Source organism: Nycticebus coucang, chromosome 7 (assembly GCF_027406575.1).
Source record: "Nycticebus coucang isolate mNycCou1 chromosome 7, mNycCou1.pri, whole genome shotgun sequence".
Taxonomy (NCBI): domain Eukaryota; kingdom Metazoa; phylum Chordata; class Mammalia; order Primates; family Lorisidae; genus Nycticebus; species Nycticebus coucang.
Genome location: NC_069786.1, coordinates 82,261,303 through 82,513,214, shown reverse-complemented (window position 1 = coordinate 82,513,214; position 251,912 = coordinate 82,261,303). Strand labels below are relative to the sequence as shown.

The following is a 251,912-nucleotide window of genomic DNA, read 5'->3' as shown; positions in this document are numbered from 1 at the left end:
TGCTGTATTCCTTGATCATTTTTAAAAGTTTTGTAGTTGAGTCACTGGGGTTTTTCAGGTATAGGATTATATCATCTGTGAAGAGTGAGAGTTTAATATCCTCTGACCCCACTTAAATACCCTTGATCCCCTTCTCTTGCCTGACTGTGATGGCTAGAACTTCTATTACTATGTTGAATACCAGTGGAGACACTGGACATCCTCACCTACTTCCAGATCTGAGTGGAAATGATTTCAATTTTATGATATTGGCTGTGGCTTTGCTATATATGGCCTCTGGCAATTCAGAAATGACCCTGCTAAGCCTATTTTCTTAAGTGTTCTGATTACAAAAGGGTACCAGATATTATCAAAAGCTTTTTCTGCGTCAATTGAGAGAATCATATGGTATTTGTTTTTATTTTATTTATGTGATGTATTATATATATTTATGGATTTACATATGTTGAAGCAACCTTGTAACCCTGGAATAAAACCAAATTGATCATGATGTATAATTTTTTTGATGTGTTGCTGAATTCTGTTTGCTAGGATCTTACTGAATATTTTTGCATCAGTATTCATTAATGATACTGGTCTATAGTTTTCTTTCTTTGTCGAGTCTTTTCCTGGTTGGGTTTCAGAGTGATATTTGCTTCATAGAATGTGTTGGGAAGTATTCCTTCTTTTGTATGTTTTGGGCAGGTTATGGAATACAGGTACTAGTTCCTCTTTAAAGGTTGGTAGAATTCTGATGTGAGTCATCAGGTCCTGGACTTGTCTTTTTGAGGAGATTTCGTAAAAGTTGATGCTATTTCAGTGTTGGGCCCTGCCATGTGCCTGAGGCCTAGCGCAACTTCCCGAGCTTGACTAGAAGTAGATCCATCGAGCTACTTCCGCGTAGCAATGACTCAGCAAGGCCTGGCCTGAAACTGCCTCTATCTAGATACAGCCAATGTGGTACCATGCCATTGACCCAACCCTGTTTTACCACCCATCACACCATTTCACGTACCTCATCCCCCGCCTCCTTTCCCCATCCCTTCCCCGTGCCCTATATAAGCAGCTCCTTGACGCAATAAAGTTGAGATCCTGCTTCGACAGACTCCCGGCTCCGTGTGTTCCTGTTCGAGCTGCCGACACTCGCCATGCCGCTCAGCCCCTGGGATGAGATCAGGCTGGCCCCGATCTTCCCTCAACTGCAACTGCCGGAGGACCCAGCATTTCAGTGCTTGATATGGGTCTACTCAGAATTTCTAATTCTTTCTAGCTGATTCTAAGAAGGTGGTGTGCTCCCAGGTATTGGGCCATTTCCACCAGATTATCATATATCTATAAATAGAGTTTTTTGTACTTATCATTGAGGATTTTTTTGATTTCTAAAGTGTCTGTTATCTTTCCTTTATTATTTCTGATTGATGAGATTAGAGATTTTACTTTTCTGTTTCTTGTTAGGTTAGCCAAAGTTTATCAATTTGATTGATGTTTTCAACAAACCAACATTTTGTTTTGTTGATCTGGATGAATCTTTCATTTTCAATTTCATTTAATTCTGCCCTAATTTTGGTTATTTCTTTTCTTCTTCTGAGTTTGGGGTTGGAATGTTTTTCCTTTTCTAGTTGCTTGAGATGACCCATTAAGTTGTTGACTTCCTCTCTTTCTGTTTTTTTTTTTTTTTTTTTTTTTTTTTTAATAGAGGCTTCCAAGCTTCTAATGCTATAAAATTTAGGACTGCCTTAGCAGTAACCCACAGATTTTGATAATTTGTGTCTTCTTCATTATCATTTTGTTCCAAAAATTTGATGATTTCCTCTTAATCTTGTCTTTGACCTCACTATTATTCAGCCTAAGATTATTTAGTTTCCATGACTTTGTTTGAGTTTGAATATTCCTGTTGCTGTTGAGTTCAACTTTTATTCCATGGTGGGCCAAGAAGATACAAGAATAATTTCTCTTCTTTTAAATTTGCTGAGTTTGGACTTGCAACCTATGATATGATCAATTTTGAAGGATGATTTATGGGCTGATGAGAAGAATGTGTATTCCATTTTATTAGGATGAAATGTTCTATAGATGTCTGCTAAATCCATTCATTGTAGGGGCAAGTTTAGGTCCAATATTTCTTTGTTTAGCTTTTTCACTGGCAAAGAGATGTTGTAATCTCCAAATATTATAGTGCAAGAATATATCAAATTTTTCATATCTGTTAGAGTTTGTTTTATAAATTGAAGAGTATTATTCTGATAGGGTGCATAAATGTTGATTATTGAAATCTCTTCATGAAGTGTTTTCTGTGACAAATGTATAATAACCGTCCTTATCTTTCTTTATCTTTGTTGGTTTAAAGCCTATTGTATCTGTTAATAAAATTTCAACCCCTGCTTCTTTTCTGATTTTTGACTGTTATATATGTCCATCCCTTAACCCTGGGTCTATTTTTATCATTTAAGGTAAGATGAGACTCTTGAATGCAACAGATATCTGGTCTGAGTTTATCTATATAGCCAGCCAACCTGTGTCTCTTTAGAGGACAATTTAAGCAAGTCCCATTAATTGAGAGAATTGATAAGCATGGTAGTGTTTTGGGTGTCATGTTTTTCAAATGCCTAGTGGATATTTTCAATCCTTTCCCACTGTGGAAGTTAAGTTTTCTTCAAAACCTTCTGGGTGTTTTTACTTTGGTAGTGGACCATTGTGCTGATCATTATGGAGGATGGGTCTGAGACTATCCTGGAGAGCTGATTTAGTTATAGCAAATGTCTTCAATATAGGTATGTCAGTTAAGTATTAAGATTGAAGGTCGATAAGCATCCATTTCCTGCTTGAAAAGTTTTGGCTGAGAGATCTACAGTCATTCTAATATTTATCCCTTTGTAGGCAATGCTTTTCTTATGTCTGGCTGCTTACAGAATTTTCTCCTTCACATTAACTTTGGCAAAGTTAATTGCAATGTGTCTAGGTCCTAGACTCTAGGAGATGCTTTATTTGGATTGAGTCATGCTGGGGTTTTCGAACTGTCTACTATCTGAATTTCAGTATCTCTTGCAATGCTAGAGAAATTCCCCTCCATTATATCTCCAAGTAGAGCATCTGTGCCTTTAGGGCCATCCTCTTCTTCAGGAATTCCTATAAGACAAATGTTTTATCTTTGGGAGTGGTTCCACAACTCTCTCAGGGAATAATCAGTTTTTTTTTTTTTTTTTTTTTTTTTGTAGAGACAGAGTCTCACTTTATGGCCCTCGGTAGAGTGTGCTGTGGCCTCACACAGCTCACAGCAACCTCCAACTCCTGGGCTTAAGCGATTCTCTTGCCTCAGCCTCCCGAGTAGCTGGGACTACAGGCGCCCGCCACAACGCCCGGCTATTTTTTGGTTGCAGTTTGGCTGGGGCCGGGTTTGAACCCGTCACCCTCGGTATATGGGGCCGGCGCATTACCGACTAAGCCACAGGCACCGCCCGGAATAATCAGTTTTATCTCTCCATCTCTATGCCTCTTTGAGCATTTGAGATGTTCAAAAGTTTGTCTTTAATTTCAGAGATTCTTTCTTCTGCCTGCTCCACTCTGTTACTCAGGGATTCTACTGTATTTTGGAGCTTCTTGAATAGATTTTTTTCATTTCCTTGAGCTCTGTTATCTCCTTTCTCATTGTGTCCATATCCTTGGAAGTTTTGTCTTTGAATTCATTAATTTCTTGAGACAACTTTTGCACAACTCTTTGGATTTCTAATTAGATATTTACTGCCATTTTATTCTTCTTATTCATATTCTGAATTCTATTTCTGACATTTCAGCTATTTGTTTATAAATGGCATAGTCAGACATCTCCTTTGTCATTCCTTGGGGGGAGGGCGGGGTTGATCTACTCTGATTATTAATGTTGCAAGAGTTTTCCCGCTGGATCTACCACATGATTATTTTTCATAGTTTGGGTACTAAAACTTGTAGGGTGTGATTTGATTGAGGTTTCAAGGAATTGTATTTAACCAGCTCTTTACCAAACAGATGGGGCTTGTGATTGTGGTTTTTCCCCTATAGCTTTACAAAGATCCCTTTCAGATCTACAGCCAGAGACTCTGAGGACCTAATTGGTGTGATAGGGCTAGCTGGCTCTGTCTTATAGTCAGCTAGGCTCTATCCAATCTTACTGAGTTGCAGTATTGGGCTGAAATCTCTGCTTGGGGGAGATACAAGCAACTGAGACATCCCACCTCCTTCCGGTGACAATTGCAGGAGGAAAATCAGTCCCTCTCACTTCACCACAACCACAACTTAACCTTGAAGGGTCCTTGGGTGGGCAGCCCAGGTCAAGAGTTCCAAACCAATTTTCCCAAGTAGCACAGTCACCGCTCAACTGAGAGAGTTCAAACAGTGTCCAGCAACCTGATGGCAGGGATTCACAGGCAGCTCTGTCTCAGAAACCCAAGAGGCTGGAGTTTGGCTCCCTCTGGTGCTCAATGGGGTCAGGAAGTCTATCCCAACCAAAGAATCAGTCCAGGGAGGTCGGTATCTATGTCCTCATCTTACTGTGTAGCGTTGCCTGCCACTAGTAACCTCACAGGCTGTATCTCAGTTCTTTTCAGTGAGCGAAGCCTCCGGGGATATGCTCCTGTAGAGTCAAAGGGGAGTCAGTGCCTTCTCCCATGCCACACTCAGCTACTAGGGCAACCTCCTGGGCTGAAGCCTCTCTCCCTAGAGTGCTCAACGGCATCTGGGGAGTTCACCACTGGGGTCAGTCCCACTGTCTTTGGGCAGGTACTACCATAGGGCATATTTCTCTCTCACAGAGTCTGCATCTCTGTCCCATCCATTCTGCAACCAGCACCCCCAAGGTTGAGGCCTGGCTCCCTCCAGTGTTTAAGAAAAATGGGAAGTGTTTCTCCAAAATCTAACATGGGGGTGAGCCACATTGCCATAACCTGTCACGGGCCATGCTACAGCCTCTCCTGCTTGACTCCCTCTTCCCGTGCCTGTCAACTACCACTCAAGTCACTGTTTTCAGCACAGTTATGCAGTGGCCCATACCATGTGCAGACCTCTTGAGGAACTGCCAGACACTCTGGGCTCTGTAGGGGATAGGATTTCAGAACACTGGGAAGGGGTAAGGGGTGGGCTTGGAGTTCAGGGTTGTGGGAAAAATATTTGTACAGTTTTATGCCAGGCAAGAGAATGGCTAGGCTTACAGATAGGACCTCTCTGGAGAAGGAGTCCTAGTGTGTTTAGTGGCTCTTTCCTGTGGGGTAAAATAGGCTTTCTTTTGAAAACTTCTCTCTTGTAGAGAGCACATAGTGAGCCACTCTCCTGGAGAAGAGGTCTCTCATTCTATTGATGAAGGATTTTGTATCTGTAATTTATTTCCTTGGAGTTGCAGCTTGCCTCAGCAGGGATGATGTGCACTCTTCAATCTTCTTTCTTAGTTCCTGATCTTCAGCTTTCTTGAGAACATTCTGTCTTTTCTCTCCTTCTGTATGGGAATCTCTGTTGAAATCTGGCTCCAGTTGGTCATCTTGTCCCCTTCTCCCCAATTTTAAGAACATTCAAATTGTAATTCCATAATTATGAGATTAGCATTATAATTATGTTAAATATTATTTAAGATGTTCTTATAGTTTTATTTATAAGATTATAAATTATGTTAAATATTATTTAAGATGTTCTTATAGTTTTATTATTAAAACAATGCAATGTGTTTAAAGGTTAATTTGCTCAATACAGATTATTAAACCAGCATTAAAATATAACCAATTTATAAAATATGAACATTTTAATTGTTTCATTTTCAAGTAAGAAATATTGAAATACTTGTGAATAATTTTACTGCTAAAATTCACTACATATTCTAATTTGGAGATAAAACTTTAATTTTTCAGGGCGGCGCCTGTGGCTCAGTCGGCAAGGCACCGGCCCCATATACCAAGGGTGACAGGTTCAAACCCGGCCCCGGCCAAACTACAACCAAAAAATAGCCGGGCGTTGTGGCGGGCGCCTGTAGTCCCAGCTACTCGGGAGGCTGAGGCAAGAGAATCGATTAAGCCCAGGAGTTGGAGGTTGCTGTGAGCTGTGTGAGGCCACGGCACTCTACCGAGGGCCATAAAGTGAGACTCTGTCTCTACAAAAAAAAAAAAAAAAAAAAAACTTTAATTTTTCAAAGTCTTTGGAAAATACTAGTTGTAAGCTTAAAAAAACATTTTCAATCATTCTTAATATGTATAATAACAGATTGATAGTGTCCTCACATAAGCATTTCACTTAGCTTTCCTTTTTTTGATCTTTGATCTGATAAATGATAGGTGGTGAGGAGAAACAGATGTGGCACAAGAGTAATAAATTATTTTAGGCATAGTTCAAGGGTTAAATGTTATACCAAAATGTCTTTTTTAAAAATTTAATATTCTTTTATTCTTTGTGACTTTGGTAAGTGAAAAGTGTAAGACAGGACACTAAGATGAAATTCAGACAGTTGCAAGTGAAAGAGGAAATATGAGAATATCTTTGGAAAGTGTAATTAAAACTTCGGGGAAAAGAAATTTCATGTGATATTCCTATGAATATCTCAACTCTAGAAATAGAAGAAGAAACAAAATAATATTCTACACATATGTTTTACAGGATTAAAACAATAGAATAGTTAACAGAGAAGAGTTGATTTAAAGGGCCACTCTTTCAAATAAACAAATTATAAAGTATGTCTTTGAAGAACTACAAGCAATTTTCTGAAAAGGAAAAGAAAAACAATGAGATCATATTTTCTAAAATACATTCTTTAAAAATTTTGTATTATTTAAAAGTATTTATTATTATTATCCAACTTGTGAATTAACCTTAACTTGGCATTAGACAGAGAGATTGCTAAGAAAAAAATTAAATTATCTTAAAATATACCCAGAGTAAATTAAAACTTTCTCAAAGGATTTACCATTCTACATGCCATTAAGAATATCCATGATTCTTGGCAGGAGGTCAAAATACTCATAAACCTTAGAAATGACTTTGAAGAGTTCAAAACTTCAGTGGAGGAAGTAACTGCAGCTCCAGTGGAAATAACAAAGCCAGGCATGGTGGCTCATACCTGTAATCCTAGCATTCTGGTGGCTGAGATGGGTGCATTGCCTGAGATCAGGAGTTTGACAACAGCCTGAGCAACAGAGGGGCCCTATCTCTTAAAAATAGATTGGTGTTGTGGTGAGGTCTATAGTCCCAGCTATGAGGGAGGCTGAGGTAAGAGGATCAATTGAGCCCAAGAGTTCGAGGTTGCTGTGAGCTCTGAAACCACAACACTCAACACTCTACCAAGGGCCACAAAGTTTGAGACTCTGTCTCAAAAAAAAAAAAAAAAAGAAAGAAAGAAAAGAAAAGAAAGAAAGGAAAAGAAAAGAAAAGACACAAGAAAGAAAGAAATGAAACCTGATTGGTGATGTTTCATGTGAAGTTGAGAGAAATGTGCATTATGTTTTTGGGGATGAAGTTTTCTGTGTCTATTAGATCCAGTTGATTAATGTTTCTGTTCAGCTCAATTATGTCCTTACCATGTCCTTATGATTTTCTGCCTGATGGATCACTCAACTACTCGTAGTTGAATGTTGAAATCTCCAATTACAATAGTGGATATTGAATGCTGAAATCTCTAACTGTAGCAGTAGATATTTCTATTTCTCTTTTGCAGTTCCATTAGTTTTTGCAACATATATTTTGATGGTGTGTTATTAATTACATACATATTCACACTTTTATGACTTCCTGGCTATTTTGCTCCTTTTTATCATTATGTCATGTCCCTCCTTTTTCCTGATAAGTTTCTTTGCTCTGAAGTCTGCTTTAGTCTGAAATTTATACAGCTACTCCAGCTTTCTTTTTATGTGTGCTAACATGTTATAAATTTCTCTGATTCTTGATTTTAATCTGTGTCTATTGGTGGATTTAGACCATTCTTATTTAAAGTGATTACTTATGTGGTTGAATTAATAACTACCACATTCTTACCTGATTTCTATTTATTGTCTTTGTTTTTTGTTCATCTTATGAGTTATTCATTTCAGGCAATATAGTTTTCATCTCTAGATATTTGATGTACGTTTGTGTATATGTATGTATTATGTTTGCATATGTATTTCCCCACCTTTCTAAAGTGCTCAAGTTTCCACTAGGTTATTTTGTTCATGAATACAATTTTAGTAATTGTTTTGAAGTCCTTGAGTTGTAAGTTTTATTCCATATCTCACTTGTGTATTGGTTTCTATTATTTCTATTTTCTTTGTTATAATTTGTATTTTCTTGTCTTTTTGTATGTCTGGTAATTTTTTATTAATTTCAGACATTTTAAATGTTCACTCTTGTATACTAGGTGCTTTGTAGTCCTATAAATATTTCTAAACTTCCTTAACCCTGTTAAGTTACTTGGAATCAATTTTATCCTATTGGTTCTTGCCTTTATAGTTTGTTTGGATGAATTCAAGCAGCATTTAATTTGGGACTAATTTTGCTCACTCTTGAGTCAAAACCCTTGTTGGATTCTGATTAATACCCTTCTTTTTCTTGGTATGACACAATTTTTTTTCACATATCCATTTTTTTGTTTGTTTTATTCACTTTTGCCTAAGGAAATACCATTATCAATATCTTTATCTTTTTTTTAACTATTTTTCTTTGTTGCATGTTTATAAGGACTTTTATTTATTTAACTTCTTCTAAATCAACATTTATCTAGTAAAATTATTTTGTATTTTAGATTCAAATTCATTCCACATATCATTTTTAATAGGATGTATTATATAGAAACATATATCTCCCAGTATTCAGCAGAGTTAGTTTTTATTTTGTTTTGGCCCCTTCGTATGTAACTTAAATGACCTTTAACATTCAACATACCACTTTTCCCCTTCTGACATAAATTTAATTTTGGTTGCTTCTTGAACTGATAAGTACTCTTCTGATAATAATAAAGATTATGTGGTCGATATTGCAATTGGATAGCATATGGATGAGCTGTGATTAGATAGCCTTATGAAATGAATCCTTTATTAAAGTCATTTTCTCTCTAATTCTGTAATCAGTTCCATCTTAAGACTTAAAGCAGGATAATTTTTAAAAGGATAAATATGCAATAGGCATGTTAATAGAATATTTATTCATATTATTCTCATGTATGAGTGTGTGTATGATTCATTTCCAATTAAACATGGAATTATTATAAGACAGAATTGTCTCTCAATAAAGCTCATGTTCTTGTCCTGTCTCTTAGTGAAATGAGATTTACCCTTTTCTTCTTCTGAAGTTAGAGAATTTTTTCCTCTTCTGTGCCTTGATAATGAAGAATGTGTCTCATTAGCCAGATTTTCACAGACCATTAGAATCTCTGCAGCTCCCATTTTCAAAGCCTTTTGTGTATCTTTAACACCAAAATAGTTATTTGCCAATGTCCTGGCTGATTTCATCAAAGTATCATCCTATTAATTCCTTCTCCCCACAAAATTTTATGTTGGAGAGGTCTTCAGTGGACAACTCAATAGCTTGGTTGAATCCATTTGAACCACCATAGGACATATAAACTAATTTTAAAACTTTGATTCTAACCTCTGATCAAACATGTCGGATTGAGTTAGCTCAGTTTTTAAGTCAGCTGATCCAGCTAAAATGATACCAGCCACATTCACTTTGTCCCCAGAAATAAACAGCTGCACAGCAGTCTCTGCTACTTTCTGAACATAGCTATACCATTTTCTATTCTTAAATGGGCAAATCACAAGGCTGACTGACCTTCTTTGTCCTGTTTCTTTGGGAGATGCACAGTGAATTTGTGCAGGACTTCTCTTGTGTGTCCTTGGAGAATGCCAAAAAGTGCACCACTGCTATCTGAATCCAAATTTGCTGTCATCAGAAGTCATGTGGCACAAGCCTCTGTATGAAATTGGTTGTTATAGAAATACAATGACATATTAATTGGTTTGAAAGGTTCAAAATCAACATTGACTTCTTTTTTCCTTTCCTGCATCTGTTATAATTGTTGCACAGTGAACAACCAGACCATTTGGAGGTACTTTGTTGGAATTTTTGAGTCTCTGTTGTATGGATGTAATAGCTCCGAGGGCTGAAAGGTGGTTTACTTATGACTTAATGTTAGATTCAGTTCCAATCTCATATGTTAACATTGTTGCCATTCTGAAATCTGGTCTTTGGTAGGAATGTTCAATGTTATCATGCTGGTGCCATTGCTGCAGGCTGCCTCTAAGCTGTTAATGAGCTTCTTGGTGTCTCCTATTTCTATTTTCCTGTTGGCAGCACTGGTGTGTTAGCCATCTTCTTGCCTCCACCTCCCTAAGGTGGAGCAAGATGCTCCTCTGCCCAGCACTCCCCGGGGGCAGCGGGGCTGACTTAGGACACGCCTCGGTCTCTCCAGGCTGCTGTTTGTGTTATAATGTGCTCTGTGAGGCCTCTGACATTACTTCCTCCTTCAGGAGGGGAATGGAAGACAGCCTATTTTTCAATTTTTTTATTATTATGTATAATGTTTGTATAAATAGTCTACTACACATATTTTGGAAAACATGTATGTATTTTTGGCAGGTGTATACCTAGGAGTGAAATGGATGCTAACAGGCTACACATATGGACATATAATATATCTGCCAAAAACTTTTCCAGAGGGATTGTAGTAATTTACAGTTTTGTCAACCAATATTTATTATTTCCATTCTTTCCTATCATTTTATTCATCTGCAGTTGATGTTATTTCTTATTTTATTCATTTTCCTGATTACTAATTATATCAGTTACCTATAATTATAAGACATTGCAAAACTTGTGTGTTCTTAAAATAACATTATTTCTCCCAATTTTATGAATTGTCTAGGCAGTTTCTTGGCTGATTTCAGCTGGGTTTATTCATACAGCCTTTCAGTTAATGGAAATGGCCCAGAAACTCTCCCCGACACGTGTGACATGTAATGGCTTTCAGCTCAAGGGCCTCCATTCTCCTTCACTTAACACTTTATCCACCAATAAGCTTGATTGTTCTTTTTTTATACAGTGATACAGTGGTCCCCAACTACCGTCACTATTGGAACATTCCCTCCTTGCTGAAGTTGTAAAACCTGTTGAGATCTATAGGTCTGATAGAGTAAAAGCAAGTCAGAAGACCTGCCCAACTTCAAGGCTAGGGAAATAGATAAAATCCTTCAATGGGAAAGGCTGTAAACAAACTTTTACTGAAAATATTATCCTTTCCTTACTGACCTGCATATCAGTTCTATCATAACATGGAATACTGTATTTTTGAAGGCCTCTTTCCAGACTTGATATTCTGCTCCAATGGTTTATTTGGTTTTCTTTGGAACAATACTCCAATGTTCTGAATGCTATACTTTAAAATAGGTATTGATGTTAAAAATAAACTAATTGCTTCAACTATGTTATTTGCCTCTGATATTGACTTGATTACTCAACCTTACACATTTGAATGTCAAAAACCTCTTTTAATCTTGCAAAACCAATGTGAAGATTTTAATTGATATTACTGTGAATATGTGAATGAATTTGGGGAGGAATTGCATCTTTATATTAGTCTATATTACTAGTTATGATTTTTAATTTAAGCATTCTTTATTTTATTTCAATACTTCTATGTAGCTTTCAGCATAGATGTTTTTGTTACTTTTTAAGATGAGTTCATAGACATTTTATATTTTATGTTATTAAATAGATGTGATGTGAAGTATTTTCTAGCTGTTAATAATACACAGAAATACAATTGATTTTGCATAGAGATATTCTAGAAGTTTGTCACATGTACTTATTTGAAGAGGTTAGAGATCTTTTTATATTTTCTATAACTTTGTAATCTTCAATGACTAATTTTTATTTTCTTGACTAATTTTTATTTTTTCTATCTTTGTGATTTTATCATTTACATTTTTTATTGAATTGGTTTTGTCTTTCCACAAAATGTGGTGAAAGTGGTCACCTTTTTTGAATTTAAAATATCAATGAAAGCCTGTCAATATTGTTTGTTTAACATGGTATCTATCATAGAATTTTTGTAGATATTTCTTAAAATATCAAGAATGTTTTCTTGTATACCTAGTTTCTTAGAGCTCTTCTCATAAATGAGGCTTAATTTTGCCAAACTCCTTTTTTGCCATTACTGCCTTTTTTTTGCTTTCCATTATTGTGGTAAGTGGTATTGATTGATTTCCAAACTTCTATTCCTCAATTAAAACCTTCCCCCAAATTACAATCCTCATATACACTGTCATATTTTATTTGCTAATATTTTAACCAATGTAAGCAAAATTTAAGCAAGTATAAAATCTTTGCATTCATATTTCTGATAATATTGTTATATAAATTTTGTTCCCTGTAATGTTCTTTTCATATTATACTAGAATATGGGAATGTATTAGAGATTATTTTTCTATTCCCTGGAAATGATTGTAAAAGATTGGGGATAATGTTTCTTTCACTATTTGGAAGTATACATTGGTAAAATTCATTTTTTTAATTTTATAATTGACACCTAGTAATTGAACATATTTGTGGGATATAGTGTGTTACTTTAATGCAGGTGTACATTGTAGAATTAAATCAGAGGAATTTGCAGCTCCATCACTTTAAACATTTACCATTTCTTTGTGGTGATAACATTCAAAATCCTCTTTTCTAGCTATCATGCAACAGTACATTATTATCAGCTATAGTCACATTCTATGTACTGGAACATAAGAACTTTATCTTCCTATGTAATAGTAACTTTTCACCTGTTGATCAACCATTCCCACTTGAAACCCCTATAATTTACCCTTTCCAGCCTCTGGTAACCACTGTCTCTACTTCTACAAGATTAACTTTTAAAAATTCCACATTTAAGTGAGATCATGTGGTAGTTGCCTTTTCTTTCCCTGATTTATTTCCCTTGACATAAAGTCCTCCAGAATTATCCATGTTGCCAAAAATGATAGGATTATAGTCTGTTTTTAGCTGAATAGTATTCCCTTATTTTTTAATCCATTCATCTGTAGATAGACACTAAAGCTGATTTTGTATCCTGGCTGTTGGGACTAGTGCTGCAATAAACATGGGAGTGCAGATATCCCTTCAATATACCTGTCTCATTTCCTTTGGGTATATAACTACTAGTGGACCTACTGGATCATATGATAGTTATATTTTTCATTTTTGAAGAAACTTTCATACTGTTTGCCATAGTGGTTCAACCAATTTACATACCTAAGAACAGTGTATAAGAATTCCCCTTTTCCCACATATAAACAATGATTTTCTTTTTGTCTTTTTGAAAATGGCCATTCTAACTGAGGTAAAGTTTTATCTCATTGTGATTTTGATTTGCACTTCGCTGATGATTGAGCATTTTTTCATATATTTGTTGGCCACTTGTATGTTTTCTTTTGAGAAATATCTGTTTAGATCTTTTGTCCATTTTTAATCAGATTATTTGTTCTTTCACTATTGAGTTGAGTTCTGTATATATTCTGGATATTAGTGCCTTGCCAAGTATATAGTTTTAAAATACTTTCTCCATTATCTAGGTTGTCTCTTACTTTATTGATTGTTTCCTTTGCTGTACATAGCTTTTCAGTTTGACATAATCCCATCAGTTTATTTCTGCTCCTGTTGCCTGTATTTTGTTGACTAAATATTTATTTATTTTATCTTATTTTTGGTAGATATTTATTCTACTTATAAGTTCTTGACTAAAACCTGTTAGATTGAAAATTTTTGTTTGTTGTCTGTTTCTTTCATGTTAAAATTTGTCATTCTATTAACTTCTAACTTTAATCATCTCTTTTAAAAAATGAAAAAAATCAGTTCTCTGTTTTAATAGTTCCTAGTCTTTTATCTAGACCACTATAGATGCTTTTAAATAATTTTTTTTTATATTTTATTCTCAAGAATTTGATGATGATATAATTAAATGTCTTTTTCTTTGAATTTATCCTACTTCACTTGCTCACCTTATTATATATATGGTTGTCTATATACATTCCATATATATTTTTATTTTGATATGCTATATCATGATAACAAGAGATTTTTAGACAACTGTGCACTTTTGAAAAGACAGTTGGCAACAGCTTCAAAAACACAGTATTGGTTGAAAAGAGCTTATAGGATTTGGTAGTATGTTTATCCCTTGTCATCTTATTAATTAGCTGATTTCACGCAAATCTCAGACTACAGCAGTTTGAGGAGTAATTGGGAGGTGGGGAAACATGGGTAATGTGTACTGACAATTTGTACGAGATTAGACTGTAATTAAGAGAGAAAAAAGGTAAGGCAATAATTAAAGGGAAAGTGAGAACAAAATTTCGGAAATATGAAATAAACTTGATTATATTTAAATGTTAGTATGAAAAGCAAGAGGATAATTGGTAATTAAATTCTCTTGGGAAATAAATAAAGTGTGGGATTAAGTGTATAGCTAGAGGACTAATATTAATAATTTGGCAGCATTCTCATTATTAAATGAGGAAGAAAGAAACAGTATATATAAAACGTGTGTAAATAAAACGTGTGTATATCTAAATGTGCATGTAGTGTTTGTATGTACAGATGCAGGTATAAGGGTTTTTGTTTTTGTTTTGTTTTATTTTGTTTTTTAGATTTGGTATAAGGAAGCTGTGTTTGTAAACATCTAATGGGATATTTTCTCTGTGAAGTAAAAGGCAAGGTTATTTTCTGAAAACCACTGGGAGTGTTGGAACTTTATTGAATTATTCAGAAATGGAATATATTCTTATATTTCTAAATTTTAAAGAAGATTTGAATGGATTAACAGTAAAGATTTTTGAGCATTATTTAGTCGCCAGATGAGATTTCTAACAATGGATTTTGTATGCAGTCACTACAACCATCTGGATGATTTTACCAAAAATATTCAGTGGTTTTATTTCCAAATAGAGAAAGTGAACATTTAGATTTGTTCAGGGTTTAAGATTGAAGGACAAAACCTTAGAATATAACTATGGTGAAAGAATGAATCATGTTCCAGAGACTCAGAGTATAAGGAGACAGCAAGTAGCTTGTACATAGAGAGAAAGTAGAGTATTGGATGCTCTACTTTCATAAGGAAAGATCTGTCTGGTAAAAGAAAAGGAAGAACATTTGAAAACTGGAGATTTATTTTATTTTATTTTACTTTATTTTTTATAATAAAAAATTTATTAATAGACTTACAAATTGAATAGGAAATTAATAAAAGCTAGACTATATATTATAAAGCTCATAACAACTTAATTATGAACTACTACATTCAATACTTTTTCACAATATCTGATGGGTAGAGTGCTGTGGTGTCCTAGCTAACAGCAACCTCAAATTCCTGGGCTTCAGTAATCTTCTTGCCTCGGACTCTCAAGTAGCTGGGACTATAGGCCCCCGCCACAATGCTTGTTTATATTTTTATTTTTAGTACCGATGGGGTCTTGCTGTTGCTCAGGCTGGTCTCAAACTCCCGAGCTCAAGCAATCCACCAGCCTCAGCCTCCCAAAGTGGTAGGATTACAGATGGGAGCTATTACACCTGGCAAAACTGCAGACTTTAAATAGAGCTTTTTTTTTTTTTTAATCCCTAGAGTGAGAAGAAATTCTTGTTAAATACATGTATATATTAAAGAAAATACATGGATGTGGAATTGAGGCAAAATAATAATATGTGTACTAGTTACACATTTAATAAGGTATTAACATAGGAGTTCACTTTAGCTGGAAAAGGTATAGTTTAAAATTCTGAATAGATTTTAGTAATAGTGGCAATATAACAATGTTAAGAAATTTAACTTAGCTGTGATTTCTTTTCAATGAATGGAATAAAAAACAAAGAATTGACAATTTTGTCCAGAGTTTTATGTAAGATATCAAGCTATGTGAAAATGACTGAGACATCCAGTGCTTCCCGTCCAATTGTTCTCGAAGTTCCAATAGTTCTGTTGTGCTCCTTTTTATATTTGGTATAAGAAAATCTGCAATGGGATTCAGAGCCTTGCTGTTCAATCTCACTACCCAGCCATGTCTTTCTATACTGAAGTCATCTTTAGTTTGTGCTGGGAGTGACTCTCCTTGTTTCCAATGGACTCCCAGCTGTGATGTTTTTTCCAGCTCAAGTGGTTCACCAGTGGTGGGGAGGTGAGAGCAGTCTCATTGGCTCCACTCATTTAAAAAATGAGTTTCTATAAAACATTGAAAAATAATAAAAAATACAAATGAAGTACATGCACTGACATTCTAAGCAATATCAGTGATAAAGTGTTCCTCCTCGAAAAATAATGGTAATCTAAGTTTGAAACAATTGCTACAGTTGCTGACTTTTAATGTAGGTAACCAAATTTCAGTTACCACATGTCAGTATTTTTAACAACATACTTAAAGTTGTAGTTACCATGCTATATTAACTGTGATTAGTTGCATAAAGTATAAACTTTATCATTAGCTACTCCATCCACAAGACATTATGTCAAGAACAGATACGTAGCATTGTCAGTGACAAGTTTTGCCATTTCTTTTAAAGTCTATCAGTGACTGGCCTACACACATGTTATTCAATTCATTTTATTCAATACACACAGCAAAGCCTCATATTAAGTCCTTATCTTAAAGTGATAAGTCCATGTGATGGCTACAAAAATGAATAATAGAAGGAGGCAACTCCCTAACAAAGATAAAAACAAGCAAATAAATGAAACATGATGATGGTAAAAAAAATACATTAGATTCAGAATCTAATATAAATGAAGGTAGAGAAGAAAGAGCTGATCATGGGTGTGCTGATGCTTTCAACATTCTGGAGACTCTGGATATGCAGCCAGAAGACTTAGTGAAGACAAACTCAGAGACATATGAGGAAAATGTTTGCAAGGGAAAAAAAATAAAGATACCTCAGAGAAAGTAAAATCAATAAGAACTTTCACATTAAACAAATTCTCGGACATGTTTCACGGTAGTGGAAGGGCACAGATAAAAATATTGAAGGCTGAGAAGTCATGGAGGTGGGAAGATGGCTGATTAGAGATACCAGCTGCCAGATCTTCTCAGAAAAAAAAGGAAAAGTTTTAGATGAAAGAGAACAAACATGCTTCTCCATTCTTGTGATGCTTTACTAAGAATAATATCTTCCGCGTCCATCCAGGTTAATACGAAGGATGTAAAGTCTCCATTTTTTTTAATGGCTGAATAGTATTCCATGGTATACATATACCACAGCTTGTTAATCCATTCCTGGGTTGGTGGGCATTTAGGCTGTTTCCACATTTTGGCGACTGTAAATTGAGCTGCAATAAACAGTCTAGTACAAGTGTCCTTATGATAAAAGGATTTCTTTCCTTCTGGGTAGATGCCCAGTAATGGGATTGCAGGATCAAATGGGAGGTCTAGCTTGAGTGCTTTGAGGATTCTCCATACTTCCTTCCAGAAAGGTTGTACTAGTTTGCAGTCCCACCAGCAGTGTAAAAGTGTTCCCTTCTCTCCACATCCACGCCAGCATCTGCAGTTTTGAGATTTTGTGATGTGGGCCATTCTCACTGGGGTTAGATGATATCTCAGGGTTGTTTTGATTTGCATTTCTCTAATATATAGAGATGATGAACATTTTTTCATGTGTTTGTTAGCCATTCGTCTGTCGTCTTTAGAGAAAGTTCTATTCATGTCTCTTGCCCATTGATATAAGGGATTGTTGGCTTTTTTCATGTGGATTAATTTGAGTTCTCTATAGATCCTAGTTATCAAGCTTTTGTCTGATTGAAAATATGCAAATATCCTTTCCCATTGTGTAGGTTGTCTCTTTGCTTTGGTTATTGTCTCCTTAGCTGTACAGAAGCTTTTCAGTTTAATGAAGTCCCATTTGTTTATTTTTGTTGTTGTTGCAATTGCCATGGCAGTCTTCTTCATGAAGTCTTTCCCCAGGCCAATATCTTCCAGTGTTTTTCCTATGCTTTCTTGGAGGGTTTTTATTGTTTCATGCCTTAAGTTTAAGTCCTTTATCCATCTTGAATCAATTTTTGTGAGTGGGGAAAGGTGTGGGTCCAGTTTCAGTCTTTTACATGTAGACATCCAGTTCTCCCAACACCATTTATTGAATAGGGAGTCTTTCCCCCAAGGTATGTTCTTGTTTGGTTTATCAAAGATTAGGTGGTTGTAAGATGTTAGTTTCATTTCTTGGTTTTCCATTCGATTCCAAGTGTCTATGTCTCTATTTTTGTGCCAGTACCATGCTGTCTTGAGCACTATGGCTTTGTAGTACAGACTAAAATCTGGTATGCTGATGCCCCCAGCTTTATTTTTATTACAGAGAACTGCCTTAGCTATACGGGGTTTTTTCCAGTTCCATACAAAACGCAGAATCATTTTTTCCAAATCTTGAAAGTATGATGTTGGTATTTTGATAGGAATGGCATTGAATAGGTAGATTGCTTTGGGAAGTATGGACATTTTAACAATGTTGATTCTTCCCATCCATGAGCATGGTATGTTCTTCCATTTGGGGCCTTGGTGTGTGTCACACTTTAGGGGGGCAAGACATGATTGCAAGAGGGACTTTACCTAACAATTGCAATCAGTGTAACCTGGCTTATTGTACCCTCAATGAATCCCCAACAATAAAAAAAAAAAAAAGAAAAAAAAAAAATGAAAATGCCAGGAAGCCTATGTTAACCAGTGTGATGAAAATATGTCAAATGGTATATAAAACCAGTGTATGGTGCCCCATGATTGCATTAATGTACACAGCTATGATTTAATAATAAATAAATTTTTTAAAAAAGAAAAAAAAAAAAAAAAGAAAGAGAACAAACAAACAAACAAAGATCAGGTATAATTCTGAAGGAAAGCTACCAGAATCTACATGAGACTCCATGGGAAAAAGCTATAGAGCAGAATACAAAGATGGATGATAATTAGCAGAGATCAACCCCCAGGAGGCTTAGAGTTTGGTAAAGTCATTGGAGCAATTTGCTTCTCCACCCTAACATCTCTGGCAAGGCAATCAGTGGCTGTAGAGCTACTGGAGAGTCTTTCTATGCCTATGAACCCAAAAGCTTCTGCTGCCCATGTGCTGGGAGCTTCTTGAAGACAAAGCACCAGGCTCCCAGCCTCCCTGGGGCACCTCTTTCACCACAGACCAATGCCATGATGTCAAGTGTCATATTGTTTTTCTAGCCCCCATGTCCCTTTATCCTCTTCAGAGGGCATTACCACCTGAGTTTTCATTTTGCTCATTCCCAGACCAACATTTCCCAATTCCAGCTCAAACTGTGTGAATCACAGGGGTCCAGTGGGTCCCAGGAAATCTGCCTGAACCAGCATCAGCCAACTTGATCACTTCATGTTGGCATCATTTTCCAATCTGTAGTATTGTTCTTTTTTAAGGACTAACATGAATATTGTCTGTTAGCACATTTTTGAGATAACATATTGTCACTGCCATGCTTTGCTTACTTCCAAGACCTGCAACTGTGTGTGGGCCCCATTCTTTCTTCTGAATGTCTCCATCCCAGCCTGAAACTTGCTTGGTCTCTGTTCCAATGCAGGGAAACAAGACATGCCTTTCTGAGTACTACAAAAAAATAGCTACATGTATTAAAATAAGTTTTCACTTCTAAGTTTATTGCCAATAAACTTATTTTTTTAATCTATATATCGTATATATGCTGTCATAAAATGTCACATCAATTGTGTGCTGAGCAGTCATAATAAATGCTAATAAAATCTGAAGATCAAATATACATTATAATAGACTGACAGAAACATCTCAGTCACATACATTTAATTTATATTGTATTTTTATTGCAATAAATGATAATCACATTTGAAATTTAGGAAGCAGAAAAATGATAACAGGAAAAATATCCATTAAGTCAAATCTTAGTAAAATTACTGTTTAAAAATACACGTCTGCACTTACACACACATGCATTTTTTCTATAACATGGTTATATCTTAATTTTTAACTTTATGATGTTCTGTTAATCTTTTTCATATTAATATGTGAATCATATCATTGTTATTAATTTCTACATAGTATTGTATTACATGAGTTTAGAATGTTTTATTATAACTTTCTTATTACTATACATTTAAATTAGTTCAATTAGAAAATATCATTTTTCGTGTTAAAAAATTCAACCTTTTAATAGCAGAACTACTTAGTTTTTTTTTTTTTTTTTTTTTTTTTTGTAGAGACAGAGTCTCACTTTATGGCCCTCGGTAGAGTGCCGTGGCTTCACACAGCTCACAGCAACCTCCAACTCCTGGGCTTAAGCGATTCTCCTGCCTCAGCCTCCCGAGTAGCTGGGACTACAGGCGCCCGCCACAACGCCCGGCCATTTTTTGGTTGCAGTTTGGCCGGGGCTGGGCTTGAACCCGTCACCCTCGGTATATGGGGTCGGCGCCCTACCGACTGAGCCACAGGCGCCGCCAGAACTACTTAGTTTTTTTATCTCTCCCATTTCTGTATTTCTTTAATATTCCTTATAATAAATAATAGCCAATTAAAAATTAAGATATGAAAGTATTATGCAAATTCACTAATCAGTAAGTGAAGAATTAACACAAATTGATGGCAAGAAATTTCATTAACATAGTTTTCTTATTAAGAGATTGGAGATATAATGCCTTTACCTGTAGTTTCTAAGTGACTTATGTGACATAGTGTCTTCATAATTATCAAATAGTGTATTAATTCTCACAAAACACATAAAAGATATTTTCCAATATTATGTCAGTTTGCCATAATATAAAATTGAATTTTATGGAAAGCACCTTATCATAAGACTTTCAGTATATTATGAACACATATATGATGACTATAGAAATGTTAGGCAGGAAAAATGGGATTTACCAGTGTTGCTCTTGTGAGGCTAAGAGAGAGCATTTTTATAAATGAGTAGATTTTAAAATTGCCTTCGTTGCTTGTGGTTTGGGATTGTCATTTATTTCTAAGTGTGACAGGTATGGGTTCATTAACAGTCAAATTATATAATGTAGCCTGGGAAACATAATTTTTCTACAGTACACAGGAGTAATATAGAGAGGTTAATGAGAAATTAGAAATAAGCTGCAATCAGAAGAGAACATTATTGGGGAATAAGTGAGATTAACTCCATAGTCATATGCAGTTAGGACTGCACTGGATGGCTGTCAGTCCTTTTTATAACATTGGCACATGATTGATGCCTCTAAAAGTTTTACTCCAATACAAGATTTAGTTACCAAGTAGCCTATTACACTCAGACAGCCATTGAATGTATCACATTCCATGCTTAAAATTGACTTTGGTAATAACGAACTTAGAAAAGCAAGATTTGTTCACAGGTAGTATTCATTTACATGTAAAGATTTTACACATCTTTATTTTTAATAAGATAGAAACAATTAACTTTGTTGAGAGATAGAAGAAATATGGAAGAATAGGAAACTAACTACAGATAAACATTAACAATGTAAAACAGAAAAGCCAAGAGAATGATTTCTATCATGTCAGTAGCTTTCACTTCCAATGAGATAAATAAATAATTATCAGGTGAAGTTGTATCTGTATAAAATAGAAATCTACATGATTTAATTAGTAAAGTATCATTAGACATATTCTATTTTGGCTTAGAACGAAAACATTCCCCTACGGCATAGGATTGCTTGTTACACTAAACATAAATTACCCTGAATGTTCTAAACGCATTCATATGTTTACTCTTTTTATTTTTTATTTTTTTAGTTTTTGGCATGCATAACTTGTAAAAAGATTCACAATTAAGTCTTATGATGAAAATTGGGTCATAATATCAGCACACTAGTGAATATATCCTGTTAAAGAAAGGATTAATTAGCATTCTATTTAAGTAATGTTAAGTACTGTATTTGTATTGTTTCATGAGAAATAATAACAGTGATTATCTCCTTAGATGAAATATTTTTTGTGATTTTATTTTGTAAAACAAAAACTACAAATTATATTTTAAATATTAAAATTTAACGAAGAGGCTTCCTCTTCAATGAACTGCTGTCTCATTAAATTTTCTATGTTTCACTCTCAGGTAAAGTCTCACAACTTCATGCAGATTCGTCATATTATAACTTCATATGTCCTGTGTTATTTAATATATTAGTTTTTCCAGTTTTGTCTTTGATACAGTCCATGCTCAGTGATGTATATTGATGTAGAGAATTCTATGTTAATGTAAATTGAACTAAAAGACACAGTTGTCGAGAAAATAATTAGTTACTAAATCCCCCAAAATTTCACTCATTACAAGCCTACAGAAAATAGTATATTCTGTCCTGAAAATGGTTTGTATCAGGAAAATGCATTACTTGAAACTTTACTTCACAAACATTTTCTTAATGTAAATTGGAACTGTAATGTAGACATTTAAGTATCTGAGGAATTTTGTGAAATATAAAACACGTATTATCTATTTTATAGTCATTTTCTTATTAAGGAGGATTGGAGTTTGAAATATAAAGAGGAGGAAGAAAAAGAGGTCTGACGGTGCAGTCAAAGCTGAAGGTTGGTAATTAAGGAATAAAAAAAAAGGCACTGAGTATGATTTTATCAACATAAACCCACGATTTTTGTGTTGTATGCAAACTCCAATGACCCAAGCACCTGGAAAGGAGAGAGGTCTGATTATTTGCAGTATTTGCAGAATTCATTTTCTATATTCTCTTCCTATTCATATAATGGACTGTGTATTTTCCTCACTTTTATTGAATACTTTCAGCACTGTATAATAATTTATTTTTATTTTTTAGCTACTTTATTTTATTTTTTTACCCTTTTTAAATTTATTTTTTATTGTTAAATCATATCTGTGTACATTTGTGCAATCAAGGGGTACAATGTGCTGGTTTTATATATAATCTGAAATATTCTCATCAAACTGTTCAACGTAGCCGTCATGGCATTTTCTTAGTTATTGTATGTAGACATTTGTATTCTGCATTTAGTAGGTTTCGCCTGTACCCATTCAAAGATACACCATAGGTGTGGCCCCACCTATTGCCCTCCCTCCACCCTGACTTCCCCTCTCCCTTCCCCTCCCTTGGCCTTTTCCCCATATTCTTGTGCTATTGTTGGGTTATAGCCTTCATATAAAAGCTATAAATTAGCTTCATAGTAGGACTAAGTACATTGGATACTTTTTCTTCCATTCCTGATACTTTGCTAAGAAGAACATGTTCCAGCTCCATCCATGTAAACATGAAAAAGGTAAAGTCTCCATCTTTCTTTAAGGCTGCATAATATTCCATCGTATACATGTACCACAATTTGCTAGTCCATTCATGGGTCGATGGGCACTTGGGCTTCTTCTATGACTTAGCAATTATGAATTGGGCTGAAATAAACATTCTGGAACAGATGTCTTTGTTATACTGTGATTTTTGGTCTTCTAGATATATACCTAGTAAAGGAATTATAGGATCGAATGGCAGGTCTATTTTTAGATCTCTAAGTATTTTCCAAACATCCTTCCAGAAGGAACGTATTAGTGTGCATTCCCACCAGCAGTGTAGAAGTGTGCCCTTTTCTCCACATCCACGCCAACATCTCTGGTTTTGGGATTTTGTTATGTGGGCTATTCTTACTGGGATTAGGTGATATCTCAAAGTACTTTTGATTTGCATTTCTCTGATGATTAAGGGTGATGAGCTTTCTTTCATGTGTTTGTAGATCATGCATCCGTCTTCTTTAGAGAGGTTTCTCTTCAATTCCCTTGCCCACTCTGAGATGGGATCACATGTTCTTTTCTTGCTAATACATTTGAGTTCCCTGTGGATTATGGTTATTAGACCTTTATTGGAGGTATAACCTGCAAATATTTTCTCCCTTTCTGAGGGCTGTCTGCTTGCTTTACTTACTATGTTCTTGGCTGTGCAGAAGCTTTTTAGTTTGATCAGGTCCCAGTAATGTATTTTTGATACTGCTTCAATAGCCTGGGGAGTCCTCCTCATAAAATATCACCCAGGCTGATTCTTCAAGAGTTTTCCCTGCACTTTCTTCAAGTATTTTTATAGTTTCATGTCTTAAGTTTAAATCTTTTATCCAGTGAGAGTCTATCTTAGTTAATAGTGAAAGGTGTGGGTCCAGTTTCAGTCTTTTATAGATCGCCAGCCAGTTCACCCAGCACCATTTGTTAAATAGGGAATCTTTTCCCCACTGAATGTTTTTCATTGGCTTGTCAAAGATCAAATAACGGTAAGTAGCTGGATTCATCTCTTTTTTCTCTATTGTGTTCCAGACATCTACTTCTATGTTTTTGTGCCAATACAATGCTGTTTTGATCACTATCGATTTATAGTACAGTCTCAGCAGGATTCCTCCTGCTTTGTTTTTATTGCTGAGTAATGTTTTGGCTATTCGAGGTTTTTTCTGATTCCATATAAAATGAAGTATTATTTTTTCAAGATCTTTAAAATATGACAATGGAGCTTTAATAGGAATTGCAATAAAATTATATATTGCTTTGGGTAGTATAGACATTTTAACAATGTTGATTCTTCCCAGCCATGAGCATGGTATGTTTTTCCATTTATTAACATCTTCAGCTATTTCTTTTCTTAAAGTTTCATAGTTCTCTTTGTAGAGATCTTTCACATCCTTTGTTAGGTATACCCCCAAATATTTCATCTTCTTTGGCACTACTGTGAAAAGAATAGAGTCCTTGACTGTTTTTTCGGCTTGGTTATTGTTGGTATATATCAAGGGTACAGATTCATGGGTGTTGATTTTGTAGCCTGAGACATTGCTGTATTCCTTGATCACTTCTAAAAGTTTTGTAGTAGAATCCCTAGTGTTTTCCAGATATGCAATCATGTCGTCTGCAAAGAGTGAAAGTTTGATCTCTTCTGACCCTATGTGGATACCCTTGATCGCCTTTTCTTCCCTAATTGCAATGGCTAAAACTTCCATTACAATGTTAAAGAGCAATGGAGACAATGGGGAACCTTACCTGGTTCCTGATGTAAGATTCCAATTTAACTTCGTTCAATACTTTATTGGCTGTGGTTTTGCTGTAGATGGCCTCTATCAGTTTAAGAAAAGTCCCTTCTAGACCAATTTTCTTGAGTGTTCTGATCATGAAGGGATGCTGGATATTATCAAAAGCTTTTTCTGCATCAGTTGAGAGAATCATATGGTCTTTGTTTTTTAATTTGTTTATGTGCTGAATTACATTTATAGATTTACATATATTGAACCAGCCTTGAGATCCTTGGATACATCCCACTTGGTCATGGTGTATAATTTTTTTGATGCGTTGTTGCATTCTGTTTGTTAGGATCTTATTTAGTATTTTAGTATCAATATTCATTAGTGATATTGGTCTATAATTTTCTTTCCTTGTTGGGTCTTTCCCTGGTTTAGGGATCAAGGTGATGTTTGCTTCATAGAATGTGTTGGGTAGTATTCCTTCTTTATCTGTATTTTGGAAGAGGTTTAGTAATATACGTACTAGTTCTTCTTTAAAGGTTTGGTAGAATTCTGATGTAAAGCCATCTTGTCCTGGGCTTTTCTTTTTAGGGAGATTTTGTATAGTTGATGCTATTTCAAAAATTTATATGGGCCTATTCACCATTTCGACTTCATTCTGGGTAAGTCTTGGTAGGGGGCATACTTCCAAGTATTAGTCAAATTTCTTTCAGATTTTTGTATTTCTGAGAGTAAAGTTTCTTGTAAGATTCGTTAAGGATTTTTTGAATTTCTGAGGGGTCTGTTGTTATTTCATTTTTACCATTTCTGATTGATGAAATTAGAGATTTTACTCTTTTTTTTCCTGGTTAGGTTGGCCAAAGGTTTATCTATTTTATCGACCTTTTCAAAAAATGAACTTTTGGATTTATTTATCTCTTGTATAATTCTTTTGTTTCCAATTTCATTTAATTCTGCTCTGATTTTGGTTATTTCTTTTCTTCTGCTGGGTTTGGGGTTGGAATGTTCTTCCTTCTCCAGTTGCTTGAGATATCCCATTAAGTTATTAACTTCCTCTCTTTCCATTTTCTTAAGGAAGGCTTTGCAGTGCTATAAATTTCCCTCTTAGGACTGCCTTTGCAGTATCCCAGAGGTTCTGATAATTCATGTCTTCATTGTTGTCTTGTTCCAAAAATTTGGTGATTTCCTTCTTAATCTCATCTATAACCCATCTATCCTTCAGCATAAGGTTATTTAGCTTCCATGTTCTTGTATGGGTATGCAGATTCCTGTTGTTATTGACTTCAACGTTTATCCCATGATGGTCTGAGAAGATGCAAAGAATAATTTCTATTTTTTTAAATTTGCTGAGGTTAGATTTGTGGCCCAGTATGTGGTTGATTTTGGAGTATGTTCCATGGGCTAATGAAAAGAATGTGTATTCAGTTTTGTTGGGTTGAAATGTTCTGTAGATGTCTGTTAAGTCCAGATGTTGAATGGTTAAGTTTAAACCTAAGATTTCTTTGCTTAGCTTCTTTTTGAGGATCTATCCAGCACTGCTAAAGTGGTGTTAAAATATCCAACTACTATGGAACTGGAGGAAATCAAGTTGCTCATGTCTGTTAGAGTTTCTCTTATAAATTGAGGTGCATTCTGGTTGGGTGCATAAATATTAATTAAAATCTCATCATATTGAGTATTACCTTTAACAAATATGAAGTGTCCATCCTTATCCTTCCTTATTTTGGTTGGTTTAAAACCTATTGCATCTGTGAATAGGATTGCAACGCCTGCTTTTTTTCTGCTTTCCATTTGCCTGGAGTATATATGACCATCCCTTCACCTTGAGTCTGTATTTGTCTTTTAATGTAAGATGAGATTCTTGTATGCAGCAGATATCTGGCTTGAGTTTTTATATTGAGTCAGCCAACCTGTGCCTCTTTAGAGGACAATTTAAACCATTCACATTAATTGAGAATATTGATGAGCCTTTCGAGAGTCCGGTGGACATTTTTAATTCCTTTGTGACTGTGGAAGTTGGAATTTGATCAAAATTTTCTGGGTAGGTTTACTTTTGTGGTGGAGGATTATGCTGGTCTTTATGGAGGATAGGTCTGAGAATATCCTGGAGAGCTGGTTTAGTTGTGGCAAATTTCTTCAACATGTGAATGTCATTAAAGTATTTAATTTCTCTTTCATAAATGAAACTTAGTTTAGCTGGGTACAGGATCCTGGGTTGAAAGTTATTTTGTTTTAGGAGATTAAAAGTCGATGACCATCCTCTTCTAGCTTAGAAGGTTTCAGCAGAGAGATCTGCAGTTACTCTAATAGTCTTCCTCTTGTAGGTGATGGTTTTCTTTTGTCTGGCTGCTTTTAGAATTTTCTCCTGCATATTAACTTAGTGAAATTGATTATGATGTGTCTGGGAGATGTCTTATTCTCGTTGAGTCGTGCTGGAGTTCTGAAACTGTCTGCTATCTGAATTTCAGAATCTCTTGGCATGTCTGGAAAGTTCTCTTTCATAATCTCATGGAGAAGAGACTCTGTGCCTTGTGAAGCCACTTCATCACTTTTGGTGATCCCTATAAGATGAATATTATTTTTCTTCTAATTATCCCAGCGCTCTCTGAGAGAGTGATCTGTTTTTGTGCTCCATTTCTCTTCCTCTCTGAGAGTTTGAGAGCGTTCGAAAGCTTTGTCTTCAATGTCAGAAATCCTTTCTTCTGCTTGCTCCATTCTGTTACTGAAGGATTATGCTGTGTTTCTCAGATCTTTGAGGGCTGCAACTTCTTGTCTCAATGTATCAAAATCTTTAGTCATTTGGTCTTTGAATTCATTGAATTCTTGAGACATCTTTTGGGTTACTGCTTGCAATTCTAATTCTATCTTATTTGCTATCCAGATTCTGAATTTGATTTCTGACATCTCAGCTATTTGTTTGTACATGGGATCTTGTGCTGTGTCTGCCCCATTGATCCTTGGGGGAGTTGATCTACTCTAAAATTATTCATATTGCCAGAGTATTTCCTTTGATTTCGTCTCATGATTATTTTTCACCATTGCCTCTGGACATCCTCAGAGTTGGAGTGGTGTCTCTCCAAGATTATACCTGGGGGGATCGCTCTATTATTGCTGGATCTTTCTAGGGAGTGACCCTGTGTAGCTCTTCTGGGGCAGCCCCAGCCAGGGAGTTCTGGTTGTGGAAGCAGCTCCAGAATGTGACACCCCCGTATCCAGCAACAGGGCTGGGGGTGGTGCACATGGTTCTGGGAGTGCCTGGCACCCAGTGATTTTGGTACAGAGGGCCTAAGGCTCCAGCAGTCTCTAGCCAGGAGAAGGGCTCCATGCAGAGGCAGGGTAGAGGCCAGGAGAGTATAGGAGAGAGGATATGGGGTTGTGTGGGTCCCCGAATTCCTGGTCAGGGAATGGGGAGGCCTGTGGGTGGGGTAGCATGTCCCTACACAGCTCTTCTGGAGGTCCAGGAGGGTCCTGGTGCAGCTCTTACTGGGGTCCAGGAGGGTGCTGATCATGGGTCCCGGCGCAGCTCTTCCAGAGGTCCGGGAGGGTGCCAATCACAGGTCCCTAAGTAGCTCTTCTGGAGGTGGGAAGGTGCTGATCCAGCTATTTTATTTTAGACATATTGAAACCTTCCTGACCGTTTCTGGAAAAATGGGCTTGAATGTTTGCCTTGTGACTCCACAATACATCCTCACCACCTCCCTGGAGTTTTTCTTGTTTGATACTGATGTGTAGCAGTCTGTGATTGTATAGACCTAGGGCTTTTTGATTTCTTCTTTTCCAATAGTAAATATAATATAATGGATTTTTGTTTCATGAATGGGTTCCTAAATTATTCTATGGAAAACTGCAATTCTGAGCTCTCAGCACTCCCCTCCACTCTCACTCTGAGGTCTAGAGGCCTGTCCCCCAGGATTCCAGATTCTTGGGTGATTTCTAGAGGTGTGTGGACAGGGCCTAGACTGCAGCTGGTCAGTGCTGATTCTGCGGCAAAGGAGTATGGAGAGGATGGTCAGCTGAGAGGGAACCACACCCTGATAATTTATTTTTATATTCCTGGGACTTTCTCCAAATGACTTCTTTAAATCCTTTCTTTAAATGCTTTGTCTTTCAAAATCATTTTTATAAGAAGAGCTTGAATCTTAGTTTTTATTTTGAAACTTAAATGTGCTAGATTATTTCTGATGATATCTGAATTAATAAATATTTAAGACCTTGCTGGTCTGACATCAGACTAGTGTTTAAAGATATAATTGATGCATGTATTTAATATTATAGTTACTTTATTTCTCAAACATGTTTCACTCTCACACTTTTTTTCCCAACCCCTTCCTCTTCTGCTTCCTTTAAATGACATTTTGAACAAAGCATTCAATTGACCCAGCAGTTTCCTGGTTGTAACTCAAGCGTGTCTCTGTTCTTACACCAGTAATCCTCAAATGAATAATTAATTCATCTAATTCTCATCCTCAGCGCCCTCTTTTTTCCTCCATAACTTTTTTCCTTCATAACACTGAACTCATCTTCTTAAAGAGTTATTTAAGAAGATGTTATTAAACTTGCATTTTTATTTAATATAATTAATTATTTCCCTATCATTATACTATGTATTTTTTCTTACTAATTCTCTGTCTACTTTCCCTTGTTTATTTGCCTTTTTGTGTCACTCATCTGTCCTTTGATTATAGACAATTGCCAATATTCTGTTATCTTTTTAATAATTTACTTTGCAGAAAGAGTAAAGCCTCACATAACTGTAAACTAATGTCATTCCATTTCCTTTTGAAACGTTCTTATTTTTATTCATTCTAATGCAGTATTAAGAGTTTCCTAATTTTTCAATTTTGAAGTGATTCTTGATAATTTCTCTCCTTTATCCATTATATTTATCCAAATGTAATTTTGTCACAGTCATGTCTCTATTCAATTTTGTTTATGTCACAATCCCAATGTTAATTGAGACCTAAGTCATCTTATATCTGGTGACTGGTACCATTTTTCTCTTCCCAATTCTATCTACTTCATGTGTCATTCATTATATAAGATACTGAGTATAAAGCATGACATCATGCTACTCAAAAATAGGCAATTTACATAATCCCTCTGAGTCTTGACTTCACAAAATGTAGGCAATAATATTTAATCTCAAAAATTTTTTTATATTAAACAATTTATACATGCAAAGTACTTTGGAACTTACCCCCAATACATTAAGAAGTACAGAAATATTAACTTTTCAAATTACCAGATGAACATTGAAGCACATATGATTGTTCCAGTGTTCATTCTAGTTTAGAATAACTACATTTTCTAGACCAATTTCCAGATTCCAAAAATGGTAAGGGAAGCCTTTGATAGTGCAATGGCCTGGTGCAGGTCATTGTTCCTTGGCTCTTAGGTCCAGGGTATTGGAATAAATCATTAGCAAGGTGCTTCTGTGAAGGGATCTTTAGTATATGATTAAAGACTCTAATATTTGACTTTTAATTGCTCTTAGAGAGATTGTCTTGGGTTTTCCTTTGAAGAAGTTTCAAAATGTACCTGTACTCAAAAACTCTAGATAGCTTGTGTTGATGGAATCTGCAGCCTGTTCATGACCTTCTCTTTCTCACTGCTAGTCCTATACAATTCAGACTTGTTTAAGCAGACTCCTCAATTGTATAAGCCAATTTTTTGTGATATATCCCTTTGTGTATATATGTGTATACATACACACATCCTAGTGGTAGTCTCTTTTCTGATAATCTAACAGTCCTCCTCTAAAAAACTAAAACTCTAATCAAGCTGGCCATTATATAATGACAAGGGGTTAAGAAAAAGGTATATTTTAGCTGGGTGTTGTGGTGGGTGCCTGTAATCCCAGCTACTTGGGAGGCTGAGGCAAGAGAATCACTTAGGCCCAGGAGTTGGAGGTTGCTGTGAGCTGTGTGATGCCATGTCACTCTACCAAGGGCCATAAAGTGAAACTTTGTCTCTACAAAAAAAAAAAAAGAAAAAGGTATATTTATCTTAAATCATATACAAATCACACAGGAGATCTTAGATTCATTAAGAAAATACTACTAGTCCTAGCAAAGACAATATAATAATAGTGGGAGACATCAACATTCCACTCATAGCTAGACAGATTTTTCAAGGCAGAAAATCAACAAAGAAACATTGAACTTAAACAGTACTCTGAACCAAATGAACCCAACAGATATATTCACAGAGCATTATACCCTCAAACTACAGAATATGTATTCTTCTCATCAGCCCATGGAAAATTTTATAAGATCACACTTATAACAGGACATAAAACAAGTCTCAGCAAAGCTAAGAAAATCAAAATCATGTCATGTTTCTTTTCAGATCACAGTGAAATAAAACTAGATATTAATTCCAAGTGAAACTCTTAAAATGATATAAATGCATGGAAATTGAACCTTATGCACCTGAACAATCTTTACATTAACAATAAAATTTATATGAAAATTAAAAAAAAAAATTAGTGAAATGACAATTGGCCAAAATCTCCAGAAAAAGTGCTAAAGCGGTGCTAAAAGAAAGGTCACAGTAATAAATGCCTACCTTGAAAAGACTAAAAGATCACAAATTAAAAACTGAATGTAATACCTCTGGAAATCTGAAAAACAAGAACAAGCCAAATCTAAAGTTAGCAGAATACGAGAAATAACAAAGATCAGAACAGAATTAAACTGAATTGAAACCAAAAAGGCGAAAACTTATCAATGAAATGAAAAGTCAGTTCTTTAGAAAGATAGACAAATCAATAGACCACTAGCTAGATTAACCAAGAAAAGAAATGAGAAAATTCAAATAAGCTCCATCAGAAATGAAAAACAGACACTTTGCAGCGATATCACAGAAATACAAAGTTCAACAGTGACTACAGTGAGGACCACTACGCACACAAAGCAGAAAACTTGGAGAAAATGGATAAATTTTTGGAAGCACAAAACTTGCCACACTTGAATTAGGAAGAAATAGAAATTCTGAACAGAGCAATAATGAGTGGCAACATTGAATCAGTAATAAAAACTCTCACAACAACAACAACAATAACAAAACTTCCAGAACAATATGGCTTCATGCTGATTTCTAGCAGATCTACAAAGAAAAACTGGCACTTACCCTACCATAACTGTTCCATAATATTGAGAAGTAAGAACCCTTCCTAACTCATTCTACAAAGTATCTCTTTTCTGCCAAAGCCAGGAAAGGACATGACAAAAAAGAATACTACAGACCAACATTCCCCATTAAAATAGATGCAAAAGTCCTCAGCAAAATACTAGCAAAATGAATCTTGTAGCATGTTAAGAAAATAATTCACCACAACCAGGTAGGTTTTATCCTTGAGGAGCAAAGATAACATATACATTTCAGTAAACATGATTCACCTCCTAAGCAGAATTCAAAAAAAAAAAAAACAAACAAACAGATAATCATCTCAGTAGATTCAGAAAAAGCATTTGATAAAATCCACCACTCTTAATAATAGAAACTTTAAGCAAACGAGTCATAGAAGTATCATACCTCAAAATAGCTTAAGTCACATGTGACAAACGTATGGCTAACATCATACTGAATGGGGAAAAGGCAGAATATTTCCCCTAAGAACTGGAACAAGGTATGGATTCCCCCTGTCACCACTTCTGTTCAACACAGTACTGGAAGTTTTAGCCAAAGCAATCAGGGAAGAGAAAGAAAGAAAGGTCATTCATATTGAAGAGCAAAAATATCCTAAAGATGTGAACTTACATCTAGAAAACCCTAATGACTCTTCCAAAACTCTGCTAGAATTAATAAATAAATTCATTAAAAGTATTAAGTAACAAAATTAATGTACACAAATCAGTAGCATTTCTATACACTAATAACAATCAAGGTGAGAATCAAATCAAGAACTTAATATTATTTACAATAACATTGAAATTTTATTTTTTGCTGCAGAAAAAATAAAATACTTATTTCTACTTAACCAAGGAAGTGAAAGATCACTACAATCCAAGAGAGACTCTCTAAACAAGAGCTATAAAACACTGATGAAAGAAATCAATAAGAACACAAACTAATAGAAAAACACCCATGCTTATGGATTAGAATAATCAATATCATTAAGATGTTCATAATACCTGCTGGGTGCAGTGGCTCATTCCTGTAATCTTAGCACTCTGGGTGGCCAAGTCTTTTGGATTGTCTGAACTTAGGAGTTAGAGACCAGCCTGAGCAAGAGTGAGACCCCATCTCTAAAAATAGCTTGGTGTTGTGGTGGGCATCTATAGTCCTGCTACACAGGAGGCTGAGGAAAGAGGATTGCTTGAGCCCAAGAGTTTGAGGTTCCTGTGAACTAATATTCCAGGACACTATACCATGGGGAACAAAGTGAGACTCTGTCTCAAAAATATATATATTCGTAATACAAAAAACGATTTACCAATTCAATGTAATTCCCATCAAAATCAACATAACTTTTCATAGAATTAGAGGGAAAATACTCTAAAATTCAAATAGAATGAAAAAGCCCAAATTGCCAAATCAATTCTAAGCAAATAAACAAACAAACAAAAAGTTACAGAGGCATTACATTAGTTGACTTTAAACTATATTACTAGCTTATAGTAACCAAAACAGCATAACACTGGCACACAAGTAGACACATAGATAGAAGCAACAGAATGGAGAACCCAGAAATAAAATCATACTCTTACAATCAACTTATTTATCTGAGGAATGGATAAAAAAATACTGCATGTACTCACTAATATGTGGGAGATAAATGATGGACATACATGGTCATACAGAGTGGTATAATGGACTTTGGAGACTCAAAGGGTTGAAGGTGAGAGGAGTGTGAGGGATAAAAAATCACCTATAAGGTATAATGTATACTATTCTGGTGGTGGGTACACTAAAATCCATGACTTTACCATTGTACAATTTATCTATGTACCTCTAAATCTATTGAAATTTTAAAAAATCCAAACCAAAACAATGCAAATTATTTCAGTATTGAAAAGTAAGCAAAGTAACTCACAATATCAATAGACTGACAAAGAAAAACAGCACAAATCATATCAATTAAGGCAGAAAAAGCATTTGACAAAAATCCAACTTCCATTATGGCAAAACCTCTCACCAAACAAGAAACAGAGTGAAATTTCTTCAAATTTCTTATTTTTTAATTTTCACATATACATGTGTTCACTAGGCTTCCACTTTTTTGCTTCACAAAATTAAAAAGGCTTAAAATTTAACAATAGCAATGTTTAAGATAGGGACCAGAAACAAAAACCTCACAAAGAACAAACGAAGACAAATACATTCAGAAAAGAAATCAGAAGATTGCTGCAACAAAGTATTAAGCAATAATAATAGTAGTAATGCAAAGAAAGTAACATTCTTATTGTCAAATAAGAGTATGTCTATTATAGAATGCTTTGACTCTGAGGTTCAGTATGTAGTCATCAATTAACTACTTCTTGTTATTTTTCTCCAAAAGTATCAAAGAATAGACAACTAATATTTATAAATAAAGATAAAAGATACTTTCAAAAAATAGATTATGCCAAATCGTATAGACAATAGAAAAAGAAGAAATACTTCAAAATCATTCTACTTAATCTGGATACACCTGATAACAAAATTAGAAAAAATATATTATTATAAAGGGGAAATTACAAACATAATTCACTTATAAATGAGGATGCAGTATCCTGTATCCTAAACAACATATTAACAAGTTGAAGTAAAAATTAATGTTTAAGTAATGTACTTTAGTCAAAATCAAATCCAATTTATGTGAGAATTAGTCACTATTTTCTTTCTTTTTTTCTTTTCCTTACCCTCACCCCCTCTCTCTTTCATTGCCTGCTCGCCCCTTCCCCCATGCCCCACCATGACATTAATTGTCATTATTTGTCCTCATATCAAAGTTGAATACATAGGATTCATACTTCTCCATTTTTGTGATGCTTCACTAAGGATAAGGTGTTCCACCTCCATCCAGGTTAGTACAAATGCTGCAAAATCTCCATTTTTTTAAATAGCTGAGTAATATGCCATGGTATACATATACCACAGCTTGCCAATCCATTCCTGGATTGAAAGGCATTTAGGCTGTTTCCACATTTTAGCAATTGTAAATTGGGCTGCAATAAACAGCCTAGTACAAGTATTTTTATAATAAAAATTTTTGTTTTCCTTATGGATAGATGTCCAGTAATGGGATTGCAGGATCAAATGGGAGGTCTAGGTAGAGTTCTTTAAGGTTTCTCCATATTTCCTTCCAAATTTTTGCAGTCCCACCAGCAGTATAAAAGTGTTCCTTTCTCTCCACATCTGTGCCAGCATCTGCAGTTTTGAGATTTTGTGATATAGGCCATTCTCGCTGGACTTAGATGATATCTCAGGGTGGTTTTAATTTGCATTTCTCTAATAATTAGGGATAATGAGCATTTTTTCATGTGTTTGCTGGGCATTCATCTGTCTTCTTTAGAGAAGTTTCTATTCATCTCTCTTCCCCATTGATGTATGGGATTGTTGGTTTTTTACTTGTGGATTAATTGAAGTTCTGTATAAATCCTAGTTACTAAGCTTTTGTCTGATTCAAAATACACAAATATCCTTTCTTATTGGGTAGGTTGTCTATTTGCTTTGGTTGTTGTCTCCTTGGCTGTACAGAAGCTTTTCAGTTTAATTAAATCCCATTTGTTTATTGTTGCTGTTCTTGCTATTGCCATGGCAGTCTTCTTCATGAAGTCTTTCCCCAGGCTGATATCTTCCAGTGTTTTTCCTATGCTTTCTTTGAGGATTTTTATTGTTTCATGCCTTAAATTTAAGTCCTTTATCCATCTTGAATCAATGTTTGTGAGTGGAGAAAGGTACAGGTCCAGTTTCAATCTTTTACATGTGGATATCCAATTCTCCCAGCACCATTTATTGAATAGGGAATCTTTCCCTCAGTGGACGTTCTTGTTAGGTTTATCGAAGATTAGGTGGCTGTCATTTCCCGGTTTTCTGTTCAATTCCAAATGTCTATGTCTCTATTTTTATGCCAATACCATGCTTTCTTGACCACTATGCCTTGTAATATGGCCTGAAATCTGGTATGGTGATACCCCCGAACTTTGTTTTTATTACTAAGAACTGCCTTAGCTATGCGGGGTTTTTTCTGCTTCCATACAAAACACAGAATCATTTTTTCCAAGTCTTGAAAATAGGATGTTGGTATTTTAACAGGGATGGCGTTGAATTGGTAAATTATTCTGGTAAGTATAGACATTTTAACAATGTTGATTCTTCCCAACCATGAGCATGATATATTCTTCCATTTGTTAAATCCTCTGATATTTCCTTCCTTAAGGTTTCATAATTTTCTTTATAGAGGTCCTTCACCTCTTTTGTGAGGTATATTCCTAAGTATTTCATTTTCTTTGGGGCTATGGTGAAGGGAGTTGTGTCTTTAATTAACCTCTCATCTTGGCTGTTGTTGGCATATACAAAAGCAACTGACTTGTGGACATTGATTTTATATCCTGAAACATTACTGTATTTTTTTTAATGCCTTCTAAGAGTCTTGTGGTTGAGTCTTTAAGGTTCTCTGAGTACAAGATCATATTATCAGCAAGGAGGGAGAGTTTGACCTCCCTTCTCCAATTTGGGTGCCCTTTATTTTCTTGTCTTGTCTAATTATATTGGCTACAATTCCAGCACTACGTTGAATAGTAAAGGTGACAGAGGACAACCTTGTCTGGTTCCAGTTCTAAGAGGAAAAGCTTTCAGTTTTACTCCATTCAGTAAAATATTAGCTGTGGGTTTGTCATGGATAGCTTCAAACAGTTTCAGAAATGTGCCACCTATGCCTATACTCTTCAGTGTTCTAATTAGAAAAGGATGCTGGATTTTATGAAATGCTTTTTCTGCATCTATTGAGAGGATCATATAGTCTTTGGTTTTACTTCTGTTGATACAGTGAATAACATTTATAAACTTGCATATATTCAACCAGCCTTGCATCCCTGAGATGAAACCTACTTGATCATGATGTATGATTTTTTTGATAATGATCTGTAATCTTTTGGATAAGATTTTGTTGAGAATTTTTGCATTTATATTCATTAGTGAAATTGGTCTGAAATTCTCCTTTTTAGATGGGTCTTTTCCTAGTTTTGTCATCAGGGTGATGTTTGCTTCATAGAACTGTTGGGGAAGATTCCTTCCTCCTCAATCTTTGTTCATTAAGGTAAATATGATGATTTATATTAAAAAGTCACTCACATATATTTTATTTCCTTTTTTTGACTATTTTACCTTTTGATTGACAAAACATCAAGCTAATAACATATTTTAATGTATTTTTAGTTGCTTACATATGCTGCATAATCTTGGCGACCTTCTTTGATTATCTTATTTCATGAATTTATGCTTTTAAAATAATGTGTAAATGTATCTTGAGGAGAAATGAACTTTTATCCAATTATAAAAAAGTTAAAAAAATAAAATTGCAAATGCATATAGAGCTTCCATAAATGTATCTTGACTTTATAATTATGTATTTCTTAAATTATTAGAACTTTTAGAATATTTTTACAATTTAAGTGTGTTAATTTGCACTGTAGTTTGCTTAACTTGTCAAAAAAGTAGGTAAGTTGGTATTTTGCTAATGTTATGTTTGTTAAATATACTCTTAAAATTCAAGAGTATATTATTTTCTTACAACATGAGATTATATAACTTAGAAATATATTAGTAGATGTCTGCCTATATTATTCTAGACTGGCTTCTTCAACTAAGTTAAGATACAGTTCTAGCTAACCCATCTTTGTTTCCACGAGTGAAACAACATACATAGTATGAGAAAGAATATAATTTGTTGTAGACAAATAAAAACCACAGTAATGCCCCCAATCAGTACTTCATTTAATCTTAAACTCCTGTCCCCAAAGCACAAAATACTTACCTTAAGCTTTTCTCTTTATTTTCCCTTATTTCTGTTGATAGCTCAATATGCAACTAAGGAAAAATAAGGAGTGGAGGATTTATTATGCCTGCATACCAATGGAAATCATCAGGTGAAATTAGGAGAAACACATGAGAAAACATTGTCACATTCATGAAATGTAGGGAGCTTATCAAGAACTGAAAAGAAATTAACATATATGCAACGGAGAAATTACATAATAAATGCATGGTTGCAAACACTACTGTAAGATGAGAGAAATGCAAGAGGTGTTTGACCAAAGTGGTGGTTCTTGTTAAGGAGGGAATGTCTGTAAACAAGGTTTCCACAGCACACTTGCAAATGAATTAAACATATAACCAACTGTGATGCTGAAAATAATATTAGGGTGGATATTAAGATGTGATTTTTATTTTATTTTATTTTTTTATTGTTAAGTAGGTCTAAAAATATTAGTTGGAGTCTGCAAGCTCAGTAGGCTTCTGAGTATTGATGATTTCTTCAGTCACTGACCACAACTGTAGTAAATTCAACATCAGTAATAAATCTTAAAGTTACATATTTATGTAATTTTTCATGTTCTGCTGGCTGGTATCTCTGATGGAAAGAAACCATGGTCTCAGAAAAGTGTAGCTTCCTTCCCTGGTGCCTTGGGCCTTAGAACTGAGCAATCTTTGCCTTGTATGATCATCTAGGTGGTTTGTGAACTTTCATACAGAGAAATAGAATAGTGGGGCTTCAGAGTGATACCAGAATTTTTTCTTCAGTGGTTCCTTGGTCTCCAGGATTCGAAGAATGAATCATGGACCACAGATCAGTGGTAAGACAGGATTTATTTACAGAAAAGAATACAGAAAAAGCACCAGAGCTCTTGGCAGAGGGAAAGACTTAAGTCAAAAAATCTTCTGCCTGGGTTCCTAGTCTAGGGGTTTATATAGGCATCTGGGTCCTTTGTAGTTACATTTGGCCAGGACTTGGTAACAAGTGAATGGATACACTCCCTTCTACTGGGGCAAGATGAATAAGTGCATTAATGAATGGATATAGTGCATTTATGAAATTGTCCAGGCCTAGGAAATGAGGGTCCCTGTTCATCCCTGAATGGAGGAACCCTGTATCACCCTTAGGCTTGTTAAATGCTCACAGGGGAGTAGTGCAGCCAGAGGAGGGCTTTCTAGGTTCAAGGGACGGTTCTGGGGTTGGCACTGGCAGCAGCATGGGGTGTGCTGTGGTCTCCCTCATCTAATTAGGGACCTGTGGGCTTCCACTGCACTCACTCTCTCTGCAGCACTTGGTTCTCCAGCTCTGCCTCCCCTCGACCACTGCACCAACACTGCCAAGGCGCAGATGCAGAAGGCACGATATTAATTCTGCTTCAATTTTCCATTGTGTTAGAGTGGAGTACATAACAACATATATCAAATGACAGCTGCCATAAATTTCTTTCTTACAACTGAGGGAAAGTAAGGATTATGATTACCTTAAGAAATTTCCTCTATACACCTATTTCAGTTGCACTAAAGTATCTATCAATTTTTAATAGATATTTGCAGTACAATATCATCTAAGAATCTATTGGTGACAATATGAAAATTCAAAAATTAATTGAGTATACTAATGTATGAATCTATTTGATGAGAGTGATCAAACGGTTTGCATATAAAACAATCAGTTGATAGAATTTTCTACTTTTTATTTCAGTAGAGGAGGCATGATCTTTTTGAATCTTCAAATTCTCTAGTACCCTGTAGTTCAAGTCAATTGGGAGCTCTTGTGGATCAGTAGCTAAGCAACAGATTTAAAGTCCAGACGCCCTTCTCCTGCATTTCCTCTGCCAATAACTTAGCATGAGATGCTTAGCAAACCATTTAACCTTCCAATTTCACTATCCCTCATTCTTTTCAGCAGGGAGATAATATAGCTTGCTTCTCACAGTTTGTTGAACTATCTCTTAGAAATATTCCTTGAGTGCTATAGAAAAGATGTTCTACTGTATTGTCAAAAGGCAAAAGCAATTCCACTTCCCGCCTTTTCTAGATGAGGTGTAAACCATTACAGCTAATATTTACTAAAAGAAAAATGTTCCCTCACCATTCTTCAGTGTCTCTCAAATAGCTTTTTATAACCTTCTGATATGACATCAACTAAGAGAGCATGGAAGCACTCATGAATGAAGTTAGATGTCTTTAAAATCTTTCTTATTTATAGTTATATATGGAAGCTCTTTATCTGTCCTTAATTTTAAATATTATTTCCTACTAGGAGTGACCACAGGGCAACAGCATTTGAATTCCATAGTATATTGATACAGACATAAAATGAATGTCTTTTTTACTTCGTATAAGACCTTAGATTTATTGTATTTTATTCAAATAGAAAAAAAAAATTGAAGGAAACAGATCTGAAATTAACTGCCAGAAAAAAACTCTACTTCAATCTTGTTCAGTAAAAGTAACCTTTGCTTCTTTCTATTCTTAGAACTAATACTAAAATACACAACATAAGCTGTGCAGATTGGGAGGTGAAAGAATGATATTGGTGAGAGCGTGTATGTTTCTGAGATCTAAGTGACCAGTTGTTTGTGTACAGAGGACCGATGATTTTATGGAGTGCCTAATTCACTCTGGGTTTGTGTTTTCCCAAGTTTTAGTTAAAATATATGCAAAGATATATGTTTATACATTTACTCGCAAAGATATATGTTTATACATTTACTCGTAGAACCCCAATTCACTATTTAGATGACATAAATTTTTCAAGACTATCAAAGATACTTCATCATATCCTTTCATTAAGATGCACATATTCAGCAGAAGTATACACATCCTTTGGAAATCCAAAGAAAATAGCATAGAAGAATACTCTGTGCATTTCTATTATAAGTGAATTTGTGGATTCCATTTTATATTTATTTTTATTTTGCTTTTAAAGGCTACAGAATAAATGAAAATACCAGAGAAAATAGATACACCATGTAATTTTCCATTTGAAATTTAGCCAGATCATAACAAGTTCACTCTTTAATTATTAGAAATTCTTTAGAATTCCATTACTATGTTAGATATTTTACAGTTTGTACACTCTTTAATAACTATCATTAGTTTCTGCTGTGGCAGTATGTCAACGAAGAGGAGATCTAAATGGATAAGACAATAGAAAAGAAAGCCTGTATACACAGGGCCTTATGAGACTAACACCAAAATACAAATGTAAAGCTCATTCACACTCCAATGCATTTTCATTTCCCTGATAATTACACTGAAATCACCATTTAAAAACTGACCAATATCCCTCTAATAATTTATTGCATATGTGTCTCAACTCCCATGGCCCTGGTCTTGATTACCACAGGAAGGAACCAGGCCTGATGCGGATTACAAGTACAAGCTTGCAGGAGGCGGGCTAACCTTGATTGCAGGGTAACCCTGAACAACCTTTGCAGTAGCCTTTTTTGAGATGGTACATGACAAGTGAGGAGAGTATTAGTATTATCAGGCTCTTTTTCTGCAAAGAACACCTGCAGATGAATTGCCTGAGGGTCCACCCCCACCCTACCCCCAGCCGCAAATAATGTTGCTCAGAGGTCCTCTGGCTCTTGACGTCCTCTACATTTCCCCCCTTTAGTGTATTAAAGACATTTATGGATAAGCAAGGAAGAAAATCTGTCATCGGTTATTTCAGCTGTTCTCACTTAGGAGCTTTTCTTCTTGCTAAGTAAAAGAAACAAAAGGGCATATAAGTATAATAGAATTATGCCAATGGGACTAATCCAGGTATAAGGGAAACTATTTTAGCCAAACTAGGCATTGGGAAAACATGTCATCTTTGTACTAATCATCACTCAACTATGTGCTATGGGCTGACCCATGGGGCCCATGATACTTCCATAGGAAGTATTAACCACCACCTGAAGTTATGTTAGGCAGGGAAAGAGCTGTACCAAACTCGGACCCTTTCCAAAGAGCAGTACAACTTTAAGTAAAGATCAGGTGCCCAACTGAAACAGATATAAATCCAACAAGTGAAATTCTCTTACCTTAACCAATACCAGTATAACTATTAGACCTGCTGTTCAAGGTCTTTGTTGTACATAACCTCCTAAGGTTTAGAGGATGCATACTGACCTTACCTGGGGCTTATTACTCAGCCCCAAATAATGAAATCCTATATCAATCTTCTTTCTCTGCATAGAAGCTCCAACTGCCTCTTAGGGAAGCAGGATGCTGACCACTCTTAACTGCTTCCTGCTGATGATGGACGGTGATATGGGAGAGGCAGCTAGAGTTCCCACAGAGGAGATTGCTTCAGTGCCTCTCTATTATGAAATTACATAGGCACCAAAAATCAGGGTCTTGTGAATAATAGAAAAGTTGGTGAAAACAGATTTGTTAAAGCCCTGGCACAGTTTTCTTTTCATGTCAAGCCTTAATCCAGTAGGCTGGTAACCACTGCTTCTCTTGATGTTCTGTAATAATATGAGCAAAATCTTGACCGCAATGCAGTACATAACCATGTTTCCACTCTGAAGTCTCAGATTTTCTATAAAAAAATAGGTTGCTGTAATGGAGAAGATGGCAGATGAATGAGAGATGTCCAATGGCCTTCTGTAGCTGTTTTTCTGTCATTGCTGAGATTCAGAAAATTGAGAGTGAAAAGAGCTCTAGTGAGCATGTACTTAGGACTATTATTCAAGGGGAAGATATCCTCTCCCCCTCTCTGTTTATCTAACATATCTTTCAATTTTTTATGATGTCACTCAATCATGGCTTGTCCTTGTGAATTGTAAGGGATACCATGAGATAATTGAATATTCCAAAAAGATAGGAAGGTATTTAATTTGTGAATAGAATAAGAAGGTGCATTATCAGTTTTAATAGATTTAGGAAGACCCATGTAATTTTTGTGTAGTTCTGTTATAAAGGAACAGCCATTCTAAAAGAGTATCTACTTAATAAATAAGTGACTGACTAGTGGCTATAATTTTTAGCCAAATAAGAAATCTGACATCAACCCTATCTAATTCTTTTGATGCACTCTTTTTCAATTAGCTGCAGTTCTTCTTGGCTTCTGGAGTGAGTAAACAAGGACTATTTTAGTACAAAGGCCCTTCCATAATTTTGAAAAGATTAGACAAAGCATAGGTTGGTATTCCTAAAATAGGACGTAACCAATTAATATGACCTAATAGCTTTTGAAAGTCATTTAAAGTAGAAAAGGAATCCAATCAGAGTTGAACACATCGTGGAAGAATTTGAGTTTGAGTCAATTTATATTCCAAATAATTATAAGGAGCTGTAGCTTGCACCTTTTCTGAAGCAATTTGAAGACCATAAGACTTTAATGTACATACAGCTTGTTCAAACATTTCCTGTAAAACTGTCAAACTCTGATGTGCCAATATGATGTCATGCATATAATGAATAATGTAGGCTGTAGTGTATCTTTTCTAAGAATCTGTAACAGTTGATCAACAAACTGTTGATACAGTGTAGGACTCTTCAGCATACCTTGTGGCAGAACCTTCCACTGATAATGCTTGGGAGGCTGCTGCTGACTATAGACAGGAACAGAAAAAGCAAAACATGGTTGGTATTCAGGATGCAGGTATATGGTAAAAAAACAATCCTTTAAGTCAATAGCATACAAATATCAATTGGAAGGAATCATAGAGGAAAAAGGAAGGCCCAATTTCAGGAGTCCCATGGGTATAATAGTTTCTTTAACTTTGTGAAGGTCAGTGAGCATTCTCCAATTGTCTGAATTCCAAGGGCTGGTAGAGGGCTCAGTATGCCCTTGCTCCAATTGTTCCTGTACTGCCACGGACCACCCAGTCGGTGGGCTTCAGTCCGAGGGAGAGCAGGGAGAAGGAGCGAGGAAGGTTGAGAGGTCGGCGCAGGAATGACAGTCTGACACACCACGGGTTGGAGTATGCAGCTGTAACTTTACTGTGAAAGCATGCAAGTACTTATACACTTTTTCTTACAGGCAGGGGGCATCATACACAAGAGTTATTTTGAGTTAGTGGGAGAGTTACAATCATTTACTTAGATGTACAGATTTTTCCTTTATGTTTGCAGTTTCTCATGCTTAGGTAAGCTCTGATTGTTCGAGACATTTTCAACAACAATTCAATTGCTCTGCCTTTTGTTGATAACAGTCAAAAGCATGTCCAGACTAAACAGTACAAAGTTTAACTCACTATAAAAGAGCTGGTCTCAGCATGGTTGTGAAGTTGTTTGCTTCTTCCTCTTTCCAGAGATAACAAGGTTTGCATTTTCTTGCTAACTGCTCAAGACAAAGGGAAGGCTGGCATAATTTCTTACTTCTCTGTTTATCCTGCTTTCCCTGCCTTTGCGTGATTGTACTATTTTGATTTGTATAGGATCGTTGTCTATTCTAGTTATAAATGATTTTTCTTTTAATAAAACATCTATACATTGTCTGAAATCATTGGTATTTACTGTGAAGGTATTTATTACTTAAACGTCTTAGTGCCTGACTTATAGGCGGTATTGAGTCTAGCAAGCTCGTGCCTTATCTCATCCTGCAGTGCAATGGGTCCAGCCCTGAGAAAGCACATTGTGATTAGTATCAGAACACACAGACCTATGCTAAAGAAAAACAAAGTGATAAATTTTAAAGATTGCCACGGTCGTTCAAGCTCCTGCGGGTGACTTGGCACGTAGAGCACCGTTTCTGATGCCGTTTGTGCAGGGGTCGCTGGGGGCGAAGCTCCGTGGAGCACAAGCCTCCTTACCGGCGTTCTAAACGCGGTCAGCGCCGCCTCGCTTCGGCGGTAATGCCGTGGGCACGGCATTTTCCCCTTTTTTATTATTAAACCGCAGCTCGAAGACCTCCTGGCGAATGGAAGTTATAGATGTAAAAAGACAACGAATGAGACAAGGTAACAGCAGAACAGTAAGAAGTAACAGACATCCTATTATTGCTATAAACACAAAGTATTGGATCCAATCAAGAGGATTGAATGCTTTAAAGCTATTGCTTAGTGATTCAGCTAATGTGTGAAGGGAAGTTGTTGGCAAGTGGGCTTGACTCATAGCTGTGATGTCTTGTCGAAGAAGGCTCAAATCATGTGTTATATCATTATCTTTCCATACTCCTTGTAAATGAGCTTGCACTTTATTCCAAGGTTCGGATATATTGTAAGGTAATGGTGTAATGCAAATAGCTTGGAAAGCAGAATGGCATCTGGTTTGTAATTTTTGTTGTATATTTTAAAGCGTACAGTTGTTCCATAGTTAACAGCCGGTGCTCCACCCACACTGGATTACTACTGTTCCAGGATAACCTGAGAGTATATTTCTGGGCAGTGGTCTCTATGCTAAATTTGACATTTGCAAGGAATTAACATGAGGGAATAGTATGGTTATCACAGCATTTCATTGCTGGAGCAAATCACAACCCCATAGGTTAATAGCAATGTCAGCTATATATGGTTGGATTTGAAGATTCTGCTTATCCGGCCCTAAGGAAAATACTCTGAAAGATTGAATCTAGAGTTCTGATGCCAACAAAAGTAATATCAACAACTTGTTTTGGCCATTCCCTGGGCCAATGATTTAGAGCCATAACCAAAACATCAGTGCCCATGTCTAACAGGCCAGTAAAGGTTTTATCCTTCAGAGTAAGAGTCAATTGAGGCCTACTCTTATTGACAGACGTTTACCAGAAAATATGGCTTGTGTTACCAGGCTCACCAGTATGGTTTTCCCCAGTACCTTGTAACTTAATGAGCGGTAGGAGTAGCATTTGAGCAATCTTTTGTCCAGTCAAAAAATTTGAGTTGGTTGGTTTACCGAGATCATGATCTATATTTCCCCTAAATAATTACCATCAATAACACCTATGCGAAAGAACATTTCCTGAGATGCTATTTCACTTTTCCCAAGCAATAATCCAACAGTATCTTGGGGAAGAAGACCACACACTCCTGCTTTCAATTCTTTTGCTCCCATGCTGGGAAGCAAAAGGACATTATCATATGTCAGTAACTCCAAAGCAACACTGCCTGGGGTGGCATGTAAAAAAGACTGAACAGAGTGAAGTTGCTGGTGAATGAGTAGATTCACAGACCCATATACTTTGCCTGTGGGCCCTAGTCTGGTCCTGCCTATTAGTTTTTCTGTGGTAAAGGTGTTCCTTTTTTGTCGAACTGAGGGCAGTACTCGCTCATCCAATGGGGTGCTTTCTTACACAACCCAGGGGACACAACCCGGTGGGGGGGGGACAAAACCCAGGGGATTTCCATTTGCTATAAGTCTTTTTCCCATTGTTTTTTCTATAGATCTTCCCTTTCTAACATTCTTTTCTCCTATGTCCCAATTTTCCACAGTTATGACATCTAGGACGGTATGGACTGACTCCTTCTTTTAAAGTAGCAGCAAGTAAATTAGCCTTGTGAGATTCTGTTCCTATATCAGCACATGCTCGTATATATTCCTCCAAGGGAGCAGTTTGTGCTTTGAAAGGTCTCAAGGCCTTTTTACACTCAGAGTTAGCATTCTCAAATGCTAAAGTTTGGAAAAGCATGCCTCTGAGCTCTGGCTGGGCAATGGCCTTATCCACTGCAGTTTTTAATCAGGCTAGAAAGTCAGTAAAAGGTTCATTCCCTGATTGCATTATCTTAATAAAAGATTTAGAGATACCTCCAGGAGCCTGAACCTTTTCCCAGGCCCTAAGACAACACAGCCTTGTCTGGACTATGTCATTGTATTGAAGTTGATTCAGAATCCCCAGCCACTGACCAGACCCAGTGAGCTGTTCTGATGTTATAGGGACTCCTTTCTGCTGGTTTTGGTGACTCATCAGGTCAGCCTCCTCCTTCCACCAGGTTTTGAACTGTAAATACTGTCCAGACTCAAGAACAGTTCTGGCTATCATGTCCCAGTCATAAGGAATGAGCCACTGCTCTTGTGCAAGCCCCTGTAACAGACGTCTAGAAAATGAGGATTGCATACCATACTGTGCTATGACCTTTTTAAAATATTTCAGAACCACAAAGGTGATCATAATGGTGATGAAAACGTTGGCCCCTTTGAGGGTGTTTTAGATCGGGAGGAATATCAGTGACGGAAACCGGAAAAAGCCCCGAAGTGTCTTCCCACTTAAAGTCACCACTTTTACGCCCTTCTAACACAGCCTTCACAACAGAAGTCACAGGTGTTCATTTATATAGGGAGCCACTGAAGCACTGAGGACAATATTGGGGCATTTCTGACTGTGAGACTATTTACCTAGTCTTCTAATTGTTTGATCTGAGCAGCCATAATGGCCACAGAGGTAATTCCTTGCCTATTTGTGTCTGTATCATATGCTCTTGATTCCCAGTTTGCCTTAGGTCCAGATTCCCACTGAAACTCACTATTCTCCTCACTTTCAAAATCTGCTTGAACATCACTTTCTTCCTCAGTTTCCAATTCTCATGACTTCCCAAACAGGAAGTTACCCATTGTTTTCTTTAAATGTCTTTGCTTATTTACCAAAGGCCTCACTTATTCCGAGCGAGGTTAACCTTGATTCTAGATTGGCCAAAGGTCCCACTTGCCCTGAGTGGAGTTTCCCTTTGGACTTCCTCCTTCTGTCTGCCAAAGACTTCACTTACTTCTGAGTGTCCCTTTCCCCTTCAGTCAACATCCCCAGTGTCCTGTTGTGTCCTGCCAGATCCTGCCAGATACACCAGATGTTGCAACCCCCATGGCCCTGGTCTTGATCACCGCAGGAAGGAACCAGACATGACATGGATTAGAAGTACAAGCTTGCAGGAGGCGAGCTAACCTTGATTGCAGGGTAGCCCCGAGCAACCTCCGCAGTAGCCTTTTATTGAAATGGTACAGGACAGGCAAGGAGTGTATTAGACAATGACTATGTGCCTAAGGATGGCCATGGGCTTGGGCTCTTTCTCCACAATGAACACCTGCAGACAAATTGCCTGAGTGTCCACCCCTCAGCCAGAAATCATCTTGCTCAGAGGTCATCTGGCTCTTGGAGTCCTCTGCACATATACTTCTTTATACTTCAATTTTTCAGTCACTATAAACATTGTAAGGCACATCATTCCTTACAAAATCTAAATGTACATATTGATTCAACCTCTGTGCTTAAAAGACTAAAATAATATCACAAGTTTCTTTTTGTCCCGAAATATGCAACATTTTGATATAATTTCTAACATAATGGTTTGAAGATTTCTATTTAAATTTACCTTTTGTAACAAGGGCAGATGATTTTCTTAAAGAGAATCCCATCTACCCAAATTGAGAAAAATTATGCACTATCATCCTGAAGTTTGAAATGCTCTATCAATCTGTCAAGGTAATCTCTCTCCTGAAGCAAAATAGAGAATAAAAAACCAATTTGGATATTTGGATAATCTGGGTATTTCCAGTCTGGTTTTCAAAAAAGTTGAGATGTTTAAGATATTTAAGGACCTTAAATTTTGAGTGAGATATGTCAATTTAGGATTCAGGTATGACTGGGCCTATCAGTAGTACTAGTGGCCATAGATTTATTTGGATTTTTTAAAAAAACAGTGAGATATCTAGAGAAAAAAAAAATTCATTGATGATTAAATTTGATTAGACAATTGGTCCATATGTGAGAGTTAGAATAATTCTAAATAAGTACAATGTCTGTCATTCAGATTATGCTGTGACTAGTCACTTGGGATGTATTGTTTTCAGGCCTAGGATAGAGTAGCTTTAGTAAGGGATGGAGTATAAGCAAACTTACAAACTGCTTTAACCCCAGCATCAGCAGCACTGGTGTAAGCAATGCCTAAGGTGTAGGGGCAGATGGTGCATTAGTTGCTCAAGCAGTGTCAAGACAATGCCCTAGGAGTAAACATTAACATGGACACTGAAAAAGACCAGCTGCAGTGTGGACATGGACAGGAGGCAGGACACTAGTGACATGTTTTAGCCCTGCTGGTGTGATTGTTAGCTATCGCTGCATAAATTCCACTTTTGTCATCTAATTTAGTTCCTTGCATGTGCATATGAATCACATTCATGTAAAATTAACATGTGTATGAATCATGTGGAGATATTAATGAAACTGGAGATTCTGACTTAGCAGCTCAGAAATAGAATGGGAGAGTCTGCATTTAAAACATGCTGCTTTTTGATATTGATGCTGCTAGTCCATACATCAAACTTTGAATTGCATCCAGAGTTAGCTGAAGTGAATTGGAGCAGGAAAAAAGAAAAATACAAGGTAATATGAGATGAAAATTTCTAGTGAACAACCAAAATGATTTAGATAAAATTTAAAGTAGTCTCAAGTTCCAACAAGTGAGAGAAAATAGCTTTTCTGAAAATTTTATCACTTCTATTAGGCTAGTTAGATGGGGGGAATCTGCTACATGTGATAAATATTCAATCTTCAAAATGCTGCAGTTTTCTTTCCTATTTGACCTTTACATATGTGTGTGTGTGTGTATATATATAATGTATATCTATATAATATATATAATTCATTTCATTTAGACCTAACTCACAGAAATAGCTCAAGAGAAGATAGCAACATAATACTTATTTAATTCATTACGTATATAAATTGCTAATGCAATGATTCATATTAATTCATGACTCATATTAATTATATATTGAATTATATATAATATTCAATATATAATGAATTATATATACATATGTATATATACAAATAGATGAAGTTTAAATTTTGAATTAATTTAGTAGATCCATGAAATCAACAGGATAATACTGAAATGATGATCTAACCATATATGTTATATATATATAATATATAATGAATTGTTGTATTAGCAATTTAATTCATTATATGTAATGAATTCTATATATATATGTAATATATATAATAAATTATATATATATATATATGCACTATTTATATTTCTCTAAGTTCAGGTCACGGAAAACTCTGAAAATATTTATCAAAGTTGTGATTCAAACATTGGTTGAAAATTTGAAACAATTCATGACATAATCACACTTAATTTACAATGAATTAATTGAACAAAGTTCTATCCCACAAAATTACAATTAGGAAAATATAGATGAGAGAAGAGACGTGGATAAACATAGAAAATATAAAGCCCCAAAGGACCTTAACGAATGCTGTCCCTCTGTTTCTATTTTGACTAGCTTTGCAAGGGTGTCCAACCTTTTTTCTTTTCTGCCACACATTGAAAAAAATAAAAGTTGCCTTGGGCCACAAATTAAATAACAAACACTAATGAAAACTGATAATAATAATTTTTTTAAAAAGGTTCATGCCTACTTGCATACTTTTCATGCTATCTGACACCACAGATAAGCAAGACAGTCCTTAAATAACCTGCATGCGGCCCATGGGTTGCAAGTTAGACACCCCTGGTACAGTTTTGTCTGAGTACTCTATTAAGTAGCAGAAAGAGTCTTGAAACAGATCCCAACTTTGGATGCTTTAGTTGCTCAAGCAGTGTCAAGGCAATGCCCTAAGAGCAAACATTAGCACAGTAACACTGTAGATGCTGGATATGACCAGCTGCAGTGTGGACACTGCCAAAGTTACCAGCTTGGAGACTTTAATCCTGATAGAGAGATCTACATACAGTGTGGTAATGAAACACTAGGCTGCAGTGGCTTCCAGTGTGTAAGGGCAAACAGGAGCTCAAAGGGGACTCACAACATCGAACTGTGCACTACAGGGTTGTATGAGAAGGTAGATCAAGATTCCCTCTGTTCTCAGGAAGTTTGGGAAAGCTTAAGAGAAGGGCAGGTGGTCTAAAAAAAGCTTTGAACTTCTGGCAGGAAGGACTCAGGTTTGAAGAGGTACTGGGAAAGCACCATATCTGGACCAGCATTTCTGCTCTCAGAGACTGAGGTCATCTCAGAACCAAGAGGGAATGATACAATGCAATGCAAGAAATACAACATGGACCAATTTCTAATGAACATTGGATACTCCTGTTACATATATAACCAACACTGCCCAGTGAACATAAATGTCATTCTAACAACATGGAGAGTGAAAGATGTACATCTTCAGTAAATGAAGTTTAAATCTTGAATTAATTTAGTAGATCCATCAAATTGATAGTATAATACTAAAATGATGACCTAACCATTAAATGGTGAAAATCAGTTGTTTTCACCTATTGAATAGAATGGTAGTGTAAGAGTAAGTATAAGCATAGAAAAAATGATTTACTCTTTTGTTTACCTGGGCTTAGATTATAATACCAGGGACTTCATGAAATATTCAAACATATGAATTATAAGTTTCCCAGAAGGGGAAGAACACTCCAAAGGCATGGAACCCTACCAGAGGATATCATAAATGAAAAATCCCAAGTATCACCAAAGATTTCACCCTTCAGGGGATATTGAAGCCAAGGTTAACTCAACTCAAACATAGCTTCCCTGGTATTTTGTCTTTTCCTGAACAAGCCACTTAGTTTTTGTTTGGGAGGGTTTTTTGTTTGTTTTTGTGTGTGATGAGGACCTTTAGAAATGGTGTTTCTTGACTGAATATTTAAGTTTATGTATGTTTAACTACTTATGCTTTATTACCTCTTACAAGGGCTTTACTATTTTCTTTGAGTTTTAATTGTCTATTCTCCATATTATCTCTTTTTATTTTCTTTAAAGATGGGTTTCCATGTGGTTTCCCAGGCTGTAACTCAGTGGTGTGATCATAACTCACTGTTTCATAAATCTGGGAGCATTTAAGTTGAGTGCATAAATGTTTAGAATTGAAATATCTTCTTGTTGTAATATTTCCTTGACCAATACAAAGTGTCCATCTTTTTCATTTTGACTTAAGTTGCTTAAATCCACTTGTATCTGAAAATAGGATTGCTACCCTTCCTTTCTTCTGATTTCCATTTGCCTGAAATATTGTTTTCCATCCCTTCACCCTAAATTTTATCTTGTCTTTGAAGCTAGGTGAGTTTCCTGTAGGCATCATATGGATGGCTTGTGTTTTTTTATTCAACTAGCCATCCTGTGCTTCTTCAGTGGAGAATTCAAGACATTAACATTTATTGAGATAATTGATAAATGTGGTGGAGTTCTATTCATCTTATTTTGTGAAAGTGCATTGCATAGTTTTATCTTTTGCATCATTATTGAAGTTAGGTTTTGTCATTTAGTTTCTGGATGTTTAGTTTGCTGGTGGTTCATTGTGATGGTCAGTCTACAGAATGAGTCTAAGTATTTTCTGTAGAGCTAATCCTGTGGCAAATTTCCTCAGTGTTTGCATATCAGTAAAAGATGTGACTTCTGCATTAATTTTGAAGCTTCACTTAAGAGGATATAGAATTCTAGGTTGAAAATTGTTTTCTTTAAGTCAATTAAAGTTAAGTGACTATTCCATTCTGGGTTGAAGAGTTTTATTTGAGAATTCCACACTCACCCAGATGGATTTACACACGTAGGTCAGTTGGTGCTTACTCCTGGCTAATTGTAAAATTTTCTCTTTCATCTTGACTTTCAACAAGTTCATGACAATGTATCTTGGTGAAGCTATGTTTGAGTTGAGTTTCCCCTGAAGGGTGAAATCTTTGGTGATACTTGGGATTTTTCATTTATGATATCCTCTGGTAGGGTTCCATGGCTTTGGAGTGTTCTTCCCCTTCTGGGAAACTTATAATTCATATGTTTGAATATTTCATGAAGTCCCATAATTCTCTCAGTGAACATTCTGATTTCTCTCTCATTTTTTCTGTCTCATTAAATCTCTGTGTGAGCCCAAGCACTTATTCCCCTAGCTCTGAGATTCTTTCTTCTCCTGGTCTCATCTGTTATTAATACTTTCTATTGCATCTTTAAGTTCTCTGATGACTGAGTCAATTCCTTAAGCTCCATTGTTATATCCTTTCTATATTCTTCATATCATTCATCTCTTATATGATTCTGTTCTTGGATTTCCTTTTGGTTATTTTCCACTTTTTCAGAAAATGTTTTTCTTTTTTTTTTTTTACCATCCATATTTTAAATTCTCTTTCTGTCATTTCTAACATTTGTTTATAGGTAAAATACTTTGCAGTAGCTACCTAATAATCCCTTGGTGGAGGGGATTGCTCTCCTGGTTTTTCATGTTGCGAGGATTTTTCTGCTGTTTCTTCTTCATGAATGTTTTCATTATGTCTGATTCCTTACCCTACTTTTTCCTTTCACTTCCTCCCCCTCCACTTTAAGTTACCTTGTCCCTGACCTAACGTGTTGAAATGTCCTTTTGGTATAGGACCCATAGGAAAAGAGCAGTGAAGAACAAGAAGGACAAAATATTAAAAAAGAGTAAACAAACAGAAAGGGGGGAGTAAAAGGGAATATTGGCAAAAGAAGAGAGGAACACAAAGAAAGAGACAAGAGTAATAGTGTGCACAGTAGGGTGCTTTCACCCATACCCACAAATCCCAGCCTCTGAAGGGTTGGGTTGGGTGAGTCCATCAAGGTCACAGCTTTTGCCAGCCTTAGCAGACACAAGACCCCCACCTCCACCAAATAGAGAAGCAAAATAAGAATGCTATAAATCAAATCAAAACAAACAAAAAACCTTAAGGTTTAAAAGTGGAAGGAAATGAGCATTAAAGGAGCAGAAAACTGGCAAAAACAGTGCCATTATTATTGAAGAAGGAAACAATGAATAATTTTAAGAGAGAAAAATAAAAAGAAAAATCTAGGGGGAAAGTAGTTGAAAAAAAACTTTTAAAGGAAATATATATGTATATATTTATCTTGCCATATAGTGCCTGGACAACAGGTGATCTTGTGGAGTATAAGATGCTAATCATGACACTGATACAGCTGTAGAAGATGGAGTCATCAAGCCTCTGTCTTGCTGTGGAGACCTGGTCCCATCTTCCTGACTCTTTTGTCCTCAATCCATGCAGGGCTGGGAGCCTGAAGCTCTTCTCAGTCTGCTTAATAAACACTCCTTGACCTTTCTAAACTGTGCCCCTTGGCTACACAGTGGCTTTCCCAGGAAAGCACGTCACTAAAATCTCCCCATGAATGTCTGCCCAGCTTATTAGGCATACCAGAAATGGCTTCACACTAGGACTCTGAAGTCTGATGGTGCAAAGCAGTTTTTCACAATGGCAATGCCCAGCCTACAGTCAAACAATGAGAGCTCAGTCCCCATGGGCACTGTTCAAAATCACTCCCTTAATTCCCAAAGCTCTCCCAAGGTAACCCAGGTCCAATATTTATATAACATGTAGGGCAGGACTTTTCTGTCTGTAAACTCCCACCACTGCCACACGGACCAGCTTCTGCTGGCACCGCAAGTAATGTAGTGCTAGAAGTTCTAGCTAATGCAATCAGGCAAGAGAAGGACAAAAAGGGCCTCCAAATGGGGGCAGAGGAGGTCACACTCTCACTCTTTGCCAATGATATGATCTTATACTTAGAAAACCCCAGAGACTAAATCACAAGACTCCAGGAAGTGATCAAGAAATACAATAACATCTCAGGATATAAAATCAATGTCAACAAACTAGTAGCCTTATATGCAATTGTTACAATGTCTTTACTACCCTACCCAAAGAAATCTACAGATTCAATGCAATCCCAATTAAAATACCAACATCATAATGAAAAAGTGGAAAAAATAGTACTTCATTTTGTATGAAACCTAAAAGAAAACTCGTTTAGCCAAGATAATTTTTAATAAAAAAATCAATGCTAGAGGCATCACTTTACCAGACTTCAAGTTATATTACCAGTCCACAGTGTTCAAAACAGGATGATATTGGCACAAAAATTGACACATAGACATATCGAACTGAATTAAAAACCAAGAGATGAAACCATTCTCTTATAGCCATCTGATATTTGATAAGGCAGTGGAAACTTTTATGAAAATATTTTGAAAATATTCTGTCCTTATTCTCTTCTACATTAAGCCAAATATGTTAGAAAAAAGGGAAAATATTAATTTTTAGCAATTATAAAATCAAAGGTTATATTTATTCAAATTCTCTACTCCAATATTGAGAATTGACTACTTGAAGGTATTATGTCTTCTTATAAAAATTGTATTTTCTTCCATTTCCTTAGCAGGGTCAAGAAATAAGATTTCATCGAGCCATCAAATAAATCATTCTTAAGAGTCTGTGATCATAACAAATGGACAGAAATGGACATTTACTAGTGCAAACTCATAGTTACATATTTCATATTCATATAATTTCATCATTCTTTTAAAATAAGTTTTGAGAGATATGCAAGTTTTAATAAGAATTACAAGGGGAAAATGAGAATAAAAGTAAATCAAAATATATTTTTATCATATAAAATGATATGATTATTCTAATATTTTCATGGCTTATTTAGCAAGCTTCGAAATTATTTAACCATAATGACTCATTTCATTTTGATTTTATTTCCCTTCATCTTTCCAGAATCTATTGGGACATGAATTACATAGCATCCTATTAAAGATTTTCCATTTTCTAATTGTCTTTTTCTGTTGCCTTTTCAAATAGTAATTATTTTTATCTGGCTTGTCTAGGCGTTAAGAACCAACACGGAGAAGGTGTGTGGTGTACATGAGTGTGACTGTGTGCATGTTTATTTCAGCTTTGAGCACGTATTCCAATAATTGTTAAAATGTAGTATTTTTTCCCCAAATCTTCATGGTATATAGTAGAGTTACTTAACAAAGGACACAATAAAACCATTAGTTTTTCATTTTAGCCCCATCTTGTTTAAAAATTCCACAATATTCACTGACATAGTTTTATGATAAAGTACTATCTTGTTTTCCTTTACTCAGTGTATATTTGCAGAGCCTTTAAGTAATGGCTTCTAAATTACCAGAAATTTTTCTTCTAAAAATTTACACCTATTTATCTAAAAATGAGAAGTGGAATTCTTAAATCAAACTGATTAACATAACCATCTCCTCACTTATTTTTTGTGGTAAGACATCTACAATTTACTCTTAGCTATTTTGAAATGCACCCTTGTATTGTGCACATTAGGCAAGGTCCCACCAAATGCCCTCCCTCGTCCCTCCATTTGCTCTCCCCTCTCCTCTTCTTTCTCTTCCCTCCTTCTTTTTGGACTACATTTTATCATTCATATGAATGTGTAAGTGATGTATACCATTATGATTTAATAAAAATAAATTAAATAAATAAAAATATGAAAAGTGGGTATAGGCTACTTTTTTGTGACAGCACTTCATTGTACAGTTTTCTATTTACATACAGAAATAGTCTTCTGGGTATAGTTTTCTGTTTACATACAGAAATAGTCTTCTGGGTATATACTTAGTAGAGAAATTATAGGATTGAATGGCAGATCTATTATGCAGCCTTAAAAAAAGATGGAGACTTTACCTCTTTCATGTTTACATGGATGGAGCTGGAACATATTCTTCTTAGTAAAGTATCTCAAGAATGGAAGAAAAAGTATCCAATACACTCAGCCCTATTAGGAAACTAATTTATGGCTTTCATATGAAAGCTATAACCCAGTTATAACCTAAGAATATGGGAAGGGGGAGAGAGAGGGGAGGGAGGGGGGAGGATGGACAGAGGGAGGGTGATTGGTGGGATTACACCTTTGGTGCATCTTACAAGGGTACATGTGAAACTTAGTAAATGTAGAATATAATTGTCTTAATACAATAACTAAGAAAATGCCAGGAAGGCTATGTTAACCAGTGTGATGAAAATGTGTCAAACTGTTTATAAAACCAGAGCATGGTGCCCCATGATCGCATTGATGTACACAGCTATGATTTAATATTAATAACAAATAAATAAATTAGTTAATTAATTTAAAAAAAGAAAAAAATAGTCATTTTTTAAATTAAATCATAGCTGTGTACATTAATGCAATCATGGGGTACAATGTACTGGTTTTATATACCTTTTGAAATATTTTCATCAAACTGGTTAACATAGCCTTCACGGCATTTTCTTAGTTATTGTGTTAAGACATTTATATTCTAAACCTAGTAAATTTCACATGTACCCTTGAAAGATGTACCTTGGTGTGGTCCAACAAATTACCCTCCCTCCACTCATCCTACCCCCTCCCCCCTCCCTTTTCCCCTTCTTTTTGCTATTTCTTTCAGGTGATAGATCTAAATTCTTAGGAAAGCTTAATTTCCTCTGACAACCAGTTTTCTTTTGAAATATTATCCTCCCTACATTATAACCAGAAAACGTGATTGTTACAGTAAAGTATAAATAGTATATTAACTGGTAAACTATTTTGACACTGTTGGAAATTTTGTTTTCCAAAATAATGATCTCAAGACCAATGCTCTTTGACTCTCACAATAAATTAAGATTGTGAGATTTCTTATTGGATTGCATCTGTCTCTTTTCTGGTCCCAAATGTGCATATCTTGTTTATTACTTGATTACCTTGTGCTAGTTTATATAAGACAGCCAATGTGAACTTGAAAGCATTGGCTTAATATTGAAGTCAGGAAAGTTGTTATGCACCAGCTATCGCACCTGGAGGAGGGAGGGCATTTGGTGGGATCTTGCCTAATGTGCACAATGCAAGGGTACATTTTAACATGCACAATTAGTTTTCTGGCCTTTGTGGCAGAAATAATAGGAATTTTGGTTAATCTAGATGATTCCTGAAAGCACCTTACTTAATGTAATATTCTATATCACATTTCAAAAATTTGCTTTCTGTAGCTATATTTTTATTGACTTTGACAAGGATATGTAATGATTTGTATTTGTTTGTGATATGCTATGATAGTTTAAATGTCAGTTAAATCAATAACCCGTGACAGACTTTTAGAATAATAACCACTTTGAGGTGTAATTCTTCCATCAATATAAATTTTCAACTGACATGATCATGAACAGGAATTACAGCTCTGTACCAAGATCTGGACTCCTATGGATTGCACCATAGCTATAAAGTATTTATAATCAGCATGTTTCATCATTTCATCCAGGTAATTTTTCCTTGATTACATGCTTGGAAATATTAAAACAAACAAAGAATATAGAGAAATGGTAATAGTTAAAGAGAAAGGCAATGCTGTTCATTTTATTTGAGGGTTTTATTGATAATGTACTCTAGAGGGTGCTGGCTGTTTGCAAAGACTGCTGTAATAAAATTTTCTTTCTAATCTGCCATACTTCTTCTCCAGCACAAGCTTTGAAACCTGGAAGTTTTATTTAAAGACTAAAATTGAATTTATGCACTTGTTTTTAATAATATTTTATAATTAATTATATTTGAACTGACATATGCTATCAATCCTGACATTATATTATTATTTCATTCTACATTTGTATTAAAAAATTAAAATTGGAATGGGAATGTGTTCAAGAAATTCCATGTTTTTGATCACATTGGTTTACAATCTAAATAGATTTGAGTACTTCTTTCTCATTAATGTGGTCATTTACACTATAAGGATTGAATATGAAAATTAGCCTACAAATGTACAGAAAAAAAATTAAACTAAAGATATTTCATCTAAAACAAAACAAAACAGATGGCTTCCCAAGAAATGTGATGTAAACTATATGTAAACTAAAATAAGGACTATTCAGGGAACTTATTGCAGTGAATATTGTGAAACATTAAGTTTGTAAGTATACATAGTCTAAGGACAGGGACCAGAAGGTGTAAGAAATATTTACTGAAATACTGAAAATATTTCTATTTATTTTTTCTTTTTTCCTTTTTTTTGATAGTGTTGTTTCTTGTTTTTTGTTGTTTTTCAATATTGCATATTGAATATAACTCTTAATGATCTTAAGAGTATTTTCTTCTGTGTATATGTTTCCCATGTTTTCTAGCATTTATATGTTCCTTAAAATTAAAATTAAAAAAGAAATATTAAAAAACCTCCAAATTCAGAATAGATTGTCACTGTCATGTCATTAACCCAGTCTTAAATAACTTGGTCATGAAATCTAACTAAAGTAACTACACGAGCATTGAATATTCTAGAATTGAGGGCCATAGCTTCAGCATCGATGTTCCACCAATCCTTTAAGGAAAGTAGTATGAAGACCATATATGTAGACATTCAAAGATATGTAGACGTGATTGGTTAATTAAATAGATTCTTATATGCACAACATTTATTTCAATTTGGTTTTTGTCAGTAAGAAGATGATTTACTCAAAAGGGGTGATTGAGGAAAGTTTGTTAACAGGACAATTTGCAAAAGAACAAGCAAGAATATGAAGAACCTGGAGCTAATAATAACCAGTGGGATGTCTGACAATTAAGCTCACCAACTCATCCTAATTAAAGTGCAACATTACCTCATTGCTGAATATCACTATGATCACCTTCAAAGTACTCCCATTGGAAAGCTATGCACTGATGCACATCGAGGCTGAAGCTATGGCCCTCAATTCTAGAATATTCAATGGACCTAGTCCACCTTTCAAAGCAATTTTGGACCACTTTTTAGAATGGCCATAGAGCTGTCATCATATTATTCTTTATGTCCATAATGTCATCAAATCTCTTCCTTTCAATATTTTCTTTGCCTTCAGGTAAAGAAAAATGTCACTGGGAGCCAAATCAGGTGAGTAAGGAAGGTGTTCCAACACAGTTATTTGTTTACTGGCTAAAAACTACTTCACAGAAAATGCCATTTAAGCTGGTGCATTGTTGTGATGCAAGAGCCATAAGTTGTTGGCCAAGATTTTCCTTTGAGATGTTACTGCTTCTCCATTGGTGTTTATTTAGTCTGCTATGTGTCTCGCAGCCAACCAAAATTTTCTATGTGCAATTTGATGAATTTTTGCTATGTTTTTATCGGTTTTATTCATTACTGGACACACACTTTTCATCAGTGATGGTTTCTGTGCCACAGAAAAACATATAATCCATTAGTACCCTGCTGTTTTCTTTTCTTTTTCTTTTTCTTTCTTTCTTTCTTTTTTTTTCCCCACTGCTGTTTTCTTCATGGCATTATTACCATAAACTTGGATTAACATGTCCCTGGTTTCATTTCCACACTTGCCAAATTTAACAAGCATTTTTTGTTGCTCCATTTTAAGCTCCTTAAAGTATGAATGTTTGTTGCTCTATTTTAAGCTCATACATGCTTGCAACAACATACAAAAACACACAACAATAATGAACTCCACTCAGCAAAACACCACTACTTGTCAACACGATCACAACTGTGAGACACTGAATAATGGGGTTGTGAAACCTTCCTGAATTATTTGTATAGTGCTGCCAACACAAGCTCACAGTGGCAAGCTCAAGAACTTAATTTTCAGACTTCCTTTTTTGGGAATTTAAAGTTTGGAAGAATTCACTTGTAAAGTTTTGGGGCATGGTGCTTTGTTTTTAGAGCTTATCCAGTGAAGATGGACTCTGACTTTAGGGGATGCAATTATGATAAGGATAAGTCTCTTCATTCAATCTCGGACTGTGTTGTCTTGAGACTGAATTTAATATTTCCAAAGGACCATTTGTTTACCTCTTCCTAAATTTCACTCTTTTGAAAATCTAACTGCAAGTTTCTAATGTTTACTAAGGCTATTTCTCCTTTGCAGAACTTGGAATTTTTTTTTAATGTTTTTATCTTTAGTACTGTGCTACGTATTTTCTGCTTAATTTCTTCGTGTTTATATCATGTGTTACTTACCAATAGCCAAGGAGAAAAATGCTGTAGCAATCACGTTTGCTTCATTGTGCTTTCCTCCATTCCAGGATCTTTATTTCTGAAGTTTTGCGTTCCTTGGTAACTCTATAATATCCTCAATCAGATGTTTATTTAGAATGCTCTCCAAATTTTAATGTGACTGTGGTAAGAACAAGCATGAAAAGCAAGATATTTTCCATTAGCAGAAATAGATATTGACAAAATATTTATATTAGAACATTTCCACCATTTCCAATATGAAAATTTAGGTCAAAACATTAACTGTCTGGCATTTTCAACATAACTTTTATCAATATATTAACTTCACGTTTATTTTGAAAATTTTTGAAGATATTTATTCCCCATGTTCTGCTCACAAGAATGCCACAATTGAGACACTCTTAATAGCAAAATAAATCTTCTGTTATGACATGAATAAAGCATAAAACCTATGTCTAGTCAGTAGTATCAGTTGATTCCTCCAAAGCAATTAATAATATACATTTTCCTTTCGAAGCATTGTGTGAAGTTGTTCTATTAATGTGAAGGCTTATTCATGCTGCTTCCTTGAAAGATGCAGTTTTTTTTACTTTGAAAAATTATTGGGGGTCTAAGCATCCTATAAATTCAATAATGCATTGTTTAACAATTTCTACATCACTGAATAGTGTGCCTCTTTTCTCTAGAACATAATCTATTTTTTAAGTTGCTTCAGTGTCATTATTTCCAGGTCTTAATGATGCTTGAAAAAAGTGTATTTGCATTTGTTTTTCATCTGCAATACAACCTTTCACCCTTCTCCCTCTAATTTAAAATATCTCACTTTGTTGTCCTCAGCTAAAGTGCTTGGCTTGGCGTCATAGCTCACAGAAACCACAAACTCCTGAGTTCATGTGATTCTCCTGCCTCAGTCTCCCAAATAGCTAGAACTACAGGCACCCACTATTATCCCAGATAATTTTTTATCTGTAGTAGAGACAGGCTCTCACTCTTTCTCAGGCTGGTTTTAAACTCCTGAGCTCAAGAAATCCACCTGTCTCAGCCTTCTAGAGTGCTAGAATTACAGGTGTGAGCCACCGAACCTGATCCATATTTCATTTTATTTTACAACAGAGTAAAATCAAATCTCAGATTGTTAGAATTGATACACATGCATTTTTCTTCCACCATTCCAAAAGACTTCAGAAGAAAAATGCGGAAGTTCTCAGGGGAGCAAAGGGTTCGTAGTGAGAAGAGAACAGTGTACAAGAAGGATAGTTGTAAGCAGTAACATAAATTTGATTTCATTACTTGGAGAAATAAAATACATTTTATGACACATAAAAGACTATATAACATGAGAGGCATTCTCTCCAGTGGAACTTTATAGAAATTCTAAGTTCATTTTCAGTAGATGTCATATGGATGTAAATGAATAGATCAAAATTTGGCAATTAAATAAAATTAAATATAGCGTGAAGATATTGGTATCTCCCTTTCTCTTCAAGGAATAGAAACCTGAACATTTTTCCTGAAGCCAACAATTAGTAGAAATAACTGATATTTTTCCTTGTAAGAATCTTGCACCCCTAAATTGTTAATTCATTCTTTCCCTTTCTTTCTTTTCCTGATATAAGTGGCCCAGCTAGGGGACTGAGTCAGTGCTTTTTTACCCTAAAACACTGGTTCTCAACCTTCCTAATGCTGGGACCCTTTAATACAGTTCCTCATGTTGTGGTGACCCCCAACCATAAAATTATTTTCATTGCTACTTCATAACTGTTATTTTGCTACTGTTATGAATTATAATGTAAATATCTGATATGCAGAATGGTCTTAGGTGACCCTTGTGAAAGGGTCGTTCGACCCCCAAAGTGGTTGTGACCTACAGGTAGAGAACTGCTGCCCTAAAGCAAGTCTGAAAATCACTATTCTTCATTTTCTTGACTTGCCTTAAGGTCCATATCAGAATTCCCATTGAGAATAGCTTCTAATCCCACAGGAACACAGATCTGCTTACATATCATATGAGAGAAGGGGAATGCAAAAGCTAAAATGAACCCTGAAGCAATGGATTAGAATTAGAGATATTACAGCGAGCTCATCATTTTTAATGTAGATACAATAAGAATTGCAAATCATTCTTGGCATAAGATGACTCTATCCAAACTCACGCACAGAGAAAGCACCAACCCTAACATGCCTCCAGTAGCCTAAGAAAGTGGTCTAGAATGACTTGACCTTGTTTGAGTTCTTTGGAAAAGCTCAAGGCTGTCAACAGATTTTATTGTTTGTTCTAACCAACACCTGATGATAGATCCCTAGCCTACCATTCCTAAAGAATTTAATAAAAAGAAAGATTACAATTGTGAATCTTTCCTCTGTCCTTTTTGTGGTGATTTAAGTGTGTTTTCTCAAGGACCTGAAAGACAATCCTTTAAAATATAATCATCAGGAGGGATAGGGCCTCTAGCTCCCAGTCTCTGGAGGAGTACAGAATTCTAAGTTGGATAATTGCCGGTTAGCCTCATCACAGTTACACTAACCAAACTTGTGCTTTTACACTTTCCTGACTCTATGTGACTCTCTACTCTCTCTCCCCCATGCATTATTATTATTCAGTAGTTACTGAATAATATGTCTTCATGGCTTCAACTAATATCTGGCTTTGTTTATTTTTCACCATATATAATTATAGATGCTGTTTATGTATATATAAATATACTGCTCAATGCATGCACCAGTGCATACATACATACATTCCCTAGCTCCAGAGTTAAAAGGGCCTAAAAGAAACGACAACTCACTACCAATAAACAGCACGAACACTAACTAGATCTTGGTTTCTCCAACCCTGGGGAAAAAAAATACAAAGAAAACTTGGAACATCTTGTAGTGCAAAGAAGTACATAGTGCTAAAGACATAATGGATCACAGTAAAATGGCACAAGAGCCATTGAGATACATTCATAAATGACTAAAAAAACAAGTGGAAGGAGAAAGGAAAGGTTTTCCTTACAACAGAATTCCAACTACTACATGTAGAAGAAATGATGGAGATAGAAAATTAACAGACAATCATCATCTTAATAATTATTGTTTCAGGCAGGAATCATTAATGGATGCCGAAATTTTTAGATGAAATAGAGAAGCAAGATGTTTGCATAATCTCAAAAGATTTCCACTCATGGTGCTAATTAATAAAAAATAATAACATGCAGTGGAGAAATATAGCAGACACTACCTTCAGCATGAATTCTAAATTACCAAAACCAATAGTGGGGGAAAATTGATATATTATGCCTTCTGAGGACTTATGTATTTAGAAGAACAAAACAACATCTTTGGGGTATTCTTGACAAAAGTACATAAATGGAGTATAATAATAAGGTAAGATTAGCCCTACTCAAAGGAAGGTACATTCTACAAAGTAACATATTAACAATCATCAAAAGAGTCATGTAAGACAATGAAAAATGGCTGGCAGGGTGTGGTGGGAGCCTATAGTTCCAGCTACTTAGGAGGCTCAGGCAGAGAGAATTGCTGTGCCCAAGAGTTTAAGGTTGCTTGAGCTATGATGCCGCAGCACTCTACCAAGGGTCACAAAGTGAGACTCTGTCTTGAAAAGAAAGAAAAGAAAAGAAAGGAAAGGAAAGAAAAGGAAAACAAAAGAGAAGAAGACAATGAAAAGCCAAATAACTATTTCAGATACAAATGATCAAAGAAATATGGAAATTATGACAACATACATCCTACATCCCTAGACCAGCAAAGGGATACTAGTGACACAACTGACAATTCATAAGTGTGTAGATTAAATAATACTTTATTATTGTTTATATTAACATTATAGTTTTGGAAATTTTCCAGTAGCTATGTAAGACAATATTCTTATTTTCTTTGCAAATACATACTAAAGAGTTTGTGTTTAGAGATCAAAAGTTTCAAACAAAACAATTATAAATTCCAAAGCAAATGTGATAACACATAATACTTAGGAATCTGAAAGAAGGGCGGCACCTGTGGCTCAAGGAGTAGGGTGCCGGTCCCATATGCCATAGGTGGCAGGTTCAAACCCAGCCCCGGCCAAAGACCACAAAAAAAAAAAAAAAAAAAAAAAAAGGAATCTGAAAGAAATGTAGATAGGGATCTTTATACTAATTTTTCCAGTTTTTTAGTCTGAAAGTACTGTGATTATAGAAGAATGTTTTTTTTTCATCAATCTATTTACATGAATAAACATATACAGTGCATATGTACATTTCTGTGTATATTATATGTGTATATGCATACATATATGTATAATATATATCCTTGCTGAATGTAGGTAAAAGAATATAAAAATCCTTTACACAATTTTTGCAAGGTTTATGTCAGATTATTTCAAAATAAAGAGTTTAAAAATGTAAGAATATACACGGTAGAATTTACTTAAACATGGGCTGCCATAATGTCCCAGTTTATACTTGACACCCTTCAGGCATCACCCATTTGTTAAAGGGATGCTTCTTGTTAGATCCAGACTGTGTCAGAGAATTCTCGGAGGTGAACTAAGTAGTTAGTACATAAAAATAACTAAGCAAATACGAGCAAGCTTTTGTATGTTTTAATCTTAATGATTATTTATAAATGTACTCAAAAAATTAGTGGAATGAGGAAGCCTAAAGAGAAACTATACATGCTATTCCATGTAGTAGAATTCATGTAGAAAGTCACATTTCAGGGTTATTCCAGAAACAGGGTTAATGTGAGAGCAAAACCTCAGGACTATTTAAGAAAATATTGCATAAATAAAATACCATTTTAATTCTACCGAAAAAAGAGAGGTTTAAAGTGGATAAAGAATTTCTGATATTATTGATAACATGATTGTGAATTCAATAAAACAACAAAGTCAACAAATTCAAACAACAAAGTCAGTGAAACACATAATAATTTCTCAAATATTGAACCACAGAACTGGAAGATCAAATTGGAAATTCTTGCCATAATGTAGAACATAAAATACAAAAATTTTATTAGAGAAAGGGTAAAGTATTTAGAGAAATAATCCAAGTTACTTTCTCAAAGAAAGAATAGATCATATAGAGGCTAAAACAAAGAACGAATGAAATATATATATGCCTAGGCCCTAAAGAGAAGAGCTATCATATTATAAAGGAACACACAAATCATGCATAATAAATGAAAAAAGACTCAAATTTAAATATATCTCAGTGAGATGATCATTTCAAACTTGAAAATCCAAAACAAAAACAAAACAACCCCCCCTCAAAAAAAAAACAAAACACACTACTTTCAGGAAACAAATGCAGTGAAGAAATGTTTCATGTCAGATTTTTACCCCTTACACTAATACTCTACTCCAATATTTAATAAACTAGTTTTTTTTCTTTTTTTTTTTTTTGTAGAGACAGAGTCTCACTTTATGGCCCTCGGTAGAGTGCCATGGCATCACACAGCTCACAGCAACCTCCAACTCCTGGGCTTAAGTGATTCTCTTGCCTCAGCCTCCCGAGTAGCTGGGACTACAGGCGCCCGCCACAACACTCAGCTATTTTTTGGTTGCAGTTCAGCCGGGGCCGGGTTTGAACCCGCCACCCTCGGTATATGGGGTCGGTGCCTTACCGACTGAGCCACAGGCACCACACTAAACTAGATTTTTTTTAAAAGAGCACATTTTAATTAAACCATAGGCCCATTGCTTTGTATGTGCATGATATATGAAGATATTTTAATTATATCTATAATTTTTGAATTATAGAAAATTGAGAATATAATGATGTAATAAATATTAAATTTCCCTTTTGGTGAAATGAGCAATCTAAGCCTAGAGTCTATTTGTTTTCTGGGCAGTTTGTGTAGACTTCTTTATTCTGAGAATTGTATATCTACCATGTGAGATTTTCTTCTTCTTCACCACCTGGATATATCAAGTCCAAAATCATTTTATAAGAATTATTTTTCAGAATTGGGTATTTTCTTAATTTACAATATTCTCTGCCATTTCAAGTGACAGCACTAAGTTAAGAATATAACATTACCTCAATAGCTATATAATAATAAAAAATGTGTCAATTCATGCAACAGAAATCTTGCTATAGTGCATAGGTGTTAGTTTTCCTCAGCTGACGAAAAATATTGAGGTATGCACCCTGTGGCTGGTGTAGCTGTTGCACAAAGTCAACAAGGCCACAGGTTCTTACCAGCTCTGTGTCCATGAATACTGTCTTCAGAGTGTGGCTTGTAGACTTTTGGTTGAAAAATAGCTACTCCACAATTAGGCACTAAGTTCACATTCCAGGAATGAATGAGGGGGAAAGATTAAAAGAAAATATGTACATTAACTCTGTCATTTAAAAAAAATTTAAAAAATAGTAACTTTCTGGAATTCTAAACCAGTACATTTCTTTGTATATTGTAATACATTGTTCAGAACCATGTCACATGGCCACATTTATTTGCAAGGAAACTTAGAGAAGTGAGAAATTTTATTTTATTATTTATTTATTTTTTTTGGCCAGGGCAGGGTTCAAACCTGCCCTCGGTATATGTGGCTGGCGCCCTACCTGCTGAGCCACAGGCGCTGCCCTGTCCTTAATGTTTATTTCATACTCCTTGGGATTGCAGTAAAAGAAATTGTGCTGATGCCCTCCCCCCCCCCAGTTGATCTAATATTTTGATGAGTAATCAAATGAATGATACTTAGTTGTCTCTTTTAGGAGAAGTAATTTCCAGCATGAAATAGCCAAGTAATCCCTTGGCTGTTGAGTTTGCTATAACCTGAATAATGATAAAGCTCATAAAGTTCAATTTCTGGAAATGATTTTAGTGTCCTTTTTCAAATACTTGACTAACAACGATCTGACTAAGAATTCTCAAGCTTAACACCTATTTTATTCATCACCATTATGCCTAGATGTTTGTAGGGTGTTTGTATTGCTGCCATTAAAAATTACCACAATCTTAGTGGCTTAAAACAACACAAATTTAACACCTTATCATTATCCAGGTTAAAAGCCCAACCCATGTCTCACTAGGCTAAAATCAAAGGAGGCTTAATTTTTAAAATCTGGAGGCTCCAGGGAGAGTACATTTCCTTGCCTTTTCTGGTTATTAGAGGCTACCTACATTTGTTAGTTTTTAGCCCCCTTTTGCTGCATTTCCAGCACAACTTGTGTTCCTCATGCCTTTGCTGCAACGAGAAGTGAGAAATTTTAAATGGAGTTTTGCTGTCTTGAACAAAATCAGAGATCCATTAGTAATAATTAGGTGAAATAGCTCTAATTTGAAGGCAAATGCCAGTGTTGGCCACAAATATGTAACAAACAACAACTGTGCCATAATCTACCTTCTAAGAGAAATTTCTGGAGTGAGGAAAACAGTTGAGATGTGTGTGTTAATGATCGTTTTTGTTTGTTTTTGCTTTTATAAGCCTTTCATGAGCAGATGCTTGGCAATTCAGAAAGTCTGTCCAACATTTAACAAAAATCGACTAAAAGCATTAACTGGTTATTTACTGAATGCCTTGTATCAGCTTGACACCTACAAAGTAGTGAAGAAGACAGACAAATGTCCTCACCTAATAGTCTGCATTCAAGGTGGGAGATTCAGGGAAAAATAATTTAAGATGGTCATATCACTGGTGAATATTTTTATATCCCAGCTTCTGTTGACATCACACCAATGGTCAAATACTCCCGGTATAATAATAATTCTCCAGATATCATAATAATTCTCCAATTTTATTTCAGCGAGCAACTCAATGGCTTAGATTAGCCAACATATAACTCCACTTCTCTTTCCGTAGTGTACATTTACTAAATGGATCTGCCTCAGGTGCTTCAGCATGTTTGCCTCAAATAAATTAACCCTGGATGCCAATAAATTATTTTACTACAGCAACTGGCTGACTCTGCTGAATGAGGGCCATTCAATTTTTCTGATGTTAGCAATTCTGTCACTATATAATCATACAATATTAAAACATGGAAAACCAATGTAAGCATTTACTTGAGTACAGACAATGTTTATAAATATTTATTGTAAAAGTGAAACATCATAGAGTAGGAATAAAGGATCTAAACCTGCATGTAAAATGTCTAAAACCATACACTAAACTTCTAGTATAGTTTATAACTACTTTTATAAGATGTGTGTTTCACTGTTATCGTTTTGTTGCAATGATGCTTTTGGTAGTTTTGAGTTTCATTCCCTTTGCAAATCATGTCTATGGTAAGTTGAATAATGCCCCCCAGAGATACTCACATGGTATCTTTGTGAATCTGTGAACATTACCTCAGATGGCAAAAGAAACTTTGCAGACGTGATAATAAGGAGCATGACAACGCAAGCAAGAGGTTAGAGTGATGCGTACCAGGCCAGGAGGTAAGGCAGCAGGCAGCCTCCGAAACTTCAGAAAGACAAAAGAAAAACAAACAAAACACAAACTCAGACCTGCTCTAAAGAATTTGATTGATTTTATCAATTTCAATTAAATAATTAAATGAAATGATTTATTAAAATGAAACCAAAATTTAAAAGTACATTAAAAGCTAACTGACTGTATTGAATCGTATATCAAGGTCGTATACTGAAAATAATTCGTTCAAACAGAATTATAACACAGTGTGATCAGTGAAGGTTCAAAAAAACTTTGACATTTAATGAGAATAACAAGCAGTGGCTATACACTCACATATTTCAGGGTGGAGGTATGTGAGTGTGTATCATACTATTTTTTGATGGATGATTCAACAATAACATAAATAGATGCTCTTTCAAAAAAAAGAAAACCTCGAAAAAAGCAAACCTCATATTCACAGGAAAATAAAGGTATCACAGAAAATGGCAAGTAAGGCACACATAAGAATGGATTTCTCCACTGAAATAAATATCAGCTGGCAGGGATTGACGGAATTAACTTTTTCAGAACCCTAGAAATGTTAAGTATAACTTTATTGTATCAAGGTGCTCTTACTGAGCAAAAGAGCAGCTGAATTTTGGTAGGAGACTACCTCCATGGCTAACCTCCTCCATTCCTCAGCCAGTGACAGCATCCAGGGGACAGGGTCTGCATTCCTGATGTAGCTTGTTGGTGACAGGGAATTAATAAGGACTTAAAACAAGTCTGTGACCGGTCTGGTGGTTTCCTGGGAACTGTGCAAAGGATACCCTTTATTTTCCCCTCTCTAGCCTGGACAGGCTTTCTGGCCATCTGTGGAAGATTAACAACATACACTAGGCATGCTTGGAACAAAGAAAAGTACACAAGGTGAGCAAGCACACAGACCGAAAAGCCCAGAAGGAGGCCGAGGAGGGGGTTTCTTCAAGAATAAGAGCTCAGACCGACAACTGTGCCAACAGGGGAGAACCAAGAGCAGCGTGCAAGCCCACGACCCACACATGCTCGGAGAAGACCGTGGATGGAGGTTCTGTAGGCTTCGCAGAATAGGGTGTGAATTCTGTTGCCTGGTTTCAGGTGGCCTTGCTTGATTGACAGTTTGAAAAAGACCCAACTCAGGTCCATGTTTCAAAGACAGAAAAAGAAGTGTATTTGGTTTCCTTTGGTTTTCCTGCAGGTGATTAAGATAACTAGCCAATCTGTCAATCCCAGGACAATGAATAGAAATGTTTACAGACAGTCCCCCAAAACAGCTGAGTAGGACATCCTGCTTTCTCTCTCTGTGATATCACCTACTGCCTTTCCATATGGGTCACTGAAGTGATGTAAAATTTAGGATTCAAATTTGAGCATGGGAAGCAGGAAATGTGGCCCCTTATTATTATGCGTCAGTTTTACCAAATTTTCTGAGTAGTACGTAGGCACAAGCACCAATAGTGTTTTATTTTCCTTGACATTCTTTCAAGCAGGTCTCTAATCTCCCAAGGAATACTTTTTGGTCAGAAGTCTCATATTTCTGGATTCATGGCCTTTACTACTATCAAATAGAGTGTCATTTTATCCTGTCATCTGGCATATTCTGACCAAAACAAAACAAAAAATCTCTAAACACCATAAGAGTATTGACAACTCTGTCAGAGTATTAAAAACTTCAATGAAACAAGTAATAATGCATTTGTTATCCTAGTTGCCCATTGGGGAAAAATCTATTCATTCAAAGAGAAAAAAACAAAAACAAACAAGAACAACACAAACTCAGACCTGCCCTAAAGCAGGTTTTGTTTTTCTACTAATATCTAATGTTAATAAAGACTATACAAGAGAGATTAAAAGAAGTGATATTTATAAACTGCAATCCAAATTTCTCAATATATATTTTTTACTTTCTCAATTTATTTATTCATTCAGTTTTGTATGTTCTTTTGTTTATTTGGAGGTAGTCTCCATTGGTAATAAGGATAAAATTTCTTGTAAATATTTTAAAGACAATCAATATATCTTCAGGTTGAGATTATAATCCCTGGGGAGTGGGGAGGGCAACTGCTTGTATTTTAATCCTAATCCAATTATTTTCTACTACACTTCCTTGGTCTAGTTCCTCAGCTTCCATATATCTGACATGGAGATAATTAAAATTTCTAATTTGTAGAGCTGTACAGAACAAATTAACAGTTTTCAAAGTATGATAATTATATGAAATATTATATAAAATTTCTTGTAAATATTTTAAAGACAATCAATATATCTTCAGGTTGAGATTATAATCCCTGGGGGGGGGGACTGCCACAAAATAACTCTAAAGTAAGAAAAAAATGCTAAACATGAGATGAGACAAGTAAGAATGCATTCATTATCATAGTTGCACATTGGGAAAAAAAATCTATTCATTCAAAACATGTTTATTCTTAGGTGTGTCAGCTGCCCTACCTTAGTAGAACATGGCCCATGACTTTATACGGAATGAAGGCATTCTGCATATGAGTATTGCCCACCAATGAGTATTCTCAGTTTATAAAGTACCTTAGAAATTTCTGCAAATTCACAATCCAGATGTATGCAAATTAAAACTTTCTATCCAGATGAATCACCAGCCTTTACACAGGTTGAGTCGAAAAGAGAAGAAAACAATTTATGTTTACATTGTACATCTTTTAAGTATAACAAAATATAATTATTCTAAAATAATGTTACACATAATAGTAATTCCAAATGTAATATTTGTAACATGAATTTCCATATACTATAGTCTAATTTCTTAATAAAAAAAATTGTTTATTTTGGCAGTAGCCATGTTACACCAGTTATTTCCTACACGCAATGTCCTAACCACGGTGTTCTGCTATTTGTTTCACGGGGAGAAATCAAAATGAAAATTATTTTTCAGTCTACTACATGCCACTTTTGCTATATTGATAATTCTATCTCTAGTAGCATTTTCTTACCTTTTATAACTCACTAGTTTTATGTCGTAGTATATGAAACCAGGTAAACTTTTTTTCAAGTGTAACAAGTGTATAACTCTTGCTCATAGACTTTTAAATGTATAATTTAAACTTTTATTTATTTGTTTATTTTTGAGACAGAGTCTCACTATGTTGCCCTTGGTAGAGTGCATGGCATCACAGCTCACAGCAACCTCAAACTCGTGGGCTTAAGTGATTCTCTTGTGTCAGCCTCCCTAGTAGCTGGGACTTCAGGTGCCTGCCACAACACCTGGCTATTTCTAGAGACAAGGTCTCATTCTGGCTCAGGCTGGTCTCGAACTCGTAAGCTCAAGTGATCCATCTGCTTAAGTGATTCTCTTGCCTCAGCCTCCCAAGTAGCTGGGACTACAGGGGCCCACTATATGCCCAGCTATTTTTTTGTTGTAGTTGTCAATGTTGTTTAGCACACCTGGGCTGGGTTTGAACCTGCCAGCTCCGGTGTATGTGGCCAGTGCCCTAACCCCTGAGCAATGGGTGCCAAGCCCAATTTAAATTTTTAAAAGAAACTTTAGTTTCTTTCCAGTTTGTTACCTGAGTCTGGAGATTCTACATTGCCAGATTAATAAATATGGGATGAAAATTTATCACATGATATGATTTTGATCATAAGCTTAATTTTATAAAACCTATAAATGTTGGAAGAAAATTTGCCAATATTATTCCTTCTAACAGATCTTTAGCATATTGCTAAATAATATTGGGTTTTTATGCTTTCTAATTAATGTTATTTTACCAAGAAATTGTGTTTTTATCCAAAATATGTCTTAATAACTATTTTTAATTAAAATGAGTTCTTATAACAGTGATTCTTGAGACCTTAAAGTTTTAAAGAGATGGATCTCCAAATATCAAACACATAATTATTTTAAATTAATTTTGTAGATTGCAAGGTGCTAAATAAAAGAAGGGATGATCAATGATTATATAAAATTGAAATTATTTAGAAATTTATTTAAGAATTTTTATGGAAAGAAGTAAATAAAATAAAATAAAATAAAAGTAAATAAAATAAAATTATTTAAGAATTTTCATGGAAAGAAGTTTAAGTTATTATGTAAAATTCCAAGAACTTTATTGGAAAGAATTTTATGTTACATGTAACATTTTATGTTAAGAATTTTCATGGAGGCTGGGAGTGGTGGTTCATGCCTATAATCTTAGCACTCTGTGAGGCTGGGGGCGGGGGGATTGCCTGAGCTCAGGAGTTTGAGAACAGCCTGAGATAAAGGGAGACCTTGTCTTAAAAAAAAAAAAAAAAAATTAGCTGGGCATTGTGGCAGGTGCCTGTAGTTCCAGCTACTTGGAAGGCTGAGGCAAGAGAATCGCTTAAACCGAGAGTTTGAGGTTGGTGTGAGCTATAACACCACAGCACTCTACCCAGGGTGACAAAGCAAGACTCTGTCTCCAAAAATAAATATATGTAAAAAAAAATGAATTTTCATGAAAAGTTATTACAATTTATTACTAGTATAAATTGTGTCTGCTGGCAGTTCATTTACTTACTTGGTTGAGTAAATGGTTGGTTAAGATTTTTAAAATATCCACCTACCATTCTTTTAAACCTCAAAATGAGAGCTTGATAATGTCCTTCACTGTACACCCATGTGAAGAAGATGCATTTGAAAATGAGGCCATAGTATGAGAAAGTGGAGAAGTTATTCTGCAAGCTGTATGCTTCTGGTTTTGTGATTACAAAAACATTTGTAGAATATTTGGCAAAACGTTTATTTTTCCATATGTTAAACATTATATTTAATTTTTAACAATCAATCCAACATCCAGTTTAGTTAATATTAAATTAAGAGTTTGCGGGGCATATTTTCAATTTTTAATAGGTAGCTCTGGGGTCCTATAAGTTGGCTATATTAGTAAATGTATTCATAATGAATCACCCAGTACTGTTTTGGTGTTCATTTGTAACCTTTTCTTTTCTTTTGTTTTTTGGCAAACCAATAGTAATTCAGGCTTAATTTATTTTCTTCTTATTTTTCTATTAATTAACTATATTTCTAGCACCATTTCTAAAGTAAGATTGAGAGAGATATTCACTCTCTTATTCATTCAGTCTCTGTCTCTGTCTCTCTTTCCCAGACTCTCCCTCTCACACACACACACCACGACATGCACAAGTGATCCTGAGGAACTTTACCCTAAATACTGTATTTATTATTTTTATACAAAGTTCATGATTTATATTAATGCTTCATTTTCATTACTTAAAGTCTTAATACACATAGTTTTATGTATTTTACTTTGAAAAATTTACAGGAGTAATAATTAAGAAAGTGGCTTAGGTTTATAATGGCAACGTGAAATATAGTCTAAACAAACTCTCTTTTTTATTAAAACTAATGTAGCACTATACACTCATCAGAATAGCTAAAAATAAAAATAATGGCAAATCCAAGTGCTGATGCAGATGTAGAACAACTGGTAACTTTGCACCTTTCTGGTAGAAAACCCATGATTCAACCCTAAGTCAATGAATAGAACAACTGTTTCATAATGTAGCTTTCCAACCATGAGACGAAGGAGTTTTGAAGTGGTTTGTACTAGATTGTAGGTATTATTTATTTATAATTTACTGTGGTCATCACTCAGTATTTTAATAGGTTTAGTTACATTAAGTCTCCTTTGCATTTTGAGGTAAATATTACTTATTATACATCAAGATAGGGATGGGCTTTGATTTCCTTAGGTGGGCCAGCATACCCATGACAAGGGCAATAGCACCTATAAAACAGCTTACACATTGAACCTGAGGCTATGGGGAAGCTGAAAATCTGGTACTGACTATTGGTCAAGAAAAGAATGAACTGTACTAGTTAATGATTTATGATGTGTTGTTTAAAATTCAAAATTCTCAAGGGGGCATGTGGTACTAACTTGTGTTCATAGTTTAGGGAAATAAACATTAATAGTTTGCTCCTGGCTTAACAGATACAAGGCCTGGCTTTAGTTTAGTGAGAGATGAGGCATAAGCGACCCTTCAGTAAACACATGTATGGGGTCCCTGGAACTGAAATATATTGCACATATGTTGGTCGTTCATAATCCAAAACCAAAATAGAGCCTGTGCAGCAGGGGAAGGAGCCTGGGACACTACACGTGGACGTTTTGGGACTTCTCCCCTATTACCTGTACTTGCTTTTCCTGTTTCACATCCTTTATATTTATTGGAGTCTTTATAAAGTATGTCCCGTTCTGTCTTGTCCTTTCACTGATATGACCCTGTGACATTGTTACAATGAATATCCACCTGCAGAATTTGTCCGCACTTCCTGAATATTTATTTTTTAATGTCTTTTAAAAGATTATTATTCTCAACAGTATTCATTAATCCAATTTTAAATTATTAATGTTAATGTTGATTCTAAAAACCAGTAGCATGTTGCCATGTAGCCAGAGGAAGGGAGTATAGCATGGCTTGAGTAAGCATTTAACTTTTATTTTTAACCTGATAAATAATAGTTCTTGAATAAGATGTTATGCTGTATTTCCCACCATAAGTATGCATTGTCTCACATTGCAAGAATATGGCAAGATATAAAATAAGGGCTCAGACAGTATCTTCCTGTAGGCAACACATAATAATCTACAAACTAGGCTTTCATTACCATTTAGATTGCAAACATAGGGGTGATAAGAATAAAAAATTTAAATGATTTTTTATTGTGTTTTTTAATAAAAAAAGTTACTTTTTCTTCTGAAGATTAAGGCATAATTTACAAAAATTGCATATCCTGTCATGTTTGACAACATGAATGAACCTTGAGGACATGATGCTTAGCAAAATAAGCCACACACTGAATGACTATCTTAATAGCTAAACCCAAGAAGCTACAATAATCTACTAAATGATCTTAATAGCTAAATCCAAGAAGCTGAAATAGTCTATTATGGTTACCTTTACTTTAGAATATAGCTTGCTTTACTCAACTGATATTTCCGTTCTTGAGATGGAACCCCTTTGCACTGTTCAGTGAAGGCTAGATATTATTGCCCACATACGATTTTTAGATTCCTTTTCTAACAATTTTTTCCTTTCAACCACCTTATTTTTAGTGTCAGATTCTTTGTTTACACAAAATAATGACTACAAATAATGTGCATTAAAGTCATATAGCTAAGATCTTTGGCATTTCTTTTAAAGCCTGGTATAAGATTGTTTTGACCATTAAGTGCTGTTTTTATACTTTTTCACAGAGATGAAATTCTTCCATTTTACTTCCAATTTCTTGAAGCACACAGTAGTAATATAGGTGTATTTCTCTATTTGTTGAAGGTCTCAGTTAGCTAGGACTATAAAATGAATCTAGGTTTTGTGGTATATTTTAGTAGGAAAGTGAATAGAAAATACTTATGATATCAAAAGAGATCAACGAAGAAGCTTTTTGCAAAATCTGTGCAGTGATAAAAATATGTTGAAACAGGACAAAATGTTTGTATAGAAAGGTCAAAGCTACTTCTTTGACAATGCTTTCTTTTACAATCTATAGGGTGGATATAAAATTTGTGTGCAATTTAACACGAACTTTATGTCCACCCTGTACATAAAACTATCTCTTAAGCTATTTTTACAGATAGCTTTACCAACTTCTTCTTTTGCATAAAACGCTTGGAAATTTGAGAACTATCTCAACTGTTTTCAATAAACTCATCAAACTTTGCATGTTTTCTGTTTAAAAATTAGGTTGACTTTGTACAGACACTCTGTCAAATGCTATTACTCTACAATTGTAGACAAATAGCTTCCTTAAGAAAGCTTTTCTTTAAATCTGTAGGCACCGAGACAACACTTTAACAAAAATAAAATGTATTTCAGTGTAACACATTTCTAAAATTTAACTACTTTTTTTTTTTCTCCGTAGAAGTATGAGTCACAGATATGGTAAGGCATAAACAAGGGAAAAATATAATCCAGAACTACTAAAGGGAGTCTTGAGTTTTTATTTTAAAAGCCATTTGCTCAATATAAACACAGATCTTCAAAATATAGTCAAGTCTGGAATAATTCCCAGCTAAAAATTATACTGTTTGTGTGTGACCAGCAGTGTGTGAGATGCTGTCATTGAGTTACTACCAGTTGAACAAGTTTTAAGGTAATGTTTAAAAACTTATGATAGCACTCCTGGAACATCAAGTGATTTTTGGCTGGCACATAGATAGATTATTAAATATCATTAAATATAAATTTGCCTGTAAGGAATTAGAAGAATTTACTTTCTTTTTTAAACCTTTGTTAATTTTTCTGATTAAATCAAGAAAAATTATCAGGTTCGTGTGGCTTGAGAAATATGTCTTATTGTGCTTATTTTTATTTTTATATCCAGGAAAAATAGTTTTCCATTTATGTTAGGATTATAAAGTTTTTAAGTAATAAATGAATTTAAGTAAAATCATGAATTATAACACATATATGGAGAAGACAATATATATGTGTCATACGAATTAAAGACACTGGGCCTGATGTGACTTTTGTAACACTGGTAGGTTTTTGCTAAGGCCAACCAATATTGTAAAATAAGATAAAATGAAGTAAATGCAATAAAAAGAGCTTGTAGAGCTTCTCTGAGCAACTCAAACTGTGATTTTAATCACAATAAAGTTGGCAAATATATGATTGGGAAATATATGAAATGCAAAAAGATAGCTAGATAAAATTAATAGTAAATGATTTTAAAAGAATGAGATATAAGTGATTAAGTCATGTTACATCTGGAGTCTTAAACTTGCTCTTGGAGAGCAGAAGAATTTAAGTTGTTAGGGAAGGAATCAGAAAACATGATAATAGCCTGTTGTGATTGAGAATTTGGACTTGTGTAGTATAAACTACACAATTAAACTGTTAAAAAAAAGAGTTAGGAATAAAATTCTACTTCTGAGGATTTTGTACTTCAACCTGTAATTCAGGCATTCTCAAGCCTGTTCCCCCCTTAGAGTCACATGAAGGAGATTTTAAAGATGGGTGCCAATGTCTGGACTCCACCACAGGCCAAGTAATCCAAAATTTCTGAAATAAGGCAAAGTATTATTGGTTTCCTTTTTGTTATTTTGTTTAAGTGTCCAGATAATTATAATGTACCAGAACAGCAAATCACTGTTTTCAGGAATGAGCCAAAATTACAAACATTTTACAAAAAAACTAACATAATTTAAAAGGTATTTTTATAGTAATATATTTTTTAATATTAGGTTATTGACTTTCAGAGAAAGTCTAAAAAACGTTATAGAAAAGAGAGTTTGTAGTTCAGAAAATAAATCATGGTCTAGGTAGGAGATACTTACCTTTTGAATTAAGACAGCGATAATCTACAGGTCGTGTTTGGCAGACTTCCAAATTAACTGCGTGGGGAAGGTCTTAGGATTCTTGGCTTACATTCTGTTCCTGAGTAAAAGATCTTTATCATGAGTGCCTCAAATCTTACTGTAAGTTCCTCAAACTCTTGGTGTACTGATTAATATATAACTTATTGACGTTGAAAAGAACATTGTTTTGTTTCTGAATCATGGAGATTCACTAATTGTCTTGCGCATGGAACATTTCATCCTGTATTTTGTAATCTGTAGCCAATACTTGTAACCTCCTTATTGTACCCTCCAAAAATCAAAACAGCTGTGACATGAGGAATCTCCCTCCCTTCAATGAAACTTTCTTATAAAAGCATTCCAACTGGTAATAGACTTTGGAACACACTCAACTTTATTGATGTGACTCCCTGGGTCATTCCTCACATTTGGCTTCCTATAAACTTTTATCAAATTATTTCTGCCTCAACAGCTTTAATTTTAATCAACAATACAGAGGTAGAAAGTGTATGATGCCCCATGATCATATCAATGTATACAGTTATGATTTAATAATAATAAAAAAAAAAAGATTTACCAAAAAAAAAAAAAAAAGAAAAGTTAGGATAAAAGTTTTAAATGTAGTGAAAGTTTAGGAATGTAAGTTTACCAATTTAATATTTAAAGGGCATTGTGTAAGGTTTGTTTTTTCTGTGGAACTGGTGCATTTGTGTTACTATCCAACACTTCCAATCATCCTTGACATGTTGACAGACCATTTTCTGAAAATAGATTGCTATTAAAATAGATGCCAATATATAATCAAAGACCGTATTTTGTATTGTGGCTGATGGTTTGGATTATTGGTGGCTTTAAACAAAAGAGTAGTGCCAAAAGTTGACCTAATCAAATTTTATCCTTGACTTTATTTATTAGCTCATTGATTTAAGTATTATTATTTTTAGTGAGTCATTTAATTTGAAAAATAGGTGGGATCTAATGTAAATTTTCACACCAAGTCTTATATATTTGTATGCATTACCTTATAATATTAAATATTCATGTTTTTATTTAATCATTTATTCTTGCATATCTTGGGTGTGAAAACTGAAATGACAGTCATATTCAAACTGAAAAATGGTAAATATTAAAAATTGATGTTGTTTTTATCTATTTGCAGACATTGAGAAAGTTATACTTCTTGAAAACTAATAATACAGTAAGTAGGCATTTTGAATTTATTCAGATCAGAATCATAAAACTAGGCACATATATAGAGTTTGGCTTATATTAAAGAAAGAAATAAAATAGTAAGTAAGAAATAGTTATGTCAACATGTTATTATGATATCATATGCCATCTTTGTTTATATGATGAACATCTCTTGATCTACATGGAAGAAAAATATTCTAGTTCTGCCTAAAACAACAGACATCTTGACAAATAAACATTTGCATTCCTAGACACAATGAAATTTTATAAGGAATAAACCACATGAATTTATTTGACAAAAGTAAAAGGAAAAATATGTCTACTTAAAATAAATCTTTCTACTGATAATTATACAGGATTGCTATAGCCCTAAATGGTATAGATATTTACCAGAGAACAGTAATGTACCTATATATTTTATTCATTTAGATAAGACAGCATTTGGAAAGTTATACTTAGTGACTCATAGTTTCAATACTGTATTTTATAATAATATCATAGTATAATTTTTGAATAAAATAAACACATTATCATAAAAAATATAGTACAGAGATATTACTTTTTTATTCTAATTTTTGATTTCTGGAATATTAAGCATATATATGTATATACTTTTTGCTATTACTGATATAAATAAATGTAATTTAAAAGTCTTTATATCATTCTATTTTCTAGGTATTTTATAAATAATGTTCCTTTTTGTGCTTACAACGAATTTTGGTCCATTATTAGCAATATTTCCTATTTAAAAATCAAAGACCTGAAATAAAATTGTGATGTACTGCTGGTTAGTTAGTGAGCGCTAATAATGCTAATCAGTGTGTAGAATTGCTTAATTTCCAAATCCAGATTTTCCATCTTTTTAAAGCTTATTTCAGCTGCAAAGGCATCTTATAAAATTACTGACTTGACTTAAGCTAAATATTTCATTGAGCAGAAGCCCCTGAGGCACTTTGCAAAATGACTGAAACATAAATAATTGTATGGAAGGTATTTTTTGCTTCAATGATAGATGCAGACACCACTCCCCTCCCAGCCTTTTCTTTCCCAATGAAATGCACCAAAATCACAGGGAAAATGTCAATAATGTAATAGAAGGTAAATAGCTACATAGATAGGTAAGGAAAGAAAGGGAAAGAAGAGAGAGAGAGCATGAGCAGGCACAGCACTTTAAAATAATAAGTATAGCTTTTGCCGGAAGAGAAACTATTGAATCCACGAACAATGAGTGAGATTGAAGAAGCAAAGCTGTAAAAATAGTGGAATGAGACAGGACGGCTACAAAAAGTAGAAGCACTACAAAGTATGTCATAAAGTGATGGTTAACAGAGCAGGGGAAACTATAGGCTAAGGATTTAAGTTTTGCAATAGAGCTTCCAGGCAGTGGATTTCCCAATATTCACCATGGTTCCTTTGTTCCTGGAAAGAACAATGACAATGATGTCTTCAATCCTAACCCTAACCCTTAGGCTTTAGGGATTTCGATGTTTTCACATTTCAACATTTGGGATTATTGCATTCAGGATCATGTTTTTCGAGATTATGGCCCAAATGTATAGCCTATTGCTCCTAGGCTATAAACTTGTACAGCATGTTTCTATGCTGAATGTTCTAGGCAATTGAACACAATAATATGTATTTATGTATCTAACCATGTCTAAATGTAGAAAAAATACAGTTAAAAACATGGTGATATAATGTTGTGACAGCATCAACATACATGCAGTCTATTGAAGGTAGAAAGATTATGTGGTGCAGGAATGTGCGTATATATGTGTGTTTACATATGAAAAGATTTCTTGTGAGAGATAGCTCATGCAATTATGGAGGCCAAGAAGTCCCATGAAATGCTGTCTGCAATCTGGAGAACTGCAAAGGCCAGTTATGTAATTTAGTCCGAGTTTGAGGACCTGAGAACCAGGAATGCCTACCCCCAGGAGAAGATGAATGTCTCAATTCAAACACACGTGAATTTGCTTTTCTTTCACCTTTTTGTTCTACTATATATTTGGACTCACATTGTTTGATTATACCCACCTACATTGGTAAGAACAATCTTTTATAAACGTTCTAGGTATTCAAATCTTTTTTGGACCCATCAACAGGAACATCCCAGAATAATGTTTTACTAGTACTTACTCCAATAAACTGAGACTAAAATTAATCATTACATTGTGTTTTAATTTTTTTCTATTCTGATAATCTTTGACTTTTATTTGAATTGATGTGCTCACTGAGTACACATTGAAAGTGCTTATTGATAAAGTTGGAATAAAATCTATTACTGTTTGTTTTGTCTGTTTTAATTGAACATTTTATATGGTTCTGTTTCTTTTCAGAGTATTTTGCATTTATACTTCTTTTTGAATTTTTTTCATGGGTTTTTCTAGAATTTAAAATATGCATAATTTCATAATCCAAATCACATTCAAATATCACTATGCCATTTCCCATATTAAAGATTCTAACATTTAATTATATATTTTAAATTCATTATATGGTAATTTCAATATTTGTATCATATCTGAGTCTGGTTCAAATGGTTGATTTGTCTTTTCATTTTTTTTTCATCTTGCCCTTTGGCTTGCTTTATAATTTTTTTTAAATGTTGGACATGTATTAGGTAGTAGAAACTGAGGTAAACGGGCCTTTAGTGTGAAGATTTATGTTAATATAGGTGGATGTTTGGCAGTATTTTATTCTTGTTATATCTATAGGTACTAGACTTCAGATTTCTCTAGTGTCCTTGTTTTTTGGATTTCCCAATATAGTAGCTCCCCCCCATCTATAGTTTTACTTCCTTCAACTTTTGTTACACACAGTTAATGACAGTGTAAAAATAAGCGAGTACAGTGCAATAAGATATTTTGAGAGAGAGAGAGAAAGACCATATTCATATGCACAGGACCATTATAAGTGGATTTTTTTCAATGAATATTGGAAAAATTTTGGAGACTTTCAACAATTTGAAAGCACTCACAAACTGTGTAGCCCAGAAATATCTAGAAAATTAGAAAAAGTTAATGAATGAATGAATGCATAAAATATATGTATATACTAGTCTATTTTGTTACATGTTGATACTGGAATTTTATCTTCAGTAGGTTCTTGGTCTCAGAGATTCGAAGAATGAATCCATCCATGGACCACAAATCAGTGGTAAGACAGGATTTATTTACAGAAATGAATACAAAAGCACCAAAGCTTCCTGCAGAGAGAACTCAACTCTGGGAAAGATCTCTCTCATTCCCTCTCTCTGTGGGCTCTTTGTCCAGGGTATATATAGTCTCATGGAGACCTTTGCAGTTACATTTAGCCAGAAAACTTAGTTGTTACTTTTACTGCGTATGTGTCCTCTATAGTTACATTTAGCTGGAACTCAGTAGCAAATGAATGGCTCCAATCCTTTTCATTCCTGGGCCTAGGAAACTTACATGAAATTGACCAGACCTAAGAAATGAGGGGTTCACTGTTCAGCCACAAGTGCAAAGGGAGGGAGACCTAAAGTTCTGGTGTCTCCCCAGCAGTTGTCTGACCCCTCCTGCTGCTGAAGCTTCCTATGGGGTCCCCCATGCTACCCTCCAGCCACACCACCACCACCAGGGTGGAGGCAGCAGGTCCTCCCCTAAGCTGGGCTGAGCTGACTGGGGCACCACCTGTCCTGTATCAATACTATCCATCCAGTTTATATTTGTGTATAAAGTATACACAAATATAGTATAAAAAGTTAAAATTTTTATCAAAACTTAGGTACACTAATATAGACCATATGTAGCTCAATTCATGGTTGAGAGAAATGTAAACAAATGTAAAGATGCAGTGTGATACCATAACTGTGTAAGATTAACTGAAATATATAATACAGTCCTGTAATAATTTTTATAGCCACCTACTGTTTCTATTGTGGTGACCTCAAGTATTGTGAGTGTTTCCTTAAAATGCCATGTAACACTAATCATTTCTGTATGAGCAGTTTATTTGTTTTTTTACTAAATCCATATCACAGTAGAAAGTGGCCTCTTGTGATCTCGTGTAATTTTTACTGTGTTTAGTGAAACATCCTAAACCTTGAATAACACCATGGTACAAAGTGCCATTAGTAATGCTGAAAGTGCTCCCAAGAAAGAAATGAGTCATGATAAAGTAAGAAAATGTTGAATAGCTTGATATGTGCCATAAATTGAGGTCTGCATCTGCGAATTGCCTGCTATTTCAAGATAAATGAATCCAGTATAGGGCCACTGTAAAAAAAGAAAATGAAATTTGTGAGGACATCACTACAGGTGTGGCAGCAGGCATTAAGCCCTTACGCTTTTTGCTCGATACCTTTTAATCACATATTGCAAAGTTAGCTTTTCCTTGAGTACAGGATTGCTATGAGAAAGCTATAGCTATGGACTCCAATATGATTTGTAGAAAGGCAAAGTCACTATGTGACAACTTAAACAGAAGGAAATGTGAAGTATCTAAAGTTGGAAATTTTAATGCCAGTGAAGAAAGGTTTAATAATTTCAGAGAGATGCTTAGATGAAAAAATATCGAGATAAGAGAAGAAGCAACTTTCACTGACCAAGTGGCAGCGGATGACAGTTCCTGGACTCCTTTGAGAAAATCATTAAGGACAGGGTACAGTGGCTCATGCCTGTAATCCTAACACTCTGGGACACCAAAGTGGGAGGATCCCTTGAGCATAGGCATACAATACCAGCCTGAAGAAAAGCAAGATCCCCTCTCTACTAAAAATAGAAAAATTAGGCAGGTCATGGTAGGCACCTGTAGTCCCAGCTACTTGGGAGGATGATGAAAGAGGATCACTTGAGCTTAGGAGTCTGTGTTTGATATAAAGTAGGCTGAGGCCATGGCACTCCAGCCTGGACACCAGAGTGAGACTCTGTCTCAAAAGGAAAAAATAAAATAAAATAAAGCACCACCTGTCAGTATTTTGGTTGTATGACAAAATGCCTGGACAAGAAGAACCCATTTTTTTGGGTTGGTTCCATAGATGTCTTGTTCCTCAAGTCAGGATATACCTTGCCAATAGGAACTGCCTTCTAAAATTCTTTAGATATTGGACAATGCCTCTGGTTACATAGGACTCCATGAGGTTTAAAGCTGAAGATATCAAAGTGGTCCGCTTGACTCCAAAGACAATGTTTGTAATCTAACCACTAAAGTCAGGGAGTCATAAAAATCTTTAAGACTCATTACGTCTTGTACTTGATGGAAAAGATTGTCAATGCTATGAGAGAGATCTCCTCTATGGAAAGAGCATTATGAAAATCTGAAAGGATTTCACCATCAAAGATTCTATCCTTGTTATTGAAAAAGCCATGAAAGCCATCAGGCCCTAAACACCAAATTCCTACCGAGAAAACTGTCCAGATGTTGTGCATGACTTTACAGGATTTATGATAGGCCAATCAAGGACATCACGAATATGATGGCATGGATATGGCAAAAAGTTGGGGGAGGATAGTGTTCCAGTATATGAACCTTGTAGAAATTGAAGAACTAAGAAACATCACAGTATAGAAATTAACAAAAAGAAGCTGATGAGTGCCTCCAAACCAGTGCCAGGTAAGAGGAAGAGGTAGAAAGTAGTGTCACAAAACCATTGACATCAGGCAATTAAGCAAAAGGGTTCTAGTTATTCAAGACCTCTTTCAAGGGTGGTGCCTGTGGCTCAAGGAGTAGGGTGCTGGTCCCATATGCCGGAGGTGGCGGGTTCAAACCTAGCCCTGGCCAAAAACCAAAAAAACAAACAAAAAAAAGAGACCTCTTTCGACCTCTTTTATGAGATAGTCTCTCCTATCATATGGCCCCTAAAACTAAAGCAAGTGGTGAAGAAAAAAAAATACCTTTATAGAAACATTTTTTAGGGAAATTAAAGAGCAAAAGTATTGAGCATAAATTATGATGCATTTTCATATAGTTACCCAAGTTGTCTGCTTCCCCTGCCTCCTAACCCCTTCACCTTCTCTTCTGCCACCCGTCAGGCAGCAAGGCCAATCCTTTCTCTGTGTTAACCTCCTCAACCTACTTAATATGTATGAAAATGATGGGGATGAAGACCTTTATGATGATACACATCTATTTAATAAATAGAAAATACATTTTTTCTTTCTTATGATTTTCTTAATAAAATTTTATAACATTGCATTTTTTCTCTCTTACTGTATTGTAAGATTACAGCATATGAGACATGTAGCATATTAAAACATGTGTTAATAAATTATTTATTTTATCAGTAAATCTTCAGGTCAATAGTGGGCTATCAGTTGTTAAGTTTTCAGGAAGTTAAATGTTACACTTAGTTTTTTTGCTGCATAAGGGGATAGTGACCCTAACCCTGGCATTGTTAAAGGGTCAACAGTATTGTTATAATTTTCTATTTATTATTTGTTACTGTTGTTAATCTCTTATTGTGCCTAATCTATATGTTAAACTTTGTGATAGGTGTAAATGTATAGGAAAAAATGATGTATATGGTGCTCACAACTACCCATGGCTTCAGGTGTAGGGGGATCTTGGAATGTATTCCTTCTGGATAAGAGGTGGGATAAATATACTATTTCTTAGAGACAGTCCATGTCTTGTATCTTTTCCAATTTGGATAGCTTTTATTTCTTTCTCTTGCTTAATTACTCTGGCTAGTATCACCACTACTATATTGAATAGAAAATGCGAAAGTGGTCATCCTTATCTGTTTCCTGATCTTACAGGAAATGCTTTTTTGCTTCTTCTCACCATTAACAATGATGTTCACTTGAGCTTGTCATATGAAATCTTCATTATGTTGAGGTACATTACTTTAAGACATAATTTTTTTAGAGGACATTCTTTTGAGAGGACATTAAATTTTGTCAAATACTTTTTCTGAATCTATAAAAAATGACAATATTATTTTTATCTTTTGTTCTATTATTATGGTATATTACATCTATTGATTTCTTCTATTAATATAGTATACTACATTTATTGATTTATTGATATTGAAGTGTTTTGGCATCCTATGAACAAATCCTACTTGATCAGGTGTATGACCCTTTCAAAGTGCTTGATTTATTTTGCCAGCATTTTTCTTGAGAAGTTTTGCATCTATATTTATAAGGTATATTGTCCTATGATTTCATTTCTTACTTGCGCTTGTTTGGGTTTGGTACCAGGGTAACAATACCATGTATAATGAGGTTGGAAATGTTCCTTCCTCTTCAAATTTTGGAAGAGTTTGAGAATAATTTGTGTTAATTCTTCTTTAGATGTTTGGTATAATTTCTGCATGAAGCTATCAAGTACTGAGCTCTATTTCAATTATTTGTCCATATTTTTTATTTCTTCTTGATTCAGTCTTGGTAGGTTGTAGCATTTCTTCTAGATTATACAATTTCTTGGCATGTAATTACTCATACCCTGTTTCCCCGAAAATAAGACAGTATTATTGAAAAAGGAGGAGATTAACACAGTGTCTTATTTTAAGGTGTGCTCCCAAAGATGCGCTAGGTCTTATTTTCAGGGGACATCTCATCTTTCCTGTAAGTAGGTCTTATTTTCGGGGAAACAGGGTAGTTAACTCTAATAATCATTTTTTTTATTTCGTCAGCATTAGTTGAAATGTTGCCTTCCATTTCTAATTTTATTTATATGAATCTTTCCTCTTTTTTAAATTAATTTTGCTAAAGGTCGGTCAATTTTATTTATGTTCATAAAATTGTTAGTTTTATAATATTTTTCTATTGTTTGCCTTTTCTCTATTTTATTTATTTCTAACTGATCTCTATTATTTCTTTTCTTCTGCTAAATTTGAGCTTAATTTTTCCTAGTTTCTAGTTCTTTGTGGTATAAAATTAGGGATTAAATAGAAATGTAAGTGTTTATTGCTCTAATGTTCATTCTTAGTACTACTTTTGCTACATGCCATGTTTCTGTAAGTCGTGGTTTTAATTTTTCTCAAGATATTTTATGATTTCTATTTAATTTCTTCTCTGACCCATTGGTTGCTTAAAATTTTGTTGTGTGATTGCCACATTTTTGTGAATTTTCCAATTATCCATCTGTTATTTATTTTAGTTTCATACATTTTTGGTGGGAAAAAATTGATATGATTTCATTCTTCTTAAGTTTGTTAAAACTTATTTTGTGGTATAACTGTGTTCTATCCCAGTGAATGTTCCATATGTACTTAAGAAAAATATGTTTTCTGCTGTTATTGGATAGAATGTTCTTTGTCTCTTAGGTCCATTTGGTCTCATTCAAGTTTGCTGTTTATTGATTTTGTTTGGATATTCTATTAGTTGTTGAAAGTGGGGTCATTTCTTACTTTATGGCCTTGCTATCGATTTCTTAATTCAGCACTGTTAATATTGTTTTATATTATTTAGGTGCTCTACTGTTGAGTGCATATATCTTGCCAATTGTTATATCTTTCTGATAAATTGATATGTTTATTATTATATACTGTCTATTGTTGTCTTCACTTATTTATTTATTTTTAGGATATAGAAGTATGTTTGTTTTATATTTGAGAGAGGGAAGAGAGTGAAGGGAAGAGATGAGAAAGAGAAAGAAAAGAGTGGGAAGACAGAGGAAAAGAGAGAGAAAAAATGTGAGAGAGTGGTATGGCATCCCAAAGAAAGAAAGTAAAAATGCCAGCCTGGTGTAATTATTTAAAGTCTGTATTGTCTGATATAATATTATGTTCTCTTGTTTACCATTTTTGAAATGTCTTCTCTCATCCCTTCACTTTCAAGAGTATGTCTTTGTTTAAATCGGACATAAGTCTATTGTATATCACATATAGTTGAATATTTTTTTTAATACATTTTGTCACTCTGTGTCTTGATTGGGTAGTTTAATCCACTTAGGTTTAAAATAATTTTTTTTTTTTGGTGGTTTTTGGCCGAGGCTGGGTTCGAACCCACCACCTCCAGCATATGGAACTGGCGCCCTATCCCTTTGAGCCACAGGCGCCACCCTAAAATAATTGTTGATAGGGAAAAACTTACTGCCATTTTTAAAATTGTTTTCCATCTTTTAATTCTTTAATTCCTCCTTTTACATCTTGTTTTCTTCCTCTTTGTTTTGTAATAATATACTTCAACTCTTTTCTCTTTTTCTTTTGTGTGCGTGTGTGAGATACAGAGATTATCATGTGATTTACATAAACCATCTCACAAAAGTTGAAGCTGATTATAATCTTAACATCTACACTTTTATTCGTCTACTATGAACTTTGTTATTTTTATCAGTAATTTGTTGGGCTATGTGTATTGGATGCCTCTCTCCTCCTTACTTTACTTTTCCCTGTAGGAAAAAATATGAGATTAGGGGATCTTTGTCAGTGCTGAACTGCACCAACTTGAGTAAGTGGGAGATGTAAGCATAGCAAAACTGATTGTATTACCCATTTCAATGCAGTCGTTCTTAGTTGTATGCTCTTCTGGGGTTCTGAAAGTTCTTACCTGCATTCTGAGATTCACAAAAGCCATCCTGGTGTATATATGGTTGTTAGAAATGTGTTTCTAACAAAAAAAGAAATAATAAAAAATAAAGAAAGAAAGAAAGAAAAAAAGAAAAGAAAGAAATGTGGTTCTGGGAAGAGAAAAATCGGAACTTCCTATTTCACCGTTCTACTGACATCCTTAAATCTTTTCACTTTTTCTTTTAAATACACATAATTTTTTTTCCTGCTTAAGTTTTGTAGTATTGCATTAAGTCAGTCTTGTAGGAAAATCTGCAAATATAAGAGTATGTCTAATTATCAGAAAACCTTAAGGTTATATGTTTTCCTTTTTAATTTAGAAATTTTTAGATTTTAATTTATCTAACACTCCCAGTAGACTCTGAATCAACATACATATTTAAATACATGATTTTTATAGTATATGTGTAAATATTCACACAAAGTGAGATGCATAAAAACTACATAAAGCTCTTCATCTCGTCTGATAAAATTTTGCTGTCAAATAAATTGCCTAATAAATTTGGAATTCTTGTACATTGTGAATCAGAATATTTGGGGTTTTGAAATTGTGAGTGATGTATCTCATAATTTACTAATTGCTGTATCTCATTCCTTGGACAGAGTTAGATATTACCACACAATATAAGCTCTAATAGCATCCAATTGTCTCATAAATATAAATAAAACACCAATTGTATAAATATTTGCTTAATGTTTGTCACAACCACTAGATGTAAACATTGAGATCAGAAGCTAGCTTATATCATTAATTGCCAGGTGATCAGAGACTTATAGAATGTCTTGCAAATATTGTTTTCTCACTATAGAAATCTTATGTTTACTCATTCTTCTGTCGGGAACAGCATTTGTCAAGTCTTGATATTACTAATCCTTTTCATCTTTTGTTCCTTTGTGTTTCAATGTAAATATATTTCCCTCAAGATTTTCCTTCTTTAACTAGTCCCAGTAGGGCTCTTGTTGTATTATTTATAATAATATGTTTTTCTTTCATAGCCCTGAAAATAACACATGAGTACTTGAACTACATATGACTGGATGTGGGGACTCATTCCTGTAACCCACGTACTGTGGGAGACCAACACGGGAGGATTACTCGAGCTCAGAAATTCAAGATCAGCCTGAGCAAAGAGATACCCCTGTCTCTCTTAAAAATAGGAAAATTAACCTGGCACTGGTGGCACAAGCCTATAGTCCCACCTAGTCAGGAGGTCAAGGCAGGAGAGTCACTTAAACTCAGAAGTTTGAGGTTTGTATGAGGTAGGCTGAGGCCATGCCACTCTAGCCCAGGAAACAGAGTGAGCAAGTCTCTGTCTCAAAAAAAAAAAAAAAAGAAAGAAAAATTGAACTACATTCAAGATCTGAGAATTAAGTTCATGAACTTACCACCATGCGCTTAAGTTGGCAGCACTGTACAAACAACTCAATAAGGGTTCGTGACTTGGTATAACAGTGTCTCACAGCTGTGTTCATGTCATCTTATGTTGGTGTCTCTCTGAGTGGCATTCATTATTGTTATTACCTGTTTATGTGTGCAGTATGTTAGAGCAAAAAACAAACAACTATTATACTTCTTGTTAAACTTGGCAAGAGTGGAAGTGAAATCAAGGAAATGTTAGTCTAGGTTTATGGGGATGATCCATGAAGAAGTAGCAATGTACAAATAGATTAAATGTTTTTCTGAGGGGTTAGAAAACATCACTGATGAAGAGAGGTCAGCGTGGCCAGCAGAGAAGAACCAATGAAAACATTGTGAAAGTTTGTCAAACTGTGTGTTGAATCATCAGCTCACTGAGAGAAGCATAACAGACCAAGTAAACATCAATAGAGAAAAAGTTAAGAAAATCTTAATGGAAATCTTGGCTTGAAAACAAAGGTGTGTGCAAAAATGGTCCTGGAGGAGCTCACCGATGAATAAAAGCAAAGTCACAATTTGCCAAGACCATTTCCAGAGGCAAGACGATGTTTGGGATCATTTTATTACTGATGATAAAGCATAAGCATACCAATATGACCACAAAACAAAATGTAAGAATGCACAATGTAAGTCAGCCAATTCTCCATGACCAACAACATTCTGTTAGTCTAAATCAAGAGACTAAACAGTGCTGCTCATCTTTTGGGGTATTAGAGGGATCATTTATTATGAATTGTACCAACTGGACAAATAATTAACTAAGTTTATTATTAGGAAGTGCTGAAAAGGCTGTGTGGAAAAGTTAGATGAAAATAAGCTGAACTTTTCACCAATAATGCATGGTTTTTGCTCCTGACAATGTACCATCTCAGACAGCACTGTCTCTGAAGGAAATTTTAGCCAAACAAAAACCTGTATTGGCACATCCTCTCTACTTAGCAGATCTTGCCCCCAATGGCTTCTTTATTTATGCAAGGATAAAGGAAATATTGAAAGAAAGATATTTTGATCACATTCAGGATATTAAGGGTAATAAGATGACAAGTCTGATGCTTATTCGAGACAAGATGTTCCAAAGTGTCTTTGAAAGGTGGACTAGATTTAGGCATCAGTGTATAGCTTCCCAAGAGGAATACTGTAAAAATGACTGTAGTGATATTCAGCAACTTAATTATCAGTCCACAAAATTCATATGTAAATATATATACACAAACACATCATATGGTTTTTTAACAGACCCTATAAATCCTGTGTCCTAATATTCATGACCTTATATATTTCTCTCCTGCATTAAATCTGATCTTGTCCTTTTTTTTTTTTTTTTTTTTGGTGGGGCTATTTTTTTTCTTATTGTTAAATCATACCTGTGTACATTAGTGCAATCGCCTGTACCCATTCTAAGATGCACCATAGATGTGGCCCCACCCATTACCCTCTCTTCACCAAAACCTCCCCCCTCCCTTCCCCTTCCTTGGCCCTTTCCCCATAGTCTTGTGCTATAGTTGGGTTATAGTCTTCATGTGAAAGCTATAATTTAGCTTCATAGTATGGCTGAGTACATTGGATACTTTTTCTTCCATTCCTGAGATACTTTGCTAAGAAGAATATGTTCTAGCTCCATCCATGTAAACATGAAAGAGGTAAAATCTCCATCTTTCTTTAAGGCTGCATAGTATTCTATGGTATACATGTACCACAATTTGCTAGTCCATTCGTGGGTCGATGGGCACTTGGGCTTCTTCCATGACTTAGCAATTATGAATTGGGCTGCAATAAACATTCTGGTACAGATGTCTTGTTACATTGTGACTTTTGGTCTTCTGGGTATAAACCTAGTAAAGGAATTATAGGATCGAATGGCAGGTCTATTTTTAGGTCTCTAAGTATTCTCCAAACATCCTTCCAGAAGGAACGTATTAGTGGGCATTCCCACCAGCAGTGTAGAAGTGTGCCCTTTCCTCCACATCCACACCAAAATCTCTGGTTTTGGGATTTTGTTATGTGGGCTACTCTTCCTGGGGTTAGGTGATATCTCAGAGTAGTTTTTATTTGCATTTCTCTGATGATTAAGGAAGATGAGCTTTCTTTCATGTGTTTATAGATGTTGCGTTAGTCTTCTTTAGAGAAGTTTCTCTTCAACTCCCTTGCCCACCCTGAGATGGGGTCATGTGTTCTTTCCTTGGTTAACATGCTTGAGTTCTCTGTGGATTCTGGTTATTAGACATTTATCGGAGGTATAACCTGCAAATATTTTCTCCCTTTCTGAGGGCTGTCTGCTTGCTTTACTCACTATGTTCGTGGCTGTGCAGAAGCTTTTTAGTTTGATCAGGTCCCAGTAGTGTATTTTTGATACTGCTTCAATTGCCCTGGGGAGTCCTCCTCATAAAATATTCACCGAGGCCAATTCCTTCAAGAGTTTTCCCTGCACTTTCTTCAAGTATTTTTATAGTTTCATGTCTTAAGTTTAAATCTTTTATCCAGTGAGAGTCTATCTTAGTTAATGGTGAAAGGTGTGGGTCCAGTTTCAATCTTCTATAGGTTGCCAAACAGTTTACCCAGCACCATTTGTTAAATAGGGAATCTTTTCCCCACTGAATGTTTTTAATTGGCTTGTCAAAGATCAAATAATGGTAAGTAGCTGGATCCATCTCTTTGTTCTCTATTCTGTTCCAGACATCTACTTCTCTGCTTTTGTGCCAGTACCATGCTTTTTTGATCACTATGGATTTATAGTACAGTCTCAGGTCTGGTAGCGTGATTCCTCCTGTTTTGTTTTTATTGCTCAGTAATGTTTTGGCTATTTGAGGTTTTTTCTGATTCCATATAAAACGAAGTATTATTTTTTTCAAGATCTTTAAAGTATGACAATTTAGCTTTAATAGGAATTGCATTGAAGTTATATATTGCTTTGGGCAGTATGGACATTTTAACAATGTTGATTCTTCCCAGCCATGAGCATGGTATGTTTTTCCATCTGTTAACATCTTCAGCTATTTCTTTTCTTAGAGTTTCATAGTTCTCTTTGTAGAGATATTTCACATCCTTTGTCAGGTATACTCCCAAATATTTCATTTTCTTTGGCACTACTGTGAAAGGAATAGAGTCCTTGACTGTTTGTTCGGCTTGGTTATTGTTGGTATATATAAAGGCTACAGATTTATGGGTGTTGATTTTGTAGCCTAAGACACTGCTATATTCCTTGATCACTTCTAAAAGTTTTGTAGTAGAATCCCTAGTGTTTTCCAAATATACGATCATATCATCTGTGAAGAGTGAAAGTTTGATCTCTTCTGACCCTATGTGGATAGATCACCTTTTCTTCCCTAATTGCAATGGCTAAAACTTCCATTACAATGTTAAAGAGCAATGGAGACAATGGGCAACCTTGTCTGGTTCCTGATCTAAGTGGAAATGATTTCAATTTAACTCCATTCAATACAATATTGGCTGTGGGTTTGCTGTAGATGGCCTCTATTAGTTTAAGAAATGTCCCTTCTATACCAATTTTCTTAAGTGCTCTGATCATGAAGGGATGCTGGATATTATCAAAGGTTTTTCTGCATCAATTGAAAGAATTATATGGTCTTTATTTTTAAGTTTGTTTATGTGTTGAATTACATTTATAGATTTACATATATTGAACCAGCCTTGAGACCCTGGGATAAATCCCACTTGGTCATGGTGTATAATTTTTTTGATGTATTGTTGGATTCTGTTTGTTAGGATCTTATTGAGTATTTTAGCATCTATATTCATTAGTGATATTGGTCTATAATTTTCCTTTCTTGTTGGGTCTTTCCCTGGTTTTGGGATCAAGATGATGTTTGCTTCATAGAATGTGCTGGGTAGTATTCCTTCTTTTTCTATATTTTGGAAAAGGTTTAGTAGTATAGGCACTAGTTCTTTAAATGTTTGGTAGAATTCTGACGTAAAGCCATCTGGTCCTGGGCTTTTCTTTTTAGGGAGATTTTGTATAGTTGATGCTATTTCAGAACTTGATATAGGCCTGTTCAACATTTCCACTTCATTCTGGCTAAGTCTTGATAGGTGGCGTGCTTCCAGGTATTGGTCGATTTCTTTCAGATTTTCATATTTGTGAGAGTAGAGTTTCTTGTAGTATTCGTTAAGGATTTTTTGAATTTCTGAGGGGTCTGTTGTTATTTCATCATTACCATTTCTGATTGATGAAATTAGAGATTTTACTCTTTTTTTCCTGGTTAGGTTGGCCAAAGGTTTACCTATTTTATTGATCCTTTAAAACAACCAGCTTTTGGATTTATTGATCTGTTGTATAGTTCTTTTGTTTTCAATTTCATTTAATTCTGCTCTGATTTTGGTTATTTTTTTTCTTCTGGTGCGTTTGGAGTTGAAGTGTTCTTCTTTCTCCAGTTGCTTGAGATGTTCCATTAAATTATTGATTTCCTCTCTTTCCGTTTTCTTGAGGAAGGCTTGCAGTGCTATAAATTTCCCTCTTAGCACTGCCTTTGCAGTATCCCAGAGGTTCTGGTAATTCGTGTCTTGATTGTTGTTTTTTCTAAAAATATGGTGATTTCCTTCTTAATCTCATCTATAACCCATGTATCCTTCAGCATGAGGTTGTTTAGCTTCCATGTTTTTGTATGGGTATGCAGGTTCCTGTTGTTATTGAGTTCAACTCTTATTCCATGATGGTCTGAGAAGATGCAAGGAATAATTTCTATTTTTTTAAATTTGCTGAGGTTAGATTTGTGGCCTAGGATGTGGTCGATTTTGGAGTATGTTCCATAGGCTGATGAGAAGAATGTGTATTCAGTTTTTTGGGGATGAAATGTTCTGTAGATGTCTGTTAAGTCCAGATGTTGAATGGTTGAGTTTAAGTCTAAAATTTCTTTGCTTAGCTTCTTTTTGGAGGATCTATCCAGGACTGCTAAAGGGGTGTTAAAATCTCCAACTACTGTGGAAGTGGAGGAAATCAAGTTGCTCATGTCTGTTAGAGTTTCTCTTATAAATTGAGGTGTGTTGTGGTTTGGTGCATAAATATTAATAATTGAGATCTCATCATATTGAGTATTACCTTTAACAAATATGAAGTGTCCATCCTTATCCTTAATTATTTTGGTTGGTTTAAAGCCTATTGCATCTGCAAACAGGATTGCAATGCCTGCTTTTTTCTGCTTTCCATTTTCCTGGAATATAGATGACCATCCCTTCACCTTGAGTCTATATCTGTCTTTTAATGTAAGATGCAATTCTTGGATGCAGCAGATATCGCTGGCTTGAGTTTTTGTATCCAGTCTGCCAACCTATGCCTCTTTAGAGGACAATTGAAACCATTCACATTAATTGAGAGTATTGATAAGCCTTTCGAGAGACCGGTGTATTCTCTTTTTTTTTTTTTTTTGGCCAGGGCTGGGTTTGAACCCGCCACCTCTGGCATATGGGACTGGCGCCCTACTCCTTGAGCCACAGGCGCTGCCCCTCTCTTTTTAATCCTTTTATGACTGTGGAAGTTGGAATTTGATCAAAAATTTTTGGGGTGGGTTTACTTTTGTGGTGGAGAATTACACTGGTCTTTATGGAGGATTGGTCTAACAATGTCCTGGAGAAATGGATTAGTTGTGGCAAATTTCTTCAACATGTGAATGTCATTTAAGTATTTAATTTCTCCGTCATAAATGAAGCTCAGTTTAGCTGGGTACAGGTTCCTGGGTTGAAAGTTATTTTGTTTTAGGAGATTAAAAGTCGATGACTATCCTCTTCTAGCTCGAAAGGTTTCAGCAGAGAGATCTGCAGTTATTCTGATATCCTTCCCCTTGTAGGTAATGGTTTTCTTTCGTCTAGCAGCTTTCAGAATTTTCTCCTTCATATTAACTTTACTGAAATTGATTATGATGTGTCTGGGGGATGTCTTATTTGGGTTGAGTCATGCTGGAGTTCTGAAACTGTCTGCTATCTGAATTTCAGAATCTCTTGGCTTGTCTAGAAAGTTCTCCTTCATAATCTCATGGAGAAGAGACTCTGTGCCTTGTGAAGCCACTGCATCACTTTCGGGGATCCCTATAAGACGAATATTGGTTTTCTTCAAATTATCTGAGAGCTCTCTGAGAGAGTGGTCTGTTTTTGCTCTCCATTTCTCTTCTTCTTTGAGGGTTTGGGAGAGTTCGAAAGCTTTGTCTTCATTGTCAGAAATCCTTTATTCTGCTTGCTCCATTCTGTTACTGAGAGATTCTACTGTGTTTCTTAGATCTTTGATTGATGCAACTTCTTGTCTCAATGTGTCGAAATCATTGGTCTTTTGGTCTTTGAATCCGTTGAATTCTTGTGATAACTTTTGGAATTCTAATTCGATCTTATTTGCTATCCAGATCCTGAATTCAATTTCTGACATCTCAGCTATTTGTTTGTGCATGGGGTCTTGTGCTGTTTCTGCCCCATTGATCCTTGGGGGAGTTGATCTACTCTGATTATTCATATTGCCAGAGTTTTTCTGTTGATTTCACCTCATGATTGTTTTTCACCGTTGCCTCTGGCTTTCCTCAGAGTTGGGGAGGTGTCGCTCCAAGATTAGACCCCAGCGAGATCACTCTATTGTTGCTGAATCCTTGTAGGGAGTGACCCTGTGTAGTTCCTCTGGGGCTGCTCTAGCTAGGGAGTTCTGGTTGTGGAAGCAGCTCCAGTTTGTGACACACCCGGATCCAGCAACAGGGCTGGGAGTGGTGCGCACAGTTCTGGGAGTGCCAGGCACCCAGTGACTTTGGCACAGAGAGCCCAAGGCTCCAGCAGTTTCTGGCCAGGAGAAGAGCTCTGCGCAGAGGCAGGGAGGGCTCCAAAGGGCACGCAGCTACCAGAGTCCCTGTCCAGATGAACAGGCTAGTGTGGAAGCTGGGAGGACACAGGAGGGAGGACGCAGGGTTGTGTGGCTCCCACAGTTCCTGGTCAGGGAATGTGGAGGCCCGGTGGGTGTGGATCACTGGTTGGGGGTTGCTGCACAACTCTTATGGAGGTCTGAGTGGCACCAAGCCCAGGAGTTTGAGGTTGCTATGAGCTGTGATGTCACAGCACTCCACCCAGGGCAAAAGCCCAAGGCTCCAGTGTGTCAAAACTGTCTCACTCTGCCCCTAAGGATTAAGGCTGTAAGGCAGCTCAGTCCCTGCCTTTAGGCTTCTCAGTCAGTAGGTTACTTTGACCTGCCCAATCCTTGCTCTGAGACCCTGAGGGCGGAGCTTGCCGGGGCAGTTCTTTCACAATGGATTCCGGCACCCAGCTCAGTGGCTCAGGGGCCCCAGACAGTGCCCAAAGTTCTCCACACTCCTGCTCAAGCTCTCCCCAAGGTAGTGCAACTGAGTGCCAAGTCCCAGAACACCAAAACAGTTCACAGGTAAGGCCTTTCCAGTTTGCAGTCTCACTGCTGCTTGTACTTACGATTGCCGGCGTGATTAGGTCGATCGAACACATGCAACCACTTGCCAGTTTTCCACTGTTTTTGTCCTCCTCTTGGGGTCCAGAAGTCCCTTGATGGCTCCCTGTATCCTCAAAGGGATGATTATAGGCAGATCCCACCGGCCAGAGATGCCTGGAATCTTGTCTCCCCAGACTGGCTGTTCCCAGTTGCAGGGAAGCTGTTACTTGGCTGCCATCTTTAATCTCTCTTCCTGATCTTGTCTTATGAATAAATAAAGAACACAATGAAATGGAGTGGATTCTATGCCATTTGCAATACTAAACTTTAAGACTACCTGATAATTTTCCACTTTGAAAGCCGTGAACTACTGTGTAAATGTCTAACTGCCCTGCCAGAAACACTGTGTGGAAATGCCGTGTGGAGAAGTAGAAGCCCTAAGTAATTATATAAAGCCATATATAAAAACAATTATTGTTTGGGATAAATGAAATATAGAAGCTCCTTTATCCCAACATCCCATATGATCAGACTTCCACAAGTACCCAGTAAAGTATTAGATATCTAAATAATCAGCTTAGATATGTAAAGTCTGTGGACTGAATTGTGCTTCCCTTAAATTACTATACTGCTGCCCTACCCACCAATGTGTCTGAAGATAGTGTCTTAGATGGTAATTGAGTTTAAATAAGATCATAATGACAGGCTCTCTCCCTCCATCTGTAAGGACACAGCTAGAGGTGGCCATCTGCAAGTTGGGAAGAGAGCCCTTAACAGAGGGCCCCCACCTCCTATCTATGATGCTTTTTTATGACATTGTGAGCTAATGCACCAGTCCAATCGAATCCTTAAGCAGATTGCTTACTGAAGTTCCAGGCACTTCTCTGAGTTTACCTGTCTTCTACAAATTTATTATAAATAGAAAGATGTTTTCTGCTTCCTCTTTACCCATAATGAAAATGTTGATGAGCAAACAGACGTGTAAATGAGTAAAGATAGTGTGTCTAGGACTCTAGAACATTTGAGAAAGAAATAGTTATGTATTAAATTTCTTTCTTTTTTTTTTTTGACCTCAGCTCCCAATTTATTTTGTATTATTATTTTATTATTAAATCATAGCTGTGTACATTAATGCGATCACGAGGCACCATACACAGGTTTTATAGATCATTTGACACATTTTCATCACACTGGTTAACATAGCCTTCCTGGCATTTTCTTAGTTATTGCGTTAAGACATTTATATTCTACATTTAAAGAAATGATAAGCCAGTGGTATAACTTACATTAAAAAAATGTAATTGATTATGACATAGCATGCTTTTATTGGAGAAAATTTACCGTAAATGCTCACAAATTATCTTGCAATTGAAGTGTATTTTATATCATAGCTTTCAAATACATATTTAAAATTTAACAATATAGGCTAGATTCATTTATTTTCTTTCACTGGTAGCTTGTTTTGCGATTTTTAAAATCACAATCCAAAATATAGATTGATTTCCAAATTTGATTAGATTTAGAGAAAATTTAACATAATTTAATATTCCATTCTATTAATCTATAACTCCATTTCATCATTTAAATGTGAATTAAAATGGTTGCAAAAATGGGAAATTTTATGTTTACTTTATAACAATATTTTTCTCCAATAAACTATGTTCACCAAGAGTTAACATTAAAAATACTTAAAAAATCTATCATATATAATAAAAATAAATTACCATGTCTTCTGTAGTATTCTAACTCCCTGTGCCTGTGGATGCTTCTGACTAAATGCAATGGGCCAAGATAGTGAAATAATGATGAATACTTCTTATATTGGCACTAAATTTCTTGTTTTGGAATATACATTTTTTTGAAGTGTAGTTCAATTATTGTTAACTCTTTAACAAAATTTTATTAAATAAAGGCATATGAGAAGCCAACTGAAAGTTATACCAAATTCCAATAAATGAAGGTTTGCACAATTTTTTATTTATTATTATGAAGTTTTTAAAAAATTGTAAAGTACATCTAATGTACTTTCCTAACAAATATACCAAAAGCAAACAATAAAATAAATGCCAAGCAGTGATTTCTCTTGTATATACAATTCCTCAATAATAATCTCAAATATCCTCACATCAATAGATGTCTTTAAGTGGAAAACACGTAGTATTAAAATCAATACACAGTATAAAGGAGGCAGGCATCACTATTTAATATTTTAATATATTTTATGTTTATGCATTTTCAATTAAGCCAGTAAGTTTCTTGGATAAGTAAATCACAGATGCATCAAGTTCACAAAAACTAAATACATGATATCCAAATATTGTTGAACCACTTAAAGTTTGCTACTTTCTCCTGAACAGGCCACTTATTTCAAAAATAACACATGCTCACTACACAACTGGAGATAATTATCATAATAATAAAGCACATAGAAAGAGAGGACAACAGTTGGGTCAACTCAAGTGGCTGTGTGAACACTCTCAAATGCTCTGGAATTTTGAAACTATCTGCCTGAAATTATAATAGTAAGTAAGTACACAAAACCATATATAAAAACAATTATTGGTGACTTCCAAAAATGGTGTCAACCATAAAATTACATTAAGAAAAATAAAGTTATTAGGCTACTTTTTGGAAAAATAAACCTATTTGATCAGGTACCAGTGTTAATATTAGGGAGTTTGAATTTAAGAATTTATGATATTTCATTTTAGAGATTTTATTAAGAAGAGTGCTATTAATTTGGAAATAATCGGCTGATTTAGATGACAAAGTAAATATAAGGAAAATATAAACATAAAACAATAATGAGGAACTGCCGCACCCCCGGCATCAAGCCGTGGCGGGATGGCTCTGTCCGCGTTGTAAAAACTGTGGTAAGGCGGTGAGTGCTCCCCGGAGCGTTGCCCCCGGTCCCCCTGGCCTGCAACAGCAGCGCATAAGTTGCCTAGCATGCCTTTTAGTGAACGTAAGAATTCATGAGGTGCGGCATAAAGGCCTGAATAACCTTTACCCTGAAACCTGTTTGAAACTTGTTTGTTGAGTTGAATGGTTAATTGTTGCTTGAATGTCCTCAGAAACTAAGAATAAACATAATGACTTACTAATCCATGACTTCATCTATACAATGGAGACTAAATGTCTCCAAGGGAACACGTTCCCACCATAAAGGTCAGTTAATTGAAACAATGTATCAAGAGAATGCAGGGATGATAAGTTAAGATGTTCCTACCAGATACCCGCTCCCTCCGGTCTCTTATCTCTACCTTATGTCCCTTTGAAACTGTTTCTTTGAAATAAGTTTTCTATGAAATTGCTTTCTCTATAATTTTGTCACTATACACTTAAAACATATACATAATTCACTATCAATTCACTAACAACATAAAAATCATAATCAAATATAAAAATATAAAAATACAAAATGTGAACAAAGCAGTTTTACAAAGAAAGAAGGTTTAAACATAGATAAAGAGAAGTAAAAGAGTAACTGCTGATAAGCAGCAGTCCTTTGTTCCCCCTTACGGGCAGAAACATTGTCTAAGAAAAGACAGTTGACTACTCCCATCTACAAAACTCGATAAGAACTTTGTAAGCATCAGCAAGTCATAAAAATATCTTTTGTAGTTTGTAAGACATTGTCAAAAATGTATAAATACCATGCCTAAAAATCAGTAAAGTACAACTGCTTTCTTCATCATCCTTGGTGTGTGGCAGTTTGTCATTTTCCTGCGTCGCCCTTTCAATCAACCTGAGCCGTTCTCGCCCTGAAAGCCCTCGGACTGAGACTCATTCGACTGGCGGTCCGCGGCAGCTGGCGCCTCGAACAGGGACCTGAAGGACAGGTGATCTTTCTTTTTCTTTCTTTTCTCTCTTTTTTCAGATTGAAGGCGACTCTCACCAGGGAGCTGCAGTCCCGCCGGTAAAGGCTGACCGGTTAAGTGTGAGTAATCCGCAGGACAACATGGGGCATACATTGGGTAAGGAAGAACACATGCTCAGTGTCATGATACAGCGTTTGTTAGAAAAAAATGGTTTTCATGTGTCTCTCAAACGGTTGGAGGAGCTTATGCATTTCATAAAGTTGGTTAGTCCTTGGTTTCTGGAGGAAGGCTCTCTCTCTCTCTCCGACTGGAAGAGAGTGGGACGCGAAATGCGGAAATACATGCAAGAACATGGAGAGAAGGTCTTGCCCCCTCAGGCTTTTCCTTTATGGTTACAAGTTAGAGAACTTTTAGCTGACAATACCTTTTTAGAAGCATTTATAAGAGAAACTGATTCGGAGGTTGGTGATCCTGAATCTAAAGGGGCACCGATTCCTGATGAGGTTCCCCCCGAGGTTCTTAAAGATCCTGAACCGGTACCAAACACTGAGAGCGTTGTCCCTTCGGCTCCAACGCTCAAAGACATTCTACCACCACTCCCACCGGTCGATAATTCCTCAGACAGTGACGAGTGGGATGTGGTCGATGAATTTACTAAACCAGATGAGAGGGACAGAATGAATGATTTTATTCACCCCCGCCGAGCTTACCCGGCTGTTCGTGTCCCAAAAGTCACATCTAAGACAACCTCACAAGCTCCGCTTCCCCGCGTACCTCCTTGTCTCCCTCCGCCGCCCGCGGGCTTTCAAGCGGCGGTGCGAGAAGCCCGTCAGCAGGGAGATTTTACATTTGCTTTCCCGGTACGCTTTCCCACTGAGGATAGGGCACCACCCACCTGGGAACCTCTGTCGTTAAAGACGCTTAAAGAACTGCAACAGGCTGTCCGTACATCGGGAGCTTCTGCCCCTTATACCTTACAAATTGTGGAATCAATTAGCAGTCAATGGCTTACCCCGTATGATTGGCAGCAAACGGCCAAAGCCACGCTTTCCCCAGGTGATTATATTTTATGGAGAACAGAGTATGAAGATAGATGTAGAGAAAGTATTAATCAACATGTAGGAAGAAAAGCACAGCCCACGCTGTCCATGCTTCTAGGGACAGATGAATTTGCTTCTTTTGAAAATCAAATTAAACTACCCCGACAATTTTTAGAGATAGTCAGCCATAATGCAGTCTCCGCTTGGCGAAAAATACCTCCTCCGGGAACCAAGGGCACAACTTTAGCAGGCATAAAACAGGGTATGGAAGAGTCCTATCCTGACTTTATTTCTCGCCTGGAAGAAGCTATTAATAGAATGCTTCCACCATCAGAAGGCACAGAATTATTACTCAAGCAATTGGCTTGGGAAAATGCAAATACGCTGTGTCAGGACTTAATACGTCCACTCAGGAAAACAGGTACCTTACAAGATTATATTAAAGCATGCATGGATGCCTCACCAGCAATTGTCCAGGGAATGGCGTTTGCTGCAGCTATGCGGGGTCAGAAATTTAGTTCATATGTTAAAGGTGCTTTTGATAGAGACCCCAGTAATACATGTTTTGGGTGTAATCCCCCACATGACTTACCCACTTGTTATAACTGTGGGAAGCCAGGTCATATACAGAAGGATTGTAAGAAATCCACCGGTGCTAATAATAATAATAATAAGTCCCGTGGATTACCCCCGGGACCATGCCCTCGTTGTAAGAAGGGCAGGCACTGGAAAAATGAATGTAAATCTAAATTTCATAAAGATGGAACCCCCTTGTCAGACAAGGGTGCTAACTTTATTGATACCAACCAGACAAAAAACTAGATAAGGGGCGTTCTCCTAGCCCCGACTCCAAGGGAGAGTCTCCTGCTTCTACCGCAGTACGACCTAAGTTAGAGCCCACATCTACTATTAATTGTATACCACCTGAATGGACAATTCATGATCTCCCACGTGGGACTCCTGGCAGTGCAGGCTTAGACCTTGCCAGTTCTAAAGATATAATCATATCCAAACATGATGGTGTTGTGTTAGTTCCCACAGGAATAAAAGGAAAGTTATTACCAGGTACTGTTGGTGTTATATTGGGACGAAGTTCCAATTACACCAAACATTTTGAAGTTGTTCCAGGAGTAATTGATTCTGACACTGAAAATACAATTAAAGTCATGGTAAAGTCTCTAGTAGAAACTACACAAATTCATAAGGGACAAAGAATTGCTCAGTTACTATTGTTGCCATATATACCACTCCCCACTTATCACTTACATGATGCCAGGGGAGAGGGACAGTTTGGATTTACTGATAAAGATTGTGTGGCTCTTATACATGATTTATATGATAGACCGATGTTAAAAATGAAAATAGAAGGCAGGCCCATTAAGGGCCTGATGGACACAGGCGCTGATGTAACCTGCATTGCTGCCTCCGACTGGCCGAGATCCTGGCCGGTTCATCGAACTGGGTCTTCTTTAGTTGGTCTCGGTTCTGTTTCTGGTGTCATGCGTAGTACATCTCATTTGTTATGTGAATATAAGGACAAGAAAATTTACTTTCAACCTTATGTGTTACCCTCTCTACCCTATACTTTATGGGGACGAGATCTTTTACATGTCCTAGACATGAAACTAGTCACAGGGGATCAACTGAACGATCAGTGTTTTTCATAGGGGCCACTGCAGAAAACTATGCCTGTAAGATAAAATGGTTAACAGATGTTCCTGTGTGGGTTAGTCAGTGGCCCCTAACAACAGAAAAGTTACAGGCATTACAAATTTTAGTACAAGAACAATTAGATAAAGGTCATTTAGAGGAATCCACTAGTCCATGGAACACTCCTGTGTTTGTCATTAAGAAAAAATCTGGCAAATGGAGACTTTTACAAGATTTAAGAGCAGTAAATGCCATTATGGAAGACATGGGCTCCCTTCAACCTGGGCTTCCGTCTCCTGTAGCAGTACCAGAACAATGGCCACTTATAATTATAGATCTGCAAGACTGCTTTTTTACTATTAATTTACATCCTGAGGACTGTCCTCGTTTTGCTTTCAGTGTTCCTTCTCTAAACTTACAGGAACCGTTTAAAAGATATCAGTGGAAAACTTTACCACAGGGCATGAAAAACAGCCCTACCTTATGCCAAAAATTTGTGGCGGCTGCATTAGCAGCACTGAGAAAACAATTTCCTAGTGCTTACATAATTCATTATATGGATGATATCTTGCTAGCTCATCCTGAGCTGCCAAAAGTACAGCTAATGCTAGAAAAGGCTATAGAACAATTAACTAAATTTGGCTTAGTCATTGCCCCAGAGAAAATTCAGAGAGATAAACCATTAAGTTATCTGGGACAATGGATTCACTCTGACTATATTGCACCTCAAAAGGTGCAAATAAGGAGAGATAAATTACAAACTCTTAATGATTATCAAAAATTACTGGGAGAAATAAATTGGATTCGACCTTTTCTGAAGATTACTACGGGAACCCTTAGTCCTTTGTTTACTATCTTACAGGGAGACTCTAATCCCCGTTCCCCTAGACATTTAACTCCAGAAGCCTTGCAGGCTTTACAAGTTGTTGAACAGGCTTTAACTCAAGCTAGGGTTAAACAAATTAATTATCAAAACCCATGGTCTTTACTCATTTTTTCTACTGAGTATACTCCTACAGCTTGCCTATGGCAGGAAGGTATTTTAGAATGGATTCATTTACCACATGTTCAGACAAAGATTGTTGCTGATTATCCATACCTGGTGTCTTTATTAATTGATAAAGGAAGAAAAAGATCACGGGAATTATTTGGTAAAGATCCTCATGTAATTGTAACTGCTTATAATAAAACTCAAGTGGAACAACTATTTCAAAATAATGATGATTGGGTATTGGCCTTACAAGGCTATGCAGGTCAAATCTTATACCATTATCCTAAACATCCTTTAATTGAATTTACAAAAACAGTTTCACTTATATTTCCTCTTATGTGTTCCAAACAGCCTCTGTCTGACGCAATAACCTTGTTCACAGATGGCTCCTCTACAGGTCGAGCTGTAGTTTTTAGCCCAGGCCTGTCTCCTCTTATTAAAGAGGTCACACAAGCCTCTGCCCAACAAACAGAATTATGGGCTCTAATCTCGGCCTTTAATAATTTCAAACAAAGGTTTAACTTGTACACAGATTCAAAATATATTGCTTCTCTTTTTCCAGCTCTTGAAACTGCTCTTTTAACAGGAACCTCAACTATTCTACCTTTATTAAAGAAACTACAAACTTTAATTCAGCAAAGGAATAATCAATTTTATATTGGTCACATAAGAGGACATACTAACTTACCTGGCCCTTTGGCCCAAGGAAATGCCACTGCAGATTTATTAACACATACTATAGTGGCATCAGTGGCCGAAGCTGAAGAAAGCCACGCCTTACATCACCAAAATGCTAACGCATTAAGAAAAATGTTTCAAATTACTAGAGAACAGGCAAGACAAATAGTCTTAAAGTGTAAATCCTGTCCTGTTACTCATCATCCTTTAAAATTTAGTGTTAATCCTCGGGGTTTACGCCCCAATGTATTATGGCAAATGGATGTAACACATGTGTCTAGTTTTGGAAAATTACAATATGTACATGTTACTGTTGATACTTTTTCTCATTTTATCTGTGCCTCTGCAAGATCTGGCGAGGCCTACAAAGATGTTGTACAACACCTATTTTACTGCTTTCAGCAGCTAGGTGTTCCTCATCAATTAAAAACAGACAATGCTCCAGCTTATACCTCTCGAGCATTTGAACAATTTTGTATACAGTGGAAAATTGCTCATTCTACGGGGATCCCTTATAATCCTCAGGGTCAGGCGATTGTTGAAAGAACTAATCAAATATTAAAATTACAAATTGAACGCCTACAAAAAGCTCATAAATATTTCTCTCCTCATCATATTTTAACCCATGCTTTATTCGTCCTAAATCACCTTAATGTAAACTCCAACAATTTAACCCCTGCTCTCTCCCATTGGCAGCCACAATCGGCTGCCACCCTTCCTAAAGTTCTTTGGAAAGATTTATTATCGGGCCAATGGAAAGGCCCTGATGTATTGTTAACCTCCGGACGAGGCTATGCTTGCATATTTCCACAGGATGCCGACTCTCCCGTCTGGATTCCAGACCGGCTCATCAAACCGGCTCCTCCGGAGACCCCGGCGCAGAAGACAACGCCTGCGGCGGATGAAGATCCTATCTGCACAAATGAGGACGACTGTGGAAATTTCACCGAAACCCTCCAAGACCACGTGGACACAGATCCGTGCCCTGGTGAAACAAGCTAAACAACTTCTCATATCTCAAGGAAACCCTCTAACTCCTACAATGTACTTTCTTGCGTTTCTATCACTAATCTCTACTCCTAAGGTAGAAACTGCAGCTTATTGGTCTTATGTGCCTAATCCTCCTCTGCTACACCCTGTGGGCTGGCTAGATCCAGACCCCATAAAAATTCTTTCTAATGATTCTATCCGCTTAGGAGGTTTAACTGACTCAGAATCCAGACATCATGCTGCGGCTTTAATTAATTTCACTGGCAAAGCCGACTCCTTGCCTATTTGCTTTACTTTAAGAGGCAACACACCTCCTTTTTGTTTACCTACTAGCTACAGGGTATTTTTAACTGATGCTCCAGATCCTCATGATGCAAATAGACGTTATGTTTGGGAATATGAGTTACAAACTATTGGAAGTCCTAATTATAATGAAACCTGTTTATCTGTTAACTCATTACCTCTCCCTAACTGTAAAGAAAAATATAGAAATAAAAATCAATTCTGGGAATCATCATTAACTAAAACACCTACTTGGCTTTCCTGTGGATTCCCAAATGCTGCCAACAAGCATTCTCCTATAAATTCAAACACAGTCATCTGGGATTATTCTCCTACTTCTTGTTTTGATCATAATAAATATTTCTCGAACCAATTAGATAAATTTCATCAGTATCAGTGGTCTGGTACTCCCCAACCAATACGACGATGGTTCACACCTGGTCTAGTTGAGCCCATATGGGTAGCTCAAGACAAAAATAAAACTCAAATACACTATGATTTATTTAGACTTGTTGCTGCATCCAACTTAATTTTAGAAAAGAAACCTAATATGCCAAAACCAAATGCAATGTCAGTAAGAACTTGTGTTGGATATCCATATGCTCTACTTTTAGCTCCAAATAAGTATTTAACTATTACACAATCTAAAAACTCTTATCATATTTCTTGTACCGCTTGTAAAGTTACAAATTGTCTTACTTCTACTGATTTATTCAATGAACGCTTGTTTAATTCTGTTTTAATTGTTAAAAGACCCTCTTATGTACTATTACCTGTTGATTTACAAGATGATCCTTGGTATGATAATTCTGCTTTACAAGTTTTACATACTGTTAATCAGTTAATTCGACCTAAGAGGTTTGTAGCTGCTTTAATTCTCGGTATTTTAGCTTTAATTTCTATAGTCACAACATTTGCGGTAGCCACTACTGCTTTGGTTCAAGAAGTTCACACAGCTCACTTTGTTAATTCTCTCAGCAGCAACATAACTCTAGCTTTAATGACTCAAGCCAGCATAGATAATAAACTTGAAGCAAAACTTAACATCCTAGAAGAAGTAGTTTTAGCCTTAGGACAAGATATAAAGTTTATACAACATAAACTTCAAACCAGATGTCATTCTGCCTTTCCTGCTATTTGTGTAACTCCTTTACCTTATAATATGTCCACTTCCTGGGACAAAACTAAAGCTCATCTACAGGGTGTCTGGAAGGACAATGATATTACACATGATTTACATACTCTTCAAAAAGATATCACTGCCATCAGTGAAGCTCATTTACCTAGCACTTCTCTTGATTCACTGGCTCAATCCCTCTCTGACAATCTTAAATCTTTAAATCCTGTGTCCTGAATTCAGTACATTGTGTTTATTGTCATTATTGGATGCTTGATATTCTGTGTTGTTTTACTGTTACCTTGTCTCCTTCGTTGTGTCTTTTCCTCCTTAAAGGCTGTTCGCCAAGACCTCTTTGAGCTACGTTTCATTAACAAAAAAGGGGGAAATGCCGCACCCCCGGCATCAAGCCGTGGCGGGATGGCTCTGTCCGCGTTGTAAAAACTGTGGTAAGGCGGTGAGTGCTCCCCGGAGCGTTGCCCCCGGTCCCCCTGGCCTGCAACAGCAGCGCATAAGTTGCCTAGCATGCCTTTTAGTGAACGTAAGAATTCATGAGGTGCGGCATAAAGGCCTGAATAACCTTTACCCTGAAACCTGTTTGAAACTTGTTTGTTGAGTTGAATGGTTAATTGTTGCTTGAATGTCCTCAGAAACTAAGAATAAACATAATGACTTACTAATCCATGACTTCATCTATACAATGGAGACTAAATGTCTCCAAGGGAACACGTTCCCACCATAAAGGTCAGTTAATTGAAACAATGTATCAAGAGAATGCAGGGATGATAAGTTAAGATGTTCCTACCAGATACCCGCTCCCTCCGGTCTCTTATCTCTACCTTATGTCCCTTTGAAACTGTTTCTTTGAAATAAGTTTTCTATGAAATTGCTTTCTCTATAATTTTGTCACTATACACTTAAAACATATACATAATTCACTATCAATTCACTAACAACATAAAAATCATAATCAAATATAAAAATATAAAAATACAAAATGTGAACAAAGCAGTTTTACAAAGAAAGAAGGTTTAAACATAGATAAAGAGAAGTAAAAGAGTAACTGCTGATAAGCAGCAGTCCTTTGTTCCCCCTTACGGGCAGAAACATTGTCTAAGAAAAGACAGTTGACTACTCCCATCTACAAAACTCGATAAGAACTTTGTAAGCATCAGCAAGTCATAAAAATATCTTTTGTAGTTTGTAAGACATTGTCAAAAATGTATAAATACCATGCCTAAAAATCAGTAAAGTACAACTGCTTTCTTCATCATCCTTGGTGTGTGGCAGTTTGTCATTTTCCTGCGTCGCCCTTTCAATCAACCTGAGCCGTTCTCGCCCTGAAAGCCCTCGGACTGAGACTCATTCGACTGGCGGTCCGCGGCAAGGAACTATTTTTCCTTTTATGTCCAGGTTAAAGAGTAATACTTCAGCATTTCTATTTTCAAAGGGCTTTTGACTTGCTACAGGAAACACACATGTAAAAATTATCACAGGGAAGTTGATTATTGTAATGGATACAATAATGAGGGGATCTTAGTTGTTTACATCTAGAAATAATGAGAAAATGTTTTTCCAAAGTTAAATGTTTACATTGCGCTTATGCAGTTTTTCAGTATTGTCAACTTTTGAATGATGACCTGCTCATGGCAGGTGAAGATCTGGGACCATGAGAACCACACACGCAGTATAGAAACAATACTCACTTTTAATTTCTCAGCAAATGATATGGTTGATCTTGTAGTTTGTCATTTGTCTATGGATGTAAGAGAACATAAAAGCTGAAGACTTTAATTTCTGTAAATAATGGTAATTTCCCTGGTCAAGATGGTTATTTATAAAAAAAAAGTAAGCGAAACTTAATATAACTTAAAAAAAAGATAAAAGTTTAAAGATGGCAGTGGACCAAATGCTTTCAAAATTTATAAAGACGTGAAAAATTAGATGTCACAAGCTTTAGGCATATGATCTTGATTAAAAGTAGTAGTATGAAACCCTTGAAAGCATTATATAGGAAAGTATAACATACAATAATATTTTCTGACAACAAATTATTGCTGGAAAATGCCTGGTGAACAGGAAATGTTAAAAATTGGTATTTAATTTTTCATAAAGATTACCTCTGAAGAAAATAGGATGTTAGGGCTATATGAAAATAAAGTAAAGCAAGTTATAAAGTTTTTAATAGTTTCTGGCAATTTTTGTGAAGGCATGTCTTTTAAAAATGTAACTAAACACAAAATATTTTATATATAACCAGTAACTTGGAGAAACCTAAATGTAATGGTTGTCACATTCTCAGATGACAATTATAGAAGGGATACAAATGCAAGAATCTTTATGATTCTATAGATGAACATTATGAGGTGAATTTATTAATACTATCATAAAAATATATGAATACAATGGTCTGAATTTTATAATAAGCAGCATTTCACCTAACAGCAAACCAAGCTTAAAATTAATGTAGCTAACAAAATAAAGGTAAACAAAATATGTTAAAGATCATATAATAGGAAAGCTTAAGTGTTTTGTATAATAGAATGCTAATACTCCTCTCTTCTATTTTGATCTTGTTGTTGCTTGAAAGGTATATTTGTACAACTTTTTCAAAGAGAAAGCAAATTTTGGTAAATCATTGATTAAATTTCTCTTTATAGAATAACAGTAAACAAATTCTTATAAATGTTAAAAGTATATCACCATATGTTTCTCTAGACCCTCTAACGTTGCCATTTTAATGTTATATGGACATTTATTTTGAATTGTGAATGACAAATAGTTTGCCATCGCCAGTTTTCTATTGTATATTAAATATAAAATTAACTAAGATTACATGTGATGAAAAGTTTAAGACAAGCAAGATAAGTTTTATCTGATTTGCAGCTGATTGTGTGAAGTATTCCATGTTATAGATTCTTGAAGTTTTGGAATCAATAACACAAATATAACAAGGAATGGACTTTCTAATTCCCTTTAACATTTCGATAAATTGAAATTCTCTCTGTGTTCCTGTGTAATAGCTTTCCTATAATTGTCAAAACTTCAGGTGCAACACTTGATTTAAAACTAAAGGAACATAGAAACTTGGATTTATCCATTTATTTTATTTTATTGAAGAATGTAATAAAACAATGTAATACAGAGTTCATAGTAATAGCAGGGGTTAACCTTATAACCTAAATTACATGCAAAACACTGACTAAATCCAAAAACAAATAGACATGCATGTTTTGAAATCAATAGTGAACATTTTGTTTCTATCACTGCTACCTTTGCTAAACCATTGCTTCTTATTCTATTAGATCCCGAGTACAATAAATTTTATGATCCCACATTGACCAAAAAAAGTAATGAAGGTAACTTAACATATGGTGAATCTTTGTAAATTATTGGTGTCTGTTATTTTAAAATGAACATTTTTCTATGTAAAATACAACATGCTTTTATATTCTTGATTTATTTAGTGAAAAAAGAAGATTTTTGGTTATTGTTTTCTATTTCATTTTCTACTCTATGATTCAGCCGTTTTACATTTTATAAATCTGGGGCTGACTAAAAATCTGTTCAGCTGATATTTAGGCAATCACTTAAAATCATGTCCTGAAGAAGCAGTTAGATGTGACAACCCCTATAAACACGGTCTGAGCACCTGTAAATGTCTTTTAGAAATAAAGGATGTATTAGGGTTCTCCAAAGAAATAAAACTATATGATGTATGTGCATGCATATGTATAGGTGTATGGGGGGAGGGGGAGTATTTGAAAGTATTGGCTCATATGACTATGACAGCAGGCAAGTACAAAATTTGTAGGGCAGGAAGGCAAGCCGAAGATGCCTTCAGTCTTTTCTCTTAAAACTTTATATAGATTGGATGAGACCCACCTACATTATGGAGGGTAATCTTTTTTACTCAAAGTTTACTGATTGTAATGGTAATTAAATGTAAATAAAACTACCTTCACAGCAACATCTAAACTGGCATTCAACCAAAATTAAAAAATGCCACGGACCGCCCTGTCGGTGGGCTCCAGTCCGAGGGAAAGTAGGGAGAAGGAACGAGGAAGGTTGAGAGGTCGGCGCAGGAATGACAGTCTGGCACACTACGGGTGAAGTATGCAGCTGCGCTTTACTGAGTTTTAAGTACAGTTTTTATACAGTTTACACAAAGCATTACAGGTTACACAAAGTATTTTTACAACTTGCTGACCTTTACAAGTTATATTTTAAGTTTGCAGACGTGGGTAGTCACCCATCACTACTTCTCAATGTTCTGTCCTTAAGGGGAACAAAGGTTAGTGGTTATCAGTGAAACCTGCTTGCTTCCTCTTATCTGAGGAATGTTAACATACTGCAACTTCTTATATTTAAACTTAAGTAATAGTAAAGATATAACTTGTTTAAAAGTTCTTCTATGGTATATAAATGTTAATTTCATGTTGATTATATATATGTTTTTATTTTGTGTTTATTATTAATCATATGTAATTATTCCATTGTGAGTTGATTGACTAAAAAGTAAGTGAAGTAAGATGTTTTTTAAGGAAAGTTTCACTGTGGGTGGTGATGGTGCATGTCGTGCTGGAACATCTTGTTTAAACATCTTGTTTGTTGTGCCCACATTGTCTTAGCCCACTGACATTTATGGTGGGGACGTACTGTTGTGCAGGCTTACTTGGAGCCACTGAGTCTGGCACAGTCATACTTCTTGTGCTGTTTCTGGATCAACTATCATTGTGTTCATTCTGACAAGACTTATTGCTTACTTATCAGGACAAACAGACATTCAGCTTAACATACACGTACACTGTAACAGAAAGCCATACCCTTAGGTTAATGCGATAGAAAACAGCATGCTGGGCAACATCTCTGTTGCTGCGCACACTGGGGGTGCTGGGGGCTCAGCTCCGGGGAGCACAAACCTCCTTTCCGTCATCTTACAACGCGGACAGCGCCACCTCGCTGCGGCTTGGTGCCGAGGGTGCGGCAAAAAAAAATAAAAAAACTTGGATACCACAGCCTAGCCACCTTGGTACATAAAATTAACCATCATCACAAAGACAAAATCCACTTTGCTGGAATCAAGAAGGTCCTGATTACTGCTGCAGCGTATTCTCTTACTAAGTTTATTCTGTAGTAAAGAAGGCAGTTCTTCAAGTAAAAATAAAAGGGCCTCCCTTGTGGTTAGAGGATAACCCACTTTGGGTATATCCAACTGAATCTAAGAAATACTGGTTTTATACAGTTAAAAAGAAGTATAACTTAATAAGCTGTACTATATAGGATGATGAAAAAATAACAGTAGATAGTGTGTGAGAAGAGTTTTTGAAGTGCCTATAGCAATTAATATCTATGATTGTTGTTTCCCAAAAAGTAGGGTTTTTGTTTTGTTTTGTTTTTGCAATATAAAACCATTATTAAATTTCAAAGGCATATTTTCTTGGGGCTAAAAGAACCATTTCAGGTAAATTCATTTTTTTTTTTTTTTTTGTAGAGACAGAGTCTCACTTTATGGCCCTCAGTAGAGTGCCATGGCATCACACAGCTCACAGCAACCTCCAACTCCTGGGCTTAAGCAATTCTCTTGTCTCAGCCTCCCAAGTAGCTGGGACTACAGGCGCCCACCACAAGGTAAATTCATTTTTATGAATCTTCTTCCTATCCAATGTTGTTATTCTATGACATTTCTATATCAAATATAGGGGTGCAAAACTCTAAAAAAAAGTCTTGAGGATAGTTAAGACTTTATATATTAATTTGTAAATATTTTCTATGTTGTGTTCAACTTATCTAGTAAATTTTTTGTTGTTGTTGTCTTAGTTTTATCTGGTATGTTTCTACTATAAGAATACATGTTTAAATATTCTTCCCAGTAAATAACTCAATATATATTTGTGCACTTACCCAAAGGAATATCTTCCTTTAGTGTTGAAACTATATAAATGAGTCTACAATATGCTTAAATATATGACACTTATGGAATCATAGTAAAGTTTTTTGATTACCTTTTCCGCTGTGTATTATGTCACCCAGAAGCCAGAGTGCCAAAGATGAAAGCACAGTCACACACACACAGCCACATCATATAATCATCTGGATTGGCCTAACATGTCTTGGAAAGCCTTATCTAGTAGAGGACAAAAAAATAAGATTACAAACATTAATACTGGCAACTTGAAAAAAGAACTGAGAAGTTGTTCTTGTTTTTCTTTGATTCTACTCTGTTCTATCTTATTATTCTTGGTTGAACTGACTGTTAGATTATTTTAACCATGAAGACTGCTAACTTAAATCTGCAGGCAAACTACAGAGTGAGTCCTACTTCCAAAGAATATCAATTATGTCATGGATGTCAAAATCTAGAATATCATAAGCAATGAAGAGATCCAGCTTTATTAAAGACAGACTTTAATTATGGCATCAGGGTTGTATTTCATCATAAATAAGTGGTTTGTTTTATATTTCAAATGAGTGTATGTGAGCATTTCAGAGAGGTTGTAGATTTTGGTAGTCCTAGAAAGAGTGCTTCAGGAGGGTTAACTTTAGGGAAATGAGGCAAAGGTCTCATTTTCCCCTTGTGAGAATAGAACAAATATCAATACAGGGAAGAAAAATTCAGTTTTTCTTTTTTTAGTAGTAGAATGTAATAGTTAAAAGCATGAGATTTTGAGACACAGAAACTGAGATAGCTCCTTACTAGCCCAAAGATGTTTTGAAAATTACTTTAGTTCAGTTAAGAAGAGCTATTATCATTATAAATGATCTATGTTGGGAAATAGAAACCAGAACTGTGTTTTTCAATTCAATGTATAGTATAGACCACAGTAAATATAAATTTGTAAGTAGTACAAAAGAAAGAGGCATCAGTATGTTAAGAATGGAGAGAAGGGGCGGCGCCTATGGCTCAGTGAGTAGGGCGCCGGCCCCATATGCTGAGGGTGGCGGGTTCAAACCCAGCCCCAGCCAAACTGCAATAAAAAAATAGCCGGGCGTTGTGGCGGGCGCCTGTAGTCCCAGCTGCTTGGGAGACTGAGGCAAGAGAATCGCGTGAGCCCAAGAGTTAGAGGTTGCTGTGAGCCGTGTGACGCCACGGCACTCTACCCGAGGGCGGTACAGTGAGACTCTGTCTCTACAAAAAAAAAAAAAAAAAAAAAAAAAAAGAATGGAGAGAAATTGGGTGGCACCTGGGGCTCAATGTGTGGGGCGCTGGCCCCATATACCAGAGGTGGCAAGTTCAAACCTGGCCACAGCCAAAATCTACAAAAAAAAAAAAAAAAAAAAAAAAAGATTAAAGAGAAATTTTCCACAGTTACATATTTCTCAATTTTTATTTATTTATTAAATCATAGCTGTGTACATTAATGCAATCATGGGGCACCATACACTAGTTTTATAGACAGTTTGACACATTTTCATCACACTGGTTAACATAGCCTTCCTGGCATTGTCTTAATTATTGTGTTAAGACATTTACATTCTACATTTACTAAGTTTCACATATACCCTTGTAACATCACCACAGGTGTAATCCCACCAATCACCCTCCCTCTGCCCACCTCCCCCCTCCCTCTTAACTTTCTCCCCATTCACCATATGTTTAGGTTATAGCTTTCATATGAACTCCATAAATTAGTTTCATAGTAGGGCTGAGTACATTGGATACTTTTTCTTCCATTCTTGAGATCTTTTACTAAGAAGAATATGTTCCAGCTCCATCCATGTAAACTTGAAAGAGGTAAAGTCTCTATCTTTCTTTAAGGCTGTGTAATATTTCATGGAGTACATATACCACAATTTATTAATCCATTCATGGATCGATGGGCACTTGAGCTTTTTCCATGATTTAGCAATTATGAATTGGGCTGCAATAAACACTCTGGTACAAATATCTTGGTTATGATGTGATTTTGGGTCTTCTGGGCATATGCCTAGTAGAGGAATTATAGGATTAGATGGCAGATCTATTTTTAGATCTCTAAGTGTTCTCCAACCATCTTTCCTAAAGGAAAGTATAAATTTGCATTCCCACCATCAGTGTAGAAGTGTTTTCTTTTCTCCACATCCACGCCAACATCTCTGGTCTTGGGATTTTGTGATATGGGCTAATCTTACTGCAGTTAGATGATATCTCAAAGTAGTTTTGATTGGCATTTCTCTGATGATTAAAGATGATGAGCATATTTTTATATGTCTGAAGGCCGCGCGCCTGTCTTCTTCAGAGAAGTTTCTCTTCAAGTCCCTTGCCCAACCTGTGATGGGATTGCTTGTTCTTTTCTTGCTTATACGTTTGACTTCTCTGTGGATTCTGGTTATTAAACCTTTGTTGGAGACATAATCTGCAAATATTTTCTCCCATTCTGAGGGCTGTCTGCTTGCTTTGCTTACCGTGTTCTTGGCTGTGCAGAAGCTTTTTAGTTTGATCAGGTCCCAGTAGTGTATTCTTAAAGCTGCTTCAATTGGTTGGGGGGGGTCCTCCTCAAAAATACTCTCCCAGACGGATTTCTTCAAGGGTTTCCCTGCTCTCTCTTCTAGTATTTTTATAGTTTCATGTCTTAAGTTTAAATTTTTAATCCAGTGAGAGTCTATCTTAGTTAATGGTGAATGGTGTGGGTCCAGTTTCAGTCTTTTACAGGTTGCCAGCCAGTTCACTCAGCACCATTTGTTAAATAGGGAATCTTTTCCCCACTTAATGTTTTTCATTGGCTTGTCAAAGATCAAATAACGGTAAGTAACTGGATTCACCTCTTGGTTCTCTATTCTGTTCCAGACATCTACTTTTCTGTTTTTGTGCCAATACCATGCTATTTTGATCATTATAGGTTTATAGTATAGTCTGAGGTCTGGTAACATGATTCCTCCTGCTTTGTTTTTATTTTTGAGTAATGTCTTGGCTATTCGGGTTTTTTTCTGAGTCCATATAAACAAAGTATTATTTTTTCAAGATCTTTAAAGTATGACAGTGGAGCTTTAATAGGAATTGCATTAAAATTGTATATTGCTTTCGGAAGTATGAACATTTTAACAATGTTGATTCTTCCTAGCCATGAGCATGGTATGTTTTTCCATTTGGTAACATTTTTAGCTATTTCTTTTCTTAGAATTTCATAGTTCTCTGGAGATCTTTCACGTCCTTTGTTAGACAAACTCCCAAATATTTAATCTTCTTTGGCAATACTGTGAATGGAATACAGTCCTTAACTTTTTTTTCAGCTTGACTATTGTTGGTATATATAAAGGCTACCGATTTATGAATGTTGATTTTGTTACCTGAGACGCTGCTGTATTCCATGATCACTTCTAAGAGTTTTTGTAGTAGAATCCCTAGTGTTTTCCAGATATACAATCATATCATCTGTGAAGAGCGAATGTTTAATGTCTTCTGACCCTATATTTTTAACCTTGATCACCTTTTCTTCCCTAATTACAGTGGCTAAAAGTTCCATTACAATGTTAAAAGCAGTGGAGACAAAGGGCAGCCTTGTCTAGTTCCTGATCTGAGTGGAAATGATTTTAATATAACTCCATTCAATACGATATTGGCTGTGGGTTTGCTGTAGATGGCCTCTATCAGTTCAAGAAATGTCCCTTCTATATCAATGTTCTTAAGTGTTCTGATCCTGAAGGGATGCTGGATATTAAAAGCTTTTTCTGCATCGATTGAGAGAGTCATATGGTCCTTTTTTATTAATTGTTTATGTGCTAAATTATACTAATAGATTTATGGATATTGAACTAGCCTTGAGACCCTGAGATCTTTTTTTTTCTTTTCTTGTTGGGTCTTTTCCTGGTTTGGGGATCAGGGTGATGTTTGCTTCATAGAACATGTTGGGTAGTCTCCTTCTTTTTCTACATTTTGGAACAGCTTGAGTAATATAGGTAGTAGTTCCTCTTTAAAGATTTGGTAGAATTCTGACATGAATGCATCTAGTCCTGGGCTTCTCTTTTTAGGGAGATTTCTTATGATTGATGCTATTTCAGAACTTGATATTGGCCACTTCAATATTTTCACTTGATTCTGGCTAAGTCTTGGATTGTGACGTGCTTCCAAGTATTGGTCAATTTCCTTCACAGTTTCGTATTTCTGAGAATAAAATTTCTTGTAATATTTATTAAGGATTTTTTGAATTTCTGAGGAGTCTGTTGTTATTTTGTCTTTGTTATTTCTGATTGATGAGATTAGAGATTTTACTCTTTTTTTTCATGGTTAGGTTAGCCAAAGGTTTATCTATTTTTTTGACCTTTTCAATAAACCAGCTTTTTGATTTATTGATCTGTTGTATAATTCTTTTGTTTTCAATTTCATTTAATTATGCTCTAATTTTGGTTATTTCTTTTCTTTTACTGGGTTTGGGGTTGAAATGGTCTTCCTTTTCTAGTTGCTTGAGATGTCTCATTAAGTTGTTAACTTCCTCTCTTTTTGTTCTCTTGAGGAAGGCTTGCAGTGCTATAAATTTCCCTCTTATGACTGCCTTCGCGGTATCCCAAAGGTTCTGATAATTCGTGCCTTCATTGTCATTTTGTTACAAGAATTTGGCAATTTCCTTCTTAATCTCATCTCTGAACCAGCTATCATTCAGCATAAAGTTATTTAACTTCCATGTTTTTGTGTAAGTATGCAGATTCATGTTGTTACTGAGTTCAAATTTTATTCCAGGTAGTCCAAGAAGATGCAAGAAATAATTTCTATTCCTTTATATTTACTGAGGTTAGACTTGTGACCTAAGATGTGATCGATTTTGGAGTATGTTCCGTGGGCTGATGAGAAGTATGTGTATTCAGTTTTGTTGGGATGAAAGGTTCTGTAGATGTCTGCTAAATCCAAATGTTGGATGGTTAGGTTTAAACCTAAAATTTCTTTGCTCAGCTTCTTATTGGAGGATTCATCCAACACTGCCAAAGGAGTGTTGAATTCCCAACTGTTATGGAGCTAGAGGAAATCAAGTTGCTCAAGCCTGTTAGAGTTTCTCATAAATTGAGGTGCATTCTGGTTGTGTGCATAAATATTAGTAATTGAAATCTCATCATATTGAGTATTAACCTTAACAAATATGAAGTGACCGTCATTATCCTTCCTTACTTTTGTTGGTTTCAAGCCTATTGTATCTGCAAATAAAATCGCAACACCTGTTTTTTTCTGATTACCATTTGCCTGAAATATGGACAACCATCCTTTTACCCTGAGTCTATATTTAACTTTTAAGGTAAGGTGTGACTCTTGTATACAGCAAATATCTGGCCAGAGTTTTTTTTATCCACTCAGCTAATCTGTGCCTCTTTAGAGGACAGTTAAAGCCATTCACATTAATGGAGAATATTGATAAGTCTGGTAAAATTTTGGGTATCGAGTTTTTCGAAAGTCCAATGGACCTTTTTAATCCTTTCACCACTGTGGAAGTTGGAGTTTGATCAAAAGTTTCTGAGTGAGTTTTCTTTTGTGGTAGAGGATTGGACTGGTCATTATGGAGGATAGGTCTGGGAATATCCTGAAGAGCTGGTTTGGTTATGGAAAATTTCCTCAACATATGAATGTCATTAAAGTATTTAATTTCTCCATCATAAATAAAACTCAGTTTAGCTGGATACAGGATCCTGGTTTGAAAGTTATTTTGTTTTAGGAGATTAAAAGTCAATGACCACACTCTCCTAGCTTGAAATTTTTCAGCAGACAGAGTTGCAGTCATTCTAATATTCTTCCCTTTGTAGGTAATGGTTTTCTTACGTCTGGCTGCTTTTTAGAATTTTCTCCTTCATATTAACTTTAGTGAAGTTAATTATGATATGCCTGGGGGACTGTCTTATTGGGGTTGAGTCATGCTGGGGTTCTGAAGCTTACTGCTATCTGAATTTCACAATCTCTAGGCATGTCTGGAAAATTATCTTTTATAATTTCATGGAGAAGGGCCTCTGTGCCTAGCGAGGCCACTTCATCGTCAGGGATTCCACTGAAGCAGTTATCAGCCTTCTTTGAATTGTCCCAGAGCTCTCTGAGAGAATGATCCATTTTTGTTCTCCATTTCTCTTCCTCTTTGTGTGTTTGGGAGTGTTCAAAGGCTTTGTCTTCAATGTCAGAAATCCTTTCTTCTGCTTGCTCCACTCTGTTACTGAGGGATTCTACTGTATTTTTCAGATCTTTGAGGGCTGCAAATTCTTGCTTAAGTGTGTCAAAATCTTTGGTGGTTTTGTCTTTAAATTTGTTAAATTCTTGAGACAACTTTTGAATTTCTCCTCGAATTTCTTTTTATTATTTATTTATTTTTTTTGTAGAGACAGAGTTTCACTTTATTGCCCTTGGTAGAGTGCCGTGGCATCACACGGCTCACAGCAACCTCCAACTCCTGGGCTCGAATTTCTAATTCTGACTTTTGAATTGCTCCTCAAATTTCTAATTCCTAATTTTCCTCCATTCTATTAATCTTGTTTGCAATCCAAATTCTGAATTAGATTTCTGACATCTTGGCCAACTGTTTATGAATGGGATCTTCAGTTACATCTGCCATATCTTTCCTGGGGGGGGGGGTTATCTATTCTGGTTATTCATGTTACCAGAGTTTTTCCACATTTTTCCCCCATGATTGTTTTACACCGTTTGATTTTTACCCGGAGCTTTGTCGAAGACCCATACATTGCTATGGCCTGAGAAACTGGAGACCTGTTTGGTGTGGTGGGGCTAAGTCATTCTGTCTTGTTTTCAGCTGGTCTCTGTTCGACCCTAGTGAAACAGTTACTCTGGGTTGAAGTCTCAGCTGTGGAGAAATACCAGCAATTAAGTCACCCCATTCCCCACTGGCAACAATCGGAAAAGGAAAATCAAACCTTCCTACAACCACATACCAGGGCACCACCTGAATAGTCCTCAGGCAATTGGCTCAGTTCAAAATGTCCAAATCAATTGTCTCAGTCAGCACCTTCTCACGTGGGAGAGTTTGAAAGGTCTCTGGCACCTGCATCGCAGGGTTCTGGTGACTACTCAGGGTTCTGGTGACTACTCAGCTTGCTCCAGTGCTCCATGGAGTCGGGAGAACCCACCCAGCAAATAGATCAGTCTGGTAAGGTTGATGCCTCCTTCACCAATTTGCACCTCCATCACACCCAATCACTGATAGCCCGGCAGTTGCCTATAGTGAACAGTTACTCTGGGGGTGTGCACCTGCCTGAATCACAAGGAAATCTATTTCTGCTCAGCCAGGCTGCTGCACTATGCCTCTATCTAGCAGGGGGAGGTGAGGCCTGACCACCTCAGGCACTTGATGGAGCCTGGGAGGTGTTCACTCAGTTCTAGCCCCACCCCTGATTGCTGTTAGTGACAGAACAGAAGAGAACAACTTTGCAGGAAATTGTTTCTGTCCCTGCTAAATTCCCCTGCAGAAGAGAAGCTGTTTTGAGTTCCCAGAGCCTGCGCCTCAGTCCCTGTCTCTGTTCCTGCAGGTTTGTATTCGGTTACCTGTCAGTTCTAGCCTCCTGTCTTCCTTTGTGCATAGGCTAATTATCCCCTGAGGGTTGGGTGTGTCTTAGGCTCAGTAAAGCGGTCCTCTAGGTCAGCCCCACCCTTGGAACTTTCCGGCTCTGCGCGTGCATTTCTAGTCCCCGCGTACCACCCAGGCCAGTACCACCTCAGGCAAACCCTATACTCACAGGGCCTGTGTTTCTGTTCCATGGTGGTTGCCACCCGAGTAGATGTCCAGCCTCCTCTAGTTTCCCAGGGAGACAGGGAGTGTGTCTTTGGAATATCTGGGAGTCAGTGCTATTGTTGCCAAAAGATGACTGCTGTTCTGCGCCTTGGGGCACTGCTGCTCCAGTGTGGTTCCCTCTCAGCCAACTGTCCTCTCCTCACTCCCATGCAGTAGAGTCAGCACTGACCACCTGCAGTTTAGGTCCTGTCCATACCCCTCAAGAAATCACCCAAGAATCTGGACTCCCAGGGGACAGGCCTCCAAACCTAGAGTGAGAGTGGAGGGGAGTGCTGAGAGCACAGAGTTGAAGGTAGAGAATATATACAGTTTTATGCCTGGCTGGAGAACACCATGGCACCATAGTAGGGGAGGTAGGTCCAGTTTTTAGAGGGTCTCTCCCGTGGAGTGTAGTGGGAGGACTTTTGAACTCTGCTCGTTTGTTTGTGGGGCACTCTGAGCCGTTCTTATGGGGGAGGGGACTCCTGTCCACTTGGTGATGGATTTTGTAACTTTTGTTTGTGTCCTTGGGGTTGCAGCTCACCTCAGGGGGGTTGATGTGCATTCTTCAACCTTCTCTCTTGGTGCAGCTGTAATCCACCAGGTTACTTGCTAAATTTATGTCCTTTAACTCTCCTTCTGGATGGGAGCCTCTATGGAAAGCTGGCTTCAGTCAGCCATCTTTTCTCCCCCCCCATAAGTATTGCAAAAGGGCTAGAAGATGGGTTTTCCAATACTCAGGAATAAATGCCCTTATATACAATTTAGGTCCATGATGACAGGAAGGCAAATGGAAAGTACCCAGGGAGGAAGATGAACTGCGGCAAAGCCTTTGTCATATGATAGTGACCTCTCGGGCTCACCAGGTGTGAGGGTGTGTGTGTGTGGCTCACCCTCAGCAACCAGTCAGGGTTTCTCTATGGGAAAGTGGAGAGGAGCTCATGGAGCTGTTCTGCCTCCCCTTCACTATACCCACAGTTATATTTTTATATATTTATATTGACTACATCTCTCTAATAGTTCAGTGTCTAACTGGAATGATTTCAGTAGTTGTGCCAAAGTCTACCATTCTTCACTTTGCTCCATTCTGCATTTTAATTAATAATGTGGAAAAGCCAGACATCTTCCATTTGAGTTTCCATATCTACCATATGTTCTTCACTAGTCTGCTGGCATATATGAACAATACCAATGTATTCCTGTGCCTGTTGGCTTGCTGTAGGCTTTGATCAATAGGCAGCTCCTACAGGAGATCAAGTGGAGGGAACAGAGGAATGCTTAGCTCCTCCCTTGCAGGACAGTGCATGACTCCTATATAGCCAAAGACCAGAAATCACTTCATTGCTCACTTCACTTGTCTCACTTCACTGCTCTTTCCTTTGGACACCTCCTTTATACAACATTCCTTCTAGTTTCTTTGCATCTTGCTCACACTTTTGGAAATAATTCTTTTACAACAAAAAAAAAAAGAAAGAAAAGAAAAAACTTATTGTTTATATTTACTACAAAAATGGAGAAAAATAATATAAATGTTTAAAATTCTGAGTAATTTTCCTAATCACAAATTATTAGTTTGGGTATGTACAATTATGTGTGTGTGTGTGTGTGTGTGTGTGTGTGTGTATGTTCTCTTACAGGCAAGATTATTTTATTTCCTCATTTAATGGTTTGGTAAACAATAACTAATTTTTAAAAACATTCAGCAACTGTTTGGTTGGAAAAGCTCAGCCAAGAAAATAAGTTGCTAACTAGATGGAAAAATGATTGATCTGCTAAAATGTAATAAATTCATCATTAAAACTTTTGCTTTCAAATATGTTTGTGCCTATATAGGTTAGTGTGCTTATGATTAAGTTGCATGTGTGAATTATTTCAGCAGAAAGTAAAAAAACAATGATTTTCAGGAAAATCTACTTTTAAGCATTTTAAATGTTTAGCAGTTAATATTTAAGCCAAAATCGTTCATGAAATACATGATATTTAACTAATAATTTATTTCTCTGTTAAAAATTACTCTTAGAAAAGATCATTTTCTTAAATGAAATTGGCAAATGGGATGTGTTAAAGATTAACTAAGAAATACAAACAAATATTTCAGTTATATGATGGTATGTCCAAATTAATAGTCAATAAAGACTTTTGAAAAGTGTAAAGCAAAATTAAAAAACAAAATAGTAAAAAGTTCTAAATCTTTTAAGGGTTTCAGTCAGAGAACATGACTTCTTACCATCAGCTGAAAAAAAATGGTACTAATTATTAACTATGCTCATTTGCTTAAAAGTAGTTATCTATAAAATAATAGTTATACATTTTAGTATTTAAAATAGTGGGGTGACTATAGTTAACAAAATTTTAATATATATTTCAAAACATCTACAAGAAAAGATTTGAAATGTAACAAGCACAAAGTTATGATAAATATTTGAGGTGGTGGATATCACAAATATCCTGGTTTGGTCATTACACATTAGATGCTGTGTCAAAATATGTGCCCCATAAATACATACAATTATTATTTATCAATTAAAAAAGAAAAAAGAAACACTAAATCAAATCCTTGTACACAAACATTAACAATATTCTACTTCCAGCAGCCAAAATGTGGAAACAACCCACACATCCATCAGTGAAGAATGGGAAATCAGAATTCCATACACTGGAATGTCGTCTAGTCATAAGTTACATGTTGTATGATTTCATTTCTATGAAAGGTCGACAATAGGTAAATCCATGAAAACAAAAGGAGATTGATGGCTACATGATGTGAGGTCAGGAAGGATTGAAAATGACTGCTTAATGGGTAAAAAGTTTGATTGGGGATGACAAAATATTTTGGAGCTAGAATAGAGACAATAATTACACAACTTTCTGAATGTGTCATGTACAATGTGAATGTATAAAGTGCTACTGATTAATCATGTTAACTTGTTAGACTTTTGTTATGGGAATTTCACCTTAATAAAAAATAATTTTCTCCAAAAAAAAGCCTTTTGATATATATTGCCAGAAATTTGATTTCAGGGAAAAATATGTGTTATATAAATGCAAGGTCTGTATTAGTTTTTGCTCACATCTGTTTCCCCATTAACCAGACTATTTTTTCATATGGAAAGCATGCAATAAAAAAATTGCTCAATCAATTATTGTATGATAACAACCTTTGAAAATAAAGATTAAAAATGCATTGAGTATTTTTTGTTATGTCTATGAAAATTAAGCTGTAGCTCAGCTCTCACCTAGGTATATTAGTCCAGGACTTTTCATATAGGTAGTAATCCTGAACAGTGTATTTTTTTAAGTCATATTAAATATCTTCATAAAACTGGATAATGTAAAAATACTATGAGATTAAACAATTTTAGACTTACTTTTTCCAGTCAAAATAAACAATTAAATTGTACATGAATTCCATCTTTAAAACTGATTATTCTATTTGATAATCAGATAAACTTCATAAGGAGTTCAAAATGGAGCTCCAAACATAATACACTTTAATATGAAATTATTAATATATTTCCTAAGACAAAAATTCAATGTCTAGTTATAATTTTATATTTCTGTACTTTCTTTAGTAGAAATGATAATGTTTCTCTATTTAAAATCTATATAAGTAAATAAAAAATCATAGAGTTATAGTCAGAGGGTACTGCAAATCAAGCCTATTTGTAATTTTTTCTAATCAATTAATAACACATGCAAAATTTTAAAAATTACAGGGATACAATAAAAATTACACTAATTTCTAGTTAACTTTTAATAGAGATCTAGTATTTAGTACATCTATAGTTAACAACCTGGACAACAGATAGTTTAAAAATGTATAAAAGTTATTTGGCAAAAATAAACAATTTTACTATGAAATAAGATATAGCGATATTTGTTCAAAAATGAATATCAGATAGATTAAGACTTTATTTTGAATTATGAATTAAAAAGCTGGAGAAGAATTTTATCAAAAGTCTCAAAAGCCAGTGTATCCACTTTATTTTTTTTCATTGCTCTTTTCTCATCTGAGAAAAATACCTATGTATCTTTCATTTTTTCTTTAATAGACAACATTAATGTTTGGATGCTGATGGATTATACATAGGGGAGGCAATTTTAAGATGGGAAAAGATAAAAGTATGTACAAAGGTCTCAGAATTAAGTCTAGGGACTTGCCACAGTTCACACGCCTTGGCAGCACCATATAAACAGCTTGCGAAGGTTTCATAACCTTGGTATATCAGTGTCTCACAGCTGGGTTTGTGTCAATGTTCTGCGATGTCTTCCTGACTGGTGTTCATTATTGTCTCTGCATGTTTTTGTGTGCCATGCATTGAAGCTTGAAATAGAGCAACAAGCCAATATTAAATTTCTTCTTAAACTTGACAAGAGTGGAAGTGAAATCAGAGACATGTTAGTCCAAATTTATAAAATATAGCAATGTACAACTGTATTAAACATTTTCTGAAGGGTGAGAATGCATCACTGATGAAGAGAGGTTAGGGGGGCCAGTAACAATCAAAACTGACAAAAATATTGCAAAAATTCTCATAGAATTGTCAAAATTTTGGGCTGAGTATGAGAATCATAGCAGAATTGGTAAACTCTAACAGAGAAAGAGTTAGGAAAATCCTAACTGAAAATAATGGCATGAGAAAGATGTGTGCAAAAATGGTCTGAAGGAGCTGACCAATGAACTCAGCTCACACGGCACTGTCTGTGAGGGATTTTTTAGCCTGTAAACAAATAAATGTACTGGTACATTCTCCTGCTCTCTTGATCTGGTTCCCAGTGACTTTTTTCTTTATCTGAAGATAAACTAAATATTGAAAGGAAAACATTTTGATTACATTCAGGACATAAAGGCTAATATAATGACAGCTCTAATGGCCATATTAGAAAAATAATTCCAAAATTGCTTTGAAGGGTGGACTATTTCAGGGGAAGTACTTGCTATGTGACCATAGTGATATTCAGCAGTAAGGTATGTAGTACTCCTTCTAGGGTTAATTTGGGAATTTAATTGCAAGAACTTGTATCATTACTATATTTCTATTTTATTGTCTGAATATATCTTGTTCCATGAATAAAATAATAAGCACCACACAGTATTTTTAGGAAGATTAATCAATAAAATTATAAGGCATTTACAACTATTTATGGAATATAAGTACTTTTTTTTTTTATTGTTGGGGATTCATTGAGGGTACAATAAGCCAGGTTACACTGATTGCAATTGTTAGGCAAGAGGGACTTTACCTAACAATTGAATCTAAGTACTTTAAAAGAATGTGTGGCAGGTTTCACTAAAAAGGGCAGCTATCAAGCCCTTTCCTCTATGTACAGCTATGCTGTTGCTAGCATTTCTGAATTGGAGTCTATTTTCCTCTGGGTCAGTATGCTCCTAACCAAACTAATGGGTCATTTTCCTTATTTGTTGACCTCCATAAAATGTTAGAAATTATTCCATTGACATTGGATAAAATGTAAGCATTCTAGATCATTTTGTAATAAAATAACCTATTAAGCTCTACTGACCAAATTTTAGGTCACTAATTTGTATTTAGATAGAGTAGCAAAAACAAACAAAAATAAACAGTGGGAAGTTAAGTTGGTTATAGCCATGTTCATGGTGATGAAGCTCTAGGAACCACTGAGCTCCCATAGTGTAGGTTTGAAGTAAGCCTCCCACTTGCTAAGGATTGTGCAGAAGCTAGGCTTGCTCATAGGGAACCCTAAATATTTTATTTGTGGTAAGCATGTCTTTTATAGAAAATACAAATAGTACACCAGGGGTCTTTTCAATTAAACACAGATGATATTGCCCTTAAGATACAAGTAAACTTAATGGGGGTTTCCCATTTATTAGTGTACACCTAAAACCTATGCAATTTGACTATTGCATTTATTAATACTGTTTAGTTTACAGTGTACTTCTAACCTAAACAAAGAAAACCCAGTTCTATGAATTATTTCAAACATTGAATTTGTTCATAAGACTGTCAAACAGGAGTGGACAAACTGACATCAAAGGATTTTCACAGAATTCAACAGAAGTGTGAGATAAATACTGGACAAAAATGCAGCACAGTATTCACAATGGTTTGATGATAGCTGATTACATTTCTGTCTACATCTCTGTGGTTTCTTCATAGACTGTAATAACATTTACTGTTTTTAAATTTAAAAAGGCCACAAACGTGCACCAGTTGTCCCAGCTTCTTGGGAGACTGAGGCAAGAGAATCACTTAAGCCCAAGAGTTTGAGTTTGCTGTGAGCTGTGATGCCACAGCACAGCCCTCTACCAAGGACAAAAAAGTGAGATTCTGTCTCAAAAAAATAAAATAAAAAGGCCACAAAAAGAAGCTGAAAATAAAATCACCTTTCTGCATGTTTCAAAACAAAAATGCAGTGTATATTGATTTGTTTTCATTCTTTTGGTTATTATTTATAGATGTATGTATATATGCATGTGTATATATGTCTAGGGATATATATGTACATTTTATTCTGATTATTTTTCTTACTGTTGTCTCTCTGATATTATTTCCTTGTAAGTACTAGGAAAAAATTGCTTAGAAGAAAAAGCTAAACAAGAATAAGCTTGAAGAAAAATTTTGAGTAAAAGCAAAATAAAGACAAACTTAATTATTTACTACTTAGTCTTTAGTCCATGAGAAATTTAGCATGGGTGGTGAATTCTAGTAGAAAACATATTTTAAATTAATACATTGATAAAAATAAAACTAGTTTTTTTGTTCACCACCAATTATAAGTCCTTAAGTTTTAAACTTTGCCAGGTACAGAGGTACGTGCTTATTTTCCTAGCACTTTGAGACACCAGGGCAGAAAGATTGCTTGAGGCCAGGAGTTTAAAACCAGCCTGGGCAACATAGTGGGAGCCTATTTCTAAAAGAAAAATTATTAGGTGGTGTGGTGATGCATACCTGAAGTCCTAGGTACTCGGGTAAGGCTGAGGTGGGATGATTACTTGAGCCTAGCAGTTCCAGGTTGCAATGAGCTATGATAGTGTCACTGAACTTTCCTAGGCCAGAGCGTGCAGGTATGATCCTGTCTTTAAAAACAAACAATGCCCCTGCAAAAAAACTGTTTCATCATAAAAGGTTAATCATTTTTAACAAGGTAATAAAATTTATCATTAACTGTAAATATACTAGGATCTTCTGCACAATTAAGAAAATAGTCTTCTGATTGTCAATTTAATTATTTTTTAAATAGCTTAGATAGAAATACATAAATTTCTAGCAGGTGTTTTGGTGGGCACAACCCAGCTGCTGAGGAGGCTGAAATAAGAAGATCATTTAAGCCCCCATTTGAGGTTATTGTGAGCTATAATGCCACAGCACTCTACCCAGGGCTGCAGAGTGAGACTCTCCAAAAAAATAAAATCAATTAAAGAAAGAATTACATAAATTATAAATATCTTATTATGTTGCTTTATAATTTTTATAGTTTACAACTACTATGCTTCTAGTAATTTTTTAAATTATTTACAAGAAATAGTAATAACTCTATATTAATCCTATCTTAGATTTTCTGATTTCATTCTATATATATGCTAGGAACTGTGGTATATACCTGTGTTGCCACTGACAAACTAACCTTGACCTACTTATAATGAAATGTTGTGTTGTCATTCAGGCTCAAGAAGTCATTAAAACTTGACAGCATTGCCTCTTGTCAGCTTTTCCCAAATCCCAATTGAACAAAATATCTACCAGAATTATGACTTTGTTTCACTATTTTTTTTTTTGAAATGACATCTTAACTAATTAAAAGTAAACTGTTGGATATCACTTCTGGCCCTCTACAAGCTAAAGTTCATCCTATTAAGGATTTTCTTATTGGCAAGGTAACTTTGCTTCTTATGGATACATCTTCATAGCAAAACAAGGTAGGGAAAAAAAAAAAACAAAAAACAAAGCAACAGTTCATCATAAACCCTGAACTTTGACTTTTTGACTTAGTGTATTTTTGTAATCTTGTGGTTTACAATAATCCATTAAATCTGAAGGGACAGGAAAATAAAAAACATACTATAAATTCAGAGAAAAAATGTAAAGTAATCATGTTTATAACACAGGTTCTAAAGACACTCATTCAGAATTATAATCAAAATATGATACTGCAAGTTGAACCTGGAGTATAATTTTTAGAAGATATTTAAGTATATAAACAATGTCTTTATATTAAAGAATAAAGGATAAATCAAGAATATGTAATTAATTTCAAAAGGGTACTTTAAGTAAATTTCCCATTTTTAAGGATTAAAAGGAAATGAAAGAAGTCACAGTAAGTGTGCTACCATTTTTTTCCATTAGCTATTCTCATGGTTTTAAACATAAAAGAACTAAAGACAGAAACAAAGGACAGTTTGAATTAATTATTCCAATAGCATTTTAAAATCTCTTCTTTCTTTTCAAATTCTTTTTCTATGGAGACTAAATTTAACTTAAGATCACCTGTGATTGACCTATATATAAGGCTAAAAAGCACAAATTAAATTTAAAATAAAAGAAAAAAGTTATAAAATTTTAATATATTCTTTCTATCAATAGATATGCAAAATAATTTGTATTAATTATTTATAAATAAAATAAATCAACTGTACAAAGTATGGTATTATTTTAGCATGTTTAAATTTAGAGGAGAAGGGACATAGTGCCATACTTGACAGAAGAAAATAGCATCAGCAAATAATTAGGAACCAGAATAAAGAAAGAAAGCATTTATTTTAAATGAGAATGCAATTGTATAGCCTTGGAACCTGGTTGGAAATATGATTTAAATCCTTACCAAATCTAACAATGATAGACTTACTGTGATTGCTTAATGTGAGTTTTATCTTTCTAAGAGCCAAGATTTTGGAGGGATATTGGGAGTCCATGCTAATTCTTGATCTTCATAAAATGTTTATCATAGCCAATTAACGTTCCTAATAACTAAATTTCTTATAACTAAAACTCTTCTAGTTCTCTAAACTATTCCTCTGTGACAGGTCCCATGGTGAGCACAGGGAGATAGGAAAGACCTAGGTCTAAAAGACTATTTATGTAAAATGTCAAAGTAGGCAATTCTGAGAAAAGAACCTCAATCAATTAAAATGAAAGAAATGGTTACTAATAGGATAAATAATTTAGAAAGTGAACCTGGTTTCTTTCCTTTTTTTAAAATTTTATTATTAAATCATAGCTGTGTACATTAATGCAATCATGTGGCACCATACACTGGTTTTATATACCATTTGACATATTTTCATCACACTGGTTAACATAGCCTTTCTGGCATTTTCTTAGTTATTGTGTTAAGACATTTATATTCTACATTTCGTAAGTTTCACATGTACCCTTGTAAGGCTGCATAATATTCAATGGTGTACATATACCACTATTTATTAATCCATTTGTGGATCGATGGGCACTTGGGCTTTTTCCATGACTTAGCAATTATGAATTGGGCTGCAATAAACATTCTGGGACAAATATCTTTGTTATAATGTGATTTTTGGTCTTCTGGATATATACCTGGTAGAGGAATTATAGAATTGAATGGCAGGTCTATTTTTAGATCTCTAAGTGTTCTCCAAACATCTTTCCAAAAGGAATGTATTAATTTTCATTCTCACCAGCAGTGTAGAAGTGTTCCCTTTTCTTCACATCCATGCCAACATCTCTGGTGTGGGATTTTGTGATATGGGCTAATCTTACTGGAGTTAGATGATATCTCAAAGTAGTTTTGATTTGCATTTCTCTGATGATTAAGGATGATGAGCATTGTTTCATATGTCTGTAGGCCATACACCTGCCTTCTTCAGAGAAGTTTCTCTTCAAGTTCCTTGTCCAGCCTGAGATAGGATCACTTGTTCTTTTCTTGCTAATACATTTGAGTTCTCTGTGGATTCTGGTTATTAAACCTGTCGGAGACATAACCTGCAAATATCTTCTCCCATTCTGAGGGCTGTCTGCTTGCTTTACTTACTGTGTTCTTGGCTATGCAGAAGCTTTTTAGTTTCATCAAGTCCCAGTACTGTATTTTTGAAGCTGCTTCAATTGCCTGGGGGGGGTCCTCCTCATAAAATATTCACCCAGACCGATTTCTTCAAGAGTTTTCCCTGTGCTTTCTTCTTGTATTTTTATAGTTTCATGTCTTAAGTTTAAATCGTTGATCCAGTGAGAGTCTATCTTAGTTAATGGTGAAAGGCATGGGTCCAGTTTCAGTCTTCTACAGGTCACCAACCAGTTCACCCAGCACCATTTGTTAAATAGGGAATCTTTTCCCCACTGAATGTTTTTAATTGGCTTATCAAACGTCAAATAACTATAAATAGCTGAGTTCATCTCTTGGTTCTCTATTCTTGAACCTGGTTTCTTTGAGTAAAATTCTATAAAGGCAAGTTTAAAAGCAAGAAAACAAGTTAGGAGGATAATGTTGGAACACAGGAGAAAAAAATCTACACTTAGAAAGAAAAGAGTTTCTAATATTGAGTAGGTGAAAATGTCAGTGTTTGGTGATTAATTAAATATGCAAAATAAGATAAAAAGGGGTCAAATATCACTCCAACTATTCAAGATTGAGTGTCCAAGGTGGTAAATAATATTATCATTCTTTGAGGTAAATTATTAAGTAGGAAAAACGTAGTTGGAGATTTAAAATTACTGAATTCAGTTTGAGCATGTTGAATTATGTCTTCAGAATTCTGGGGGAAAGTAAAACATTATGAACACAAGAAGAATATGAGAATGTTGTCTTTCAGCATATAAAGAGAAATTAGGTGAGAAAACTGGTCCAAGTGCATTTTTGAGGTATAGAATTTTGTGAGAAATTGCAGGTGATGTTTCTAAGAAATTCACCTTGTAAATATACTTTGAGCAGTACAGACATTTTAACGATGTTATCTTTCAATCCATTAACATAGCATGTATTTCCATTTATTTGTGTCTCCTTTAATTTCTTTCACCAGTGTTTATAATTTCTAGTGTATAAGCTTTTATCTCCTTGGTTAACATTTTTCTTAACTTTTTTATTATTTTTGATGATATTTTAAATGGAATTGTTTTCTTAATTTTCTTTTCAATGGTTCATTATTATTGAGTAGATATCCAACTGATTTTTGTCTGTTGATTTTTGTCTTCAAGGTCTGACAATTAAGTTTGTGAACTTACTACTGTGAGCAAGCTTACTTCGGTAGCACTGTACAAACAACGTGGTCAGGTTTCATAATCCAGATATATCAGTGTCTCACAACTGTGTTCATGTCAACTTATGCAGTGGCAGTGTCTTGCTGAATTGACATTCATTACTATTGTGTGTTTTTGTGTGCTGTTGCAAGAATGTCAGAGTTTGAATTAAAGCAAAACAAATATTTGTAAATTTCTTGTTAAACTCGGCAAGAGTGGGTGTGAAACCAGGGACATGTTAGTCAAAATTTATGGGAATAATGTCATGAAGCAAATAGTAGTGTATAAATTAATTAAAATGTTTTTCTAAGGGAAGAGAAAACATTACTGATGAATAGAGGTCAGGGTAGTCAGTAATGAACAGAACTGATGAAAACATTGCAAAAATTCATCAAATTGTGAGTTAAAATTATTGGCTGACTATAGGAAGCATAGTAGACCAAGTAAATATCAACAGAGAAACAGGAAACACTCAAATGAAAATCTTGGCCAACAACTCATGGCCCTTGCATCATGACAATGAGTTGACTCACATGGTACTGTCTGTGAGGGAGGTTTTACCACTACACAAATGGCTGTATTTGAACACCTTCCATACTAACCTGACCTGGCACCCAATTATGTTTTTTCTTACCCAAAGATAAAGGGAATATTGAAAGGAAAACATTTTTATGATATTCAGCATATCAGGGGGTAATATGACAGCTGTGATGGCCATTACAAAAAAAGAGTTCTAAAATTGCTTTGAAGGGTGGACTAGGCACTGGAATCAGTGCAAAGCTTCCCAAGGGGAACAGTTTTTCTAGGATGAGTTCACAAATTTAAGTGTCTGGCCTTGGACATTAATATGTATAAAACATATAAGTAGATAATTATTGAAAGAATAATAAATAATCAATAAAAGGGAAAGAATCTATCACTGCTAGTAATCAAAATTATAAAATGAAAAAGTATAGGAAAATAGCACAAAAATTTTTTCTATACAGTGAGTTTTCATAGCTAATTTCTATATTCACAAACAATTGTATCAACTTAATGAAGCCCAAATATATATTAACTGATTTGAAAAGAATAATTTGTAAACAAAAATAAGAACCAATTGACTTTGGAAGAGAAAATAATTATATATACTCATTGCCAAATATTGTATTATCATTAAATTACATATCTTTCATCAAAATGCTGGATACATAACATAGTATGCTAAAGAAATATTGCTTGATATCTTACAGTGAAAATAGGTACTAATTAGTAAGTAAACTCTGTTTTAGCTCTCAGACAGAAAGAATAATTTGCCTTCTGTAATTGTTCTCTCTGGCCCTCCAACTAATTAGATGGTGTTTGTCAACACTGAGAACAGATTTTTCCTACCTAGTCCACTCAACTCATAAATAAATCTTTTCTGGAAACACCTTCACAGACACATCCAAAATAAGGCGTTAGGTATTGATAAGTTAGTCAAGTTGAAAAAAAAATTTCATCCAACTTCCCATTCCTTGTCAACTTGACTCCCGTACACATTTCCTTAAAACATATTTAACTTGTAAATAAAGACAATGAATGCTTCCCAGTTGTGGAGACACAAGGAAGTCAGCCTCTCCTGTGCATATCAAGAACAATATCTATCATGCTGCAATGGCCTATCTGAGACAAAGATGTGAGTAGATTATGTTCCTCACAGATTCCTGCTCATTCTGTTTACCTAAGAGAGGCTCCACCCTCTCCTATACCAAGCCATTATGAGAATGGCTTGGTAAAGGCCATTATGAGAATTTAATGCTAAACTGCCACATCATCAGACTAACTTCAAACTGATGCAGCTGCAGCCATTGCCCAAGGTCACCTACAGACACCTAGGGCAGTATTCACTGCCTTGCTATGCGCTATTGTGAGATTAAGACTTAAGTGGACCATAATCCCTACAGTCTCATATCCACATTACTTACATGAAAGGGGCCTTGCCCTTTCTGAACACAGGCCCTAGCTAGCATCATTTTGTGAGTTTAACACTGGGCTGTGCCTTGCTTTTGAATGGAGTTGAAGGTGACATGGCTGCAGCTGCCGTCTGGCTGTGGAGGGAGAAGTAGAACAAACTCTTCAAAGCATTCTTACTATGATACCCACCACCCCTTTATGAGAAGCTGTAGGACCACGAAAGAAACAGGAATTTATAAATCAACTAGAAAATAATTAACATATGAGAGGTACAGACTAAATGTCAATATTAACCTTGACTGTAGATGGATTAAATGCCTGACTTAAAAGGTAAATATTGGCAGAATTGATGAAAAAATATGTTCAGACAATACGCTGATTACAAGAAACTCACCTTACCCACAAAGACACATACAGACTGAAAGCAAAAAAATGAGAAAAAAAATCTTGCACAAATGAAAACTAAAAGTGAGAAAAAAAATCCTGCACAAATGAAACTAAAAGTGAGCAAGAGTACCTATATTTGCATTGCATAAAATAGCCTTTAACCCTTTCCCATATAAGTTTTTTCCTACCTGCACACTCTCCAGATCTTCTTTATTTTGGGCAGATCTTTCTCTTACAACTACACAAATGCAACACATGATCACTTGGCCTGCAAGAAACAGTAAGAATACAATATGCACTATTGTTGGCTAGTGTCCGTCTGCTCCACATGAAGAAATGCTGCAGACAGGATTCCATAGCAAAACAGGTGGAAAAATGCAAGCAAAAGACATGTCAAATGTCTTTCAACATCAAAAAGGAATAGGAAAGTAATGATGTTGGATGATGTCCAACCTAGGGTTCAGAAAGGGTTAAATCTAAAGTAATAAAAATGTACAAAGAAAATCATGATATAATGATAAAGGGATCAATTAATTAAGAATATATACAATCTTGGGCGGCGCCTGTGGCTCAAGGAGTAGAGCGCCGGTCCCATATGCCGGAGGTGGCGGGTTCAAACCTAGCCCCGGCCAAAAACCACAAAAAAAAAAAAAAAAAAAAAAGAATATATACAATCTTAAATGTACATCAAATTTGGAGGACCCAGATTCACAAAACAAAGAAAAAAGAAGAAGAAATAAATATATAGCAACACAATAATAGTGGGGTACTTCAACACCCCACTCACAGCACTAGACAGATGGCTGGGACAGAAAATCAACAAAGAAACATTGGACTTAAATTGGACTTTCGACCAAATATACTTAGCAGATAATTACAGAATATTCTATCAAACAACAAACAGCATATATATACTTTTTCACAGCCAAAGAAATAACAAACAGAATGAATAGACAACCTGCAAAAGGTGAGAAAATATTTACAAACTATACATATGATGGGGGACTGATATCCAGAATTTACAAAGAATTCAAGCCACTCAATAATAGCCACAACAAAACACAAATAAGTCCATTAAAATATGAGATAAAGTCATGGATTTAGACATTTATCAAAAGAAGACAAACAAATGGCCAACAAGCATATGAAAAAAGGTTCAACATTACTAATCATCACAGAAATGCAAATTAAAGCCATAAAGAGCTATAATTTTAGCTCTAATTAGAATGGCTATTATTAAAGAGGCAAAAGGTAAGCAATGTTGGTGAGGATGTGGAGAAAAGGGAACTCTTTTTCACTGTTTGGCAATGTAGGTTAGTACAACCTCTGTGGAAAAGAATATGGAAAATTTTCAAAGAACTAAAAGTAGAACCACCATAAGATCTAGCAATTTCACTACTGGATATCTATTCATATGATAAGAAATATATAAATATGATACTACACTTGTCTTTTTTATCACAAAACTATTCCCAATTGCAAAGATATGGAATCAACCTAAGTGTCTATCAACAGAAGACTGGATAAAGTAACCATGGTATATGTACACAAAAGAATAATATCAAATCATAAGAGAATGAAATTGTGTCTTTTGCAGCAACATGGCTGGAACTGGATTACCATTATCACAAGTGAAACAACTCTGATACAAAAAGACAAATACTACATATTCTTACTTATTACTGGGAGCTAAATAATGTCAACAAATAGATGCAGAGTATGGAATTATGGACAATGAAGTGAGAGTGGTGCGAGATAGTTGTTTAATGAGAGGTTACTTATTGGATATGATGTGTATTGTTCCTGTGATGGATGCACTGAAGGCTTTGACGTAATCACAACTCAATATATCAATGCAGCAATATTGCAATGGCAGCCCACCAATACATACAAATAAATAACTTTAAAAAATAATTGAGATAAAACTACAAATAAGGATAATAAAAAGGTAATAGTTCTGCCTAACATGCTTTGACTATTCTACATACAACCATCAACATACTAATTGCTTTCCCCAGAATTCAGCTTTTACGCTTTCAATATTTATGATTTTAATCTTTGAAGAGTGTTATTGGGAGGATTTTAGATATTAGAAATTTTAGACTTTTAGATATTTAATCTTTAGAGATTTTGAACTACAAAAATTTCAACATTCAAAATTATGACATTTGGAATTATGTATTTCTGTAGTATGATTGGTTCTGATGAAAAAGCCATAGATGGCCTGAAAAATACATTTTAGGCAGAAGAAAACCATGTGTAAATACAAGAAATGAGCATTGTACATTTCTGTAATGATTGGAATATGCCTTGATTATTATGTAGGGTGCAGAAATAAATAATAATCTATATCAAGGGAAGTAATGTGTGCTATACAGTGAAAAACCTTACAAGCAATGCTAGGGAATTTGCCTTTTTGATATCTATCTTTTAGCCTATGGAGATCCAATGGTGGTGTTATTGGCCTCAATAGAAATATTAAAAATAAATGAATGACCAAATATATTTTTTAAGAAGTTACTAATGGCAGTCTGAAAATTAACCCATATGTACATAGATTTGTAGCAAGAGAAAGTTAGTAAGTTAGCAATTGGAAATAATTTGACAAAGAAATAACATGGAAAAAACGAGGTCATGGAGAAACTATTTCTAAAATATTAAAATTAGAGTTTGAATACTCATATGTTAATGTTTTTGCTGTGTCATACACCAAACATATAATGTGAATTAATCACGAACAACTTCATGTTTGATATATACCAAACTTAGTATAAATTGAAAAATTACATACTAAATATTTCTGGTATCACTCAAGGAACTCCTTTCACAAAAACACTGATACACTATAATTTTCTTAGCTTAAAGAGAGTTTAATGCATATTACCTGACTTGACTTTCACAAAGTCATTAATTTACTTTCAATAAAACAACAAAATACAAGAAAATGTAGTAGGGATTTTTATAAATCCCTACTATTTGTCTAAAATTTCTTGAATTTTTTCTACATTTATCTGAAATTTTAATTTTATCAGTTGAATTTCCAGTCAAGTGAATGGTAGTGGAGGATCTGGTTGGTGTGTAACATTTCATTAAAAATTTTTGCCCAGCCCAGCCACCCGACTTTCACCACTGCTGGTACCCATTCATGCAGGCCAAGGGACTGAAGGCTAGTATACTGCCATTTCTGCCAAAACTTGTGCCACACTCCTTACCCAGGTGCCTGAGGACCTATCTTCCTGACCTCCCACTGTTACAGATACTTGTCTTAGCTGCCACCTGGACACCTTAGGACTGGCTTATCTAGGTATTCCACCACCACATTGTTGCCCTTTTATGTCACCAGGAACCCCAAGAACTGATCTGCCTGGTCTTTCAGTGCAAATGCTATTGCCCGAAGACTGTCCTGCCAGGTGTTCCCATTCCTAGCAAAGTCTCAACACAGCCCCCACTAAGCACCACAGCGTAAGTCACTGAGGAACTCACAGAAAACACTCAAGTTAACTGCAGTCAAAGAAATTCTACTGAGATTACACTATTGTGCCCAATCACAATTAAAGCCATAGCAAATCAAACCACCAATACTATAGGCAACAAAAACGAAAATAGCCAAATAAGACTATGTTAAATGAAAAACCTGCACAACAAAAGAAATAATCAACAGAGTGAAGAGAAAACCTAAAGAATGTGAAAAACTATTTGTAAACTATTCTTCCAATGAGGTACGATTGTCTGCAACATAGAGAAAAGGAACTCAAGCAACATAAAAACTGAATAATCTAACTAAAATGTGGACAAAGGAACTGAATAAACATTTCTCAAAAGAGGACATACAAATGGCCAACAAACATAAGAAAAATACTTAACAATTCTATTCATCAGGGAAATACAATTCAAAACTACATTGAAATACTACCAGCCATGGGTGGTGCCTGTGGCTCAAAGGGGTAGGGCACCGGCCCCATATGCCAGAGGTAGTGGGTTCAAACCCAGCCCTGGCCAAAAACTGCAAAATATATATTTTTAATATAATTTTAATAAAAAAAAAATATATATATATATATATAAAGAAAGAAATATCACTAGCCAGTTAGAATGGCTATCAACAAGATTAAAAAAAGAGTGAAAAATCTGGATTGTTTCCACATCTTTGCCATTGTGAATTGAGCGGCTATAAACATTCGAGTTCAAATATTCTTGTGGTAAATGTCTTATTTTTTTGAGTACAAGTACAAATCAAGTAACCTAATCATATATACTCCCATGTTAATCAGAAATTTAAAGAAATTCGAGAAAGAGTGTGGAGAAAGGGAATTCTTATAAATTCTAGAAAGAATGTGAAGAAAGGGAATTCTTATAAATTCTAGAAAGAGTGTGGAGAAAGGAAATTCTTAAAAAAAAAAACTGAAAACAAAATTATTGTAAGATCCAACAATCCGACTATTGGGTAATATGCAAATAAAAAAAATCAGTATAACAGAGACAGGCATAGTGGGTCACATCTGTAATCCCAGTACTTTATAAAACAGAGGCAGGAAGATCACTTGAGATCAGGAGTTCAAGGCTGCAATGTACTCCAGTTTGGGTAATAGAATGAGATTTCTCCTTTATAAAGAGGGGGAAGAAGTATCTGTATCTCCACATATATTGTAGCTCTATTCACAATTTTTAAAATATGGAATTAACCCACATGTCCATCAACAGATGAATGAATAAAGACAAGGGAACAATATCCATTCATAAAAAGTAATGAAATCTGTTCATTGGAGACCACAAGGATGAGCCTGGAGGACATTTTGTTGAATCAAGAAAATCAAGCACAGAAAGATAATTATCACAGTGTAGCTAGAATTTTTATTTATGCCAAGTCTTGATCTTGGTGTTCAAGAATGAAACCAGGGACCCCTGCAGATAAGCAAAAGTACCGTCTTATTGACAGAGAAAGAAATATATAAGGTACAAAAGAGCAAGAGAACCTCCAGTAGTAAAGAGGGTGTGGAACCCAAGTGACACGTTCCTGTGGGCCTATGAGCAGGGGTCTTGAGATTTCATGTCTAGAACATGTCACACTTGGCAAAGGGTTGGCAGGTATAAATCAGCAAATGAATGTCTTAACAAGTGAATTCAATACTTACAGTACCACCTCCCTGTTTCAGGTGAGGCAGCGGGATATTTGCTTTCCACTCCAAGAGGGATAACCCAAATGAGAAACCCATCAAGTTGCTTTTCTCTAACCCTTCTTGAGTCTGAAGAATTCAGTCTAGAAAAAGCCTGTTTGCCCAGGTCTAGAAAAATAGGGTGTCCCTATCCAGCCTTGAATGGGGAACCCTTTATCAAGATTTTCTCACTCATATTTGGTAGGTAAAAATATTCTCAATTCAGGGAAGTAGAGAGTATTAAAAGAATTGTGGGTACTAAAGGATGGTGAGGAGAAGGGGAGGGAAGAATGAGGAAAAAGGTGGTTAAGAGATACCAAATTACAGCTAGATAGGAGGAATGAGTTTTCATGTCCCACAGCACTGCAGGTGAATACACTTAACAATAATTCATTTTATATATTTTTTATTGTTTTATTCATTGAGGGTTCAAATTTTATTGTTTTATTCATTGAGGGTACAAAGAACCAGGTTACATTGATTGCATTTGTTAGGTAAAGTCCCTCTTATAATTGTGTCCTGCTACCAAAAGGTGTGTCACACACCATGAACCCCACCCACTCTTCATCCCTCTCCCTGATCACACATCCCCCTGCCCACCATGTACTAGGTCATTAATTGTCCTCATATCAGAATTGAGTACATAGGATTCATGCTTCTCCATTCTTGTCATGCATTACTAAGAATAATGTGTTCCACATCCATCCAGGTTAACACAAAAGATGTAAAGTGCCCATCTTTTTTAATGGCTGAATAGTATTCCATGGTACACATATAGCACAGATTGTTAATCCATTCCTGGGTTGGTGGGCATTTAGCTGTTTCCACATTTTGAGGATTGTAAATTGAGCTGTGATAAACAGTTCAGTGCAAGTGTTCTTATGGTAAAAGGATTTTACGTTCTGGGTAGATGCCCAGTATTGGGATTGCAGGATCAAATGGGAGGCCTAGTTTGGGTTCTCTGAGAGTTCACCACACTTCCTTCCAAAACAGTTGTACTAGTTTGCAGTCCCATCAGGAGTGTAAAAGTGTTCCCTTCTCTCCACATCCACGCCGGCATCTGCAGTTTTGAGATTTTGTGATGTGGGCCATTCTCATGTAGGTAGATGATATCTCAGGATGGTTTTGATTTACATTTCTCTAATAATTAGGGACAATGACCATTTTTTCATGTTTGCTAGCCATTTGCTGTCTTCTTTAGAGAAGGTTCTACTCATGTCTCTTGCCCATTGATATATGGGATTGTTGGCTTTTCTCATGTGGATTAATTTGAGTTCTCTATAGATCCTAGTTATCAAGCTTTTGTCTGATTCAAAATATGCAAATATCCTTCCCATCATGTAGGTTGTCTATTTGCTTTGGTTGCTGTCTCCTTAGCTGTACAGAAGCTTTTCAGTTTAATTCTCATTTGTTTATTTTTGTTGTTGCAATTGCCACAGAAGTCTTCTTCATAATATTATTCCCCAAGCTAATATCTTCACATGCTTTTTCTCATGCTTTCTTCATGGATTTTTATCATTTCATGCCTTAAATTTAGGTCTTTTATCTATCTTGAATCAATTTTTGTGAGTGGAGAAAGTTGTGGGTCCAGTTTCAGTCTATACATGTGGATATCCAGTTCTCCCAGCACCATTTATTGAATAGGGATTCTTTCCCCCAGTGTGTGTTTTTGTTTGGTTTATTGAAGATTAGGTGGCTGTAATATGTTAAAATTATTTTACATTTTTAAAAAGCTAGAAAAAGGATTTTGATTATTCACAACACACAGAAATGATAAATGTTTGAGGTGATGGATATATTAATTATCCTGATTTGATCATTTTACATCATAGACAACTGTCAAAATATTACTCTACAACCCACAAATATGTACAATTATTACATGACAACTAAAAATAAAAGTAAAAAATTAAATTTGTTTCCAATTTGTGTGAGAGAAGAGTACTAACCTACATACTATTCTTTAGCAGGTGTATTTTACTACTCTCTTGTGTTTATCCTTGAATGGTTCTCAACACACTACATTATAATTATACAAAGGGTGCCAAAATGTATACACATTTTAAGAAAGAAAAAACTCTCTTGAAATTGTAATACTCAATATATACTGATAACAAAAGATGAATCCAAGTCATGTTTGAGCACCCCTTGTAATTGAAGCAGTTAAATGTGACTCGAGTACTCAAATTTTAGTACCTTTTTTCTTTCATAAATGTGCATACATTTTTCAGTACCTTCTGTATATTAATATTTCTAATTCTCTAAATTGAACAGAAGCTAATTCTGTTTTGCTTCTCCTAGTATATCATGGCAAATTGGGTTAAATATAACTGAAAGAAGAAACACTGAATACCACAAATTAAATGCTTACAAAGAGTGTTTGAGAATCCTATTTTGCATATTTTTAAATGAAGAAAAGCTTGGATAAAAGTAAATACTCTAACAAGTGCACTATTTCTAGATCAATTATACCTTTATCTCTCATGCATACTATTGATAAAATCATTCATTCATCCAAGATCAAATATATTCTCCTCTGGTGAAAATATGACTGAAAAAAAATAAACAATCAAGGAGGAGATAATTAAATCAACTAGGTTGTCATATCAAATGAGCCATGAAAATTGCTGTATGGCACTCATTCAATTGGAAAAACCATTGAAAATGCCTCTCCTTTCATGCTATTAAATGCTCACTGTTCATTAAGGATGCTCAGGGTTGTTCCTAGCATCTGTAACCCCATTTTGTCTTTTCTTATAGGAGGTAACAATGTTATCAGTATTGTATGTTCTGAAGGTAAATTGCATGGGTCAAGTCAGTCTCCACTATCTCCTGAAAGGGTAATCTGTGGAAAGTTCTTTTTTTTTTTTTTTTGTAGAGACAGAGTCTCACTTTATCACCATCGGTAGAGTGCCGTGGTGTCACACTGCTCACAACAACCTCCAACTGCTGGGCTTAGGTGATTCTCTTGCCTCAGCCTCTCGAGTAGCTGGGACCACAGTGCCCGCCACAATGCCTGGCCATATTTTTTGTTGCAGTTCGGCCAGGGCAGTTCGGCCAGGGCCACCCTCGGTATGTGGGGCTGGCGCCCCACCTACTGAGCCACCGACACTGCCCTCTCAATTTCATTTTTAAAATAGAGATATAAAAAATACATTTACCATCTTAATCATTTTCACAACTTTAATTTTGAGTGCTTAGCACAGAACCTTGCTACTAGTAAGTGCTTGTTATGAGTAATTTTTATTTTTGTCACTTCTTTTGATTTTTTTTTTTAGATTTTGTTGATTTTTTCCTACTAAAAACAAGGCTGGCTACCTTGAAATGGTTAAGATAAAACTCATCTAAGGCAGACAGGTATGCATACCTTGCTTGCTTTCTTGAATGAAACTTTGCAAATGATAAAACCCATTGAATATTAGATTTCCATGCTGTTAGATTTTTAGTCAGTTTGATAACAGATATTCTCTAGAACCAGAGATGGGGCACAAGAGAATCAAGAATAAACTATCTTTCCCTTATCCAGACTTAAAATCCCTTCACATATGTGTGTGTGTGCATATATTTATTTTATTTTATTTTATTTATTTATCTTTTTTGAGACAAAGTCTTACTCTGTTGCCCAGGCTAGAGTGCCATGGCATCAGCCTAGCTCACAAAAACCTCAGATTCTTGAGTTCAAGCAATCCTCCTGCCTCACTTTTCCAAGCAACTGGAACTATTAGTGCCTGCCACCATACCCAGCTAATTTTTTCTACTTTTGGTCGATACAGGATATCATTCTCTCTTAGGCAGGTCTTGAACTTCAGAGCTCAAGGAATTCTCCTAGCTTGGCCTCCCAATCCCCTGAGTGCTAGGATTACAGGCATGTGCCACCTCACCTAGCCAGAAATCTTTTCACTTAATTTGGTTAACCCACCATCATTTATATTGGAGAATTTTTTTTAATCATTAAAGAAAAATTTCTTTTTCTATATTTTTTCTATTTTTATTATACACAATGTCCCACTCTTGCTCAGGCTGGTCTTGAACTCCTGATCTCAAGCAATCCTCCAGCCTTGACCTCCCAAGAGTGCTGGGATTACAGGTGTGAGCCACTATACCAAGTCGTCTTCCCATATTTTGAAGATAACTACATTCTGTATAAATTATATGCATGCATATATAAACACATGCATATAATTTATGTAAGCAGGTGGCATTTGAAAATATACATAGATTTCATTTTTATGGTATGCTTTCTTAATATAACATGTATCCTAGTATCTAAAAGCAGTATAAAAAAATGAGTAAAAGAAGGATGAAGCAATCAATTAAATTATCCCCAAACTTATTCCTTAATTTATATGACAAAAATTGATGGCACTGTGTTCTGACTTCAAGAAAATTTCATTCATTTTTACAGTTACTATCATTATTATGTTGTATTGTTATTATTGTTATGATAGAGGTAGATAAAACAGAAATAAGTGGCTCAGTCGGTAGGGCGCCGGCCCCATATACCGAGGGTGACGGGTTCAAACCCTGCCCTGGCCAAACTGCAACCAAAAAATAGCCAGGCATTGTGGCGGGCACCTATAGTCCCAGCTACTCGGGAGGCTGAGGCAAGAGAATCGCTTAAGCCCAGGAGTTGGAGGTTACTGTGAGCTGTGTGAGGCCACGGCACTCTACCGAGAGCCATAAAGTGAGACTCTGTCTCTACAAAAAAAAAAAAAATAAGAATTTATAATTAATGCAGAGTTACAAACTTCATGTTAGGGCTAGCTACCTTAAGCTTCTGTCGGTACATACACACACACACATAAAAGCCTTAAGTTAGATATACAAATTGAAGCTTTAATGACAAGTAGGAGTTAGGAAAATGAAGAATGATGGTATAAAAGTATGAAATTATTCAGGCAGAGAAAATAATAAGGTTAAAGTTCAAAGATGATAGTATAGGGGAGGTTTGTTTACAGAAAATTTATGCAGAAATTTAATCAATAGTAAGAAACTTATTTTGATACATGTTATGGGCAGCAAATTTCAAAGTCATGGAAAAGTCATTTATAAAAGCATAGTTTTAATCCTGAATTAATCGGAGTCATTGCAGAATTTAAAATCTGCATGATGTTACAATGATCTGAATGATCTGGTAAAAAAAATTCTCAGAAGAATGTGTTTAATTATATCTCAATCCTGATATTTATTATTTTTTTTAAATGGAATTAATTTATAAGAAAATGAAGACCAGGGAACGCAGACAACTTTTTCAAGTAGGTTTGTTACAAAGGGGAACAGAAAAAAAAAACAATGTTTGCAGAGTTGTGTGATTAAGAAAGTTCGGATAAATATGCTGAAATAACCATCCCTCTTAGAGTTAAGGTTGTTAATTGTGTGAAGAGTCAAGTCAAATAATCTAAAACTTCACCTACACCAAAATTTAAACCAAAAGATTCTCTCTGGGAATGAGCCTCAGGAGGAACAGAGATAGATAACAACTACTACTGACAGTGATACTGATACAGGGAGGATGGTGTTCAGCTGGGGTGCACTAGCTGCTTGACAGGATCTTTTTTTGGGGGGTGGGCCAGGGCTGGGTTTGAACCCACCACTTCTGACACATGGGGGCCAGCACCCTACTCCTTTGAGCTACAGGTGCTGCCGGGATCTGCCTCACCTTTGTGTGGCCGCCCTCCTGGTATTGGTGTGGTGGGATGCTGAGAGGTGAGTACTGAAAAACCAAGTGTGGTAGAAAGTTCAAGCTGGCAGAAGCCTGTGAGTCCCTAGTTAGTTAAGGGAGACCACAGCATAACCAACACTGGTGCCTGTGCCAAGCCCAGAACCACCCTTGCACCTAGAGACCCTTCCTCTGGCTGTGCTACTCCCCTGTGAGCATTTCACAGGCTTAAGGGTGACATAGGAACCACCCCAACTTCCTAGACCTAGGCAATTTCATGAAGGGAACACCCTGACATTTTGCCTCCAGTGGAAGGGACTGTATCCATGTATTTGTTACCTAGTCCTGGCCAAATGTAGCTACAAAGGACCCATGCAACTATCTATACACCTAGACAAAGGACCCAGGTGGGGTGATTCTCTGACTTGGGTGTTTCCCTCTGTCAGGAGCTCTGGTGCTTTTTCTGTATTCCTTTGGGTCCAAAATTCTATCTTACTACTGATCTGTGGTCCATGGGTTCATCCTACTGAAGAAAGAAATTCCAGTAACAACAGCATTAAAGATTTCAAATCCTCAAGATGATGATCCCTAGAAACTTCCTGTTTAAAATATAGTTTTACCAATGAAGAAAAATTGGATAGATTTTAGAGACTAACAGTAAGATATCATTGATTATAACTTGTGTATTTGATCTTATTCTGATGCTCATCAATAGACCCTGGCACCTGAAAAGTATCCTTTTTTTCTGGCTAATGTACTTTTCCCCATTTTATAATTAGAGAAGTTTAGCTATGGTACTATGACACACAAGCCAGTGTTTCTACTGTCATAGGTCTGAGTATTATGTGGTCTCTCCCAGATTGTAGCCATGATACTGAGAGAGCTATTCTATGCCAATTGTTAAGTAACTTTAAAGGTTACCAGCTTTACCTGAAACCTGGTACAAGAAAAGGCTACCTAGTTTCCAGACTGCACTGGGAATGAGACTCAGGAGGTGTCACTGTATTTTTCTCTGTCATATATCCCTAAGACAAGTTTAAATTAGTTGTGGTGTGTATTATAGCCTGGATCAACCACAACTAAGTAATCTTCACAGAAGTCTAGGTTTTAGAACAAAATTATGTCCTCTTTGATAATTTATTGCTCCACATCTGAGATATATTTGTTGCTTCTGGCTCTAGTTAGTCAACCAAAAAAAATCTGATTATGGGACCTCGGGTGAACAGATTATCCAAGCTTTTCATTATAAACAAGTACATTCTTATTACCAACCCACAAAGCAAGAGATGCAAGCAGATTATATTGTCACAAAGGACCAAATCAAAAGAAACTATGCAAATATCTGCCCTAACTATTGGTATATTTGTTACACAGCTACCTTTTTTTTCAGCATGTTGTCTCTTGTGGAGGGGAAAATAATTTGAGCCTAGTTTTCAGATAGTTCTGTAAATGTGATCACGTATTAAATGAGAAGAGGTATGGAAGTGTGTTTGTATAGTTACTCTCATGAGTTCTGTTCCACGTGAATATAATGGTTTTTTGGGATTTACTTAGACTTCCTTTGTTATACCATTAAAAAAAAATATCAATGTTAACGTTCTGTGTGTCTAAGGCAAGAGACACAGGATATAGATGCGGGCTGAGTATTCCAAATAGGGAAATCAACAATTCAAAATGTTTCAGTGAGCCTTTCTTTTGAGAGTCATGTTGGCACTCAAAAAGTTTCAAATTTGGAGCTTTCTGAGTTTTGTATTTTTGTGTTTGGAATGTTCAACTTGTAAGTAAGTATAATGCAAATATTCCAAAATCTTAAAAAATCTAAAATCCAAAACATTTCTAATCTCAAGTATTTCAGAAAGGGATATTTGATTTGTGGTGTGTATCTGCTAGGAAGACTATTGTTAATTATTTTTCTTGTTATTCAATTTTTCAATATTCTGATTATTCTGGTCAGTTATATCTATCAGCTTCCAAGAGAATTATTATCATAAAAGCACAATTTTAAGATTTCTTTATTTCTATCAAATTTCAATATAGTCTTGCAAATATCAAAACTATGCTATAAATATTCTTAACAAATTATGATTTTAGCAATGTTTTTAATATCTCTGGTTACTTTATTTTGAATTATATTTACTCTGGTATGAAATTATTGAACTGGGATTTCTCCCTTGTATTTGCCTGACATCTATGTTTATACCCTATAAGCTTAAACTTAAGTTTTGTTTTCCTTTGCTTTACTGTGTCACTTCAAAAGAAAACATTGCTGAATACATTTTAAAATTCAGTTGGAGAATTTTTTCTTTATTTGAAAATCTATTTTATCAATTTAGATAAAATCATAGCTGAGTAAACCTTTAACCTGTCTTGCTTTTCATATAATGGTGTCTTCTTTTATTAATTTTAGTTAAAGTGGATTTTACAGTTGTGTTTCAGAGACTCTTCTTGTGTGATAAAGTATTTGAGTCTTGTGTCTCTAAAAAGCTATATATACAATTGTAACTGGCTCCATGAACAAATTATAATGACCCCTGTGTTTTTATAATTCTTTTCCTTGATGAACTTTTGAGTTGTTTGCAGAAATGATGGATTTCCCACAAGACAAATGAGATGAAATATTGAAGCCCACAGGATGATGCTAGGACTTACTGTCCCCTTACTGCCCTAAGGGTTACATACCCCCCTCTTGAAAACCCCGTGATCTCCTTTATTTGGAGATGATGGATTTGAGACAGTTTCTCCCATTCTCCCAATGTTTTTTGTATTAGGAATTCCTTTCTTCATCAGCAATTCCCATTGTCCCAAAATTAGATCTTTGTGCAATGAGCAAATAGACCTAGACCAAAACCCTCTTGCATTTTTGACATGGGGGGGAGGGGCTCATCCAGGATAACATGCTTGTGGTTTGGTGGCTGCAGAATGGGAGGAGACCAAAAAGATTCACTTAGCAGCTCCCTGGCCATATTTGGCACAGGGAGGCTTTGGCCTCTCCGAAGAGTTCCACTGTTACTAGCCTCCATCACCTTGCTGATCACATCCAGATTGCCTCTGAAGAAAGAAACTCTGGACTTACATTTTGACATTTGTGTCCAGATGGATGAGTACTATTTTAAGGTACAGTACAGTGGGAGATGCCTGTCTCAATTTAGGGAATTCTGAGGGAATTCCAATTTGTTTTGGATTAGATAACCTGTTGGAAAGGGAGAGGAATGGAATCATAATGTATACCATGGAAAAAGTTCTGAGATTAAAACTATTGAAACTTTGTATGTGTGTGTATATGTTTTAGATGTATTTTATGTGTGCACATTTATTCTATGTTATGTCAACATGGTATCATAACTGGCTTATAGGTTAAAAAAGAAGTAATAAATGAAGTAAATATGACCAAGAGCTATTCAAGTTCATGTGAATTTAGCAGACAAGCTAACTTTTAAAAATGTATTACTGAAATATAAATTCTTCAAAATTGACAGCATATATTTTTTTGTCTCGGTTTAGTGATGAAGGTCTCCGTGGTGAATCCTAACCCTGCGGAGGAGGGGGAAATGGCTACAGTTTAAAAAGACCATTTTTTTTTTCTTTATTGTTGGGGATTCATTGAGGGTACAATAAGCCAGGTTACACTGATTGCAATTGTTAGGTAACGTCCCTCTTGCAATCATGTCTTGCCCCCATAAAGTGTGACACACACCAAGGCCCCACCCCCCTCCCTACATCCCTCTTTCTTCTTCCCCCCATAACCTTAATTGTCATTAATTGTCCTCATATCAAAATTGAGTACATAGGATTCATGCTTCTCCATTCTTGTGATGCTTTACTAAGAATAATGTGTTCCACTTCCATCCAGGTTAATACAAAGGATGTAAAGTCTCCATTTTTTTTTAATAGCTGAATAGTATTCCATGGTATACATATACCACAGCTTGTTAATCCATTCCTGGGTTGGTGGGCATTTAGGCTGTTTCCACATTTTGGCAATTGTAAATTGAGCTGCAATAAACAGTCTAGTACAAGTGTCCTTATGATAAAAGGATTTTCTTCCTTCTGGGTAGATGCCCAGTAATGGGATTGCAGGATCAAATGGGAGGTCTAGGTTGAGTGCTTTGAGGTTTCTCCATACTTCCTTCCAGAAAGGTACTAGTTTGCAGTCCCACCAGCAGTGTAAAAGTGTTCCCTTCTCCCCACATCCATGCCAGCATCTGCAGTTTTGAGATTTTGTGGTGTGGGCCATTCTCACTGGGGTTAGATGATATCTCAGGGTTGTTTTGATTTGCATTTCTCTAATATATAGAGATGATGAACATTTTTTCATGTGTTTGTTAGCCATTCGTCTGTCGTCTTTAGAGAAAGTTCTATTCATGTCTCTTGCCCATTGATATATGGGATTGTTGGCTTTTTTCATGTGGATTAATTTGAGTTCTCTGTAGATCCTAGTTATCAAGCTTTTGTCTGATTGAAAATATGCAAATATCCTTTCCCATTGTGTAGGTTGTCTCTTTGCTTTGGTTATTGTCTCCTTAGCTGTACAGAAGCTTTTCAGTTTAATAAAGTCCCATTTGTTTATTTTTGTTGTTGTTGCATTTGCCATGGCAGTCTTCTTCATGAAGTCTTTCCCCAGGCCAATATCTTCCAGTGTTTTTCCTATGCTTTCTTGGAGGATTTTTATTGTTTCATGCCTTAAATTTAAGTCCTTTATCCATCTTGAATCAATTTTTGTGAGTGGGGAAAGGTGTGGGTCCAGTTTAAGTCTTTTACATGTAGACATCCAATTCTCCCAACACCATTTATTGAATAGGGAGTCTTTCCCCCAAGGTATGTTCTTGTTTGGTTTATCGAAGATTAGGTGGTTGCAAGATGTTAGTTTCATTTCTTGGTTTTCAATTCAATTCCAAGTGTCTATGTCTCTGTTTTTGTGCCAGTACCATGCTGTCTTGACCACTATGGCTTTGTAGTACAGACTAAAATCTGGTATGCTGATGCCCCCAGCTTTATTTTTATTACTAAGAACTGCCTTAGCTATACGGGGTTTTTTCTGGTTCCACATAAAACGCAGAATCATTTTTTCCAAATCTTGAAAGTACGATGTTGGTATTTTGATAGGAATGACATTGAATAAGTAGATTGCTTTGGGAAGTATAGACATTTTAACAATGTTGATTCTTCCCATCCATGAGCATGGTAGGTTCTTCCATTTGTTAATATCCTCTGCTATTTCCTTTCTGAGGAGTTCATAGTTTTCTTTATAGAGGTCCTTCACTTCCTTCGTTAGGTACATTCCTAGGTATTTCATTTTCTTTGAAACTATGGTAAAGGGAGTTGTGTCCTTAATTAGCTTCTCCTCTTGACTGTTATTGGTGTATACAAAGGCTACTGACTTGTGGACATTGATTTTATATCCTGAAACATTACTGTATTTTTTACGAATTCTAGGAGTCTTGTGGTTGAGTCTTTGGGGTTCTCTAAGTATAAGATCATGTCATCAGCAAAGAGGGAGAGTTTGACCTCCTCTGCTCCCATTTGGATTCCCTTGATTTCCTTGTCTTGCCTAATTGTATTGGCTAGAACTTCCAGCACTACGTTGAATTGTAAAGGTGACAGAGGACAACCTTGTCTGGTTCCAGCTCTAAGAGGAAAAGCTTTCAGTTTTACTCCATTCAGTAAAATATTGGCTGTGGGTTTGTCATAGATAGCTTCAATCAGATTTAGAAATGTGCCACCTATGCCTATACTCTTCAGTGTTCTAATTAGAAAAGGATGCTGGATTTTATCAAATGCTTTTTCTGCATCTATTGAGAGGATCATGTGACCTTTATTTTTGCCTCTGTTAATATGGTGGATAACGTTTATGGACTTGCGTATGTTAAACCAGCCTTGCATCCCTGGGATGAAGCCTACTTGATCATGATGAATGACTTTTTTGATGATAAGCTGTAATCTATTAGCTAGGATTTTGTTGAGAATTTTTGCATCTATATTCATGAGTGAGATTGGTCTGAAATTCTCCTTTTTGTTTGGGTCTTTTCCTGGTTTAGGTATCAGGTTGATGTTTGCTTCATAGAATGTGTTGGGGAAGATTTCTTCTTCCTCCATTTTTTGGAATAATTTCTGCAGTACAGGAATAAGCTCTTCCTTGAAGGTTTGAAAGAATTCTGGAGTGAAGCCATCTGGACCAGGGCATTTTTTGGTTGGAAGATTTTTTATTGTTTCTTTGATCTCAGTGCTTGAAATTGGTCTGTTCAGGAGCTCTATTTCTTCCTGGCTGAGTCTAGGGAGAGGGTGTGATTTCAAATATTGATCCATTTCCTTCACATTGTCAATTTCTGGGCATAGAGTTTCTGGTAGTATTCAGAGATGATCTTTTGTATCTCTGTGGGATCAGTTGTTATTTCCCCTTTATCATTTCTGATTGAGGTTAGTAGAGATTTTACTTTTCTATTCCTCGTTAGTCTGGCCAATGGTTTATCTATTTTATTTATTTTTTCAAAAAACCAACTCCTTGTTTCATTAATTTTCTGAATGATTCTTTTGTTTTCAATTTCATTGATCTCTGATTTGATTTTGGAGATTTCTTTTCTTCTACTGAGTTTAGGCTTAGATTGTTCTTCTTTTTCCAATTCCATAAGATCTCTGTGAGATTGTTGATGTGCTCTCTTTCTGTTTTTCGAATGTAGGCATCTAAAGTGATGAATTTTCCTCTCAAAACTGCTTTTGCAGTATCCCACAGATTTTGGTAGCTTGTGTCTTCATTGTTGTTATGCTCAAGGAAGTTAATGATTTCCTGTTTTATTTCTTCCTGCACCCATCTGTTATTCAACAGAAGATTGTTTAATTTCCATGCCTTTGGGTGGGGTCGAGCATTTTTGTTAGAGTTGAGTTCCGCCTTTAGTGCCTTATGGTCTGAGAAGGTACAAGGTAAAAATTCAATTCTTTTGATTCTGTTGATATTTGTTTTGTGTCCCAGGATATGGTCAATTTTGGAGAATGTTCCATGGGGTGATGAGAAAAATGTACATTCTTTATCTTTGGGGTGGAGTGTTCTATATGCGTCTATCAAGCACAGTTGTTCCAGGGTCTCATTTAAATCTCTTATATGTTTGTTTAATTTCTGTTTAGAGTATCTGTCCAGCTCTGTAAGAGGAGTGTTAAAGTCCCCTGTTATTATGATATTATCAGATATATTGCTCAGACTGAGTAAGGTCTGTTTCAAGAATCTGGGAACATTTAAATTGGGTGCATACATATTTAGAAGTGAAATGTCTTCTTGTTGTATTTTTTCCCTTGACCAATATAAAGTGACCATCTTTGTCTTTTTTGACTTTAGTTGCTTTAATTCCACATGTATCTGAAAATAAGATTGCAACTCCTCTTTTCTTCTGAATTCCATTTGCCTGAAAAATTGTCTTCCATCCCTTGACTCGGAGTTTTAATTTGTCTTTTGAAGTCAGGTGTGTTTCTTGCAGACAGCAAATGGATGGCTTGTGTTTTTTAATCCAGTCAGCCAATCTATGTCTCTTCAGTGGGGAATTCAAGCCATTAACATTTATTGAGATAATTGATAAGTGTGGTAGTATTCTATTCATCTTATTTTGTGAGAGTCCATTGCTTAGTTTTATCTTTTGCATCAGTGTGGAGGTTAGGTTCTGTCCTTTAATTTCTGAGTTCTTACTTTGATGCTGATCCATTGTGATGGTCAGTGTGCAGAACAGGTTGAAGTATTTCCTGTAGAGCTGGTCTTGTTATGGCAAATTTCCTCAATGTTTGTGTATCCATAAATGATTTGATTTCTTCATCAATTTTTAAGCTTAGCTTAGCAGGGTACAGTATTCTGGGCTTGAAATTGTTCTGTTTAAGTAGATTAAAGGTAGATGACCATTGTCTTCTTGCTTGGAAAGTTTCATTAGAGAAGTCTACGGTCACTCTGATGGATTTGCCCCTGTAGGTCAACTGGCGCTTACTCCTGGCAGCTTGCAGAATCTTTTCTTTTGTCTTGACTTTGGACAGGTTCGTCACAATGTGTCTTGGAGAAGCTCGGTTAGAGTTGAGGCGACCTGGGGTCCGATAGCCCTCTGAAAGCAGTGTGTCAGACTCTTTCATGATATTTGGGAAATTTTCTTTTATAATATCCTCTAGAATGGCTTCCATTCCTCTGGGGCATTCTTCTTCCCCTTCTGGAATTCCTATAACTCGTATGTTGGAACGCTTCATAAAGTCCCATAATTCTGACAGTGAACATTCTGCTTTCTCTCTCTTCTTTTCTGCCTCTTTTACTGTCTGAGTTATCTCAAGAACTTTGTCTTCTACCTCTGAAATTCTCTCTTCTGCATGGTCTAATCTGTTGCTGATACTTTCCATTGCATCTTTAAGTTCCCTAATTGACTGTTTCAGTTCCTTCAGCTCTGCTATATCCTTTTTATATTCTTCATATCGTTCATCTCTTATTTGATTCTGTTTTTGGATTTCCTTTTGGTTATTTTCCACTTTATTAGCAGTTTCCTTCATTGTTTCCATCATTTCTTTCATTGTTTTCAACATATGTATTCTAAATTCCCTTTCTGGCATTCCTAACATTTCCTTATAGGTGGAATCATCTGCAGTAGCTACCTCATGGTCCCTTGGCGGGGTTGTTCTGGACTGGTTCTTCATGTTGCCTGGAGTTTTCTGCTGATTCTTCCTCATGAGTGATTTCTTTTATCTGTTTCCTTGCCCTAATTTTCCTTTCACTTCCTCTTGCTCTTTAAGTTCTCATGCCTGTGGACTAAGGATTACAGGACCAGAAGGGTGAGAAGGTTGGAAAGCAAAAAATGGATGAAAGAAAGGAGGGCTGAGTGATAAGAAAAAAAAAATAGAGAAAGGAGAGGGGGTGGCTAAAAGGAATATTGACAAAAAGAAGAGAGGCACAGAAAGAGGGAGACAGAGCCATTTAGGTGTACCGTAGGGTACTTTGACACAACCTTAAAAAAAAACCCCACCTTCTGGGGGTGCCCAATTGGGTGGTTCCCTTGAGGTTAGCAGCTCTTTGTTAACCTGGTCAGACACAGTACCCCACCTCCACCAAGTAGAGAGGAAAGACAAAAATGCTATAAATCAAACCAAAACAAGCAAACAGAAAACTCTACGGGATAAAATTGGGTGAAAAAACAAATAATAGCAGTAGAAACACTAGCAAAAATGGTGTTCTAGTTATTGAAAAAGGCAGCAATGGGAAATGATAATTAAACTAGAAAAATTGACAAAGAACAAGGATCTGTATGGAAAAGCTTGAAATTAAAAAACAAAACAACATCAACAACATCAAAATAAACAAAAAAATACAACCAAACCAAAAAAAAAAAAAAAAAAAAAACACAACCAAAAACAAAGCAGTATGTATATGTTATTGAATATTGTCTGGGCAACACGTGGTCTTCTGGGGTATGAGATGTTAATCACAGTTCTGATATGACTGGAGGCTGCTGATTTTCAAACCCCAGCAGGTAGACACCCTAAATCTCTCTTCAGCCCACTTAAAAGGCACTTTGAACTTATAAAGTTGCTGAGCAGAAGATTTCCCAGGAAAGTGTTTGTCGCTGGAATCACTGCTAAAGTGGCTATCCACTTACCCAGTGTGCCAAAACCAGTGTCACTCTGCCCCTGAGGGTTAGGGCTGCAAGGTGGCTCAGACCCCACCCTTAGGCTACTTGGTTGCTGGGTTACCAGCTCCCACCCGATTCTAGCTCTGTGACCCTGAGGGCAGAGCTTGCCGGGGCAGATTGCTCACAGTGGCTCACTGTGACCCACAGCCAAACACTATTAGCTCCATCTGGCTCAGCAGCTCAGACTGGGTCCCTAGACAATGGCCAAAGTTGTCTGTACTCCCACTCAGGCTCTTCCCAAGGCAGTTCAACTGAGTGCCAAGTCCAAAGACACCAAAACAGTTCACAGGTAAGGCCTTTCTGGTTTGCAGTCTCGCTGCTACTGAACTTACAGTTGCGGGCGGGTTTAAACGGATTGAACACACACGACCACTTGCCATTTTTCCACTGTTTTAGTCCACCTCTTGGGGTCCAGAAGTCTCTCGCTGACTCCCCATATCCTCACAGGGGTGATGATAGGCAGATCCCACCAGCCAGAGTTGCCTGGAGTCCTATCTCCCCAGACTCATGGTGCCCAGATGCATGGAAGCTGTTACTCGGCCGCCATCTTGCTCCGCCTCCCCAAAAAGACCATTTTTTTTTTACTCTAGTTCTAAATAAGTAATTGACCTTGGGTCTTCTGTGGAATGCCAGCACCTTATCTCAAGATTACTTGTAACATAGCAACCACAGTTTTTTTTTTTTTTTTCAGCCAGAATAAATAGTTTTTAACAAACTCTGTAGTAATTCTTTAATTGCTGGAAAGAGAGGGTTTTGACTGCAGCACTACGATGTTAACTAACTCCCACCCAGAGATGTTAAGGGCAATGGGAGACATAGGGGATATAAGAGAGAGAGAAGATAAAAAGGCTAGTTAGCAGGGTGAGGAAGGGTGGGGGGCAGAGTCAGTCTTTCACCAGGTGCTGAGAGATTCTCAGCAGCTGCCCCCTGGGTGAAAGTTGGCCCTGGTGCCCCAGTCACAACCAGGGAAAGCCCGCCCTCCCGAGTCTTACAGCCTCCAGGCGGGGTCAGTTCCAGATAGAGCCATCCAATCCAACATGCACTCCTTTGTTCTCACAGCCTGCAGGTAGGGCCAGTCCTGGATAGAGCCAGACAATCCTAAACCTCCTCAGTTACCTCAGTCCCTGCACTGACCAACCCCACAACTTGGTCCCAGTTTCCCCCGAGAAATTTCCCCCACATTTTGTTGCAACCCAAAATGCATCACACCAAAGAGTATAAAACCTACCATCATTTCTACCTCGGGGTTGTCCCCTCTGAGCAGAGTTCTGCCAGAGGTACAGCCCAAGCATGCTTGAATAAAGTCACTCCTTTGTTTTTTGCATGTGTGTCTGGTGATCTTTCAGTGGTGGAATTTGGTATTAACAGTGATATTTTCACATTTGAAGGTGTCAGGATTTGACACATGGAACTATAAATCCAGCCAAAACAAAATGATCTCTGTGTGATTTTTGATAAGTTCATGTAATAAAGGAAGTTAAATATCTTTGTTGGTTGGCAGTCTATTCTTAGTTCCTGGTGTGCTCTTGGCTGAAGAATGACCAGACACACCAAAAGAAGCAAGAGCGAAACAAACTTTATTGAAGAAGAGCAAGGTAGATTCATAGAGCAGGAGTAGAGACATTTGCCACAGATGACAAATGAGCCCCAGTCATAATAAGAGGCCCTGTTTATGGTCTGGGGTCCCATTTTAATATTATGCAGATTGGGCACTTCTTGTGGTTCACCATCAAACCACTTTGATGAATAGCTAATGATATGATAATCATCCTCAGGGTATTCTAGGTCACTTTCCAGACCTTGCTGTGGCCAGGCTGCCTGGCCCACAAGCTGTGGTGTTCCTTGTACTCTTTTGCAGGATAGTGGGCCCTTCCTCCTTCCAGCAGGTGTGGCAATTAATTAAGGCATCAACAAGGAGAGGAACCCATTTTTGTCACTAGGAGAGTTGGAGATTCATTACTATCTACCTAATATCCTGAGATAACAGCCAAGTTACCCATCTGTTTAAATTTCTTGCTTAGGTAAAAAGTAGACATGCCTAAACTAAAATAAGCATCAGTGTTAAAATAAATATAATAAGTAAGTCATAAGCATAAAACAGGGACTTACAGTCAAAGATGTATAAAGATATTAAGGTTCTGGTCTCTTAATTGTAGTTGCTGATGCAGATTCTTCCACTGACTTTACTGTATATGAGAAGGCAAGAATAAAATCTGTTTAAATCAAACTGGAGGCTTCCCCTTGTTCTGGCTCACTCTTCATTTGTTCTGAGTACCTGTTAGGTATACCTTGTATTGTCAAAGCAAAGGCCTTCTGCCTTGAATTTTTTTTTAAATCCCTGAACTGTTAATTATTGCATAGTAACTCTTCTTAGAGTACAAAGAGAATCTCAAAAGGTTATTTAGGCCATTTTGGAAGTTTTTCTAAAATACTTATGATAAGTAAGAGTTTTCCTCATAGGTTTGCTATGAATACTACAACAAATAAAAATATGCATAATTCCTCTTTCTGTATTAAAGAGTAAAATTTGTCACATGAATAAATCATTAAGATGTTTACACTTACATAGTCATAATCTCGTATTATTTAGTCTTATGATTTGGCAAGTATTGTTTTAATTTATTTACAAGGATTTTCTTATAAAAATTAATATTATTGAATAATCTAAGAAAAAATTAAAGGAAATTATTTTTAAATGCTAGTATGCCTACAAAGATATTCTCATTTGCCAAAAATGTAAATATTAGTTTATGATTTAACATTTATGAAAGTATTCTAACACTATTCTTTGACACCAATGGAGAGTTTCATAATTCAGTTCACTTCTTTTTATAATTTTATATGTTTCATTGACAGATAAAATTGTATGTATTTACCACATAACACCTGATGTTTTGAAGTGTATATATGTGATAGGATGATAAAATTTAGGTAATTGATATAGGAATTGTCTTTTTCTAACACTAAATACCTAGAGTTAGCATCATATCTCACCATGACATAAGGCAAAATCCCTAACAAGACTTCCTTTAATCCAAGTGCAAGTGGCATCTTCAGGCTACCTCTCCTCCTCTTCCACTTGACCATTAATTCTGAGGTTCCCATGGCTTCATTTCAGGTTTGACAATTTGCTAGAACAACTCACAGAGTTTATTGAAAGTGCTACACTTATAATTACAGTTTTATTGTTATACATAAAGGATGCAATTTAGGAAAAACCAAACAGAGGACGTGTATAAGGCAAGATTTAGAGGGAAGAGGGTGACACCAAGCTTCCACGCCCTGTCTGTGGGACATGCCGGTTTTCAGCATATCAACGGCAAGACCTCTACTGAGACTCAGTAAACAGAGTTTTTATCTGAGTTTCCTTATCAGCGTGTGATTGGTTAAATCACTGGCCACATGATTGTACTTAACCCTGTTCCTCTCCCCTCTGCGGAGACTGGAGGATGGGACTAAAAGTTCTAACCTTCTAGTTGTATGCTTAGTTTCTCCGCATTGATATTGGCGTTTTCCTGTCGAATCCTTTGTCTTGGGAATCAAAGAATGAATTCCAAGTAAGCGAAAATAATAGAATTTATTGAGAAGAAAGGAAAGAGGAAAGCTTTCGGCATAGCAAAGGGGGCCCAAACAGGTTACTGCTTCTGGCTCTTTGTCTAGGGGGTTTAATAAGCCTTACGTGTTTTCCTGGGTACAGGTGGCACACTCTGGTTGCGCTTTCAGATTGAAATGGTTTGGGGTTATTTGCTACCTGTTTGTGCTGGAGAGCTTCCAGCACCCAGTACCTTTGGGGGGTCTTCTTTTGGTATTGATCCTGGGTGAGTGCACCTGGAAGGACCTGCCGCCTCCTGGGTCTTCTCCCGGTGGTGCTGGTGCAGTGGACAAGGGAGGCGGAGCTGGAGAACCAAGTGCAGCAGAGAGGCCGAGCGCCAATTCATGTGTTACCAAGTCCTGGTCAAATGTCACTACAAAGGACCCATGTGACTATATATACTACTAGACCAAAAAAAAAAACAGACAGAGAGATTTTTCCGACTTAAGTCTTCCCTTCTACCAGGAACTCTGGTTCTTTCTCTGTATTCTTCTCTGTAAAATAAATCCTGTCTTACCACTGATCTGTAGTTAGTCTGTTTATTCATCCTCGGAATTCTGGAGACCAAGGACCTACTGAGAAGGAATTCTTGTAACAGTATGTCCCATAGGGGGACAGCTGTAGGTCATGCAGGCCCTCTGCAGAGAGTATGAAACTTCCTGGTGAGGATTTTCCAGGCCTGTTAGTTGTGCCCACCCCCCTCTCCTGACCCCTCTCTTCTCTGGGCCCCCTTTCTCTGTCCCTGCCTAATGACCTTCTAACTCCTATCACCACGACAGCATATTCCTTGACACTATCCAAAAGCTCACAATAAATTACTTCATTCACATAAATTCAGGTAAAATCTGAAATAACTCACTATGAATAACTAAAGACACTTGCATAATTTAGGAAATTCCAAGGGTTTTTAAAGATCTGTATTAGGAAACAGTGATAAAGACCAGATATATTCATTATTATTTCACAATTAGTAATATAATAATTCAAGAAATTCCACTGTTTCCTTATACTCTATTTTTTAATAGTACATGTGTGAAATTTTCAAGTAATTGTAACAACTATTATAATGCTATATTAACTGTTATTTCTACTGTTTTGAATAAGTAACAAAAAGCTATCATATGACCAGGCATACATTTCCATTATAATCCTCTTCTTTAAAGGAAATAGATTGCTAAGGTAAATTTAAGGATTATTCATTTAGCTGAGCATGGTGGTACATGCCTGTACTCCCAGCTACTCAGGAGGCTGAGGCAAGAGGATCGCTTATACCCAGGAATTTGAGGTTGATGTGAGTTATGATGATGCCATGACACTGTACTCAGGGCAACAGAGTGAGATTCTCTCTGTCTTTAAAAAAAAGAATTATTTATTTTACTTTATATTTACTTTATAGAAGAATACAAATTTGAGTAAGATGTCCACTTTTCACAGAGCAGCCGATATAACTTATTTTTAAAATGTTATGGATTGATAGGAATGCTACAGTATTCAGGAAATTAGTAAGATTATACTTTATGAAATATGGGCTATATCTAAGAAAATACCAAAACTTTTTATCAAAATAAAATTTATCAGAGCACATTCAATTGAGGAAAAAAAGCTAGATCTTAACCCGAGTCTTTCATATTTATTGAGTTGAGAAATTCTTTGGGTAAGTGAAGGTATAAAAATTACTGGAGTTATTTTCATGTAGCTCAAGGTTTTCATTTTTAAAAAGTTGTTTCTTACCTTCCTTCTGGACTTCAATTCGCAATGATCTTCTTTTAACTTAGAGTCAATCCTGAATAATGCATGAATTGAATATGCCCTTCCGACCCTGAAGTTCTTTGATTTTAAAATATATATGCAGTGTTATTTAGTGTCAGAACGGCCTGTGTTCTTCTCCTCAACCTATCTTAAAAAGTATACCTATTCGATACTTAACACAAAATCCCACCTTCACAAATATCTAGCTCTTGGAATATAATTAGGAGAGCTTTTTCTCCATATTTCTCTGACTCTGAATCAACTCAGCTTTGGTGTTAATTTCACCTGGCCTTTTTGTTTTAAACTTTCAGAGTCTGCATTTATGACACTGGGAGTCTAGTGTTTTTGGATTCCTAATCCAACATGGATTTCCCAGGTTCTTTGTTTGTTTCTAATACTTTTTCTAATTCTTCTTGCATGCAAAAATCACTGACCTATGGGACTACAGTGCTATCACCATTGCATTAGAATGTTTAGGTTTGCCTTCATTTAGGAAGTCACTGTTGCACTAAGGCTCACATGTCCTCTGTCAAATTTACCTCTGTCTTTAGTCTGGCATCTATCTTTCTCTTTTATCTATAACAAGATCGACATGATAAACTTTTGTTTTGTCTTGTTTTAGGACCCTAGTGTGTTATAAGTCCTTTCCCTTCAATCTCATTTTCTGTTTCACTCTGCTATCTAATATATATCAGGTATCTAGCTGAATCTTGTACAAATTACACACACACACACACACATATATATATATATATATTTTTTTTTTTCTGAATGCAGAGGGAGCCTTTTAAACCCCTTACCCCATTCTGGTCTAGGTTCTAATAAGTTTTTTTGTGCAGATATCCACATCTTTCAAGTCCAGTTGCTATACAATTTTAGTCTTTCATTTGCTTCATGTGAAGATTTCTTACCAATAGAATAATTTATCTTACCAATAAAATAATTTCTTTAAAACAGTAACAGTGCTTTCTCTTTTACTTACATTTAATTTTTACGTAAGGCTCAAAGTGTGTATATGTTATTATGGATTGAATTCTATCCCCCATTGTTCACATGCTGAATCTGTTACCCTCAGTGTGACTTTATTTGTAGATAAGACCTTTAAGGTGATAATTTAGGTTAAAATGAGAACCCATATGGAGCCCTTATTTATATGACTTGTGCTTTTATAAGAAGAGGAAGAGACAATAGAGATACTTCCAGGCACACAAAGGGAAGGGCATGTGAGAACATAGGGAGAAAGTGGCCATCTACAAGCCCAGGAGAGAGGCCTCACCAGAAATCAATCTTGCTGGATCCTCAGCCTTGGACTTTTAGCTGCCAGAACCAAAAGAAAATAAATTTTTGTTTTTTAAGGAACCCAGTTTTTAGAATTTGGCATCCCAAATCGACTAATACTTAATATTTAAGTGGATTAGCTATACAGATTATATCAGATATGAAGACTTCCTAGCCTAATGTACCCCACTTTGACAAGGAATCCTTCTGACAACTTGTTAGCTCTCTATGGTACCTTTCTACAGTTCTTAATCAAATTCCTTCAGGCCAGTGTTGTATTTATTTAATACTTTTTCCTCCTCTTTGAGTAAGAAGAAGACATGTCTCGTAGAAGTTTTAAAGTTCTCTGTGCTGAAGAAAATATGATGCAACATATGTATACGCTCAATACATTAAAAAGATCACACAGAGTCCTTTAAAAATCTTCCTGCATTTTAAAAAATTGCCTTGGGACGATTAGGCAAATGCAAGACATGAACCCTATACAAATCTAAGTGGTGGGTAAATATATTGCTTTTTTAGAAACTACGAAGTCACATGACAAAGGATATATGGATACTAGAATGGGTGAAGAATTGGGCAGAATGTACCAGAATAGAGTAAATAAGGCTCAGAAAAGTTTTAATTTCTTTCTCTTTCTTTTTAAGACAGTCTCACTATGTCACTCTCTGAAGAGTGCTGTGGTGTCACAGCAACTTCAAACTCTTTAGCTTAAGTGATTCTTTTAGCCTCAGCCTCCCAAGTAGCTGGGACTACAGGTGCCCACCACCACACCTGGCTGTTTTTTGATTGTAGTTGTCGTTGTGTTTTGGCAGGCCTAGGCTGGGTTCAAATCCACCAGCTCCGGTGTATGTGGCTGGCACCCTAGCTGCTGAGCTGCAAGCCTGAGCTTATTTTATTGTTCTAATGAAGTGACTTAATTTTATATTCAGGGTCTAAAGTATTATTTCTTTATATTTAAAATGCAAAATTATACTGAAATGTGTTATTTTATTGACCATCTGGGTCCACTTTCCCTGAAGTACTATTGAATTTTCCCTACATGACTCATAAAATTTCTGTAAAATCTTCTTGAATTTGTCAAAGCCAAAATTGTACTCATAAAGTCTTATAAGGAAGATTACCTTCAAGGCAGTCACAATAGAGGGGCCAGAAATGAGTGTGAACTCAATGCAGCTGAAACACAACGGTTACAGACTGTCTTTCCACAAAGGTAAGGTCAACTTTCTCGTGTCTTCACTACAGGAGGTGAATGTTACACATTGAAGCAAGGCCCAGGCAGAAGTTAAACTCCTACCCTCCAACATGCACTGGGAGATAGGGGCATTCTCTTCCTTGGTGATTACATTTCAAAGGAATGGCTACCAGGTCCTGGAGAAAGACTCCTTCCTGGGTTGTAAAACTGGCAAGAATCTTTTCAAGAACTTACATCTCAAAGAGGCAGAGGAAGAATGTGCAGTTACAAGGTTTCTAAAGTAACTGCTCTAAGTAAATGCACTAGGTCAGGACCCTAGAAGTAGAAAGAACCATCTCAAGTAAGCTAGCCAAACCTTAAAGTTGTCTGGGTCAAATTTCTTTAAAATATTTGTCCTATTTTAATCATTTTAGTTTTCTCTGGCTCATATTTTCCTCTCCTTCTATAATGAATCATTAAGGATTTTAGGGTTGAAAAGAATATCCTGTTTTTTAATGAGAGGTTTCAAAATTTGTAAAGCATACTTTTTCCATTATAATAGCAAAAAATTGTAATAACTATCAAGAGAAAGAGAAGTTTTTAGAAATAGCATTTTGAATTAAGAGGAATCGCATAAGATTAAACCCTATAATTAGATTTGGGGTCAATATTTTTCAATCCAACTGTTTACATCTTATGGCATGAAGGATGCTTTGAGTGGCAAAAGTCTAGATTCTCTTCCTAAAAAAGTATAGTTATCACTGAAGCACACTCCATAAACTAAACTATTTCATGACTTTATACACAAAGCTAATGCAATTATACATTATCAGAAAGACTAGAATGGAGTGTGTTCTTTTACCTGTCTGAAAAATAAATCCTGAGCAAGAGTGAGATCCTCATCTGTACTAAAAATAGAAAAACTAGCCGGGTATTGTGGTGGGCACCTGTAGTCCCATCTCCTTAGGAGTCTGAGGCAAAAGAATTGCTCAGATGCAGGAATTTGAGGTTGCTCTGAGCTGTGGTACCATGTGTGGTACCATGTGTGGTACCACTCTACCCAGGGTGACAGAGAGAGACTTCTTCTCAAAAAACATATATTTTTTTCTATTTAACCTCTTCACTGTTGGGAGTAGTAGTATGTTTTTGTAATTCAGTATATATACATATATATGCTAATTATCAGGCAATTAATAACTTAGTCTTAAAAATAAAATTCTTTATGCTAATTCACATGGTACAGAAAATAAGCTTAATATATCCTATTGCCATGAAGAAACAATTAGTATGAATATTTTAGTGTGTACATTCCTAGAAAAGAAATTGAAATTATATACACCCGTTGAAACACACACACATGCTCACAAATAAGCACTGGGTCCCTGAAATAGTCAGGCTTGAAAATCATATATTTTGAAAGTTGAGGTCCAACAAACAATGATTTTAAAACTTTATTTCATTTATTGATTGGCAGGATTTAGATTAAATTCCAGAGTTTTACTAGAAGTGCTACCAAATAGGACAGCTACTGCGAAGCTTTTTCCTGATTGTGTCCTAAATTGTAAAATAACATGTGTAAAAATGTTTTTGATGAAGAGTTCAACTTCCTGTGTGTTAGTGCATGTTATCATATTATAAAAGAGTGATGTGTATGTGTCATCATTTGTATTAATTTGAAACCACTGTTCACAGGAAATTTGGAACTGAGACCACACAAATCGCAGAAGAGGTGTGTGGATCGTGCCCGTGCAGAACAATCTACCAAAAGAAGCTGGATGGGGCCAGCTATGGGGACCTTTAAGACTTTTGATGTCTCACACATGGAATCGTTCAAGATTAAACAACCCTTATATATTAGAAAATAAATTAACTTTGGATCATTGTGGTTTGATGTGGCCCTAATTGTCAATTATATTTCTATTATACTCTTCTTGTCAGATAACAAATGGGAAATGGGTAATGCTGTTAACATTACCAGTTCAGCCACTCAGTAGTCTGAGGGCAGAGTGCCAATTGCATGACTTACAGAGGAATACTGAGCTTTATCTGAGCTACTTTTCAATAACTGAAGTCTACTGATTTTTTTTTCCCATTCAGGGTAATCACAAACTACAATGTTCTTAGACTCCCTCCTGGACAAATGTCCTGAGAACAATTCCCCAGTTTTGCATAGATTTTATGCAAAAACTGTATGCTCACTAGCTCCAGCACTCCTCCCTCACTTATACTTTTTTCTGATAAAATTATTCTTAATCACTATGATTTATGTATTTTTTAGGCTTATTATTTATTATGTGATTACTATGGCCCAAATGGAAGCTGCTCAAGTACAGGTATTTTTAGCTATTTTGTTTACTGATGTTTCCCAAGCATTTATAATGCCGCCAAGCACATAGTTCACACCTCAGAAGCGTTTGTCATGATAGCAGCGTGCATAGAAGGCATGAGATGGCAAGTGAAGGATGGAATAGATCTGAGTTGGCTGCTGTAGGCCTCATGTAAATTACTCTCTGCTGAAGAAAAGCAGCAAATCGGGGAGTTGAAGAACGTGTTTATGAACTTTGAATAATAGAGAGAAGACTTGAATTCAAAGGAATACAGGCAATATGTGCTGAAAAGTAAGTTGTTTATATATATTTTTTCCTAACCAGCTGTTTATACTTAGGTTTTGAGTCATTAGAGAACCACTAGGCATCTATAACCAGGTGCCAGTGATAAAATGAACAGAACGTGAAGTTATAGTATCTAAATATACTATGGGGAGAAAATCCATGTGGAAAGCTTCTGCAATAGTCTCTCAATAATATTAAAGAGATAGCTGTAAATAAAATGTTATGCTACTCAAATATCATTGCTCATAACTTTTTTTTTCAATAATTGCTCATTTCTGTGTCATTAGTATGGTGATATTAGTCCGACATTTTATATTTTTGAGATTTGGTGAATCTTGTGTTATTTGATAATGTCTTTTCTATTATTTATTGAGTTTATGGAACTTTTATAAAATTATATGAATCCTTCACTAAATTTTTACATTGTAATTCATAAGCTGAGGAAAGAAACAGAATACAATTCATACAAGTTAAAGTGGAACACTTGGTTCAATTTTTTTAAAAAATTCTTTGTATTAGTTAAAAGAAGTTTTACAAATTATGAAGATGTAATATTTATAAACTCTCTAGTTAGTCTTATTTTAAATGTCTATTAGTTACTTATGTTTCATTCACTATAAAGAATATTTATTTATTTATTTTTTATTAAATCATAGTGTACATTGATATGATCATGAGGCATCATTCACTAGCTTCACAGACTGTTTATCAAGTTTCACATATACCCTTGTAAGTTGCACCGCAGGTGTAATCCCACCAATCCCCTTCCCTCTACCCACCTCCCCCCTCTCTCCCCTCCCTTTCCCCCTTCCCACTATTCTTAGGTTGTAACTGGGTTATAGCTTTCATGTGAAAACCCTAAATTAGTTTCATAGTAGGGCTGAGTACATTGGGTACTTTTTCTTCCATTCTTGAGATATTTTACTAAGAAGAATATGATCCAGCTCCATCCATGTAAACATGAAAGAGGTAAAGTCTCCATCTTTCTTTAAGGTTGCATAATATTCCATGGTGTACATGTACCACAATTCATTAATCCATTCGTGGATTGATGGACACTTGGGCTTTTTCCATGACTTAGCGATTATGAATTGGGCTGCAATAAACATTCTGGTACAAATATCTTTGTTACGATGTGATTTTTGGTCTTCTGGGTATATGCCCAGTAGAGGGATTACAGGATTGAATGGCAGATCTATTTTTAGATCTCTAAGTGTTCTGCATATCTCTTTCCAAAAGGAATGTATTAATTTGCATTCCCACCAGCAGTGCAAAAGTGTACCCTTTTCTCCACATCCGCACCAACATCTCTGGTCTTGGATTTTGTGATATGGGCTAGTCTCACTGGAGTTAGATGGTATCTCAAAGTAGTTTTGATTTGCATTTCTCTGATGATTAAAGATGATGAGCATTTTTTCATATGTCTGAACGCTGCGCGCCTGTCTTCTTCAGAGAAGTTTCTCTTCAAGTCCCTTGCCCAGCCTGCGATGGGATCCCTTGTTCTATTCTTGCTAATGCGTTTGAGTTCTCTGTGGATTCTGGTTATTAAACCTTTGTCAGAGATATACCCTGCAAATATCTTCTCCCATTCTGAGAGCTGTTTGCTTGCTTTACTTACTGTGTTCTTGGCTGTGCAGAAGCTTTTTAATTTGATAAAGTCCCAGTAGTGTATTTTTGAAGCTGCTTCAATTGCCTGGGGGGTCTTCCTCATAAAATAACTCACCCAGCCCAATTTCTTTAAGGGTTTTCCCTGCACTCTCCTCTAGTATTTTTATAGTTTCAAGTCTTAAGTTTAAATCTTTGGTCCAGTGAGAGTCTATCTTAGTTAATGGTGAAAGGTGTGGGTCCAGTTTCAGTCTTCTACAGGTTGCCAGCCAGTTCACCCAGCACCATTTGTTAAATAGGGAATCTTTTCCCCACTGAATGTTTTTAATTGGCTTGTCAAAGACTAAATAATGGTAAGTAGCTGAATTCATCTCTTGGTTCTCTATTCTGTTCCAGACATCTACTTCTGTGTTTTTGTGCCAATACCATGCTGTTTTTATCACTATCGATTTGTAGTATAGTCTGAGGTCAGGTAGCATAATTCCTCCTGCTTTTTTTTTATTTCTGAGTAATGTCTTGGGTATTTGAGGTTTTTTCTGATTCCATATAAAATGAAGTATTGTTTTTTCAAGATCTTTAAAATATGATAGTGGAGCTTTAATAGGGAGTGCATTGAAATTATATATTGCTTTGGGTAGTATGGACATTTTAACAATGTTGATTCTTCCCAGCTATGAGCATGGTATGTTTTTCCATTTGTTAATATTTTCAGCTATTTCTTTTCTTAGAGTTTCATAGTTCTCTTTGTAGAGATCTTTCACATCCTTTGTTAGATAAATTCCCAAATATTTCATCTTCTTTGGCACTACTGTGAATGGGATGGAGTCCTTAACTGTTTTTTCAACTTGACAATTGTTGGTATATATAAAGGCTACTGATTTATGAATGTTGATTTTGTAACCTGAGACACTGCTGTATTCCTTGATCACTTCTAAGAGTTTTGTAGTAGAGTCCCTAGTGTTTTCCAGATATACTATCATATCATCTGCGAAGAGCGAAAGTTTGATCTCTTCTGACCCTATATGGATACCCTTGATCGCCTTTTCTTCCCTAATTGCAGTGGCTAAAACTTCCATTACAATGTTAAAAAGCAATGGAGACAATGGGCAGCCTTGTCTGGTTCCTGATCTGAGTGGAAATGATTCCAATTTAACTCCATTCAATATGATATCGGCTGTGGGTTTACTGTAGATGGTCTCTATCAGGTTAAGAAATGTCCCTTCTATACCAATTTTATTAAGTGTTCTGATCATGAAGGGATGCTGGATATTATCAAAAGCTTTTTCTGCATCGATGAGAGAATCATATGGTCTTTGTTTTTTAATTTGTTTATGTGCTGGATTACATTTATAGATTTATGGATATTGAACCAGCCTTGAGATCCTGGGATAAAACTGACTTGGTCATGATGTATAATTTGTTTGATGTGTTGCTGGATTCTGTTTGTTAGGATCTTGTTGAATATTTTTGCATCTATATTCATTAGTGATATCGGTCTATAATTTTCTTTACTTGTTGGGTCTTTTCCTGGTTTGGGGATCAGGGTGATGTTTGCTACATAGAACGCGTTGGGTAGTCTTCCTTCTTTCTCTACCTTTTGAAACAGGTTGAGTAATACAGGTACTAATTCCTCTTTAAAGGTTTGGAAGAACTCTGATGTGAAGCCATCTGGTCCTGGGCTTTTCTTTCTGGAAGGTTTTGTATGGTTGATGCTATTTCCGAACTTGATATGGGCCTATTCACTGGATTCTGGCTAAGTTTTGGAAGGTGAAGTGCTTCCAAATATCGGTCAATTTCCTTCAGATTTTCATATATTTTTTTTTTTTGGTGGTTTTTATTTGGCCGGGGCTGGGTTTGAACCCGCCACCTCCAGCATATGGGACCGGCGCCCTACTCCTTGAGCCACAGGCGCCGCCCCAGATTTTCATATTTCTGAGAATAAAGTTTCTTGTAGTACTCATTAAGGATTTTTTGGATTTCTGAGGAATCTGTTGTTATTTCGTATTTGTTGTTTCTGATTGATGAGATTAGAGATTTTACTCTTTTTTTCCTGATTAGGTTGGCCAAAGGTTTATCTATTTTATTGACCTTTTCAAAAAACCAGCTTTTTGATTTATTGATCTGTTGTATTATTCTTTTTCTTTCAATTTTATTTAATTCTGCTCTAATTTTGGTTATTTCTTTTCTTCTACTGGGTGTGGGGTTGGAATGTTCTTCCTTTTCCAGTTGCTTGAGATGTCCCATTAAGTTGTTAACTTCCTCTCTTTCCATTCCCTTGAGGAAGGCTTGCAGTGCTATAAATTTCCCTCTTAGAACTACCTTTGTGGTGTCCCAGAGGTTCTGATAGTTTGTGTCTTCATTGTCGTTTTGTTCCAAAAAATTGGCGATTTCTTTCTTAATCTCATCTCTGACCCAGTTATCATTCAGCATAAGGTTATTTAACTTCCATGTTTTTGTATGAGTATGCAGATTCCTGTTGTTACTCAGCTCAAGTTTCAAACCATGGTGGTCCGAGAAGATGCATGGAATAATTTCTATTCCTTTAAATTTACTGAGGTTAGACTTGTGACCTAAGATGTGATCGATTTTGGAGTAAGTTCCCTGGGCTGATGAGAAGTATGTGTATTCATTTTTGTTGGGATGAAATATTCTGTAGATGTCTGCTAAATCCAAATATTGGATGGTTAGGTTTAAATCTAAGATTTCTTTGCTCATCTTCTTGTTGGAGGATCAATCCAACACTGCCAAACGAGTGTTTAAATCTCTGACTATTATGGAGCTGGAGGAAATCAAATTGCTCATGTCTGTTAGAGTTTCTCTTATAAATTGAGGTGCATTCTGGTTGGGTGCATAGATATTAATAATTGAGATCTCACCATATTGAGTATTACCCTTAACAAATATGAAGTGACCATTCTTGTCCTTCCTTACTTTTGTTGGTTTAAAGCCTATTGTATCTGCAAATAGAATTGCAACACCTGCTTTTTTCTGATTACCATTTGCTTGAAATATGGATGACCATCCTTTCACCCTGAGTCTGTATTTGTCCTTTAAGTTAAGATGTGACTCTTGTATGCAACAAATATCTGGCCTGAGTTTTTGTATCCAGTCAGCTAACCTATGCCTCTTTAGAGGACAGTTTAAGCCGTTCACATTAATGGAGAATATTCATAAATTTGGTGAAGTTTTGGGTATCAAGTTTTTCAAAAGTCCAGTGGGCATTTTTAATCCTTTCACCAGTGTGGAAATTGGAGTTTGATCCGAAGTTTCTGAGTGAGTTTACTTTTGTGGTATAGGATTGGGTTGGTCATTATGGAGGATAGGTCTGAGAATATCCTGAAAAGCTGGTTTGGTTATGGGAAACTTCTTCAACATATGAATGAAATTAAAGTATTTAATTTCTCCATCATAATTGAAACTCAGTTTAACTGGATACAAGATCCTGGGTTGAAAGTTATTTTGCCTTAGGGGATTAAAAGTTGGTGACCACCCTCTTCTGCCTTGAAAAGTTTCAGCAGAGAGATCTGCAGTCATTCTAATATTCTTCCCTTTGAAAGTAATGGTTTTCTTTTTCCTGGCAGCTTTGAGAATTTTCTCCTTCATATTAACTTGAGTGAAGTTAATTATGATATGCCTGGGGGATGTCTTATTGGGGTTGAGTCGTGCTGTGGTTCTGAAGCTGTCCGCTATCTGAATTTCAGAATCTCTAGGCATATCTGGAAAATTCTCTTTCATAATTTTATGCAGAAGGGCCTCTGTGCCCAGCGAGGCCACTTCATCTGTTTCTGGAACTCCAGTGATTCGGATATTGCCCTTCTTTGAATTGTCCTAGAGCTATCGGAGAGAATGATCCATTTTTGCTCTCCATTTCTCTTCCTCTTTGAGAGTTTGGGAGCATTCAAAGGCTTTATCTTCAATGTCATAAATCCTTTCTTCTGCTTGCTCCATTCTGTTGCTGAGGGATTCTACTGTATTTTTCATATCTTTGAGCGCTGCAAATTCTTGCTTCAGTGTGTCTAAGTATTTGGTGGTTTTGTCTTTAAATTCATTAAATTCTTGAGACAACTTTTGAATTTCTCCTCGAATTCCTAATTCCACTTTGTTAATCTTGTCTGCAATCCAAATTCTGAATTTGATTTCTGACATCTCAGCTAGTTGTTTATGAATGAGATCTTCAATTACATCTGCCATATCTTTCCTTGGGTGGGTTGATCTATTCTGGTTATTCATGTTACCAGAGTTTTTCTGCTGATTCTGCCCCATGGTTGTTTTACTCCCTGTGATTTTTTTCTCCTGAGGCTTTGTCAAGGGCCTGTACAGTGTTGTGGCCTGAGAAACTGGGGCCCTGTCTGGTGTGGTGGGGCTGAGTGGTTCTGTCTTGTTTTCAGCTGGTTTCTGTTCCAACCTAGTGAAACAGATACTTTGGATTGAAGTCTCAGCTGTGGAGAAATATCAGCAATTAAGTCACCCTCCCCCCACCGGCAAACAATTTGAAAAGAAAAATCAAACCTTCCTACCACCATGCACCCAGGGCACCACCTGATTTGTCCTCAGGCAATTGGTTCAGTTCAAAAGCTCCAAATCAATTGCCTCAGTCTGCACCTGTCTCAGGTGAGAGAGTTTAAGAGGTCTCTAGGAACTGGATCCCAGGGGTCTGGTGACTACTCTGGTGTGGCTTGCTCCAGTGCTGCATGGAGTCAGGAGGAGCTAGCTACCCAGCCAATAGATAAGTCTCGGAAGGTTGCTGCCTCCTTCCCCACCTTGCACTACTGTCGCACCCAGTCACTGATAGCCCTGCAGTTGGCTGACCCATTGCCTATAGTGAATCTGTACTCTAGGAGTTTGCACCTGCCTGAATCACAAGGAATTCTGCCAGGCCGCTGTGCTCTGCCTCTCTGTAGCAGGAGGATGTGAGGCCTGACAACCTCAGGCACTTGATGAAGGTTGGGGGGTTTTCACTCCAGTCCAGTCTCACCCTTGATTAATGTTACTGACAGAACAGAACAGAACACTCTGTGGTTCCCCTGCAGAAGAGAAGCTGAATTGAGTTCCAAATCAGCTTGTCTTTCCTCTTGTATTATCTATAGGCTGACGATCCCCTGAGGGCCAGGTGCGTTTTAAGTTCAGTAAAGGAGACCTCTGGGTCAGCCCCACCCTGGGAGTTTCCCCTGTTTGCAAGTTGGAGTTGCCTCAGGCAAATCCTATACTCAGAGTCTCTGGTTGCCCAGGGTGACAGGGGGTGTGGCTTCAGAATATTCGGTAGTGAACCGTATTGCTAGCAAAAGAGGGCTGTTTTATGGCTCAGGCAACCGCTGCTCCGGTGTAGCTCCCTTCCAGCCAAACGTCCTCTCTCCACTCCCATACCCCAGAGTCTGCACCAACCAGCTGCAGCCCAGCACTGTCTACACCCCTTGAGCAATCACCCAAGAGTCTGGACTCCTGAGGGACAGGCCTCCAGACCTTGGAGAGCAAGCAGAGGGGAGTGTGGGGAGCGCTGGGAGCCTGGGGTTGTGGGCAGAGAACACACACAGTTTTACAGTTTTATGCCTGGCCGTATTGTCACCAAAAGACGGCTGTCACACTGTGCCTCAGGGAACTGCCATTCCGGTGCGGTCCCCTCTCCGCCAACTGTCCTGTCCTCACTCCCATGCTCTGGCGCCAACCAGCTGCAGTCGAGGCCCCGTCTACACCCCTCGAGAAATCACCCAAGACATCAGCTCCTGGGGGACTGGCCTCCAGACCTCAGTGTGAGTGAAGGGGAGCGCTGGGAGCTCAGAATTCCAGGTAGAGACTATATACAGTTTATACAGTTTTATGCCTGGCAGGAGGACACCGTGGCACCCTACTAGGGGAGGTAGGTCCAGTTTTTAGAGGGTCTCTCCCGTGGAGTGTAGTGGAGGACCTTTGAACTCTGCCCAATTGTTTGTGGGGCACTCTGAGCTGTTCTCATGGGGGAGGGGACTCCCGTCCACGTGGTGATGGATTTTGTACCTTTTGTTTGTATCCTCGTGGTTGCAGCTTGCTTCAGCGGGGTTGACGTGCATTCTTCAACCTTCTCTCTTAGTGCATTCAAATCCACCAGGTTACTTGCTGAATTTTTGTCCTTTAACTCTCCTTCTGGATGGGAGCCTCTGTGGAAAGCTGGCTTCAGTCAGCCATCTTGTCTCTGCCCCCTATAAAGAAGATTTAAAGACCTTTTGGGGCATAACAATATATGAACAGAAATATTAAGAATATATACCACATATACATCTTTGAATAGACAAATTATGGTAAATATCAATAAACATGCAAAAGGTGATTTCACATAACAGAAGGTGATAAAAATTCATTTTTATTCTTAAACACATGTTTTCAGAAATAATCTTAATTTGTGAAGACCAATCTAAAGAGGACCTGAAATTTCTTACTGGTATTTGCTAATCTGTGATATCAATCTCATCTGGAGAGAATAATTTTCTTTCTTTCTTTTTTTTTTTTTTGGAGAGACAGAGTCTCACTTTATTGCCTTCAGTAGAGTGCCATGATGTCACAGGACTCACAGCAACCTCTATCTCTTGGGCTTCAGCGATTCTCATGCCTCAGCCTCCTGAGCAGCTGGGACTACAGGCACCTGCCACAACACCCAGCTATTTTTTGGTTGCAGTTCAGCCGGGGCTAGGGTTTGAACCTGCCACCCTCGGTATATGGGGTCGGTGCCCTACTCATTGAGGCACAGGTGCCACCCTGGAGAGAATAATTTTCACATGGATGCAAAGCACACCTAAGAGAACTGAGCTACTCAAATTCCTCAAATAGATATAGTTAAACATTTTGTTCTGAAGTGGCTTTTTAAACTGCAGATGAATGAGAAGATTGAAATGTAGGCATCAATGAAGCACTTAAACCCAGTAAATTTGAAGTATAAATACTTCATAAAATAAAATGACCTAGTGATAATTTCCCTATAGAAAACTTGGAAATAATAATTGCTGAGAAATAGGGTACTATGTTGTGCTTCAATGTTTCAATGTACAATGAGCATTTAAACTTTAAAACTTCCTATGCATGTTATTTAAGCATAAAATCAGTCTACTAAGGATCTAATACTAAAATTTCCTTCTAGAATTTATCTGTCAATTGAATAAACTTATAACTCAGAAACCATATTTTTTGTAATAAAACTTTGTGTTATAACTTCTTAAGTTATTTTTACTTCGATAAGTATATTTGGTGCTATTCAAACTAAAACTATCAACTCATTTTCGAAATGACATGTCTCATAGCATAGACAGATAACTTTAAATTTTATCTACAATATTCATTATTGAGTTATTGAATACTTAATATTTAACCATACTTACCAATAATTCAACAAATTCAATACCACTAACTCTGATGCTGAAATAGAAGGTTTTCACATATTCAGCTGGGTGGACATAATTTTAAGATGTCATCACTTGTAAAGATGCTTTGTTAGGAGAAATAAATGTGGGGGGGAAGTCACTCTAAAAGTTTAAACTAAGGTAATACATAGACAAAAGTAAGTTTGGGAAATGGCCTTGTGAAGATGTTGTCTATATTTAAAACATAAAGAATATCACCAAATTTCAGAAACACTTGAAGGATAAAATTATGAAAATCATTAGAAAGGAATATTTGGTAAATCAATTTTGTGCTTTTCCATTACATTCACTTAATTCTGCTTTTATGTTTTCAATTATTAAATCACAGATTTTTTTCACATTATTGGATCACTTACTACTTCAGTTAGTCCTCAGTATTGCAAACATGGCATTTCTAGAAAAGACTATGACATATTACCAATGATAAATGTAAGTGTTTATCATAATTGATCAGGCCATTTTTCCGATTTTAAGTTCTTGAGAACTGAAAGCTTCATATATGTATTAACATAACTCTACTTGTCAACATTCTGCCTTCACATTTTTCTCTTCCAGGAAATACTTACCAAGGAAAATAAAATTACAAATAATTTTCTTCCAGGAACTTAATGAAAATCCAGTTATCCGAGCCATAGAATATTGAACTGTCCTCCTGGATTTCTAGCCTCCCCATAATCATAGATCATTCGGCCAGCTTATAAAGGCTTTCCATAACAACCTCGCCTCACTTAGTCCTCCTGTGACAAATTTAACTTGGTTTCAGGCAGGCCCTTTCAAAGAATGGCCTACCTTAAATCAGACTCCCAATATCTTATGTATATCTTGTCCTTGATTTGCCTAGCCTAAGAAACCACAAAGATTCTGTCAGGGTGGTTAACTTTCTCACTGCGGTAAGCAATAAGCTTGTCCTTACTTCATCAGTGGGTTATTTTGGTAGCCTCTCTGAGTAGGTCACAGTAGACATGCTTACTGTTTAACAGTGCTTGAGATTCTTCCTGATTAATGTACTATGCAATTTTTATAAAATGAAAGAGCATTCGCATCACTGTTTTGTTATCCTCAGCAGCTTGCCATATGGTAAACATGTATTAGAAGACAATTAAGGGTGAAAAGAAACTGCTTTTCTCACATAACACAGCTACATAGTGTGAAAACATTCTGGAAGTGTTTATGAACTTGGTGAATTCTGAAACATAAGCTAGTTTTTCACAAAACATAAGGAAATTTTCAAGGAAAATATAACCAGTATTTTAGTTCTTTTTAGAAATATAATTAGTATGTATTTTAAAGAAAAACTGTTTAAAGTTTAGACAATTTTATAGGAATTTTAGTTATGTTAAGCCTTCAGATTAGCAGTCAGGCTAAATCAAAGTATTGGCAGGACCATTGGAGAATCCTTCCTTGCTTCTAACCTCATATATGATTGTACAAATATTAAAATTGGTTTTGGTGGAGGGAGGGTAATGGGTGGGGCCACATCTATGGTGCATCTTAGAATGGGTACAGGCGATTGCACTAATATACACAGCTATGATTTAACAATAAAAAATATATAAAAATAAAATAAAATAAAATAAAATCTGACCCTTGACTTAGTTGCACATACAGTGCCATGAGACTATTGTAATACCTGGGATATTTGTATCTTTATAAATATAGGGGGAATGCTTTTTTGTAGATAAAAGAACTGCCTAATGGAGGCATTAAAAATTCAAGTAAAGAAAATCACATGGGATTTAATACACATCAGAACAGAACTTTTTATTATTGTATATAACATGCATTAGAAAAATTGCACAAATTATCAGTGTATAGCAAAATAAAATTTTATTAGTAGATACACATTCTGGAATGCTTTAGCTGGGCTTAACTAATTTGTCTAGATGCATATAGTAAACACATGTGGGATCTACGTATTTATGTGGCATGACTTCCTAGAAAATATCCTAATAAAAATATTAGTTTAATATTTGAGAATAAAATAGAGATGACAATTTTTTTAGATACTCGTATTTTCATCCAAAGTACATCTTGCATGAAAAGGATGAAGCTAGGCTGCTGTGGTGCCTGATCTGGATTATCCCAGTTTTCTTGTGCCAAGTGAATACTTGTATTTTTAATACCCAAATAAAAGTTTGATACCGGATGTACTAGTTACAGAGCTAATGTAACAAAGTACCACACATTAGGTGGCTCAAGACCATGGAAATTTGTCATCTTATGCTTCTGGAGGCAAGAAGTGTGAAATCAAAGTATTGGCAGGACCACTGGAGGATCCCTCCTTGCTTCTCCATAGTTTCTGGTGGTTTGTGGGCAATTTTTGGTTTCTTTGGCTGGCAGCTGCGTAACTTTAATCTTTCTTCACTGTCACGTTGTATTCTATCTGTATGTGTGTCTATCGTCACATGGCCATCTTCTGATAAAAATACCAGGCATAGTGGATCGGGAGCCAATTTTATTTTTATAAAGTAAAAGTATACTACTCTAATATGACCTCATCGTAACTAATTATATCTACAACTATCCTATATCCAAATAAGTTAATATTTTAAGTACTAAAGGTTATGACTTTGACATCTTTCAGGGGAGGGAGCTGGGCATAATTCAATCCGTAACAAGAAGTAAGATTCTGACTGTGTGTCTGACTTCACAATATGATCCACCGTGTTATCAATTTATAAACCAAAGAATGGAAACATCTGATACCACTTGAATTTTTAAGCTGCTACAAGGAAACACTAGATATCTTAAAATATAATTATGTAAATAATAGGTTTGATATCCATGGTAACAAGTTATTCAAGTAAGTATATTTGGACAACCTTTCTAACTTCTTGAGTAAAACATAATACACACTAGTACTCAGGTAACAAATTTGGGCTACGTGAACCAGACATGTGATCAAATCTGGAAAACAGTCTAAAACTTGTGAGTTGAGCACTGGAAACACTCCAGGGAGAGTAAAGAAGCAAAAAAGTGAAGGAGTAAACCTAATAAAAGATGTTAATGAGAAAGTTATCACCCTGGTACCTGGACTTAATATCACCAGAACTCATTGAAAGACCATGCAATTGAATTTTCTTCATTGCATGGCATGGAATTGAAAAACTCATCTACAATTCCTAGAGAGAAATTGACTTTCCTCCAAGTGTAGGAGGTCAGACAAATCACTAGAGTAGAAATGCAGGAAGTTGTTAGCGTGTATAAAACATCTTTGCAAACTACCTCAGGTACAGCCAAGGAGAGAGAAGTCGAAAATTGACAGTTTGTGCTACCTGTTTTGCACCTTCTTATGAACAGGGTTAATGACATTCTTAATATATTCAGGCTTTATTTGAAATAAAGACCTAGGGTGAGCTCAGTGTCGGTTGCTCGAGGGCATCCCTGAACAGAGGCAGAGTAGACCTAAGATTCTTAATCTCTGTGCTTTATACAAAGAAATATATTTGGGATCAGAAGCATAGTCCTCTTACACTTGATGTATCCCAAAGTGGGTAGATAGAGAACTGTCTTTCACACAAGTATTTTCCCCAAGAATTATAGTCTGTTACCTTCTTATAAAATATGAATAAAATAAAAAACATTTGTAAAAGGTAGGCCTTGATGCTAAGTAAATTGGACAGAACTAACAGTATAAGGTTTGCTAGTCCAAGTAAATAAAATAGTCACAAGTCGAATGTGGTGAATTTAAATATTAGGTGGCCGAGGCATTTAATATCTGACAGCAGAAGTACAGACAGAATGTACAAACTGCACTAAGTGAAATAAGTGAAAGTAATTCACAGGAAGAAAATCGAGAGCTAAGAAAGAAAACTAAGGCATGAGGATATTTTAAACAATTGTGGGAGAAAATTGTGTAACAAACAATTTTGTTTTGTAGAGTAGAGAACCGCACCATGGAGAAATTAAATTTTAAGTAAAGAAAATCACAGGGGATTTGTTAGATAGCAGAAAATATTTTTCTTATCCAATATGAGTGACATTAGAAAAATTGCACAAATCATCAGCATATAGCTCAAAAAATTTTACAAATGATATTCTCTAACCAGCAGTTGTCTACTACAGACGTACTTGGAGTTAGTGGCTCTGACATCAAAGAAGAGCTCTGTGTTTGTATACCTGTCTTTATATGTCTAATGTCAGTGGATACAAGTGGCACTCATTTAACTCAAATAAGGTATATATTGCACATACTATTTAAATGATGTACATTTTCACGAAATAATGGTGAAATCTGAGGTGCCTTCCAAATAACCTGGAATATAACATCAGGAGTCTTAGGCCTTCTCATGGCTGACGTACTTATGGAGTGATCGAGTAGCATTCCTAGGAGTAGAATCTTTGCTTCAGGCAGAAGGAGCAGTATTTGCAGCATAAGGTCTCTGGGATATGCACAGTTAAAGTAACAAAACTTGTGAGAGTCATTAGGGAGTGTCTATGACAAAGCAGTTCAGCAAATTGTAAAAAAGTCTTACATTCACATTTTCAAAGATCTAATCCACCCTGTGTAGTTTAACCAAAATCTCTTTTGAGCCCCATGGATAGAATATCAGAGATAACATAGATGAATATGCCTATACAGAGGTTTCAATTGTTATAAAAGTCTGTATGAATTCATCTGCACAGTAACCTACATTTTTCTGAGATTCTGCTAATGCATCAGAACTAGCCTAGTCTCTAAACTATTAACAAAGCAGGGAGCAGGATGCTGGTGTTCAGGACATGGTCTTCCACTGGCCGTATAACTTTTTCATCATGACTATAAAATGTGCTATGTGAACAGTGATGAGGACGTTCAGGTTGTCTCTAATGGGCACTGAGATAGAATGATGCATAGAAAAAAGAGCTTGAGTGATAATTTCAATGAGATAATGTTGTCTGAGTGTGACTTTATTAATGTTATAAAGAATCCACAGATTTTTTGGCATATGGCTAACTATCTCCAAAGTTTGATAAGTGTATCATTGAAAATTCAAACTCAATTTACTCTTCCATTTTTTTTTCACTGTGTGTTTATTATTTTGTAGAGTTGGCCTATTGAGACTTCTGTTAATCAGTAAATCCATTCCGCAATCTGTTTTTGAAAAATGACATGAAAATAGTTGGAAGAAACACTAGTTTTATTAGGATAAACCATATTCCTAAATAGTTTGTGTCAAGAAACAGCTGTATATTTTCCTAGACTTCATTTGGAGATTCATTTAGTTAAAGCAATGATTATCTTTTTCATTTAATGTCAAAGATGCTGGTTTTCTATACATCTAAATAGCTTTCCTGTATGGGTAGCATCAGACATCAGAATCCTCCATGAATTTTGTTTGTACTGTTTGTTGCCCTTTCTGAAAATGACCAGTTTTTTGTTCTTAGCAAAATGTTGTTTAAATCTACTACTACTTTATCTAAATCTTCGTGTTAATACAGTGTGGCTGTTTTTGTTTTCTCAAATAGCAACATTGATGTCAAATTATTTTCTAGATGTCCTTTTAGTGAAACTTAGTGCATCTAATGTTCGTATTTTCTTCATTCTTCTTATTTTTTATAGTAGTTTGAAATTATTGTTTATTACAATAGGACTGGGCTAATGCACAGAGGGACTTTGATGAATATAGCCTAAATATCATTAATCAAGGAAAAGTCTTTTCCTCCCACTGAGCACATGTGTAGTTTGAATATGTCACGGAGACATTATCAGAGTTTCTACTTAAATTTATTTCTTCATTGATGTGAACTTTACTTAATGAGGAAATTATTTACTTTCCCTTCCCCAGTGCTAAATTTATAATTTGCCAGCATAGCAAAGTATTGTGCAACAAAATGTTTAAAAATACAGCTTCATCTTATTACTGCACATACTATAGTAGTAAACATTTCTTTCATTTTTAACTTCCTTTGAAAAATGTGAGATCTTATTTTTCAGCAAACTCAGTGCTAAGTACTTTATATATTTTATGTCATTGAATCTTCACCACAAATCTCAAAAGTACATGTTTCTGTCTTTCCCACTTTATAAATAAGAAACCTAAGGCTTAGTGAGATTAAATATGTTTTTCCAAAGTCACAAAGCTAGGGAATTCAAAACAATGACTTAATATCAAGTCATCAGACTTTCACATACCTTGCTTTTAATTACTGCATTAAGTACAGTGAATTGAACAAGATCCTTAAGAAATTATGATAGTTAATTCTATTTTGCCTTCAACTGCTAATAATAAGCGCCTACCTAGTATAGTGTTTACTTCTCTTTTCTACATGGTATGAGAATTTAAGTTTCTATTATAGTTTATAAATCATATATTCCTCATTTACACATAGGTAGAATCCTATCTTTCACCTGCTTTAAGGCCTTGGTCAAAGTTCCTCTACCTTAAAAACCTCTTTCTGTAGGTGTCTACTTGGCATTGGCTGTCTTCAGTTTATAATACACAGCATTAAAAGCATTAGTATATAATTATTTTAAATTTCAGTTATGTCTCCAGTAACTTCATATAATAATTTGAAATCATATTTATTGAGTTATTATTGGTATAAAGTAAAATGCACAGATGCAGCATACGATGTAAGTGAGTGTATATATGTGCAAACACGTCTATGTACATATAGACACACACGGGTATTTCTAGCTGGATTATCAAACAATTCTATTTCTGGTACAAATGACTAAATATTCCATTTTTTGTGCAGGTAAACTACTGTAATTATGCTCTAATGCATCCTGCTTTTGTGAGTAATGACTTGATGATCACACTGGATGCTATTTCTTTTTTTTTTTTTTTTTGAGACAGAGTCTTCTATGTCACCCTTGGTAGAGTACTGTGGTGTCACAGCTCACAGCAACCTCTAACTCTTGGGCTTAAGCTATTCTTTTGCCTCAGCCTTCCAAGAAGCTGGGACTACAGGTGGCCGCCACAACTGCTATTTTTTGGTTGCAGTTGTCATTGTTGTTTAGCAGGCCCGGGCCAGGTTTGAACCCACCTGCCTCAGTGTATGTGGCCAGCGCCCTAACCCCTGACCTATAGACACCCAGCCTCTGGATGCTATTTTTATGATATTATTTCCTTAAATAGTGATATTGCAATTTCAGATTCAGATTTCTCAGAAAACTAGCAGCATTCAATCTCAAGTGGACTTGTGTAAATTTAACATTTTCCGTGGTAATAAATTTGAGTGAACTTGCTGTTTTGAAGACAGAAATTTCTTTAAGTAAAAACAATAAATGTCTCTACAGTTAGGAAGGTTGGTATTTAAGTCCCTATTCCAGGAGAAATTATTAGCAAGCACTAGAGGGAATTACGAAGAAAATAAAGTTTCTTTTCTGGCCCACAGGAAGTTTGGAAGCCCATCTTAACTCCATCTTAACAACAAGTATAAAACTGAACAAACTGATAAATCAATAACTCTTAGAACTAAAAGAAAAGTAAAGTTACAGAAACACACACAGCCCCCCAAATGGAAAGAGTCTGGTAAATACAGAGAAGCTCAGTGTACTAGACAAAAAAAAAAAAACAATAAAAAAAATACCTCATAAGAATCACTGACCAGGCAGGAAAACCTGAACTTTTATTGATTAACTTCTGGAGGCTTGGTGTAAACAATGCTGAGGTGTAAAACTCCAGGGTGATTGAGTTGTAGGAGAGCTCACATACTTTTGTAATTTTATCTTCAGGAGCTTGACCTGTTTCTGGAAGTGAATATTCGAGACAAAGTCCCTGGTGCTCCATCAAGGGGAGGGGAGAAGGAACCATTTTGAAACACAACAAAGCATTTGGTTCTTCTTAACAAGGCCTGTCCTCAGGAAGGAAATACCCAACTTCAGTACACTTTGGCCTTTCCCATGGGAGGAAGGAAAGACAGATGTCCAGTCCACTCCGGCCACCCTGTCTCACCTGAGGGGGGTGAGGAGGAGAAGCTAAGAAACACCTGTGAAGTTCACAGTCTAAAAGGAACAGGCTCACTAGAAGTCTGAGAACTAATCACAAGAGAATAGAATGCTTTTCCCCTCCCCACACTTTCCCACCCCATAAAGACCACAATCCTTAAAGAGTATGTGCCTAATAATAAAATTTCAAAATGTGTAAGACAAAACTGATAGGACTGCAAGGAGAAATAGAAGAAACTACTATTATAGTTAAAGGCATTAATAACCCTCTATCAAAAGTGAACACATCCAGGAGACAGAAACCTGTAAGGATATTGTTGAACTCAATGACATCAATGAAATCTATTTAATGGACACCTCCAATGACAGCAGAATACATACAGCTTACATGAGACATTCACCAAGACATACTATATTATAGACTATAAAACACACCTTAAGTACTTTAAAGAATAGAAGTTATACAATGTCTGCTCTCAGGCAACAATGTAATTAAAATACAAGTCAAAAACAAAATTAAAAAAACTCTAGAAAAATCCCTCCAAATTTGGAAATTATACAATATATTTCTAAATAATGTATGGGTTAAAGGAGAAATCTCAAGAGAAATTAAAAATATTTTGAACTAAATGAAAATAAACACAAATTATCAAAATTTATAGAATACAATGAAACATAGCTTAGAAAAAAATTTATACAATTGAATGTATACATTAAAAAGAAAAAGACATAAAATTAATAATTGAAGCTGCCACCAAAGAAAACTAGGATAAGTAAATTACATAAAAAATATACAGAAGAAAAGAAATACGTTAAGAGGTACTATAAATCTACATTAAACAAGACCGCATGGCATTGTTTAAAAAACAAAAAAAGACAGGGTGGCGCCTGTGGTTCAAGGCATAGGGCGCTGGCCCCATACGCCGGAAGTGGAGGGTTCAAACCCATCCCCGGCTAAAAACTGCAAAAAAAGAAGAAGAAAAAAAGGATAAATGATCAATGGAAGAGAATAGAGAGCTCAAAATTGACTCCCACAAACATACTGTACTGATCTTTGAGATGGAAACAAAGTCAATTTCATTTTTTCCTTATTTTTTAAACTTTTAAAATGAATTTTAATGAATTTTTTTGTGACAAAGTCACTCTATTGCCCAGACTGGAATTCCGGGACATCAACCTAACTCATAGCAACCTCAAACTCCTGAGCTCAATTGATCCTCCTGCCTCTGTCTCCTGAGTAGCTAGGACTATAGGTGCTCACCACAATGTCCAGTGAAGTTTTTCTATTTTTAGTAGTAGTGGTGTCTCACCTGGACTCCTGCTAATCTTGAACTCCTGACCTCAAGGGATCTTCCTGCCTTGGCCTCCCAGAGTGCTAGGATTACAGGCATGAGACACTGTATCCAGCCAATTTCATTTTTTCAACACATTTTCATCATATAATGCTAAAAGAATTGAACATGATCCATAAAACAGATTAATTCAAGCACAAACCTTTCAGAGAAAATAATTTAAAATGCATGTAGACATAAATGTAAAATGCCAAAATATAAACTTCTAAAAGATAACATAGGAGAAAAATCAAGGTTGAGTTTGGCAAAGATACACTACTAAAAACATGATCCTTGAAGATAAAGTTGGTGGTGGACTTTATTAGTATCAAAAAAATCCTTCTCTCTATTAAATAAATAATTTTAAAAGAATAAAAAGACAAGATAGATTGTGGGAAAATATTTATAAATAACATCCCAATTATCTTTTTCTTTTTGTCACACTTTGATCTGGCTTTTGTCGTAAGAGTTGTGCGTAAAATATAGAGAGTTCTTAAAATTGAACAATGAAAAAAATGAACAAGAATGTGAACAAACACTTCACCAAAGGCATACAGATCTCAAATAAGCATGTGAAAAGATGCTTAAGATCATATACCACTGCACCATATCGCAATAGCTAAAATCTAAAACACTGACCCTGCCAAATGCCTCAGGATTGTGGAGCAACAGGCTCTCTCTCTGCTGGTGGTGGTTATGTATCATGATACAGCTACTTTGGAAGACAGTTTAGTAAATTCTTGTAAAGCTAAAGTTTTACCATTAGAACCAGCAATAGCGCACATAGGTATTTACCAAATTGTATTTAAAATGTGTATGTATGCAAACCTCCACATAAATTTTTATAGCAGCTTTATTCATTCATTGTCAAAAGCAACCAAGATGTCCTTCTATGGGTGAATGGATAAATAAACTGATTTATTATACAGTGAATTATCACATAGTAATAAAAATAAATACGTCATCAAGCCACGAGCAAACATGCAGGAAACTTAAAGACACATTGTCAAGCGAAAGGAGCCAATCGGAAAAGCTACATACTGTTTTTCAAATATATGATAGATGTCCTGGTAAAGTCAAAACTGTGGGACAGTAAAATCGTCAGCAGAAACCAGGAGTTGCTTGAAGCAGAGGACAGAATCGGGCTGCAAAAGGTGAGGCAGGGGATTTTTAGGACAGTGAAACTATTATTCTTCATGATAGTCTGGTGGACACCTGACACTATATATTTGTCAAAACTCACAGAACTGTATATTACAAAAAGTGAGCCTTCATGTAAACTATAGACTTTATTTAATACCAATGGATTAATATCGGTTCTTTGGTTATAATAAATACGCCGTACTTACGCAAGATATTACATATGTATTCATAATAATAGGGAAAACCACGGTGTGTAGGAGACTTCTGAACTCCGCATTATCTGCTCAGTTCTTCCATGAAACTTTGTGCTGAAAGTAAGATGTGTCAAGTAAAAATCAGTTGATCAATGCTGAGTATTCTTGGAGTTTATACATGGTTTTATTGGTTTTCATATCTATCTTTTCACTAATATCATCTATCTTAATTAGCATTGTTTTATAATAATCATGAAAGACAGTAATGTGAGTTCTTAAATGTTTTTGAAAAAAAACAATTTTTCAAAATTGTTCTAGATATTCTATTTCCTTCACTTTGAAATAAGTTCTAGATTCAATTGTAAATTTCGGGAAAAACACAAAAAAACGAAAAACAACCTGCATGATTTTTGAGAGTTTTAGTTTTAATTATTAAAAAGTTATTTTTAACAGAGTTTATATTTATGTTATAAGCATGTAGTTTTAAACTAGTATTAAAATTAATTCATACATGTTACACAAATTACCTATTTCATAAATAGCAGGTGTGACACCCAGAATTTTACTGTACGCCTCTTTCTATTTGCTTGATGGTCGCGGTAAATACCTTTGTATTGGATGAAGTGGACACTATATTTGATTGAATTGTTTAACTGTATATATTTGTATTTGAAATAATGTGTTTTTAAATCTCTTTCAAAAGCAGTCGTTGCCAGCTGCCTCCAATATTTCTGGTAGTGTATTAAGGATAGAGCTGATTCCAGTTTTCAGTTAGCTAAGCTAATGTGACAAATTCCATCTTTCTGCACACACACACACACACACGCACACACGCACACACTCACACAGGCACATATATTTTAAATGCAGATGTCAAGAATTAAACATGTAGATATTATATGTGATAAGATTGTTTATACTTCAGAAGTAAAGAAGACCAATTTGCAGTCAAATATAAGTTGTTGAATAATTAAAAGGCTGATGTCTAATACCTGAACAAATATATTTGTCTTTAAATTTTTATTGTTTTTTTTTAATGAAATATGAAGCAGTCATTGAAAAATTTGTGTCTCCATGAATTTTTGGTTTTAGTCCCAGTTTTTTTATTGGCTGTATTTCTAACGCTGATGCTTCCAGGTTAGATAGTGTTTTATATTCAGTAGGACTCAGTGAGCCAGAGCCGGTTCTAAAGATTTTACCATGGAAAGAATACAAATTTTGGTGTACGTACACCAGATATTACAAAATAGCAGGTGCAAATAGGAAACCTACAATCTTAGTCAAGATCACCTCAAATATCTTTGTATTGTAACTTCTCTTTACAATTGACAGTTATGTCAACATCTCTTTGTAGAAAGAATTTGGAAATTATTTCTACAGAAAAATTTATATTTTATACATTTCAAGTAAGTATTTTTGCTGCATTCAGGGTTAAAATAAACTATAGTCAAATAGCTATGAAATTATAATTCATTAGTACATGAATATAATTTCTGGTAGTGATTGTTATTCCTCTTTATAAGGAAAAAAATATGTAGGTATTATTTTGAATCTTTTACATTCAGGGTCTATTAACTTTCATAGGTTAAAACATTTGGAAACGATGTTTTGTTTTTTGATGTCCAGTTTGCATACAACAAGTTGCACAGATTTTAAATATCACTTTCGCCACCTAGAAGAGTTCAGTCTGTGCTTTCCCCATCAATCTAAACTTTGTTTACCATAGGCAAATAATTGCCTAAGTTCTTTCACTAAAGATTATGTTTGCCAGATTTAAAACTATATGCAAATAAAAGGTTATATTTTGTAATTTTTTTTTCTTTGAGATAGAGTCTTGCTCTGTAGTTCAGCCCAGAGTGATGTGGCATCATCATAGCTCACAGCAACCTCAGACTTCTGGAGTCCTGCTTCAGCCTCAGGAGTAGCTAGAACTATAGTCCTATGCCACCATACCCCACTACTTTTTCTATATTTAGTAGATATGGGTCTCACTTTGTTCAGGCTGGTCTCGAACTCCTGACCTTAAGCAATCCTCTTGCCTCAGCCTCCCAAGGTGACAGAGTTACAGGTGTGAGCTACCAGGTTCCCCCCCCCCCATTATTATGTTAGACTTTGGTTCCTCAGTTCTTTCTATTAGCATATGTGTTAAGATTCATCCGATCTGTATTAATAGTCCATCATTTTTTATCCATAAAAAATAGTATTCTACTACATGTACACACAATTTGTTTCTGCATCCGCTCATTAATGAAAATCTGAATTTCTTTACCAAGATTTTTTGTATAAATCTTGTAATTAGCCATGTCTTCATTTCTCTTACACAAACACCTAGATATGTATACATAATTACTAGATCAAAGTGCAAGTAATTGTTTAACATTGAAAAAAAAACAAATAAAAAAAACTCTTAAACTATACTCTAAACTGGTGGTGCCGTTTTGCAATCGACCAGCTATCTGTGAGAGCTCTTGGTGCCACAAATGTTCACTAGGTTCTGGTGACGTTGATATTTTTCATTTATATCTTTCTGCTACGTGTGTAGTGTCAGGAGCTCAGCTGGGCTGAGAGAGAGATTTGAGCTCCTAAATGTCTGAGTAGTTGATTAAAGCGACAAGACACAAATCAAAGAGTTATTTTATCACTTACTGCAACGATACAAGGGAGAGGCTAAAACTGGAGAAAGTACCAGCTTCCCCTGCTCTGTTTTGCTGATGGAATGGCACACTGTTGGAGGGTCCAGGGGATTAGCACGGATTTTTCTCACTGTTGAGGGGATGCGATTGGTGGGGTGGGAGGGTGAGAGGAAGAGCCAAGATGGGAAATGTACTGGGTACTGAATGGAGTGGGAAAAAGTGTCTTTTTTATCAGTGGGTAAGTATTCTTGTGTATGAATATACCACAGTTTGTTTAGCCATCCAGCTGTTGATAGATGTGTGAAGTGTTTTTAGATATTCTGAATAAAGCTGCTGTAAATAAAACAAAATTCTATACTACACACTTTCCGAATTCTGAAGAAAGTTTCTTTCTATTATTAGCCAAGTTTTATGGTTTTATAGAAAAGGTGAGTCTGGTGAGAAACATAGTATTGTGGTCAAATGCCTAAATTTAGCATGACAGTAAATATTATATTACTTTATAGTGTATTTGTATTAATTTCTTAAATTAAAAGCCTAGTATATTAGCATCATACTTAGCTTAATAATACAGGAGCTCTGATTTCTAACTCTTTTGCCATCTCAACAATGTAATTTATTTTTTACTGCAATTCTCAGTATCTGACAACCATACTCTTAGTAATTATTAGCTACTGAAGAACAGTTACATTTTGTAAGTACGGTATTGTTCCACTGTTATCTTAAATAGATTCTCAAATGTGTTAATTCTGTGGCTATTTATAGAATTACTGTGATGATTATTTGACCTAATCAACACAAACTATATAAAACCATAGGAACTCAACAAGCCCGTGGGAAATGTTAACTGCAATGTTGTAGAGACACACTAGATGTCTCCACTTTCTAACACAGATTTTTCAAAGTGCAATTAATCAAACTTTAACATTTACCTCAATGATAACTGTTAAGTTAAAACAATTGCTCAAATGTTACTTAAATGGCATTTGATTATATCTTCAGCATTTAGCCTTCATGAATTATAGCTATATTCATAAGTATAAATTATATCAAACAGTAGTTAAATTGAAATTCATAATCACCAATCATTTTGTAATGATTTTTGAATGTATCCAACAATTGATTCAAGGAATATGGTAAAATAATGCTAATGCAAACACATAAGTAAGATTGGGAACACCGTTATCACGGAAAGTTAATTTCACTTTTACATTTATTTATAAAATACTTAGAAACTTCTTGTTATGAGATATGTTCTTTTCAAGTAATTGTTTTCTTTGTGTATTACCATAATAAAGGTTAAAGAAGTAACTAATTGAAAAAACTGTATGTAGGTTAGTCATGCAAAGCTAATTGGGAGCTACTGTACTAGTTGAATTGGCAGAAGTATAAAAGAGAAATCCACCCTATTTTATAGACAGAATTCCTAAAAAAGTACAGTTCAACACTCATGTAAATATCTATCTGATGCATAAAGTTGATTAATGCTTTCTGGAAAATAATGGTAACTTTTTTTGAGGGAAACAAAAGATCTACTGAGTATTAGCATCCTTATGTGAGAGATTATTTCAGTTTCAAAATGATACAAAAACTCAATGCATCTTTCTCATTAAAAAATAGAGAATTATAATATTTAATTATTTTGTGGTTTGGTGTTATTTGGTTTAAGAGGAAAGGCAATGACGCAAAGGTAAAGCTCAAGTAGAGGTAGGATTTTCCTCTTTAAATAGAGACCTTCAATGGCAAATGTTTCTTTGGAGTAAAATGGTAGCAAGTGTTGTCTGGGTACTTGTACACAATAGCGGAGAGGATAGCTACAGCAATTTTCAGCTTCAATAGATTATTTTAAGCTGCTTCTTTCATTTCAAGTGAACGTGATTAACACAATGAAAGGCAACACTGAAATTGTTCAAAGGGCTTTAAAAGTCAATAGTGAAAACAAATTAACTGATTATATAAAGTAGCTAAATTCTGCCATAATAAGAAATACTCTCTCCTCCAAAGTGGGAGGAGGTTTATTTATCAGGAATGGACTTGAGGATTATCTTCATAAGTAGATTAGAAGAAATAATTTATTAAACTTGTTGTAAGTAAATTACTATTAATAACTTCCTTACCAATTTATTTTCAAGTTTACAGTTTATTTTCCCTGTAGTTAAGTTAATAAGCAGAAAGATATGTAATATAGGGAATTTTTTTAACTGAACTATCGTTTCCATTTTCTCAAGGCATGTTTTCTCAAGTGGAATTTCTAAAGTCAGTAAAACAAGAATATAATTAAAGGCATTGTAACATCTGTGCCTATTTAAAAATAATCAGTGAACATTCTTAAGTCCTAACAATAATTTTAATTGTTCACTGGGGAAAGACCTTTTTTTCATTTGGCTTAGATTCCTCTATCTCAGGGTTCTGAGTAAACTACCATTTCTCAGAATGATTGCACAGAATTTTCACCAAATTCCACTTTATGTATTTGAAAAACTCGATAGGGCACAAATATATAAGTAAATATACAAAATTTCCCTAATGAATCTGGCCCTCATAAATTTTGCATGATGTGTGTGATTCAAAATATATTTATTCAATTACATAATGCTATGTTATCTCTAGTATTGTTCCTTTAACTATTGTTTTAACTTTTATGTTCGTCTATTTTGACCTCCTGTAGCACAATGTAGATTAGCTCACTCAGCACCTGTAACAGATGACGTAAGTGTCCTGCCAGAGTCCCTTGGATCCCTTTACCATTTTCATGGTGTACTTTCATTTCCAAAAGCCAGCATGGGCATCTTGCATTTCCAAGGGCTTCCTCCAGGCTGCTAGGTCTCAAGATAGAGAGAACTAGAATTGATTGAGCAATACTCCCTCCAGGAAGCTGTCCTGAACCAATGACCAGTATGTGTGGGACTATAAATATTTCTGCTCTTCTGCCCCAAACATGGCAATGATGTGACCCTACTACTGGCTGCAAAGATCCTCTGTGTCACGGAGTGAGAATTATCCACTGGGGTACCGGACTTGATGCACCTTTACTTAGCTTTCTTCCTTTCTTTGTCTCACCCTTTATCTCTATTAAATTATATAAATAATATATAAATCACTTCCAAACAAAACCTCAAGGTCTGATTATGTGGCACCCTATTTAATACAACACTCAATCCCAACTACCCTCTTCTTCTTTTTTTAATTTTGAAAAAGCTAAATGTTCAAATTCCTAACCTTCATTATAGCTAGAAACTGTCAGCATTCTGGTCCTTACTTTACAAAGCCACTGATAGAAAGGAAGGAACAGCCTAATCATGATTCTTGTTATGTGAGACAAACTTTTATATGTTTTATCTTAGCTGAGTATTTCAATGCTTCCAAATAGCATATGGCTTTTGGAGGAAAGACACAATATTTTCTATCTCTTTCTGTCTTTCTGCTCTGTATAACATAAAAAATTGATTTATGTGTAGAGATAATATTATATGCAAATATCATATTTTGTGTGTCCATAAGTAAAAAGCACTTCACATACTATGAAATGGTATGTTTTTGTGCATTCATTTTGTACAGGTGTAGTTAATTTTTTTCCTATCAGAACATAAGCTTAATGAGGGCAATGAAATAGTTCTTTATCTTTTTGCACTTAATGCTGAAAAAATGTTTGATGCATAGTGGAAAAATCAATGAAAACTTGCTTATTTTTGTTAATTGAAAAATAAAATATATGCATAAAACATTATAAATGATATACTAATTTTAAAACTTCTGAGTAACATCTAAAGTATTGTTTTACTCCTCAAAACAAACTTAGAGTATATTGACCTCTTATTTTATCAAATATTCTGCCTAAATATATTTTGTGGATAACAGAATATCTGCTGTGAAGTTAATAAGTAAATAGATAAATGAATGAATGCAAGAATAAATAAAAAGCAGTAAGTTTGACTGTAGGTCCTAAAAAGATTAATTCTAATTTCATGAAAAGCATGCATGTTATATCTTATTTCCAAATGGTTGCAATTGAATATTCAGCCTATCCCTTAGGCTGCTACCAGGTGACCAACAGGTCTTTGAAATGAACTGGAGACTCTTGGTCACATCTTTCACTAAAATAATTTTACCAAAATACTGACACATAATATCTTTCCTTATCTAAACGAAGATGGCTTTGAGATATTTTTAGTCATGAGCTAACAACATAATTTCATTAGATTGATATTTAATTGCTTTTGGATATTTTATTAAATGAATTATTTCAGTAGGAAACATCCTTGAGGGAACTTATTGTTCATGATTTGCTGAATATTTCTAAACTAATGCAGTTAAATCATCAGCACTTTTTGGTGAAAACAAAACAAAATTTGTATTTAGTTACATCAAATGTAATCTCTCTATATCCTATACCATATAAAACTAATTAAGAAGAGCTAAATCAAAAAGGAAATGGTAATTCCATTCCTAAGTTCCCTTAGAGAGAAAGCAATTGTTAGTTTAATTATCTTTTCATAAAGTAGATCTGTGAAATTATGTAGTTTCTATTGCAATATTTTAAGTCAGCTTCGAGACTCAGGCAGAATTAAGTTCGGGAGAAACTTTAAAGGTCATGTAGTCCAAACAGATAAAGAAACATTCTGTGAGGCTTCATTCTGTGAAATTAGAATTAATCCTTTTTAGGAGCTGCAGTCAAAATGCAGGTGTCTTTGTTCAAGACTGTATGGTTAAGGGTAGAAATAATATTTGATTATAAAGGAATGCATAAGAAAGAATAGCAAGAGAAGAGGTGTTGAACAAATTACAAAAGAATGTGTGAGGAGGAAATTTGATTTTTCAGAAGAATGAAGAGCTAGCTTTTAGATGTATTGAATTTGAAATGGAAATGCCCGGCACACGGACATACAGTCAAGACTGAAATACAAAGCAGGGAGATAAGAGCCATGGATGGGCTTTCGGGACTTCTCAGAGGGATGATGATTAAGCACTAGGTTGTATAAACTGGGCATGGTTAAAACTGAAGACTAAAAGTCACACTGAGCATATACAAGAATGAAAGAAAGGAAACGTATAAAGTGATTTCAGGGGACTGTCTCTCATTTGTCCCACGCTCTCCTATGTATTCAATTACTTTTTCTGTTATGGTTCATTTCTAATATTATTTAAAGGTTATTAAGAATCTGACATCTGAAATACAAAACAAACAATGCCTCCTAAACAGCCCCCAAACACATAGGTAAGCCTATCTCTACCTGCTCTTTCTTAGCCATCTTTCTTGAAAGAATACACAACCCTTCGTTGTTCCCTTTTTTTATCATCTCAATCTGGCTTTAGTGCTCTTTCTTCTGTTTAATCTCTTTATGAGGTCACCAATCAATGGCTCCTTATACTAACTGCAGTGAATAAACTACAGGGCTCATCCTGCTGGACTTCTTGTAATGAAATGATTATGTTAATCACTTTCTCTTTCAATGATCCCTTTTCTAGAGACTCCAGATATTCTACAATCTCTTTGACCAATTCTTCTTAATCACTGCCTTATTGATTTTGCTTCCTTTTCCTTAAGTGTTAGTGTTTCTTGGAATGCTGTTAAGAGTTGTATTTCATTTCTTAGTCAGGAACCATACCTGTGTAATTTCACTCACAACCTTTTGTTGATATGAGTTAATATGAGTAAGTGCTCTACAACTAAAAAAAATCATACAATCACCACCTATGTTTAATTAATCACAGGTTGTATATCTATTTTCCTTGTGCAAATTTAAGTCCCCAACAATGTAAAAACCCTATGGTTGCCCTGAGCTGAGGTGACAACTTTAAGCATGCCCTGTTGAACTCCACATGCAAATCATTGGTACTGCAGATTGTAGATTCAGTGTACGTAAAACGGACATGAGCACTAAGGCCTGGGCATCTGAGCCTACTCACTGTAGAATCTAGTCTCCATGTGCAGACACATACGCTTTGGGTAATTCCTTAATCCCTTGGACTTTTGCATTGTTCAGTGCTTAGAATTTCCATGCTTAAAAAATAAAATAAGGAAAATTCCCTATTACTTTTTAAATAAGGCATATATTATGAATGCTTCCATAAAAGCTGACACACCAGAGACAATTTGCTATTTTCCAAAATAAGCCATGAGCATTTTGGTATGAAAAGAAAGATTTGAAAAAAGTACAGAAAATGAATAACAAATCTAAACATAGAGTGAAGTCTTTCTGATCTGTCTATGTGAGGTTGAAGGGAGAAACATATATGTAAACTTATCAGGTTAATTATCATATTCAAATAACATTGATTTTTTTTCTCTTTCACAGTAATATAATAAAAAGGGATGATGCTTCACAGTTGAAAAACCATGTATCTTCATGCATATATATTTATCTCACTAGTTAATAACATCCCAAAGAGGCTTTAAAGAGGTAGGTGTTCAATAGATTCCCCTTGTGTAAGGGGAACTAGGGAATTAGAACATTATTGATATAAAAAGAAAAAACAATCAGAAGAGGAATCCACAATTCAGTAAAACAGAAAAAACAATTAGGAAGTAATCAGTGGCCTTCGATAGAGAAGTTTGAATTAAATGACAAAGTAAAAAGTTAGGGCAGTCCAAATAAAAGGATGAATAGTTATAAAACTATGGCAAAGACAGGGCGTGATTAAGATAGGTGTGATATTATTCAAGATAAGCTACACTATTGGTTAAAAATACTTTCTATGACTTCCTACAACAAAAATAGAATGTCATCTTGTGGTTTGCATGGGTTCTGCTGCCCACAGTTACTCAGGGATTCAGTTGACATAGGTTTTACCTATTTTGTTGGTAGAACATTCACTACATGTTTACACTGGAACGTAGGAACATACAGTCTGCTCATTATCTTCAGGGGGAGGAAGGAGCTGAAAAACCATATATGAACTTTTTCTGAATTACTTTGGGAGGTTTTAGACTCCAGGGATCAGACTACACAGAAATACTCTTTATTAGATTTTATAGATTTTTACATTCATCTGAAGATAGTGCTACCTTTAATCTTACTCATTATATGATATACTTTTTCTAAAGTCTAAAAAACAAATATGAACTATTAAGTTTTCTTCATCAATCTCACTGTTATGTTTTTTTCCTCTTTCTTAAGATAATAAACTTACTTAATATCCACTTAGCAAATCGTACTTTTTTTTCTTTTGTTTTGGTACAAACCAAGTAGGAAAAAGTCATAAACAAAAAAATGGTAGCACACAGTAGTATTTATATGAAAACACACGCAGAGAAGTGGAATTTAAAGAATGAGAAGTAGCCAGAAAATAAAAAATACATATTAGTCACAGAACTGAAATACAATTCAGAATTAGAAGTTAGCTCTTATTTCTTATAATAAAAAGATGGGATATGATATAGACAACATATTACTTGTTATTCCTAAATGCCATATAGTTTAAAAATAGCAAATATAATTTTAAAAGTCTATACAGTAGCTTACTAATCACTAACTCTCCTTCTCAAATGATGTTCTGCATGACTTTGAATGAATACTCTAATTAAGAAAATTTATTAAAGTAATAAAAACAAAAGTCTTAAGTCGATTGAAATGGGAAATCTGGAAAATTTTATTTTGAAAAGTGAGCCATGATGAAAATTATATGCACATTTGGTTTATTATAGTTCCCTCTTATTTTATTCAAAATAATTGAATTTTATGGTAAATAAATGTACAGAAATAATACATGTACAGAAATAATATAGCCCAAAATGTATTTCTTTATTCACTAGAGTAGAGATTTACTAATAGAACTGCTTTTTAAAATATTTCTTGTGCTTTATTTGCAGTATAAGCTCTATTTGAGATATTTTAATGTTTCAAAACCAAGTTAAAAAGATTATGTAGATTATCTGATAAGCTACTGATCTTCCACCTTTAAAACAATTCCCCAACATATAAAAGAAATACACTATTTACTATACTTTTAAATTAATTTTGGTATATTTTCCTAGAAATTCAATGAAAATGCATCTATTGTAGTTACTAAATTCTTCTTTTGTAGAATACCACAATATTTACTTGTAAACAATAGGAAAAGGATAGTCTCTTCAATAAACAATGTTGGGAAAACTGGATAATCAACTTGGACAAATAACTCACATCATTTACAAAAAATCAACTCACAGTAGATCAAAATCAATACCTTAAACATAAGGCATGAAAACCAAAACTACAAAACTACTAGAAAAAATGTAGGAAGAAGCTCTTTGTTGTAGTCATTGTTCTGACACATGATCCCAGAAGCACAGGCAACAGAAGGTCAATGTTCAGCAAACTGTGTTACATAAAAAAATAAAAAATAAACCTTCCACAAAGGAACAATCAACAGGATGCAGAGACAACCTATAAAACAGAAGAAATTTGCACCAGGTATTCCATATGGGGTTAAAATCTAAAATATATCAGAAACAAATGATGTAATTAAAAATGGATGGGCAAAGGGCCTGCACAGACATAAAGAAGGTAGCTCTTATATATTTTTACCACACACACACACACACACACACACACACACACACACACACACACAAAGAGAGAGAGGTAACAATGTGAGGTGATAGATTAACAATGTGAGGTGAGAGACACATGAAATAAGAAAGGAAGAAAGAAGGAAGGCAGGAAGCAAGGGAGGTAGGATAGAAGGAAGGAAGAAAAGAGACGGGAGAGGGAGAGAGGAAAGAAGATTTATTGTCTTTCATACCTCAAACTTAAATCTATTCTTTACTTCTGAAGGTTTTTGTTCAATTTTTTTGTTAAGCTGTTTATCACCAGCCCTGAAATGACGGTGTCCTTTAGGGTCTGATTTTAGCCTTATTCTTGCTTCTTAATTAAAAAAAAATAATAATAAAGTACAAATTGAAAGCTAAAAACAAAAACAAATCAGTCTTGACAATCTCATATTTTGTAACTTAAATTATTTATGGTATAATTATTAACAAATAAATGCACATCTATAGTCCCAGTGTTACCCAGAATTCCTTCTTAAGTAGGTCCTTGCTCTTGGGGATTCGAGGATGAATCCATGGACCACAGATCGGTGGTAAGACAGAATTTATTTTACAGAAAAGAATACAGAAAAAGCATCAGACTCCTGGCAGAGGGAAAAGCCAAAGTCGGAAAAAAATCTCTGTCTGGATTCTTTGTCTAGCGGTATATATAGTCGCTGGGGTCCTTTGTAGTTAAATTTGGCCAGGACTTGGTAACAGATGAATGGATATAGTCCCTTCACCTGGGGTAAGATGAATCAGTGCATCAATGAATGGACACAGTCCCTTCCATAGGGGCAAGGTGAATGACATCATTAAAGAATGGATACAGTCCATTTAAAATTGTCCAGGCCTAGGAAACTTACATGAAATTGCCCTCACCTAGCAAATGAGGGGGTCCCTGTTCAGCCCTGAATGGGGGAACCCTGTTATCAACCTTGGGCCTGTGAAATGCTCAGAGGGGAGTAGCGCAGCCACTGGAGGGCGCTCTAAGGTCCAAGGGTGGTTCTGGTCTTGGCACTGGCAGCAGCCCAGGCTGTGCTTTGGTCTCTCTCAACTAGCCCTACGGCTTCCAGTGGCTCGGCCTCTCTGATGCACTGGAGAGCACCCTCTCCAGCTCTCGCCTCCGCTCTCCTGCTGCACCAACATCCCGGTGATGGAGAAGCAGAAGGCGTGGCAAGTCCCACGGGTGGCTGGCGTTGACCAAGCAGGGCTGCACCCGCCCTGTATCACAGGAGTTACTGAGGGTAAAAATTATTATTTTATTATTTACTGGCGATAACTGGAATTTCTTCTCCCGTAGATCCTTGGGGGATTTGAAGAATGAATCCATGATTTATTTTACAGAAAAGAATACAGAGAAAGCACCAGAGCTTCTGGCAGAGGGAAAAACTCAAGTGGGAAGAAGTGCCCCCCACCCCTTGTCTAGGGGTGCGTTGCCCTCTTTTTGTTTCGGGAGGCAGTGTGTTCTTAACTGTTTATTAGAAATCTTTCTTTGTACCTTTCCCCCAATCCACAGGTCCCGTTGTTTCTGCTCTAGTTTCCCCCACTGGGCCTTCTTGAGCAGTTGGGGTGCGCCCTCTCCAGCTCCAGGGCCTTCTCCGTTGCCTGGATGGTTTCCCGGATCCTCAGGGGTGCTGACGGATTGGAGGCTCTGCCCTCCGTCGAGGAACATGCCAGGGAAGCAGGAAGGAAGGAAGGACCCCAGATTTTCAGAAGTGAATTTTTATAATTATAAATATATGAAAATTTTATACTTACCTTTTGTCATTGATTCCTAACATATTTGCATTGAGGCAAGAAAATATTTTAACACAATTTTAATATTTTGAAATGTGCCGAGACTTTAGTCACAACCCAATATGTGGAACATTTTTTGTAAATATTTTAAGAGTGCTAAAATAATTTGTATTATGCAAGTGTTGGGAGCAAAAAACAGTGTATTGTGCAAGTCTATAGATCAAAGTTGTTAATCACATTCAATTTTTATCTATATCCTTGCTGATATTTGGTTTAAATTTTCTATAAATTACCAAAATATGTGTGTTAAAATTGCTTTTAGCTGTGTATTTGTCAGTTTTCTCTTGACAGTGCTCTCAAATAAGTGTCAAAATTAATTGAATCTATTATCACTAGGTTGAACACCCTTTATCTATAGTAATGCTTTCTGGTCTCCAGCTTGTTGTACCTGACATTAATATAGCAACCTCAGTTGTCTCTTAATGTTTATTAGAATATATTTTCTGCCTTCTTAATTTCATACATTAGGCATTTTTATGCTTAAATATATTCCTTCAAAATAACAAAATTAAATTTTTTTTATACTGTCTGATAATCTTTTTCTTTTATGATCCCAGTTCACAATCAATTTATAATTAGGTTTAATATTTTTTTAAGCCACCTATTTGTCCCATCTGCTCTTTATTTTCTTTTTTCTCTTTGTTCTTTCAAAATTGACTATTTTAATAATTGCATTTTCCATAGCAGAGTATAAATTATATGATTTTTACTTTTCTAGTGTTTACCTTAGAAATTATAAATTAATTTTAAAAATTGTAAAACTTACCATATTAATTCATCTAAGACTAAAATTTGATTATATTTAATCTTCCTTCTAGATAATACAGGAACACTTTATATAATTTACCTTCGTTTCCCAATGGGATACTATTTTTACTTTTTAAGTATCTATTTTTATATTTATTTTAATCATTCTAGACATATAACCCAGAGCAATATGTTAATTAGAAATCTTTTATATATTGGGTCGGCACCCGTAACTCATTGAGTAGGGTGCAGGCCACATACACCAAGGCTGGCCGGTTCAAGCCCAGACCAGGCCTGCTAAATTACAATGACAACTGCAATCAAAAAATAGCCAGGCATTGTAGTGGGCACCTCTTGTCCCAGCTACTTGGGAGGCTGAAGCAAGAGAATTGCTTAAGCCCAAGAGTTTGAGATTGCTGTGAGCTATGATGCCACAGCACGCTACCCAGGGCAACATAGTGAGATTCTGTCTCAAAAAAAGAAATCTTTTATATGTAACAGCAAGAGGACACTTCATGTACATTTACATATATATAAATTTCTTTGCTGTTGTGCATTTCAAGTTTTCCATCTATCTAGGATTATTTTCTTTCTGAGGTTCATTAATGATGTTGTTTATAATAAACAATTTCTCTCTTTTGATTTTCTCCTGTGGAAAAAATGATGAAATGACTTCTCATTATCTATTTATTAATTTTAAGAGAAAAGGAACGCCATTGGTTTTCTAATGACTTTCTTACTCTAGAGATATTACTGAGTACTTAGATTGTTTCTTCATGTTGACAGAAAAATGGCCTCCTCAAAGATGTCCTGGAACATAAAAATATGTTGCCTTTCAAGGTAAAAGGAACTTTACAGTTCTGATTAACATAGGGGTCACCTGATGGTTAATTTAAAAGAAAAGAAATTTGTCTCTCCCAGTTCTGGAGGTTGAGAAGTTGGGTATCAAGGTGCTAACATCTGGCTGTTTCATTCCATGGCAGAACACAAGAGAATAAGACAGGGTGAGAAATATTAACTTGTGCCTTCAAGCCCTTTTATAATCAGCACGAGTCATTCATGAGGGTGGAGCCCCTGTAACTGAAACATCAGGCCCCACCTCCAAATATTGTTGCCTTGGACATATGTTCCAACACATTTTTGGGGGGACACCTTCAAAAAATATATCATAGCAAGTATTATTTGCCTCTAATTCATCTATTCTGATAGCTATGAAATTGTGCTAGCAAGATCTAGCTTCAGAATATAATAATTTAAGTATTCCCTTTGCCCTTCCGTTAAAATTATTTTATTCTTTAAAAATGATTACATAACGAGAATTTAATCACCCCCACTTTAAAAACCACTTTAAAAAATGGTTTAGTCACCATATTTACAAAATTAGCTTTCGGACAAATACTTTGAATCAGAACAAATATTTACTTAATGAAAATAAATTTAGTTTGATTGCAATTAACTCTTAGAATATAGATATATTTGAACACATGTAAAATTAGGCCTTCTTGACAATAGGGATACATTCTGAGAAATGCTTCATTAGGTGATTTCAACATTGTGTAAATAACATAGGTTGTATTTTCACAAACTTACATAGTACAGCTAGGTTCTTAGGTTACAATCTAGCATAGCATGTTACTGTACTGTATACCATTGGCAATTGTAGCACACTGATAAGTATTTGTTTATCTAAACCTATCTAAACATAGAAAACCTACATATGATATTGAAATCTTGTGAGACATCCTTGTATATGCAGTCTTTTATTGACTGAAAGATTGTTATGAAGCACATGACTCCCCCCCCCCCCCACACACAGGGTATCAGTAAAGTTCATGTGCAATTTAAAACAGACAACTATTGCATGAACGTACATGAATACATATGCCCTTACAACTGGAGATTTCCTTTAGAGATATAAATTTCTTTTACAAAGAGTTTTAAAATAGCCAGCAGTTTGATCGACTTTTTAATTTAGTTATGTTTCTTTAACTGGATTTCTGAATTCAGGTCAGAGAGTATTAATGATTAGGGCTAAACCTACTTAAAATTCTTGGGGCTCTGTGAGAAAGAAAGAACCCAAAAAGGGGTGAGTGGTGCCTTTGCTGTGTTTGGAAGGACTCTCAAAGTCACCAGAAGTCTCTTTCAGATCCCTTTCCGTGATGACCAGAACTCTGACGTTTTCTCTTAGTAACTTTTTATCTATTGATCACCAAACAGAGAAGGCAGGGACCTGCAGGGGAACACATGAAAGATTAAAGAGAACTGGGTGGAAGATGGAAGGTGGCAAAAGAAGAAGCCGCAGAAGTAAGTGGGAGAACAAGTCAGAGGAGCCAGGTTAGTAAGATCATTAGTTTCCCAAAAGACCAATGGCGTTCTAGTTAGCAGGAGTTCGGGAAAAATAGGTTCGTTCATTCAAATGAGAAGTTCCCTTGGGAGAAATAGGATCCAAACGGGAAGAAAACCCCTTTAAAGATATAGACTGTAATTATCAGCCTTCAGTTGAAGCTGAATTTTGACCATAGAGGTTTTCTTTGTTTGTTTGTTTGTTTTGCAGTTTTTGGCTGGGGCTGGGCTTGAACTCACCACCTCCCACATATGGGGCTGGCGCCCTACTCCTGTCAGCCACAGGAGCTGCCCAACCACAGAGATTTTTAAAAATTCTTTTTAAATCTTATTATCAAATTCCAGCAGGGACAAACAGCCAGTGTTTCTGATTATTGAATACACCCCCTTCTTTTAAACCAAGCGACTTAGAACCATAACTATTAAGCTTTCTATGACTTAGCCAAGGATACATGAGTCATGTCCAAAAAGATGCAAAGAAGCCATCCTTACAAGATCCAGAGCTACACTCAAAAATAGCTACAAGAAAGATTTAGACACTTCTTGAAAGCTGGCAATAGTTGGTGCACTAGAATTTTATGGATCCCCAACCTTTTTTGGTTGTATTCTGCACACACAGCTGGACATCCTGCTTGCCCATGAGAAGTAGCAAAGCAAACCAAGTCCTAGGACAAAAATGAGACTAACAGCAAAACAATAGCTTAGCACAGAAGTGAAAAGTATCAATAAAAAATTGGTATGCCCAAGCCAAGTTTACACAAGAGCCACAATCCAAACAGATGATTTTATCCTGCTAATTTGAATTTGGAAAGGAAAGACATTTCATAAAACTGACCATGGTAAAAATTTTTGCATTCTTTGCTGTTTCTTTGCTCTTTGTTCCCAAATCTCATCTGTAGGCTCCTGAGTGAGACAGCTGTCTTATTCATCCCATCTTTGTTACCAGAAGTATGTGAACAGAAAGTAGGTCATCCCTTTTCTCTCCATCATAAAGGGTCATGGCTGACACCTCTATAACAAAAAATAGCTGGTTATCAAGAGAAAAGCATAACAAATTTATCATGTGCACATATGTGCATGGAGTCATACAAAACATGAATTCAAAGGTGGGCCTTATCTTTGAAGCTTAAATGAGGAAGGGAAAATAGGAAAATGGATAGGCCCAATGCTTAGACAATGCTTAATAAATCGTTTTCTTTAGGAAGGTGAGAAAATGAACCACATAGGAGCAAAAGTTGTCTTATTACACAGAGAATTACTCCCCAGGTAATCTCTCTATCTCTCTCTCTCTTTATTTTTTGAGACAGAGTCTCATTATGTCACCCTCAGTAGAGTGCTGTGACATCACAGCTCACAGCAACCTCCAACTCTTAGGCTCAAGCAATTCTCTTGCCTCAGCCTCCCAAGTAGCTGGGACTATAGGCACCTGCCACAATGCCTGGCTATTTTTTTGTTGCAACTGTTTAGCTGTCCAGGCCGGGTTCGAACCCGCCACCCTTGTTGTATGTGGCTGGCACCATAACCAGGTAATTTCTTGATACCTCAGAAGAATAGGTGAAAAGCCTATCTGGGCATGGTGACAACTCCCAGTATTACCTCTTCTCAAGGAGTTAACATTTTTTGGTTATTTGATGAGATTCTTGGAGGGAGAGTCTTTTGACAACTGCATTCCTCTGGGAAAGAAGCTGTCTGAGAGTACAAAATTCCAGAGAGAGTCCCTCCTTGCACTTGGGGGAGGGAACAAGACAAAGATAGAGTAATCTAGTTGCTGTGCCATATTCCAATGCTTCTCAGCATATCAAAGTGCATTCACTGGGATTTTGCTTTCTGAGACCCAACCCCATAAATTTTTGATCCATCAAAGGTTTTACTTTGAGTGAATGTTCTCAAGTCATAATTTTCCATAATTAATAAGAATGTCCTAAAATGCCAATCTCTGATGGGTACAATAAAAGAAATATTAAGCATCAATGTGAGCCTCTGGAAGAGTAACCAGTCATAGAGGGTTGGGAGAATTCACTTAAAAACACTTTCATCAGACTAATATATGTGATAATTTGAATACAGCAGGAATAGCATTCAGGAGGAAGCAGCCTGCTCCTGAGAGAGAACAGTGCTTTTAACAAAACCTATAGAACTAAGTATGGGGTATTTTGGGAAATAAAAATAAAATAAACTGGATGCAGCATGTGAAATAAGAGGCACAGAAGAAAACATCAAGAGCAATGCAGAGAAACTACGTTTGTGTTAGTCACAGTTCTCCAGAAAAAAAAGAAAAAAAAATAGGAAAACAGAAAGAGAGGACAGAGAGAGATGTTTTATAGAACTGGTCCATAAGATTGTTAAGCTTGGAAATTCTGAATTCTTTTCAGGTAGACTGGTAGACGGAAGATCCGGGCAAAGTGGATATTGTAGTACTGAGTCTGAAGGAACTCTAGACTCGAAATTCCTTCTTCCTTGGGATACTCCAGTCTTATCTCTTAAAGCCTTCAACTGATTGAATGAGACCCCCTGACATTATGGAGGCTAATCTGCTTTACCCAAAGATTACTGATTTAGTTGTTAATCACAGCTAAAAATTACCTTCACAGCAAATTCTAGACTAGTGTTTGACCAAATATCTGGACAACACAGCCTAGTCAAGTAGATACATAAAATTAACCATCTCAATAACTAAAAACAGCAACTACATCATGATAATAGAGGTCATCAAGATCAAATCTGAAATTCTTAACAATCCTAGAAATTTAAATAGGGGGTTGGTTAGAGACATAATAAATTACATAGATTGTGTATTTTATTACATTGCAAACAAAATCCAGCATGAACATTCATAAACACTAAATGGGATAAATAAATAGTCTCATGTTAGTTAAGGTATCATTGCAACAGGTTTTGGTAATGAATTCATAAAAGATGTGTCAAATCAAGGTCGTAAAGCAAAACCTAAAGATTAGGCCATCTTTTTTTGCTTCTGTCTCTATTTTCCTCTCAAATACATGTTATTTCTCAGCTCTTTTCCAGATTATGACCATAACTTAATATTTTATTAAATTTTACACATCCATTTCTCTGCTCTTTTGAACTTCTGGCATCGATTGGCACTTGACAACTAAGTTCCTTCTAAAAACTGTGCTAACATACATCTTGTTTTGCTCACTGGCATTTGGGATTACAACTGAACCCCTTTGACCTTCAGTGTACTATATAGCGATGATTGCTAACTTAAATAATTAAAGTATTTTTTTTTTCACAAAGAAATCACTTTATTTCTAAATAGAATTCTGGATCTATTGATATACCCTGTTTCCCTGAAAATAAGATATCCTCCAAAAATAAGACCTACTTACAGGAAAGATAAGATGTCCCCCGAAAATAAGACCTAGCGCATCTTTGGAAGCACACCTTAAAATAAGACACTGTCTTATTTTTGGGGAAACAGGGTATTACTTTTGTTATCTTCTCTTCATTAAGTGTTTGCTAATAGTGGTAGAAACAAGAGGTTTGTTTGTAATATATAATGTAAAGGGCTAAATTAAAACAGAAGGTTTTGCAGTTAAAAACTGAAGGTATTGCAGTATAAAAAGTAATCCTCCTTTTCCCTTTCACAGTCCATGTATCATTGAGGACAATCTGGGGTTTTTCTCCTCTTCAGGGCCCCAAACCTGTATTGTCCCTTTTAATACAACCCCAATAGATTCTTTTAGAACTCAAGTGAACACAACCTGTTCTGTTAGAGCTGCTTCTATTGACCAAAGAAATATTATCTATTTCTTTGGATACAAGACAATATCTGCTCCAATAGTCTAACAGTAAGGGGTACAAGACTTGCTGCTCCTCCTGTCAAGTCTGCAATGAAAGGGGATGTGTTCTTAGCATACTACGTTGGCATTCTGAATACGATTCCTCAACTATCCGTTTGAGAAATCTTAGTAGATGCCTATTTTTATGCTAGACTCTGTTATAGGTGGTAGAGGTCCTGTCCTGCTCATGTACTGCTTATATTTTAGTGAGGAGAAACAGACAGTAAATACTACACACAATCAATATGTAACACAGGACAACAAATGGCACACTCACAAAAGTGAATAGAGAGACATTACTAATTGGAGAATTACATCTGAGTAGGCATGATTATGGAAATAGATTGTCACATCTAGATCTAAAGTCGCAGGGAAAGGGAACTGTTAAGCAGTGTGTGTCGGGCTTTGTACCCTTGGGATCTCAATGCCCTACTGAAGCTATAGCTTTAAATAAAGAAATGCACCACTGACAAACTAGAGCTTACCAGAGAAGGAGCCCTGGAAATAAGTATTCTGACTTATCCTTTATGCTCTCTTGTCTTCAAAGAGTGCCATGCAACAATGTCTAACCTCAACTTGCAACTACGGGGTGGGAAGACAAATTTTATCCCTAATTGGAGGAACATATTCAGAGAGTTGCTTTAAATAGACTTTAAGGTATTTTGTTGATTGGTAAGAGCATCTAGTTGTGAGATGTATAAACACAACATACTGTTAAAGATTTCGAGTTTATGTAGTTGATTTGTATAAATGAATTGTATTTTTCTTAGTTCAGGCTCATTAAGAAACTATATGGTTCAAAGAGTTTTTTCTTTAAGCCCATTAATTAAGTTTTCAAAGAATAAACTACTTTATAAAGATGAAAAACAACATTATCAGATATGAAACTATTATCTCCAGTGTCTTACAGCTACATGTACTAGACATAAATTTTTGAATTAAACTCTGACTAACTTCAAACATTTAATTTCCACAGTTTATCATAATGTCTTCTGGAAGACGATGTGCTAGATTTCTCCAGGTCAAGAACAGGAAGCATGATGAAGTTTTGATGAGAGGAAGGTAATTATTTTGTACGAACATCATTTTTAAAACATGAAGATGGATCTGTGCCTGTAGCTCAGTGGCTAGGGTGCCGGCCACATACACCAAAGCTGGCAGGTTTGAATCCCTCCTGCGCCTGCCAAACAACGACAACTACAACCAAAAAATAGCCCAGGATTGTGGTGGGCACCTGTAGTCCCAGCTACTCAGGAGGTGGAGGTAAGAGAATCACTTGAGCCCAAGAGTTTGAGGTTGCTGTGAGTTGTTATGCCACAGTACTCTACCAAGGGCGACATAGTGACACCTTGTCTCAAAAAACAAACCAACAAAAAAACTTGAAGATGAAATTCCAGTGAGTGATTGGATTGACTTTCTGTTACAGGTGGAAAATGAAGTACATGCATTTTCCTCAACTTTCTACTAAAATTTTAATAAAAGACAGTAAAGTATCTACATAAATAAATAACACACACTAAGTGCAAAAAAAGAGAATGTATGGCAACACAGTTTTGGAAGTTTAAAAGCCCACAGGTTAACAAAAACTAATTAGTGGATTCAGCAAACTTGAGAAACACTCTGAGCCATAACAGGAGAAATAACATAATTTCTACCACAGAAGCCATAAAAAAGCCTCAAAACTTGATCACTTTAGTAATTGGTGCATAGTTGGTTCAAAAGCAAGAGGATTTATGGGATCTTGTTTTTCAAAATAGGTATAAATTCAGAGTCCTACTTTACACTATTAGGAAAGTAAACATTTGGTCTTTGGAAAGAATGATCCAGGGACATTTATATGCAGCCCACCAGGAATATTTAGCTATAGAAGGACAATACTGAAAATAAGGAGATGAGTTGGAAATCCACATAGTTACTGAACAAACTCCCAGGCACTTCCCCATCAACTCATTATTGGCAGCCACACTCATCACCTCTGGGCAGGGAATAAAAATATTTTTATCTGAATAATATACCCAACCTGAAATATATCCCTGAAGTTGCTGCCAGATTATCAATGTGAAGATTTCTCATGATAAACCTTGCCTACTGTCATTGAACTTCTGTTCAACATTTTAGTGCCTTTTTTCTGAAAGCATGAGTGCACAGCCAGGGCTTACCAAATATTTGAGGAAAGTTCCTAAGAAGAAAAGCATATACTGAAGCAGATCTTCAGGAAAAAATAAACTTGGATGTCCAAAGGCAACATGAGAAACAATATACTGCTGTGAAAAAGAACTCAAGAGAATAAAACAGAAGTTGAATTAAACAGACTAGAGCAGAATTTACTGTTCAAAAAAAAAATCAGTTTTCAAAGATAAAGTTGACACCATTCTGAAAGGGGAAGGAAGGATGAAAAATAAAATAGGTAGAATAATGAAGTTTGACTAGACTCTTCAGGAATCCAGTACCAAACCTTAAAAATTCCAGAAATACAGGACAAACTAGGTCATGGTATCCACCAACTATCTCCCTGCCTAACCTGGAGAATAACAAGTGTTTGCAGGGTTGCATGGGTCCTACCATGGATAACGAGTGTCTGCAGGGTTGCATGGGTCCTACCATGGGTAACGAGTGTCTGCAGGGTTGCATGGGTCCTACCATGGGTAACGAGTGTCTGCAGGGTTGCATGGGTCCTACCATGGGTAACGAGTGCCTGCAGGGTTGCATGGGTCCTACCATGGATAACGAGTGTCTGCAGGGTTGCATGGATCCTACCATGGGTAACGAGTGTCTGCAGGGTTGCATGGGTCCTACCATGGGTAACGAGTGTCTGCAGGGTTGCATGGGTCCTACCATGGATAACGAGTGTCTGCAGGGTTGCATGGATCCTACCATGGATAACGAGTGTCTGCAGGGTTGCATGGGTCCTACCATGGGTAAGGAGTGTTTGCAGGGTTGCATATGTCCTACCACGGATAACGAGTGTTTGCAGGGTTGCATGGGTCCTACCACGGATAACGAGTGTTTGCAGGGTTGCATGGGTCCTACCACGGATAACGAGTGTTTGCAGGGTTGCATGGGTCCTACCACGGATAACGAGTGTTTGCAGGGTTGCATGGGTCCTACCATGGGTAACGAGTGTCTGCAGGGTTGCATGGGTCCTACCATGGATAATGAGTGTCTGCAGGGTTGCATGGATCCTACCATGGGTAACGAGTGTCTGCAGGGTTGCATGGGTCCTACCATGGGTAACGAGTGTCTGCAGGGTTGCATGGGTCCTACCATGGATAACGAGTGTCTGCAGGGTTGCATGGGTCCTACCACGGATAACGAGTGTCTGCAGGGTTGCATGGGTCCTACCACGGATAACGAGTGTCTGCAGGGTTGCATGGGTCCTACCACGGATAACGAGTGTCTGCAGGGTTGCATGGGTCCTACCACGGATAACGAGTGTTTGCAGGGTTGCATGGGTCCTACCACGGATAACGAGTGTTTGCAGGGTTGCATGGGTCCTACCACGGATAACGAGTGTTTGCAGGGTTGCATGGGTCCTACCACGGGTAACGAGTGTTTGCAGGGTTGCATGGGTCCTACCATGGATAACGAGTGTTTGCAGGGTTGCATGGGTCCTACCATGGATAACAAGTGTTTGCAGGGTTGCATGGGTTCTACTAACATCTGACTGCAAGTGTTTCTCAAAAACCTCTCTTTTATATGGTGCTGTGATTGTGTGCTTTGTGACCTCTGAGCATGAAACCATTTTAATGGTTATAAACTAGAAGCCTTACTAACATTATTTTTTCCTCTACTCTTTCGAATATAATACGAAATATTATTCAGTCAAACTTACCAAGTCCTGCTGTTTTTAAAACCTGCTAAACATTTTTCAAACTCTATTTTGTTATACATCACTTAGACTTTAACATTTATTCATGTCTCTGTTACCTTATTGCAGTGGTCTCAAGAAATATACAATCTAATGTGAAATCTTTATAATGATGTTTGTTTTTTTTTGGTGAAGTTAAAGTTGAAAAAATTTCTGAAAAGGGAAGAAAATGATGGAAAAGAAGACAGATAGTCTAATGAAATTTGAGAAGCACTCCAAGTGTCTAGTACCAAATCTTAGAAATTCCAAATCCTGTTACTGGGTCTCTTAGCAATGACATTTGATAATTTTTACTGATATTTTTAACTGTTAATAGGTTTTTAAAAATTTTTTTAGTAAATTTAGTATTCAGACTGTTTTGTTTCTGCCTTTTCCTGCAAGAAATAAGAGAGATCTCTCTTTTAGAACTAATAGAAAGGGTCAGGGTGAGATTAACATTTTCAAATTTAAGCCTTCATTGAAGTATTCTAAGGATTTTATCACATGAAATCATTTCTAACTAGTGCTGAAGGGGGACTTTATCCGTGTGCAGTAAAGGCAATAAAAGTGTGTATAAGGAAGCTGGAGAAAGAATTTTTCAAAAATAAATGCAGACTTGAGGGTGGAGGCAGGGTGATTAGTGGGATTACACCTGCGGTGCATCTTACAAGGGTACATGTGAAACTTAGTAAATGTGGAATATAATTGTCTTAACACAATAACTAAGAAAATGCCAGGAAGGCTATGTTAACCAGTGTGATGAAAATGTGTCAAACTGATTATAAAACTAGTGTATGGTGCCCCATGATCGCATTAATGTACACAGCTATGATTTAATATTAATAAAAAAAAGTCAACCAGTAAAAAAAAAAAATGCATACCATTGTTCTACAGTGAAGAACAATCAGAATAAATGTAGAGGAAATTTTATTCAAGACAAAGCAAGCATGATGTTCCTTTTAGATGCTCCCTTAAACAAAGATTTGTCTGACTTCAAAGGGAAGCAACAGCTCTGAGCTTTCAAAATCCAGTAGAGAGGGCATGTAGACATGCCCTTTAAAGGATCAATAACTCAACGGGTAATGAGAAGTAGAGTCTATTTCAAGAAGTCCAATACCAAAAATCATAGATTAGGAGTTTTATTTTATTGAAACTTTCAAACTCAAACAGAAAGGCTAAAGAATTCGTACGAGAACAAGAGGAAGTCAGCAGTCTTTAATAAATCACCTGTGACTTTCTCCACACACTATTAATGGTCTTATTACAAAGACTCAATTAAGATATAGGTCTTACAGCTTATTATGAAGATGTTTCCAGGGAAAGCAGGCGAGGCAGTCAATTTTTCTTCTAAAGAAATGATACAAGAAAATACTCAGACGATGAAAACCTTGAATCTTCCTGGGTAAAGCCGTCCTTGAGGCAAGAAAAATCAAACAAAAATTCATCTTGAGCCTTAATAAGTCTCAATCCTTTAAAGTTTTTATTTCTTAAGCTTGACCAAGGTTATGTGAAGCATGCATTGTATTTGGAGTTATTTTAACTATAAGCACCGAATTCTGTGCCTGTAAATGGCACCTTATTTTTATATTAATTTTAATTAATTTATTTTAATATTATTCTGACAGATTACTAGATTGTGTCATTACTTTTCTGAGTTTAGAATTCAATTTATGGACCTAAATCAATGAACTGTTCTCTTGTTTGGTTCCAATTATATTTCTCTCCCAAACTCTTACATTACTTACTAAATAAGAGATTAGTAACTATAGGCTTTGCCTATAGTTACTAAAAACATTCAAATCAGGTAGAGATAAAACATTCAAATCAGGTAGAGATTACCAGAAGATTATGTAGGATACAGGAGCTCACTACAATCAATAAAATGTGAGTGATTCAAGCTGTTTCAGGAAAGAAAAACAATCTACAATTCTGACTTACATTTTAGGATTATATAATTGCATTCTTTAAAAATACTTTAAGCAGCTTTCCATTTCATTTCCAGGAAAAATGTAACCCCAAACACACACACAGTCTCTGCCCCACATTGTTGTTTGCAAACTTTCAAAATCTTATAAAAAGTTAATTTTGAAAAAGTAACCCTGATGGATTCTGTTTCTAAAACTTCTATACACATAACAACTCTTGCCTAAGTATCACTTTATCTAGAAGTAATAATGTCAACAAATAAGCCAGTAAGTGTTTTGCAGACTCATGGATTCTCGTTCAAGAGATAAGCTCATTTTTAATTTTTGTAAATCAACTCATTTTATGCAGTATCTCAAATTTTTGAAACTTATTGCCAGACATTAAAATTATCACAGTGGTCTTAGCATGCTTTTCAGTTTCCACCTATTCATTTCCACATTATAAATTTTATGAAGTTACTATATTATGTACCACATTACTTAATCTAGTAATTGATTTTCCGTGCTTCTGTACCTCTATATAGTACTCTAATCCTAAACAAAGATTTTTATCTTTCTATCTCTAGCTCAATTTTCTCTTCCATAAAATTAAAGAGTAGAAATGGATTGTCATTAAGTTTTCTCTCATATCTAGCATTCTAGATTCCATATTCAAATTAAAGGTCATCTGGTGTTTACTTTTACTTCTGTTTATGTGAGATTTGGGTATGTTGAACCATCTGTACATTCCTGGGATTTTTTTATTGTGTAGCTGAATTCTCTTCATTAAGATTTTCTTCAGTATTTTGGAAGTTCATTAAGATTTTCTTCGGTATTATTGAAGAAATAAATATTTTTTCAATATTTATTAATGATACTTGTCTGTATTTTTCTTTGTTGTTGTGTTCTTTCCTGGTTTTGGTATCAGGATGATATTTGTTTTATGGAAGAAGTTGAGGAGGGTTCCTTTCTTCTCAGTATTTTGGAATAGATTCTGCACTTGAAATGCAAGCTCTTCTTTGAAGGTTTGGTAGAAATCTGATGTGAAAGTGTCTGGTCTGGGAATTTCTTGTTGGAAAAATTTTATTGTTATTTTGGTCTGTTCAAAACTTCTAATTCTCCCTAGTTGAGTCTAGGAGGTAGTGTGATTTCAGGAATTTGTTCATTTCCTCCACATTTTCAAATTTCTAGGCATAGAGATTTTTGTAGTATTTGTGATGATATTTTGTAATTCTGTTATTTCCCTGCTTTTATTTCTGATTGGGCTTATTAGAGAACTTAATTTTCTGTTTCTTTGTTAATATGGCCAAGGGTTCATAAATTTATTTGATATTTTCAAAGAACCAACTTTTGTTTTATTAATCTTTTGAATGGTTTGTTTATTATTTCATTTAGTTCTAATCTGATTTTGGTTATTTCTTTTCTTCTACGGGGCTTGAGACTGTATTGCTTTCTCTTTCCAGTTCCTTGGAATAATTTGTTAGATTGTTGATTTGTGCTTTTTCTGATTTCAGAATATGGGTGTTTAATGTCATGAATGTCTTTGTTAGGACTGCTTTTGCAGTATCTCCCAGGTTTTGATAGCTTTTAGCCTCATTATCATTTTGTTCAAGGAATCTAATAATTTTATTTTTTATTTCCTCCTTTAGCCAGCCATCATTAAACAATAACTTGATTGGTTTTCATGATTTTGGGTGTGGATGAATGTTTCTTTTGAGATTGATTTCTAGTTTTATTCCATTGTGGTCTATAAAGATACATGGTATAATTTCTTTCCTTCTTTTTTAATCTGTCGAGTCTTGTTTTGTGACTTAGGATGTGATTGATCTTGGAAAATGATCCATGAGCTGATGAAAAGTATGCATATTGGGGTGAACTGTTTTGTAGATGTCTGTTAAACTCTTTTGTTCTAGAGTCAAGTTTAGGTTTCAAGTTTTTTTGTTTAATTTCTTCTTGGAGGGTACATCCAGTTCTGTCAGTGGGATGGTAATGTCCCTGACGATTACAGTGTTATTGTTTATTATTTTGTTTAGATGGAGTAAAATTTGTTTTATAGATCTAGGAATACATGAAGTGGATAAATAAATATTTGGGATTGATATGTTTTCTGGTTCATTTGTTCCCTTGATCAGTGGTGATAGTGTACATCCTTAGCTATTCAGTCTTTTATTCTGGTTCTATACAAAATGTTGAACTGCTTTTTTTTAAAGATTTTCAAAGTGGGACAATGGTATTTTAATGAGGATTGCATTAAATCTGTAGGTTCTTTGAGTAGTAAAGATATTTTAACAATGTTGATTCTTCCAAGCCAGTATAAAATGTATATCTTTGTCTTTTTGTTGCTTCATAGGCAATGATATCTGCTCTAAATGCTGCAACTCCTGCTTTCTTTTGGCTTCAATTAGCATAAAATATTATTTTTCAACCATTCACCCTGTCCTGATTTGTCCTTAGGGATTCAATGCATTTCCTGAAGATAGCAGATACTAGGCTTGATTTTTCTTATGCAATAAGAAAACTTATGTGTCTACAGCAGAGAGTTCAAGCTGTTCACATTTAATGAGAATATTGATAAGAAAGGTGGATTTCTGTTCATCCTACTATGAGGGATTATTTACTTTGTTTTACCACTTGGGCCTTTGTAGTAACTAGGCTTTGTCCTTAAGTTACTAGGTAGTTTTACTTTTCTGAGAGACTAAGAAATTTGTTAAAAAATTTAAAGTGAATATTTATATTGGCATATATATAATAGTCAGCTTCTCTTTGCTTTCCCCACATCCTCAACATTCTACTCACCCATCTTCCTGCTGCCAGATACATGTTAATAAAATGTTTGGGTACTGTTTGTTCGTTCAGACACCCATGTCTGCATATTCCAGGTATTTTATTACCCTGAAACCTCAGTTCTCTGATAGAGTAAGAAAATCATTAATTTCCTGTTGGCCAAAATATTTTTTTTATTTTTCATGTAAGAACAACGTTCTTTCCAGGTTTTTATGCCTCTAATCAGCAACTGCAAGTCTCTTTCTGATATTTTTTTAAACAATGTTTAAAACTTTTTTTTAGCTTTTCTCATTTCTACAAATATTTATACATATGTCTTGTTTACATTTACCACAGGACCAATTTTTCATTTAAATACCATATGTTTAACTTTGATTTTATGTATTTTGGTTTATTCTAATACTCATTTTATAAAACCTTCTTATATTTAATTTTTGCATATCTTCTCCGAATTCTTACACTGTGTGTGTTTTTCCTATACAAAGACAATTATCTTTTAGAGATTATTTCAATTAATGACAAAATGCTTGAACCTTGTTAGGAGACTGAGCACCAGGCTCACAGAAGCAGCCACCAACTCTTGAAAAAGGCTCTGGGAGCAAGACAACCTCTCCTAGGGAGCTTGGAGATGTTCTTCAGCCCAGAGACAAGCCCTCAAGCAGCTGCTTCTGTTAATGAGATAAAATTGGTAGCTCAATAGCAAGCAAGTATTGTACTTTGTAATATTCTAGGCCAACAGGATGGGAGTGGAGCTTGGGCAGAAAGAGCACTTAGCAACCATTAAACATGTGATCCTAGCATGTGGGCCACCATTTCTGTGTTTTCAGGTTTCCATAAAAGGCCCAGAGATAGGTTTCTCAGGGCTTTCGGGAACAGACAACAAGCTCACCTCTTGCAGGCATATACCTTCAATCCGTTCTGTGTCCCGGCTGTTTTTATTTGTACAGTGAGGGGGTGCCACAGTAGGCACCAACAAACCCTCTCTCCCTATTCTGTGGCAATATCTTTCTTATAAGTTTTCTTTCTGGTCAGTGAGTTTCTACTGCTTATTATATTACTTATTTACAAAATACGTTTATTGACATATACTCATTTTTGCTTTCTTTTTATTAATTTTTAAATGAATGGACTTTTAGACCTGGATATTTGCAGAAAATGATGGACAGGAGTGGATTTCTGTGAGTAGCATCATAGTTTTCAGACCTGCTGATTTTCACAACCTAAAAGCTTTTTCTGTACCTAAAGAAAATATACTTTATAATGCAAAGGAAAATATACATCATCACCTTTTCTGAACCAGGAAAGCTATCCTTACTGGCTGTTCTAAGCCCAGCTTCTGTCCCACTGTTGGAAATTAAAGATCTTTGTACTGATTTTGAGCTTCTGCTGCCACTAATGGGCCCTCACAATATTCTCTTTCTACTCTGTCTCTGGCTCCCATTTGATCATATATGCACTGGAAAACTCCTACAGTTTTAAGACTCAAAAATCTTTAAAGCTTTGGGTGGTACCTGTGGCTCAGTGGGTAGGGCACTGGCCCCATATACTGAGGGTGGTGGGTTTGAACCCTGCCCCGGCCAGCTAAAACAGCAGTGGCAACTGCAACAAAAAATAGCTGGGTATTGTGGCAGGTGCTGGTACACCCAGCTATTCGGGAGGCTGAGGGAAGAGAATTGGAGGTTGCAGGAGTTGGAGGTTGCAGGTTGCTGTGACGCCATAGCATTCTACCAAGGGCGACAGAGTGAGACTCTGAATAAATAAATAAATAAAATTTTTACAGTTTTAAAACTCTTATAGTTTTATTTATGTATAAAATACACTTGTCTCCAAATAAGTATATAAGTATATGTACATATACATAGATGGTGTCAAAAAATGTATGTACATTTTAAGAAGGGAAAGAAAAAACTATTAAAATTGTGAAACTCAATATATACTAATAACAAAAATGAATACATGCCACATTTGAGCACCTATTGTAATTGCAGAAGTCAAATGTGACTTGAATATTACAATTGTAATACAGTTTTTTCCTTTCTTAAAATGGGAATACGTTTTGGGCAACCTTTGTATATGCTAACATATACACTTTTTTTAAAAGGTAAAACAAGTTATAGTTACAAGTTTTTATATATCCAGTATGTCAAATACTATGACTTAGACACATGTTGCATTGCATCATAGCTTATACATAAGTGTTATTTTCAATTTAGCAGTAGACATATAATATCATATACTTTGGATACTATATATGCACTTGTAACATAAAGCTGATATTATCTATATAGTAGAGATCATATACAGATCATTATATGGGTACCTTTTCTTTTTCTTTTTTCTTTCTTTCCTCTTTCTTTTTTTTTTTTAAACAATGTCTCACTCTCTCACTCTGGGTAGAGAGAGTGTAGTGGCATTACCAGCTCACTGTAACCTAAAATTCCTGGGCTTAAGCAAATACTACTGCTGCAGTTTCTTGAGTAGCTTGAACTATAGGCATGTACTACCATGCCTAACTAAGTTCTTTTTTCTACTTTTGGTAGAGATGAGGGTCTTGCTTTTGCTCAGGTTGGTCTCAAACTCCTGACCTCAAGTGATTCTCCTGCCTCAGACTCCCAGAGTGTTAGGATTATAGATGTGAGCCACTGCCCCAGGCCAATATACCTATTTCTAATATTTTGTATTTCAAATCACATAGCAAAATGACACAGAATAACTATCTTAATGTAGAGAAAATACATTCAAACTTTTGGGCTAAGGTGATAGATAAAGGAAAAATAATTATTTCAAGCTATCATGTTTCTGCAAGTTAGAAAATTACTGATTGTGTATACATTCCATTAACTTTTAATGTGAAACTTTTGAAAAATCCCTATTAAGAACTAGTAGTAAAATATTATTATCTTGGGGTTAGTAACATATTTATCCACATTTGTTCACAGAAAACTTTCAGGATATAATCTTTCTTATTTCAGGTTGTTTCAGATTAAAATTTAACTCAAGGGATTATGTTTTTATGCATATTTCATTGCAAATCATTTAAATTCACATGTCTGAATTTGATTTAGGGATCAATAAAGTGAAATCTCATGGCTTTAGTTGATTTTTTAATATTTTCTAGTAGAACCTGGTTTGCAGAGAACATACTTGTTATGTATTTAGTTTTTAATGTTGAAGCAAAAGTGCCTCTAAAATCTGTCCATATTTTTAAACATCAAAATTTATTGCTGAGCATATGTTGCAGATAATTTTATTTTTTCTTTCAGATCAGCACTGGTATCACATTAGAATGTTGTAATAACAAAATTAAGCAAATTATTGCTCACAGTTTTATATTTTGACTATTCCTAAATACACAAACTTCAAATAAGTTTTTTCAGTTTATTGACAGAAGGATATATTTAGTGAATTTTTAAAAAAGTAATAACAGTCTAATATCTCAAATCTTATGTGTTAAAACCCTACCACACTGCTATAACAGATACAATTTGATTTCAAATAACAGAATACTCTGTGTCAATATGTAGATGTATTTTAGTGTACAGTATCATAGAAGTCATATTTATGTTATTCTTTGCAGCCATATTTTTCAAGAGACTCATATTTACAATGGTGAGGATAAAACAGCCCACACTTCTCACTTTTACTTATAATTTGAAATGACTTTTCTATAAATAATTCTCTACTATACCAACTCTCTGGCCTGTCTCTGTTCTTGTATTGCTGCTTCAGATGGGTCTTAGGTTTCATGTGAAATATTGATGGAGTACAACACTTTCCAGCGGCCGATCCTGTTTCCTATAGGAAGAAATTCTCACAAGCTGTTGGCCATCACTGGCGCGCTACTGCAAGGTCTGGTCCAAAGATGTGGCAATGTCCATAATAATACAACTTGTAAAACAAAAAGCAACAGCAATTTAATGAAATTGTATTTCTGTTTAAGCCATTTATTTTGAGACTGAACAGTAAATTCTATTGATTTCAATGTAGTGTTAGGCTCATTTATTTTGTTAATAGAAAGAAGTAATATTTTTTCCGTATTATGGGGGTTGCTGAAATAAAACATGGGGTATTCTGACAGAAATGCATGAGATAAATATGGGACTACACTAGACATATACGAGCCCTATTGTACTAGTCACAAAGTTGCACTTCATCTCTTGATAGTGATAATCAAGAAACATCCTCCACTTTCTTAATTCCCCTTCAGAATCATCTGGTAGAAGCTCTGTTATTTTAAGGAGACGGTTTATGTTTTTTTGCTTCTAAATTCCCCTTTGGAACTATCTCCCTTAGTTCAAGAAGCTGAATAAATGTAGTTTTTTACTTTATCTAGATAAAAGTGTATTCTTAATGGCCTTTGTTGGTAGACTTTACTAATCCTGAAATTTCCACTGAAATTTTATAGATCTCCTTGTTGCTGCAGGCTAATATGCTTAACATAAAAATAGCAAGTTTACCTAGTGTTTATGACCTACTAGAGGCAAACTTGCAAGTTAGTGTCGAATCTGGGCTGCAGATAGTCTACTGAATCCTTCAAAATACCTTTGTTTCCTCTCCCTTAAGAATAAAAAGTCCAGGACTGTTTAGCCAAATGATATGTTTATACTCATGTTCCCTGACTGACAAATCACTGATTGTTCATTAACCACTCTCTCTGATTGTTTGTTTAGTACTGACTTGTTTATTAGAGGAAGTTCAAGACCAATGAAATTCTGATAAATGTTTTTCCAGTTGACCCTGAAGAGAAAAGCTCTACTTAAACATTTTCTTTTAATGATAAACTTTGCTTTGTCATTCATCAACCCATATCATCTCTTTTCTTGATCATGTTTATGTATATGAATTGGCTTAAGAGCCAGTGATATTTTCTCTCCACAAATTTTACTTGCCAAGGGAACTCTCTCTCAGGTAATCAGGCACAAGAGGCTTAACCTTAGATTCAGGATCAAAGATGTGCACAAGATGGGCTTTTGCTTTTGACTGACTGTCAGCTATCCTCTAATGTATGCTGGTAAATCTGTGTAACCTTCCAGCATTTGCTTTTGTATTATCATTCTTGATTTTTCTTTCTGAGGACATAAAGCAACATGGACAATTTAAAACCCCAGTAGCCACTTGCGATAACTTTTTGACATAACCAAAATTGTTTATTTGAAATGCACTTTGGAATAAAATGTGAAAAAAAAATCCACAGGGGGAAAGAATTTATCTTGTTTCTGTAACAGAAAAATAACTTGGTTTAAGAGCAAAGATCTCCCTCTTTCTTTTTCTGTATTATCAAGGTAAGTATCACCTTTTAATATAACATTTTTATGGAATTATAAAGGAGCCAAATTATTATTTAAACCAGCTATGGGATAGGTCTCTTTCTCTCTCTCTCCCCTGTCCTGTTCTTCCTTCACCCCACCCACTCCATCAACATTAATTTTTCTTCATATGTGCCCTCGCATCTTGTAAAGGGAACACAATTAGCCTTAATACTGAACTTTAACTTCCTCCATTTCTGTCTATAGCTGGCTCACTCTGATTTCAACTTTTCTATTTTTTTTCTTTTTTTCCTCTCCTTTTCACTTATAAAATTAATTCCTCATATTATGTACATATATACATACACAGAGACACACCCACACAGGCTAAGAATATCTGCTATAAAGGGGAGGGAAATAATTATAGAATATTTCCTGTAACCTACTTGTATAAGCTACCGCTCTAATAGGTTTTATAAACAATTGTATATGTTAAAGGTTTATATACGCTTGAAATTAGAAAAATCAAAAATTTCCTAAAGAAAAAGGAAAAACCTCCTTTTGCTTTTTTGAAAATTTCAGATTAATATAAGGGCATATACAATTAGGTTACATAGTTTGCATTTGTAAGATAATGTCCAAGTTGTAGTTTGTCCTTTACCATATTGTTCTGGTTAGATGGGAACTTACCAAACTTAATTTTGTTGATTTTTCTGAAGGAAGCAGCTCTACAAAAGAAAAATAATTAAGCTGCCATGTTATTGGCCTTGTTTAATACATTACAGGATGAGAAAGGAAGATACTTGGGATTTTAAAATAATATTTAAATAGTATTTAGAATTCAATTTTTAAATATAGAGGTTTATAAACTGTATTATAAAAGCTCATTTCTGGGAATGCATATTTTTACATTTTAAACTGTTTTAAGTTGGTTTTAAGAGAAAACTCTTTCTTAATTTTACTAAAACATAACAATAATGCCAGTATAAAATTTTAGTCTGTATAAAACTAAGGTTTATTTTCTTGTGAATTTTCTTTCTAAATTTCTTACATTAATTTTTAAGTATCAAGAAAATTGTAATTATTTATATAAATTATTTAAGACTATAAAAATAAACTATATTGATTCAAAAATGTCAATAGTGGAATTCTTTCATAGGAGTTTATTTTTCTGAAGTTGTTTCCACCTTACCAATCATAAAGACTTAATATATGTTATAAATTAATTTTGTACTGTAATTTTCATACCTTTAATTAGTTTTAAGATTTTAAGAGTGCTATTAACTTTAATAATGGATTATATTTATTTAGTAGGTAATATTTATATATCTAGGCAATGTAATTTTAATATATTTGTGCTATTTTAATACACATGTATTTGGAGTAGACATCAATTAAAAGTTTAAAGAATGATGCACAAATACTTTTTACTCAAATTAACATCAGTGCTTCCTTTCAAAAAAAAAAGTAAACAATCTGTGAAATAGTACAAGGGTATAACATCATAAATATGTTTCTGTTTATCAAAAAAATTTGTTTTTAAAGGAAAAATTCTTATTTTATATTCTTATTTATCATACATATTTACAAAAAATATAAGAAGCAAATTTGAGCATATACATTAAATAAACTTTATTATTCCTCTATGTAGTATAAGCAATAAGTTTTATAGGAGAAATGCAACATGTTAAAATCTGACACAACTGGTTAAATGTGTTGGTGTTTATAATAAATCTAGGTATAATGCAGTTTAATGTCAAAAATTTCATATTAACCTTACCTATGAGATCTCTCTAAACTGAAGAAAAAAATGCATATTGGCATTTTAGTTGCTTTTTAATAATAGACAGGATTGGATTTAAAGATCCGACTTTACCAAAATAATTAAAGTTATTAGTTCATAACTGGAGGCATAGCTGTGAATTTAGAACACAATTGGGGGCATCAGTCATGCATAATGGGAACAGTTTTGTTCACATATGTTCTGTTTTAAAATGGAACATCATAACAGTTCAATGGAGCTCAAAATTACAGCTGGGAAGTGATCAGTTAACCACTCTCAAAAAACTGCATATGGGAAATAGACTGAAAAATTAGTTTCTTAACATCGACGTGTGGCTGCAGCTTTACATTTAGGGAAAGATCTAAAGAACATTTTCCTCAAGATAAATAGAAGCATTTAGATATATATTAAAGTTTAAGAGTAAATATATATAGTATATTTACAATAAGTACATATTTTTTAGATCACATGTTTAAAACACATTCTGAGACCAATTCTAGGGAGATTAAGGAAACATGTAGTGTTTTACCTAAGGGCAAGAAAGATAATCCAAAAGTGACTCCATTTTTACAAGAAAAAATATTTCATACATGTTTATATTTGAAGGTTTTGTTTACTGAGATTTCAAAAATAATGATTGCATGTTCATAGTAATACAGAGACAGAGTTATATCACAAGAAGCTGTGTCATGTAATATCAGACTTTCTTCCTGTTAATTTTGTCCTTCTGACAAGTATCATAACAGCGATACCCATCTCTCTCAGTGCTGATAAGAGGTTTCAATTAGTTGGGACGTACAAAAGCTGTAGAGAAAAGAAAAGTGGAAATGAGGACTAACAGTCTACCAGCCATTTTTCGTAATTGTCAGTTAAGAGCAACAAAGATAATAATGTGGAATAAATTTACATGGAAAAGAGAGGAATTGAATTAAATTTATTAAGAATACACCCTCTATTTTAGATTTGGGGCTCAAATCTTTTTTTTTTTTTTTTTTTAGAGACAGAGTCTCACTTTGTTGCCTGCCGTGGTGTCAACACAGCTCAGAACAACCTCCAACTTCTGGACTTAGTCGATTCTCTTGCCTCAGCCTCCCAGTAGCTGGGATTACAGGCACCCGCCACAATGCCCGGCTATGGGGCTCAAATCTTAAATAAGTATTATTGTGTGACTATAAATAAGTAATTAATTTACCTTTGCTTTAAGTTCCCATTCACAAATTTGAAAATAATAGTACCTGATTCATAGCTATTGTGAAAATCAAATATTTCTTAACAGAAAAATGTGCTAAGAACAGTGATTGGCATGTTGTTACTATACACAAATACCTATGAATTATTATCATTATTATTATATTTATCCTATTAAAATACACTCCTGTAAATAACTAACACTTTTTCTTTAAACTGCCATGCTAAATGACCAGCTCAAAAATAGCAGGATCATCCTGAGATCCTGGTTGTTTGGATTAGAAATTGATCCCCTGTCTCCTTTTCTACCAAAATAGAGCAGGATCCCAGAGAAGAGGTCTCATAGCAAAGGAATACAGTTCCTTCAATGCCACGGCTTATAGACTTGGCACATGCTGCTTGTATTAGGCATTTATGTGACTAAGTCACACTGATTTCTCTGGAGAAGAACAGTACCTAGAAATAAAGAGCTTGGTTTTATTTGTGCTCATGGCTCCAAGTGTGTCCTCGCTTATACTCCAATTCTGACCCAATATTCGTATACAGCAGTTTATACTTATCACTTTCTTTTTTTTGTAATTAACTTCTAAATAAGTCAGAAATCTGTCTCTCACTAGTCCTCTAGATGTTTTTACATTTATGTGTACAATGTGCAGATGTGAGTTTAAGAATTGTGAAATCATATTACTACTACAAAAAAGGAAACTTTGGTAGTGACTTTTTTTATATTTCCAAAAAGTTAGTTAGTACAAGTGATTTTTGTTATGTGAACAAATTTCATCATGGTGAAATCCGGCCCTTCAGTGCATCCATCACTGGCACACTGTACACGGTAGGCACACTGTACCTACCACACTTGATAGGTAGATTTTTAGCCCTGATTCTACTCCCATCCTCCTCCATCCCCATTACTGCTCTTTATGATCATATACATCTTTCATTTAGTTCTCATTTCTAAGTGAGAACATATTGTACCTGTTTTATTTTTATTTTTTTTTATTCCAAACACACTTGACTTAGGTAATGGTCTCCATTTTCATACAAGTTACTGCAAATGACATTATTTTATTCCTTTTAATAGATGAATACTAATCCATAGTGTGTATATACAGAAAACATTTTCTTTATCCACTCATCAATTGATAGGGATTTAGGCTGATTCCACATCTTTGTGATTGAGTGTGCTTCAGTAAACATTCGAGGACAAGTGTCTTTTTAATAAAATGACATCTGTGCCTTTGAGTAGATCCCTGGATCAAATGGTAGGTCTACTTGTAGTGCTTTGAGGAATCTTCGTACTACTTTCCATAGTGATTGTACAAGTGTACAGTCCCACCAACAGTGTGTAAATGCTTTCTTTTCATGGCAACCATATCAATATTGAGTATTTTTTGAATTTTTTAATAGCAATGATTCTGATCTTGATAAGGTATCATCTAATTGTGGTTTTAATTTGTGTTTCCCTCATAATTAGTGTCTATTTTCTTCTGAGAAAATTTTGCTCCTGTCTTTTGTCTACTTTTTGAGGTGTTATTTATTTTTCTTATTTATTTGTTTGAGTTCTTTGTAGATTTCAGATATTAACCCTTTGTCAAATGTATAGTTTGCAAATATTTTCTCCCATTCTATAGGTTGTTTGTTTACTCTGTTGTTTATTTCCCTGTTGTGAAAAATCTTTTCAGGGATAGATTAACAAACTGTGGTATGTGTATACCATGTAATATTATTCAGCTATAAAAAGATGATGACTTCACATGTTTTGTATTAACCTGGATGGAGTTAAAACACATTCTTCTCAGTAATGTATCACAAGAATGGAAAAGCAAATATCCAATGCACTCAGTACTAATATGAAGCCAGTAGATGATCTAATTCAAGCTCATTTCAATTCAAGTTGGGCAGAGGGGAAAAGAGGGGTGAGGAGAGGAGGGGGTATCTGGGTTCTCCCACTGAATGGGCACATTGTAAGCGTTTATGGCACACCTTTTGGGTGCAGGACATTGCTACAAGAGGGACTCTACCTAACAACTTCAAATATTATGATTTGATTGTTTGTACCCTCACAGTAACCTGAAATTTTAAATAACAAAAAACAAAAAATAAATAAGTTTCTTGGTACTTAAAAAAAAAAAGAATACTACTGATTTGTGTACATTAGCCTCATAACCTAAATCTTTACTGAATTTATTTATCAGCTCTAGGAGTACTTTGGTGAAGTGTTAGGATAGTGTCGCTTTTAACATCCAAGCGAATCGGCAAACAGGGATAGTTTGCTCTTTTCTGATATCTCTCTCTTCCTTATTGCTCTGGCTAGGGCTTACAGTACTATGTTGGATAGAAGTGGTGACAGTGGAGAACCTTTTAAGAGTGAAGTTCTTTGGGGGGATATTTTCAGCTTATTCACATTTAATATGATGCTGGCCATAGATTTGACACAGATGGTTTTTAATATTTTGAGGTATGTCCTTTTTTATAACCAGTGTGTTGAGAATTTTTATTATGAGGGTGTACTGGATTTTATCAAATGCATCTTGTGAATCTACTGAAATGATCATATGGACTTTGGTTTCGATTTTATTTGTGCAACGAATCACAGTTATTAGTTTATGCATATTGAACCATCCTTACATCCCATTTAATTGTGGTGGATTATATTTTTGAGGTGCTGTTAAATTTAATTTGCTAGTATTTTGCTGGATTTTTGCAACTATGTCCATAAGAGATACTATTCTTTAGTTTTCTTTTCTTATTGTGTCCTTTCCTGGCTTTGTTGTCAGGGTGATACTTGCTTCATAGAATGAGATAGGAAAGATTCCCTCTTTCTTTTTTTTTAAATTTATTTTTTAACTCAATTTTTATTAAATCATAACTGTATACATTTATGGGGTACAATGTGGTGATTTGATACAATGTGAAATGTTTAAATCAAACTAATTAACATAATCATCACCTCACTTAACTTATTTTTGTGGTAAGACATTTATATTATACTCTTAGTTGTTTTGAAATGTACCCTTGCATTGTGCACATTAGGTGAGATCCCACCAAATACCCTCTCTGGTCACCCTCTCCTCTCTCTTTTTTCCTCTCCCCTCTCCCTTCTCTCCCCTCTTTCTTTCTTGATGTTATTTCTGCAGTAGGAGCACCAGATCATCTTGATTAAGTATCTGAGTATTTGGCTGTGAATCCCTCTAGTTCAACTTTTCTTGTTGTTATTGGGAGATTTTTTTATTACCGTTTCAATCTTGTTACTTATTGTTTGCCTGTTAAGTATTTCTGTTGCTTCATGATTCAAGCTTGAGAGGTATGTGTTTCCAAAAATGTATACATTTCCTCTAAATTGTCTAGTTTATGTGTGTACAGATTTTCATAGTATTTCATAGTATTCACTATTCTTAGTAGTTGTAGTGTCTTCTTTTTCATTTCTGATTAAACTTAGAGTCTTATATTTCTAGTTAATCTAGCTGGATGTTCGTCAATTTTATTAATGTTTCAAAGAAACAACTTTTTGTTCTATCAATCCTTTGTATTTTCTTTTGTTTCCAATTCATTTAGTCCTTCTCTGAATTTTTTTGTTTCTTTTTTGCTAGCATTGTGTTTAGTTTGTTCATTTTCCAGTTACTGAAGGTGCAACCTTAGGTTGTTAAGTGTGATCTTTCTGTCTGTTGATATAAGTATTTAAGGCTATGAACTTTCCTATGAATGCTGATTTGTCTGTACCTCACATATTTTTGATGCTTGTTTATTGTCATTTAAGTCAAAAAAATCTTTGGATTTCCTTCTTAATTTTGTCGTTGTCCCAAAGTACATTCAGCAGCAGACTGATTTCCATGACTTGTGGAGATTTGCAATTTTCCACTGGAGTTGAGTTCTAGGGTTATTTCATTGTAATCTGAGAATACAAATGGAATAATTTTGATTTTTCTAAACTTGCTAACCTAACATATGATATGTCTTGGCAAGTATCCCATGTGCTGATGTTAAGAATGTGTATTCTGCAGTTTTGTGGCAGAATATTCTATAGATGTCTGTTAGGTCCATGTGTTCTAGAGTCTTGATTAAGTACAGTGTTTCTTTGTTGATATCTTGCCTCAGTGATCTGTCCATTTTGTCAGTGAGGTATTAACGTCCATAAGAACTATGATTTTGCTGTTTATTTCTTTGCTATGTGTAGTAGAATTTGATTTATGAATCTGGGAGCCCTTGCACAAGGTGCACATATTACATATATTTAAGATTGTTGTATGTTCTTGCTGAATTACTCCTCTTGTCATTATATGATTGTTTTTATCTCTTTACCATTGGTGATTTAAAGTCTATTTTGTCTGATTTTATCCGATATTATGACAGCTACCCATGCTGACCTTTGGCTTCCGTTCACATGTTTTCCCATCTTTGTACTTTGAGACTTTGAGAATTCTCACAAGTTAGATGGATTTCTTAGAGACAATACATAATTGGATTTTTTTTTTATTCATCTATTCAGCCAGTCTATATATTTTCAATGGAGAATTAAGACAATTCACATTCAATGTTAGTATTGATGTGAGATTTCCATTCATCATCTTGAATGATATCTAGTTGCTTTGTTTTCTCCCTTCAGTTTTATAGGTTGTGAGCTTTGACTTTCGGGTGTTTTGACTGGTGGGTATTAATTGCTTTTTCCACATATAAAGCACTTTTATAGGACAGGTCTAGTGGTGATAAATTCCTTTAGTATTTGCTTGTCTGGGAAAGTCTTTATTTCTCCTTCATTTTTGAAACATAGTTTGGAAGGGTACAAAATTCTTGGGTGACAGTATTATTTTTAGGAAGACTAATAAAGTGACCCTAATTCCTTATGGTTTGAAAGGTCTTTGCTGAGGGGATGGCTTTTCTTCTGATGGGTATTCCTTTGTAAGTTACTTGTTGCTTTTATCACACAGTTTGTAGGATTTGCTACTTCACTTTGAATTTGGTCAGGCTAAGGACTATCTATCTCTCTATATATTTATGTCTTATTTGCTATGAATCTTACAGATGCTTGATGACCATCTTGTATCTGGATATCTAAATGTCTAGCAACATGAAAGAAGTTTCATGATTATTGTTTTTTCTTCTTCTCTCATAGGGATACCTATAACTCCTATACATCTTTATTTTGCATAATTCCATATTTCTCACACTAATTGTTCATTCCTCTTTATTTTTATTTCTACATTTCTTTTACACACTAATTTGAAATTCTTGCCTTCAAGTTCTGAAATTCCTTCTTCTATTATTAAAGTTTTCTGGTGGGTTTTTAAATCCTCTATTTAACTCCTTTATTTCTTTATGTTGCATTCTTAATGTTATATCTTCAGTGCATTTTTCATTCATGTCCTCAATTAATTTTTTTGGTTTATTTGAGATGTTTTCAACCATCTTTTCAATCCCACTCATCTTACTTGCCATCCATAATGTGAATTTCATATCCCTCACTTCAACAACTTCCATTTGGTTGGAATTCCTATGGGAAAACTATTTGATACTTTGGGGGTGTGGGGCAACCTATTTTCCCATGATTCCAGAGTTTTTATGCTTATTTCATCTCATTTGAGGCCTTTTTCTCAGCTCAGAAGAAATACTACACTTGTTCTCTGTTGAGATCTCTGTTGCTCTGTGAGGAAAGTGATGAGTCTCTTTAATGTTTTGCTTGGGTCCTACTCTTCGAACTTGATGAGGTAGAAGATGAGAAGGTGTTTTGTGAGCCCTTAGCACTGCTGCTTTATTGCATCTTCCCTGTTTCTTTGTGTTTGTCACTGGGCAACTATGGTAGGACTGGTCCTTGGTGCAAAGTGTGCATGTGAGGTAAGCCTGGCCAGCAAGGTATGTGCACATGATGGAGGAAGTCCACTGGGTATAGCATGTGCATATACAGGACTAGGTGGCCAAAATTCTATGTGCATTGATGGGGAAGGCACAAACAGGATGTAGTGCATGCAAGGTACAGCAAATGGCCGGCATAGTCAGCCTGAGGGAATGAGCAGGGCCACAGGTCAGAGTGGGACCATGAGACAGAACAGACCAGTGGGTCACAGCTCACATGCAGTATGGAGTGGGAATTCAGGAAAGAGTGAGCACATGGGGCAAAGTGCCTGCACAAGATGGAACAAGGCATTGAAGTGAGGCAAGGTATGTGCATGTAATGGCATGTATCCATGGCATTCACTTCATCCAGGTCTAAAGGTTGTAGTTACACTGGCTGTCACCCCACGTGGGGTATCCCAGGAAGTGGCAGTGGTCCAGCCACCCATATGGTGGGCAGCGAAAGCTGAGGACTATGGGGATGTACTCCTCCCAGAATCTGAATTAAGCAGTATCATCCAGACCAGGTCCATGGTCTCCAACTCCACCCAGAGCCCCATTAGCAGTAGCACATGTGAGAGTGAACATCACCTGCACACAGGATGTACACAGCATAGGAGTGAGAAGAAGAGGTAGCAGTCAGAGGTCTGACTCTTGGATAGAAGTAGTCTTTTGGATTTGGGATGATACCATGGTACTAGCTGTAGCACTCAGAACTCACAAGCCAGTTTTCCCTTTTGTCTGGAGCAACACAAGTACATAGCCTCTAGTAAGGTCTCTATATGGGTCCAGAAGTCTGCTGTAGTAGACGGGCCCTCCTGCCACAATATCCTCATGGAAAATGTAGAGCTTGGGATTCCCTTCTTTGTCCATTTCCAAAGTGTAGGCACCTCCTCTAAATACCATAGTTCTGCTAAGCATGTCTTTTCATTTCTGTCTTTTTCACTTTACTCTTACCTCCTCTCTGTAGACTCACGGTGTTCTCACTCAGACCACGTCCCCAAAGGTAGATATTTATTTGCCACTTGTGGCCCTCTCCATGAAAATGGCATTGTGCAGACTGCTTCTAGTCATAGTTTTCCCTCTTTCTAAAGGTCAATATTAATCTACAGCTTTATTTTTGAGGGAAATGTTGTATACACTGGATGCACAGATCTCTAAAATAATATTTTGTATGTTTTGACAAATATGTACATTCATTTATCCTCATCCTCATTAATATAGAGACCATATTCATTTCCTCAAAAATCTCCTCATGTACCCTTGTCAATTCCCCAAGAGGCAATCATTTCTTTTTCAATAATTTCTATAGCATATTCTTCTATTCTAGAACCACAAGCAAATGGAATTATACAGTATGTGCTCTTCTGTGTCTGCATTCTGTCACCCAAAATTATATTCGACAGACTTATCTTTTAACATGCAATTCCAAAGGTTGCATTATTTAAAAAATATGTGCAAAAAGAAATTAGTGGAAGGCCATGTTTTGTATCTATCTTTCTGGAGTTACATGATGAAAGTTTCTCCTGAAGCAGAGAGTGCGTCTACTGACTCATTCACCTTTGTTCCCTTTGAATCTGGTCCAGAAGAGTCTTTGACAGAGAAGAGATTAGCTTATCATCTTTGATATCTATTCTATATTTACACATACATTTGTCAACCTGACCCCAGATTATTATTTTTTAAATTTTAGATTAATATGAGAATACAAACAATTAGATTACAATATTTGCATTTTTTAGGTAAATTTCCTGTTTTAGTGTGTTCCACCCTCAGGAAGTGTGCCATATACCCTTACATTGTGCCCATTAGGTCAAAGCACACCAATCTCCCTCACTCCTCCCCTCTCCCCCTGCCCTCAGCCCCAGATTATTTGTCTTCCTAATGACAAGATGTTTACACTATGGACATCTTACAGCTACAGAGGGTTAAAATGTTTTCTTCATAGACTACTAACATAGATACAGTGAAGTAATAGACACCAATATAATGGAAATATTCCTAATATTGCAAAATAAGAATTTTAGGTAATATTTTATACTTAAGATATAATAAGAGGGGCCTTATTCCAAAGAAAGACAGAATATTGAAAATGATTTAGTTTTGCATTTTTTATTTACATGAGGAAGTGAGTAAAATAAAATAATAGCACTAAAAACTTTTTTTTGAAGGAGAAAAGTAATAATTTAATTTGAAAGGTTATTAAAATTTATGAAGACATTTTTAAAAGCAATAATATTTGAGAACCATAAAGAAGTAAATTGGCTTTTAATGTGGCTGTCTTTGGGGTTCAGAATCAGAGGTCCCTATATATAGTAATGATGATTTTTGAAGAAATTACTTTTCAGTTTCATTCTAATTCTCCTGTCAGTAAATAAATTCAAAAAAAGTACTATTGAGAAAGAAAAAGAGATTATTTTCTTCATGAAAGTGATGCTGCTATAAATTTTGAAGCCTAAGTTTCAAAATATTGAAGGTTGATTATTTTATTTCAAGCTAGGCCAATGTCTGATTTTCAACTTATAAAGATTATTTAAAAAGACATGTTAGAACAAAATGAAGCTACGCATCATAATTGCTATATCTGTGTAGATAACTGATTATACAAACCCTATACACTAGTCTTATGATCTGTAGTGGATTTACTTTTTCATCTACAGATGATCTATTCAAAATTAACTCTTTCTTTGGCTGACACTCTACAGGACAATGTATTCAGATAATATAGTAATGTATTGCTAACTATATTACTGAGTTTTTCTCTATTTGAGGCAAATTATTATACACTTTCAACATTTACATATGCTACTTTAAAATATTTTATAGTTTATAGTTTATACATTTAAACCAAAAACTATTACATATAATGATGACTAGCAAAATTGCAATCATTTCTCAACTATTATTAGAATACATGCCTCTGTGTATCTATCTATACTCTCTTTAATAGATGTATACCTTGCTCTTATGCCTGATAAGCTTTGAAAAAGTAATAATTAAAATGTCATCTGTGAACTGCTAAGAGGTTCTCAACTGTTAGCTCTCTGTCCATGACAACATAAAGAGCTTGAGTCAGAACATAAATCGACCATTATGAACAAAGCACATGGTTTATTTTGGCATTCTTAACTCCCCCCCATTTTAATAGAGAGACTTTTTCTATATAGGAAGTTGCACTTTACCCAACTGGCACAAGGTTCTTAATTCATTGCAGACTGACACTTTGAGTAGCATTTCTCTGAATCATAGTTTAGTAAATTTTTTCTGTAAAGGGATAGGTAATAAATATTTTAGACATTTTATGCAGACATAATGGTGACTGAAGACTTGATTCTTGGTGAGAGAAAACACCCCCAGAAAAAAGGAAAAACAGAAAAATAGGCTGAGCATGGAGGAATAAAAACAAGTTAACTAATATACTTTTAAACCAGCTGCTAAATTTCTTATAGGAGCAGTCTGCTTTTCCTAGAAGCCTAGCCTGTAGGGGATACAGCTTGGAAACAGCCCTCTGGGTCTGTGAATGCTCTGAAGAAATAATGACCCCAGAGGAGGAAGCTGCATGCAGGGCTTGACAAGAAACAGTAACTAGCATGTGCCCTGCACACTCAATAGTCAGGGCAAATACCCACTGTGGGAATTTGTATTTGGCCAAGGCAGAGATCAAGGGAACAGGTCCAGCCCTGAAATATGGGCAGGAGGCCTTGTATACCCTTATCATGGAGGAAGATGCCTCTGGGTGGAGATGAGAGGAAAATTCTTCTGTTCCACCAATTCTTCAGAAGAGAACTGACACCGTAGCATCTGCTCCACAGCGAACTAGTGTGTGCGTGTGACCACAGACAGGAGGCTGCCCCCACACAAGGCTCAGGTTTCAGATTTCTCAAGGCTATTCAGACCCTTAATATTAATGATTATAGATACAAGAAGAGCTGACATGCTTACTCAGAGAAATTTCTGATATTTTTTGTTCCCTTCCTTAGCTTACTCTCTTACATAAATGAGCAAATAGTCATCCATAAACACTCAGGGCCATCTTCTGTGAACCCCACAAGCTAGCAATTGTCCCCTGTGCTCTCGAAACCTTTGAAAACTCTGTTCTATGTGTCCTGTCTCTTTATCTTTCACTGCTTCTAATTATACTTTTCTTCAGTTGCTCTCTGCCAGCTCCACAGGTCTTAAAGAACCCCAGCACCATGGACCATCCAGTCTCTGCTATAAATAATCTGCTGTGCAGCCTGAAAGCAGTTATATACAATATGTAAGTGAATGTGTCTGTCTTCTGATAAAATTTTATTGAGAACACTGACACTTAAATATCATAAATGTTTACATGGCACAAAATAGTATTAGTTTCCCAACCACTTAAATGTATATAAATGATTTTCAGCTTGTGAGCTGTACAATTAAAAAATAACAATTTTCTAATCCCGATCTAAAGCATCCTCTAAATATCATTTAAATTGTTACTTGTACATAGGTCACTGATTATTCTATTCTTGTGGCACTTCATTTAGGGGGATGTTCTTCAAATCCAACCAGGTAAATACAAAAGCGATAGCCTCCATCTTTCTTTATGGCTGAATAGTATTCAATGGTATATATGTACCATAGTTTATTTATGCATTTGTGACCGATTGGATTGTTTTTGCCTTTTGGCAATTGTGAATTGAGCTGCAATACACATTCTAGTGCAAATTCTTTACACATAAGGAATTATGTAAAATATTTTTTTTCTTCTGGGTAGATACCTAGCAATGGGATTGTAGAAGAAAGTGGGAGTTCTTTTAACTCTTTGAGGATTCTCTATACCTCTTTTCAAAAAGGCTGTATTAGTTTGAAATCCCACCAACAGTGTATAAGTGTTCCCTTTTCTCTGTATCCACACCAGCATCTGCAGCTTTGGGATTTCATGACAGCTGTTATCACTGGGGTTGGGTGATATGTCAAGATGGTTTGGATTTGCATGTCTCTGATAATGAGAGAGAAAAACACAATTAAATTCATGAAGGGGAAAGGTGGGAGCTTGGCAGGAGAAGGAAGAGAAGGGAAGGAGGAGGTAGGAGGAGGGAGGAGGTTTGGTATATCTCCCCTAACAGACGCAAATAGAGGTATATGGCGTACCTCATGAGTGAGGGGCGCATCTATAACTTGAATTTTACCTCACAAATGGAAACAATGTAATCTAATCATATGCATCCTTATATTAATCTGAAATAAAAATAAATAATAAATTTTTACATGTAAGGCAAGTCTTTCTCTAACTTCCTTAATTAGATTTACTATTCTTCTCCCTATAATTTTTTTGGTATTCATATCCACCTGCAAGGTAGTTTATTGAGTTTCATTTGTATAAAAATTCTTTCCTACTCTCTGCAGAAAATTCAAGTAAGTTATCTAAGGTTTATCATCAATTAAGTGTGATTGGAATTAGAACCCAAGAGTCTTGCACTAGAGAGTGTGTTTTAATCACAGTAGTACTTGTCAATTGTTAAACTATTTTCTATTTAGTACTATTTTCTAAGTAGGGTCTGAGGAAGAGAACTTAATATGTGAAAAAGGAAGTATATTTTGAGGTTCAATGAATTAGCATTTAGGAGATCAGAATGTCAGGAGCTTTCTTGGACTATGAAGAAAATATTTAATTTTTTGAGTTTCTATATCTTCATTTGGAAATTCAAAGGATATTATGAGATATTCTCTAAGTTTCATTTCTTCCATTTTTATGATTTTAGGATATCAGGGCACTATAGAATTGAATAGTGATTTGACATTATTTAAAATTAAATAGTGAGTATCCAAAATGCACAGATTTGTATATTGAAATGACAAGAGAAGGAGGATGGCAAAGGAGGTTTTACAAATAGAGCAATATCATTAATGGCTCATTAATTAATGGGAGTACCAGAAATAATTCATAAATTAATTCCTTGGTATCTATTACACTGATTTCAATATGAATTAATATTAAAATTAATTAATGCAGATTAATGAAGTTTGAGTCAGGTCTGATGCTAGATGATAGCATTTACAGATATGGTCTCTGCAGATCTGAGAACTATCCCTGCACTGACATCAGCCCCATCACACAATCTTGTTATCCTCTGACTATGCTAATCATATCATTAAGAGACCAGCACAAAACTTTTAGTTTCACCAGATTGTGGATACTAACTCTTCCTATCTCAGTTTACATCATCACCAGCAGTGCTATTCTATCATTGTGCTGCTTGGAACTTTGAAGCTCAGGCATCAAATCTTGCCTAATATTTGTGTGTGTTTGTTTTTTTCCTAGTAACGGCCAAAGAAAAAAGTCTGATTGATTTCTGTCACCATATGCATGCTATTCAGAGACTTTCTATTTATCTAGTCCATGTTTCCCCTTAGTTTTCTCAAATATTTTTCCATTGGACCTTCTGTGACCTTTATTCCTTGGTTTAATCGTCATCCAGGATATCAGACCAATCAAAGGAAATCAAGAAATAGATGAATCGGAATTTCTTCCCACAAGAAGAATAAAAGATGCCAAATATTTTAGCCACCATTTTCTTGGAGGTAAAGTTGGCTTATTTCTTATTCTTCAAAACCACAATCCTCATTACTTCCTCTCAGATCATTTTTTAAAAATTCTGTTTTACTTTAGTGCACTTCTCACATTGTAGCTATTGCCTTCTTAGGCATAGAGAATTGTTCCCTATTGATTTTAATACCCTGTTTGGTTTTTTTACTATCGCAACGGCTGCAGACCAGACAAATTATTGGAATAATATCATATAGTGCTGTCTCCCTAGTAGGTAGACTACATGCATTGTCAATACTAAATAAAAACACAGAGTACCCTGCTAAATCTGGGGTTCAGATAAATAGCAATTATATTCAGGATAAGTATTCCACATCCATTTAACAATTATACACCATACATTTTATAATAATAAAAGAATGACTGAAGTTACTACTCATGATACAGGAGTTGCCTCCCTAGGATGCCAAACTGAAAACCCCTAGACTGAGATGGGTGCCCTTTTTAATCCCCTAATATCATTACCATAGCTGTGCATTACGTTTCCTCCCCACAAATCTATTATAATACATTCATGTGTGTTTTTTTCTTTTACCTCTACTTAACTTTACACTCCTTTAGGAAAAACATTCACATCTATTTTATTTATTAATTTCTTTGTGCAGTCCGAGTATGTGGTTAAGTGTCTGACAGATAGCAAATTGTTCATACTTACTGAATAAAACATTAACTTCTTGGTGTCTCATATGTAGAGGAGTAATTCAATCTAAGCAAGTCACTTTTTAGAGTACAATGGGCCATAACTCAAGGTATATTAATTTTCTGAGTGAAAATTTTTTATGGTTTAGTTCCATTTATGTCAAAACATCTTTTCTATATTCAATCTTAAAATAAAGTATGTATTATATAAACATTTCAAGTGCTCACAGAAGATGGAGAAGTAAATCAATGTTACTTTAGCTGTCAGGAAGAAAAAATGAATTAAAGGGAGAAGACTTCTCTACTACTAATTGGCCCACTGTTAGATGACCTGGCACTAGAAGATAAAATATAGAATTTGCATACCTGTAGCACATTATCATTAATCTTCTCAGGAATGAATAATGTTTTTTCATCTTAATTTCCTGGATATCTGCTTTGCTGAATTCTTCCTAATAGAGCTTTCATAGTAAAACACTTTATTTTCCAAGTTTTGTATATGCCAATATTAAATTTAACTCACATCTTGAGAAAAATCTAGTCTTTTTTTGAAGCAGTGTAGAAGACCAATATTGCACTTCTAAAGATCTGTATCAAAAAATACCTGTCTCTTAGTGACTAAATATAACTTTATAGAATACTCATAGATGTCAAGCCAGTTAAAATGCATAGTATATATCTGAAGTACACACACATGCGCGCGCGCACATACACACACACATATATAAGTTATTACAAACAGGTTTAGATAAATAAGATAATTTAAGAAAATAATAAAGTAGTTGAAAACATTGCACATAAAATATGGTATGGCCAGGTAGAATATATGTAAATAAAAAAGAACAAGAAGAAAGTGGCTCCTCCTAACTTTATGTCTCTTGGCAGCTACTAAAAGGCTGTTTCCTGAATTCCTCACATCTCTAGTCTTTGTTCTCTCTGTTGAGATCCAACAGATGGGAGCTCAGCAGCAGCCATGCAGAATGTTGCTGAATGTGACATGTGTGCAGATCAGATGATACCATCTTCCCCAGGAGACTTGTTTAGCCTCCCCAGCACATTTGACCTGCTTCTTTCAATGCATCCTCACAACAAGTAAATTATCAGGCATTTTTAAAATTTTCTGTGAACAGAAATAAGTCCAGACAATGTACCATAATGATTTTTTTCTATTCCCTCTTTTCTTAATTATGAACACAAAACATATTTTCTCCACATAAACATTATGGTCACTTTTTTTATTAGGTACTGATGATCATTTTTCCTTCACATGTTATTGTTTAAAAACTATTTTGCAATAAGTCATTTTGGGATATAAATTAGACAGCAGAAATGCAAGCTTGGCTAAACTTAAGATATATGCAAAAGATGGTGTTACATTATCTTAGGTAGAGTTTTACAATTTTAGTAATCATTTCTATTGGTTATTTTAAACTCACTAATGAAGAAACAGCAATTTAAAAAAAAATTTTAAATGCTTGGTTTGAAATGGAATTTGGATGCCAATCTCTAATGCTTCTTTTTTCAACTTTCTGTTGAATGAAAACATAGGAAAACAAAATGAAACATAAGCAAAAGACTTGTAACACTGAAAATCAAGACTAACAAAAAGCATTATGCCAGAATTGACAGTAATTTTAAAGCAATCATAACTGGACTTAAGAAAAGCTTATCCAGGGTTGGCAAATTCTGGTCTACATCATGAAAAAGAAAGCTTAAATAAAGACAGTTAATCTCTTTTCTTTTCCAGTGGTGCCCTTTGAACCGATGAATAAGAACTTGCCACAGACAGAACCAAGCAAGTGCACACTTCACCTCTCTGATGCTGCTTTGTGAAAAGAACCATCACCATTTGTCTCATCTACTACCTTCATAAATCCTGTTCATTTAGTCATTGACAATATCAAAAAACTTTGGCAAATTATATGGATACTTTTTTTTTTTTGCACTTAAGGAGATAGGGTACCAAAACATTTATTCTATGAGAGAAATACAAGAAACTATTATCAGAAAAATAATAATAAGTTATCCCATGAAACAATACTATTATTTCTTTTAGCGCATAGATATAAATGTAAAAGATTAGGTAGAATAAAAGATTAGGTAGATCATGTTGTGATCTTTAGCAAGAATAAGTTAAAATGCTAGGATATGAATTCATGTAGCCTAATTTAAGGGGGTTGAGTCTTGAAAACAATAGTGATAGACAGTTAAATGAATAGTAATAGAAGTTAATAGTGTATTAATGTTTATTTTATGTCAAGCACTATGCTAGATTTTTTATAAACATAATCTCATTAGGTCTTCTCCACAATAGTATTATGTATGATTATGATTCCCATATGATTTATCAATCAGAAATACGACTGGTGATTTTAAAGGACTTGCCTAAATTTACAACCCTGCTACCAATGCTGTTACAGAAGTGATTCAACCTGTTGTAGAAACCTTATGTAGGGTGGGCCAATGTGATTTTCTTCCTCTGGAAATCTTAACTGATCTATTCAGTGTCTGTATGTTTATGGACTATAAGGTAGTTGAAGCAGCGTATCTTGCTATTGAGACTGAAGGAGATTATGGTGGAAGGCAAAGGGAAGAGTAATATCAGTAAGCTAAAAGTAGAAAGAAGCAGAGGTGATAAGATGAATCCATTCTATTTCAAATCCTATTGCTGTACTTACCTGACACTAAGTTGCATTCTAGCACTTGGTTTGGGCTCTTTGATTATTGAATAAATTTTATCTTAGCTAAATTTATCTCATGCCCTTCCCAATAGAATTCTTTCTTTCTTTTCTTTTCCCTCCCTTCCTCCCTCCCTTTCTTCCTTTCTTTTTCTTTCTTTCTTTTGGCAGAGTCTCATTGCCCTTGGTAGAGAGCTGTGGTGTCACAGCTCACAGCAACCTCAAACTCTTGGGCTTAAGCAGTTCTCTTGCCTCAGCCTCCCAGGTAGCTGGGACTATAGACGCCCGTCACTATGCCCAGCTACTTTTGTTGTTGTTATTGTTGTTGTTGTTATAGTTGTTTAGCAGGCTCAGGCTGGGTTTGAACCAGCCAGCCGTGTATGTGGCTGGCATCCTAACAACTGAGCAATTCTTTTATAAAATAGTTATATCCCCAAATAAAAAACAAAAGTAATGTTGGTTATTATTTTCAGTGGAGTTGTTAACTCATATTCTCTTGTTTATGCTTTATGAAGTCTTTATAAAATGTTCTGTTGCTCTAATGAAGTAAATTAAGAATGAAGAGAAATTCGAAATTAGCTAATAAATGTACTTGTAGATATATGTTAAAAAGTACTTTTTGAAAGTAATTTAAAAACTTGTGTGACAGCAATAAAGGAAAAAGAGCTGAAATTAGAAATGTATGACTCTAGCTTTGCAGAAATGTTCCCTGAAGAATTTATGCTAATCTTTTTAGTTTATATTTATTTTGAGAGATCTTTTAGAAAAAAAGCTATTTACTTATAAACACACACACACTTTCAACTTTAAGTGAAAAATATTTATTGTATAGCAATAGATTATTTTCTTAAGAAAATGTTAAAAAAATTCATGACAAGTGATGCAAAAAGATGATCCTCTAATATTAGTGAGAGAGCAGAAAATACAATGGGTACTTTTTATATGTGGAGATATATAAATATGAACTGAATGACACCTAGTAAATATCAAGTGTAAAATTGTAGACTTATTGAAACCTTCTGGTTTTATTGTCTTAATTTATATATTAATAACTAAACCTAATTATTTAAATATTAGCACATAATTCCCACTGTAATGCAATAATCCACCTGAGTCTTATAATTAAAAGTATGATTTCAGATTATAAGGTATAGTTTTTCAAAATTAGTAGAGGGCACCTGTTTATTACACTAATGAGAACAATGTAATAGTTGGAACCCATCTGATTTTCATTTTGAAGACAGACCAATTATCTATTATATTTCGAAGTTTCCATTACTTTGTATCTCTAGAGTCATGACATCATTTTTATTTTATATTAAGAAGGGAAAATCTTAATGAATTGTCTCTTTGGTTTTTGGAAAGAATAATGGATACATTATTTTAGAATTCAAGGTGCATGTTATAACTTAGTTTTAATATCCAGGGAAAGGAATAAAATGCCATTTTTTTCTTCTTAAAGCTACCCAAAAGTACTTATTTCAAGTGTATCAATATTTCCTACATCTTTCTGTAAATGTTATTTGATTTATCTGAATCTTCTCAATGGGTAGCTACTATAGGTTTAAAATCTATTGTATGTAAAATTTTCTCTTTGAGAAAGTATGTATATTATTTTTTCTCATGCCCTTCCCAATAAGCAAGTCCAAAGTAGAGCACTATCTTTAACTCTACATTTTACCTGAAGTCGGAAATATGATGCAGGCAGATTGGTTCTTGATGTCTATATGAATCACGCCAAAATCATCAGTATTATTCCATATAAGCCAATTAACTTAACATGGAGGAGCAACTATTTTGCCTCAGAATAAAGCTCTATTTCTACCAGACTTCTTTAAAAAAATGGCATTAGGCTTAAGGTATAAATGGCTCAAAAAACATCCCTGAGTATCTGACAATATATGTGTTTTGCCAAGCTCCAGAGAAACAGAACCAATAGGGCATATATAAAGATCTCTCTTTCTCATTCCCTTTTTTCTTTCTCTTTCTTTATTATTATAAGTATTACTTATAAGTTACTTTATATTATAACCACTAAATATATTGAATTAATTATTAAACACCTTTTAATGGCCAAAGCTCCAGGCCCAGATGTCTTCTCTGGGAAAATCTGCCGGGATAAATAATAATAATTTAGCAAAAGCCTTTCCAGAAAATAAAAGAGGATAAGGCAGCTTCTAATTTATTTTATGTCATCTGCTTTATGTCGTTTCATTACACTGATATGAAAACCAGAAACAGCTTTTATATGAAAAGAAAACTACAGAGTAATATTCCTCCTCATGGATATTATATACATAGAGGATGCAAAAAAGAAAAGTACACACATTTTAAGAAAGGAAAAATATGTATTGAAATTGTAATACTCAAGCTTTCTGCAATTACAAGAGGTGCTAAAGTGTGACTTACACGCATCTTTTAAAATGTGTATACTTTTTTTTGGCATGCTGTGTGTGTGTGTGTGCATAGCATCCCCATCATCATCATCATCTCTTTTCTCTCTCTTTCTTTCTCTTTTTCAAATAAATCATATCAAGGTAGATTGTTCATTCATCAAAAAATTAATTACTATAGTGTACCCCAAAAATAATAATGAAAACCAACAATAACATTAAGGTCACTTTGACAAATGCAGCAATGCATTTGGCAAATTTCAAAGTCAACGTGTTTGAATGACTCTGTAAGTTTTATTATCAACTTAACTGGTAGCTGCTATACTCAGCAGCAACCAGAGGATCCACCTGCATGGGTTCCTTTGAGGTGGACTTGCCTGCCATAAGGGGTTGAATTGAGTGTAAGACAAAAGCATAGTGTGAAAGTTTCAAAGTTTTTTTCAGAGTCTCACTTTGTCACCCTCAGAACAGTGTTGTGATGTCACAGTTCACAGCAACCTCCAGCCTTTGGGCTTAGGTGATTCTCTTGCCTTAGCCTCCTAAGTAGCTGGTACTACAGGTGCCCACCATAATGCCTGGCTATTTTTTTGTTGCAGTTTGGCCTGGGCTGGTTTCGAACCCACTACCCTCAGTATATGGAGCCGGTGCCCTATTCACTGAGCCACAGGCACTGCCCTACAGCTCACAGGAACCTCCAACTCTTGGGCTTAAGTGATCCTCTTGTCTCAGCCTCCCAAGTAGCTGGGACTACAGGCACCCGCCACAATGCCAGGCCATTTTTTTTTTTTTTTTTGGTTGTAGTTTTCATTGTTGTTCGACAGGCCCAGGCTGGATTCGAACCCGCCAGCTCTGGTGTATGTGGCTGGCACCTTAGCCACTTGAGCTACAGGTTCCAAGCCAGTATCAAAGTTTTTAATGCTCATAAACACTTGGATATGAATGGCCCACCTGAAGGTATGGGAGCTCAGGCAGGAAGAGAGAAGAGATTGTAGCAACAAGTGGCACATGTAAAGGAATAAAGTGGGGGTCACTTTAATGCCTGAATTAAAAGGTATGTGGGAAACAGAGAAGCTGCTTCTGCTAGGTGGACTAGCCTCTAGATTCTTATCTCTGGCCACTGGATTGAGCCATTAGGGTGAGGTGTAGAACTGGAAACTATGTCAAGGGTGATTGAGTTTTGCCTCTGGCATGAGAAAGCCAGACTTCCATTCAAAATAGATGCTGAGAAAACATGGAATTGTAAGCATTCAGTACAATATATTATAAAAATATCTGCACAAACAGAAAAAATTAACTTTTTCAACTTGGCAAAGTGTATATAATGAAGAACTACAGCTAATACCATACTAAGTGGTCACAGATTGAATATAATTCCCTTAATATCAGAAACAAGGCAACAGTTTCTGCTCTTGTCCTTCCTTTTCAGAATTCTAATGGAAATTAGAAGTTAACTGATGACTCCATACTGAATCTCGGAGTCAAAGCATTCAATAACAGACATACTCTTATTTGACAATGTGAATGTTACTTTCTTCGCATTATTATTATTATTGCTTAATAGTTCGATGCAGCAATTCTCCAATTTCTTTTCTGAATGTATTTATGTTCATTCATTCTTTACAAGGATTTTATTTCTAGTCCTTATATTAAATATTGTTATTGTTATTAAATTTTAAGCCTCTTTAGTTTTGCGAAGGCAAAAAATGGAAACTTAATAAACACATGTATATGTAAAAATAAAATAATAAAAGATATGTACATATATATAAATAATTCTAATGGAAATTCTAGTTTGTAAATCAAAAAAGGAAATGAAATGAAAAACATGCATATTGGAAAGAAATGAACTCTTTTTTGCAGATGTCTTAATTGTCTATGAAGATAATATCAAAGCATCCAAAAAGAACTACTAGATAGAATTCATGTGCTTGGTAAGGTCACAGAATGCAACGTATAGGATGTCCATTAAGTTTGTGTGAAATTTAAAATAACTTACAATTTTAAATTTTTAAAGAGTGTCGATAAAGTTTAAAATTGTAAGGTATTTTAAATTGCACGTGAAAACTACTGTAAATTGCACATGAACTCTATCGAAACCCTGTAAAAATCAATTGTATATCTACTAAGTTAGAAATTACATTTTTGAAAAGAACCACTTATAATATACCAATAAATATAAAATATTTATGAATAATTCCACAAAAATATGTGAAAAAATTTTACACTGAAAATTATAAAACACTTGGTGGTAAAAATCAAATAAAATCTAAAGTTGATAGATAGATATATCTATTCATTAACTGGAAGCTAAAAATTGCCAAAATATCAATCCTCTGATTCATTGACCAAATGAGTCCTAAGTATTTTTACTTTCCAGATTATTTTTTAATTCTAAAGACAAGTTATTTGTTGTTTTCTTCTAGTTTTACTCTTCATCAGTGATTCTCTTTCAGTGGTGCACAGTAAAATAATCCACTGAGTTTGTTAGCAATGAAGATGCAGAGCTATACTCCAAACCTGCAAAATCAGAATGTTGAGTAAGGTCTCTGCAGTGTATATATTTTATAGTCCATAAATAATTCTATGAGTGATCACTTTTGCTACAAACTACATAACAGATACCAATAGATTATATTTTACTACACCTAGAATTTAGATTCTTCTGGTTCTGTTTAATTACATACAAGATTAGAAAAGGCAAACAAGATTACAACTCAACAGTATTCACATCTAGGCTGAAATATGCTTAATGTGTAAAATGTCAAATTTCTTTTTCTCTAGGTCCCTGTCAGTAACATGAACAATGGGCCTTATGCTACCAAGAATAGCATTTTAGGTGAGATTCTATTTTCTACCTGATTTAAAATGTAAGTGCTGGCACATATGGAAGACATTTTACTTTCTGAAACCATATAGTTTGGTGTATGTGTTGATAGTCAATGTTACATGTATCAGGTTGGCTAGGCCATGACATCCAGACATTTGATCAAACATATCGCAATGTGGTTATAAAGGTAGATAAGATTAACATGTCATTAACATTTAGATGAGATTAACACTTAACATTTAAATCAATGGACTTTGAATAAAAAAAGTTACCCTTCATGAATTGGTTGTGCCTCATCCAATCAGTTGAAGGCCTTTAGAGAGCACTGATCTCTTTTTTTTAAAAAAAAATTCTTTTAGCAAACTGCCTTCAGACTTCAACTTTCCCCTAGGTTTCTGCAGGCAGAATGAAGACTGAAGACCCCATTCTTAGCAAGAGAAAACCCCAGTCCAAAAAAGAAAAAACAGAGAAATAAGCTGAATAAGGTGGAATAAAGAAAAATCAGGTAGTTTGCCTTTAAACTGGCCGCTAAATTTTTTATCTGAGCAAGTTTCTTGCTTTTATTAGAAGCCTGATCTGTAGGGGATACAGCGTCAAACACCCATGCTGGGTCTGAACACTCTGAAGATATAACGGTCACAAAGGAAGCTGTGTGCAAGGCCTACCAAGAAACATTAACTAGGCTGTTTCCTGCCCAATCAACAGTCAAAGCAAATATCCATTGAGGAGATTTGTATTTGGCCAGAGAAGAGATCAAGGGAACAGCTTGAGCCTTGAAATATGGGTAAGAAAGCTTATATCCCTTATTTCAGAGGAAGACCCTCTTGGGTGGAGATGAGAGGAAAATTCTTTCCCACCAATTCTTCGGAGGAGATTGGCACCAGTAGCATTTTACTCCACAGTGAACTAGTGGGGATTAATACTCCCCTAGGAATCTGTGTACATGACCACAGACAGGAGGCTGCCCCCACAGAAGGCTCAGGTTTTGCATTTCTTAAGGCTGTTCAGGCTCTTAAAGTTAATAATTATAGAAACGATAGAATCTGATATGATTGCTCAGAGAAACTACTGACATCCTCGTTCCCATCCTCAGCTTACCCTCTGGGCTAATGAGCAAATTGTCTTTGATAAAAGCTGAGTGGAACAAACACTCGGGGCCACTGCTATGAACCCCACAAGCTAGCAGTGGTCTCCTGTGCTCCCATCTTTGATAATTTCTATTCTGCATGTCATGTCTCATTGTCTCTTTTCTTCAGTCAACTGCTGCCAGCTCTACCGGTCTTACAGGATCCTGTCCCTGGAGCGGGACCCCAGCAGGTCTCCAGCCTTCTTACCTATCTTGTCAATTTTAAACTTGCCATCCTCTACTGTGAACACAATGAGCTAATTTCTTAACATAAATATGATATTCTCTCTCTCTCTCTCTCTCATGTTTTTTATTTCTCAATAGACAGATAGATAGAAATACATCTTTTTTGTTCCTTTTTTTCTGAAGAACTCTGACTAATACATGTGTGTTTTCACAGAATCAAATCTAGTTAGAGAGCCTGGTATAAATTGTATCAAATTAGTTAGCTTATTAAAAATAAAACTTTCAATTTTACTAATAATTATAATAGAACTTCTGTAAGTTGACCACCCAAGACTGTGGTGGTCAACATACAGAGGTGGTCAACAAAAGGAAGTAGGTCTACTGTAGTGCTATACATAAGTACTTTATTTGTTATAGCTTTTATTAGCGAATCTCATAGAAGACCACACATAATGAAAACACAATAAATTCATATATACAGTATCATGCAAAATAAATACATGTACCCTTTTCTGACAGTTTAATAATTCTTTCTGAAAAGAAAATATTCAGTTGTTTCTTATTCTTATTACAAACATAAATGGAGAAAGCAGTCTCAACTTAGGCTATACACTCACATATCTGGGCATTTTTCCACAGCAGTCTCTATGTTATCCTCACTTGCTTCTTGTCCTTCATCAACTGCTTTATGCACATTTTTGCTGATCTGTTCTTCAGTCTGTTCACTTAGAAAATTACTTCTGGGTTAGTTGCTTACAGGCTGTCACCTCATTATGCATTTCAACAAAACTTTCAAAATCTACCTGGTCGTGCATTTTAAATGTTTTGATGATGCCTTGTCAAGGGGTTAGATTTCAGAAGTCACGTTTGGAGGCAGAAATTTCAGTGTCATGTTTGTGAGATGATTCACTTGCCAGTGGCCGGGACAATTGCCTAGACCATTTCACAAAACAGACCACTTCTTCTCTTCTTCATTTCTTAGATAAAACCCTGTATCCACTCCTCAAATAGGGCACCAGTCATTCATGCTCATTTATTTAATCTCCAACTGACAGAGGGTCTTCAAGTTTCAGGTATTTGAATGTGTGTCGCTTTCCCAATTTACCAATCCTAAGGGCTTTACTTTCTCTCCAGTTGGGCTAGCACAAAGCAAAACTGTAACACATTCTTTGGAAAGTTTTCTGCTCTTACATTTGTCAGCCTTGAGGGCAAAGCTCCTGTCAGGCATTGCCTTGAAAAGGAATCTGAGCTCATTGGCCTTAAAAATGCTGTCATCTCTGAAGCCCTGGCAAAGTCCGGGAACTTTCTGGTGAACTCTTCCACAACTTCTACTGGAACTTCATAGGATTCACCACACAAGACTTTATGGAAGATCTTGTGCTGCACTTTAAATTTCTTGAGCTAACCACTTAATGCTTGGAAATCTACCACTCTGAATTCCTATGTAAATTTTTCAACAACTTCTTAAATCTTTGGCCAGAAGATCAGGTTAACTACCCTCATTTGTTTGAAGCTTATTGTGGCTTATTGACTTCATCAAAAGAATTTTTCCTCCTTTTCTGCTGTAGGTCTCCACTTTCCTCTTACCATATCTTTCCAAGTATTTTTTTTTTTTTTTTTTGTAGAGACAGAGTCTCACTGTACCGCCCTCGGGTAGAGTGCCGTGGCGTCACACGGCTCACAGCAACCTCTAACTCTTGGGCTTACGCGATTCTCTTGCCTCAGCCTCCCGAGCAGCTGGGACTACAGGCGCCCGCCACAACGCCCGGCTATTTTTCTGTTGCAGTTTGGCCAGGGCTGGGTCCGAACCCACCACCCTCGGCATATGGGGCCGGCGCCCCACTCACTGAGCCACAGGCGCCGCCCTCTTTCCAAGTATTCATGTTCATGTTTTTGGATATTTGAAAACACCAAAATGTTATGCCAACATTCCTTGGTTTCTACTTTCCATAAAATGTAGATGAAAAACTTTTTCCTTCAATGTCAGCTCTTTGTGTTTTTTCCTTTGGGCTGTCAGGTACTAATTAACTCTAAAACTTCAGTAAGTGTAGGAAGCACCTACAATTCAGACCATTCCTTCCTGTGGAAAAAAAAAAATCTGCAAAACATGATAAGCAGTAGGATGTTAGACCTAATCCAATATGTAGTAACAATAAAATATTATAAAAAGAACATATACTAAAGAAAATAATAATACAACTAAGGGTAAAAGCTCACACTCTCTACCCGTTGGTAGAGATTGGATTCAACTGGTCAAATTATAGAGTGCAAATTAGTAGTATGTGACATTGTCCAAGTGATCAAGATACAACTTAAGAGGTCAGTCTTCCATTGAGTACACATGGTACATATCTAGTTTATGGAAATTAAGTCAACTGAGGAGGTAGTTAATGTAGGTAAGTGGTCAGCCATGGAGTATCTACAATACTTGATAACTTGTCCAGATGGTATTAATGTTCTATATAAAATGATTTTTAGTTTCAATACCTTTTCAAATTCTTTACCTTTTTTTAACCTTTATACACCTGTGAGATAGATAATAGAAGGCATTATTAATGAAGATTTCAAGCACATATTTAAAATAAATATAAAATTTTGGGAGTTGGGTACAGATGCCAAAACTTTCAGGCTAAAATAAGAACTCCACTGTGAAGAATAATATTTAATCAAATACTAAATTAGTTACCTAAAACAAAGTAAAACAAGCTGATACTAGAATACAAAATTGGCATGCAAAAAATCCATAAACTATAAAATAACTATAACAACTGTTGTACATTCAGAACAAATTAAACCTAATACCTAATAAAACAATTGTACTATATCTCCAGGTTTTTGGCAAACAAAGGTCTTAGTTATAAGCAGAGAATGGTCAGAGGCCTGAATTTTCCCTCCTAACTGAATCAAAATTTAAAGTGCTTGAAATTTCTGAATATATTTCTTTTTTCACTAAGGATTATTTTTAGTTGTGTAAAAATAGTGTAGTAGAAATTCAGTGTTTATTGAAGAATAGATTTACTTGAATCACTGTCAAAATTATTTTGGAGATACTGGATAAGATTACAAAGGTTCCCAAATTGTTCTTGTAGTTAGTGTTCCCTGTGGATAATATTATCCTATTTCTACCCATTTCTCTTATGCTTTGCAGTGACAAAAAGAAACCAGCAGCACATTAGGCAAGAAAGAGCTAAATCAAGCAATCAGAATTCTAAACAAAGTTAAAAATTGAAAATAGGGAGGGCTAAGAGTTCCAAAGAGACATAGCTCACCCAGTGTACAAGGATAATGAATTAATTCTAATGTTAGGCATGAAACAGTATACTCATGAAACAAGGTGACCTTAGACTACATTGCTTCTCTGTTGTGGTCTGATGTGATTACTGATTCCCTGGGACACAGACAACAGCAAATCAACATCACTGTTAAGCTTAGTTTGTAGCTCCATAGATTTCATGCTGTATCTCCAGGAAAAAAAAGGTTATCCCAGTGGTGACCCAAACCTCTGACATTATAGAACACAAAGTTGTAAGGATGAGAACCATAAATCCTCCCAAGAAGGTCATTAAGAGTGAGAGTAAGTACAGTTATTCCTATTTCCAAGACTCATGGGGAAGTCAAAATATTTGATTCAAGTTACTGTATATAATTTGTACAGTGTAGTGTATAGTGGTCATCCTTGCTTCCTCATAAAGTTTATTCTCCCACCTGATGCTTCAGCTCCAGACTGTTAGATTGTTCTAGCCATTTAGCAGCTCCCACTAGGTGGTTGTCTAAGGAAGGTCCCATGATCTGAGACAATATTATGTTGGATTGTGTGGTGCTTCATAAGCCACGTACTGGTGTTATTGTTGCCTTGCAGAGAGGAAAAGAAAACCTATACCTAGATTTTTTGCCTATAATAAAAACACATTTCTAGCTCTTTTATGTGAAACAACCTATGTAGAGAGACTAAAATATCTGGCATGAGTGTCTGTGATTGATAATATTATTTGGCTGTTTTCTTACCTAGTTTTATCACCCCCCCCGCCCCCCAAATCAGGGAAATGAGAGTCTCTTTATTTGCTACTAATTAGATCTCTGGCTTTCACACTTAGCTTTCAATAGCCTATTAATTGACCTCAGCCTTTATTATTTTTGAAGTGTTTATAGCAATCACCACTACATTTTATTGTCCTTGAACTTACAATTTCCTTCATATTTCTCAGATACCTGTTATATCGTACCACCTAGCCTATTTTTCCACAGTGTACTGGGCTAATGCTTTACTTGGGAAAGTTAATTAATTGCACCATCATTTTCTGTTGGAAGCCTTGCATAGGAGAACAAAATCCACATTGGTAGCTGATGATACATAATCTGGCTGACAAATATGACCTAACCTGTATGCCTGACCTCTTCTAGAATTGTCTGTTATATTTTGGCTTTTCTTGAAAACAAACTCTTCAGTGAAGTCTACTATGAGGAATATTTGGGGGCTTCCTTGAGTTAAACATCTATGTAAGGTAGGGGAAGGAAACAAGGAGAAGTCAAGTTGAGATTTAATTCACAAGAGCATCAGTTACTCCCAGGAGAAACTCTAGGGCTCATCGTGTGTGTTGCCTCAGAGAGAGAGAGGCCACTGTCTGAAAATGAAATAATCCTGAGGGCATTGACAGCTAAAGCTTATCCACTGATAGAAGTTCTACCAGCTGGTACACAAAGTCCTTCATGGAGAGTGATCTGTATAGCCCCAGCATGGCTATTATAGAATACACTATGAGAAAAAATAACTAGCAAAAAGAAAAAATATAAGTTACAATTATGTCTTGCATTTTTGTGGCACAGAGGTTTCAATTTAAAAAAATGATACTCAATAACGGAGTTTTTACAGATAAAGAGGTACAGAGGATTCTAGCGAATTCTGTAGGGCCAAAAAACAATAGGTATGAAGTTAGAATGCACAGTTTTTAGAACCAGGCAAGAAGGAATTCTCTGGGCTCTACCCTTCAATGGGACTCTAATATCAAAATTACATAATTAAAAAATAAGACAAAGGAAACCTGTTGAATGGCATCAATACAGTGCAATCAGTGACATTACATATTAACTCTTATAACTACCTACCACATGTCAGGGCCCAGGAAAGTGATTTTCCTTGTCCATTGACCAATGTCATTGAAACAAAAATTGACTGTATCTGAATGTCATAAGTCCCACTGCTAATTTTAAAGGCAAATAGTTAATATAGTACTTTTACACATTTTACAGGACTACTGAGAAATGTTTATATAACTCTTAAAGTCATATTTATATGCTTATATATAACAGATATGAAGCCTGCTACATATTATTTACATTGCCAAACAGATGGACATTTAATGCAGAGAAACTCATTGCATAAAATATTCAAAAATTCCAAATAAATTTGCAAATAAAATTTATTTAAATAAACTTTATATTAATTTTTTTTGTTTTAATTTATTTAAATGTATTAAATGATAATATTAAAACATAACATTAGAGAAAAACAATTATTTTTAAAATTTGACTTTATTTATTTATTTAATTATTATTATTTTTTGAAACACAGTCTCACTTTGTCACCCTTGGTGGAGTGCTCAGGCATCATAGATCACAAGCAATTATGATCTAACTCTTGGGCTCAAGCAATTATGTAGCCTCAGCCTCCCGAGCAGCTGAGACTACGGGTTTCCACCACAATGCCCAGCTATTTTTAGAGACATGGTCTTGCTCTTGCCCAGGCTGGTCTTGAAATTCTGAGCTCAGGCAATCCATCCCCCCTCAGCATCCCGGAGTACAAGGATTACAGGCCTAAGCCACCATGCCTGGACCTAATTTGACTTTAGTTAATGTAATATTTATTAAATGTATCCAAATTCTGGATACTTTAAATGCATTAGCTTGTTATTTATGAGTTAGGATCATAACTGTATATAGAATATATATTATCTAAAAAGACTTATGGAATAAGGTAATTATTATAAAAATAAGGCAATACAAATATATTTTATAAATATATAATAATTCATGAATTACTTGTCTTTACTTCTATTCCATCCCAACAACATTGGCTCATCAACATAACATTCATGTATGTAGAATAGTAATTCCAGTCAATCATCTTTGATAATTTGCAATTTTCCATTTAGAGGGAAAATAATTTTTAAAAATATTTTTTAAATATTATTTAAACAATATTGTAGTTCTATAGATGTTTATTTTACTGGTTAATTTTGTATTTTAACTTTGCTAGACCCTGATACCTAGGTGTTGGATCACAGACCAATGTAGTTGTTTTTGTAAAATATTTACAGATGTAAGCTCGGCGCCTGTGGCTCAAGCGGCTAAGGTGCCAGCCACATACACCTGAGCTGATGGGCTCGAATCCAGCCCGGGCCTACCAAACAACAATGATGGCTGCAACCAAAAAATATCCAAGCATTGTGGCAGGCGCCTGTGGTCCCAGCTACTTGGGAGGCGGAGACAGGAGACTCACTTGAGCCCAGGAGTTGGAGGTTGCTGTGAGCTGTGATGCCACCGCACTCTACCCAGGGTGACAGTTTGAGGCTCTGTCTAAGAAAAAACACAAAAATTTAAAGATGTGATTAATATGTACAACCAGTTGACTATCAGTACACAGATTACCTACCGTAGAGCAGATATGCCTCACCCAGTCAGCTGAAGGTCTGAAGGGCAGAGATTGTTTTTACACTACTCTAGTTCTCACAATAAAATGCCACAGAGTGGGTGGGAAGGTGGTCATCAAAGTGAACCAGGAAGATGGCTCTTCCTAGGAACCAAATCCGCCTTTTTGATATTGAATTTCCAGCCTCCATATGTGAGAAATAAATATCTATTGTTTAAGCTACCAAGTCTATGACATTTTATTATGGAAGCCTAAGCAAATTAACCAAGATTTTGGCCAGGTGCAGTGGCACATGCCTGTTATCCTGACAATATGGGAAACAAAGATTTTTACCTTCATGCTGATTCCTTAATATATGTTAGATGAGGGGTGAAATATTTATGCTTTTTCTTGTAAAGGGGTGGAGAATTTCTAGAATTGGGAACCCTCCCCCTTTCTAAACTTGTAAGGCAACCCTTGGCTTGTCATTTGTTCTTTCTTGGGAGCCCCTGTCAATTTGTTCTTCCCAGTAGACAAAGTATCGTCTAGTGTCATCTGTTTCTCAGTGGACACCCTAGACCAAGGATCTGTTCCCCTTTCTTCTTGTTCCAACCCAAGAGTTTCAGCTCAGAGTCTTTGTACTGTGAGAGGTGGGTAGATTGTTTGAGCTCAGGAGTTCAAGACCAGCCTGACCAAGAGCAAGAGCAAGACATGATTTCTTACA

At 35.6% G+C, this 251,912-nt stretch overlaps 1 pseudogene; it reads right to left on the bottom strand.

Moving 5' to 3' along the window:
• Nucleotides 1-9,180: 9,180 nt before the first annotated feature.
• On the bottom strand, nt 9,181-159,723 carry LOC128589738 (eukaryotic peptide chain release factor subunit 1-like; annotated as a pseudogene).
• Between the last annotated feature and the right edge of the window lie 92,189 nt (nt 159,724-251,912).